General features: G+C 41.8%; 4 protein-coding genes and 1 non-coding gene across 12 annotated transcripts; 3 read left to right on the forward strand and 2 right to left on the reverse strand.

Moving 5' to 3' along the window:
• Positions 1–100,273: 100,273 nt before the first annotated feature.
• SLC7A14 (solute carrier family 7 member 14) lies at positions 100,274–153,925 on the forward strand. The gene is made up of 7 exons (XM_069560405.1): positions 100,274–100,664; positions 120,366–120,602; positions 122,128–122,345; positions 133,041–133,187; positions 135,400–135,608; positions 137,426–138,303; positions 150,532–153,925. Exons 1-7 carry the CDS (start codon positions 100,361–100,363, stop codon positions 150,852–150,854), a joined length of 2,316 nt encoding a protein of 771 aa, XP_069416506.1. The 5' UTR covers positions 100,274–100,360; the 3' UTR covers positions 150,855–153,925.
• A 22,480-nt stretch (positions 153,926–176,405) lies between these two features.
• Positions 176,406–206,184, reverse strand: CLDN11 (claudin 11). 7 transcript variants are annotated; one of them, XM_069579915.1, is made up of 5 exons: positions 204,851–206,184; positions 197,317–197,405; positions 196,758–196,818; positions 186,667–186,831; positions 176,406–177,692 (listed from the first exon to the last, which is right to left on the reverse strand). In XM_069579915.1, the coding sequence occupies exons 3-5, from the start codon at positions 196,792–196,794 to the stop codon at positions 177,460–177,462; spliced, it is 435 nt and encodes a 144-aa protein (XP_069436016.1). In that variant the 5' UTR covers positions 196,795–196,818; positions 197,317–197,405; positions 204,851–206,184; the 3' UTR covers positions 176,406–177,459. The 7 variants fall into 7 exon arrangements, with proteins under 7 accessions (XP_069436016.1, XP_069435995.1, XP_069436025.1 ...); XM_069579894.1 differs by having other exon boundaries at positions 204,477–206,181; XM_069579924.1 differs by lacking the exon at positions 204,851–206,184 and adding an exon at positions 200,672–200,759.
• A 4,262-nt stretch (positions 206,185–210,446) lies between these two features.
• Positions 210,447–236,687, reverse strand: SKIL (SKI like proto-oncogene). 2 transcript variants are annotated; one of them, XM_069579870.1, is made up of 7 exons: positions 236,212–236,687; positions 232,784–234,558; positions 218,990–219,087; positions 217,239–217,471; positions 213,717–213,958; positions 213,272–213,427; positions 210,447–212,533 (listed from the first exon to the last, which is right to left on the reverse strand). In XM_069579870.1, the coding sequence occupies exons 2-7, from the start codon at positions 233,879–233,881 to the stop codon at positions 212,375–212,377; spliced, it is 1,986 nt and encodes a 661-aa protein (XP_069435971.1). In that variant the 5' UTR covers positions 233,882–234,558; positions 236,212–236,687; the 3' UTR covers positions 210,447–212,374. The 2 variants fall into 2 exon arrangements, with proteins under 2 accessions (XP_069435971.1, XP_069435962.1); XM_069579861.1 differs by having other exon boundaries at positions 213,203–213,427.
• LOC138443160 (TMF-regulated nuclear protein 1-like) lies at positions 235,442–236,736 on the forward strand. Its single transcript, XM_069595142.1, has 2 exons — positions 235,442–235,558; positions 236,167–236,736. Exons 1-2 carry the CDS (start codon positions 235,442–235,444, stop codon positions 236,734–236,736), a joined length of 687 nt encoding a protein of 228 aa, XP_069451243.1.
• A 23,876-nt stretch (positions 236,737–260,612) lies between these two features.
• On the forward strand, positions 260,613–260,685 carry TRNAG-CCC (transfer RNA glycine (anticodon CCC)). Its single transcript has one exon. It is a non-coding gene; the product is annotated as a tRNA-Gly (tRNA).
• The last annotated feature ends 8,523 nt before the right edge of the window (positions 260,686–269,208 follow it).

Raw genomic sequence — 269,208 nt, forward strand, 5'->3', positions numbered from 1 at the left:
AAAAGCCACGGTGATGAGAAGCCTATATCCGCAACTAAGAGTAGACCCCACTCACCACAACTAGAGAAAAGCTTGAGCAGCAATGAAGACTCAGCATAGCAGAAATAAATAAATACTTTTTAACAGAGAGAGATGTAGGAAAGAAACTAAGAGATCTGAAAGGAAAAAACATCTCTGGATGATTTCCCAATCATGGAGGGTGGGGTCAGGTGATAATGAGTACATGATGACTTCTCAGAGAACTTGAGGTCCCACCACGTGGGGATTTACTTCTGGTCATGACTGGGCATCTTTGGGCAGGTCACAGGTTTAGTCCTGGGCCCCTTTCTCTTCCATAACTGCACACTCTCCTTCAGAGTCTCAGCCAGTCTTCAGGTGTCAAATATCATCAGGCTGCTAACAACTCCCAAATTGATCCCAGACTCATGTATCTTACTGTCTGGCTGACAGCTCCACTTTGATGCCTTATAAGTGAAAGTGAAGTCGCTCAGTCATGTCCGACTCTTTGCGACCCCATGGACTGCAGCCCACCAGGCTCCTCCATCCATGGGATTCTCCCGGCAAGAATACTGGAGTGGGTTGCCATTTCCTTCTCCAGGGCATCTTCCCGACCCAGGGATCAAACCCAGGTCCCCTGCATTGCAGGCAGACGCTTTAACCTCTGAACCACCAGGGAAGCTGATGCCTCATAAGGCACCTCCAACTTCAAGATCCAAAGAGAACTCCTGATTGTCTGCCTTCCACTTCTGAGTTTGGGGACCCCCCCTGGAATCTCCAGAGTCATTACGGATATCTTCCTTTTTCCTCATCCTCATAGCCATTTCAGCTGTCAGCTTTGTGTCTGATGGAGACCCACCATCAGTGCCCACCATCACTGTCGCCACTCAGGTGCCAGCCACGGTCACCTCTCATGGGGGCGACACCAACCATCTCTTAATTACTCCCTTGACTGCCACTCTTTCCCACCCTCCAGTCTATTTTCCATGCAGGAGCCAAAAGTTCTTTTTAAAATATGGTCTGTATTATTCTATGAACCTGCTAAGTTTCATCCAGCTTCCCATGTATTTATAATGAAATCCAGTTTCATACTGTGGTGTTCTGGACTGTGCACCATGGGACCCTTACCTGCCTCTCCACCTCACCCAGGTCCACGTTTCCTTTTGCCCAACGCATTGCACTCCCACTGGCCATGTCGATCTGGCAGCTTTGACCACACCTTAGAGCCTCTGCCCCACTGTTCCTCCTTTCCCCTACTCTTTGTGTAGCTGACACGTTCTTCTCCAAGTTTCAGTGTTGATATGACTTAGAGAGACCTCTGATCACCTGTCTAAAGGATGCCCACCTTCATTTCTATCTGTGATTGCGCCCTGTTTCTTTCTCAGCGTTTATTGAAACTTGCAATCATTTTATTATTTAGTTAGTTACGGTTCTACACCTCATCTAGATTGTAAACATTAAGGGAGCAGAGGTTATCTTCTTCCCTATGTATTTCACACCCAGCATATGATAGGTGCTCAATAAATATTTATTGATAAGTTAATGAATTAAAGAAGGCCATTAGTGATTCACACTTGCCGGCTAGTTGTTAGGAAATCAATCTAATTAATCTAATCTGATTAGAGGCACACAATTTTTTCTCCCTCCATCTCTGTACAAGCAGAGATCCAGATGCAGAAAAGGGGAAAAAATGCAGCCTCATTTCCTGAAACTAACTCTTAAAGGAATAGAAATGTCAGTTCCTTTTTAGGAGGGCATCTCAATAGTTTCCTTTTCCATCACTTCTCCCCTAAAACATTCTGACTTCATAGGATATAGAATATGATCATTATAATTTATATGAGCTGCTCTCCATTTTATAGCCAATTACACTGCAGCTCATAACATTTATATATATCATTAATATGTGTCAGATTGACTTTCTCGTAAGCTTTATTTAATTATAGCTGAGATAATACAGTTGTCCGTTTTTTAATTAGAGGAAACAATACATCAACTGGATAGATTATAATCCAACCATGCAAAATTATATGTAAACAAATAGCACTATAGTAACAAATGGCAATGTTTATGATTCACTGTAAGAGACAAAAGCAGAATACATAATTGCTCTGATAGTAATTAAAACTATGTGCACAAATGAACAAGTACTGTAGGGAACAAGGAGGAACATCTTGGTTTTCTAGCATAGTGAATTTGTGCACAATTCTTTTAAAAAATTATTATTTCTTGGTCCAATATTAATTGTATTATAAAGTCAGAGAAACACCAAATATAAACGTGATTGCTGGTGGGTAGCTGTAGTTACAGTACTGACTAGAAACACATGAGGTCTATCTGAAAAAAGTCTTGCTGTGACTATTCCTGCTTATTTGAACTGCCTAAAAACCATGCCCTTCTGTTTAATGCCTGTGGCTTTAGTGCCTGATTAAACCCTTCACTCAAATATTTGTATCAGGAAACAGCAGCAAGAATGAGCCTGTTTAAAACTATACATCCTATTCATGCTCCATGCGGCTATCGTATGAAAGTGTGTGGGTTAATCAGGGAGGAAGCAAGCAGGACAACACATTTAAAATAAATGCAACGAAAGGAGTTACAGAGAATGAGGTGGATTAGTATGTCCTATATGGAACCACTCCCAAGAGACACCATTAAATTTATTCTCTTTAAAAAGTAAAAGAGAATGCATTATGTTATGATTTGTTAAAAACAAACTAAAACAGAAAAGAAAATTAGAGAGGAGGACATATATTTATAGAGAGCTTCATAAAGTATATGTTTGTATAAATAGGTATGTTATATACCTGTAATATGAGTATGTAGGTCCTACACAGACAGCAAGGTTTTTTAGTAAAGGTAACTGGGAAGATAGATAAACCCTACATTGGTAATGATAGCTGCCTCCAGAAAAGAGAACGAGAGACTGAGGCGTGAGTGAGGTGTGTGTGTGTGTGTGTGTGTGTGTATGTGTGTGTGTGTGTGTTCAGTCATGTCCAAATCTTTGTGACCCCATGGACTATAGCCCACCAGGCTCCTCTGTGCGTGGGGTTCTCCAGGCAAGAATACTGGAATGGGTTGCCATTTCCTTCTCCAGAGGACCTTCCCAACCCAGGGATTGAAACTGCATCTCCTGCTTGGCAGGTGGATTCTTTATCACTGAGCCACCTAGAAAGCCCCCAAGTATTTTTCACTATACAGTCCTTCACAGCTGTTTAAAATATTTACCATGGACACATACTCGCTATTCAAGCAGATGATCTAGTCTCTGCTAATGAAAGTAGAAAGTTGATGGCCAACAAACCAAAATAACTGCATATGAAATAAATTATGTTAAAGATTTCATGAATAAATTTTACTAAATACATAATAAAAAATAAAGTAACTGCAGGTGGTATTATTAAGTGCCATCGAAATCGTGTGCTGGGCATTTTGTGAGGCACACTGTGGCAGAGATGCACCAGAGAAACTCAAGATGTCACTATCCATATGAGCCTGCTCGGACTGCCATAACAAAATATCACCGAGTGGCTCAACCAACAGATTTTCTCACAGCTCTGGAGTCTGGAAGACCAAGATGCCAGCAGATTTGGTTTCTTTTGAGGCCTCTTTCCTTGATTTGCAGATGGCTGCCTTCTTGTCATGGTTTTTTCCTTCTGAGTGTTCATCCCTGGTGTCCCTTTATAGGAGCCAATCTCTTTTTATAAAGACACAGTCAGATTGGATAACAACCCACCCCAACAGCCTCGTTTTAATTTTATTGCTCTTGTTAAAGGCCCTCTTTCCAAATACAGTGACATTTTGAAGGCTTCAGCATATGGATTTGGGGGAATACAACTGAGTCCACAGAGTTCCCCTGGTGGCTCAGTGACAAAGAATCCAGCTGCCACAGGAGACGCAAGAGACTTGGGTTCAGTCCCTGGGTGGGAAGATCCCTGGAGAAGGAAATGTCAACCCACTCCAGTATATTTGCCTGGGAAATGCCATGGACAGAGCCTGGCGGGCTACCGTCCATGGGGTCATAAAGAGTCAGACATGACTTAGTGACTAAACAACGACAATTGAGTCCACAGCACTGTCCTTGAGGAGTTTTCAATTGAGTCAGGGAGCTAAGCCATATATGCTTGAAATAATGTTAAGGGTAGCAAACAATTAAATATCAAAGTGAGTAATAACCTAGAAGCTAAGCGGTATGATTTTCTAAAGATTCCCAGACACAAACTCTTTATTTAAAAAACTGGGTATCAGAATATAGGAGGAGGAAAACAGTCCTTGTCACAGGCACTGTGTACAAGGCAAGGGTCTGCCTACACTGAGTTTGCGGAAACAATTAGTTCACTAGATTATAATATGGGAGGCATGTTATCAGAGCAGCTCACTAATTCAACCATTTTAGTGGAAAAATATTACCCTCATGGTATTTGAAATAAGGAAGAGAAAATTAGATCATTGGAATGCTTTCTTTGTTACCAGTTATTTTATGACAAGAACAAGAGAGTAAACTCATACACATACAAACATTAGATTTCCTCCATTCAGGAGGGAGCCTTATAAGTCACCCCTGTTAGTCAATTCAGGTAGCAAATACTGAAGTCTGTGCCCCCACGAGGTGCTCAGGCCATTTCAGGGCTTGTGAACGAGCAGAGAAGGGAACCACCAAGTCTTCCCTGAAGTGCTCAATCCAGCCAACTGGGGCTTTCCATTGGTTAAATGCTCAACTATTATATTAACACTCTGACTCATCTTCTTCCTTTGCTTCCTCTTACTCAATTTCTCCCTTCTTTCTTTCCTCATTTTGGTCTCATTTTGTGCACTTTTATATATGTAAAAGAGCACATGGTCCAGAACCACACCACAGCAACTTGGTCCCTCACTTTCCAGATCCACGCAGTATGATGGTGAAGCCATTATATGACCCACTATATACAAGGGCTCCTAAAGATATTCTGCTCAACTTACTCCACAGATATTTTGAGGATTTGATTAGGCAATGTGTGTAAAAGCATTGTAAGAGCAGTGAGGCCCTCTTCAAATGTTGGCTATTACTACAGTGGAGAATTAAACAAAATGAAGAATTGAAACAAAAGCCAGGTTCATTGGACTGGTCAACTGACCAGTCCGTTATAGCCATTGGGTATCTTGAGAGTATCAGAGCCAATAAGATGCTTTTGTTCCCCCAAATGGTGACTTGCAATGAGGGAAAGCTTCACTGGTCAATATAGCAGGAGAAAATATACATATGGTGGAATAAGGGGAATTTTGTTGTCCTCTTGCTTTTTGTAAATCACTTAAATATCAATGTTGACCCTTAGGTATTCTACAAAATGCGTTTTTTTGAATGCATATCAAAAGAATATATCATGAAACAGAGCAAACTGATATTTTTGGTTCTCTGAATTCCAGGAATGCAGAAAGAGACCTAAGAAATGTAAGTGCATATCAGTTCCTCGAAATGATACAACACTTGGGGCAGACAGATTACATAGGGGCTCAAACACACTTCAAAAGCAAAACAAATGATGGCTGGCGTCCTGCGGCTGACTACACAGCTCTCCTTTCCATGATCACAGGCTACCAGCTGACTCATTCTGCCCTACTCTCTCCTACGCAGCCACACCTGCTCCTGGACGCTGGCCCCTGTGACAGATGCCAGAGCAGGTGACTCTTCTGAGCAATTCTCCAGGCCACTGATCCAGGCTGGGTTTACCCTGAAACACAGAAACCTAGGGGGAAAATTGAACAAAGGGAAGCAGGGGTTTCCAAATCCATTTTCTCAGTTTAATTCTCTGGAGGAGAAATGTCATAGGTGTATTTAGAAAAAAAAAAAAAGGCAGAAATGTCAGACCCCTTTTGGGGTTAGCTGAGCTCTGTACACCGGTTGGTTGGTTTGTTTCTCCCTGCTCACCTGACTTAACCTGGCAATCTAAGGTGCAAGATTTCACTCTGCCTGAATGGACAGCCTGATTTTCATTAGATCACCTATTTGTGTTGAATGAGAGGCGCTTGGAGCATTCCCCTTCCTACAGGGAAGTGCCTTCATCCAGATGATGGATTTCCCAGGTACTTGAAGGGCAGGGAGAAAGCTGGGAAAGGAGTGCAGGCCCATCACTCTGTCCACCAGATCACAATAGCTTCACTAAGCCAAGCCAGAGAGAATATCTGGAAAGCACTTGGGCAACACAACTCCTTGCTGTCACCCTGTTCTTTGCTCCCCTGCTTTCGGTTCAGTTCAGTTGCTCAGTCATGTCCAACTCTTTGTGACCCCATGGACCGCAGCATGCCAGGTCTGCCTGTCCATCACCAACTCCCAGAGCTTGCTCAAACTCATGTCTGTCGAGCTGGTAATGCAATCCAACCATCTCATCCTCTGTCATCCCCGTCTTCTCCTGCCTTCAATCTTTCCCAGCATCAGGGTCTTTTCAAATTAGTCAGCTCTTCACCTCAGGTGGCCAAAGTATTGGTGTTTCAGCTTCAACATCAGTCCTACCAATGAGCACTCAGGACTGATCTCCTTTAGGATGGACTGGTTGGATCTCCTTGCAGTCCAAGGGACTCTCAAGAGTCTTCTCCAACACCACAGTTCAAAAGCATCAATTCTTCAGTGCTCAGCTTTATTTATAGTCCAACTCTCACATCCACACATGACCACTGGAAAACCCATAGCCTTGACTAGATGAACCTTTGTTGGTAAAGTAATGTCTCTGCTTATTAATATGCTGTCTAGGTTGGTCATAACTTTCCTTCCAAGGAGTAAGTGTCTTTTAATTTCATGGCTGCAATCACTATCTGCAGTGATTTTGGAGCCCCCCAAAATAAAGTCAGCTGCTGTTTCCACTGTTTCCCTATCTATTTGCCATGGAGTGATGGGACCGGATGCCATGGTCTTAGTTTTCTGAATGTTGAGCTTTAAGCCAACTTTTTCACTCTCCTCTGTAACTTTCATCTTTAGTCCTTCCAAGAAGGGGTAGGCTGACGGGAAACCGAGGGAAGCTGGCCAGAAACTGAGGAACCAGATCTGCTATGTGGAAGCATTTTATTCACATCTAGGCAGGGCTCCTCTGGGGATGGCTGCGCTCTCCTGACACTTTCTCAGGCTTCCACTAGACAAACTCATAGATAGAGGTGGGAAGAGGGAAGAGAAAGAGAAGCCACCTTCTCTGAGACAGATGTTTACGCTTCCGTGTTTTCTGCAGTGGGGTTTACTGTGCTATGAAGGAAAGGACGTGACCCCTGGGTGTCAGACAGGCCTGAGTTCAAATCCTGTTTCAGTCACTGTATTAATCAGCTTAGGCTCAATTATGTTGCAGTAACAAAACAAATCTAGAATCTTGGTGGCTGCAATAACAGAGGTTTACTTCTCACTCCGTCTACACATCCACTATAGGTCAGCCTAAGTTTTCATCTCAAGACTCAGGCTAAAGGAGCAACTTTATCTGTAGATTCAACCCTTGGCCATTCATCTCTGTCACCATGGAAGATTACATAACCCCAGAACAGATACTTGTTGACTTGGTATCAAAGCAACCTTAAAAAGAGCTCCATGCACCTTTTCATGTGGTTCTTACAGGTTCAGTGGCTGAGGCCCTGTCCTGATTTTCCGCCATGTACCAGTTTCTTCTAAAGCCTGCCTTGCTACCACACTGGTCCCCATCTTCTGGAAACCAGAGTCCTCCTTCTGACCTCCAGCCTGGGAGCTCCTATCTTCCAACCCTCTTATATAAATTAAACAATGTCACAGTCCTCCCACCTGCCAGGGCATTCATTTTTTGCCTCCCTACATCCTCTCTGATACTCACTATCCACCTGTCTGGTTTACTGCCTCTTGCCAGTTCATTGTACTTTCCAAACTCCCACTGATATCTTAGGGCCATGAAAACACATTCTGACCATCCAGACCCAACCACCCTTCAGTTCTGCAGCAGGTAGTCAAGGGGGCATTTTGTGGAGTACATGTACAGTCAAGTACTGCCACCAAAGCCAGGCCTGACTAATAGTCCATAAATAGTTCCTCCAGGGGTCACCACAGCTGCACCTCCACAAAGTCTCAACATTAGCAGGCCAGAGATGGGGACAAAGGCAACAATAAACAAAAGCAAGGAGTCCACATCTATTACCAATCTCAGGCTTCTAGCCCCTTCAAGGCTTTATGATGATGATAATAAGGAGTCCATTATGAACACATCTTCGTATTTTCAAAATTTCTTGTCACTACATGCTGAAGGAGATGTTTTCTATTGCCCTAGAACTGATAACCAGATAGTTTTACTTTCTAACACAACCATCAATGGCTGGACCATCAATGGCTGGATCACACACTGTGCTCAGAGCTAAATAGAAGCCAAAACATCCCCTCCTACTCCCAAGCTTCATTCCTGCCTCTAGTTTTATTTATTTTTTCTTTTTATGCCTCTAGTTTATATAAGACTGGAAACTGAGAAAGAGAATGTGAAGTGTCCCATGGAGGGAGTTCAGTGTTCACTGTGGGAGACTTCTTTCTTCCTTAACCAGGGGAAGGACAGGAGCTTCTTTCTTACAAGTAGTAGTTAGTGTAATATTGGCTGCCATAACCAATGAGCCCAAACTATAGAATAGCTCAAACACAATAGTTTATTTCTCACATCACAGTTCAAACCAGATGTTCTCATTTAGCAGAGATCTCTTATCTATATGTGATTCAGGGATTCTGACTTCTCCTATCATTTGGTTTTGCCATCATTTCCTGAGTCTTCATCATCATCTGCAACAAAGCATTGGAAGTAGAAAGAGTGCCTGGAGGGAGCAATTCTACTTCTTAAATGCTTCACTCCTGAAGTGTCCTGTATCACTTCTTCTCACCTTTCACCAGTGAGAGCAAGTCGCATGGGCAAACCTAGATGCAAAGCGGGCTGAGAATTGCAGTTCCTGATTGGGAAGCTCTTTCCCAGAGACCTCTCCATTGTGGAAAAGGAACTCAGATTGGAGGGGACACCAACCCACAACCACACATCACCTAGTACCACACAATGGAGAGAAGACGCCAAGGAAATCTTTTTTTTTTTTTAAGAGAACGGATCCCTCTTTATTTTTTAATATTTATGTATTTATATTTTGGCTGTGTCAGGTCTTATTTGTTGCACACAGGATCTCCGCTGTGGCACGGGGGTTTCTCTCTAGTGTGGCACACAGGCTCCAGCGCACAGGCTTTAGCAGTTGTGGAGTACAGGCTTAGTTGCCCCACAGCATTTGGGACCTTAGTTTCTGGACCAGGGATCAGACCCGTGTACCTTGCATTGGAAGGCAGAGTGTTCACCACTGGACGACTAGGCAAGTCCTGGGAATCTTTTGCAGAGATGGGAGGTACTCGCAAGAAGTGGCACCTATCATCTCATCCCCGTATGGATGCTCACTGAGCAACAGAGTCTAAATCCTGTTCTGACACTGCCTTCCAGGGAGAGCCAGAATGTGATGATAGAATTCTTAGGACATCTTGACATTCCGTCACTGATGGGGAGAGGAGATACTGCTGAATCTAGAGACTGGTGCTTGCTTCTTGTATGGATATGTCTAGAGGAGGGTTGTCAGAATGAGAAAGAGCTATAATGCATCATGCCATGTACAGAAATGACAGTTGAGACAGCCTCAATCCAGGTCCCTAGAACTCTCACAGCGGGTGGAACATACTTCAGTGGTTTTGATGACATCATGCAAGAAGCATAGAAGCTGTAGCAGGAATGAGGACTTACAGGGTTATCAAGGCAGCCACTGGGCTAGGTGAGGTGATACCCCATCAGAAAGGGAGGGTGAAGACCTGGACCACTTGCCAGATCAAAAAGAGACCCATTTGTCTTTCACTGAGGGATTCTCAGTACTAGGGTGGAAAGGGAAGGAAGGCAGACAAAATTCGATACCACCCTCAAAAAACCTTGAGTAGCATATGTGCAAAATCTCTGCATCAGCAGAGGCCACCAGCATCAAACAGAACCATATCAAAACTGAATGGTCCTGGGACATCTCCCTGCCACACCCATGTGGCCAGGTATGTGAGATGACCCTCCTGTACCATCTCTCCATCCAGCTCCCTACTGTCCAGGAAGATGGAGACCTAGAAGAGGAGAAGGCGGGACGTGTGCACCTCCACTCCTCTGCTTACAATCAGAGGTCTGTCAGGCCTGTGTTAGAGGGAGGGGAGTGGATGAATTGTAATAGACTGCGAAATTGAACTGGATTTGAATTAGCAATAGTGACAAGGAAGTTATGGAATCAGCTGAAGATACTGTTAAGAAACAAGAAATGGAGCACTTATCAGAGCATAGTTTAAAGAGGTAATTGGAAAAAGTAAAACTGTTATACTCCACTGAATTAAATCTCCTCGATACACTGTTAAGCCTATTTATGAATCATTATCTGTTTGCATTTGGCTGATTAAAGACTAACTTTCTAATTTCAGGGGTAGAGTTAAAAGCAGGTTCTTTTTCCTTTAAATAGAGGGCATTAATTCAGGGAACACAGGCAGGTAAGCAGAGGTAAAACCTAACCAAGCTTTAAATCTGCCTTACAGAGATTTCCTTGGTGGTCCAGTGGCTAAGACGCCATGCTCCCAACGCAGAGGGCCAAGTTCAATCCCTGGTCAGGAAACTAGATCCTACAAACCACAACTGAAAGTTCACATGCCACAAGTAAAGATCCTGCATGCCACAATGAAAACTGAAGATCCACATGGCAGAACGAAGACCCAGCACCCTGTGGCCGATTCATATTGATGTATGGCAAACCCATCCCCATATTATAAAGCAATTATCTTCTAATTAAAATAAATTAGTTTAAAAATGCTTAAAAAAGAGATGAACTGTGCCATGGCCTTGGCCCTGTCATTCAAAAGGGGTTTAGCAAAAAAAAAAAAAAAAAAACCACAAGACACAGCACAGCCAAATAAATAAATAAAACAAATATTTAGAAAATCTGCCTCCCAATCTCAATCCTAATTTGAGGGATTCCAAAAGAATGTGAAGCTGTCAGCCAGGGAAGGGTAAAGTTTCTTCACATTCCAAGAGGATTTCACACTTAAGGATGGCAAAGAAGGGATGGAGTGATTCCAACTGTGATTTCCTAAGAAAATTAAATCTGCTTCCTCCAGACAGAGGAAAGGACCGCATGGGAGCTGCTCTCAGAAGATGTGATGTGAAAGCGTGGACTGGTGTGTCCTGTTACTTGAGATTTTCCTGGAGTGACAAGGCAAAGTCCTGAATCTTAGTTAACAGAGCTGCAAGGCCACATCTTCACTGATTGAGCCAATACATTGCTTCATCAGATATAATGTGCACTGAGCTGGTACCACAGTGTGTCAGTAACCCTCTGCTTCACTGTGGGGATATATCAGTGAACAGATGTATATCCTACCCTTGTAGGGCTCAGAGAGACATCATAAACAGCGATCATATAGTATATGGTTTTTGAATCAAGTGAAGAAGTAGGTTGTACAATTATCTGGGAGAAGAATATTCCAGAGGCTCTGAGGCAGGAGCTTGCCTGTGTTGTTTTTTTGGTTTGGAGGTTTTGGGGTTTTTTGTTTGTTTGTTCTGAAGAGCAGTGAAAAGACCAGTGTGACTAGAGTAAGTGTGAGGGGAGGGGAATTTGGTAGGAGATACGGTCATAAAAGTAAAGGTGAGGCCCATCACAGGGGCTCTGGATTGTATTCTGCATGAAACTGGGAGCCAGTAGAAATTTTTGAGCAGAGGAGTAACATGATCTGATGCTTAAAAGAGGATCATTTTGGCTACTTGAAGGATTTGGAGATAGAGTCTACACAGGGCAAGGCTGGGCAGCAGAAAACCCATTAGGAGACTATGGCAAAATTCAGTTAAGAGAGAGTGGGACTTAGGGTAGAAGAGTGAGAAATAACCAGATTTGTGTATGTATTGATGTACAACATGATAGAAAGAAACTGTGAATGACTATAAGATTTCCTGATTGAGTAACTGGAATGCGGAGTTGCCAGCAACTGAGACAGCAGGCCTGGAGGAGTATATCAGGAGGTCAGCTTTGACCATGTTAAATCCAAAATGTCTACTAAACATCAAGGAAGAGAGTTCAGTTGACAACTGGCCATGTAAGTCTAGCATTTAGGAGAATGGTCCAGGCTAGAGATAGAAATTTGGAACTCATGGGAATACGGGTGGGTTTAAAACCCTGAAATTAGACAAGATCACCAGGGGCAGTCAGTGTAGACAGAGAGGAAAAGGGGACCACGGATTGTGTAATGGGGCACTGAAATCTTAAGAGTTAAGGAAAAGAGGAAAAATCAATAAAGGAGATTGAGAAGGAGGGACCAGTGAATTATGAGAGAAACCAGTGTTGTGCAGGGAATTTTAACAACCACTTTAGTAGAAAAGAAAATCCTAATGTGTAGTGTTTACCAATTTTCATGCCACGGCCAATTTCCAATTGTGACCAACTATCAATGTGAAGAGTTGACGCATTGGAAAAGACTCTGATGCTGGGAGGGATTGGGGGCAGGAGGAGAAGGGGACGACAGAGGATGAGATGGCTGGATGGCATCACTGATTCGATGGACGTGAGTCTGAGTGAACTCTGGGAGTTGGTGATGGACAGGGAGGCCTGGCGTGCTGCGATTCATGGGGTCGCAAAGAGTCGGACATGACTGAGCGACTGAACTGAACTGAACCAATGTGATATTACCCACTCATTATTACTGAAAATTTAACAGCCATCACCTCTTATGAACCAGTATGAATCAGCTTCATCATACCACTTACATGACTATTATGAACAACTATAAACCAATGTACTTGAAATTCTAGTTAAAGTGAATAACTTTCTTGCAATATATATAAAATAAAGCAAAGTTTACACAAGAAGAAATAGAAAATTTATATAAACCACTCATTATTAGACAAATCATAATTACAGTCAAAGCTTTCTCTTTCCTCCCCCAAAATCATCACACCCAGATGGTTCTGGATAAGTTTTATAGAACTTTGGAGAACAGATAATCACTCTCTAACATAAGTTCTTTAAAAAGAAAAAAGGTAAAGCTATCAAACTAACTTAATTAGGATTGTATAACTTTCACAAGAAAACTGTAAAAGGGCAAAATAAGATTAAAAAATTCAGGCTGGGTTTACTTTTTAACGTAGGTACAGAATTTAAAAGAAAATGTTAGTTATTTATTTGGGGATACTCCAGAAACAGATACTAAGATAAGGACTCATGGGCAATGATTTGCTTGGAAGGTAGCTCTAGGAAACACCAGTAAGGGAGTAAGAGAATGAAAGGGAACAAGTGCATTTTTCAAGCAAGTTATCATGATGAGCAACTTGTGTTTAATCCATTAGCTTAGACTGGAAGCCAATGGAGAACACATGTCTCAGATTTATCCTTCTGAGGGGGCATAGAAAATAGGTCCTTTATCCTCTCAACTCCATCAGTCATTGGCTGAGGGCTGCCCTTGTTATGGGAAAAGTGTTAATTCTCTGGTACTTGCAGCCTGACCTACATACAGACAGAGGCGATTCCAATGACTAGAGAAAACTCTCAGGCCAAGAGTCACAGATACTGGTAGTGGGCTCAGCATGCATGGAAATGGTTCATTCCATGTGGGTATGAGCAGGGCACATCTACCAATTCAGCTAACTGAATTGAACAGAATATTAACTATAATATTATGATCAAGAAAGTTTAAACACAATAACACAGAGAATATTAAAAAAATCTATCAATGTGATTTATACCACATGATTCCACTATATGTGAAAACCCACACAAATATCTCAGTAGATGCATAAAAGGCATTCACTGAAGTCTAACAGCTACTTAGGGCTTTTTAAAAAATCTCTTAAGAAAAGAACTTATTTAACTCCTTTTGGATCAACCTGCGTACATAGATATACATTTCTTCAGCTCTTCTTTGCCAATAGGCCAGATGCCACATGAACAACTTTAGATTCCTTATTGCCTTGATTCTTGGTATCAAGCAGATTTATAGTGAACTGCTGCCCTTAATATCTGTGGTAAGAATTACGTACTCTTAAGCTAAGCAAATAACCAGAAATCTCTATCACTGTCATGCCACACCCAGAGTATATGCAACCTTTTCTGTTTTCTTGGGTTGCACTAACATTTAAATTAGAAAGAATTAAAGGTCTTTTAAACAATACCCCAAATCTGGCCATGTCTCACAAAATCTATCACTCCTATACTGACACAACTGATCATTATTGCTCATCTGGTATATAATCAAAGGGAGTCAAATCAGTAGCAAACAAATGTATTATTTAGAATAAGGCATTGGAAAAAATATTAATATGTAGAAAAAACTGAGTGGAATTCTCACTTCTATGTTTTTAAAGATGCTTTGTGTGGATTGATATTTAAATATAAAGGTAAATGCAAAGAAGTAGGCATAGATTTCAAATTCTGAGATTAGAAATAGAGCAAGAATGTTAGCTACCATCCCTCCTATTAAACATTGTACTGGAAGTCATAGCCAGTACAATGCAAAAATGAATAATGTCTGGAAAAGAAAAATGAAATCATTGTTATTTGTACATGACATGATAGTATAGGCAATCCACAGATACTAAACATTTAGAATTAATAATTTAATTCAGCACAGTTACAGGGTACCAAGTCAATATTTTAAAAATCAGTGGTATTTCTACATGTCAACAAAACAAAATAGAAAATATTTCAATTGCCTAGAAATAAATTTAACAAAAGATACACAAGGCCTCTACCAAAAGCTCTAAAAAATCACTGAGATAAATAAAAGATATCTAAATAAATGGAAGGCTCCAGCATGTTGTGGGTTAGAATACTCCATGTTGTAAATCAATTGATCCTACCTAAAACTAATCTCAATATTCAATACAATCCAAGTTGAAAGTCTAAGTAGATTCTTTCATAGAAATGAAAAAATGATTTCAAAATTAATAAAGAAGTACAAAGGGTCAAGAATAGGCAAAAATATTACATAATTTTGAAAGGAAGTTCTTGAATAAATTCAAGACATATGAAGATATGGTTTTTAATAGAGTGTAGTATTGAAGTGTTAAATAGATGAATGAAATATAATAGAGTCTAGAAACAGATCCCTAAACCTATGCTGCTGCTGAGTCGCTTCAGTCGTCTCCGACTCTGTGCGACCCCATAGACGGCAGCCCACCAGGCTCCCTGTCCCTGGGATTCTCCAGGCAAGAACACTGGAGTGGGTTGCCATTTCCTTCTCCAATGCATGAAAGTGAAGTTGCTCTGTCGTGTCTGACTCTTCGCGACCCCATAGACTGCAGCCTACTGGGCTCCTCCGCCCATTGGATTTTCCAGGCAAGAGTACTGGAGTGGGGTGCCATTGCCTTCTAAACCTATGGACCTGAACTATAACATAGGTGGCAATCTTTTCAATGCTGAGTCAATTATTTATGTGAATGCTTTAAAAAATGGAATGACTCCTAATTTACCTTACACCGAAATCAATGCCAGATCAATTGAAGATCTATCTGGAGAAGGTAAAATATTAAAATTTAATGAAAATAATGTAGATTAATATTTCATATTAGACATAGAGAAAGATGAACAAATAAAATAGCAAAGGAAATTATTTTAAAAACTGGATTAAAGTAAAAAACTTCTATTCATCAAAAGATGCCATTAAGAGAGTGAAAAAAGTAAGTCACAGGGTGGGAAAAGATATTTGTAATTCATGCAATGAAAGTTTATAAAGAATTTCCATAAATCAATTAAAAGAATAACTCAGTAGAAAAGTCGGCAAGAGACTTCAAGAGACAATTTACAAGAGAAGTTATCCAAATGGTCAATGAGATTAAAAGAATCTCAATCTCATTAGTCATCAGAAAATGCAAATTAAAACTAAAATGAGATGCTGCAATACATTTCCTAGATGACTAAAACTTAACAGACTGATCATGCTTATGGCTAACAAAAATGTGGAGCAACCAAAACTCTTGTATATAACTGGTGGAAATGTAAATAAATACAACCACTATGGAAAATTCTCAGCATCATTTACTAATGCTAAGTACATAAGGCTGCATACTCTATGATCCAGAGATTCACTCCAAAATACATAACTATCAGAAATACACATATATGTGCAATAAAGGTTCTGTCCAAGAACACTTATGCACTATTATTCATAATAGCACCAAACTAGGATCAATCCATATTCATGAATAAATCAACTGTCATACATTTACAGAATAGAGTGCTACCCAGGAATTAAACAGAAAATTCAGTTCAGTTCAGTCGCTCAGTAGTGTCCAACTCTTTGCGACCGCATGGACTGCAGTATGCCAGGCTTCCCTGTCCATCACCAACTCCCAGAGTTCATGTCCACTGAGTCGGTGATGCCATCCAACTATCTCATTCTCTGTTGTCCCCTTCTCCTCCTGCCCTCAAGCTTTCCCAGCATCAGGGTCTTTTCAAATGAGTCAGCTCTTCTCATCAGGTGGCCAAAGTATTGGAGTTTCAGCTTCAACATCAGTCTTACCAATGAACACCCAGGACTGATCTCCTTTAGGATGGACTGGTTGGATCTCCTTTGTCCAAGGGATTCTCAAGAGTCTTCTCCAACACCACAGTTCAAAAGCATCAATTCTTCTGTGCTCAGCTTTCTTTATAGTCTGACTCTCACATCCATACATGACCTCTGGAAAAACAATTGCCTTGACTAGACGGACCTTTGTTGGCAAAGTAATGTCTCCGCTTTTCAATATGTTGTCTAGGTTGGTCATAAATTTCCTTCCAAGGAGTAAGCGTCTTTTAATTTCATGGCTGCAATCACCATCTGCAGTGATTTTGGAGCCCAGAATATTAAAGTCAGTCACTGTTTCCACTGTTTCCCCATCTCTTTGCCATGAAGTGATGGGACCGGATACCATGATCTTCATTTTCTGAATGTTGAGCTTTAAGTCAACTTTTTCACTCTCCCCCCTCACTTTCATCAAGAGGCTCTTTAGTTCTTCTTCATGTTCTGCCATAAGGGTGATACCATCTGCATATCTGAGGTTATTGATGTTTCATCCCAGCAATCTTGATTTCAGCTTGTGCTTCCTCCAGCCCAGCGTTTCTCATTGTACTCTGCATAGAAGTTAAATAAGCAGGGTGACAATATACAGCCTTGATGTACTCCTTTTCCTATTTGGAACAAGTCTGTTGTTCCATGTCCAGTTCTGGCTGTTGCTTCTTGACCTGCATACAGGTTTCTCAGGAGGCAAGTCAGGTGGTCTAGTATTCCCACCTCTTTCAAAATTTTCCACAGTTTCTTGTGATCCACACAGTCAAAGGATTTGGCATAGTCAATAAAACAGAAATAGATGTTTTTCTGGAACTCTCTTGCTTTTTTGATCATCCAGCTGATGTTGGCAATTTGATCTCTTGTTCCTCTGGCTTTTCTAAAACCAGCTGAACATCTGGTTCACGTATTGCTTAAGCCTGGCTTGGAGAATTTTAAGCATTACTTTACTAGCGTGAGATGAGTGCAATTGTGCGGTAGTTTGAGCATTCCTTGGCATTGCCTTTCTTTGGGATTGGAATGAAAACTGACCTTTTCCAGTCCTGTGGCCACTGCTGAGTTTTCCAAATTTGCTGGCATATTGAGTGCAGCACTTTCACAGCATCATCTTTCAGGATTTGAAATAGCTCAACTGGAATTCCATCACCTCCACTAGCTTTTGGTACAAATGTAACTGAAGTTTCAGACTGTGAATTTTAAATCATTATAACTAGGCTCAAATACATCTTTGTTAATCAAAATAAAAACCATTACAATCAACTCATTTTGCCAATGAGAAATAAGTTTGTTTAATCCTGTAGCATATCCTGTGCTTCAGGAGCAAATGAACCCTTGGAAAGCATTTTCAACCTCCTGCTGCCTGTGGAAGTGCTTTCCCTGCAAAAAGTTGTTGAGATCCCTGAAGAAGTGGTAGTCCATTGGTGAGAGGCCAGGTGAATATGGCAGATGAAGCAAAACTTCATAACCCCATTCATTCCACTTTTGAAGCGTTGGTTACACAACATGTGGTTGTGCAACGTACACTTGGGTATTGTCATGGAGAAGAATTAGGTCCCTTCTATTGAACAATACTAGCTACAAGCGCTGTAGTTTTCAGTGCATCTCATCGATTTGCTGAACATACTTCTCAGACGTAATGCTTTTTCTGGGATTCAGCAAGTTGTAGTGCATTAGGAGGACAGCAGACCACCCATAACCATGACCTTTTTTGGTGCAAGTTTGGCTTTGGGAAGTGCTTTGGAGCTTCTTCTTGGTTCAGCCACTAAGTTTGACATTGCCAGGTGCTGGATAAAATCAACTTTTTGCAGCATGTCACAATCCAATCAAGAAATAGTTTGTTGTTGTCATGCAGAATAAAAGCTGACTCTTTGAAATGACAACTTTTTTGATTTGTGGTCAGCTCATGAGGAACCTACTTATTGAGTTTTTTCTTTTTGGGGGGGCGGGGGGTTCGAAACCTGGATTGGGAAGATTCCCTGGAGGAAAGCATGGCAGCCCACTCCAGTATTCGCGCCTGGAGAATCCCATAGAAGGGGAAGCCTGGTGGGCTATGGTCCATAAGGTTGCAAAGCTGGGCATGATTGAGTGACTTAGCAGATATGCAAGCAGTTTATAGGATTATCAAACTATATTCAAGAGGAATCTAGTTTATTACCACTGTTGTAAGAGAAACATCCTTTCTCTTCTTCTCCTGTTTCCACCCACCTCAGTTCACAAAAATGGAGTCCTCTGACATCTGAGAAGTTTCAGGAAGAAAGAATTGATTCTTCTTTCCAGTCCCTTCATTTACTCATCCCCATAAGACAAGGTATCACTTGCCTGATGGTAAACAAGAATCTGTCCTCCCCAGTCTTTAACATATGGACCCACCCTACAGAGTTTTTTCATCTTTCCAATTTGTTTCAAATGCCAATGACTGTAGAATGGTCAACATTGAGTTCTTTGGCAACTTCTTGTGTAGCTGTAAGAGAATCAGCTTCAATGACAACACTAACTCGGTTGTTGTCAACTTCTGATGGCTGGCCACTACGCTCCTCATCCTCAAGGCTCTCATCTCCTTTGCAAAACTTCTTGAACCACCACTGCACTGCATGTTCATTAGCAGTCCCTGGGCCAAATGTGTTGCTGATGTTGCCAGTTGTCTCCATTGCTTTATGACACATCTTGAACTCAAATAAAAAAACACTCGAATTTACTTTTTGTCCAACATCATTTCTATAGTCTAAAATAAATATAAAATAAACAGCAAGTAATAAGTCATTAGCAAAAAAAGTGAAAACTGTGCATTAAAATGATGTGTAACATAACCACATTTATTTAAAAATGTATTCCAATATCAAATGGCAAAGTGCAACAATGCAAAACCGCAATTACTTTTGCACCAACCTAATACTACATTTAGAATGGACAAAAAACAGGTCTTAAAGTATAGCACAGGGAACTATATTCAATATCCTGTGATAAACCATAATAGAAAAGAATATTTTTTTTATTTTTTTTAGTTTTTTTAGTTTTTTATTTTTTAAATTTTAAAAACTTTAATTCTTACATAGAAGAGAATATTTTAAAAGAATGTATATATGCATAATTGAGTCACTTTGCTGTACAGCAGAGATTGGCACAACGTTGTAAATCAACTACACTTCAATTAAAAAATTGAAAAAAAGTAGAAAGGGAGCAAAAGGAAAACATTCATAAAGTTTTATTTCTTATTTTGAAAGATTAACACAGGAGTACTCTGAGAAATCAATAAACTGTACACATGGTTTGGGCAAATTTTTATAACTATTTATATTCTAATTATAACTCAACCTAAATTTTTTTGTAAATTCAATTTTTTGATTCAAAAGACCTTTTGTAATGTCATTAAAAAGATACTACAGACAAAATTAACAAAATTCCAGGTGACTGGAAAATGGTTATAATGTCCACAATGAACAATAGATTAATACCTAAAGTAGACAAAGAATTCTGCAGTACAAATAGGAAAGTGGTCAAACAACAATAGTAATTCATAGTAAAGGAAATGCAATTACTTGATAACTATGTAAAGAAATGTTCAACTTCACCAGCAATCAAGAAATTCAAATAAAACAATAGAAAGATGTCACTTTACACACATCAGATGGGCAAAAATAGAAAAGCAGGTAATATTAAGTGCTGATGAGAACATACAAGAACAGAAACCCTCTGATGCACTATTATTGGAAATTCAAACTAAGCAGCCATTTTAAAACAGTCAAGCCTATAGAATATGCTTGTACTCGACAACTCTGTAATTGTACTCCTAGATATATACTCACAGAAACTCCCATACAAGTGCACAAGGAAACATGTAAGTCAGCATTAATTGAAGCGTGATATGAAACAGTAAGAGTCAAACACCAGGGATTTCTTAAATAAAATGTAGTAGATGCCCAAGAAGGAAATCTATACAGGTATCTGATAGAATAAAATAGATCTGCAGCCTGCAGTGGAAATGAAGCTCAAAACATAATTCTAAACCTTCAAATGAGAAACAAATGAGATTTCTGATGAAATGCCATTTCTATACATTGACAATATAGATAAAATACCATGCATTTTAATTTATAGACATTTGTGTAAATAGATACATGAGTAGTAAAATAGAAAGATATTCATAAATTAAGCAAGAGTGAGTATCCTTTTTAAAAAGAACTTTTTATTTTGTATTGACATATAAACAATTAACAATGTTGTGATAGTTTCAGATGGACAGTAAAGAGACTAGCCATATATATACACATACACATATCCATTTAAGAGAGAATGTCTTTGAGTCAAGATTGCCAGAAGAAATATCAATAACCTCAGATACACAGATGACACCACCCTTATGGCAGAAAGCAAAGAAGAATGAAAGAGCCTCTTAATGAAAGTGAAAGAGGTGAGTGAAAATGTTGGTTTAAAACTCAACATTCAAAAAACTAAGATCACAGCATCTGGTCCCCTCACTTCATGGCAAATAGTTGGGGAAACAATGGAAACAGTGAGAGACTTTATTTTTGGGGAACCCCAAAGTCACTGCATATGGTGACTGCAGTCATGAAATTAAAAGACCCCTGCTCCTTGGAAGAAAAGCTACGACCAACCTAGACAGTATATTAAAAAGCAAAGACATTACTTTGCCGACATAGGTCCATCTAGCCAAAGCTATGGTTTTTCCAGTAGTCATGTATGGATGTGAGAATTGGACTATAAAGAAAGCTGAGCACCGAAGAATTGATGCTTTTGAACTGTGGTGTTTGAGAAGACTCTGGAGAGTCCCTTGGACTGCAAGGAGATCAAACCAGTCCGTCCTAAAGGAAATTAGTTCTGAATATTCATTGGAAGGACTGATGCTGAAGCTGAAACTCCTATACTTTGGCCACCTGATGTGAAGAACTGACTCCTTAGAAAAGCCCCTGATGCTGGATAAGATTGAAGGCAGGAGGAGAAGCAGATGACAGAGGATGAGATGTTTGGATGGCATCACCAACTTGATGGACATGAGTCTGAGCAAGCTCTTGGAGTTGGTGATGGTCAGGGAAGCCTGGTGTGCTGCAGTCCATGGGGTCGCAGAAAGTCGGGCATGACTGAACGACTGAACTGTCTTTGAATGAAGGAAGAAAAAAGGGTCAGTGTTACAGAAAGAGAGAAGAAAATATTTAAATGAAATATAAACAAAAGAAAGATTTTCTCTGGTGAGATAAAATGAATATTTTCTGAAATTTCTGAATATTTCATAAAAATTTCAATGATGAGAATGAGGCATGAACTTAGGAGTAAGTATGATGAACTCAGTTCTGTACTCCAAAATACAAGAAAAGAAAAAAAATCCAAGAACAGTGGATAACCCATTTTGATGCTGCCTGGGTAGGAAATTTAGTGCCAAAGCCGTAAAGGGCTCATTCCTGACTTCCTATGATTCTGCCATATACCTACTAGTCAGCTCCTTTCCCAGTAAGAATAAAAGAAATAAAGGTGCCCCAGGCCTACCTGCAATGAGAATGCATTGGCTCCTATCAAAAAAATAATATATTCAGCTTCTCTGCCCACACACCCTCCCCAAGAGGGAAAAAAAACACCTTACTGAGAACAGTAATATTTAAGTTTAATAACTACCACTTATGAGGCACCTACTGTTTGTCAGGAACTGCACTAGCAGTTTTCCATGTGTTATGCCTGTAAAGCCTCACTACAATGCTGCAAGTTGAGTTTCTTATTCCTTCATATATTCACAAATCAGTGCTTAAAGAATTAATAGCCCCCCAAACTATAAAGCTGGCAAACAAATAAACTGAGCTTTCAAGTCTATCTGAAACTGACTGTGTTGCCTCCACACTGATCTTAAGAAACAGATATAAGCCCTTAGGGACAAAATTTCTAGATATCATATGATTAAGGGATGGAAAGCATTCCCATGTTTAAACATTTTTTTAAAAAGTGTGTCCCCAGAATTGGCACATTTAAATAGACAGTCCTGACCACAACTCTGACAACAGATGCTGGGAAAGTGGAATCAGGAATAGCTTCTGTACTGTTTTTCCAGACACTCACCCCCCATCTGCCTACACACATCGATGGCATTTTCTGTATCAGGACGTGGGGACAGAGAACACCTCCACTCATTGTACTTCCCCCACACTACTGGGGATTCCCTGGTAGCTCAGTTGGTAAAGAATCTGCCCGCAATGCAGGAGACCCCGGTTCGATTCCTGGGTTAGGAAGATCCGCTGGAGAATGGATAGGCTACCCACTCTAGTATTATTGGGCTTCCCTGGTGGCTCAGCTGGTAAAGAATCCACCTGCAATGTGAGAGACCTGGGTTTGATCCCTGGGTTGGGAAGATCCCCTGGAGAAGGGAAAGGCTACCCACTTCAGTATTCTGGCCTGGAGAATTCCATGGACTGAATAGTCCATGGGGGTCACAAAGAGCTGGACATGACTGAGTGACTTTCACTTTCACATTAGTATGGTAAGTCTTCCTTGGATCCAGTGAATCATAAAAGGAGTTGGACTATCAAGGAACTGTGCTGTCTCTAAATGATGACTGTGCATGAACACTTCTTTCTCTATTAGTCAAAATGAAGTTCACCCACCTTCTGCCCAGCTTGACCTCTATCTAAATAAATAGCTTCATTCTTGCCCCTAGTTTCAGAAACCAGCACTGTTTATATGATCTGTTTCACCGACACAGACATAGCACTTACAGCACCAAGGACAGCGACAGTCGGTTTCCTAGGTGCAATGTCCTGCCATTCTAAGAACCACATGAAGTTTAAGGAAAATGTCTTCAGGAGGTGAAAGGGACTTATAAATACTGTCTCGAATAGTGTCTGATCTTTTCTGCCTAACTGACCAACCCCTACTTTATTTCCAGGCCATCTCATGAAATGAAAGCCATGAATACTAGCTATTGCTTTAGGTAATCCATGATTCTTTTGAAGCTTTCCAATAACACCCACCATAGTGAACTGTAATATTCAGTGTACTTCTCCATCTCCTCCATTAGAGTAAGCGCCTGGAAAGAATATACTGTATCTTGTACCTCCTTGTTCCTAGTAAATAGTGTGTCATTGGGTATGTAGAAGCTCTATAAGTGGCTGCTTAAATAAATGAAACTCAGAACTTGATGATGAATCTAAGTAAACACCCAGAGGCTACACAAGGTTTTAAAACTAAAATCAAGGGCTACATTCCACAATCACTTCCTTGCTCCTTTTTAAACTTCCTTCCCAACACCAAGCCTTCCCCACCTCATTCAATCAAGCCACCATCTTAAACTGAAAGAAGAATCATAAAACAATAATTTTTATCTACTCAAAAATGTGATCTAGGAATTGAGCATGGCTGAAAAGATAGTGAAAGAGAAAGTCAGTGGACCAGGTGGCAAAGGGGAATGATTTCACTCAAGGTAATGTCAATTCCCCAAATCAAAAAAGAAACCATAGGAATAATAATAATAATAAAAGAAGACACATAAAAGAGTGCCCAGTAAAAATGCCAGGAGACTGTCCAAAGCCAAAGGCACTGAAGTCAGAGTACAGAGTACAGAGTCAAAGTTAGTAAGATGGAAGCAAGAGCAAACATGAGCAAATGCCATTATCTTTGAACGTGGAGGCATAAAGGAGAGTACAAGTCACATGCTCTATTTGTGGATGCCATCTATATAGATAATTTAACAGAAGTGATGAAAATATGTCTTTTTCATTGAAAGGCATTATATTTTATATATAGCAGTGTGTGCATGTCAGTCCCAAACTCCCAATCTAATTGCCCCCTGACCCTTGCCCCCTGGTAACCATAAATTCATTCTCTGTCTTAAAGTAATTTTTTCAGAAAAAATATTCACAGATAACTCCTGGCATAAACACAGGCAATTTCTAATCAAAGCACTTAGTCATTTCTGCCATCCCTTAGTAGCTGCACACATACTTTAACAGCAACTCAACTTCAATATGACTTAAGATATTTTAAGAATTGTTCACTTAGTTTTGCAATAGCACAGAAGTGCTCCCCTTTAAAATGATGTATTTTTCCATGAAAAATTTGTACTGAAGTGTTAAATGAATCATGAACTCTGATGCAGGTTGTTTCAGAATAAAGCAATATGGAGAAGAAATTCTACTCATTTTTCCTGCAAACTCATAGTCTCTAATGAATGCTCTGGGTTTTTAACTATTCCTCTGTGAAAATAAACAGAAAGTATGATCATTTAATTTAGTAGAAATTTATTTCATGAAAAATCTCCATCGGAATAGAAAAAAAATTTGCATGGACATATGGAAGCTTTGACAGGTCATTCATTTGAGTGGCCATAGCTTGCCATAGTGATATCAACTTTACTAACAAATTATTATACACTGATGATTGAAGATGAACCTATGAGTAATACATTCTACTATGTGTAACAAACATTTCACATAAGGGTAATTCAAAAGATTTATATGTTAATTTTTCATTCACATAAAAGAGGGCTCTAGGTAGGAGCCTGGGGCTGAACAGGCAATTCTATAGTCATAAAGGTCCTCCTCTCTTCCTGTCCTACTATCTCAACATACGGTCTCTTCTCAAGACCATCTCCTGGTCCAAAATGGCAACCTGGGTTCCTGATCCAGAGTAGGGAGAAAGACAAGAAATTCACATAAGAACTATCAGCATACTTTTCAAAGAGATTGTTTTCAAAGGCCTTGAGGCAGAGTAGACTAAGTAGAGACTTTAGCTGGCAATTTTCCACCCAGAACATAAAGGAGGTATTGTTACTAAGGAAAGAGAAAGTGCATACCAAGTACATGAGAAGCCTCTGTTATTTGGATACGGAAAACAGAGCTCAAAGTAGCTATCTTGCTTGCCCAATATCACTTATCAGGACCGATTCCAGACTAGGTTCTGGGCATCCATTCATTTCTTTCTTCTTTCTCTTAACAGAACCCTGATTTTCTTCAGGTATCTATTCCTCCCACACATGGTGCCCTTGTATTGACAGAAGGTGGAGAAATATCAATAACCTCAGATATGCAGATGACACCACCTTTATGGCAGAAAGTGAAGAGGAACTAAAAAGCCTCTTGATGAAAGTGAAAGTGGAGAGTGAAAAAGTTGGCTTAAAGCTCAACATTCGGAAAACTAAGATCATGGCATCTATTCCCATCACTTCATGGGAAATAGATGGGGAAACAGTGGAAACAGTGTAAGACTTTATCTTTTGGGGGGCTCCAAAATCACTGCAGTTGGTAATTGCAGCCATGAAATTAAAAGACACTTACTCCTTGGGAGGAAAGTTATGACCAACCTAGAGAGCATATTGAAAAGCAGAGACATTACTTTGCCATCAAAGTTCTGTCTAGTCAAGGCTATGGTTTTTCCTGTGGTCATGTATGGATGTGAGAGTTGGACTGCAAAGAAAGCTGAGTGCCGAAGAATTGATGCTTTTGAACTGTGGTGTTGGAGAAGACTCTTGAGAGTCCCTTGGACTGCAAGGAGATCCAACCAGTCCATTCTAAAGAAGATCAGCCCTGGGATTTCTTTGGAAGGACTGATGCTAAAGCTGAAACTCCAGTACTTTGGCCACCTCATGCAAAGAGTTGACTCATTGGAAAAGATTCTGATGCTGAGAGGGATTGGGGGCAGGAGGAAAAGGGGACAACAGAGGATGAGATGGCTGGATGGCATCACTGACTCGATGGATGTGAGTTTGAGTGAATTCCAGGAGTTGGTGATGGACAGGGAGGCCTAGCGTGCTGCAATTCATGGGGTCGCAAAGAGTCGGATTCGACTGAGAGACTGAACTGAACTGTCTCCATATTTAGCCTGAGAAGTGAGCTTGATTTATTAAAGGGTAGCCCATCTTCCTTGCTATAATTGGACCATATTAGTCCATGATGTCAACCGGGTCAACTAAAGCAGAAAGAAATTTCCTAATGGTTTCCTGAAAAGTTATTTCTTGGTCTGGTCTTTAGAGGTCACCAGCTTTTTCCCCCTTTCATACTTTTTCTCCCTTTTAGATCTCATTAGTAGTCATGAGATCTAATTCTAGGATAACCCCTCAATACCAGTATGAAGCTACCCTGCAGGAGAGAAGAACTAAGATAAAAGCCAAAAAAAAGAGTAAATGGATTAAGTTAACTTTGCCAACAAAGGTCCAGAGTCAATGCTATGGTTTTTCCAGTGGTCATGTATGGATGTGAGAGTTGGACTGTGAAGGAGGCTGAGCACCGAAGAATTGATGCTTTTGAACTGTGGTGTTGGAGAAGACTCTTGAGAGTCCCTTGGACTGCAAGGAGATCCAACCAGTCCATTCTAAAGGAGATCAGTCCTGGGTGTTCATTGGAAGGACTGATGCTGAAGCTGAAACTCCAATACTTTAGCCACCCCATGCGAAGAGTTGACTCATTGGAAAAGACTCTGATGCTGGGAGGGATTGGGGGCAGGAGGAGAAGGGGACGACAGAGGATAAGATGGCTGGATGGCATCACTGAGTCGATGGACGTGAGTCTGAGTGGGCTCCAGGAGTTGGTGATGGACAGGGAGGCCTGGCGTGCTGTAATTCATGGGTCACAAAGAGTCAAACATGACTGAGCGACTGAACTGAACTGAACTGAATGAATTTTAGCCAGTTGATAGGCATTTCCTGTAACAGTATATATGTAAATAGATGTGTCTATAAATGAAGTTATTCATTTATATCAAGATTTGAAGAAGGTAATGATGTAATACTTGTTAACAAGGGAAGACAGCAAATTTGCTCAAAACATATATCTATTCACATTTCAATAAATGTAAATGACCTATGTGGATAGAATTATTCTCATATCAATATAGCAAGCTATACTGATAAATATATCAATATATCTTAACTCTCTATCCAAAATAAGGTACTTCAATCTCAAAAGTACTGATGATGTATACACTTGGGGTTCATTCCCTGAGGTTTGTCCTTACTCAATTGTTTTAAACAGTGATTTTTTTTTTTTATAAAGGGAACATGTCATGGTAGTGGTGATTTAGTTGCTTAGTCGTGTCCGACTCTTGCAACCACATAGACTATAGCCCATCAGGCTCCTCTGTCCATGGGATCTTGCAGGCGAAAATGCTGGAGTGGGTTGCCATTTCCTCCTCCAGGGGATCTTCCTGACCCAGGGAACGGACCTGTGTCTCCTGCATTATAGATGGTCTCCTAAATTACAGGTGGATGCTTTACCACTAAAAGTATCAGTGGTAAAGCCACCAGGGAAAACCAATCATCTAGTACAACTCCCTTATTTTACAAAGTTGAAACCAGAGAGGTTGAGTTGCTCAAGGTTATGAAAATACTTATGGTTTAGAACCTATGGTTCCCAATTCTTAGCTCGCGATCCTTCTATTAGGCCACAGAATTGGTGATTATTACTGTTTGTAAATGTTTATGTGCATGCATGCTAAGAAGTCACTTCAGTCATGTCTGTCTCTATGTGACCCCACAGACTGTAGCCTGCCAGGCTCCTCTGATCATGGGATTCTCCAGTCAAGAATACTGGAATGGGTTACCATGCCCTCCTTCAGGGGATCTTTCCAACTCAGTAATCAAACCTGTGCCTCTTTTATCTCCTGCATTGCCAGGCAGATTATTTACCAATAGTGCCACCTGCATGCACGCATGCTAAGTCACTTCAGTCGTGTCCGACTCTCTGCAACCCCGTTGACTGTAGCCTGCTAGGCTCCTCTGTCCATGGTATTCTCCAGGCAAAGATACTGAAGTAGGTTGCTATTTCCACTTCCAGGGGATCTTCCTGACCCAGGGATTGAACCACATCTCTTATGTCTCCTACATGGGCAGGCAGGTTGTTGACCACACGCACCACCACCTGGGAAGTCCATAAATGTTAACAATCATCTTTAAACACAAACTTCTATTTACTTGCATCATAACTACAGTTTTTATTAGAGTACAAAGTCTACTTGGAATTCCCAGTTGGATTGAGATTTCTGTATTAGTTCCAGGTTCAGAAACAAACTTCTAAAGTTCAACCTATAAAAATGTCTAGTAGCAAGATAGAATTTGCCATGAATACAAATTTCAGAGAATTCAAATAGAAAAAAATGCATTTAACACTAAATCTATTTTGAATGTTACTCACTTTATATACGATAATTCAGAGGTACTAGCAATATCTTAAAAGTCATCATTACAAATATTAACCCACACTGAAGTAAATATTAATTCATAGTTGTATTGGCCAGCAGAAATCACTAGTATAAAGGCTAAAACTGATGTTCTAAATTTCCAAGAACCATTAAATATTCTTGAATTTTGAAAACGAAGAATAGCCATTTTCTATAAAGAAATCCTATAAACTTTTCAAAAGGATGAGAATTAGGTCAATAAATTGACATGTAGATAACTAAATGAAAGGCTACCTGTTTGTACTTTATATCCAAATCACTCTGGTAACAGGAACTGACTAGGAAACACAGAGCCAATCATGCTAAGACACTTTAAGAAATTCAGAAATCACTGTCTGATTTTAAACATCTTAGTGTCATCTCTAAATCATTTTTCCTGGAAATAAGGATATAAAGAATTCTATTCAAAATGTTCATGGACTTCTGTCACTTAGAGAAGAAAGCTTCAGAGATAAAAGTGTGCATGTGTGTATGTTTAGGAGCTCAGTCGTATTCAACTCTTTGCGACCCCATGGACTTAACTTTCCCCTATGGAGCCTGCCAGGCTCTTCTGTCCATGGAATTTTCCAGGCAAGAATACTGGAATGGGTTGCCATTTCCTTCTCCATCAGAGATAAAGTCCTCCTATTATTATCTACTTATACATTTATTAAATAGATGGGGAAACTGGAAATAGTGTCAGACTTTATTTTTGGGGGCTCCAAAATCACTGCAGATGGTGACTACAGCCATGAAATTAAAAGAGGCTTACTCCTTGAAAGAAAAGTTATGACCAACCTAGATAGTATATCCAAAAGCAGAGACATTACTTTGCCGACTAAGGTCCGTCTAGTCGAGGCTATGGTTTTTACTGTGGTCATGTATGGATGTGAGAGTTGGACTGTGAAGAAGGCTGAGCACCGAAGAATTGATGCTTTTGAACTGTGGTGTTGGAGAAGACTCTTGAGAGTCCCTTGGACTGCAAGGAGATCCAACCAGTCCATTCTGAAGGAGATCAGCCCTGGGATTTCTTTGGAAGGAATGATGCTAAAGCTGAAACTCCAGTACGCTGGCCACCTCATGCAAAGAGTTGACTCATTGGAAAAGACTCTGATGCTGGGAGGGATTGGGGGCAGGAGGAGAAGGGGACGACCAAGGATGAGATGGCTGGATGGCATCACGGACTCGATGGACGTGAGTCTGAGTGGGCTCCGGGAGTTGGTGATGGACAGGAAGGCCTGACGTGCTGTAATTCATGGGATCGCAGAGTCGGACACAACTGAGCGACTGAACTGAACTGAACTGAACTGATACATTTATTGGTTACTGTAGGCAACCAGAGGCATTATTTAATAAGTAGTTACTATGTGCCAGGCACCATTTGGCACTGTATGTTACCACTTGTATAACCATCCCCCAAATACTATAAGGTCAGTGTTATTTTCAACTTCATCATATGAGAAAGCTGAAAATCAAAGAGGTTAATGATTGGCTCAGGGTTACATGATAATTAGGTACCAGTCTGTTTCAAAACTCACGTTTTTTTTTACCTCTGGATATTCCAAGGGGAATACTTGTGTAGTACTTTATACTGTGGAGCATAATTTCTCCCCACATGACACTGTCCTAGGATACTGAACATGTTTCTAAAAATAACCCCTTTGATCATACAGGCCTCCATCTGGTCTTTCTCCAGCTATTCCAAAGTCATTGTTTTCTGTGCTCAGCACCATATATCAAAAAGCCACTGCTGCTGCTTTTTTTCTGCAACTGGATGTTTGGGATAGTACATTTTCCAAAGCAAATCCGTTTCTCTGAGTGATTGATCTGAAATCTCGATTCCTCACTAAATGAAGCCACCCATGAAAAAAATAGTAATAATTTGCATTTGAATTGTAAATTAGAAAATACTACTAAATTCATGATCTTTTCTTTGATCACAACAACCTTGTGAGGTGAATAGGTAAATATTATTCTCATTTATCCAATGAGAAAGGTTGAATTTTAGATATGAGATATGGGGACTTGCCCAAGGTCATAGAGATAGAACATGGCATCACTGAATTCCAAATCCAGTGCTCTTCCTGTTATCCCCAAATCCCTCCTATAGACAGCCTGCGTCTGCCTGAAATCCTTGGTAGAATGAGGATAAATAGATAATATTTTAAAGGAGAGAGAAGTAGAGAGTGAATACAATATGATAGTCCTACTCCAATGGGCATTGAAGTTGCCTCCCCCATACCCAGCTCCCATTCCTTGGTAACTACCCAGTTCACTTGGTCCCATATGACTAAAGGGAAAATAATTTCAAGTCTGGCTTCAGAGGCAGAATACTAATCAGCATAAAGCAAACATCCAGTTAGAGCTTTTGATCAGAAGAGGGAATATGAAACATTTCATAGGAGAGAAAGACTTGTTCTCTCTCCTCCTGGATGGCAAATGGTGCAGATGTGGAGCCTGGAACCACTGCAGCCATTTTGACACCATGAAAAGAACCCTTTTCTGATGATTGTGTTAAGCTACTAAGTCAAACAAATCTTGCACTCTATCATACATATGATGTGATTGACCAATCAAGCTATCTATCTATCCATTCTTGTCCTAAAAGGATCTAAGGTAGACATAGGGTTATAAGAGCCATAAATTCCCTTTATTTTCAAGTCAGTTTGAATTGGGCTTTCCTTTACCTGCAACCAGATGCATCCTCACTGATACATGCATGCATACATTTATACACTCTTGGGTAGAAATGAAGTACCCAGTGCTCAGTGAAAGCTCCATGTAAACTATCTCAATGCCACCACTTTTGAAAACAAATAACTTGGAGCCTGGACCACTGCCTTCTGTCAATTTTCAGTTTGACAGCTGGAAGTAATTTGTGTCTTCTTCCTTTAAGCAGCTCTTTCCTCTGCTAATTTCTTATGGCACTAAAATAAAAGACATTTTCACCAAGGCAAAGTAATTAGCACATTTAATAACTTCATTAAGAGTTTTTGAGTCCAGCAAGGTGACAGGTGGAACTGAAGGGAGCTGGGAGTCAGGTATGATATTTTGACAATTAGTGACAAGAAGACTGATGTCTGGTAACTGAAGTCATTGAGTAATTAACTACAGTTGATAGCATCTCAGAGCTAATGAAATGGTATATGGGGAAAAAACTTGATAACATGTAAAGCACTGAACAAATGCAGAGAGATATTCTTAAGAATGAGCTTCCCTGATAGCTCAATTGGTAAAGAATTCGCCTGCAATGCAGGAGACTCCAGTTTGATTCCTGGGCCAGGAAGATCCCCTGGAGAAGTGATAGGCTACCCACTCCAGTATTCTTGGGCTTCCCTGGTGGCTCAGCTGGTAAAGAATCTGCCTGCAATGTGGGAGACCTGGGTTTGATCCCTGGGTTGGGAAGATCCCCTGGAGAAGGGAGAGGCTACCCACTCCAGTATTCTGGCCTAGAGAATTCCATGGACTGTATAGTCCATGGGGTTGCCAAATAGAGTCCATGGGGTTGCCAAGAGTCAGACAAGACTGAGCGACTTTCACTTCACTCTTAGGAACAAATTTAATCACCATTATCATTGTCGATATGGCAGTTCCTAAGGGTATCAAAGGGCTTCCCAGGTGGTGCTAGTGGTAAAATCCCACCTGTCAATGCAGAAGACCTCAGAGATGCAGGTCCGATCCCTGGGTTGGGAAGATCCCCTGGAGGAGGACACAGCTACCCACTCCAGTATTCTTGCCTGGAGAATCCCATGGACAGAGGAGACTGGTGGGCTATGGCTTGTGCTAAGTCGCTTCAGTCACGTCTGATGCTTTGTGACCCTGTGGACTGTAGTCTGCCAGGCTACAATAGGGTTGCAAAGAGTTGGACGCAACTGAAGCGACTTAGCACTCACAAACACAAGTGTATTAAAAAATCAGGTAATGCATTTTTCATCTTTGTTTAAAAACAATATTGATGGGTCAGATAAGAATTTCTAGGCACAAGACATTGAATATTATGAGACACTGAAGACTGCATTTTCCCAAATATGTTCTACTGAATAGTAACTTTAAGGAAAAAATTATTCTTTGAGCAATAAATTTTGGGAAATGCTCATTGTTTTCACCTGTCTAGAATGTATTTCTTTCTCCTAATAACAGTATCTTATCCCCCCTACTAGTCCATGTGGCTTATGTGGTCCTAACCTCACTTCCCAGAACTATAATGAACACAGGGCATAGACCAGCTGATTATTACATACCATTTCCCTGAACTTAGTTATTAACTAATGAATGAGCAAATGACCTCTGTCAGCTCAATGAGAGTCAGCCCTGGGACTTGTGTGGGAAGGACTAGAAAAGAGATCCTCTCCTTCTACTTGGATTGTCAACCTGGTTTTAAAAAAGTTTTTTAAGTGATTATGTGGCCCCTGGCAGCCGTCTGCCACCCTTGAGTGGAGAGCTTGGCTGAGGAGGAAGCTAACTCTGAAACAAACAGATCTGAGAGATGATGACAGACACCTCTTGATGTTCTCTCAGCACCTGGACCCTGCTGTGCCTGAAGCCCCTAACTTTTCATTTAGAAGGTCAGGCACAGGGAAGACTGAAACGGCGAGGCCACAGTCACGTTCTCCGCATTGCCCACTTAATGTCAGATCACAGCAAGCTGGCCAAACTGTTGGACACCAATTTCCCCTCACCCCCACCTATTCTTCATATACACACACCATATTGGGCTCTATATTAAAAAAAAATTAGTTTTACTCAGCAACTTGGTTGTAGGCAGCTCTGATTTTCGCTCTTTTCCTTTATCACAAAGGCCCTATTTGGTCACCATGCAAGCAGTCAGCTCTTGAGAAATATCTATTAATACATGATGTTCATTTAGTGAATTTTCCACAAGGCAGATATTCTGAAATTCTCTTTGAAAACTCATACATCAGATTCTACCACTAGTTTGGTCAGAGTTTATTTAACTCAGTCAACGACTAATATCTATGAACTTCTTGAGCCCTATCTAATCAGCTCCCAATAAATGTTAGTCATTATAATTTTAACTTTTAAACATCTTCTGGCTTTCTTGACCAGGTTGAAATCACCCTTCCTATCCTCCCACAAAAATGCCTTTTTTTTTTTTTACTTGCATCTTCCCCATTTTGTTCAAATAAACAGCTCCACCAACAACTGTCCTAAACCCACCCAAGTCTCATCACAGAAAGCCTCAGGGAATAACAATCATTTCCACATCTCACATCATTAAGGTTATTTTGCACTCCACACCCCATCCCCCGGCATAAACACAATACATTCAACTTGGGATTTCTTTATCTTGTAATTCACTTACCTGACATGGAAGACCTAATTCTTGAAAAGTTTCATGATATTCCCTTGACTACAAACAGACTTTTCCCATCCTGAGTAGGGCAAACATTTTATTTTTGCTCTCCTTCACATTGACTCTTCTTTTATGAAGATTCCTAAGCAACCAAATACATCGGCACGTGTGAGGCAGCCCAAGTTTTAATGCAGAGTTCTTTTAGTAAGGAATCAGGGAGTTTAAATCACTTACAGAATTCACAGGAGATGGGCAGTTACTTGTTAAACCAGCCATTGTTAGCATCTGTTCTGGACAAAACAATTAAAGTCTTGAAGTTATTGTGAGATGGGATTAAGTTTGCCTCATTTCCCATTATAGCTTAAAGTACTTCTTCTGATGATAATGTTAATTGGTACAAATGCCTCCTAGGCTAAGTGCAGTGGAAAGGGCAGCAGCTGATTCAGCCAGGGTAGGGGGCTTGAGGTTCAGAGAGTGGGTGGGAAGATGTCGGCCCTGTTACTGCATCGCCATCATCATCTGTCACCGTGTCGCCACCTCAGTAGGTGGAAAGCCAGAGAACAGAAGGAAAAGCTCAAGACTGCGAACACACCTCATGAATGAAGCAAACTCATGGACCTCATCAGGACAGGCTAAGGATAAAGGGAGCCATCCTTACTTCTCACAACAGCATTTTTATACATTAGATCAAGACCTCCCTTTGATCACTGTTTTAATAGCTGCTCAAGCTTCTGTTGAACATGGATATATAAACATATGGGCTTCCCCAGTGGCTCAGTGGTAAAGACTCTGCCTGCAATGCAGGAGCTGCAGGAGACACGGGTTCAATCCCTGGATTGGGAAGATCCCCTGGAGGAGGACATGGCAACCCATTCCAGTATTCTTGCCTGGGAAATCCCATGGACAGAGGAGCCTGGAAGGCTACAGTCCATAGGGTTGCAAAGAGTCAGACATGACTGAACAGCTTAGCATGCATATAAACATAGATCAAATTAAGAAAAATCTTCAGTATATCTCTCAGTATATACAAGGCTTGGCTAGATAATTAAAAGTGGGGCCTGCAGGCTCAGAACCTAGTAAGCCATGAGCTAGTGTCTGGTTTAGGACTTGATCCAAGAGGCCAAGTCATGTTTCACGACCTGAATGTTCACTGGCAGTTGCTCCAAACCCCTTGGAGAAGGTGTCCCAAACCAAGTTGGACACAGCTGACAGCCAGTGCCCACAGCGATTGGCCAACCTGAAGACAGAGGACTGCAGGGACGGGATGACTGAATCCTCCAAGCAGGACATACTAATTCTTGCCTTGAACCATCTTGAAGGCACTCCTGGTACCTGACACAGACACTGAGACAAAAACCTTAATGCAAGGACAATTAAACACTAACATTTTGTGGAAGCAGCCAATGAACTCTCCCCTCCCTGGGGTTGTGAAAACAGACCTCTGTGGTTGAGAATTGAGGCCTTCTGTAGCTGGGACTGGGAAAAGACAGACTGCAGCTTCATTCCCTTCCCTAAATTGTCTTATCACTTTCATCTAATGTGCTAGAAGGCTTTATAGAGGCTTTGGTCTTCGTAAGAGCTTTAAGAAATGAGTAAATGGCATGAAATATTCTCATTTTCTAAAAGTCATTGAATTAAACAGGAGAAAGCTTATACACAGCAGGTGAATACATACCTTCAAAAGGCTGACAATAAAATAATCACTGTTTTACATGATGGATGCTTACTCAGAGGGTAGTGATTTGCCTGCCCATCTCATGAAGGGAATCTGCTGTGGACTTAATTGACCCACTACCAGTATAATCTATTCCCCGCTTGGCAGCAATAGCATGGGCTGCTGAGACTGGAGTAAGCTAACAATCCCATTAGTGCAAGCGTCGTTTCTGTCCCTCCAATTCTCTCTGGTGCTTATTGACATTTTTGTTCTGTATTCAAAGCTGCAGCTTGTGGTTGCTGCCTTGGCAGGCACAGCTTCTGTTAGCAGCGTGACTTTTCTTATATGCAAAAGTGACTGCAAAGACCACCCTTGGACCCACAGCCATCCCTATATTGCCTGTTGTTGCAGAGAGTCACTGGTTGGTGGCAACGGCAACAGAAAGAAGCCTGTGACTGTCTGGAGCTCAGGAGCCCTACTGGTGGGCCCAGGGACTCTTAATTCAGCAGAAGCTATTCAACCCTTGTCAATGCTGCGCTGAATATGGCTGCTCACCAGGCCCATTCTCCAGCTGTCCCCAGGAGAACCCCACGACTCCTGGTGTACTAACTTGAGTCCATGGAAGAGCTATTAGAGGAAATCTGCTCCCATCCCCTCGATCTTCTGAAGAACAAATAGAGGCTCAGAACAAGACACCTCCAAGGATGAACTCAGGTAGGTAAAGGCATCTTCTTGCTGCAAATAACAGTAAGACTAGCCATTGACATTGAGCAACTGTGTGTTCTGGGCTCTTTATGTATGTTATTTCCAGTCTTCACCACAACTCTGCAGTTAGGCATTACTATCCCCTTTTACAGGTTGGAATACTGAGTCTCAGAGAACTTGAACAATTTGCCAAATACCACATCATTAATAAGTGGTAAGTCTGGATACAAACCTAGGTCTGTCTGACTCCAGAGTCCCTGTCCCTTCCCACCTTGACCTGAATAGTACACGTGACAATTCTAGCCCCCAGCACTCTCAGGCTTCCAGAGCATGACTTCCCAACACTCACACTGACCTTAACTATTACATCCTCCCTTTGGGGCCTTTAGAAGAGGCTTGGTCTCTCCAGGCATACTGCAAAACCTCATGTCACAGCCAGTATAGAATCAGGCCATCGCAGTTGTTTGTCTACACGTGCCTACTACAGCCAAGGAGTTCCAATGTCAGTGTGGAACTGTCAGGAGTCTATTCCTCAGGACCAGTTCTGCCTTGCTTTATGAGAGTGACTTTCTTAGACTTCCTGGGAGAGATTCTAGGCTTACAGTCTGGCATCGATCCTGGTTTACCCTCTGCATTGACCTTGATAAGTTATATAAGCCCTCTGAGCCTCTGTTTCCTTGAGTGTGAAACACGCCAATAACACCCTGAATGTTCTAAGGGCAACATCATGTAAATATGCTAGCATAGGGCCTACCCTTCCATAGGCCCTGAAGAAATGGTTGTTTCCGCTCCTTCCCCTGACTTCTTTTTCCTCTACCCCTCTCTCTGCAGTCACCATGGCCATTTTGCTTGACTTGGTCTATCTCTTTTGATGCTCCTGCTATTACCACAGTTTCTGGCATCCTGAATTCCCTCCACCATTATATTGCCTGTTCTTTCTGTATGATACAGAAGGACTTGGGGGCGGGGCGGGGGTGGGGAGGCGGCTAACGGTGGCCCCATTGGCCTGGGTACATTGGGTATGTGAGATCCTGAGAAAAGACAAAAGACTGAGATAATGAAATGAAGGATTGTTAGTGATAGAAAACCTATTTATTTGATAGAGACTTTCAGTGTTTTCTCTATCTGATTGTACTCTTATTCCAAGAAGATAGAAGTCTTCTTCTCCACTCCTGGCTTGCAATTGCAGTTGAGTGGGTCCGTGTTCTGGCTAATTGGGTTATGGGCAATAGTGACATGCATCACTTTCAAGCCAGAGCATTTAGTTGCTGATGCAAGGTCCTCCAGCTTTGGTTCCACCTGCCAAGGTCAGCTCTGAAGTATCTTGTGAAGATGGGGCATCATAACATGGTATAAAGTGACTTAAGAAGGCCTTCCCTGGTGGCTCAGAGGTTAAAGCGGGAACCCATAGTAAGCCACAACAGACAATGTGAACAATAGTAATGTGACTTAATGAGACATAATGTCAACAATCGTTATTTTAAGCTACTGAGAGTTTGTGCACGTCTGTTACCACAAACCTATAAAACACAGCAATCCAAAGTTCCATATGATGTTAAAATAAAAAAATTAAAAAAAAAAAAACAGCAATCCAAACCTTGACTTTCATGCCATAGCCCCTTGAAAAACAGTCCTAGTGGGCTCTAGCAGCAAGTCAGTGACCATACAGATCTTTTGGGAAAGAACACTGGACTGAGAAACTGGAAGCCTGTGAAAATGAGTTTTAGACCTGGTTCATCTACTAACTAACTATTGGACCTTAGGTTATTTACAACGTCCAACTCCTTACTTTTCTCATCTATAAAATAAAAGTTGCCATCTCCTAAAATGTGGGACACATACCATCACTGGTACTTTGGATCCTTGCCACTCAAAGAGTGATCCAACAACTAGAAGCACCAGCATCACTGAAATTGTGTTAGAAATGCAAGTCCTTGGGTTCCACCCCAGAGCTACTGAATTCAATTCAGCATTTTTAACAAGCTCTCCATTTGATTCCTCTGCATGTTAAAATTGGGAGAAATGCTGATTTAAATAGGGCTTCCCATTGGTGCTAGTGGTAAAGAACCTACCTGCCAGTGCAGGAGACGTAAGAGACGTGGATTTGATCCCTGGATCAGAAAGATCGCCTGGAGGAGGGCAGCGTAACCCACTCTAGTGTTCTTGCTTGGAGAATCCCACAGACAGAGGAGCCAAGCGGGCTATGGTCCATAGGGTCTCAAAGAATCAGACACGACTGAAGAGACATAGCACGCATGCAAGGCTCAGTACTAAATCACCTATCATCATACAGTGAGAATTATTCTTTTCCATTCGTCCTTCAAAGTTTCTGATTACTTCATGGAGAAAGTCTCAGTTTGATGCCAATATGTCTTTAATACCTCTTTAACAGTTGCTTTCTTTTTAATAACAAGAAAGCAAACCTCAGATTCCTGGGCAGGCAACAGTATTTAGCTTGACTATAATAGCATCATTTTATTTTCACTGTGCTTATTTAAATAATTATCTTGTACATATGGCAACAGATAACCCATTTTCTGCTTAAACTAGTGATAGAAACCTCTTTAAAATAAGTGTAAAAGTGAATGCATTTAAAGAAAACATATAATAAATGTGAAGAAGTGTTTTCTTTAATATTTCCTTCCATGTCAAGGAATTCCACTGTTTTAGCATTTCTGACTTCTTTCCACAGCTTCATCATTAAGGAACTTTATTCACACTGCATGGGGTGGGACAGGAAGAGTTGCTGTACCTCACTGTAAATTTGGGAGGAATGAAATGAACATGTTCAAGTCAGCATCCCCCTTCTCCCTCTTGGAATTTAGATACACAGAGGATAGTTACTCACAGATAATTGCTTATAAATTCCCAGTCCAATTGGTAGAATACTAGCAGCAAGTTATTTGTTTAGTATATATTTATTGAGGACTTCCCTGATGGCTCAGATGGTAAAGCGTCTGTCTACAATGCGGGAGACCCGGGTTCAAGCCCTGGGTTGGGAAGATCCCCTGGAGAAGGAAATGGCAATCCACTCCTGTACTATTGCCTGGAAAATCCCATGGACAGAGGGGCCTGGTAGACTACAATCTATGTGCCTGTGGTAGTAGGGTTCTGGGTCTATCTTTTCTTCTTTTTCTGCACAGTAAGCAACCTCTCCATTCAGAAGGTTCTTGACCAGCCTCTGGCCAGTCTGTCACAGTGCTTTTGATTTCTCAGCCTCTGAATCTCTTAAAGGAAGAAGTCAGGGGGGCATTGATGAGTTTGTGGTCCTTTTAGAAGAAAGCATCAACTGTTCATCACCATGAATCATGAGACAAAAACAGGTAATGGTCGTTAAGGCATCTGGTCAATCTCCTGGTGGCCTAATCATAATCCATCCATGTGGGTCAATCATGAAGGTTTTAGTGATTACCCTGCTAATGATGTAGACTTTAGGCAAAAGGCCTTGGGTGAGAGGGAACTGGAAAATGTAAATTTTCATTCCAATCCCAAAGAAGAGCAATGCCAAAGAATGTTCAAAATATCACACAATTGCACTCATTTCACATGCTAGCAAAGAAATGCTCAAAATCCTCAAAGCTAGGCTTTAACAGTACATGAACCAAAAACTTCCAGCTGTACAAGATGGATTTAGAAAAGGCAGAGGAATCAGAGACTAAATTGTCAACATCTGTTGGATCATAGAAAAAACAAGAGATTTCCAAAAAAGCATCTTCTGCTTCATTGACTATGCTAAGGTCTTTGACAATGTGGATCTCAACAAACTGTGGAAAATTCTTCAAGAGATGGGAATACCAGACCACCTTACCTGCCTCCTGAGAAACCTGTACGCAGGTCAAGAAGCAACATTTAGAACCAGACATAGAACAACAGACTAGGTCAAAATTGGGAAAGGAGTAGTCAAGGCTGTATATTGTCACCCTGTTTATTTAACTTATATGCAGAGTACATCATGCAAAATGTCAGGCTGGATGAAGCACAAGATGGAATCAAGATTGCTGGGAGAAGTATCAACAACCTCAGTCATGCAGATGACATCACCCTTATGGCAGAAAGTGAAGAGGAACTAAAGAGCCTTTTGATGAAGATGAAAGAGGAGAGTGAAAAAGCTGGCTTAAAATTCAGCATTGAAAAAATGAAGATCATGGCATCTTGTCCCATCACTTCGTGGCAAATAGATGGGGAAACAATGGAAACAGTGACAGACTTTATTTTCTTGGGCTCCAAAATCACTGCAGATGGTAACTGCAGCCATGAAATTAAAAGACCCTTGCTCCTTGGAAGAAAAGCTATGACAAACCTAGACAGCATATTAAAAAGCAGAGACATTACTTTGCCAACAAAGGTCCATATAGTCAAAGCTATGGTTTTGCCAGTAGTCACATAATTGTAGGAGAACTGGGCCACAAATAAGGCTGAATTGATGCTTTTGAACTGTGGTATTGGAGAAGACTCTTTTGAGAGTGAGAGTCCGTTGGACTGCAAGGAGATTAAACCATCCTAAAGGAAATCAATCCTGAATATTCACTAGAATGACTGGTGCTGAAGCTGAAACTCCAATACTTTGGCCACCTGATGCAAAGAGTCAACTTATTGGAAGAGACCCTGATGCTGGGAAAGATTGAAGGCAGGAGGAGAAGGGGACAACGGAGGATGAGATGGTTGGATGGCATCACCGACTCAATGGACATGGGTTTCAGCAAGCTCTGGGAGATGGTGAAGGACAGGGAAGCCTGATGTGCTGCAGTCCATGGGGCTGCAAAGAGCCAGACATGACTGAGCAACTGAACAACAAAGAGGGCATTGCCCTTCCCTTAGAAAGTAGTAAGTTGTATGTCTAGCCCCCTGCATTTGCTTCTGTCAGTTCTCCACCACTCAACTAGAGTGGTGTCCTCACTCCTTGTATATCACTCTATTTTTTTTTATCATGGTTCTTGTCTCCACCTCTTTGCTCACTTGATTAGGGTCTGACTCCCTCTACTAGACTGTAAGCTCAAGGAGAACAGGAGCTATTTCTGTGCAGTTCGTGGCTATATCTCAAGTGTCTAGAACACACTGAATAAATGAATCAATAGTCCCATATTCCAATTGTTAGAAAAAGAAAAATAGAATGTGTGTGTTTCAAGATGTAATTAGCAGTCAATTTGCAGTATCATTGCTTAACCCTGGAACTGAGATATGCATCAATAGTTCCTGCTGTGTGTGCCTGTAAATGCTCTGCTATACTTCTGTCTACCGCATTTCTATTCATTGGTTCATTAATGCTCGGTCTACAGCTGGAAAGTGTCTGCAGTGACTCATAAAGGCAACAGTCAACAGGTAAAAGATAAGACCTTGTAAGTAAAGGAGTAGGACCCAAGGGAAACCTTATCAGGAAATCATTGTTAAGGTGTAACTTTCAATTAGAGTCAATGCAAGATTTGTCCCCCAAGCTTCCTTGTTCTGTCTGTGCTGGGAACAGGGACATGAACACTGAAAACTTGTTTGAAAAAATTATTCAGGATCCCAGAGAAATTTCTGGTAAAACTGTCCAAATTTTTCTGAAATTTATACTTGGATGTAACTGCTCATAATGGTACCATTTTTGAGGCAAAATTAAATTATTTCATGCTAATTCTTCCATTTCTCATGCTTCCTCATGACAACCCAGAAGTAAGTAGGAGACAGGTAGCATTTCACCTAGCCTGGGCAATTGTTTTTTTAATGATATATATATAGGAGCATGAGTTGGCACCTTCTGGTCTTTTGGTATCCCTAAATAGGAAAAGGAGTATGTCAAGACTGTATATTGTCGCCCTGCTTATTTAACTTATATGCAGAGTACATCATGAGAAATACTGGTCTGGAAGAAGCACAAGCTGGAATCAAGATTGCTGGGAGAAATATCAATAACCTCAGATATGCAGATGACACCATCCTTATGGCAGAAAGTGAAGAAGAACTAAAAAACCTCTTGATGAAAGTGAAAGAGGAGAGTGAAAAAGTTGGCTTAAAGCTCAACATTCAGAAAACGAAGATCACGGCATCTGGTCCCATCACTTCATGGGAAATAGATGGGGAAACAGTGGAAACTGTGTCAGACTTTATCTTTTTTGGGGCTCCAAAATCACTGCAGATGGTGATTGCAGCCATGAAGTTAAGACACTTACTCCTTGGAAGAAAAGTTATGACCAACCTAGATAGCATATTCAAAAGCAGAGACATTACTTTGCCAACAAAGGTCTGTCTAGTCAAGGCTATGGTTTTTCCTGTGGTCATGTATGGATGTGAGAGTTGGACTGTGAAGAAAGCTGAGTGCTGAAGAATTGATGTTTTTGAACTGTGGTGTTGGAGAAGACTCTTGAGAGTCCCTTGGACTGCAAGCAGATCCAACCAGTCCATTCTGAAGGAGATCAGCCCTGGGATTTCTTTGAAAGGAATGATGCTAAAGCTGAAACTCCAGTACTTTGGCCACCTCATGTGAAGAGTTGACTCATTGGAAAAGACTCTGATGCTGGGAGGGATTGGGGGCAGGAGGAAAAGGGGACGACGGCGGATGAGATGGCTGGATGGCATCACCGACTCAATGGACGTGAGTTTGAGTGAACTCTGGGAGATGGTGATGGACAGGGAGGCCTGGCGTGCTGCAATTCATGGGGTCACAAAAAGTTGGACACAACTGAGCGACTGAACTGAAATGAACTGAAATGTAAAGAGTCCAAACTGACACTTTCTGAAGAATATTTTTAAAAAGAAAATCAGCAAAGTGCAATAGAATTTGCTTACAAATGGGAGAACTCCTCAGGAGTTCGTGATTTGTGTAAAGATCTCATTGGGTTTATTGGCAGTGAACTGGAGATTTATATCACTCAAAGGGCTGATGGCTAACCAGAAATTGCTCCTGGATGCTGAATATTCTTGCTTTGAAATCAAACTCATTTGGAATTTCTAACCCAAATCAGTTTTACCTGGGAAAGGCAGAAGAGTGTAAAGCTGCTGTCCTGAAATATAAGCACAAACTTATCTCAGTTATTAAATACTCTTAACCACTGTGACTGTGGCTGGTGTTGTCCTAAAAGTCAGGAAAAAATTAAATTTAATCCAGAAATCCATCACAGAAGACACTGAAAATGAAAATATAATGCTCAGAACACTACACCCCTTAAATTACATGCACACACACAGACTTACAGAAAACTACTGACAGCTTAGTTGTTGCCCATTCCATGATAAATCCCAACTTCCTACCCATTCATGCCCATAATGCATCTGGACTAGAATAAATTCACAGTTTTCTTCAGTCTGTAGTGTCAATAATTCACATTTATTCACTCTGGACATTTAATGGTATGGCTTCTCATACATTATCCTCCATTTGAACCAGCTCATGGAGAAGGCAGACAAACATTCTATTCCCATTGTAAAGCTGAAACTCAAACAGCTTGAGTGATTTGCCAAAGATCATATAAGTAGCTGGCAGAGCCTGTATTTGGAGAAGGAAACAGCAACCCACTCCAGTATTCTTGCCTGGAGACTCCCATAGTCAGAGGAGCCTACAGTCTCTGGGGTCGCAAGAGTTGGACACGACTTAGCGACTAAACCACCACCACCAAAGCCTGTATTAAGATGCCAAACTTCTGATTCTTTAACTCTATGCCTTTCCTGCAAAGTTCCACAGCTTCTTGGGTATCCTAGAAGATCTGATATACCCTGCATAAGCTCAAATGAAGGAGATATCTCAATACTTAACACCTGGATTCTGGTCCAAAACAGTAATAAATTTAAGCTAGGTTGACTTTCCCAGACTGTCCTGGCACTGATCAGTCATTTTTCTGGAGAGAACCCAGGTCCATAGCTAGAACCCACAATCAGAAGGTACATTTGACTGCTCCATGCTAGGAAAGAAGTGTCAGACAGCCAACATTCTTCTCAATCAGAAGCCCAGTGAATGTGTTTCCAAGGATGGGGAGTTACATCTCATTAGTTCCCATATATTTTGAAGGCCTGGACCAAAGATCCAAGATTATGTAGGTACTGTCCATCTAAAGCAGTCTTTTCAATGCATAGTAAATAATTCATTCTCTGATGAGGCCAAACATGCCTCAGTTTGTACTACATAGTCCTCATCCTTTTGAGACATAACATAGTTCTCAATAGAACCAATGAAAAACTATAAGCCCAGTAAATTGCTTTTCTCCTTTCATACATTATCTGTCAAGCCTGAATGCACAGATACCCCTTTCTAAGTTTACAAAAGATACTTCCATTCTACTGGTGCAAATCACAGTCTCCTTGTTTCTGAAATTTATTTTAACAGAGAGGGGGGAAGGACTCCCATTTATTGAGTTCTAAATATGTTAGGCAACTTTAAGAATATTACCATTTTTAATTCTCATAATAGTTCTGTGAAAGGGTCATTTCACAGATGAGAGAAGAAAGGCTAACAGAAGTTAGATACTTCCAAGGGTATCTATTTTTGGTATGGACCAAAATTCCTCCTCAGTCTTCAAATCTCAAAGCCTCAATCTTTTCTACTCATTAGATGTTGAGAATCCAAAGATAAACTTAGTCTATTGGAGAAAGAGGAAGGTCTTGTCCTTTTTTTAGGAGGGGAGGGGAAATCAATCTCCCCCATCCTTTCCTTTCAGTAATGCTGAGGGAGGTGGAAGAAATTTAAGAGCAGCAAGGGCTCGGTGAAGAAGGGGGAAGCTTCCAGAGGGCAGGAACCAGGTCTGGGTAGCCAGCTTTGTCCAATGTCAAGTCCAGCAGAGGTGGAGCTTCTCGCAGAGGCTGTGCATTCGCAACACATCAACACTGCGGAGTCCTGCCTGGTCCTTTCCCAGGGCGGAGAGCTGCCCGCATCTCTTCCCCTCAGCCTCACGTAGCATGAGGTACTGGAAGCAGCACCTGGGGGCTTAATAGGCCAGGTAGTTGAGAGCGGCAGATAGCAGTGTGTGTGTGTGTGTGTGTGTGTGTGTGTGTGTGTGTGTGTACTGGGGCTGGGGGTGGGGGGGAGGGGGCGTCTGGTGAGAGGCTTCTGCTCGGTAATGTAAGGGGTTGGGCAGCACACGTGACTCCAGGAAGGCGGAGACAGGCTAGCTGGAGGGAGGACTGCGAGGCCGCGGGGAGGGTGCAGATAGAGGGGCAATCTGAATAATTGAGGAGCTGTTCGGCAGTGGCGGCTGCCTCCTGCTTTCCTTTGCCGCCACCACCCCGCATCACGGGAGAAGAGACAAACCCGGCGCTGTAAGTGAGGACCGCCAGCCATCAGCCCCGGCAGCCAGTTCATCACCTCCAGCCCTCCGGTGAGTGAACGTCCCCCTGTCGCTGTAGTCTGTCCCCCTCCGTGGCCCCTGCATCCCAGCTGTAAAATGGGATGATCACCTCTTGTTGAATGAACCAGCGAGCCAGAGCCACCCGGAGCGGGTAAGCAGGAACATGGCGCGGAGGCTGAGGGCGCCCTCCGGGAAGGGGTCTCCTAGAAGGAAGGACGGAGCCGGGTCGGGGTCTCTCTGGCTCTGGCCTGCAATGGGGCCTGGATAGCATCCAGGGTGGGGGGACGCCGGGCTCCAACTGCGGGGCTGCCAGGCAGGTCCGGCCCGCGGGAGCTAGAGGCGGAGGAGGGAGCCGTGAGCAGCTTTCGGGCCGCCCAGGTCTCCACAGACGCCGGGCCCGTCCTGTCCCCCCGCACCTTGGCTCGCGCAGCTAGGTTTTCTCGGCGTCTGAAAGAGTCCAACGAGAGAGAGAGAGATGCTTTTCCGGCCGAAGCCCGAAGGACGGGCGGGAACAATGTCTCCCCTTTTACATTAGAGCAAACTCTTCAAAGGGACTCTATCTGACCCAGGTGACCTGACAAGGCCATGCGCTCGCAGGGGCATCTGTCCCCAGAGACCGGTGACACACCGGGGGCGACGAGGAGGACGTGATGAGTGAGGTGTCAGGGAAGCTCCCTGAACAGAGGGGGCAACCCTGGGGAGAGGACTCTCACACTTACACCTAAGTCAGAGCCCGCCCCACTTCCCCATCCCAAAGCACATCAGCGTCCTAAGAATTCAAAGGGCCAAAGTAGGGCAGTGTAGCCTCGCCGGACGCAGCCACAACCTCCTTCTAGCTCTTGAGTCAGCCTTCCCCTCACACACAGGTATTTTGTATTGCGATTGAAAAGTAAGACAGAAGTCGCCGAATGGCTAGAAGTAAAGTGAAAGGCTGAGAAAAGGTGCAGGAATGCTGGAAAAATAGAGCCCTCATGGGCTCCTGGCACTCCCCACCCCACCGCCTATGCTGACTTCGGTTCTTGGAGGTCTTCAACCGAGAGGTGAAAAGGAACCGGCTCTTAGGAGGTATTCTCACCGTAGTGGCAGGGCCGGTCTCTGGCCAAAGTTGGCCAAGAAACCCAGAATGACAACCCACCTCCCCTCCCCCAACCCCACTCCTACCAGAGCCCCCTCCAGGAAGGGGTTCGGGAGAGTGCCAGTCCTGAGAGTGGGCCACAGACAGGACGGCGGGAGCTGTCCGCGGTGCTGAAAGTTCTGCAAAGCGGCGAGATAACACCGCCGAGGGACTGGAGGCTCATTGCTTGCCAACATTTTCCTCCAAAGCAGAAACTGTGTTAGAACCTCGTAAAGGAAGTCAAGTGGATCAAGTGACCTAGAGATAGGGGCAAAGGTGCTATGCATTCCCCGTTTCTCTGCCTTCCCACCCCACACCCCACCCCCACCCCTAGATTCCCCTTGGAAGCAGGTTTTCCCCAGTGCTGGGTTGAGGAGCAAGGAGCGGGTGTCACTCTAGGATCCAGCTTTGCTAACTTGAATGGGAACGAATGTGGTGCCTCATTCTGTTTTCTCTGCCTGCGCTGTGAATCTTCCTGTTGGTGAAGTGTTGGAAACACAGTTAGGGTTGTTGTTCTGATAAACGCTACTGTGGCTTTCAAGAACCAGAGAACTGTGAGGCTGCACAAAGGAAGAGGCTTCATTAACAGAGAGACTAACTAGGCTGAGTTTTTTTTTTTTCTCTACAGCACCCTCTCTCTCCACCACGCATTATCTACAATGTAAATTTTACATCCTCTGGATACAGATCTCTAAGCAGTCTTGTATGTTTCTTTCAGAGTCTTTTACATTATGGGCTAGATGAGGAGTGAACTAAGCCAATTTCAGAAGGCCAAGTTAAGAGACTATTTACTTAAAAAAAAAAAACCCTACTATTTGCTGGGCCATATCATCTCATTTAAGCTTCACAATAGCTGCTAACCAAATGTATCACAAAATTTAGAAAACTGAAGTTATGTATCTCAAATCCAGAGCTTGGATTCAAATTCAAGTCTGCTTAACTCTGAAATCCAAGCTATTTTCATGCCCTTATTTTGGCATTGACTTTGGGCAGTGGTTACTGGAGACTATAGCAAGAATTTGTCAAAGGTAGAGGACCAGCTTTGCTTTTCACAGACACTACTGTCTCTTCCAACCCTTTCCTCTTTAATCTGTTCACCCACCCACTGTCACTAACTCCCACCATACCAACTGCTTTTGTGCATGCTGCTTGAGATACCACTGTTCACACACTAGAGCTTCAGGATAACAGAACCGTGATAGAGGAATAAAATGGCAGGCTTTCCTGAAGAACAGCAAGGCTTTGGGGAGTCTGGAGGACTAGATCCCACTTGTGCTTTCCTATTTAGAATTATACCCTGGAGTTATAGGGCTGGAAAAACCTTCAAGACCATTAAGCATCATTGTTTTGCAAAAAAGAGAATTTGAGAACCAAAAGATGCTTATTAGTCTAATGCACATGACTGAAAAGTTAGGACTGGAATCCAGTTGACCTGACTCCAAGGCCAGTGCCCTTTCCACTACTCCCATGATGCATCAAATATTTTTCCATGCCTTCTCTAATTATCTTTGACAAGAACATCAGCAGGACTGAATTATATTCAGTAATTTGTTGGTTTTGTTGTTGTCATTTAGTTGCTAAGTTGTGTCTGACTCTTTGCCACCCTATGAACAGTAGCTCACCAGGCTCCTCTGTCCATGGAATTCTCCAAGCAAGAATACTGGAGTAGGTTGCCATTTCCTTCTCCAGAGGATTCTCCCAATCTAGGGGATGGACCTACATCGCCTCCTTGGCAGGTAGATTCTTTTACCACTGAGCCACCTGAGAGGCACAAACACTCAAAATACAAGTAGTCTTCCTACCTAATTTTTCTTCCTGTTCTTCCTTCTCTGGTCTCACTATTCCAGTGTTGGCTGACTGAATATAACTGAGATACCTGACCCACATTCCTCAATAACTGTTTTCCCTATACCAACAATTTGCAAATCTGGATGGTGGTATGGCATTTCTTTACTTGCCTTTATGCTGTCTATATTTCCTCTTCTATGATCTGTTCTCAACAAAATAATTTTTCCAAAATCAATTACCCTTAGCATCTTCCTATGTTCTCACAGGTACTTGGAAGAGGCCTCAAAAAGATTTAGGCAAAAATAAGTGATCATCCTAAGTCCTGATATTTATCAATGCTAAGCAGTATGCTAAGTCCTTTCATAAGTCATTGAATTTTCACAATTCCGTCAGATGGACAATTTTGTTAGACACGGTCCTAGAGTTCTAGTCCACTCTAACATACAACAGACCTGATACTCTATTCATTTTTGCTTGCTTCTCTTCCAGCCCATAGTAAAATCTCACTTTCATTAATTAGATTTTTGTAGCCTAGTAATCACACTGGCAAGATGAAATTTTTATACTAAATTGGACAGTTCTATCCTGCTCCAAAATGTAGAATTTAGAAATTCAAATCCAGTTCAAATGGTGTTATTCTGCTGTTTCATCTCTTAATATTTACCATAACATATTCCTCCCATTTGTTATTCTTTACTTAAAGATCCCCTTATACCTTCCTAATGCTATTACTGACATTCTGCTTCAAACCTGCTCCAGAAGCAATTAAGGCATAACTCATAATTAAATACATAATGTCTATTATATCATCACTGGGTGATTCTGCAAGGATGATGTTGCTGGATTACTCAGTCCCAGGTACCATAATCTTACACTGTCTAGAACCACTCTATCCAATATGGTAGTCACTAGCCATATGTATTTACCATTTTAATTAGTTAAAATTTAAATGTTAAAAATTCAGATCCTTAATTATGCTAGCCATATTTCAGCTGCTTAATAAAACCATATGTGGCCACTGACTGCCTTACTGGACAATGCAGATATATAAAATTTCCAGCATTGCAGAAAGTTCTATTGGGCAACATTTCTTTAGGAAGTGCTAAAAACATCACAGCAACTGAGAAAATGAAATTGGGAATAAGGACTTGGGACTCTGCTTTGAAACTTTTTCCAAGACAGGAGAAAAATCCACCCGTGCTGAGAACATCCTCCAAAGCCCAAAGATGCTCAAGACAATAAAGCTAGGAAGGAAAAACATGTATCTCACTGAAGGAGCCGATGACTTCTGGAGTTTAATTTCACATAGATTCCTTTTTGCCATAAAGTCAAATGCTCTATTTATTGTCTTACTGGTTTCCTGAGTTCCAACTTAGAAATAACATAGCTGTTCTTATTCAGATTTCAAATTTATATACACTTTATATAAATATATATATATTTATCTTAAGATAGATAAACAGATCTTAACAAAGGAATGGATGGTAACTAGAAAGATACTCTTTCAGAGAAAGAGCTGAGATATACTCTCAGCCTGATGTTGGTCAAGCATGCCATTCTCAGGCAATTGTTGCATATGGAATCTTATTACTAAAGGAGAGCTTAGAGAAACTGTCTACTCCGGTCTCCGGCAGATCATGCTAGCTTTAATAATAAATACCACTTTGGGGGGAATCATGGTTTATTCATTTCATGGGAACTCTTTATCTCTTAGAGAGGCCTGGATTTTGGAAGCGAGAAATACATTACCTTGGAGCTGAAAAGAGTTTAATTTTCACTATCTTCAGCTTGAGGGATTTGACTGATTTTGTATCTCAAGAAATAAATAGAACTGACTGTGTAGCTTTTTGAAACTCATGCTGGTAGCATACAATCATTCACTTAATCAATAAAGTAGTTGAGGAGTGTCATATAGTTGCACAGAAAGGCTGTGGTCACAGGTGTTTGGAACTCCTATAGCCTAGCACATGGGTGCTCAATAAATATTTGCTGAATTCATACCATTGTTCCAGGTCACTTCATGCCACAGACTCATCTAGCCAAGAAATGAGTGCTCCCCACGGCATTTTCCCTTATCAAATAAAACAGGAGACAGACACAGAACATCAAATCTTACCCTGATAATCACCCTCCTAACCCCTCTGGGGGCATAGGTAGTGACGGCCAAGACAGACTGCCACTGAGAACTGTGTCTTGCTGCTCTCCTCCAGGGAACGACGGACGCATCAGTCCAAGAGTGTTTGATTTCTTTATGATGAAGCAATTTCACAAACAATACTTAAATGGAATTGTATGATACTTTTCACTTTTACCTTAAAGAGACATTTATTTCTTTAAGAAATAAATGATTGGCCTTCATGACTGTTGCAGGCAACTACTATTATTCCTAAGTTCAGAAGGAGCTTAGCTTAAAATGAAAACATATAATAATTAGAGGAGAGCTGATGACATCACAGTTTGGTTGGTCATATAACATTATCCTTTTCCAGAAATAATTGGGCTTTCCTTTAAAAGTTTTAACTGGTGATTACTGACAAAAATGAAAGAAAAACATCTTTCTATTCTAACAAGTCATTAAGCAAATGCCTGGAATTAGCTGATTCTCACTTGCCAAAGGCAAAATATTCCAACCCAATAAACTGTCCTACAAATGAGCAAGCTAATCTCCATCATCTGTTCATTTTAAAAATTGTTTCCCTTTGTTTGTTTTAAAAATAATCAGCAAATTTAAAAAAACAATTGCATCCAGGTGTTTGAACATTTTGATGACAAAATGTTTCTCATAATTGTAAAGATTTAATTGTTCATTAGAGAATATCTTTATACAATATATTATTGTGCCAATATTTTGTAACAATTGCATAACCTAACTCTCTTACTTTGCAAACAGAAAAACTGAGGCTGAGAGTGGTCCCTCAAGTTAATAACAGAGGCAGAAACAAGACTTGAGTCTTCTTTCACAATTCACTACTCCTTGCATCTTTTAACATCATGCATCTTTTCATTAGTCATTAAAATTTTTATCAATGACTTTAGCCACCAAAACTTTACCAGAGATGCTAAGAGTAAGAAAAGGAATGTATCTGGATTTCAGATTATTTCCCTTGCACCCTGGTATGAACCACTAGTCAAGGATAGTCAACAGGTAGAAATTTCATGGCTGGTATTATAAGGCAGAAGAAAAGCATTCAAAACTTCAGAATCTTTGTTGCCAAGAATTTGAACAAGGATTTTACTTCCCTCACCTTCATTATCTTCATCTTTAAACCAAGAAATTTGGATTAAATAGTGTTTCAGGTCCCACAAGCTGTAACATTCTATGGTCCTATGAAATGAGGCTAAAGACTTGAATATGCTGCCTCACTGAGCCCAAAGAATCAAAAATAAATGAAGGATTCTTATTTTTACATCATTATTTATTGGAAGCTCTGACATGTCATGACATGTCATGCTAGTATTTCACCCAATAACAGCAACAATAATAATGATCATGATCATGATAGCTAAAACCCTTACTCTGACCCTAAATGTTGGTAATGTCATTATCCCTTTTATGCAGATGAAGAACTGGATCCCAGAGTACTTAAATAACCTGCCAAGTTCTCACTTATTCACAGCTGTGCTGGGTCTTCACTGCTACACATGGGCTTTCTCTAGTTGTGGAGACCAGAGGCTACTCTAGTTGCAATACTCAGGCTTCTCACTGCAGGGGCTTCTCTTGCTGTGGAGCATGGGCTGTAGGGCATGCAGGCTTCAGTAGCTGTGGTACACAGACTTAGCTGCCTCGCGGCATGTGGAATCTTCCCAGACCAGGGATAGAACCCGTGTCCCCTGTGTTGGCAGGCGGATTCTTAACCACTGGGCCACCAGGGAAGTCTGACACGTCCTCTTTGAAAACCACTAGTCTCTCAGATAACTAATGTGAATCATTTTTAGGCCACAACATACAAGCCCCTTCTCTGGGGAATTTTCACTTTACCTACATTTTCTGGCTAGAATAGCAATCACAAGGTGAATGGAACTTCAGGTTTCTGGTTCTGTTGAAGTTACATAGGGATCTGTATTGTCTTTCTGCAAGATGGTTCTTGTCCTCTTGTAAGTTGCGCCACTGATCAATTGTTTCAGTAGTTCAATACTGAAGGTTGTTGCTTTGTACCATGCTGCTTTTCCCAGAATACATGAACTGCCTGTACTGCCAGAAATGAATGAATGCTGGTGCAGGATCCATCACCTTTTAACGCTACAAATGTCAGCCTACCACATCTTCACTGTTCAGTAGAGTTTTCTGGCTTTTGCCTCCAGGTTTTTCACTCAGAGTGGCAATCTAGAGAGCTTTTAAGGCAGAGAAGGAGAGCTTCCAGAGTGACATTTCCTAGTGATGGGCTTCTATCAAAAATAAAACTAAAGTTTTCAAAATCATGTGTAGAATTCATTTTCTTCTCATTAACCCTACCTTATTACCAAATTAGTCAAATAGAATACATCACAGTACCTATCTACCTCACTGTGGATTTTAACATATACTAAATCTGCTCCTCATATCACAAAAAGGGCCAATGAGATACTCCTTGTGAACCATTAAGTCTTTACAAAGGAAAGGATGGATTTTCCGTCCTTTCTGTTCTTATCAAAAATAGCTCTCAGGTTGCCGATATCCAGTCCTGAACCTGACTTGACAGCTAAATTAAAGTCTTTAGGGTTAAGAAGATCTTAGACCTAAGCTTGCATGTCTAGAAAATGGTTATTAACAATAGGGAGGCTTCCTAGTTCCTTCTAAAATCAATAGTTCTCAACATCAGGTGCTATCTCACTAAAGGGTTTTTTTTTAATTCTTACACTGGGAGTAGGGGGAGGTATTATCACTGGCTTTGGCAGCCTGGGATCAGGGATGCTAAATATCCTGCATCAGGAAGGACAACCCCTGTACAATTTAAAAAAAAAAAAATCCCACCTGAAATGCCAATAGCACTCCCCCTGCACTGAGAAATCATGCTCAAAGTGAGATGCTGTTCCAGCTTCCTAATTCCCCAATTGATACAGAGAATTTACTTTGATATCCTTCCCCAGATGGAATGCAACCATTGTGGAGTCTACAGCAGCTCAGAAGCATTACTGGGATTTCAGTGATTTTATTGAATTCAGGGCTGGTTCACAGCAGACATCAGAATCATGAAGTCTATTCTCACAGCTACGAGAAACCTCAGAAATCACCCCAACCAGGCTTCTCCCTTCCCTATGTTTTAAAGATGAAGTAACTGAAACCCAGAAATGTTAAGTGACTTGCCTAAGGTCAGCCAGGACAAAGACTAGAGCCCAGTCCATCCTCTTTGTTCACAGCATTTTGCCCTGCTCTGTACTGCCTTCAGGAATTTTATTCATCCTTGGAGCACAATCCAGTGTAACACACAGTGTGATTATTAAGTATTTATGAGGCTCCAAGTTTTCCACTGCTCACTATTAAGATATGGTTCCTTCATAACAACCAGGTAAGAGATCAGATCCTGGGTTACTTCTATATAAGAGCATTCTTCTTAGAAATACAGATAAGCAGCATACCCAACACATGGGCACAGCATTCTTCCCCCGCCTCACACACCCTCCCCTGCCTCCTCGTTTCAAACTGCCAGAGATTATAGAGGCACAGCCTGAACAGAAGGCATCTTAATCTCCGGTGATTCTGTAAATAATATGCTGTTCATGCTTGCATATAAATGATCACAGCCTCTCTACTTTCCAGATGAGGGAGACTTCAGAAAGATGAAGTTTCCTGCACACAGAGCATGTCAGAGAGGATTTTCAGACTCCAAGCACCAGCTCTCTTTGTAGCAGGGTTAAATTTTTCACCCATCTGCACATTCCTAATTATTTATCCAGGATTATGGTCTTAAATTTCACCTCACAGTCAAGTCAGTTTGTGCATATTTAGATTCTGAAATTGCTTATTTCCTACTTTTCATGCTCTGGCCACCTTTCTTCCACCTCTCATCCAATAGACATCCAATAGAGATCATCTAAACCAACCCACTCAATTTACAAGAGATGAAACTCTATCTCTGAAAGCCAGAGAGGCAAAGCTGCCAGTTCAAGGTTAGATTCTCTGACTCTCACCCCCATGCTTTTCCCTCCACACCAAGCTTCGACTTTCCAATGATAGGTAAAAGAACATCTTCCCACTCCCCACATACCTCCCACTCGTTGACCAACCCCATAAGGATGGATGGAAATGACTGACTGCACTGTGCTCTGATGCTTATTCCAGGACCTTGTTTAGAATATCCACAACTTAGTATCCCTCACATTGTATTGATCCATCTATCATACTAAGCTGGTTATGGAGGACACTTTCTAGTCCACAGAATATATATATAATCAATATCATCAAGGCAGGGGTCACCACAGAAAACTGTGCCCAAGAAAAAAGAGGGCATGACCCATGGCTCCCATCACTTGATAATGGAGCAAAGTTCATCCCATATTCACTGTAAATGGCAGGTGATTGGATTCATAATTCCAGAAAGCAGATAACTGGGTAAATGGGTAGGCTTAAAAGAGTAAGAAAGTTAAAAAAGACAACTCCTAAACCATGTCTGCTTTAGGATTAAGGTGTTTTTCCTGAATTGATCAGCATGTGTACATGCTAAGTTGCTTTAGTCATGTCCAACTGTTTGCAACCCAATGGACTGTAGCCCACCAGGCTGCTGTCCATGGGATTCTCCAGGCAAGAATACTGGAATGGGTTGCCATTTCCTTCTCCAGGGAATTGATTAGCATGGTACATTTAATTTAATGTACACAAGGCTTACAATAATAGGGTTTTTCTTTTTTTAGAAAATCAATGAAACATTTTCTATTTAAATTCTTTCTGAGGAATCATTTAAAAACAAAAACAGGTGGTGTTTCAGTAAAAATTGCATTGAAAAGAGAATTGGTGAAGAAATCTAAGAAGCGGCTTCTCAGGCAGGGCTTCATACGGTCGTGATTGTCTCATCGTCTGACCAAGCTTATTAGGTTTAGAAACTTGATTTTATCAGTTCTATCAAAAGTCTTCTAGCTCGCAGAGTCAAGCCATGCTCCCCAAATCCCAAGAGACTGATTTGATGACTAGATGCCAAAACAGTCACTTCCAATGTAGGATGCTTGCGAGTATTGCCCAGGTCATTCCCATCCTGGTATTAGGATAGTAAGAAAACCGAATGAGTGATAGAAGATGACTTGAAAGCACAAGGTCAGGATCAGTGGAGTTGGAGAAGCAGTCTCAGGAAATCTACCATCCATCCGGAAACAGGGACTAGAGAATTCTTCCAAATTCCACCAAGAACACCTTTCAGATTACTGGAATACTGAGCCTTCCAAGTGGAGGATCTTGTTTCCCCTTTCCCTAGTGTTAGAGAAACTTTGGAAAATTATTTCAGTAGAAGGTAGACTTTAGCTTCTGTGCATCCCTCATCTTCTGTTAGGATATTATTTCATACGTTATAACTTCTTAACTCATAGTTTGTCTTATATTCAGTTACATTCTAGTCTCCTTTAGGGAGTTTTGGTAGATGCCCCAGTTTAACCACCAGTCATGAATAAGTCACCCTAGTGGTTGGGTTATTTCTCTAAGGGGCAAATCCCTTGTATTTTGTGCAGATTCTATTTATTCCACTTCTCAGAGGGTGCCGTGATCTGACTTGCTCTAAAAGCACTGGGGCTGGTGTATCCTTGTCAGTAATCTTTATGTGTGGACGCTGACATTTGAAGCTGTATTCATTAGTCACTCTCAACCCACAAAAATGCCAAAGGAATCAACTCTCAAAAGGTTTTAAAAAAAAGATCAGACACCATTGTTACCTCTGACAGAAGTCAAACAATCATTTAACTATTTTTATTCTCCCCTTGAGCAAGCTAGTTATCCTAGTTCTAAGCAGGCATAACCTGCAACAGACGGTCTGGGATTCATCTTAAGTTCTTTCCTAGTCACACAGACTTTTCCTAGTCACATCAGAACATAGAGGAAGAAAAGATCTGAATGAGTATAGACTGTTGTGCCAGAAATAAGTTCCTGATATAGACAACGAAAACATGCCACCATAAAACCTGTCAAAACAGAAACAAGACTTCTCCATTTCAATACTGTCTTAGTGACTAGCCTGTGTTCTTCTTTTCTGCCCCCAAGTCTATTCCAAACCGGCTGTAAACAAATATTATGGTGCCAACACTGTAATTCTAGTAGGTATCTGGGGAGAACCTGTCAGTTGAGCTTTGTGATGTCATCTCTTTACACATGTGATTCCAATATGGCAAGTTACTGAAGTCAGGGATAATTACATAGCTACATCATAATACTTCTGATAATAGTCACAACAGCTCACATGCACTCATTTAATCTGAGGAGTAGGTATATGTATCCCAATTCTTCATATGAGAATTATCAAGTTTAAATGACTTGCCCAAGGTCTCAGAGCCAGCTTCAGATCTGTGCTACCTGACACCAAAATCCCCCCAATTCATACTACTCATCCACAGTTTTCTTAATTAGTTTATTTATTTTAATTGGAGGATAATTACTTTACAATACTGTGATGGGTTTTGCCATACAACAACATGAATCCGCCACGGGTGCACACGTGTCCCCCCATCCTGAACCCCCTCCCGCCTGCCTCCCTACCCTATCCCTCTGGGTTCTCCCAGAACACTGACTTCAAGTACCCTGTTTCACACACTGAACCTGCACTGGTCATCTATTTTAAATATGGTGATATACATGCTTCAATGCTATTCTCTCAAATCATCCCACCCTCGTCTTCTCCCACATAGTCCAAAAGTCTGTTATTTACTTTTGCATCTCTTTTGCTGTCTTGCATATAGGATCATCATTATTGTCTTTCTAAATTCCATATATATACATTAATATACTGTATTGGTATTTCCCTTTCTGACTTGCTTCACTCTGTATAATAGGCTCCAGTTTCATCTACCTCTTCAGAACTGACTCAAATGCGTTCCTTTTTTATAGCTGAGTAGTATTCCATTGTGAATATGTACCACAACTTCCTTATCTATTCATATACTGATGGACGTCTAGGTTGCTTCTACGTCCTAGCTATTGTAAACAGTGCTACAATGAACATTGGGGTACATGTGTCTCTTTCAATTCTGCTTTCTTTGGTGTGTATGCCCAGCAGTGAAATTGCTGAATCATATGGCAGTTCTATTTCCAGTGTTTTAAGGAGTCTCCACACTGTTCTCCATAGTGGCTACACCAGTCTGCATTCCCTCCAGCAGTATAAGAGGGCTCCCCTTTCTCCACACCCTCTCCAGCATTTACTGTTTGTTGACTTTTTGATGGCAGCCATTCTGACCAGTGTAAGATGAAACCTCATTGTGGTTTTGATTTGCATTTCTCTAATAATAAGTGATATTGAGCAACGTTTCATGTATTTGTTAGCCATCTGCATGTCTTCTTTGGAGAAATGTCTGTTTAGTTCTTTGGCCCACTTTTTGATTGGGTCATTTATTTTTCTGGTATTGAGCTGCATGAGCTGCTTATATATTTTGGAGATTAATTCTTTGTCAGTTGTTTTGCTTGCTCTTCTCTCCTATTCTGAAGGCTGTCTTTTCACCTTGCTAATAGTTTCCCTCATTGTGCAAAAGTTTAATTAGATCGCATTTGTTTATCTTTGTGGTTTTTTTTTTTTCCATTACTCTGGGAGGTGGGTCATAGAGGATCTTGCTGTGATTTATGTCAGAGAGTGTTCTGCCTCTGTTTTCCTCTAAGAGTTTATAGTTTCTGGTCTCACATTTAGATCTTTAATCCATTTTGAGTTTATTTTTGTGTAACTTATCCACAATTTTAAAATTCTCTCTGAGACAGACTGATCCTGATATACCTTACATGAGTACATGGATGGCAAGAATGGTTCTGCAAGTGTACTTGCCTTCATGGCCTTATCAGAGGAGTTAGACCCAGAGGTCCGGAGGCTTGATGTGGGGCCATGAAAAGTCATACTTTTTCCAGGCCTCAGTCACTCCATCTAAGAAAGAAAAATAATAGTGGCTCTTTAGTTATTCACTCATTCAACAAATATACTAAAAAGTGAAGTGAGAATGGGAAAAAACACAGGTTAAGAGTTGTTAACAAAAATAGAAACCCCTGTTCAGATTATTGTGACTAAAATAAAGATAGTACTAAGTGCCAATGGCCTAGGGTATGTGGAAGACTGCATTCAAGATTGTTTTCGGTTAGTTTCTTAATCAGCAAAGCAGTTTGGATTCTTCTCATGTATCTGTCAAATAAAACTACAGGCCCAACTGACCAACGTAATGCAAGTTATTACTTATGAAAAACAATAGCCTGGATCCTCAAGGTTCCTGTGAATGGTTTCTGAAGACAAATTTGTCCTAAGTGATGAACAATACATCTTTAGACTTAAATTATTACAGAACTTCAAAGCGCCTTTTCACTTGCCTAAGGAACTCGTTTCTTTCAGTGAAGGCTGAGACTATGTGATTACCCAAAGCAACAACATAGTACAGGAGGACTAATAATCTATAATGGGAGAACTGATGGCAAAGAGATATTTATTAAGCAGACAGAATATGCGATTTGAAATGAAGGGAAGTAGGCCATTTTGAAAGGCCATTTTGTTCAGCTTAAGGAAATTCTTAAGTTTAATCTTGCTGATGAACTAGAGAATATTAAGAAAACACTGAATGAGAGAGTAAAAAAGAAAACTTGCTGTTCAGTTGCTAAGCCGTGTCTGACTCTTTGCAACCCCATTGACTGGAGCTCTTCAGGCTTCCCTGTCCTTCACTATCTCCCGGAGTTTGCTCAAACTCATATCCATTGAGTCAGTGATGCCATCCAACAATCTCATCCTCTGCCGCCCCTTTTCTCCTCCTGCCCTCAATCCTTCCCAGCATCAGGGTCTTTTCTGATGACTCTTCACATCAGGTGGTCCAAGTACTGCAGCTTCAGCTGAAGTCAACCCAAAAAAAGGAGGGGGAAGAGTTGGCATTCTTCCTAAAGCACTTTCCCTAGAAAGGAAGAGTTGAAGTGGGAGGTGCAGAGGCGTTTGCTGGGCGGTGAGAAGTGAGATGCGTTTCCTTCCCCTCAATCAAAGACTTTACCGTGTCCCAGGCTTGAGAGTAAGAGACGTCTCACACATAAATAAGCAGATGGCTCTTTCTTCAGTTCTGAATCATCCAATTCGTCCCCAATTTGCAGAAGTCACTTGGCAAAAGGCATCATCATGAAGCCATTAACTAATGATTGCAAATTCACCAAGCTTAGAAGCCTAATTTACACACAGGAAACTATTTGGACTTTTAAAGTAATTTTCTCCTGTTAAGAAAAGGGACATCAAGCCTTTCTTAGCGTAAAAACAAAACAAACACAGACTCAAAAAATCACACAAAAAATCAAGGGGGAAGCATTGCCATTAGAAAATGAAGGAAGTTTGCCAGCCTAATCTCACAGCTTAGCTTGTTTGCAAGGCCAGTTTCTAGTCAAAAAGTAAGATAATAAGAGTTGTAAATGAAATGTTAAAATGTGATTTATGGCTTGACTGTGTGATATCACTCAAGGTGACCCATTAGCTTTAAATATCAAAGCAAAGTTCTCAGTGTTGGCTTTTTTTGTTTGTTTTTTAATGAACTATAAGGTGGTCCTTACTGGAATTTATTTGCTACTCAGCTGCTTGCAGTTTTTTGGAGAAGTGTTTCATTACAAGCTCGATGGCTATAAGATTAGTAAAACTCATCTCTCCTGGACTTTGAATGCTGAACTAAGGGGATTAAGCTTTAAGCCACAAGCAGTGGGAGCCACTGAAGGTTTTGGTATGGTGAAAGCTGTGGCCAGAAGAGTCACAGAAGGTTCTGGAACAGTGAGTGGGATAGCTGCGGGAGACAGTGAGAGGAGGGGAACAGAAAAGTCAAGTCAGGAGATTAAACTGTCAAAAACGTTCAAAAGAAAGACTGTTTCATAGCTGTAGAATCAGGGGCCATTGTTATTTCTTGGCTGGTGTTGAATCATGTCGCCTGGAGCTGGAGATGAGCACAGGTCCCAGGACTAGGGCTCAAGAGCACCCTCTCCTTGACTTCACATCTGACCCACGCCCTCCCCAACACTTTCTGTCAGCTGACTGGAACCCCTCTCCACTCATGGTGAAAGGGTTGGTGGGGATGGGCTGGAGTGCAAAGAGTGGTAAACCAGATGAGCTTTGCCTGCCTGGAACCAAGATGGTGCCAAGAAGGCACCATGGGGAAGCAAAGCAGGGGTGGTGGTTTTAGACCGGCCTCTCTAGCAGCGTGTGCCTCACCTCCACAGGTTTCTTTGCTTTTCTGGGCCTGAGATGCCCCAACCTTCAAACAGAAAGGCTACTGTGGATGATTGCCATGGTTCTTTCCAACTTGAGAATTTATAAAATCAGCAGTGCGTTATTAATTTAAAGATGCATTTCATGGACCACATTCAGTTCAACTCCAGGGTGGACGCTGTGCAAAATGCCAAAGCTCCTAAGGGTTTGATTTCCTCCTTTTATTCCCCACCACTCCATTTCTTGTATTTTTCCATTATTTCTCAAATACAGTATTTTTCCCCCGTTCCTTTTTTTTTTTTTTTTTCCATTTTCCAGTGGTAGCAGGGAGGGGGCTGTTTCCATAAGACAAGACACTGGGATCATCTGTTTATTGACAGGACAAGGGACTAGTTGGCCAGCTCTTTTCCACATCATTCTGCTGATGACCCACAGTCCTGTACCAGCAGGAAGAAGAAGTTGAACTCAACCTCCCTTCTGACATTTGTTTTTTAATCACTGCTTTCTCCACCAAGCTGCAGGCTTCCAGATGTTCTAGGCAACTCTCCCTCGTTGCCTACAGGTCAAGCAAGATGATTGCTGTTACCCACTTTTCCCTAGGAAAACTAATAAAGAAGGAGGCTATTTATACTGTCTTGCTGTAGTTTAACTTGACAATAATTAATACACATGTGCACATGTACACACACAGCCCAGCCTCTTGAATGCAACTGCATCTGTTTAACCTTGGCCTGCTCAAATCTAACCAGAGAGCAGGGCCATGGAGGCCTCACTCCCAAGGAAACGACTGAACCCTGAATTAGTCACTTGTCTTTTAGTCCCCTGAGCTACTATTCCATTTGAGAACTATCAAATACTTGTCTTGCTCATCTCAGTTGAAGCTGAGCTCAGCTAGGGTCTCCCCTGTTTTACTGCCCCACCCCACCCCTAACCCCAGCCCAAGGTTTTCAACCCTCCACTCAGTGTCTCACTTCCTACACCAGCCTGGTTAATATTCTAAACACAACTTCGTCACCTCTAAAGAAAGAGAAACAGGCCAGCAGAGGAAGTGAGCATCTATTTCTTCCAGTGCTCACAGCCTAAGGAGGCTAGAGATTTCCTCCTAACAATCCAGGATTCTGCAATGAGAACCAGGTTATTGGGTAGCTAGAAATACTTCAAAAATAAAACACTCAATACCCAAGAGAGGCCTTCGTGGATGTACGTGGAGCCCAATGCTGGAGAGATGAGGAAAGACTTAGTTGCCAAAAAAGTATTATAGAAAATGTAAATTATACTTAAAATTAGAGGGAGCAGTTGATCCAGCCCCATCTCCTAGAGCAATAACAATAATATTTGTATTTTAATGTAATACATACCACGCACTTTCTATACATTAACATGAATTAGCACAACAATCCTCATAAGGTGGGTATTTTTATGCTCATTTTTTTTTAAAAAGAAAAGCTCTTCCCTGGTGGCTCAGATGTAAAGAATCTGCCTGCAAAACAGGAGACCAGGGTTTGATCCCTTGGTCGGGGAGATCCCCTGTAGAAGGGAATGGCAACCAATTCCAGTATTCTTGCCTGGAGAATCCCATTGACAGAGAAGCCTGGCGGGATATAGTCCATGGGTTCCCAGAGAGTCAGACACGACTGAGCAGACTAATACTTTAGATAAAGAAACCAGGCTCAGAAAGACCATAACTCTAACACAGATCTGTCTAACTTCAGAGACTAGAGATGATTACTTCTGCAAAAAGATAAACTGCTGAAACTTAAACTTGGTAAAATAAAACCAAAGCCAGTGTACTGGAGGCAGACCTTTTGGGTCCAGGGAACAGCAGTGTGACCCTGGGCACATCCTTTAGGTCACACTTTCTTGTCTATGAAATACAAGTTTGGGATCCAATCATTTCTTCCAACCCAGCACCTGGGAGTGAGCTTTATAGTCCCTGCGTGTCTCTGCCACAGGAGCCAACAGCTAAAATCTTAGCTCAGCACCACAGATCTCTAACAGGAAGTGCCACTTCAGAGGCTCTGGAAATGACTCAGAAAATCATTCTGTTCTCCAAAGAGAACCTATAATTTATATGACTGTGATTACCCCACTGGTCAGGGCGTAGGTAACATTCAGCATTCCATTCCACAGCACTCTGACAACACTGGAGACAGGAGCTGTGCTCAGTTTTTTAAATACATGTGTTTAAAGGGGATAGTTACTCAAAAATGAAACAGGGTAAAAAAAATCAATATTACAACCCATACATACCTCTTACGTGAAAACCCATTACAAGAACATGTTAATGGCAGGGAGGGCTGGGGTTATTTACCAGCATAGAGTCTTCACTTAATAAAAGGAATCACCAGGATTCCTAAATAGTGTATGTTTATAGTCTGCAGAGACTGAACTTGATGGAGAGATAGACACTAAACCAACGGTGACTGAATGCAGATCAAACCAAAGTGAGAACATGCGTTATTTAAATTGAAAATAAGAAAATAAGATATCCTGTTTACAAAGGTTTGCTTTACACATAAGCGTTAGGTACCAGTGTTTGCTGAACTGATGTGAGTGTCCCTTTGGTATGGCAGGAGCCCTCTAGGTACAAATCTGGACAGAGGGGCTGGATGCACACAGGTGAGGGAGGGAGAAAGAGAGGTGGAGGCGAGATGTGAGGGAGCCTCATTTCTGCTTAGAAAGGCATCATGGCAGTAAAAATTGTATTGACTTTTTTAAAAAAAATGGATGTTGCTAGAAAAGAGGATGATATATGGTGCAATTCTTCGAGTTAAACAACCAAAAATGAACCTTTGTCTAAGCCATCTAGAATATCAATAGGGCTTCTTCAGTCAGTATGTTAACCATTAAAGAGAATTTGACAAGCAAAAGCAATATTTCTTGTAGCAAGGCCAGCAATCAGACAATGCTAGCATAAACAACATCTCCCAGGAGGAATCAGGAAATCTTATTACTGTCTTTGTGGTTTACCATGTCCTGACCCACAAACAACAAAACATTACCAACAACACACTGTGGGTCGCCTTTTAAAGTTTATACCCCCTTTTCACGTGGCATTTTTTATTTAATCCTCTTCACAACTCTTCAGGGTAAGCAGAGCCAATATATTATCTTTGTTTTGAAGACAAAGAAACAGATTCAGAAAGGTAGACGGGTGTGTTTAAAGACATACACTTTTTCTGTAACAGGTTAATCTAAAATTCTGGACTTCTGCTCTTAGTCCAATGCTCTCTCCACAATACCCCAATAGGATCTGAGGCTTGGAGTACTCTCTTTCATAGGCTTAAGTGGAATGCAGCTCATATGTTTTGTGTGAAGATACAGACACAGCAATTTCCCACACTGGGAAGTTTGTGAATCAGTAAACAAATATTTGTTGCAAGAAGTCTGCTCGATCGTATATTAACCCTGAAAAAGGCTAAAACATGGGCCATGTCCTCAGGGAGCTGATAGCTGTGAGGCCTACTGTGAAGGGACTTGAAACCACAAGACGTATTATCAAAAGTAGTATTAGCATCAGTTAAGCCTCAGAGAATGAAGAGGTGAATCAGAAGGGAAAATGGGAATATGAGGGGAAGAAGGGTTAGTACCCAGGACAAGGCACGAATGCTTAAGGACTTGAAGGCCCACACAGGAGGGACTGCAGATTTAGGCCCACTGGAAGAGGGGAGTTGAAACTGAGATACCTACACAGATCTAGGACTTTCAAAGGACCTCATTGTCAGTGAAAGGAAACACGAGAAAAATCCTACTCACCGCATCAGTGATCATCAAGGGAGCGGGTCTCTGCCCAGAGTTCTGAATACAAAACAAAAAAGGCTTGCATGAGAAACCAAAACCTTAGCCTTCCCACAAAAGGGTGGAGTCTAGATTCACACTACTCACTCAGTATATGAATTTCAAGACTAAGAATTTAACATAAAAACTGGGCCACAAATACCCATAAGGCAGCTTTCACAAAGGCTTCCCAGGTGGCCCAGTGGTGAAGAATCTGCCTGCCAATGCTGGAGACAAAGGAGACACAGATTTGACCCTTGAGTCAGGAAGATCCCCTGGAGGAGGAAATGGCAACCCACTCCAGTATTCTTGTCTGGAGAATCCCATGGACAGAGGACTCTGGTGGGCTACAGCCCATGGGGTCGCAAAGAGTCAGACACAACTGAGCAGCTAAACAGCAACAACCTTGCAGAAGAAAAATACAAAAAACTCTGAAAGGATACTCTGACCACCCAGGCCAGATGGGATATCCCAGACAAAATAAACTCCCCTGACATTTGCTCACAACCTAAAATTTAAAAACATATAAAGAAATATTCTCCCATGAGTCAGAATGGGTCACACAAAGAACTGGAGATTATCTCAAGAACCTGAGCATTACCCCAGTTAAATTCTCTTTTGAAGCAAATTTTACATTAGCTATCAGAAGTGGAGAGAAACAGCATGGGAGGTCTACATTTGCCATGATGTTTTAGTGTTTTCCATTTTAGGTTCTGAAAACCATCCCTCTTTATTTTCAAGATTCTGTTGGCCAAATAAGTTCAATAGCTGTAAGTCTCCATGACACCATGATAAAATGAACTTTAAAACAGAAAAGGAAGAAAGAAAAGCCACAGATCTAGAAAAGATACATTCACTGTATCTAACAAAGGATTAGTAGAAATCACATGTATTTTAAAATTCCTACAGATGTATAAAAAAAAGAAACAACACAGTAGAAATGGGCAAAGATTAGAAACAAGCAGTTCTCAGAAAAGGTAAAGAAAAGAAAGTCGTACTTAACCAATTGAATAATCAGAGAAATACTTAACAAATTAAATCCACTGAAGTCTCTCTAAACCTATCATTTAAGCAACAATTTTAAAGTCTCATAACACTAGGTGTTGGTGATGATGTGCAGAAACAAGAAGTCTTACATATGTCTGATTGAAGAACAAATTTCTGCAACCACTTCAGAAAGAAATTTGGCAATATCTTGTAAAGTTAAAGTTACTTTACACCCCAGTAACTCCAAGCACACATGTGTAAGGAGACGTACTTTGCCAACAAAGGTTCACGTAGTGAAAGCTATGGTTTATTCAGTAGTCATGTATGGATGTGAGAGTTGTACTAGAAAGAAAGCTGAGTGCCAAAGAATTGATACTTTCAAACAGTGGTACTAGAGAAGACCCTTGAGAGTCTCTTGGACTGCAAGGAGATCAAACCAGTCAATCCTAAAGGAAATCAACCCTGAATACTCACTGGAAGGACTTGATGCTGAAGCTGAACCTCCAATACTTTGGCCACCTGGTGCAAAGAGCAGACTCATTGGAAAAGACCCTAATGCTGGGAAAGATTGAGAGCCAGAGAAGAAGGGAATGACAGAGGATGCGATGGTTGGATAGATCACTGACTCAATGGACATGAGTTTGAGCAAATTCTGGGAGATGGTGAAGGACAGGAAAGCCTGGTGTGCCGTAGTACATGGGGTCACAAAGTTGGACACAGCTTAGCAATTGAACAGCAACAATTCAGTAAAAGATTACACCTGAGTTATAATAGATTATCTAGACCTAGAGTCCAACCTAGATAGCATATTGAAAAGCAGAGGCATTACTTTTCCAACAAAGGTCCATCTAGTCAAGGCTATGATTTTTCCAGTGGTCATATATGGATGTGAGAGAACTGTGAAGAAAGCTGAGCGCCAAAGAATTCATGATTTTAAACTGTGGTGTTGGAGAAGACTCTTGAGAGTCCCTTGGACTGCAAGGAGATCCAACCAGTCCATTCTGAAGGAGATCAGCCCTGGGATTTCTTTGGAAGGAATGATGCTAAAGCTGAAACTCCAGTACTTTGGCCACCTCATGCGAAGAGTTGACTCATTGGAAAAGACTCTGATGCTGGGAGGGATTGGGGGCAGAAGGAGAAGGGGACGACAGAGGATGGGATGGCTGGATGGCATCACTGACTTGATGGACCTGAGTCTGAGTGAACTCCAGGAGTTGGTGATGGACAGGGAGGCCTGGCATGCTGCAATTCATGGGGTCACAAAGAGTTGGACATGAGTGAGCGACTGAACTGAACTGAACTGAACTGAGAGACAGATTAACTTCAAAATTAAAACTCTGAGTGAAAATGTTAGTTGATACTATTTTTAAACATTTTGAACACATACAAAACAATCTATAAGGATACAACTTATGTGATTTAAAAAATGTTTAAAACATCTGTGGCGATGATGAATATCATCTCCAGGATAGTAGTTACCTCTACAGAGAAAGAAGGAAGCAAGGAAATAGAAGAGTCTTAGCTTTGGAGAAGGCAATGGCAATCCACTCCAGTACTCTTGCCTGGGAAATCCCATGGACGGAGGGGCCTGGTGGGCTACAGTCCATGGGGTCTCGAAGAGTCAGACACGACTGAACGACTTCACTTTCACTGTTCACTTTCATGCATTGGAGAAGGAAATGGCAACCCACTCCAGCGTTCTTGCCTGAAGAATCCCAGGGACGGGGGAGCCTGGTGGGCTGCCGTCCATGGGGTCACACAGAGTCGGACATGACTGATGTGACTTAGCAGCAGCAGCCATTGATTGGTACCTTTTATTTATTTCCAGAAAGAAAGATCTATAACAAAAGTGGTAAAAATCTGTTAAATAGGAGCAGATATCATTTTGCTTCCTAAGCTTTTTTAAAAATAGTTTTATTTATTTATTTTTGGCTGTGCTGGGTCCTCGCTGCTGTGCGGGCTTTTCTGTCCCTGTGGTGAGTGGGGGCTGCTCTCTAACTAAGGTGCATGGGCTTCCTATTGTGGGGGCTTTTCTTGCTGTGGCTCCTGGGCTCCAGAGCACAGGCTCAACAGTTGTGGCACACAGGCCTTAGTTGCTCCACTGACATGCGGGATCTTCCCAGACCAGGGATCATTGGCAGGCCGATTCTTTGCCACAGAGCCAGCAGGGAAGCCTTTGCTCCCTACACTTTTGCTTATGTGAAATATTATGATTAATACTATATTTGCTTATGTGAAATATTATATTTCACATTGCTTATGTGACATTTTTGCTTATCTGAAATATTCCATAATATAATTTTTTATTGTTTTATTTTAAAAGTTGACGCACTGTGCCTAACCCCATATCAGAGAGCAAGATGGCCTCAGTGAGGTTGGCAGGGACTGAGAAAAGTTTTCCTAACCATTACTGAGAGAGAGTAGAATTTAGAGGTCACGGTCCCACGGAGAGAGAAGAGGAATGAGACCATAAGGTACACCAGGCAGGGCTCCCACACACCTCTACCAGCCCAGTTGGGTCAGGGCTTGTTTATTCTTGGCTCAGGGCTTGTTTATTCAGACTGGAGACCCCGGCAGCTACAGCCACAGGCGCTTTGTCTTGGAAGGAAGTTCTTAGTTTCAGTGGATGATTCAGCCTGGCCAGAGGGTTGGCAAAGACTGAGCTGGTCCTTCTCACCTCTGAAATGCCAGTTTGATTTGGTTGTTAATTATACACTGTGCGAGACTGGAGTCCCACCTAATAAAGACAACCATAGTGTGGCCTCCCAAATCCGAAAGAGGAGTGGGTGGAGAGGAGCTCTGCATGTTATCAGTTGAATCTGTTTGCTTGCTTTATAACCTAGGTAATGGAATTAGTAATTTTTAAAAATCTATAGCATTCACTTAAAACAGGACTTAATCAATATCCCATTCTTGAATCAAGCAAACTAATGAGTGTTCATGGGTGAAAAAATTTTTTCTAGAGAAAAAGAAAGGAACAAAAAATATGCTTTGAATGCTATATCTCTTACATGAAAATAATTTTTAAACTGATATAACAGTAGGCATGTTACAGTGATGGACTATAGTCTTCCTCCTCCTTCCTAAATTTTTAATAAGTTAGTTATCACTTTTTTATAGTAACAAAATTTTTAAGAAAAAGGAGTAACACTACTTCTGAAATCAATTAGTTCTACTGACTGAGAGAAATAGATCTTTTCTGGTACCTGGAAGAGAATCTTACAATTGCTTAAGAAATAAGTTTTAATTAATGATATTCCACCTTTCTAAAAGAGAAAAGAACTATATTCTATCTTCTCCCGCTGAACAAATTCAAAAATTGAAACAACCCTTTGAAATCACTAATGTTCTATTTAAATAGGCCCTTTATCCTCATTCATACTAGCAACTGGTAGGAACACATTAATTAGTAATTTTGTGAGGTCCAGGTTTTGAAAGCACTGTGTGCCATTTGTGGGTTTTACGAAATAGACTTTCATGGAATTGGACTCCTATATAAACCTCCCAGGACAGTCATTCAGCCAGGCAGTTACTAGCAGGTCACATCCTTTATCTGAACAGGGTCACACTCAGGGAGAACTATTTATACCAGGACTAAGCACTATTATAACAGAAAGGAATTGCCACCCCTTCTGCTTAGGTGTAAGGAGAAACTTAAACAAGCCATTCTTATACTAGAACCTTGTATTTATAGCCAGTGAAAAAGGCCAGTCATTGAAATCCAGCTTTGTAATTCTCCATTCAGAATGACACTGTAGGAAAAACATCATGTTTAACTCTGTCATTTGACATTTTTCATACCAAGTGGGTGTGTTTCCTATTTGAATTTCAGCCACAGTCTTATTACTGAGCTACTCATATCTACCACTGTGATCTGAAAATAAAACTGGCTATTTACCCAGATATCTCAGTGTACAAAACACAGCAAGTTGGAAGTAGAATGGGGATTTAGAACTTGGGAATTATAAATCTGAAAGGTAACAGAGGCAGTTGATTCCCCCAACGCTGCCTTTTTATTTTCTAAATTGAGAATACCAAGCCCCCAAGCAGTCTTGTCTGAATTGGCTTGGTGCAGTTTCCCAGTGACTTGAACACAGGACAAGGGGGTATAAGATGCTGTATTCCAGACTAATCCTTCTTGCCCCCAGTGTGTGTGTGTGTGTGTGTGTGTGTGTGTGTGTGTGCTCAGCCTCTTCAGTCTGTGCCTGATTCCTTGAGACACTATGGACTATAGCCCACAAGGGTCCTCTGTTCATGGGATTCTCTAGACAAGAATACTGGAGTGGGTTGCTATACCCCACTCCAGTATTCTTGCCTGGAAAATCCCAAGGACAGAGGAACCTGCCAGGCTACAGTCCATGGGGTCACAAAGAGTTGGACATGACTGAGCAACTAATACTTCCACTTTACAAAAGGAAAAACTGAGATGTGGAGAGCTCAAGTTACAAGGTCACAAGGCTGTCACTGACAGAGCTGGGATTTGAAAGAGGTAGTCGGATGCCAGACCTCCACTCTCATCCACTCTGTCTTCCTTCTTCCTTCCCATCTGTCTCCCACTCCAGCGCCATTTCCACTACGCAGGCTCAAAGGGGGCCCATTCCTTCAACTCTGGCCTTAGCATGCAGCACAGTGTCTGACACAGACTTGTCACTTAGTAAGAGTTTGATAAAAGGGGTTGAACTTCTCTATGTAACACATATAGACAACTCCAGATGCACTGTTCTTAAAATCAATATTGAATTACATAACTCAAGGATAGTGACAAACTAAGGCTGATTGAAAACTTCCTGGCCTGAAGCCAAGGCATTTTAAATCATAAAAGGTTTGGCTTGAGGGTTTGTTTGGGTTTGTTTCCTTAGCACTTCCAATGTGCCTAGACTGTACTAAGCTCTTCACATACATCATTGTATAGAATTGCTCACAGAAATCCTATAACATATGTCTGTGATTATCCCCAGTTTTCCCTGGTGGAGTAGCTTGCCCAAGACCATGCCCTAGTACGGGGTGGAGACAGACTTTCACACAGAAATGTTTCATTCCAAACTGTGCACTTTTCTACTATAAATATGAAACGAGTGTTAACCCAGCCATTTGTACTATTTTTTCCAAAATCTTTTCATCAGTTTGTTGACATAAATGTTCATGTTGAAGACCCCCCACCCCCACCCCCCACTTCAGTTGTACAGAATATTCTTGGGCCCCAGCAGCTAGAAGAAGAAAGGCAGGAGGGCAGTGTCAACTCAGCAGGGAGGCCAGGCCGATCACCCTCTAGAGAACAGGGTTCTGTCCCTTTCTTTGAGATACAGACAGCAAGAATCTGGGCAGTGCCCAGGCAGCAAACACTTATCTTGTTTATAACCTGCCCATCCCTCCTTAGCCACACCTCTTTCTTTTACAGGACCCAGTTCAACTAGTCTCTCTCTGTTGATGAGGTGTCTACATCTCCCCACTCTGTGGAATCGGGCTCAACTGGGCAGTAGAACCACCCATCATTATGTGGCTTCTGTGAAAGTGGGCTCCAAATTCCAAAGGATGAGCTTCCAGTGAACCCCCACAGCACATCTCATGATAAAGTCCTAGGTAGCCTTCACCCAGTAAGGAGACCAACCAATTCATTCCCTAAAGGCAGAAGTTAGCACAGAAATATACTAAACAGGAGAACTGTGTTCCATAACCCACCTGGAAACCACTGGAAAAGCAGGGGGTGAGAACGTACTTGAAGCCTGACCTACCTCTCTCATTAGGACTGAGAGGTGAAAAAAGAGGAATTCCTTGAGGCACCAGAGAGGCCTCATAAACACTATTTTTTAAATTTTGTTTTTATCACTTTTTTAAGAAATTTATTTATTCCTCTGGCCTCTTCTAGGACCCTCCTCTTGTTTTCCAGCATTAGTACCTTAGTGGTCTTAATATTACTTTTATTACAAGGTTGTGATGGGAGTGCAGGAGAGCCTGGTAGGCTATATTTCAGCAAGGATAATGTAGACCTTGGTGCTAGTGGTAAAGAAACTGCCTGCCAGTGTAGGAAATGTAAGAAACATGGGTTCGACCCCTGGGTAGGGAAGACTCCCTGGAGGAGGGCATGGCAACCCACTCCAGTGTTCTTGCGTCGAGAATCCCATGGACACAAGGAGCCTGGCAGGCTATAGTCCGAAGGGTCTCAAAGAGTCGGACACAACTGAAGTGACTTAGCATGCACACACGAAATGCTGATCTCGAAATATTTAATAATTTACCTGAAAAATCAATGAATTGATTTCATTTTCTGGGTCTGTGTATGCCTATGGTAGGGCAAAATCAATACCTAGCTTCTCTAGATTTCATGAGGAATGTTTAAACAGCCCCTGTGTCTAGATTCTGCTATTAAAAATACAATATTAAAAATATTAAAGGCCTATACAGAAAATAGGCTTATGTGGTGACTCACCATTTAATGTGCTGATGTTGAAAAAGAGGATTAATGCCTTCCTTGAAGAGCAACCCTGTTATATCAAACTTGTGTGTCATCATTCAGGGCACATGATGCCTAAGTGATTGACTAAAATGTGTATTACAAAAATAGCATGATAATTAAAACCCACCCTTACAAGGAGCCCTACATATATTATTTCTTGTAGTCCTCCCATTAAAGTAGGCATGATTGATAGTGTCTGCAAAAGATCTGAAATCCAGAGAGGCAAAGGTACTTTTTCCAAGGTCTCAAAGAGGGGAAATGGAAGCCAGGACTAAGGGAATGCAATCCTGTGGACTTCCCAACTTGCCATCCCACCTCCCAGCATCTACCGCCAGTCCTTACACAGGCTGCAGGCCATCCTGAGCCTCACGGACATTAGTTATCTATATGAGAAGTGGGCTGTGATTCCAACTATTTATGAACATCATATCTTAAATATACAGTATTAGCTAAAGTCTGAAGGTACAAAAATTTTGAAATGTCATGGCTTAAAAGTTATTATAATTGAATGCTTCCATTTTGCAAAGAAAGAATCTGAGATCTGGGGAAGTGAAGTGTCTTCTAATTCAACCAACAGTCAGAGTACACCTACTTCAGGCAAAACCTTCTGCCAGTTCACACGGTGTACACAGTGTACATTATTTGCTTAGTAATGGAAACAAAACAAATATACCATTTATTAAAATATAGTAGGCAAAAGTATTATAAAGTGCCATCCTCTAGAAATCTCTTCTGAGCAAATATAAAAAATGTTGTAAAAATGTATATGCAAGCAAGTTCATTTTGCATTATTTATAATAGAAAAACCTTGATAGAACTCTAAATGCCTGGGGCATTCCCTGGAGGTCCAGTGGTTAAGGACACAGTCCCACTTCAAGGGACACTGGTTCCATCCCTGGTCAGGGAACTGAGATTCTGCATGCAGCATGACATGGCCAAAAAAAAGAAAAAGAAACCTAAATGTCTAACAGTACCAACAACAGTTGAATGATTACATTAATTATGGCACAACTATATCATGAAACACTGAACAACTACCTGAATCACATTTTATGAGAATATTTAATGATCTGAGCAAACATCCATAACATAGTAAGAACTAAAAACATCAGAATACAATATTTCATGTATAGTTTGAATGTAATTTTAAACATTTGGGCCCAAAATGTTAACAGTGGCTAACTCTAGGCAGTGGGATATGAACGATTATTAATTTCTTCTTTACATTCTCTGTGTTTTCAAAATTGTCTACGATGGACGTGTATAACTTGGTATATATAACGTGTATAATTAGCTAAACAAGCAGATATTTTTCAAAGTGCTTGGCAGTCTCTTCTAAGATTCCTTTTCACTGGAGCCATTTGAGAATAACAGAATAGTAGACAGGGGAGGCAGACTGGGGCAAACAACCTGCTAAGGGCTGAACTTAATTCCTTTTACATCAGGGACCTGTTAAAGGTTTCTGAGCAAAAAGGTAATAACTGGGACTGGGCTTTAGGAGCTGCGTCTGCTGTGGGGCAGATGGGGAAGAAGGAATTAAAAGCAGAATCTGATGGGCTGTCAGAAACAGTCAGGGCAACCCTAGTTCATGAAGGATGAAGTGCCTGCAGACTGTGGGAAGAAGGACGGGAGCCTTACCAGAGACACTGCTCAGGCTTAGTATTGGCCATTTGTGGAGAAGAAAACGCTCAACATCAGTCAGATTTCAGTTTCAACATCACCCTTCAGACTTCACATGAAGTCCAAAAGGAAACACAAAAAGTGAAACACAGCCATAGGAGAGAAAATATTGAACCAAAAAACCCTGACCAAAATCATTCTTCCTTGGCTTAAAAAGCCAGGAGCTGCCATCTGACTCATGGTTAATTTCATTCTGGTCATTCTGAATTGTGTTCCTGACGTCACAGCTGTGCAGGGCAAGATATAATAGAATCAGTACCCTAATCACTAAGAGCTGTGCCCAGCACAGCCCTTGGACAGAGGAGAAGAGCCGGCAAACTCCTCACCACTTCTTGTTTAGCCTCTTTTTGCTCTTGTCCCATTTTTCCTTTTGTAACTCTGAAACTGGCAGTTTTACCCAATGACTATCAAAAACAAACCAAGGAGGGGTTAAAAATATGGAGAGAAAGTGCCTGGAAACATGTGCACCAGAATATTCACAGTGCCATCTGTAGGCAGTGGAATTCATGGAGATGGATGTCGTCTCTTTTTATTTAATCATATTTTCTTCATATTTTTCTAACTAACATGTGGTAATTTTAGAATGAAAAAAGTCATTTAAAAATGTCAGATCATGAAAAAAAAATTTTAACACCGGCTTGGACATCAGAGTCCTAGCAGAAGGATCAGTGTCCAAGGTCGACTCCTGTGTCAATGTTTGCAAACAAGTAATTTAAACACAGCACCTGCCACCTCAGACAAATGTATTCTTCCAACTGTTCCCTATATTCTGGCTGCTTTTAGGTCCCTCAGGCTCCCTAATCTCTCCATAGCATCTGCTTATTTTCTGCCAGACATTTCCACTTTCCTTGAATACCTCACATGGGACATTTGGGTTTTAAACCACCTCTTTCCTCATGGAACAAAAAGGCTTTGCCCCATCAGAGAACTTCTAACATATGGGAGACTTTCTGTTGTTGTTGTTCTCGATGATGTTGATGATGATGAAGTTGATGGGTTTAATTAATTTATTTTTTAGTTGAAGGATAAATGCTTTACAGAATTTTGTTGTTTTCTACCAAATATCAAAGTTGATGTTTTGACCTGGAAGCTTCCTTTCCTTACTCTCTGGAATTAAATGTACGGTCCCTTGTCTATCTTCTCAAATAAACATACATGTGTTATATAAATAAGTGATAATAAATCTTTATGAGTTGCAAGGTAAATCAATGCATCAGGAGAAAGAGAGTAATTAGTTTCCTAAGAAATAAGAACTAAAAGGAGTCCTGAGGATTCATCCTTTCAACAAAAGCCATTGATCCTAACAGTGCCAGACAGTGTGTTTGGGACTGAGGTGAAACCACAGATGACAAGATGAACAAAGTCCGAGCTCATTGGGAACTAAAGGAAGGGCATCACCAGTTGGAGAGGAGACCCACAGGGCTTCCAGGGGGGCTGATGGACCTGGTCCTGAAAAACGAATGTGATTTCCAAAGAGCTGTCAGTGCACCCAGTGGAGGGGCAATAAGGCCAGTTCCTAGGACAGGTGGTGTGCAGGGTACCCGCGATTTGAAGGGTAATCAAGCTGATGGGCCATGTAGGAAAGCTTGTCCTTCATTTGATAGAGCGTAAGGGACTATTACAAGCCTTTCAGCAAGGAATAACCTGGAAAGACTCATAGTTTAGCCATGAGAGATGTACTGGAAAGGTGGAGAAGGAAGTAAGTTGAAGGGTGCAGAAGGTACCTTTACAGAAGTGGTTCTTAATGGGAATACTGCTTCCTGAGGGATATCCTAAAGATTCATGAGACATCTTAACTGTCACAGTGACTGGAGGGCACACTGGCATTTAATTGGCAGGGGCTAATGATGCTAGATATACTGCAGTGGGTAGCATATTCTCACAGGAGGAAGAATGGCCTTGCTGCTCACATGATGTTCAAATGTCCCACTAGACAATTACACAGGGGAAAAACCTGTTGACAATCGTCTGAGCACAGAACATAATTCCATTTTATATGTAAATCGTGTGCATACATTTTATATATGCCATAAAGACAGGCATATAGATCACTGAAATAGAATTGAGAGCTCCAAATAACACCCTTACACTTACGGGCAATTGATTTTGACAAGGATATGAGGAAAGTACAGTCTTTTCAACAAATGGTGCCGGGGCAGCTGGATATCCATACACGAAAGACTCTTATCTCAGACCATACACAAAAATTAACTCATAATGATCAAAGACCTAAGTGTAAGAGTTAAAACCATGAAAGTCTTAAAAGAAAGCATAAGTCTTCATGACCTTGAAGTAAGCAAGTTTCTTAGATATGACACCAAAAGCAAGCAATAAAAGAAAAAATGTAAATTAGACTAGATCAAAACCAAAACCTTTTGCATGCAAATGACTCCATCAAGAAAGTAAAAAGACAGTCCACAGGATGGGAGAAAGTGTTAGCAAATTACATATCTGATAAAGATCTAGTATGCAGAATATATAAAGAACTCTTAGGGCTCAATTATAAAAAGATGAATATTCAATTTAAAGATGGGCAAAGGATTTCAAGGGCTTCCCTGGCGGCTTAGATGGTAAAGAATCTGCCTGCAATGTGGGGTTCAATCCCTGGGTAGGGAAGATCCCCTGGAGAAGGGAATGGCAACCCACTCCAGTATTCTTGCCTGGGAGATCCCATGGACAGAGGAGCCTGGTGGGCTACAGTCCCAGGGTCACAAAGAGTCAGACACAACTGAGCAACTAACACACACACAAGGGATTTCAATAGACATTTCTCTCAAGGAAATATACAAATGGATAATAAACACATGAAAAGATGTTCATTAGTTATTAAAGAAATTCAAATCAAAACCACAATGAGATACCAAATGATCCTCACTAGGACAGTGATATTTTTTAAAAAATGGACAGTAACAAGTGTTGATGAAGATGTGGAGAAATTGGTGAATTTACATGTGCTGGTGGGAAAGTAAAATACTGCTGCTTCCTTTGAACACAGTCTAGCATTTCCTTAAAATGTTAAACATAGAGTTGACATATACAGCAATTTCACCCCTCGTATATACGCAAGAAAGCATATGTCCAGACAAAAATTTGTGCATAAATGTTCACAGCAACGTTATTCATAATAGCCAAATAGTGTAGACAACCAAAATGACATCAACCAACGAAAGGATAAACAAAATGTGCTATATCCATACCACCTAATATTATTCAACTATAAAAAGAAATGAAGCTCTGATACATGAAACAACATGGATCAACTTTGAAAACATTATAAATGCAAGAAGCCAGACACAAAAGTCCACAAATACTATTGCATTTATATGAAATACTTGAAAAAGGCAAATCCATGGAGACAGAAGGTAGATTAGTGGTTTCCAGAAGGTTAGGGGAGGGGCTGCTCATGGGTATGGGTTTCTTTGGGGGTCATAAAATGTTCTGAAATTGGGTAACCGTGATGGATATGCAATTAAAAACAATTGAATCATGCATTTAAGAAATGAATTTTATGGAAGATGAGTTATGCTTCAATTTTTAAAATTTACATGTGCTTAATTTTCAGGAAGGCAACTAACGTATAAATCAAGGAAAAGTGGTATTAGGTTTAATTTGAAAGTTTCTGGAAAATCACTTCACCCACAAACCTTCATCAGTAGTATTTGCATCACCAACACCCCACAACTTTATTACTTGTGGCTGTTGAGATCACTCTAGGCAAAGATGAAAGTTTGAACACTTCATTATTATTGTGCTTGAGCATTTACAGTTTGAAAGTATTTTTATTATAAATTAATTGCCTTCTAGTTCTTCATACTATGAGTGCACTGTATTGATTTTTCTTAAATAATGTCTGTGGGTTAAGTATATTATCTATGAATTTCATGTCAGTATAGGAAGGAGTATGATTCCCCATCACATTAATAATGTATTATGTGCTATAAAAAAGCTGGCACTGAGGCTAGTAGAATTGAAGGCTCTTGATCTATTTTCAAATCAACCCCTCATTACACACGTGCCGAATCACATCATTTAATTATAGTCCGAGATCTTCCTCTTTTCTTCTCTGCACGTAAAACCTCAGACAGGTGAAACCAAAGCAGCCCAGCTTCAGTATTTCTTTACATCGAAGCCTTCACAAATTAGGTCTTTGCCTCTGCAATTACAAAGATTTCCCGTAAAAAGCTTAAATTGCTTTTCTGTCTTTGGGAGTGCTCAGACTCCCCACATCTCCATGGTTTGGGGGCAAGGCAATTTTTGCTGACTGATCTATGTATGTTTTCTCCCCTGCTATGTTTTAAAGCATAATGTGGAAGGGACCACAGCAACCATTATTTATTCTCAAAGGATGTAATCTTCATGTCACTGTTCAAGCCAAGTGCCTCTCTGTAGGATGTCAGGTGGGGATAGCTGTTAGCATTCTTAATTTCTGAGATCATAACAAAGTGTCACATTGAGGACATTAAAACAAATTTCCTCATCTCTGGCTGAGTGTAAAAAGATATAGAGGAACTGCCAGGAGAGGCAGAGAAGGGACAGAAATTCAATGTCCAAGTCTGGACCTAAGCTGTGTCATCATTAATGAGTCACTTTCTGTCTCCAAACTTCTCTTCTTCATTTGTAGGTTATGGATATTAATGCCTATGCTTCCTGCCTTACAGACTTATGACAATTTAATGTGAAAATATTTACAAAGTGTTTTATAAGGTATAGACTCATTTATTCATTCCTATGTTCTGAGTGTCACCTTCCTGCCAGAAGGCCCTGGCTTGGTACTGGGGACATTACAGTGCCCAAGACAGACACAGCTCTGCCCTCATGGGAGTTCAGGGATTAAAAGGGACACAGACTCTAATCAATAATGACACAGTTCACTGATTCCACGGAGGGCCCCGAAGGAGAAGTGTAGGGTGCTATAACAGCTTATAGAGGCGGGATAGGGCCAAATTCATTCAGAGATCAAAAGTGATGCTTGGGTGAAGCGTGGAGTTGGTAAGAGCAACCTCACCAGCAATTCCAAGAGTTTAATCTGTGATTTTGTTTAAAACATAGATTCTTATACCTCACTCCCAGAGACTTTTCCCAGGGAAAGCCTGAGGAGCTGAGTTTGTGCTTTTGGTTTTTTGAGTTTCCTGGGTGATGTCTCATGTGCAGCCAGATGTGGGAACAACTGACCTGAGCTAAGGGTAGGGAAGATTAAGCAGGTTAAAGAGAGCAAGCCACTGTGAAGGCCCAGAGGTGGGACTGTCTTGCTGCCAGATGCAGAACAGCTGCACCGGCGCTGCATTTTCTCGAAGGTTCTTAGAAATGCGGAATCTGAGGTCCCATCTCAGACTCACCGAGGCAGAAACCACATTTTAATAACATGCCCAGGATATATGTATGTATATGAAAGCACCCAGGAGCACTGGGTAGAAAAAGGCAAGAACTTTGGCTTATATGTCTTGATATTCTTAGCACCCAACACACATCAGGCACTCTGTAAATGCAGCCTGAATCAAGTTTTACAGGTGAAAATTTTTATTTTATGGGGACTGTCCTTTTCAGAAGCTGTTAAGACTGACAGGAAATGGATACAGGCACATTATACCGAGGAGTGTGTAAAGTGGCACAATCTTTTGAAAGGCCAACCTGGCAAAGGCACCTAAACATAAAAGGTGTATACCTATTCACTTGGGAGCTCCACTTCTAGGAACTTGGAGTAAAATATGGAAATGTCTACAAAAAATACATCCACCATGGCATTGTTTACGAGAGGAAAATAATGAGAAGAGCTTCAATTTCCATTAAAAGAAGATTAAACTAATTGTTGTATACTGATCTTCCTCTACTTGTGATGGAATTACATCCCAAGAAACCCATCAGAAGTCAAAATTGCATTTGATACACCTAACCTACCAAAAACCATAGCTCAGCCTGCTGCTGCTGCTGCGAAGTTGCTTCAGTCGTGTCCAACTCTATGCGACCCCAGAGACGGCAGCCCACGAGGCTCCCCCGTCCCTGGGATTCTCCAGGCAAGAACACTGGAGCAGGTTGCCATTTCCTTCTCCAATGCAGGAAAGTGAAAAGTGAAAGTGAAAGTGAAGTCGTGTCTGACTCCTAGTGACCCCATGGACTGCAGCCCACCAGGCTCCTCCGTCCATGGGATTTTCCAGGCAAGAGTACTGGAGTGGGGTGCCATTGCCTAGCGTACCTTAAATGTGCTCAGAACATTTACATTAGCCTACAGTTGGGCAAAAATAATCTAACACAAAGGCTCTTTTGTAATAAAGTGTTGAATATATCATGTAATTTATTGAATCTCATTCTTATTGTTCAGTCGCTCAGTCATGTCCTACTCTTTGCGACCCCATGGACTGCAGCATGCCAGGCTTCCCCATCCTTCACTATCTCCCAGAGTTTGCTCAAACTCATATCCATTGAATCAGTGATGCAATCAACCATCTCATCCTCTGTCACTCCCTTCTTCAAAAGTGAAAAATAAAATAGTTGTGTGGGTTCAGAATGGTTGTAATTGTATCAGTCATTTACACAGCAGCTGATTGCCGCTGCCTAGCATCACAAGATAGTATCGTACCATATATCACTAACCTGAAAAAAGATCAAAATTTGAAATACAGTTTCTACTGAATATGTATTGCTTTCACACCACCGTAAGTCAAGCCACTGTAAGCTGGGGAATGTCTATATACATAAAAAGAGCAAATATTATAACTCTTTAAAATGATGTACATCTATGTGTATGGTCTCAATATCTCTGATACACTAAGTGAAAGAAGATCATGAAATAGTGTTTCAATTCTGTAAATGTATGTATATGTGTGTGTGGTTAAAAAGAAATAGGAGTAGTTTAACATTTGTTTCAGATATCTCTAAATCATCTGAAATTATTTACAAGAGGTATATATTGTTTTGGGCTTCCCTTGTGGCTCAGACAGTAAAGCATCTGCCTACAGTGCAGGAGACCCGGGTTCGATCCCTGGGTCGGGAAGTTCCCCTGGAGAAGAAAATGGCAACCCACTCCAGTATTCTTGCCTGGAAAATCCCATGGACAGAGGAGCCCTGTAGGCTACAGTCCATGGGGTGGCAAAGAGTCGGACACGACTGAGCGACTTCACTTCATATATTGTTTTAGGCTTCCTAGGTGGCGCTAGTGGTAAAGAACTATCTGCCAGCACAGGAGACTTTAGAGACATGGGTTCAATCCTTGGGTCAGGAAGATCCCCTGGAGGGGAGTATGGCAACACGTTACAGTATTCTCGCTTGGAGAATCCCATGGACAGAGGAGCCTGGGGGACTATAGTCTAAAGGGTCGCAAAGAACCAGACATGATCGAAGCAACTTAGCACAGCACACACAGCACAGCTCATATATTGTTTTGTTTACAGGCAATGGAAAACATTATCATGCTCATAAAAGAAAAGAAAACCCCGAACTTCAGAAAGTAGAACAGACTCTGTTTGGCTTTTTGAGTTGCTGCAAGAGACAGGGAGGAGGAAAGGGAGGAGGAGGAACAGGCCAAGGTTCTGATGTCCTGAGGTTGCTAGTTGCTCCATCCAGGGTCTCACTGCACTGGAATCACCTGGGATTCCCACACATCACTGATGCCAGGTTCCCAACTCAGACCAATTAAAGATAAGTCTTTTGGGAGTGGGACTGGTCCCTGTTACTTTTAGAAGCTCCCCAAATGACTCAAATTATTCTAAAAAAGTTCAAAGGCTGAGTGAGAATCCCTGGGGGTCTGGCATGAAAGACCAAGGACATCTATGTCTCTTCCAATACTCATGGTGCTACAACTTTCACCGATGACACTAGTCCAAGTCCAGTTTTCAGGGAGAGAAAAAGGATTTGACAAGTGAAAGGCTGAACCAAATCACCTTCTAGATCAGCTGAGCATCAGTGTGAGGGTCCACCCAACTGCTTTATTGGTGGGCACATCAGGAAACAGCGCCGATTGACAGAGGAATTGCTCCAGGAGGTGACTTGGAGGTCTGACTGGGAACAGAAAGAGCTTCTGTTTAAAACTGCAATGCTAGATTTCATCCCTTGAGAAATTATAAAGTGCCTTCTTACCCCTTTCTCCTTCTCTATTTGGACTACCACGTGAATTTGTTCCCTCTAAGTGAGTCAGTGGAAATGGGAACACTCATCTACGTCAGTGCTCTGAATTTTTAAGTACCGTCAGGTTGGGTATAGTTGCATAACTCAGCCATCATTTGAGAGCCGCCAAGTCCGGGGTTTGTCACAGGGGAACTGGAAGCATCAGGGAGATTCAAACACAGATGCCTTTCCTCCCCACCACTCAATGGCCTAGAAGAGTCCTCCTCAGTCTCTCAAGCTGCTTTCCAATGAAATACTTTCCAGGTCACTGGAAATACTGGCGTGCTCCTCCTCAACAGGAAACATTAGATTCTCCCTCCTGTCTGTGAGTCGGATGAGTCTTGTCTCCAGACAAGACAGCAATCGCAGTTGGTGATCAGATGGGCAGAACTGCTCCCTGAAGAAGTCAAAGCATTTCTTTTCTTGTGATGCCAGAAAGGACTGGCCTCCCAGGCAGCAGTGCCCAGTACCCAAAGCCTGGGTACACCAGTATTAGAATCGGGGCTTTCTTTGCTTAATAGAGTTCTGTTTTCTCTGTCTATGCCCCAGAGTTAAAGTAGGGTTTCCTAGTCGCGTAAGTCCTAAGTCTCTAAAGGGATGTAGAGGCAGGCAAATCAATGAAATGTTAGTATTAATAGTTGTTGAGAGGTTACTGGGTACAACATACTGAGCTTGGTTCACCGTGGGTAACGTGAGGTTGGCTTATTCAAAGCTCTGCTTAAGAAAAGTGACGGTCTCCCAAACCGTACATGATTGTGTATCTTTTCTTTAATAATACTACTAGCTAATGGGAACCTAATTGAACAAAATGTTTTGTTTTGTTGGTTTATGGATGTTTTGGTGGGGGGTGGGTTCAAATCAAAGAACAAAGCTTGAGGTAAACATAAATTTAGTGCTTTAAACTGTTTTGATTTGGGAGCGTATATTTTGTTATTGTTTTGTTGTTGTTTAGTTGCCAACTTGTGTCCAGCTCTTCCACTACCCCGTGGACTGCAGCCCGCCAGGCTCCTCTGTCCATGGGATTCTCCAGGCAACAATACTGGAGTGGGTTGCCATTTCCTTCTCCACTGGATCTTCCTGACCTAGGGATCGAACCCATGTCTCCTGCATTGGCGGGTGGATTCTTTACCACTGAGCCGCTTGGGAAGCCCATACATTTTGTTACCAATGGTAGGAGAATTGGAGTGCATTGGGAGGAAGAATAACCAAGAAAAAGAGACCACAGAAAAATGTTTGAGATAAGCCCTTAAGAATGTTAAGAGTGAGCACACTACTCACTACCAAGTTAAGCTGTTCCAGTCTCCCAATTAAACGATACGGGACCATGCCACATCCCTCAAACATGCAGCACAATGTCCTATCACAAAGCACTGTTCTACTGTTACGGCGTTAATAATGGAGGAGGGGAAAAAGAGACTCTTTGATAAGGGTGAAGGAAGAAAGATGCTTTCCGATCCTGTTTGGAAAGAGATGAAGAGCCAGGAGAGTAGATGGGGGCCGAGGGGGTGCATCTCTGGTGACCAGAGCTTGCGGTCTCAGCATGTGGCATCCTGGCTCTTCCACATTCCAGCTTCAGAACCTTGAATAAATCCCCCCAGTTTCACTGACACTCACTGTCCTCTTCTCTAAAGGATACCACCACCTTTCTGATGCTATTTTGAAAGTTATTAGACTCTACAGCTATGTGGTCCAGTATCTAAAATTAATAAAATTTTAAATTCAGTTTTTCATCTGCGCTAGCCACATTTAAAGTGCCCAATCCCTCCATCCATGGGATTTTCCAGGCAAAAGTACTGGAGTGGGTTGTCATTGCCTTCTCCAAATTGGGGTCCTACTGCTGCTACTGCTAAGTCGCTTCAGTCATGTCCGACTCTGTGCGACCCCATAGATGGCAGCCCACCAGGCTTCCCCGTCCTTGGGATTCTCCAGGCAAGAACACTGGAGTGGGTTGTCATTTCCGTCTCCAATGCATGAAAGTGAAAAGTGAAACTGAAGTCGCTCAGTCGTGTCCAACTCTTTGCGACCCCATGGACTGCAGCCTACCAGGCTCCTCCGTCCATGGGCTTTCCCAGGCAAAAGTACTGGAGTGGGATGCCATTGCCTTCTCCAGAATTGGGGTCCTAGTCAGACCCAAACTACAGACAGGAAACTATTACAGTCTCAGCATCTGCCTATGACAGGTGGAGCAAATTAAGTGTTCTCAATGCCAGGTTCTATATGACACAGAGTTTGACCCATCCTTTTCATGGAAACCCACTTCAGTACTCTTGCCTGGAAAATCCCATGAATGGAGGAGCGTGGTAGGCCACAGTCCATGGGGTCGCAGAGTCAGACATGACTGAGCGACTTCACTTCACTTTTCCCAGCCCAGCCCACTTGGTACTAGAGATTATACTTCTTATGTATCTTGTTGATGCAGAACATAGTGAAATGAGTCTTCTGGTGCTGGTTCTAAGCACTAGACACCCCAGCCTTCTCTTCTAGGGGAGGCAGAGGGTATCACATCTGGGCTGGTGTCTTCTGGGGAGAAAGAGGAGGTCAAAGGCTCCAGGGCAGCAGGTCCACCAGCCTAGCCTGGCAAAGGGACTTAACACTTTCTACCAAGCTTCAGATCTCAGAGAGGGCAACAGCCTCAGAAAGGTCAGCTCCAAGTATGAGTCAAGGTGCACAGATGACCCACAGTCCAGATGGACTTGAAAGTCCGTAAACCAGCTAATTCTCTACCTCAAGGAATACTTTTATTCTAGCTTTAATTGTGTAAGTAGGTTCTTCCATTTCTTTTTCATGTTGAATGAAAGGGTGTCCTTTCCCCTTCCAGATCATTTGGCAGACATTCCAGCATCACAGCATAGTGGTTTCTTGATGTTGACTCACACTGACCAATACTGGTTACTTGTAAATATCATCCTATGATTCCATTTAATAGTAGACACCATATCAAGGACTAAAAAATGTACCAGCAGTGAGGCTCTTCTAGAGGATGCATTCTTCCTTTCAAAATTGCATTACCCTGAAGAAGAAAATCACAATAGTTTATTCCTAATAGGAGGTCACCATCAAGTTTGTGCATTACATACACACAACTTCTGGCTCTCACTGCTGTCCGATGAAATTAAGAGTGTTTGAGAAGGAGGGTGTGAACAGCTATGTTGAATGCCTCTGAAGGGTCAAGGGACGGAGATGAGAGCTAAGATATGTCCATTGGATTTAGCAACACAGAAGTCACTGATGACTTCAGCAATGCAGTTTTGGTGGCAAGGAAAATACAGAAGGCAGAATAAAGAAGCCCAACGACTGACAAGATACTAAGAAGTGGAGACAGCCAGGATGACAATAGCTAAAGTGTGGCAATACCTAAAGAGGGCATGGCAGTTTGGGGGAGGGGGGCTGTTTTTAATTGTTTGTTTTGTAAAATAAACCTGTTAAGAAAAATTCAAATTCTTAGAAATCATCCAAGAAATGATCAGAATTAGTTGCCTTTGAGGGAGGGAGGATAATCAACACGGAATGAAAGAAAGCCAATCTAAGAGAAGCCAAGGGGACTTCTCTGGTGGTCCACTGGCTGGGACTCTGCACCCCAAATGCTGGGGGCCTGGGTTCGATCCCTGGTTAGAAGGCTAGACCCCACATGCCACAACTAAGACCAGGTGCAGCCAATAAATAAATTAAATATTAAGAGAAGCCAAGGTCACAGGACCAAGATACTTGCTTCAGGGGCAGATTCTATTTTCCTATATTGGCCTGAGCTTTGTGTAGCATCTGGGAGAATCCTGCTTCCGGGTTCCAGGTAACTCCTATCTGCTGTGTAAGGCTGATTCTTTAACCAAGTCAGAGCATTCCCTGGAAATTCCCTGAAAATTCTATCTCCAAAGTGAAGAGAGTGACAGTGATAATATTGGCTAATCTGATTCCATGGGGGAAACAGATGCTAAAACACTTCCCTGTAACAGAGATGTATAGAAGCATAACTACAAAACCCAAGGATAAATCTTCATGGCTAGGAACAGGAAAGGCTCATTATTCTGGGATCTTCTGTTTTGTTCTGATTTTCAACTAAATATTTTTCCCTGATTTTTAAAAAATACATGCTGACCACAGCAAAGAAGAAAATAGAAATAATTTCTAATTCAATCACCCACTGATCCCTCCTTTTAACATTTTGTGTGTAAGTTGCTTAGTCGTGTCTCTTTGCAACCCCATGGACTGTAGCCCACCAGGCTCCTCTGTCTATGGAACTCTCCAGGCAAGAATATTGGAGTGGGTTGCCATTCTCTTCTCCAGGGGATCTTCCCGACCTAGGGACTGAGCCCAGGTCTCCAGCATTGCAGGCAGATTCTTAACCATCTGAGCCACCAGAGAAGTCCCTTTAACATTTTAGCCCTCTGCTCAGAAGAGAATGCAAATGGATCGTATGCTATACAGTTTATATTCTTTATTGTTAGCTTTTAAATTTAATATATTCTGAATAATTTGCTATTATGTCATTAAATATTATTTCTGAACAATATTTTGTTGGTTGCTTAAAATTTTACTTTTAATTCCTTAAATCCGCTTAACTCTGCCCTTATTTTTGGACATTCAGATTTTCCCCAATTTTCACCACTATAAATGTTATTGCAACAACCATTGGGGGGAAAAAACCTTTTTTTGTACCTGATTATTTTCACATGATAGATTTATATTCCAAACACACTTATGTCAACCCACACTCTCGCCATCAAAGTATGAAAGTATCATTTCTTTGATCCATATTATTGAATATTTGTTTGCATTAACAATTGCTCCTTAAAGTGCTCTATGAGGAATACCTTCAAACTCAAGAACTTGCAGTTTGCAAAAATGTTAACTCAACAGCATGGAAGCAAGCACTTTTCAAATAGTTTGTAGTCTGGAAATTCATTTAAAAGTCCCCAAATGAAATCTGGCATTTCTTTGTGAGTTAAGCACCATTGACATTGAAATACGCTCTCCGAATTTTCAGATTTCCTAATGAAAATACATGCTGATTATCAGGAAAGGAACCTGCTTCCAGAAAGTTCTCTGGCTATGTATACAGAGTGTACCCCAAGGGCCTCAGACCCATGAATCCTGAGTGGGTGCTATCTTCCAAGAAAGCCCAGAAGCTGGAAATGAACATGTACCCACAGGGCAAAGTGATCTCCATTTTTCAAAAAAATATTGAATTCCAGGTTGTCAAAGTTCTCAACTATATTCTCCACAGATTGAAAAAAAAAAAAAAGCAAACTAAAACTTAAACCCTCTCTGCTATGGTGGATACTCTATGATTTATGAGACGTTTACTGCTCTGATGGGGTGAAAGACTTTGAGCTACATGAATCATCAACATCAAAAAATACAACTCTAACCCTGCTGCTGCTGCTGCTAAGTCGCTTCAGTCATGTCCGACTCTGTGCGACCCCATAGACGGCAGCCCACCAGGCTCCCCCATTCCTGGGATTCTCCAGGCAAGAACACTGGAGTGGATTGCCATTTCCTTCTCCAATGCATGAAAGTGAAAAGTGAAAGTGAAGTCGCTCAGTCGTGTCCGACTTCTAGAGACCCCATGGACTACAGCCCACCAGGCCCCTCCGTCCATGGGATTTCCCAGGCAAGAGTACTGGAGTGGGTTGCCATTAACTGGATGTTAATGTTTTAATATTAAATACTTTTAATATTATAATATTATGATTTTTTAACTGTTTTCCCTTGACTGAATATTAAAGGATCAAAAACATAGAAAGATCATTTATTTATAACTAGGTAATATAGATAATTTGGTTTCCCAAAGGGATTTGTGAAGGCAGCCAATGAAAATAGAGTTTAATCATTTGTAAAATCTGAGACTTGGATTAAATGATTTCTGAGGTTTTGTGTTCTTTGATGTTATGCATATAGGGTGCTCAACAAAGGAACTCATCCTACGCTGTAACAGAGAACAGGGATTATTACAAACTGCTATTGTCAAAGAAATCTTTCATAAAGAAATATTTAGGCAGAATATTCTTTTTAGCACTGTGGGAAAATCTTCATTCTACAAACATTTGTTGATTACCTATGGCTTGCCAGACCCTGATGTGGTCCCTGAAGATTTAGCAGAAAATGAGACCGACAAATCCCTACCTTCAGGGAGTTTAGAGTCTAAAGAGTGTGTGTTTCAAGAACAGAGAGATCAGTGTGGCTGAACCAAAAGGGAGGGTGGCAGGCAACGACCTCTGAGATGAAGTAGATACCAGGCCACTTAGTGCTCTTCAGGCCATTGTAAAGGGCTTCTCAGGCGGTGCTTGTGGTCAAGAATCCAACTGTGCAGGAGACATAAGAGATGCGGGTTCAATCCCTAGGTCAGGAAGATCCCCTGGAGAAGGGCATGGCAACCCACTCCAGTATCCTTGCCTGGAGAACCCCATGGACAGAGGAGCCTGGTTGCAAAGAGTTGGACTTGACTAACACGACTGAGCACACACCCAAACCATTATAAGGAACTTGGATTTTACTCTTTCCAAGATACAACCATTTGCAGGAGATACAAGCCTTCAGGTGTATATCAATCTGTGTCAAGGCACAGATTAATATATGCTGAGTTGGGGGGAATCAAAGAAGTGGCCCAAGTGGTTAGCATACACTTAATGACAGGTGGGCTATGAGCTAAGTGCCAAAAGAACCTGAAAATGTGGATAGCTTTGGGGAGGGGAAGGTGGGGAAAATAGCAAGAAGAAGAGCTAAGAAGTAAAATCACTGTAATCATCAGAGAGACCTGCTATGTCACACTGGATGGTTACATCATCATCATGCCTGTCTTCTCGGCCAGTGTGGGAGCTCCAGGAGCAAGGAAACCATCTTCTTCGTTCTGTTTCTGCATCTTGCATACACGATGCTCTGGACCCATTAAACCAGATGGTGTGTACTAAAAACAGTACACACCCAGAGGAAAGAGGGGCGGGAATGTGGCATCAGGCTTTGCTAAGAACTGAAAGTTCATGAAGCATGTATAATAACCTACATCCGTCAAATTTATGTTCCATCCACTTGTCTGTTGATTATTGCATCACATAGAAATGGCCATTTTCAAAATGTGAAGGACCTGCTTGAAATTATCTGACTTAAAATATAGACTCTTTAGAAGGGTAGAAATTTCCTCTGGGGGCCTTGGAAGGAAACACAGAGCCAGGAATCTCCAGAATAACTGGATCAAAGAACAAACCGGTCTGGGTATGTGTTGACACAGTGACGAGGGAACACAAAACAAGTTTCAGACATAAGCTCCATACCCAAGGCACAACGTCATACTAACTGCAATCACGAGTGCATGAGGGAGCTTCTCACATCGGCAGTTCTGTTCAGCATTTCCAGGGAGAGAAGCTGCATGGATGTATCTACTGAAGGATTCTCCTGAGCAGTGCTGAGGAAACCAGCTGGTTAATAATGAAAAGCATTTGTTAAATCCCTGCAAGACTCGTGCTTCTCCAAATTAGATGAAGAAATTCCCACTGAGGCCAAGTCACTAGGAAAACTCCTGAGGAACAGTAAACATCCTCAGCTCCTCTAAAGGAGCATTACCACCTAGACAGTGATCATCCCAAGCCTGGCACAGCAATAATTTCATACAGAAAAAATACAGGCAGCTCTTTCCACTGTCTTAAATGCACAGCAGTAGGAAGAGCACTGGTGTGAGGTCAGGGGGAGAAGGAGAGGAAGATGATGGCAGGTGGGGATATCCTCCCTGACCTGGTACTGGAGGAGAAAGGGCTTCCCTGCACAAGATACAGGTTCAACCCCTGGGTCAGAAATCCCCTGGAGAAGGAAATGGCAACCTGTTCCAGTATCCTTGCCTGAAGAACCTCATGGACAGAGGAGCCTGGTGGACTACAGTCCATGGGGTCTCCAAAGAGTCGGACACGACTGAGCAAGTAAAACAACAACAAATATGTGTGTGTGTGTGTGTGTGTGTGTATCTGAGTCACTTTGCTGTATACCGAAACTAACACATTATAAGTCAATAAAAATTAGTATTTTAAAAAACTTTTATCAGAAAAAAAGAAAAAAGATAGATGTAATTAACATATTTAAATTTAACATATTGCTTGTTACTGCAGCAAAAGCTTATTAATGCAGTCAATAACTTTTTAGAAACAAAAAGAAATAGCACACTTTGTAAAGGAAGCTGAAATGATACCACCTCTTTTGCATAGCTATTCAGATGTCATAGATTCAAATTCTCCTTTAAAAATCTTCCAAGCAAAACAAAGTCAGCTGTGTCTGAGATCTCATATACAACATAAATGGGCTAGCACATTGGTAAGTAATGTGGTAGGTGATCAAGAAATGACTGAGGAAGGCTTGATCAATCAAACACTTAGCAAAGACATTACTGGGAAGATTAGCAATCTGAAAATCAGGAACCCTGGTGTTAAAGCCAACTGTATGTCTGAGTGAGTCTGTCAGGCACTAGTATTGCATGATTTAGGAGATACATGTATACACAAACACAGCCAGACAGATCAAAAACATCTCCCTTAACACTCTGGTCCAAAACTGTCACCATGATAAACTGCAGCCTGCCCAGGAAGTACAAATCAGAAAGTGAAAGGTCTGGAAGCTGTACCACGTGAGACATTGCTATCACTGAAGAAACTGAGGATGTTTAGTCTAGGGAAGATAAGACTCCAAGAGACATGTTAGCTGCCTTCAAAGACTTGAGGATGTTCCCATAAACAGATTAGCCCTAATCTGAACAGATACAGACAGCAAAACGGGGGACAACAGGAGAAATTTACCAGGACATCCATCTCAACTCAATTTGCTAGGTGTTCTGTTCAGATGGCATAGACCTGGGGATTCACATATATCTGACCTGTATCTGGCCACTCATGTCAAACCACAGCGACTGACAGACGAGTGACTCCACAGTTGAGACACAAACATAGAGCTGCAGCTGACGAGCTTGGAAGAAACAGCAGAGCAACAGAAGCCGGGACCTCAGCAGGGAGTCTGCCACCAAAGACTCTGGCCAAGTAAGCCTCAGTAAGCCGCACATATGATGGTCCGGGGCTTCCCAGGTGACGCTAATGGTAAAGAGCTCACCAATCAGGAGGCAAAAGAGACATGGGTTCAATCCCTGGGTCGGAAGATCCCCTGAAGGAGGGCATGGCAACCCACTCCAGTGTTCTTGCCTGAAAAATCCCATGGACAGAGGAGACTGGCGGACTGCAGTCCATAGGGTCACAAAGCGTTGGACAAGACTGAAATGACTTAGCACGCATGAAGGTCAGAAGGAGGTTGTGCTTTCAGAGATAGGGCGGTGACTATAGATGAACCCACCATGCCCTAACCACCAGCACGCGTATGCGCCTGGGGCAGAAAAGTCAAAGGTGTAAGAGTATGAGAGCAGATGTAACATTCAAAGATCCAAGCAAATCTGCCAAGGACTGTCTTTAGATAATAAAAGACAGGAAAGGAGAAAGCCTTTCTCTAAAAGCTTGAGACAGGCAAACATGAGCACCTAGGATTGCAATACCAAGGTGTACAGTCTGCAGCCAGAGGATCCAGGAGGTTTCAGCAGAGAAGAGTTGTGGGTGAGGGCTGGCTGGGCAGCAGGCCAAGGGCCCCTGAGAGCTGCCTAGTCGGGGTGTTCCCCGGCTCCCATGCATGCCAGGCCCTGTGCTACAAGCGCCATACACATTAACTCTGATCCTCCCCACAGCCCTGTGAGCTAGTTCAGTTCAGTTCAGTTAAATTCAGTCACTCAGTTGTGGCCACCTCTTTGCAACGCCATGAAGCGCAGCACGCCAGGCCTCCCTGTCCATCACCAGCTCCCAGAGTTCACTCAGACTCACGTCCATCGAGTCAGTGATGCCATCCAGCCATCTCATCCTCTGTCATCCCCTTCTCCTCCTGCCCCCAATCCCTCCCAGCATCAAGGTCTTTTCCAATGAGTCAACTCTTCACATGAGGTAGCCAAAGTATTAGAGTTTCAGCTTCAGCATCAGTCTTTCCAATGAACACCCAGAACTGATCTCCTTTAGGATGGACTGGTTGGATCTCCTCGCAGTCCAAGGGACTCTCAAGAGCCTTCTCCAGCACCACAGTTCAAAAGCATCAATTCTTTGGCACTCAGCTTTCTTCATAGTCCAACTCTCACATCCATACATGGCCACTGGAAAAACCACAGCCTTGACTAGATGGACCTTTGTTGTCTCTGCTTTTGAATATGCTATCTAGGTTGGTCATAACTTTCCTTCCAAGGAGCAAGCGTCTTTTAATTTCATGGCTATAATCACCATCTGCAGTGACTTTGGAGCCCAGAAAAATAAAGTCTGACACTGTTTCCACTGTTTCCCCATCTATTTCCCATGAAGTGATGGGACCAGATGCCATGATCTTAGTTTTGTGAATGCTGAACTTTAAACCAACTTTTTCACTCTCCTCTTTCACTTTCATCAAGAGGCTTTTTAGTTCCTCTTCACTTTCTGCCATAAGGGTGGTGTCATCTGCCTATCTGAGGTTATTGATATTTCTCCAGGCAATCTTGATTCCAGCTTGTGCTTTCTTCCAGCCCAGCGTTTCTCATGATGTACTCTGCATATTAGTTAAATAAGCAGGGTGACAATATACAGCCTTGACATACTCCTTTTCCTATTTGGAACCAGTCTGTTGTTCCATGTCCAGTTCTAACTATTGCTTCCTGACCTGCATACAGATTTCTCAAGAGGCAGGTCAGGTGGTCTGGTACTCCCATCTCTTTCAGAATTTTCCACAGTTTATTGTGATCCACACAGTCAAAGGCTTTGGCATAGTCAATAAAGCAGAAATGGATGTTTTTCTGGAACTCTCTTGCTTTTTCGTGAGCTAGTTAGTGCCCTTCTTATCCCATTTTATAGACGGCACCAGCCAGGCAGAGAGAGGCTCATAGCTAGGAAAGGCAGAGTGAGACTTTGAACCTAGGAAATATGGCTTCTGAATTAGGTCCTGAACCAGAAGCCAGGAGCTCAGGGCAGAGGATAAGCAGTGAAGCTGGGGATGAGGGTGGAGGGGCTAGCACACGACCTGGGTACAGGAGTAGGGAGGGACCTCCGAAGGCTTCTTCGCATCCTGCGGTTGCAAGGCCGGGCTCTTCAAACCTGACACCTTCAACTGCAAGTTCCATTTGCCTGGGTGAAGAATCCACCTCCAGTGCAGGGGACTCGGGAGATGGAGGCTCGATCCCTGGGTCGGGGAGATCCCCTGGAGAAGGAAATGGCAACTCAGTCCAGCATTCTTGCCTGAGAAACCCCATGGACAGAGGAGCCTGGAAGGCTACAGTCCATGGGGTCACAAAGAGTAAGACAAAACTGAGCAGGCCTGCATGCAAGCAACGTACAGAAAGAAAAAAAAAAAAAAAAGACGAGAAGGATTTTGCTGCAATCCTAACTGTCCAGCCACATGAGGGGCAGCTCCCGTCAGCCACTGCTTCCTGCTGCTCCAGATGTTCCAACAAAGGCCTACTCCCAGGGAGAGTCAGGAAGGGATTTCTGTAATCCCTTCGTGTATTTGCAAAATCAGGCAGGAAAGATTTGAAGCTGGTTACTGTTTTGTTTGCCTTCATTTACTCCCTCTCCTCACCTCCAAAGGCAGGCTCCAACCTAATTCGATAATCCTACCTGGCCGATAAACTTCCAAGCCATAATTATTCTCATCCTCACACAAACCTGCTCTTACCATCATTATCCTTGGAGCCCACTGAACCCTCAAGCATGCAGGCCAACACCACAAGGATGCCTCCCTCCTCCCAAGGGCCCCGCAAGCCTTCCTTAGTTATAGCTGTGAAGTATTTTGAGAAACCTGAATTAAAGTGCTAGAGAAAGCACAACACACATTTATTGCTCATCTTGGAAAGACAACAGCAATAAGCTTCCAAACTCCCTTTGATTAGCATAATCTGGGGGTAATGAATATGGATATTGTCAATAGTCACTTAGAAGCATGTTTTCTTTTGCACATTTTGTTCTCTCCAGTAAATTTCCAACCAAGAAAGGAAATGCCCCAAGTCCCTGCCTGCATCAATAAAGCAAGCACTCAGAGGAATTACATGGGGGGAAATAGAGCCAGGAAGGAATTCTCACCACCTTCAACCTTTCTTCTAGCTGATTTTCAGTGTTTTCACCATAATTTCTGATTATCAAATTGAAACTCTCAGTTCCCTAACCCATCTGGTTCTTTTCTCGGTGTCCTTGTGACAGTTTCTGATGAAGGGCTATCAGAACAAATATCCCAAATGGTATCCCAGACAGCACAGCATCCATAGTCACCTCCTGAAAAAGACAGCTGCTGAGAGGCACAGGTGCCTAGGAAGAGAAAGAGGAAGTACCTGTGGGCCTTGGGACCTCACGTGGAGAATGGCAATAAGTCAGTCAGGGTTTCTCCAGAGAAAGAGAACCAAGAGGATTTATAGAGATACTATGTATATAAGGAGGGTTCCTTAGAGGAATTGGCTCACGTGTTACAGAGGCTGAGAAGTCCCATGATCAGCTATGTGCAGGCTGGAGAACCAAGAAAGCTGGTGGTATCAGTCAGTCAGATATCAAAGGCCTGAAAATTTGGGAGGGGCCAATGGTGTGATTCTTAGTTTAAGTTTGAAAGCTCAGGAACCACAGGACTTCCCTGGTGGTCCAATGATTAAGACTCTGTGCTTCCAATGCCAGGGGCGCTAGATCAGTCCCTGGTCAGGAAACTAAGATCCCACATGTTGCATGGAGCAGCCAATAAATAAATGATTTTTAAAAAGAACCAAGATCACCAATGTACACGGAAAGGAGAAGATGAATGTCTCTGCTCAAGCAGAATCAGTGAATTCACCCTTCCTCTGCCTTTTTGTTCTATCAGGCCCTCAACAGATCAGACGATGTCCACCCATGCTATTTCATCCTAATCTCTTCCAGAAACACCCTCACACACATATCCATAAGTATTAATAGTTTACCAGTCAGCTTGACACATAAAATTAATCATCCCAGGCAGTATCTGGTTTTCTACACCAGCACTGCAGTCATTATTAACATGGCAGTGGACCCCCACCCTGCAGTGTTAGAATGAGCAAGGGAACTCTAAGGAATCTCTATGTTGATGCCACAGCTCAGACCAATTAAACTGGGGTCCCTGGGGTTGAGAGTCCCTTAGACTGCAAGGAGATCCAACCAATCCATTCTGAAGGCAATCAGCCCTGGGATTTCTTTGGAAGGAATGATGCTAAAGCTGAAACTCCAGTACTTTGGCCACCTCATGCGAAGAGTTGACTCATTGGAAAAGACTCTGATGCTGGGAGGGATTAGGGGCAGGAGGAAAAGGGAACGATGGAGGATGAGATGGCTGGATGGCATCACTGACTTGATGGACGTGAGTCTGAGTGAACTCCGGGAGTTGGTGATGGACAGGGAGGACTGGCGTGCTGTGATTCATGGGGTCACAAAGAGTCGGACACAACTGAGCGACTGAACTGAACTGAACTGGGGTTGAGACCAAGCACCAGTGTTCCTGAAAGATCCCCAGGGAATTCCCCAGTGTAGCCCAGTTGGAGAACCAGGGCGGCCATCGGCAGCAGGCCCACACCTCACTCCCCTTTGTATGCTGGTCCTGGGATTAACACGTCAAGCAGCACGAGCCTTCCATGACCAACAATGACCTTTTTAATAATGTGAATCACATTGTGTTGCCACCTTAATAAAATCCTCCCATGGCTTCTCATGGCTCTTAGAGTCAATGCAAGCCCCTCATCTTGGCTTGACAGACCCTCAGCAGTACGAGTTTGCACACCTCAGGTGGGAGAAGGGAAAAGTGTTAGTTGCTCAGTCATGTCTGACTCTTTGCCACCCATGGGCTGTAGCCCCTTTCATACCATTCATGGAGTTTTCAAGGCAAGAATACTGAAGTGGCTTGCCATTCCCTTATCCAGAGGATGAAGCACAAGCTGGAATCACGATTGCAGGGAGAAATATCAATAACCTCAGATATGCAGATGACACCACCCTTATGGCAGAAAGTGAAGAGGAACTAAAAAGCCTCTTGATGAAAGTGAAAGAGGAGAGTGAAAAAGCTGGCTTAAAACTCAACACACAAAAGACGAAGATCATGGCATCTGGTCCCATCACTTCATGGCAAATAGATGGGAGAAACAATGGAAACAGTAAGAGACTTTATTTTGGGGGGCTACAAAATCACTGCAGAGGGTGGCTGCAGCCATAAAATTAAAAGATGCTTGCTCCTTGGAAGAAAAGCTATGACCAACCTAGACAGTATATTAAAAAGCAGAGACATTACTTTGCCAACAGAAGTCCTAGTGAAAGCTATGGTTTTTCCAGTGGTCATGTATGGATGTGAGAGTTGGACTGTGAAGAAAGCTGAGCACCTAAGAATTGATGCTTTTGAACTGTGGTATTGGAGAAGACCCTTGTGAGTCCCTTGGACTGCAAGGAGATCAAACCAGTCTATCCTAAAGGAAATCAGTCCTGAATATTCAATGGAAGGAGTGATGCTGAAGCTGAAACTCCAATACTTTGGCCACCTGATGCAAAGAACTGACTCACTGGAAAAGACCCTGTTGCTGGGAAAGATTGAAGGCGGGAGGAGAAGGGGACGACAGGATGAGATGGTTGGATGGCATCACTGATTCCATTGACATGAGTTTGAGCAAGCTCCGGAAGTTGATGATGGACAGGGAAGCCTGACATGCTGCAGTCCATGGGGTCACAAAGAGTCGGACATGACTGAGCAACTGAAATGAACTGGACTGGACTGTAGCCCACCCAGCTCCTCTGTCCAGGCAAGGAATTTCAAGGAATGTCCAGGAATTTCCCAGGCAAGAATACTGGAGTGGTTGCCATTTCCTTCTCCAGGGATCGTTCTGACCCAGGGATGGAACCCAGGTCTCCCTCATTGCAAGTGGATTCTTTACAGGCTGGGCCACCAGGAAAGCCCTCAGGCAGGGGAGCTGAAACTAACTCTGCAAGCGGGGCCAAGGGCCAGCTCTGCCCTAATGCGCTTCATGACGACAGAGGAGCTACTGGACCCCCAGCCTTCTCTGCCTCGTGCGTCAGTGCAGGTTTGCCTAGGACTCAACCAGTTGACACACTCAACACTCTAACACGGCGCCTGACTCCTCCTCGTCACCCCGACCCAGTGTCATTCATTCCCCAAAGCAGTCATCCCGTCTCCCCTCTGACCCGGCTCTGCAGGACACTCTCCCTGACACCTGGCATGACTTCCCACCTCTCGGGAGCCAATGCTACGACTACAGAGACCCTCTCACCCCTTCACTGCCCTGTTTTATTTTCTTTATAGCCTGTATTCATTTACCAGGACTGCTATAACAAAGTATCACAAACTGCATGACTTAAACAACAGAAATGCATTATCTCACAGTTCTGGAGGCTACAAGTCTGAGATCAAGGTTCAGAAGTGTGGGTTTCTTCTGAGGGCTTTGATTAAAAATCTGTTGCTGGGCTCTCTCCTAGGTTCTGGTGACTGGCTGGCAGCCCTTGGTGTCCTCTGGAAGGTAGATGCATCACCATGATGTCTGCCTACATCTTCACATCCCATACTCCCTGTGTGTCTAAAATTCCTCTTTTTATAAGAACACCAGTCATGTTGGATTAGGGTCCCATCCTACTCCAGTGCGGCTTCATCTTAGTTACCACTGCAGAAACTGTGTTTCCAAATGAGGTCACTTTCTCAAGCACTGAGGGTTAAGGCTTCAACATATAAATTTGGGGGGAGGGGATACTGTTCAACCCATAACATACCTTCATCCCTCTCTGGAATGATCTGGTTTTATTTTTCTATCTGTGTATTGAATTATCTTGTCTCTCCTCACTGAATGTCATTGCTTATATTGCCCGATTGTCCTGTAATGGCCATGCTATGCCTTTGTCACACACAAAAAATAATAAAAGATAAGTCTTTCAGAAAAAAAAAAAAAAACAAAAATGAACCTTCTCCCTTGCACTGTGATTTGGGTGACTATCTCATCTCCAGTTCTAGACTGGAAACTCCATGAGAGCAGGGACTGTGTCTTTGCATCCCTGAGCTTAACACCATGCCTGCTCATAACAGATGCTCAGTACATACTGGCTGGGTTGAATTAAACAGATACGTACACTGATTTCCCCACAGGAGCTCAAGAGCTCAAGTAGAGCACTGTTCTTGCAGCCTTCCAGATATACCTTTTCTCACAAATCTGGAAATCTTGATAATGTTAGCACTCTAAGCTTTTGAATGACACTGCCATATACAGTGGCACAATTCAACTATACTGATATCCTAGATGTTGTCAAGAATTAACACACAGCATGAAGCAATGCTGTCAAACCTAGGAGGAAATTAAACCAGTAGGTCCATCACCCAATCCCTGTGAACTAAACTGCCACATTTCACCTAATTCTTCTAATTAGGTTGTGTTTGCAATGACTTTAGAAGCAGACAAGTGTTACATCAAGTGCTAAGTAGTATTAATTAATAATATTGGTATATTACACCAGCTGGTACTTGCTGTAAATGTAAATGTTCTAAGCCTATCAGTATAGTACCTGGAATCAATGTTCTAGCTGTACTTTAAAAATTCTTCATAGAATTTTATAAAGCCTCTGACTTCCAAGTCTTCCCAGGTAACTCAGATGGTAAAGAATCAGCCAGCAAGGCAGGAGACCTGGGCTGAATCCCTGGGTCAGGAAGATCCCCTGGAGAAGGGAATGGCAACCCACTCCAGTATTCTTGCCTGGAGAATTCCATCGACAGAGAAGCCAGGCAGGCTACAGTCCATGGAGTCACAAAGAGTCGGACATGACTTAGTGACTGACTCTTTAACACTGACTTGCAAAGAAAGTCTCTGGAGAAGGAAATGGCAACCCACTCCAGTATTCTTGCCTATAAAATCCCATGGATGAAGGAGCCTGGTGGGCTACAGTCCATGGGGTCGCAAAAAGTCAGACACGTCCAAAGAAAGTAGCTTTATATAATCTTTGCATTTTCTGTAACAACTTGACAAAATTTTAGAACTCATCTATTACAACAATTCTCAAATCTATCAGACCAAGCATTCTTTTTTATAATAAACGTTTTGACACAGCCTTCTTTAATGTCCTAAAGCAAAATTCATGAGTAACCTGCCTGTATATAACTTATTTCAGTATATAAACACTCAGGCAAGTACAAATATTGTCATAAGATGCTGGCACTGTATGAAAAATCACTGTCAACATGCCAGTTTCAAATGGCACCTTTGCGGGCTGTTATAGGTGTGCTGAATGGGCGATGCAGTACCATGGGTTGCACTGAAAGGGGGTCTTGGTTTTCCAAAATGGTGATGAACTCCTTTCAAGTTTCAAATGAAAGAATTTACAATCTTCCTTCAATATATTCTATAATTGCCTTCCTGGAAAAGCCAAGAGACTGGTCTACTAAAAACATCTAAAATAGTCTCTTGTGGTTATATGTTAAACAGGGATAGGTTTCAGTTCACATCATCATAACCAGATTCTTCACCTACAAGAATATCCAATGAGACCTCTGAAGATAGTATGATATCACCCAACACGTTTAGCATCTCTGGGCCCCACCCACCAAATGCCATGGGCACTGCCCCTACCCCAACCTCTGAGAGCAAAAAATTCCCAAAACTTTCCATTTCTTTAGAGAACAAAATTCCAAGACAATCCCATGGGGTGGCTCTGCCCCTCTTGAGATCTAACTTTACATCTTTATATTAAAAAATGAGGATTTGTGTCCCCAAAGAATATGCTTAAAAATCACAGACCAAACTTTAGCAGAGCCAGGTAAGAAGCACTTGTGGGTTGACAGAAAAGCACCTTCCACCTGCCAGGCATTGTCTTAAGATCTTTCTGTGTATGGGTATCCAACTCTTTGCAAACCCATGGACTGTAGCCTGCCAGGCATCTCTGTCCATGGAATTCTCCAGGCAAGAATACTTAAGTGGGTTGCCATTTCCTTCTCCAGGGGATCTTCCTGATCTAGGGATAAAACCTGGGTCTCCTGTATTACAGGCAGATTGTTTACCATCTGAGCTACCAGGGAAGCCCCTAAGATCTTTTTAGACAAACACTTATTTAATTCTCACATCAGCACAAGGCAGGAGGCTTGACCATCCCCACTGTACAGTTGAAACTGACATACAAAGACATGAGATAACTTACTGCAGGTCCTGTGGCCGAGCCCTAATCAGACCACCCTCTTCAGAAGGACCATGCAACACAGCGCAAACCACAGACTGTCATTTAGGACTGGGAGGGACACAAAGCGGGAAAAGCAACCCTCTGCGTTATGAATACACAGGACAGATCAGTTCCACCAGTTCCGTGCACCGACCTCTACCTATGTCTGCAAGTCGTGGTTTGTTCCCCGCTTGGTCTCACCTTCCTCTTTCTTGTGTGTTTCCTGCAGACACTCATGCCCAGGAGAAGGCTGCTGCAGGTCCCTCTGGACCTTTCCTGAAAGGGAAATCCCCATTCACTAGATGAGTTCCAGAAGCAGCCACTGAGGCTTCTGCAGCCCACCTCCGTCAGCTGACCTTCACCACTGCCTGTCTCTCAGGATGAGTGGCTTCCTCACCTCCCTCGACCCCCGGCGAGTGCAGTGGGGGGCCGCCTGGTATGCCATGCACTCTCGGATCCTGCGCACCAAACCGGTGGAGTCCATGCTGGAGGGAACTGGGGCCACAACGGCACACGGCACCAAGCTAGCCCAAGTGCTCACCACCATGGACCTCATCTCGCTCGGCGTCGGCAGCTGCGTGGGCACGGGGATGTACGTGGTGTCTGGGCTGGTGGCCAAGGAGATGGCAGGACCCGGTGTCATTGTGTCCTTCATCATTGCAGCCGTGGCGTCCATACTGTCAGGTAAGCCTCTCGATGAAGGCGAAGGCCGTGCTCCCCGGCCTGTTACCGTTCCTCCCACTCTTCTGGAGTATTCAGTAGTGAGAGGCGTGAAATGGTAGACCTTTTTGCTTTGACTAACAGGGAGTTCAGCACTAGGTTTGGCTCACTGGAGTAGCTTCCTTTTCCTTTGGTTTCTCCATCCAAATAATTACCCTGGTGCCTACCCACTGCCCAATGTCTCATTCCCTGTCATGTCCCAATGGCTCTATTTTTATTCTAAGTCTCCTTTCATGGGAAGGTAGGTCAGTTCCCTTTGTGTGAGTGTGTGAGTGGGGGGGGGGAGGGGCGGGGCGGGGACATAGCCAAGCTATAAATAATAAATAATGGATAGGCAGAGTAGCAAAATGACGCATCAGTAAACCTGATGTGATTGGGACTTGACGAGCCCCAAACTGGCATTGGGATCTCCAAGGAGGAGGAAACCAAGCTAGGAAACATAAAGCGTTGTGAGAACCACAAAGCACCACCTGCTGCAAGCGCGTCAACAGCTTGACATTCTGCAGTGGTAGCTCGGCACGCCTCTTCTCTCTCCTTGAGAAAAAATCATAAAGCTCATTTGTTTGTTTTTTTTTAAATAAGGCACCAGGGCTTACATACTGATAGTTTATGAAACAGCGCTATTTCTTTTTCCTCTTTCCTCCTCTTGAGTTGGGGTCCACAGTATTTTCCCAGAATGCCAGGGATGGGTCAATGGCAACCCTGAAAAAGAAGGGAAACATCTTGCTCTTGATGCTTATACTGCAAAAGCTCACGGTGGATTTGAGGGTGGAAAATCCCGTGGGTCAACTCGTGTCTTGGCAATGAATGCTGTGGCCTCTTCAAATGTTTCTGAAGCAGTAAAGGTGCTGACTTATACTGGGAGTTCTGTGTACTAATGCATACGACCACAAGGAGAGTTCCGCACTAATATCACACATCCAGGCTAAATAGTCTTCATCTTTATGGGATGCACAGGCTTCCCGGGTGGCATGAGTGGTAAAGAACCCACCTGCCAATGCAGGAGAAGCAAGAGACGTCTTCCCTCTAGGTTGGGAAGGTTCCCTTGGAGTAGGAAATGGCAACCCACTCCAGCAATCTCACCTGGAAAATTCCATGGACAGAGGAGCCTGATGGGCTACAGTCCGTGGGGTCACAAACAGTCAGACACAACTGAGCATACATCCACACATGCACACACATGGGATGCACAGACCAGGGACATGCAACCACAAAGCACACTGCTTTACGTCTGTCATCTTTTTAATGTGATGAGAAAAATAATTCCAGACTGATGTGAAATATTTATCTCCTGCCATGGCTTATATCCCTGTTGGTTTTACCACTATCTTTTCCTTAAGTCATTCTCTAATATGCCTGAATACCCTAATAACTGAGATTCCTGCAGAAAAGAGGATTTTTTTCCTTATAGATGGAAATAAATTTTATTCACATGAATGAATCCTGTGGATGCTTGAAATTCTATTAACCTGATTGCAATCATTTTCAAACTTGTTTGGCAAAGAAATTATTTGGGGGAAGATGCCAGATTCTTACTCACCATAAATTTATAAATCTAAAAATGTCAGCATACAGAACAGAATAGCAATGGTAAGACAAAAGGCAGGCATGTAACCACATGTCCTACAGAAGGCATAGGGCAGATGGCTAAGGTCCCGCCTGGTCAATGCAGACCACTTGCTCTCTGCTCAGTCGCTCAGTTGTGTCCAACTCTTTGTGGCCCTATGGACTCTAACCCTCCAGCTCTACTGTCCATGGATTTTTCAGGCAAGAATGCTGGAGTGAGTTGCCACTTCCTCCTCCAAGGGATCTTCCCAACCTAGGGATCAAACCCGCATCTCCTGCATTGGCAGGTAGATTCTTTACCTGCTGAGCCATCGGGTAAGCCCCACAGTCTCCTCTGTGTTCCCCACAGTCTCCTTTATGTCTCATTCTTTTGTGCCCCAGTCCCCCAAACCCACAATAGTTCCCACAGGTGAATCCCCACAGCTTATCCTTCATGGTGCTAGCTTACCCTTCATGGTGCTAGCTTACATTTAGAAATCAGAACCAGGCCCAGTCACATTCTGGGAGCCTCTCCCCCTCTAACCGTGCTCGTGTGTAACCTAGACAGGGGCTCTGGAGGGAGTATGGACACCACAGAAATCGGCAAACACTACAAATCAGCATTTGTTTGTTTGTTGTTTTCAGAGAGTGCGTTGTTATACATTAACCGGCACATCACTGGCCTAGCTTCTCCGAAGGCCCCAGTACTATCCAGTAACTCTACCAGGCACCAAAAGAAAGTCCTGCTTCTCCCCCATTATGGACACTGCTCTCTGCACCTGGTCTCAGCCATAATACTGCTCTACCCTTTGTAACAGACACCTCCTCACTGAAGCCAACCAGAACCTTCCCTGAGCTCCCAGCCAGGGCCAGGATCAAAATAACTGTGGCAAAGTTGGCAGTTTTATATTAGGTTTCTTCATCCAGGCCTCTCACTCGGTGTTCCTCGGTCACTAAGCCAAGGAAAGCCCCCTCCACCATGTTCCTCCCACTCCCACATCGTGACCTCCCACATCCAGTGCCTCCCGCTGGATTCAGTTACCCACCGCTCCTCCACATCACAGAGGTCAAGCTCCTGTCCACCCTCAGGCTTTTTAATACGTGGTCCTTTTCTACTCTGGCCTTAAACAGAACGGTTTTAATTTGCATTTCCCTAATTATGAATATTTGAACATCTTTTTTTACTTATTTGCCATGCATATATATACTCTTTGGTAAAGTATTTGTTCAAATCTTTTTCCCATTATTTAATCGGAGTCTTCAGGGTTTTTTTTAATCAACTTATAAAACTCCTTTATATAGTTTGTATACAAGCCCTTTATTAGATGTGTGGTTTTACAAACATTTTCTCTCAGCTTGTGGCTCATTTTTAAATTTTCTTTTGATTTTGTTTTCTTTTTTAAAATACTGAAGGCCAGTCTCTACCCCCTAGAGATTCTAATCCAATTCAGCTGGATGGGGTACAACCCAGGGATTGATAGCTTTTTTTTTTTTAATTCCCTGGGGAATTCTAATGTGCAGCCCAGGTTAAGAACTACTCCATTATAGGAATCAGGACCTACCTATGGAATAGCCATGACCTACAAGAAGAGGGAACATATGCTAAGATAGAAACTATTTGGCCAGCAGATTCTTAAGAGATTTTTGCCCTTGTGGCATCATCCTCCATGCCATGCAAACCAGTTTACGATACAGAACAAATCAGACTAAGAGAGGGAACCACTTTCTCTATAATTGGACAAGATTCAAAGCTACAATAATTTCCCAGGCTCCTCCTACCATTCCTGCCCCAACACCACAGCTGCCCACAGCCTATCACAGGTAGAGGAAATTTATCAGAGGAAGCAGCTTGTGCTGTAACCTTTACCCTTCATCCAAAAGGTCTTATCTACTCTCGAATAGCTCAGCAGCGCACATCCAGACCCCATGCCCGTGCCAAACCTTAGAAATCCTTTGTGTATACCAGATTGTATAAACCAGATAGGGGAAGTAGTTTTCTCTCTGGTCACCACTGACAGATTTATGAAGAGATGAGGGATGAAAGCAAGATAGTTTTCAGAGTTTCTCTAGTTCAGCTGGCTTGGGATGAAACACAAAGCAAGGTCTCCATGCCAGCGACACCTGGCCATTCAATGCAACCTGCCCCAAGAGGCTCCTGTGGACGTGAGTGGGGAAATCAAACTTGTTTATTTCCAGCCCTTTTAATATTAATAAAACTGAACCTCAAACAGAGTATAGGTCTGAATGACCCCTAAGATCATGCACTGTCTACGATAACTCTTTGAGCCCACTTCTCAGGGGATTTTGTAAGGATAAATGACAGTAAACATTCACAACATAAGTCCCCTGGCTGGTACACAATACTGATAATTTTTATCTGCTCATGAAAAACAGTAGCAAAAATCTAATAAGATACAGTTTTGGAAAGCTGTGTTGGGTACCCACTATATGCCAGTCTTAAGGCAATACCAGAAATGAATAAGAAATTGTCTCTACCCTAAAGGACCAATCACTTTTTAGGTTTATCTCCACTGTTGGAGATGAACACTAAACCTGATAAGTAATTACAGCAATAATAGCACTGATAATAACAGTAGCAGCAGAAGCAGCTGATTTGAGCACTTCCTGTATACCAAAAGAGTTCTAAGTGATTTACACTTTATTTCACTCAGTCTTCACAACAACCCTATGTGGTAAGTGGTGTTATTGTCCTCATATTACAGATGAGAAAAAAGGAGGCTTCTGAAAAGTTTGGCAGTTGGTTTAAGGTTCTTGCTTAAGAGGTGACAGGACAGGGAGGGCATGAGCAGTCTGCCTCCAGTGACCACTTGGCACCCTCAGTTTATGGTTCAGCACTAGGGGTGATCATTTTGTGTTAACCATGTGAAAGATTCTCCCTCGCTCTTTCACATCTTCTCATCCATCATCAGGTGAGCCCTGGTAACTGAATCCCTGGGGAGGTGGTAAGGGGAGCAGAACTGTTTCCCACAGACGAGGCTCCCAGTCTCCTCCCTGCACCGGTTCTGCAGATCCTCACAGTTTAAGCTGGGCCTCCTCTTTCCAGTGTTCATCTCCGGTTGATTTTCATGGCCAAAGAGATCTCCAAAGACTTAGGGTCTATCTAGGTAGTCTGGTGTGCTTCCCCTCCTCAAACTGAAGCAGAGGTGAGAGGTGACCACCAGAAGGGTTGGCCCTTCTGCAACCTGTTTTCAATTATCTAGATCGCTCATTCATTACACAAACTTGCCTTTATTAGTTCCTCCAAACATATCTGAGAAGTGCTCTTAATCACTAGGGGGAGTGGGAGAGGCAGAAACATTGAGAGAGTAGAAATGCAAAGATGAACAAACATATGCGGGGCAGCCTTCAAGCTTCTTGAAGACTAGCTCTCCAACATACTGTCCAAATACACAGCTTTAAGTTGGAAATCTTAATAATAATAGCGGCTGCCCCTGATGTTTGTAAAGTCTCTAAGACATCAGTTAGTAAACACTTGATAAATGTTAGCCACTACTATTATTACTGTTGTTATTATTATTATTAAGTGAATACCGTGCCCTAGGCACCATGCGTATACTACCTCATTTAATCCTCTCAGCCTCCCTGCTAGGTGATAGTACTGTTCCTGTTGTATAGCTCACCATAATAGCTAAACCACTGGGCATTAAGAATATGCCTGGCACCAGCTGAACACCAGCTGCACAATCCTCCCAACAAATCCTACAAAATAAGTACCACTGTCAGATTCACCTTGCAGATGACAAAACTGAGGCTCAGGGAGGTTGGGTGACTTGTCCAGGACAACAAAGTAGTCAGAGGCAAAAAAAGGCAAGTCTAAATTTGATTCTGCCTTCTCCAGAGGCTATTACCCCCGTGTTGCTTCATGCAGACACACACCCCCAAAATTTAAAAACTCACCAGAGAAAACTGAGCAAATCAAGGAAACCCTCATTCTTTTTTTTTAACTAAAGCTTCATTCTTATTGGGGTTTTAAAAGAGCCTCTAGCTCACTCTGTTCTATTGATTAAATGAGTACTTTTCTAGATCAAAACTTCTGTAACCTGGGTCATGAAAGTGACTTCAAAGTGCAGTGCCTTTCCGTCACCTGTCAGCAGTGAGAAGGGTACTGTGAAGTGCAGGCAGCTCTTCCACGGGGGGCTGGATTGACAGCCCTGTAGGAAGGCTGTCAGTCACCAGTTCAGGAAAGGTGAGCACAATCTAATAGAAATATGCACGTTTCTCAGATCACTTAATGTGAAAATGAGCTTCCTCCAGCAAACCCAGGAGAGACTGGGCTTCTTTTACATCTTCTCCAGCACTGGCTGGGGTGGACAGGGCATACTGAGAGCACCCAGCGTGGCTATGGGAGGGACTGGCCGCCAGCTCTGGGCTTGGCAACGCAGAGATGTTGCAGAAGACAGGAAAGAACTCCGAGACAAGGGGCTTGGCATGGGTGCGAAGAAACAAGACAGGCACACATGAAATAGTCGTGGGCACTGCCGGAGACAAAGGGCCTGGGACACCCGGGATCTGGTCCAGCCCTGCCCCCCAGCAGCTTGGGACCCTGGAATAAGTCATTTACATCTTGTGCCCTCAGTTTCCTCCTCTGCAAAATGAAGAGTTTAGATTAAAAGTGAAAGTGTTAGTTGCTTCAGTCATGTCCAACTCTTTGCGACCCCATGGATTGTATCCCACCAGGCTCCTCTGTCCATGGAATTTGCGAGGCAAGAATACTACAGTGGGTTGCCTTTCCTTTCTCCAGGGGATGTTCTGGACCCAGGGATCAAACCTGGGCCTCCTGCATTGCAGGCGGATTCTTTACCATCTGAGCTACCAGGGAAGCTTGCCCATATGAGTTAGGGTGAAAAAGAGAACCCAGGGAGGGGAAAGATTTGTGAAAAAAAAAAAGGTCCGGTGCCTCAATTCCCCCCACACACCCCATCACCACATAGCATGGGAGTGATCAGTCCCAGAGCTGACATACCTCACTTCAAGCCCTGCTCAGCCATTTACTACTTGTGAGACTTAAAAAATGCACTTAACCTAGGGCTCCCCAAGCAGGGGATGTGCCAGGGTATTGTTCCCTTAGCCCTCAGGGCCACAGGAGGTGGCCAGGCTTGTCACTTGTACCTATGAACAGCCTCGACCCTTTACACAGGACCTCCTGACCACATTCATACAAGTGTCATTGTCTAGGTGTATTCTGCAAGTGGAAAAGATCAGGGAGTCCTGAGAACCTAGCTAGATCTTGACCTCAATTTCTATAAATGGAATAAGGACAGCCTCAGCACCGTTACGACCTTGTGAGATTCAGATCACGTATGGAAAGCGCTAAGCAGAGCTGGTACACGTAGTCAGTGTTTAGTAATGTTTGCTATTATTTTTATGACTATCACTACTGCTGACCAGGTCTCCAACCTAACAAGGCTAGGCTTGTTCCTGGTGCAAATGAGCCATCTGTGGTTCAGATTCGGAAGTCCCTCCACGCACACGTAGCAGAAGACTCAGACCCACCTCCTACCCACCCTTTCTCCAGATAAACAGTGGGCAAAGAGCTTGCTTTTACTTCTGAAGGTATTTGCCCAAGAGGAACTCTATCTCTACGGGGACAGTCCCTTCAAACAAGCTGTGCTTCAAAACATACAAGAAGACTGTTCCTCAGAAGACAAGTAAATAAATATACAGAAAAATTCCAAACTGTAGTAAATGCTCCATGTAAATTAAACAGGGTACCATGACGAAGTATTCTCTCTCTCGGAACAAAAGATATTTAAGCAGCCTCCTTTCTGTGCAGTGAAATAGGGGCTAGAGATGAGTCAGGCACAACAACCAAGGATAACCACCTGATGCAGGAGTGCACATGGAAACCGTGAAGAACAGTTGTGCCAGGCACCAGCTCTCGCCCTTGGAGGCCTGATAAAGGCAGACACTGTGACCGACCACACCAGCTCACGGACTGCTCGTGCCAGCCACCTGCTCTAAACATCCGGTCCCACTCAGTGTCCCTCCTCATGCTGCCAGGTCACAAAGGTGGGGTTAAGGGGCAGGGCCACCCAAGTGAATCAGGGAGGGCCCTGCACACTCCCCAAGCCCTGGCAAAGAGGTAAGGTCACCAAAGCAGAGGGGTATGAAGAGAAAAGAACTAAGGGCAGGAGTTTGTTAAGTGGCCACAGTCAGATGGAGACGGAGAAACAGGAAGCAACAGTGGAGAAAGAAAAATGTAGGCAGAGGAGTAGGAATGAAACTGAAGGAAGAACAGATTCTTACACAAGGAAGTGAAGAATGTGTAAGTGCTGACATTTCAAGACGCAGGGACACTGACGAATGGCCTTTCCAGTGGACTGTCTACCTCCTGTATCCAGGAGCTGGCCGCTTCTGGGGTACAGCATAGACAAACACTGTAAGACAAAGGGTAGAGGTAGCATGAAAAAGAGAGAACAGCAAGCAATAAAGTGAACCTTTGATTTGACAACCCATGGAATGCATTCATCCTGGACACAGCCTGGGCCTGTGCTTTATTGCGTGTCCATGGGTGACTATATGTGTGTGAAAAGCAAGCATCACACATGTTTCATGCTCTGCTTCACCACTGACATAGACTTTAGTTCAGTTCAGTCGCTCAATTGTGTCTGACTCTTTGCGACCCCACGGACCGCAGCACGCCAGGAGTTTACTCAAACTCATGTCCATTGAGTCAGTGATGCCATCCAGCCATCTCATCCTCTGTCGTCCCTTTCTCCTCCTGCCTTCAATCTTTCCCAGCATCAGAGTCTTTTCAAATGAATCAGTTCTTTACATTAGGTGGCCAAAGTATTGGAGTTTCAGCTTCAACATCAGTCCTTCCAATGAACACTCAGGACTGATCTCCTTTAGGATGGACTGGTTGGATCTTCTTGCAGTCCAAGGGACTCTCAAGAGTCTTCTCCAACACCACCGTTCAAAAGCATCAATTCTTTGGTGCTCAGCTTTCTTTATAGTAGAACTCTCACATCCACACATGACTACTAGATATAGGCTTGGGTCCCAAAATTCCATGCAAAGTAGTTGAAAATATAGAAATCTATGTATACATTTACATAATTATGTATGTATACACGTGCACACATAAATATATCTTTATATCCTATCAGTGCTTTAGGAATTTCCTATTCTGGAATAAATTCAATAATAGTCCTTGGCAACCTACTGTATAGTACAGGGAACACTACTCAAATGTTCTATGCCAGCCTGGCTGGAAGGGAGGGGGTTTGGAGGAGAATGGATACTTGTATATGTACGGCTGAATCCCTTCACTGTTCACTTGAAACTACCACAACATTGTTAATTGGCTCTACCCCAATACAAAATAAAAAGTTAAAAAAAAATAATAGTCCTTTGCTATTTATCTTTTTTTAATCAGAAAATAATTGCCTTACAATGTTGTGTTAGTTTCTGCCATACAACAATGTGAATCAGCCTTATGTAAGCATATATCCCCTGCCTCTTGAACCTGCCTCCCACTCCTTGGCTATTTATCTTGAGATTTTGTTTATAAATACCCCAGTTTATAATTTCTTAGACTTTTTAAGGAAAATAAACAATGCAATAAGTTTCTCTTATATGTAAAACATGGATACAAATGCCTGCTCCTTCACAAACACTTCTAAGTGTGTTTTAATTATGAGAGGACTTGACACGATACATCAGGCCAAAAGCACTCCACGTTCCCCTTGGAGGGAATGCCTCTGTCAAGAAGCCACCGACATATGCAAGGGATTCACTGCTCCAGTCACTGGAGCGGTCTTACAGAAGCGTCAGCTAAAATCCCACCACTGCTACTGCATTCAGTAGGGGCTGTCTAGTTGGAAAAAAACCCATCAGGACCACTTAGATGAGAATCTGGCAAGAGCAGTAACCCCTGGATCCTGGTCAGCTGTGCCCAGTACTGTTTAACACACACACTATCCTTCCTACCTCATGGACCAGTAGGCAGCAACACTCACTCCTAAAATACAAACTTCAGACTTATGCCCTACGGAAGACCAAACTCTTCTAGAGTTTGTGAGCTAGAGAGCAGAAACAGGGCCAGAGAGGAAGGGAGGTGAAAGTGGTAGGCGTTCATATCCTGGGAGGGAGGACAATTAGAGAAGCAGGAGCTACCACTGGGTCCCTACACCCAGAAAGTTCTCTCTAACTGCCTCCCAAATCCTGAGCCTCTCTCTGGCTCTACTCTGCCCTCCCTGCATGTGGCCACTTTGGAAAAAAGTCAAGATGGCACCTGTCTCTTAAGGGGGTTTCTCTGGGAATATCCTCCACTGAGAGAAGGCCCAGGCCCGCAAAAAACTCTCTGGGTCTCACCCTCCCAGGCATCTGCCGAGAACACAGCCTGTGCCAGCAGAACCCGGTCCTACCTGCTCATCAAGTGGGCTGAGGAGGCCACACAAGTGCTCAAGTGTGTTCTCTTAGCACTCACTTTTGATCCTGCCCATTAAGTTCTCAGGACAAAGGGGTAGCGGTCTGGTCCCCTCACTTCTTAGAGCTGCCCTCTGTCGGTGCCACATTCCTGTGCTTCAGGAATAGGGGCATTGCCCAATTTTGGAGAGAAATGAGCTGGAAAATCTTCGACAAGCTGTTATTTCCATGCCTGCTCTCCTTGCCTTTCTGCACAAAGCCATTTTGGTCCAGTCATCAGAGTCATCTGGACGAGGGGCAGCGCGACCCCATGGACTGCAGCCTACCAGGCTCCTCCGTCCATGGGATTTTCCAGGCAAGAGTACTGGAGTGGGTTGCCATTGCCTTCTCCACATAAAGAAAGGCTGAACAAGAAAATGGGAACTCTCTTTTCATCTTCACAATTTCTAACTGGATTTGTGGAACAGAACAGTTATCCCTATAATAAAGATTAAGAATCCAGAAAGAAATTTTTCCAGGTTCAGATTTAGAAGTGAACCAAGCACACACAGGGCTTGATCTGAATGCTCGATTGCTTCTGATATCTCTGCCAATGCTGACTCTATAACACCATCAGCCAACACTACTTGCTTCTAATCTCTTTTATTCCACCTACGAGGCCAAGGCTCCCACGTAAACACTCCAGAAGCTACTTCTAAGTAAAGTTCTCAGATTCCTCTTCCTCAACTATAATTACAGCCATAGATGCCGCTGGAGGGGTGCCTGCTAAACGCCAAGACCCATGACAGCTTGCCTGGTAGGCATCACCATTGCCATTTTCCAGATGGAGAAACTAAGGCTCAGTGAATTGGGTGACTTACTCAAGGCCACAGTTGGCAAAACTTCTAGTGGCCACTTATCAAGCACTTACAGTGTGCTAGATGCTAGGCAATGTGATCTGTGTGCATTATCTTATTTAACTGTCATGAGTACACTCTGTCTCCCTCCAGAGGCTGTGTGACTCCTATGACACCTCGCAGCTTCTCCTAAAGCCAGGAGGGGCTGTTGATGGAGACTCTAGCCTTACCTCACAGCTCACCTGAGCATCTGATGGGTAACTGCATACAATGGGCCTAACAGAGGTAGATGCCCCCAAACATGTCTTTCCCTTTTGTAACATCTTTTGCCCTCTGAGGCTGCCTTTGATGTTTACCCAAGGACACCAACATGAAATTGTTAGGAGCAGAAAAAAGGGCGGTTTGAGACCACCTGCCACCTTAGCAATGAAGAGGGATCAATCTGGGCCAGAAGACAGACTCAGAAACAACTAACCCCGTGGATTCTTTAGTTGAAAGCAGCCGCATGATCATCATTATTATTACCATCCTCATACCTTGATAAGCTATTAAAAATTAACCAATGTACATTAATGATGATATTAACAACAGCATGACTAGACTGTATAATTCATCATATTATGGAATAATATTACTGGAATTCATCATATTATGAAAACCGTACCTCTAATAACCTTTAAAATATTTTCAAAGGGGAGATCAAGGCAAGAGAGTAAACAGTCCGATCACATTTAATCAGCAAATTATTAAACTTCCTTGACCTATTTCGGTGGTCACTTCTCTGACCTTGAGGTCAGCTTCCTTCCTTCCTGTCTGTATGTTGATATGCTGGTGCTGTGGGCTGGGAACTTTCCAGTTCTGTTTCCTCCCAACGGTAATTGGAGTCCTATCAGTGTCAGTGAGTGAGAGTGTCGCACCCCCCTGATTGAAGATGCTGCCCATCCCCTAAACACAAGCTCTCACTGTCCACCTGAGGCCCACTTTGGCAGAAAAATTACAAGTCTCTTCTCAGATGCAAAGAAACAGGAGTTCCAAGACAAATTATTTTTCTTCCAGACACATTTGTAAAAATTGGCCCAAGCTTCACTGACAAGTGATGAAGTAACCAAGGTTACTCAGGTAGAAGAGACAGTTGAGGTGAGAAGGAGAGAGTGCCTGATGGATTACTCCCTGAAAAAGAAACCCCACAGTTTCTTGGTTGATGAAGAGCATAGGAACAGGACACTGGGGCAGGGTCGTAGGGGTTCACCACACTTGACAGGGGGCTGAATAGATGTTTCTTAGATCCCAACAATATGCTTCTCAAGGGGGACAAAATGATGGGGATACTTCAGCACCACCTCCTGAAATTCAGTGCTGCCGAGAAAACAAATGTTTCCCAGAGAATTCACACATTATTTCTCTCTAGGGCCCTGTGACTTCTTGTTGTATCCCACTCCAAAGCCACATGTAAGCAGTACTAGCAACCATAGCAACACAGAAAGTCCCCTACATACGAGTAAATTCCACTCCAAGAGCCTGCAAGTCCAATTCATTCGAAAATCCAACAGAGTTAGCCTAGGTACTTAACACATTCGGCTATACAGTCCTGTACTGTAATAAGTTTATAATACTTTTCACACAAATAATACATTAAAAAAAACACAAAAAAATAAAGAAAACATTTTTAATCTTACAGTACAGTACCTTGAAAAGTACAGTAGTACCAGCTACATCACTGCTGCTTTTATGCTGTTTCTAGACATCCTGGGCTTGAAATAAAGACACTGCGCTACTGTACTCTACACAGCAATGTACAGTAAAGTACACAAAAGCACAGCCACTTGTAGAGGGTTCATGCATGTGACAACGTACGCTGGACACAGGCACTGACTTATGCGATTGGACATGTGAATGCATGTTTACATCTTTGAAAGTTTGCAACCTGAAGGTTCATATGTAGGGGGCTCACTGTATATATAACAGCTATAGCCTTGCTGTGAATTTATAAATGGAACAGAGACGTTTTAAGAAGACTAAGAAAATGAGAAGGAAGTGGATAACAATCATCTCAGCAAAATGCCATCTTTGGTGAGGGTGTCCTTAAAGACATGTTTGGGTCTAAGTGGTGAGTTGCTCTGGTGTCGCCCAACAGCTGATTCCTCCCTGAGTCTGGAAGACAGGATAAGTGGCACTCAGGAGGACTGCTGACAGATAAAACATGTTCAAAACAACCAGCCAGGCTGAGTATCTGCAACCTGTAGCCAGTTACCCCAGGCAAACGCTCTGATCAATACGCAGGCCAAGACTGATCCCAGAGACCTGAATGAAACTGCAGCGCTGGTTAACTGTTTCTGTGAACACTTCTCTCCACTGCTTCTCATACGTCCTGATGCCCTCTTTCCTTATGGGTAGTCCTTCCGGCTCTCTGAAGACCTCACTTCAGAACTCAATGTTGCATCTCTTTAAATCAGCCCATGTATTCCCCCAGCCCCTGCAACTAATATCTCCTTTCTTGTTTCCTTAAACTTGTTGCTCTTCTGGTCTGTCTTCTCCACTAGACTGTCAGACCCACAAAAAGAGGAACTATATTCTTCCTATTCCCCTTTAAGCTCCTAAAATCTCCCATAGATGCATCAAGATGGTGCCGTATAAATATTTCAGATGATGAAAGAATGGATTGGAAAGTGCCTAGAACTGGGTATCCAGGGACTTCCGTTTGGATCCCAGCTCTGTCGTTAACTGAATACTCAGCTTCAGCCTATGGGTCCATGGAGTATACTCAGAGGCTTTGGGGAGGCGTGGGATGAGGGAGTTCCTGGGCAGGCATCCCACTCCCTCCTCAGACAGAGCCACCCAGCTTTCACTTACTTATGAATTAGGCTCTCAGATAAGACTTTGTGTGCAGAGTGGGTTTTACAACCAAGACAAAGCTTTACAACTATAATGGTACAGCCCTTTTCTGCTAGATCCCCCCAACCTAATAACAAGGTTCTTTCCCTCAACACTTGGTCCCAGCCCCCCTCTGCAGACTCATCACCCTCAGTCCCCAGCGTTGCCCATAGATCGTCCAAGCTGTGCCCTTTTATCTGCCTGAGACCATCCTTTCCCATTTTCTCCTGCCTGGGAAAGCCCAGTTCACCCTTCAAGATGCAGTTCAAAAGCCTCCTCACTTTGTCTCCACTTCCCCAGCCACCAAAGGACCATGCTCCCCAAGAACCACACTCCCCCCACTGGGCTCCCAGAGCACCTCATGTATACTCTATAGCATTAAACACCAGCTGTGGGGAATCATCTGTTTATTAAACCCTTTCCCAACTAGAATATAGACACTTCAAGGTCAGGAGAGCTGCCTTACTTACCGTTTAAGTCTCTGATATGATATCACCACAGCACCTGATTTAGTAGGCACAAAAGGAAGGAAATTAGGAAGTCTGAAGTTATTCAGGAAATTAGTAAGTTCACTGATAAGTAGGTTAGTGAATTAATCAATAAGTTCAACTACACGGTAATGGGAAAACCTCTGTTTATCTGAGTAGAGTAATTGGCATTCAAGTGTAAATAATCTCTAGATTTAATCTTTCTAAGAGCAAGTACACTTTTAAAAAGGACTTATTTGTCTGATGGCTCTCTTTGGTGGAAGGAAGAGGGAAACATTTCTTGAGTGGAGAAAGTGTTCTCTAACTTTTACCTACTCTCAGTTGGATCTCTCTCCTTTACACCCTCCTAGGGTGGAGAATCTTTGCCTCCTGGTTCTATGCCTCCTGGAACTAGAGAACCAGCGCAGGTTTTAAGTGACAGGATGACATTATATGGGGAGGAGCATATAGTGATTGTCTTGGGTAGTGCTATCTTCAGCACAAGCTTAGAAAGTTCAATATTGTTTGTAGACTCTCTGGGAGCATCTAACTGAAGGTTGGTCTGTTACACCTATATATGTCATAGCAAAGCTCAAAAGAAATTCACATTGAAAGGAACCAAATTTTTCTGAACTTCAAATCACATATCACTTGAGGTATACACAAAGGGGTTGACAGTGAATGTTTCAAAGATGAAAGCTTCTGGTATCTTGTCCCAAGCCTCTTTTCAATGTGTAAGTCCTAATTTTCCCTAGGTTTCAGGCTGGTAGTTAGGCAATTTAACCAAAAATAGTTCTAGATATAGAAATAAATCAGAACACTAGGGATACTACAAAACAAGAACAGGAGGAGGGGCTTCCCAGGAGGCGTGGTGGTAAAGAATCTGCCTGCAATGCAGGAGACACAGGTTCGATCCCAGGGTCAGGACGTTCTCCTGGAGAAGGAAATGGCAACCCACTCCAGTATTCTTGCCTGGAACATCCCATAGACAGAGGAGCCTAGCGGGCTACAGTCCATGCAGTCGCAAAGAGTCAGACACAGCTAAGCAACTAAATGACAACAACGAATGTTTACAATATACTTAAAAGGCAGATAACCAAAAAGGGTATCAGAGTTGCAGGATGTGAGGAATAAATCACTCCTCTTCTCTTTAGTCCCACTGAAATGAAGCCACTGTATTGCTCAAGGACTCGCCTCTCTGAACAGCTCTGAAGGGAACACGTCCATCACATCTGTAGCACACACTCGATAGCCATCTGCACCCTGCCATTGCGCTGCATATTGATTTTCTGCAGCTACACGGTCATCCTTCTGGAATCAATATGCCTCTCCCTCTCCAGCCACTTGATGAATAGCCAAGGAATGCAAAGTCACTTTGATAACAGCATAAGGCAAATATGATTAGGAGGGTAACTCTGGGGCAATAAATTGTTGAAATGAGTTGCTAAATTGAGTAGAGATTATTTATAAACTTATCTCTCACTTAGAATAGTGAGTCTGCTTCTTGGTTCACCAAATCAATTTCAGGTGATAAATATTCTGCAATTCTGTTTCTACTATTCTGCAATGCAAGCTAGAGAGAATGTTACCTTCCTACGCACTAACTTTAAAAAGAATCACCTCTGTATGGAAGACAAAGGAAAGAAAAGTAATTTCTCATAAAATAATAGTTCAGCATATGGATGCTGGGGCATAACCACTGTGAATGCCGCTGCCACAAATGCACACTCACATACGTGTGCCATTTGGTGCTCAAAGACCATGAGCCAAGCTGCTGCTGATGGGGCTTTCCCAAATGACAACCAACTCCTGGTAAATTTCAAACAAAACAGATTACAGCTGTCCCTTAATTTACCCAATTGTTACCCCCCTGAATAATTCAGTGTATGTAAAACCATGTAAACAAAAAATGCTTTGTGCAATGAAGATAGATTTAAGCTCAGAAATTACAAACACGTTGTGTCTTACATGAATGTCCACGGGGACCTTTGGAATCAAGTAAGAGGACAACGCATCATCCTGTGGGATGGTCCCACACACTACAAAATGTCTAACAGCCCAGGCTTTTGCCCATTTAATTCCACGAGGGCCTACAATAATCATGTGAACCATAGACACCCTCACAGAATACCAAAACTCCCCCTAGGAGGCAGTACAACCTTGCAAGACTACTGGCTTGCAGTATTTCCTACAGGGCTTCCCCCATTAACACAAATGTTTAAGAGTTGATTCTAGGTCTAAAACCAAAGAAGGACAGTACTAGAAGGGAGCATGAAGCTCCTCTAACTGGCCCTCTAGTTTTACCCACATGAGATAAGTAACTTGCCTTTGAATACTCAGTGACCACCTAATCTAGGATAAAAAAAATTTTTTAATGGCATCCTTTTCCATGGTTTCTATTTCTTATTGAAATTAGAATAAGTGTCTAATTGAATGTGTCTCTTACACACGAGATAGTTGGTGAGGGTGGTGGGGAGGGAGTAGAATGATTGACAACATTTTCCAGTTTTTTTCCCAGGATACTGGAGTTGAAATCATTTACTCCTCATCACTGAGTTTCCCTGGATACACTCTATAAATGTGTGCTCAGTCATGTCTGACTCTGCGACCCTGTGGACTATAGCCCACCAGGCTCCTCTGTCCATGGAATTCTCCAGGCAAGAATACTAGAGTGGGTTTCCATGCCCTCCCCCAGGGGATCTTCCTGACCCAGGGATAGAATCCACATCTCTTGCATTGGCAGGTGGGTTCTTTACCACTGAGCCACCAGTGAAGCCCTCTAGCACCCACGAAAAGCTTGGATTCATGCATGCAAATAAATCAGAAGCTTTCAAAAATAAAATCCTTTACAACATGTTCAAAATGAGAATGTGTCCCAAAGAATGATTTCTGCGAGCAGAAACTATCCCACGTGATTAGTGGCTAACTGATTTCCCACTGTTCTCCCCAAACCCCAGTCATCAAGATCCAAGCATGTTTGGGGTAAATAAGTAACTAAGATTCCATATGCTCCTATACCATTCCCAGCACAGGGCCCATTCCTCTGACCCAAGAGAGCAAGGGATGGGCAGGTCCCTTCACAAGACCCAAGGAAGACTTGACTCTTTGCTAATCACCCTTGCCCAGTGACTTGAGTGTTTTCTTACTTAATTTGGCAGATCAAATATTAAGGAGAAAAATATTGGCTCTCCAAGTTAAATCTGCAATCAAATGGATGCCCATTTCAAAAGTGCCACTTGGAAAAATCCTGTTTATAAGCCTTGTACATTATCAGGTGGTGAAGAAGGATGAAGAAAAGAAGCTCACAGAGTATAAGAATTACTTGATAAAGTTGTGCATCCTGCGCTAAAGAGAATAAATCATTTACCTCCCAAATCCTTACACTGCACTTAAAGAGACATCTACTCAATGTGCAAGCTCAAGTCCCTTCAGAAGATGAGAACACATAAGTTATACCAGTTCCCCCAGCAACCAAGAAAATATTATCAGGCCCTCACACTCTATACTTTCCTCCTAGAGTTCCTCAGGCTTTCCTTCCGAGACCACTTCCTCTTAATTTTAGACTCACTCTAACAATTTAAACGTTAAGTGTTAGAAGCAGCAATTTAGAATAAGAGGAGGTCAGACCGCTCCAGGTAAGCCCCACAACAGTAACAAGAAGAAATGACTGACAGTCTGACCTCCAAGGAGATGGAAAACTATTTTACAAAGTGGAGGGAAGGGGGCTGACACAGAAACTCAAAATAATAACAGCTTAGGCCATTCAAGGTAGGGATGAACAGCTTCGCTGGCCTTGAGAGCATCTCCATAATACAGAACAATATAGTAACTAATGTGAAAGGAAATGATGCTTAATATATTTTGTAACAGAATTCCATATAACAATAGAATCCTACTGTTGAAAGAGTAGGAAGATTCTAAAGAGAGCATCCTGGCCTAATTCCTTTACCTTACAAGGAAGGAAACACGTAAAGCAGTGCACAGGTTCGAGGCAGAGTTGAGACAAGAGGGCAACCCAGCTGTCCAGGGCTCCTTCCATATGGAGGTGCCGACACTGAGGCCACCGAGGGAAAGGAAGAAAGGGCGCGTCACATGTAGTCACATTATGTCACTGCTTCTGACGTCTCTGCTTTTGCATCCGTGCATTGATTTTACTCTTTCAAAGGAAAAGAAACTTGCTCTCTTCAATCACAAAGGAATGAACGATTTTTCCCTGATTTGTGATGAGAACCGCCAGGCTGGCCCTGAACAAAATTGGGACTGAAAGCAATGCTTACTTTGTGTTCCCCTCTACCTCTATCTCACATTCCTGGTGTGTCTCCTCCAAGCTGTCGCATGTCTGTCCTCCCACTCAGGACCCCACCCACTGGCCCCAAATCTAGACTTTCTAGTACAATGTAGAATATTCTCCCAACTTCCAGAAGTTTGATATACTCCCAGCCTCTTTCTAATTTAATTTCTAATTCTGTAAAACAAAAAATATACCAGTGTTTCTCAGAGGCAATATACCAGTGTTTCTCAAATATAAGTGGCAAGCTTATTAAAATGCATATTCCTGGTCCCCATCTCCTGAAATCACAACTCAATAGATGACTCTGATCACTTTTTGGCCTTCTGGCTAAGATCAAGTGTAATAGATGACTCTGGTAGAAGTGTCCCATTAGACCCACTTTGGAAAACATATGACTTCTGCCTGCCTCTCCAGCCTCGTCTCCTCGCAGTCCCCCAGTGCACATCCCCTTCCACCCAAAACTTCATACAGTCTCTCCCCACCATGCCTTTGCCTCACAGTCCTCCTTCTGAGTCCAATTAATTCCTCCATATACCTCAAAACCAGCTGATGCACACGTCTCATCTCTGCTGTCTGTGTTCCTGTACGTCTCTGCATTTCTGAGCTCATACAGCCTACAAAGTGTGGGGATTTACTGGCATAGCTCCACTTGAAGGCAAGGCCCTGCCTCATTTGTCTTTTTTCTATTCCCAGCATTTGGCATCTTGCCAAGCACATAGGAGATACTCTAAAGGTGTTCATTAGATTATCTTTTGCATGTGCCTAGTTATTTATTTATATTTGCATTTTTAATTAACCTCCCATCCCATATAGTACAGGATTTTCAAAGATTGCTCCAGGTATCACCCTTAAATGAGGAACACATTTTGTAACAAATAAAAATGAAAAGAGAAGAATGCTAACATAATCTAACCTTGGTGACATCAGTTGTATGGTCCTAATGAATTAAACCCAAGTTCACTCAGGATATCTGACACTTAAGGAACAACAACAGAGATACATACAATAAATGGGAGTTTTTCTAATAAAGAAGATCAGTTTCTAATCATTCCTTAGAATTAGATCCGGCATTTGGGTTTAGACTTTTTACAGAAGTAAAGTTGGAAGACATCAGAACTGGCTTTGAATTGATTCATTTACATAAAACTTTGCGTACTTGTTCTAAGACCCCAGAGATGTCCAGGATTATCTATCCCAGACGGTTAGCCACCAAAAGGTTAGCTCATCTCCTGAAATCCATCTGTCGTGTGTGTGTCCCATGCAGGTGTCTGCTATGCAGAGTTTGGAGTCCGCGTCCCGAAGACCACAGGGTCAGCCTACACCTACAGCTACGTCACTGTTGGGGAGTTTGTGGCATTTTTCATCGGCTGGAACCTGATCCTGGAGTACTTGATTGGCACCGCGGCCGGCGCCAGCGCTCTGAGCAGCATGTTTGACTCACTGGCCAACCACACCATCAGCCGCTGGATGGTGGACAGCGTGGGGACCCTCAACGGCCTGGGTGAGACTGCCACAGCCTCTAACTCCAACATGCAAATTCACTAAGCCAAATAAAGGGGCTCCTCTTTCAGGATGCAGTTTGGCAAAAAGTACCAAGGGCCTTAATATGTCTTTTTTTTGGCCAAGTAATGGATGAATGAATCTGTCCTAAGGAAACTATTCTAATTTCCATAAAAGTTTTATATGAAAAAATGTTCATCACAGCCTTGTTTATAGTAACAGAAAAATTAGAAACTGTTTAAGTATTCTACATTGGAGCAACTGATTAAGTAAACTATGGCAGTGTATAACATAGCTAGCAATTAAAAGGATGACCAGGAAGTCTGTTGTAAGAGCGTGGAATGTTTTTAATGTAATGCTGTATGACAAAGGAGACAAACTGTATATGCATCACATTAATAACTATATAAAAATATGAGTAATTTGGAAAAAGGACTATGAGGAACTTCTCTGATGGGTTCTTTAGAAGATTTTTAAAAATTTATCCTAAACCAGCATGCATTAATTTTTAAATAAGAGAATATATTTAAAAGAAACAAAATGAATGGGTATAACAGAATGAGTGAATACTGAATACCCAGAAGCCCATGTGAAAAATACCTTGAGACTTCAGGTCCTGAGCCCCACCTTCCATTCAGTTATCTGACCATCCCTTCACAATCAAGGGAAGCTAAACTGTAGTGGAGGAGACTTTGGAAGTCTTGCTCCGAAACATCAAGGGCCTAATTCAGTGGCTGCATACAAGTCATTGGTGCCCCTATCTCAGAAGAGCTGACCAAAATGCTGAGCACCTACATATGATGAGAAAATTTTAAAATATGAAGACAACATCTTCTCAGGATACTGATTTCATAGAGAATTTTAGGTCCAAAAGCATCCTCCAAAATCAGGTAGCCCAAATTTTTCACTTTACAGATGAGGTTCAGAGAAAGGAAACATTTGCCCACGACCACACAGCTGGTTACAGGTCAGAGTTGAGCTGAAATCCAGGAGCCTGACTGCTGAAGCAGTGCCACATTCCCTCTATAGAGGGCAGGAGTCCACTGGCCAACAAACAAGACCAAACAGGCAGAGAGAGCTCCCCAGCCATCTTCTTTGCAATCCCTTCCAATAATTGTCAAAGACACACATTTTTAAATTTGCTAATAAAGAGATTGCTGGAATGAAATGGAATACTTTTGGGCTATAAAGTAAACAACAATGAAGATAAAATAGTTCAAATAACATGTTAGATCCACGTATACATTTGAATGTCCTTGGATAGTCCTGACTTCAGATGTTTCATGCCATGGCTTCAGAGAATTGCTGTAGTTGTCATATTATGAATCCCAATTTTTGGTCCAGGATATCAGGTCATCTCACCTACATACCAAAACCTTCCCATTTGCAACTAGACACCTGTGGACCACACACATACACACACACACAGTTCCTTCTCCTTCCATGACACACTGTCCAGCCTTCTCTGAGTGCAGATGCACTGGGTGGGCCGGGACAATATTATTAATTCACATCTTATCCTCTAGGGAAAGGAGAACAATCATACCCGGACCTTCTGGCTTTGGTGATCGCAATCATCGTCACCATCATCGTTGCGCTGGGGGTGAAGAATTCTGTGGGCTTCAACAATGTACTCAATGTGCTGAACCTGGCCGTGTGGGTGTTCATCATGATTGCAGGCTTCTTCTTCATCAATGGGAAATACTGGGCTGAGGGCCAATTCTTGCCCTATGGCTGGTCAGGGGTAAGTTCACTCCTAAATCCCTGTGGGTGTACCTGCTGCACGCTCTGCCTACTACCCTATGACCAGTTTGAGACACGAGTTAAAAGAAATGCTGCTTATCCCATAGTCTTCATGGCACTCTCTTCATCACCTTTTATCTGAATTTCATCAGAATGTTCTGAAGAAATGGTTCTTTTTTCTTTAGCTGTTTCACAAACATTTCTTGAGCTCCTATGTTATATGGAAAATGATAATAGATTTGAAGTTATGGTCACTTGCAATTGTGCCTAATTCTGCATATAATATCTCATTTAATCTTCCTGCAGTGCAGGAGACTGGGATTCTATCCCTAGGTCAGGAAGATTCCCTGGAGAAGGAAATGGTTACCCACTCCAGTATTCTTTCCTGGAGAATTCCATGGACAGAGGAGCCTGGCAACACTCCATGGGGTCACAAAGTGTCAGACATGACTAAGGGAGACTAACATTCACTCAATAACCTTGCAAGGAGGATATTTACATTCTAGTCTTACAGATGGAAAAACTCAACACTTAGAGAGGTCAAATGACTTGCTACTAAGCACATAGCATAAGTGCCCAAGTTGAGAGCCAAAGACAGGACTGTCTGATTCCTGCACATGATCAGCTCAGTCCTATAGAATCTCTCTATAGGACTGTTCAGTTCAGACAGTTGGTAAATAGACAAGCAGTAAAAAGAACAGTGGGCAGGCAAGGAAGGGGTGAGCATTGCTTCAGTATGGAACTAACAAAGGAACAGTTCTCAAATCTAAGCTCAATGTTTGATCCAAGGCAGAGAGTCCTTGCTGGGGTCTGAGAGCAGAGAAGCCCACTGGTGTGGTCTGGGGGATTGACAAAAGAGTGGGCTGGACCAAAACATCTTCAGATCTCATCCCAGTGATCTGATGGTGTGGTTTATGCTAAAGAAAGGTAGAAAGGTCCAAGTGGCAAATTCTTTATACTGACAAGTGCTAGTTCTAAGTCACACCTGAATTCTTCCTCTATATGACTGAAAATGCCACCTTTACGGATTTACTGGTAAAATTCGCTCGCCCATTCTTCTTTTCTTCAAACTGTAGAACAGAAATCAGAGAAGTTCGAGCTAGAAGGGATCTTAGAGGCCGCCTGGTCCCACCCCCTCACTTAACAGATAAAGAAACTGAGGCCCGAAGACAAGCCCTCCCAGCATCAGGGACAGAAGGCCAGGATTCCACCAGATTTGCTTTGTAGTCTTTGCTTACACTGGCTTTCCAGGGACCAGAAATTGCTCTTGGAGAACACTCAAAATAACTTCTGTGTATTCTAAACCATGCCACGCTGTTCAGTGAAGAGAAATAAGCAAGGAAACAATTTAAGCCAACGTTTCTAGTCTTCTGCTTATCAGTAAGAATTCTGCAGAACCACAGGGTTCATCCCTCCTCCTTGAGGTGAATAAATCCTCAAACTGGTTCAAACCAGAAGAAGAGACAAAGAAACACTGTTGACCCCATTCTGGATCCCCAAGTCTATATTTTCTCATGATACAAATTGTTCCCTTCCTATCATATAACAAAACAACAAATGATAATAGTGACAAAGAAAGAATGTTTTCCCAGGACTCAACTGCATTTTCATCATAGCACATGAAAATGTTCTCACTGTTTTCTTAGCAATGTAAGAAATTACTGGGTCAGGGACTTACTGTAACACTTTGGCCAACAATTAACTTCTCTGCTTTCCAATTTTCTCATGTATCAGGTGGTAAAAGTAATTGCACCAAATGTTTGCAAAAAGATGATAAAACCTTAGATATTTTTAAGTCCACATTGTATAATTAGTAACAATGATCATGATGGAGGAAGGAGCTAGAATTTACCCACTACCTTCTGGGTGCCCAGCACATGCTCTATGAATATTATCTCACTCTTATACCAAAACTTTGAACCAGTTAGCAGTTATATCCCTGCTATCCCCAACTTACAGATGGAGAACTCAAGGCTCAGAGAAGCTGGGTAACTTGCCAGAAGTCACTTAGCTAGTCAATGCCAGGACTGAAATCCCCACCCAGCTGTATGGCTCCAAAGCCCCTTCCACTACATCAAGTACCTTGTGTATGATGACCCCTGCCTTCTGAGTCTTCTTAACACTTCCTTTAAGCTTCACAAAGACTGGAAGTCTTGGAGCGGGGAGGAGCATTAAAATGGGAGCAGAGTTAAGCCTGGGGCTTCCCAGGTGGTGCTGATGGTAAAGAACCCTCCTGCCAATGCAGGAGACATAAGAGACACAGGTTCGATCCCTGGGTCAAGAAGAACCCCTGGAAAGGGACATGTAACCCACTCCAGTACTCTTGTCTGGACAATCCCATGGACAGAGGAACCTGGCAGGCTACAGTCTGTGGGGTCACAAAGAGTCAGACCTGACTAAGCAACTGAGCACACGAAAAGTTACGATCACAGGTCTAGATGAAAGTAGAGTGGAATTCAACTCCAGTCCTGGAGGAGTCAAAGTCCTTATTCACTCCAGTGCTCCCAGGACCTCACGCATGGGACCAACTCTCTTTTTTTTTTGCACCTTTGGCCACTGACCTCACTCCAACCCAAACTTACTACCTGGAGTAGGCTGATCATTGGTCACCAAAAAAACCTGGCTGGGATTTTGGATTTTTCGCTGTGAGTCCTCTTTCCCTGCAGGAAATTCAAATCTGTGTCCTAGTGGCTGTGCCTAAAAACATCATCTGAGCACAAAGGCCAGCCCAGTGTGAAGATGGTGCTGACTCATCCTCTCTGCCTGGCCTTGGATTTCTGCATCGTACATCTCCTCCCCAGCCCGCTGCCTGGGCCTGTTCTTTCTTGACTTTGGTTTTAGGTCACTTTTCCAGTCCAGCAAGGCCACTCTGAATATACACGGTATTTTTTGAGATCTGACACCTTTTCATGAGCATGTCATCCACCAAGTGAATAAACACACTCCCCACTCTGCTCTCTAACAGCTGTCAGCAAAATCAAGTTGCCTACTTGCCAACTGCATGAACTCCCTCACTCCTTAGGGCAAATCTGACCCCTACCCCTGACAAAAAAAAAAAAAAATTCTGATGTAATTTGTTAGTCACTCAGGCATATCCAACTCTTTGCAACCCCATGGAGTGTAGCCTGCTATGCTCCTCTGTCCATGGAATTTTCCAGGCAAGTTTACTGGAATGGGTTGCCATTCCCTTCTCCAGGGGATCTTCCCAACCCAGGAACTGAACCTGAGTCTCCTGCACAGCAGGCAGATTCTTTACCATCTGAGCCACAAGGGAAGCCCACCTCTGACAAGGGGACTGACAAGTTCAGAGTACCAACCCACTTTCTTCTTCAATCCCGATAGGTAAGATGGGATGGAGGACACCATTGTGGAGGGAATGGTTTATACAGATACTGTTACGTGACTTCAAACACAACTCTCAAGGAAATCTAAAGGGTTAATGAGCAATCCATCCTCTGACCACGGACCTCTCAGAAGCCTAGTCTTTCCCTGTTCCAAACACTTCCTTCCAAAAAAAATAGCATAAGGAATGGTTTACTCACTTACGGGTTCTGGGTCAAATGCTTCTTTGGTCTTGAAGAGCTTAAGAACAACAAACATTTTTTCCCTATATCAAGTAACTGCTGGCCCTCAGCTGAACCCCCACTTCCATCTGCAATTCCTCAGCCCCTGAACATTGTTGGATGCGTATTCACTGTATGTTATTTGTTCTCGATGCTATCTTATGGTTTCTCTTTAACCAAATAAAACATTCTACCAGTACAAATAGCTCCCAGGAAAATGGTTCAGAGCAAGTATTTGTGGGGAATGCTGACAGTCTCCAAAAAGAGAAGTTGTTTTCCATGTCTCCACATTTGAATCCACTTACTGGAACCTATTAGCACATTCCACTGTCGCTGTGGACAGGCTACTAACAGATCTGGAGCAAGAGGGTGGTAGGAAATGCTGCTAAAGTTGGAGTTTTGTCTTGTTACCTTGAGAGTGAATGACACAAATGTGCCTAATTATCTCGTGGGCATATCTAAGGTAGAATATGGAGAGCTGCCTCATCCTAACACCTCTCAAATATCAGCAAGGCACAGGGATCCCAGCTTTTAGGGATCTCTGAAGTTGAGTAACAGGCCAGCAATGACATTCTTTCGTCAACTAATTAAGCAACAGTCCTCCAGCAACTGAAGCAGGTACTGCTGCCCCACAAAGCTCTGTAGAGGGAAAGACTGACCATCTGGCTGAGCAGCTTTACCAGGCTGACCTTGGAAAATAATTTCCAGTGACGTCATCAAATTGAAAAGTCAATACTGGTTTTTATTTATGTAAGACATTAAAGGAAAGTTAGGATAAAGTACTGATGGAGGCAGAAACATGTATACACACACACACACACACACACACACACACACACACACGCTTCACCCACTAATTTAATTCACAGATGCTCACCCCTGGGTACTAAATACATTCTTTCAAGCATGGAAGTGTATCCTAATTGTAAATACCAGAGGCTCAATCTGAAATCTGGGTAGAGTGAAGTAGAGAACAGTTTTAGTGGTTTTGGGGTAGAGACACACCCATACAGTTTCATTTCATGGCTTTGTTGTATTTACCAACCAGGGATTATTTGCTTGAAGGACACACACACACACACCAAAAAAAAACTCATTCAAACTAACTCCTGTAAAAAGGTGACCCTATTTGTTAACTGTATTATCTTTTCTTAAATAATCTGTTTATTTAATCTATATCTTCTAGGCCAGAGTCTGTTTGATCCTGGCAGGTGTGCTGGTTTTCTTCCATTTGCCCGCACTCCCCCAGATCACCCCTCTACTCCTGCTCCAGTCTGTGCTCCAGAAGACCCCCTGCTGGTGGCTTCCTGTTAGGTTTAGCCAATGGGAGATATCAATCAGGAGATCAGAAGGGGAGAAGAGAACAGGCCAGGGCATTTCTTCCTCACTTCCTCTCAGCTTTGACCCCGAGAGTCCCTTCATCGAAATCATTCCATTTGAACCATCTGAGTTAAATTTCATGGCCTTTCCATCACAGTAGAACCTCCAGGTGGCCTACTTTTGATCTGTTGAGTCTTTCTTCAATCATAACTGCTTTCTAATTCTACATATGCAGATTGGGGCTAACAGACATTCTCTTTGCAAACTTATTCTCTCTCTTCCCAACTAACCTAGTTCCCATAGTTAATCTTCTGGTATCTAATCATTATCAGTAATTTCCATTCATGCTTTCACTCATTTGGGAAATAGCATCTGTGTTTTACAAATAATGTTCAGTTCAGTTGCTCAGTTGTGTCCGACTCAGTGACCCCACAGACTGCAGCACACCAGGTTTCCCTGTCCATACCAACTCCCAGAGCTTGCTCAAACTCATGTCCATCAAGTTGGTGATGCCATCCAACCATTTCATCCTCGGTTCATCCCCTTCTTCTCCTGCCTTCAATCTTTCCCAGCATCAGGGTCTTTTCCAATGAGTCAGTTCTTCACATCAGGTGAACAAAGTATTGGAGCTTCATCTTTAGCATCAGTCCTTCCAATGAATATTCAGGACTGCTTTCCTTTAGGATTGACTGATTTGATATCCTTGCAGTCCAAGGGACTCTCAAGAGTCATCTCCAACACCACAGTTCAAAAGCACCAGTTCTTCGGCACTCAGCTTTCTTTATAGTCCAACTCTCACATACATACATGACTACTGGAAAAACCATAGCTTTGACTATATGGACCTTTGTTGGTAAAATGATGTCTCTGCTTTGTAAAAATGTAGGTATTTGCTAATCTTGATCAATTTGTCATCACAGTCAAGGTAGCATTTCTGGTCTTGCAGTGTCCTCTAGGGTCCTAACCCCAGGAGGTCATACTTTTTGCACATGACTGTATCCATATCACCAAGCACAGTTCCTGGTTCATGGGAGCAGTTAATAAAATATACATCAAGTTCTAAAAGAAAAATAAGGAGGAAGAAGAGGAGGAATTTGTGTTCTTGGTTTCATCTGTTCTAGAAAAACTTACAATAGTAATAAAAATACTACTGATAAGAGCAATATTTATTAAGCACCTACCCAGGTGGTGCTAGTGGTAAAGAATCCTCCTGCCAAAGCAGGAAATACGAAAGACTCGGGTTTGATCCCTGGGTTGGGAAGATCCCCTGGAGAAGGAAATGGCAACCCACTCCAGTATTCTTGCCTGGAGAATCTCATGGACAGAGGAGCCTGGCAGGCTACACTTCATGAGGCCACACTGAGAGTCAGACATGACTGAGTAACTGAGCATATATTCTACAACCATGATGGACTATCTCATTTAATCCTTGTAACAATCCAATGAGCTAAATACTATTTTTATTTCCATTTAAGTGATGAAGAAAATGAAGCCCCTATGGCAGAAAGTGATGAGGAACTAAAAAGCCTCTTGATGAAAGTGAAAGAGGAGAGTGAAAAAGTTGGCTTAAAGCTCAACATTCAGAAAAAGAAGATCATGGGATCTGGTCCCATCACTTCATGGGAAATAGATGGGGAAACAGTGGAAACAGTGTCAGGCTTTGTTTTTTTGGGCTCCAAAATCACTGCAGATGGTGACTGCAGCCATGAAATTAAAAGAGGCTTATTCCTTGGAAGAAAAGTTATGACCAACCTAGATAGCATATTCAAAAGCAGAGACATTACTTTGCCAACAAAGGTCCATCTAGTCAAGGCTATGGTTTTTCCGGTAGTCATGTATGGATGTGAGAGTTGGACTGTGAAGAAGGCTGAGCACTGAAGAATTGATGCTTTGGAACTGTGGTGTTGGAGAAGACTCTTGAGAGTCCCTTGGACTGCAAGGAGATCCAACCAGTCCATTCTGAAGATCAGCCCTGGGATTTCTTTGGAAGGACTGATGCTGAAGCTGAAACTCCAGTACTTTGGCCACCTCATGCGAAGAGTTGACTCATTGGAAAATACTCTGATGCTGGGAGGGATTGAGGGCAGGAGGAGAAGGGGATGACAGAGGATGAGATGGCTGGATGGCATCACTGACTCGATGGACGTGAATCTGAGTGAACTCCAGGAGTTGGTGATGGACAGGGAGGCCTGGCGTGCTGCGATTCATGGGGTTGCAAAGAGTCGGACACGACTGAGCGACTGAACTGAACTGAACTGATGGGGTTAGGAACTTGTTCTATGTCACCAAGCTAATTCTTGGCAGAACCAATCAAAGACTGACAGGCTATAGAATCTGCACTCCTAACCAAGTCCTATCCCACCCATACGCACGGCTCAGAGATTCCCCCTGGAGCCTACAGTGCACCTCTCCAACAACTATATGATTCATACTTCAAAATTGAAAGGTGTTGCTCCAAGATACCTGTATCTTGGAGGCATCTCCCACTGAGCCTTCTCTTTCAGTTAGCCCTCCCCGTGTCCTCAGTTAATCTTCTTATGGCATGGTTTAGACCTCTCACCTTATTTATTTATTTTTTTGATAAATTAATTTATTTAACTGGAGGCTAATTACTTTACAATATTGTACTGGTTTTTGCCATACATTGACATGAATCGGCCATGGGTGTATGTGTGTCCCCCATCCTGAAACCCCCTCCCACCTCCCTCCCCATCCCATCCCTCAGGGTTGTCCCAGTGCACTGGCCCTGAGTGCCCTGTCTCATGCATCAAACCTGGACTGGCGATCTATTTCACATATGGTAATATACATGTTTCATTGCTAGTCTCTCAAATCATCCCACCCTTGCCTTCTCCCACAGAGTCCAAAAGTCTGTTCTTTACCTCTGTGTCTCTTTTGCTGTCTCACATATAGGGTCATCATTACCATCTTTCTAAATTCCATATGTATGCGTTATTATACTGTATTGGTGTTTTTCTTTCTGACTTACTTCACTCTGTATAATAGGCTCCAGTTTCACCCACCTCATTAGAACTGATTCAAATGCATTCTTTTTAATAGCTGAGTAATATTCTATTGTGTAAATGTACACAATAGCTTTCTTATCCATTCATCTAGGTTGGACATCTAGGTTGCTTCCATGTCCTAGCTATTGTAAACAGTGCCGCGATGAACATTGGGGTACACGTGTCTCTTACCTTTTTCCAGGGTAGCTTGGCCCTGAATTCTTACTTAGGACCTTCCCACCCTCCTATCCTCAGCAGGGAGCTCTTCCAGTATCTAAGACCATCCAGCAGTGATCACTCCAAATGGATATGGCACTGTAGCCCTGGGACATCCTAAGTGGGATTGATTGCATCATCAGACTGATTGTCATAAAATGTCACTGTATGATTTATAAGAGGGGTGTGTGTGTGTGTGTGCATGTGTATGGAAAGAAAGATGTTAAAGGAAGAGAAAGCAGGACCTGTTTTTCTGGAAGCTGTCTTAAATCAAGGCCTTCCTGGATTGGGGCAGCTTGGTGAGCCTGAAATTCCAGCATCCATCCATCCTTGACCACCAGAAACATTTTTTAGACAAGTGAAAACAAGTACCTTTCCAAACCTGTGAACCTCCGTGTACCATGAGATGAGATCTCCTTGTCTGGAGGCAAGACACTTTCCACACCCTGGAATGCAGGACTCTGCTGGGGTGAAAGTGGGAGTTATCTCCTCTCCCAGATAGTAGCCCCCTGGTGACAACTGCTTGTATGGAAGTTCTTTCCACTAGAATAAATCAGGAGTTCTTAGATTTTTGTGTGTGCAGTAGACTCCTTGGCAGTCTAGTGAAGCAGATGAACTCCTTTGGGATTGTATTTATATTGTATATAAACTGTGTTTATAAATTAATAACCTAATTACATAGAAGTTCAAAAGAAACCAATTACAGTTAACCTATGAACAACAGCAGTTTGAATCAGGCTGTTACACTTTTTTTTTTTTTTTCAAAAGTAAATACTATGGTACTACATCAGTGAGTGGTTAGCTGAATCCGTGGACATGGAACCACGGATACAGAGGAATCAAGTACACAAGGAACCATGGACACAGAGGGCCAGTATAAGTTATACTCGAATTTTCAACTGTGCTGGGGTCAGCATCCCTAACCCTCAAGCTGTTCAAGGGTCAACTGTAAATTGAAATACAGTTACAAAAATATTTTTAGATTGTGATATAACCATGGGCTTCTTTACTAGTGTTTTAAATATGAATATCTATGTCTAATAACTAACATAAATTGGAAGTAGCAATGAGCACAAAGGGTATTTCAAGATCTCTGCAACACCTAATATGATTGGGAAAATATCTGATTGGTGACAAATATCACAGTACTGTTAGTTTGTCATGTATACTCATAATCAAAAGAAATGATAACATTCAATACAAGGATAAGGAAAATAAAGATTTATTTTTCTCATCAAAACTCTCTGACTCTCCTGAACTGCATGGACCCCAGAATAAGAGCCCCCAGTTAGAGAACTGAAGCATTAGAGCCCTAACAGGAGAGACTAGATTAGAGACTAACTCACTTTACAGGTGAGCAAATGTTGCTTTTGAAAGTTTGAGACGAGCTTCCATTTTGTGATGTACTTTGTAGGTTCTAGTTCTTCGTATTATGCCTTTTACTTAGTGAGAAGTCAGTCAGAAAGGTAAGAGTGAAAATTTAGGAACAGGTATCTGCTTGGCACATTTTTAGAATTTCATCCTTTATAAACCAAATATGGACAAAAAGGAAAAACTGGCCCAGTCTACAATGAGCCACACTCCTGGACTCCTAGCTAGAGTTTACATGGTGTCAAATGCCTTCACCCCATACACAGAAAATCCAGAAAAATCTTTTTCATCTTCCCCTAAAAGGATATCCCCAAGCATTTCTTACTTTCAGCTGGTAATGAGAATGCTAAGATGGGAAAACAGAATTTAAACTTTGAAAAATTCTTTGGAAGAAAGTTACATGCTCCTCAATGGAGGATTTTCGCTGACATCTTGACGCATCAAATTACAACCATCTTTGGAATCCCATAGGCTCCTGTCAGACAGACATCCAGCAGGTGTCACTGGATACCACCTCCCCAGCTTCACTCTGCCTCACTCTTCATCCCTTCCATGGCTGTGTAGCCCAACTAGGCTGCTCAAACCCCCCAAAATCAGCTCTCCCTTTCTTTCCATGGAAGACAAGAGTCTATCTGAAAAATCTAAAAATCCTTTAAATCGTTTAACATCTGGAAGATACCCTGAAAATGATCTACCAGGGTCACTAGTAGTAATTTGAGCAGGAGAATTTGTGCAACCGCATCTGAGACCCCTACTAAATGCCAGAAGCACGTACTCCATGTCTCTGTGTCAGTCACAAGTACCTCCCCACATTTCCAAACATTTCCTGGGGGTTATCACACAGCCCCTGGTTATGGTTGAGAACCACTAAATGAAAATAAAGCACAAATAAATTAATGAGTTCCCCCAAGACATAGGGTTAGCCAACTTACTGATTTACTTTTAAGCCCACTTACTTCCAAAAATGATTTCAATGTGTTGAATGAACCTAATTTTTATTTGGGCACAATTCTTCTTATCTTCATTTTATACATGAAGAAATTTCCCAGTGTCACACAGTTAGTAGAAGTCAGAACTCAAGCCTTTAGCACAAGTTCCACCATGTTTCCCCTTCTACCACTCAGTAATGTCCGCTGACCATCGGGCAATTAAGGGGACCATGTGTCAGGCGCTGGTGATCCACTGACTCTCTAAGTATTTCAAATGTCTTCATCTCTATAGGTGCTGCAAGGAGCAGCCACATGTTTCTATGCTTTCATTGGCTTTGACATCATCGCCACCACTGGAGAGGAAGCCAAGAATCCCAACACATCCATCCCTTATGCTATCACCGCCTCCCTGGTCATCTGCCTGACAGCATATGTATCCGTAAGTAACAAAGGCTTATCATGGCACCTTCCACATGGACTTTTCATATTTGACCTTAAAGCGTGGCTCTGGGACTGGGTTTCCTTCTGTCAGGAAGTAATCCTTCACTTGTGCATTCGTGGTGTTTGTACGCATATGTTCATGTTGCTCCCTCTTTTAACACGGGCTCAAGCTCACCCCACCCGCTGATGACAGGGAGAAAATCAGGGTTCCAAGTTGGACACAGAAGCCCCAGGCCCTCACTTGGGCCGTGGCTCACATCCCTGCTCCGCCCTACGCACAGGCTCTCGGCATCCCGGCATCCGGTGCTGGGAGTGGGGGTGGTGGGGGGAGCATGCAGGGAGTGGGCTGCCGTCCAAGGAGTTCAGATCATAGGCTGGCAGTAACGGGTGGGTGTGAGAGCAAGCAGAGGCATTGTGGGCCTCTGTACACCCTCCTCAATGCTCTTCTGTCTTCTGGGAGCTTCCCAGCAGCAAAGAGGCAAGGCTCCCCTAGAATGGGGAAGGAGAAAGCAGGACTGTCCTGGAAGCCAAAGGAAAACATGAGCAGCCCTGGATATGGTGTGCCCACCAAAACGTTTCTCTTCCCGGATAGGTCAGTTATCGCTTCCCCTGCGCACACGGCTTCCCAGGCGGCGCTAGTGGTAAAGAACCCACCTGCCAATGCAGGAGACTCAGGTTGGATCCCTGGATGGGGAAGAGTCCCTGGAGAAGGGCATGTCAACCCACTCCAGGATTCTTGCAGGGAAAATCCCACAGACGGAGGAGCCTGGAGGGCTACAGTCCATGGGGTCACAAACAGTCAGACACGACTGAGCACAGAGCTTATGCAACCAACATGCATGCAACTTATCTTATCCAGCCCTGATTATCCCTGCAGACAGAACGTTCAGGAACAGCATAGGGGGAGGGGCAGCAGGGGAGCAACAGAGACATTCTGCTGTGTATTCCCCTTCCTGTACTACCACCTCATGCCTTCCCCTCCTCCAGGAGCCAACCCTTGTAGCACACACAGTAAAGTTAATCACAGTTCCTTCCCTAGGACAGTGCTTTATGGACTACAGAGTAAGTCTACCACATACTGCCCTAATCGAACATGGGCAGGAGACCCACCGAGAACTGCTGTAAGAATCCACCCCACTCTCCTCCAGTCTACCCCACCACATCCCCAAAGAGGATGTTGCAAGTGATGATGTTACTGGGACAGATTCCCTTCTAGAATGTGTGGGCCCTAACCACGCCTCAAGAGTTGTTTGGTCTTGTGTTGGTCACCAGGCGCACTCTACCGCCAGGAGAAGAGCCACACTGCTGGGCTGTGGTCACACCTCTTGCCAGCCTCCCCAGTGGCCACTTTGTTTCACTGGGGGATCTTGGCTCCTCAGACATAGGCAAAAAAGCGATCTAGAAATGAACCACTCTCTCCTTTTCAGGCTCTGAACTCCCTCAATGATGCCAGGATTGGCCTTCACAGCCCAGGGGTCTCCTGGCCTTATGACTGGCGTCTCCATTGCCTGGGGCCAATTATGAAGGGAGGGACGTCATGGTAGATCTATGACATGTGAGGAGAAATAGGTCAGGTCCCGGTTAAGCAAAGCCATAGTGGTCTTCTAGCCCACAGTGGAACTGGACTCCATTCTGATGCCATCATTTATTTCTTGGCCTGCCTGGAGGAAATGGAAATATGAGTCCCATCAATTAATCAGCTATGGATCCCCTACACATTTATCTTTCGAGTTTTGATCTCTGGTCTTTGGGGTTAGAAGTAGGAAAGACCCTGTAGGACCCGGAAAGTACAGAAGAAATGAGTTTTGTCCATGAGGGCACAGTGCTCACGGTCAGTGCCAGGCCCTGGCTCCAGGACCTCTGGCTGCAGCTCCTGCCATCGGATAATGCCTGCTCTTCACTGAACTATCCATGTAGCTTCCGCTTTCAGGAGCTGAAATACCAGCAGACTTATTCCTCAGATATGAAAGGACCACAGAGAGACAGTAGGAATGACTTGGTCCAGTCCACTGAATTCACATGTGGGGAGGAAACCCTGAGACCAAGGGCTCCAGAGGCCAGATGACTGGTCTAAAGTAAAGGCACACGCCAGGAAGTGGCAGATGCAGGCTCCCATGCAGGACCAGGTCTCTCTCCTCTGCTGTGGGACACCCATCCATGCATCAGACTGATCCCTCTGCCTCCAACCACGTTTCATCTCGTTTTAACAGGTGAGCATGATCCTAACTCTGATGGTGCCATATGATGCCATTGACACGGAGTCCCCACTCATGGAGATGTTTGTGGCTCGTGGGTTCTATGCGGCAAAGTTCGTCGTGGCCATCGGGTCCGTTGCAGGACTGACGGTCAGCTTGCTGGGCTCCCTCTTCCCGATGCCGAGGGTCATCTATGCCATGGCCGGCGATGGGCTCCTCTTCAGGTACGGGCTATGCTCGTGGCATTCATTTTGCTCTTCCATGCCTATCCAGGGAGACTGTCACCCATCTTCCCTGTCACATGGACCATGGAACTTGTCATATATCTTGGCAAATAGTTTGAGTGAAAATAATTTAGGTCCTAAAACAGCCCCTAAGTTTGACTCTGGGTCCCTCAATCTAGCAACAAACTGGTACGTTCCCCCCACTGCCCCTCCCTTTTTATGTGACACTGCTGCTCCTTCGTAAAGATAGTGGGTGCCAAGATGCTACACGGGTGGCCTCCGGAAGGAGGGACCCATCCCAGGGGCGTCTTAGGCTTGCCCTCACATTGAGCCCTGACAACTGCCCCTCTGAAGTTGAAAAAAGTTCAAAGTTACAATCAAAGAGAGGATAAGACCCTTTGAGCAGAACCTAGTAATAGCAGCAATGACTACCACCATTTATTGACCATGTGTGTATCCCAGGTATATGGGATCCCATTATGCATCACAATAACTCTATTTAACAGAACAGTGTACTAGATGAAAACTCAGGTAAAAAAAAAAACAAAAACAAAAACAAAAACCTGCCCCAAATCCCCCAGTTGCTAGGTGGAGGGGGTCAGGATTTGAACCCAGGACTGTTTGACCAGAATGACCAGATTTTTAACTACATCAAGACACTGACACTTCCAGTCCCCTAATCTGGCCAGGAAGTAGCCTATCTGCCCATGACACAGGGGATGTGGCCCCGTCTCTTGGTGCCTCTTGCCTCCTGTGTGAGGAACTTGCAGGTAAAGCATTCTTCAAGTGCACCAAACAAGGAGCAAACTGCCAAGGAGGTCTCAGGGGTTCAGAGGGACCCAGCTCAGAAACTCTACCTCGGCCATCAGCTGTCACCTTCTGCAACAGTTCCTATGCATACCCTCTGAGGTCACCACTGGGTCAGAGCTGAGACCTTGGGGGAGCTGGAGGCTGATGGTGGTGGAGATGTGACAACTTCACACATCCAAAAGGTCTTTCTGCTGTCAAAGAAAACCAAGAGATGCTAGGCCTCTGAGCAGTTTATAGTCTTGTGTGAATCACGGAAATAAGGGAGGACTAGAAGAGCAGCAAGAATGAGGGCCAGGAGAAGAGGAAGTTGGAAGGTGGGAGCCTACCTAAGTCTAAGGAACTGCTAAACAAGCGCCTGTCATTCAATCACCCCTGATGGTCTTCTCCATCTTCTCCAGTGAGTAACTGGCCAGATTTAGCTTTCATCCACAAGCACATGTTCTTAATGACTGTGCTATTTTGCAACCAAATCCCTATACTTTCATTGTAGAGCAAGCTTCTCAGGCTTTGGCAAAAATCAGAATCCTCTAGAGGTTTTTTAAAGTGTATAGTTTGTTGGGCCCCACTCCCAGGGAGTCTGACGTAGTGGGTGAAACCTGAAAATACATATCTCGAACAAGTTCCAAGGTGTTGCTAACACTGCTGATCTATGGACCATACTTTGGGTAACACAGGTGGAGAGGACCACCAGGCAGGTATGTGATTTCAACTATCCCCTCTTCATAGCAAAGTCTGGGCTTCAATTTAGATTCCTGAGAACCTCCTAGATTCAATCAACCCACCACATCACATAATTGAAGTAGGCACTTTAATAGAGCAGTTTGCCTCATACCCAAGGAATTAAAATAGATTCTGTTTAAATTATATTTCAGAAACTAGATCCTGGAGTAGGAACAGCAACAGTATTTAAAGTAGTGAATCCAGAAGTAAACTGGAGGAGCAGGACCAGGAGGTGTTAAACCATGTTGAATCAATCACCGTTTACCCTCTGCTTGCCCCTCCTCCAGATTCCTGGCTCACGTGAGCTCGTACACAGAGACCCCCGTGGTGGCCTGCATCGTTTCAGGATTCCTGGCAGCTCTCCTCTCCCTATTAGTCAGCTTGAGAGACCTGATTGAGATGATGTCCATCGGCACCCTCCTCGCCTACACCTTGGTCTCTGTCTGTGTCTTGCTGCTTCGATACCAGCCCGAGAGTGACATTGACGGCTTTGTCAAATTCCTGTCTGAGGAGCACACAAAGAAGAAGGAGGGCATTCTAGCTGACTGTGAGAAGGAAGTCTGCTCTCCTGTGAGTGAAGGGGAAGAGTTTTCTGGCCCAGCCACCAACACATGTGGGGCCAAAAACCTGCCATCCTTGGGAGACAATGAGATGCTCATAGGGAAATCAGACAAGACAACCTACAACGTCAACCACCCAAACTACGGCACTGTGGACATGACCACAGGCATAGAAGCTGATGAATCTGAACACATTTATCTCATCAAGTTGAAGAAGCTGATTGGGCCCCGTTACTACACCATGAGGATCCAGCTGGGCCTTCCGGGCAAAATGGACCGGCCCACCGCCGCCACAGGGCACACGGTGACCATCTGCGTGCTCCTGCTCTTCATCCTTATGTTCGTCTTCTGCTCCTTCATCATCTTCGGTTCTGACTACATCTCAGAGCAGAGCTGGTGGGCCATCCTTCTAGTCGTTCTGATGGTGCTGCTGATCAGCGCCCTGGTGTTTGTGATCCTGCAGCAACCAGAGAACCCCAAGAAGCTGCCCTACATGGCTCCCTGCCTCCCCTTTGTGCCTGCCTTTGCCATGCTGGTGAACATCTATCTCATGCTGAAGCTCTCCACCATCACGTGGATCCGGTTTGCGGTCTGGTGCTTTGTGGGTAAGCAACTTCCTTTGGAGCCTTGAAAGTTCCCTTCTAAGGCCTTGACCAGGCTTATCCCAAAGTTGCCTCCTAGCCCAATTGGGCATCCCCTTGCCAAGAGAATTCTGGCTGGTTCTATGGATCCTTGCTTTCTGCTTTAGAGTCAAAAAAGCCACGTGTGACCTTTCTGCCTGTTATGATCTTGGTTGTTCGTTCTGAAGAATGATACTGATCGAGGGTGGGAAAGGTTGATCGGAATTCTTAAAAACTAAAAATCATGAAGAATTTTATTTATCTTATGTTGGACAGAATTAAAATAGCAATCATGCCATATTTTTAAACAAGCAAAGTATGAATTAAGTATGCATTCTTGGCATAATTTTTTGACAAAAATTACATCCTGGCACCATTGAATAGTCCTCATTTTTTATCAACTTTCACAAAATATTTGAGCATTTCATTTTTTCCCAAGATCTTTCCTCATCCATTGATATTCCAATCATTTTCTTGGAAAATACCTATCACATCATCATCCTTGCTGATTTTCTCTTCTTCTCTTAAAAACTGATAAGGCTCTGTCAGGTTCTCAACATCCACAGCTTTAAGTGAATTACCATTGCTCTCTCTAAACTCAACTTCACTGCTTTCAGACAGTCCTGTATCGTCCCCAAGATTTCTAATTTTCCTTTGGAATCAGTTTATATTATATTCACATTACCTGTTTAACATATTCGACCATTACTGATGAAATGGCTGGGGATAGGGGCTCATGATAACTTAAGAGAGATGTTTAAGTGAATGCTCATTTTGATTCCTTATTTATTATTTTTGTATTTCCTATATAATTCGGTAACCCTGGCATCTCTGGCAACAAATACTTAGCTAAGGAAGGTCCTTAGGTGCTTTGAGGAATAGGAGAGTAAAGAATAAGGGAGGCAAAATAAATACGTGTGAATCAACCAGCCTGGGCAAGGCAACAAACAGACTCGTGGAGTCGTAGCCCAACCACTCCTTGAGATGAGGAATATGGGTGTTCAATGTGGTGACCTCTGTTCCCAAACCACATTGTTGTTCATGCTCAATAAATACCTATCTGTGATTATAAAGCACTCTTCAGATAAGAAAAAGGAATCTTTCAGTCAGAATAGTTGGGAAGGACTTTAAGGAGGCAGAATTTGAACTGGACAACAAGATAGGTTTTAGACAGAGGGAAGTGGGGGGCGGAACACAGTAATCAAAGGCAAGAGCATATGTCTCCCAGAAGATTCCTCACCTCTGAAGGCCATCCTGCACCTTCCTGTCGGCATTTTGTACCAATTTTGCACTACCTAAGCCTCATCCCTTGTTAGACTTTAAGGGATCTCTTGAAAGGACCCCACTGACTTGTCAAAGTTCTAAAGCATTTAAATGATTTATTCACAATCTCTCACTTCTGTTTAAACATTTTGCCACTGGAACAAGAAGCAAACCAATGCAAAGATGATACTATGGGTAGAAATGACTAAAGTGTGTAGAAATATTAGAGTCATATGTTCGTCAAATGAATAAAGGCACAGACACAAATACCCCAGAATTTATTCACCTTTTCCTGGACTATCCAAGCTAGATATAGCCTTCAATATCTAGTACAGTGTTACCCACAGTGTGGTAACCATTCCACTGTTAATATTTGGACTGATTTTAGAGAGCATATGAGCTTTTCAAAATATCGTAAGGTTACTACTCACTTTCACAAACACTACACAAACAGACATACTCAAATCATTGCTTTTTAATAATTCATTTATTTTAATTTTGACTGTGCTGGGTCTTCGTTGTTGCGCTCAAGCTTTCTCAGGCTTTCTCTAGTTGCTGCAAGCAGAAGCTACGCTCTAATTTCAGTGCTTGGGCTTCTCATTGCGGCGGCTTCTTTTGGCTTCTTTTGTTGGAGCACAGGCCCCAGGCACACAGGCTTCAGTAGCTGTGCACGAGGGTTCAGTATCTGCAGCACAAGGACTCAGCAGATGTGGCACACAGGCCTAGTTGCTCCAAGGCATGTAGGATCTTCCCAGACCAGGGATCAAACCCGTGTCCCCTGCACTGGCAGGCAGATTCTCATCCGCGGTACCACCAGGAAAGCCCAATTATTTTTAAATTTCAAAAGTGAGTTAAACAGAAGGAAAAACATGAGTACTTAAGCCATATGATTCAAAGCAATAAATAACACTTATATGGCACTTACCACATATCAGCCATCATTCCAAAGGCTTCACTTATATTAACTTATTTAATCCACACAACCAGATCCATTTTACAGATGAGGAAACTAAGGCACTTGACTTAGGTCACATAGTTAGAATATAGCAAAGCCAAATTAGAACTCAGGTGGTATAATTCCAGAGTCCACAATCATAGTCACTACATTAAAAATGTAGTATATAAATAAAATGTAAATAAAGTTTGAGAAACACTGAAACACTCCCCACTTCTCCCTCTCTTAAGTATACAGATAAGTAAATTGAACTTCCAAAAGGTTCAATAACATGCTCAAGGTCAGCAAGAATAACAGGAAGCTATTCACAGAGCTACCACAATCCAGAATCTCCATGCTCAGTGGGGGCCTCCTACCTCCCCACCACAGTGCTTCTGAGCAGACCTTCGTATCTGCCCAGAATGTTTGAGATATAGTCTGTGCAGATTAACAGAGGGCTGGCTTCACGGGTGGATGATCTGTGCAGTCACACAAGGCCTCGTGCTTGGCTTAATGCTCTGGTGCTGTCTTCTTGCATTCTTAACAATGTTTTAACAAGAGGCTCCATGGTTTCATTTTGCACTGGGACCTATAAATTATGTAGTCAGTCCTGCATAATATCTGTGTTTCTGGAACACCAGAGGAATTTTGCAAAAGTGATGCAATGGCCTATTGCCTTTGGAGTCAGACAGCCCCAAGTTCAAATCAAAACTCTGCCACTTCCTTGTGACCTTGGGAAATTCATTTAATTCCTTTGGGCCTCAGTTTACTCATGTGTAAAAATGCAGATAATTCTGCTAGACTTGATCTGGTTGCAGTTTGGGGCTTAAACAAGAAAACAGCAGGGGAAGCAGTAAGAGCTTTTTCTTTCCTGCCTTTCTTTTAAAAAGCTGAAATGATTCATTGTCTCCCAGACTAGCTGTCACATGCAAAAGTACAGCGTGAACCTGTTCTGACTCAGGCTGCCTTCCCAATTATCAGGCAGAAGAAAGTTCCCAGAGAACCTTTTGTAATCTTGCTGATAACACAAACTTCAAGCTGGCTCCAGAAACTGATACTCCCTGGCATGGGAGGGTGCCACCCTGCAGCCTGAGCGGGCCAGACAGAGGGCACTGGAGCCTGCAGTTTAAGAAGCACCCAGCTGCTGGCTACTAACTGCTTTGGTATCATTATCTCTGAAGGCTCATAGATAAGTTTTGCCCAGAACAAAGATTCTCAACTCAGACTACACAACAGAATCATGTGAGTTGCTTCTGAAACATTCTACGCCCAGGATCTCCCCACAGAGATGTTCTGATTCAATTGATCTGGTACGGCCAACCAAGGTATTTTTAAAGCTTCCCTGGGTAATTCTGTCGTGTAGCCAGGTTTACAATGATCTAGAACAGTGGTTCTCAAAGTAAGATCCCAGACCTGCCACATCAGTATTACGTGGAAACTGGTGAAAAATGCAATTTTAGACTCCAGCCCAGACCTACAGACAGAATCAGAATCTCTGAGGGCAATGTAGATTTTAACAAGTCCACCAGGTAATTCTGCTGTGTGCTCAAATATGAGATACACTGATCTAGAGAGAAGAATAAGACAATAATTAGCAGGTAGGCAGATAATTTAATTACAAAATTCCCTGGTTTTTGCTATATAAAATATATCCATCCCACAACCCCAAATTGGCTTATAAAATCTTTAACTATCTTATAGAATAAATTTCCCATCTCTAAACATCTGAGTCTCCAAAATGTCAGATTTTTCTTCTTCATCTCTCTATTCATAATATAAGTTTCCCAAGGAGAACAGTAGAGAGATTTCTAAATGGAGCTTATTATGAAACATCCACTACTTTTTAAAAAGATTTACATGGTTGGGCTGAGTCATAACTTGATAATCTTCTCAAACACATTTTTACCCAAATTTCTCTAAATGAATCTTCATTGCAGCATTTTTGTAACAATGTTTAGCTAAGTTTTTGTCCTTCGGAAGAGCCCAACTCATAGCGAGAAATGAAGCAGTTCTTAATAGATACCCAGCACTTGTTTCTTTTCCTTCCGACAAGAGAAATAACACACATAGCAAAAGTTTAATAATCCCCAACAAAATGAACACAAAGCCAGCCTTCATTTACCTTTTCTCTTAAATGATGCAGTTTTGTAAAAGAATACCTCAAGGAGTTGGGCAGAGTCCCAGAAACCAGCAGGAACCAGTAAGAACACTGTATGATGGTATTCTCCAGGCACATGTCAGGTCTACTGGTCCCTGTGGGCCTTTATTGTAGATTAACCATCCGTTAGACCAGCTCACAGGTACCCTTACCCTGCATGCCAAGTTGCTCCAGTCGTGTCTGACTCTTTGTGACCCCATGACCATAACCCTTACTCTAGATGTTGTCAAGATTTCATCTGGAGTTTTTTCAGTCCCTCTGAGGAAAACCAGGTGGCGCTGGTAGTAAAGAAGCCGCTGGCCAATACAGGAGACTAAGAAATGCAGGTTCCATCCCCAGTTGGGAAGCTCCCCTGGAGGAGGGCCCAGCACCCCTCCAGCATTCTTGCCTAGAGAATCCCACAGACAGAGGATCCTGGCAGGCCACAGCCCATAGGGGTGCAGAGAGCTGGCCACAACTGAAGCAGCTTAGCACGCACACAGCTTTAGAGAACAGACGGGACGTGTGCTTTGGGCAACGGACCTCATAAATCCTGGACTAAACCATCAACATCCCAAAGAGAAGACACACTTCACGGTTTTCGCCTGAGCTCTCATCTGAAATCCTACTGGAAACTGACTCAAAGCAGCCATTGTGATGACGGGACGAGAAGGGAGAGAAGGGGGCCATGACTTCAACCTGGAGAGGGCACCAAGGTACACAAATTCCTGGGTGCTGGGCCCTCCTCCAGGGGAGCTTCCCAACCCGGGGATGGAACCTGCATTTCTTAGTCTCCTGTATTGGCCAGCGGCTTCTTTACTACCAGCGCCACCTGGTTTTCCTCAGAGGGACTGAAAAAACTCCAAATGATATGTCCCATAAATCAGTTCGAAATTCTCCTTCTAGGAAGTGGGAAAACTGTCAGCTTCAACATCAAAATTATGCTCAGAAGAGAAAGAAAAATCACAGAGGCCAGGATGAGGATGGCAACAAAGCCAAGCTGATTCCAAGAGGGAGGGAGGGAGCAGGTAAAGCCTGTAGCTGCTGAGGCTGCCTGCTGGTGGAGGTGCTGGGCTGGCCAGGGAGACACCTGGGGAGGAGGGGGCAGCTGAGACTGGAGGGCCAGGAGACCACGCACTGGAAGGTCCTGGAACAGGTGTGTGCAGTTCACCCAGAACAGGCAGTGCTGTGAGTGAGCCATGGGCTCCTCTCCCTCAGCAGTTCAGGTGTGAGGTCATCCTAACCCTGTGCTTGCAGTTTTAGCTTGTTCGCTCTCCTTGCTGTCTAGCACCCCACAGTGTTGATATACCACAATGTATTTACCCATTCTTGGATCCATGGGCATTCAGCATGGCAGCTGCTGCGGCATTCTCACACATGATTTCGATGGACACACAGGGTTTGTGCTTTGGTTGGGTTTCTGCTAAGTTAAGAAGTGGAACTGCTGGAGTTTTTAGTGTTCTTTAAGAAGGCTGCCTTTGGTCTCATAGCCATTATAACTCCTCGAATAAAATAAGGGCCTCCAGCTCCATTTTGCAGCTGGGAAACTGAAGCATAAAGAATGTGACATTATGTTAGATCAAGTGCAGGCCCAGAAGTGAAGCTCCTCTGGTCCCCACTTCGTCCTGAGCCTTGCTCTTCCTGGCCACACCATATTAAACAAACCCAACTGTTGTTAGAATCAACAGGGCTTGTGGGTATTTAAAAAATAACCAGCAAAGTGAGAGTTGGTGGGGACTGTGCTGGATGGGAGGGCACCTTCTCAGTACTATCTTCATTCCTGCACCAGCAAGTGTCTGTTTTGGAAAGTTGATCCCAGACTAGAAAAAATTAAAAAGCCTCTGGGCATAACAAAGTGCCTCAGTTATCTGCAGCAGGCAGGGCTTCCTGCCTGACGGGGCGCCCCAGAAAGAGACAGCTCCACCCAGCCTGCGGTCAGGTGGCCCACCCCCTCTGGCACCGAGTGTGGAGCCACGTGCAGGGCACAGGAAGCTCCTGGGGGACTCTAGAGAGCAGGAACCTGCTTCGTGACCTGAGCTAGAACCTGCCAGGTTGGAAATCTGTCTAGCTCTGGGTCACCTAGTCTCTTTTCAGAGCTGAGTTTTCATCCTAGGATTTCTCCCACATGATCCAGAGGATCCCTTACCCGTCTCATTTGTAGGTTTGAGGTCATTTGTTTAGTTTGCACAGGATGACACAGGGCTTTGCACAGGGCCAAGACAAGTGGAATAAATAGATGTTTTGCCAGCTGATACTGAGATGCCCCAGGCTTGTGAAAGCAACTTAGCATCCCAAACCTTCCTGTAGGCCCCCAATAGGCAGCCCTCCATGCAGACTCAAAAGATGTGAGTTCTAATGCCATTTCAATCCCTGCATATTGTGCAGGTCTTAACTCCTCTGGGATGTAGGTTTGTATAAAGGACTTTCCAATCACAAGGTGTCCTGTTACATAAAGAAAGCCCATTCAATGGCTGAAGGCATGATCCTTCACCTCGTCCAGCCCGAACCTCTCACAGGCACAGAACTGTCTGGAAAAGAAGCCAGAGCCTCCCTCTGAATATTTACCTTCCATATAATCAGCTTCCAATGGGACTCATTGCCATTACTGGGTGCCCAGTACAGCCATGTTCGCTGTGAAAATATTGGAACACTTCTGTGCCTTCTGCTAACTAGCTGCTGCCTTGAGTGCCCCATCTACAATCCATCACATAAAAAATAACTCCAGCCTAGCAGGGGGCCTCCAAGACCCTCTGCAGCACAAAAGCTGGCTGCCTTCTGATTTTTTATCTGCCTTTCATTTATTCAGATATCAGATAGATACCTACAAAGCAGTGGATCTACGTTTTTATGGAACTGGAGAATTAAATCCACAAATAGAATAAATAATATTACTTATCAATTAGCCACCTTAGTCTTGAGACTTTATTCCAAATGACTTCTGGCTTGTCCTAAAAGCTAATCCACTGTCAAAAGATAAAACTTTGCCATCCACAAGGATTTACAAAAGAATAAACCCAATCCCACTGACAACCTGAATAATAGGACCCAAAACCTATTTCAAGCAAAGACAGCATCATTGGAATAAGTGTATAGCTTTAAAAAGTGAAGAGTCTATCCAAACAAATAATTCAGGAAAATTTTGATGCTTCTGGATATCAGATGATATTAAGGAATTATTCGTTTTTAGACGTGATAATGGGACAAAGTTAAGTTTTTTAGAGGAGTCTATTTTATAGATACCTGCTAAAGCATTTACAGAGGAAACAGGATGGAAGGAATTTGTTTCAAAGTAATCTAAAGAGAAAGGGGTAGGTGAGTGGGTGTCAGGAGGGAAAAAGGTAGTGATGAATACATGGGCCTTTTTATACTGTTCTCTCCACTTCTGTATGTTTCAAATTCTTCAAAAGTAAAGTTCAGGGACTCCCCTCGCAGTCCGGTGGCTAAGACTCTGCGCTCTCCAGGCAAAGGGACCAGTTCAGTCCCTGGTCAGGGAACTACAGTCCGCCTGCTGCAGCTATAAGATCCCGCATGCCACAACTAAGACCCAGCACAGCCAAATAAGAAGATAATAAATGTTATAAGAAGTAAAGTTCAGCAAAATCGTTTCCAATTAGTGTACACCTCCCAACCACCCCCCTGGTAGGCGAGAGAAATAACAATTGGAAGCAGCCAGGATCAGGACATGGAAGGACCTGGAAGGAACTGCCGTCTGCACAGTCTGAACACTGACTATGCAGCTATAGAAAACCCTGTATTTGGTCTTGTGCCACAGTCTTCTGTGAAATGCCATAATCATAACCTACACACACACACACACACACACACACACACACACACACACACCATTCTCAGGAGGAATCTAAACAAGATAACACTTGTAGAGTATTTTTAGTTCCTTGGGAGAAAGGCCGCACCACTGTAGGACCTCAGCACCCAGGGGCGCTGGGTGAAGTGTTGTCCAGATGGTTCAGGATTCCCAGAATCCCCACAGATTTTTCAGAAACTACCTCATGCTTCATTCTCTAAGCCAACTGAAAAAAGGAGCAGAAACAAAACACCCTGCTTCTACACAGGAGGCTTTTAGCAGCTCTGTTTACTCCTCCAACACAAAGCCCTTGTTTATGTGTGACAGATGGTAATACATGTTTCTCTCCTCCCGCCCTCTCTCGCTTTCTCTCTCTCTGCTCCCCTTTCATTTGTCCTCCTCTGTTTCTTTGTCCTTCTCCGTTCTTCCTTTTCTCCAGTCCTTCTCTGCCTCACACCACTTTTCCTGAACTGACTCAGAGGCCAGCAAGAAGGATAAAGGCAGACAGAACACCAACCCCTAGGAGAGCGCATGTGCCCCAAGCTGTCTATGCAAGCTGTCAGGCCAATGCACACAGTCGCTTCTGGGTGCACAGTCCTCATATTTGAAATGTACTTTTGAAGACAGAGTGACACACCTTAGAAACTGTAGGGGCTCAGAGCAAACATTAAAAGGCCCATAAATATTTAGGGATGTTTCCATGGGTTGCTTTCCCAAAGTAATCATAGTTGACACATTTGAGTACACACACACACACACACACACACACACACACACACGTACATACTCATGTTCCTTCCAAGCCCAACCACTCCCAAAACAAAACCTAAGCTCGCACTGACTATTTCTGTGCCAGGCAGTCTCTAACCCAGTGAGGGAGGGGTTGTGAAGGGCTGGATAAGCTAGAGCCTCCTCTCTCATGGACTGCTGGTGCTGCCCCTCACATGCCCAGGCAAGTGACTCAGTCTTTCCCAGTCTCCATTTCTCCATCTATAAAACGAAGGTATTCGAACAGATCAAGGACACAGACTCTTTCCCAGCTCTAAATATCTATGATTCTATAAGGAATCACACCAAAGTTCTTAGACAATTATCATAAACCAATCTATCTGATGGGCTTCCCTAGGGGTTCAGACAGTAAAAATCCACCTGCAATGCAGGAGATGCAAGTTCAATCCCTGGGTCAGGAAGATCCCCTGGAGAAAGGACTGGCTACCCACTTCAGTATTCTTGCCTGGAGAATTCCGTGGACAGAGGAGCCTGGCGGGCTACAGTCTATGGAGTCACAAAGAGTCGGACACAACTGAATGACTGACACTTTCACACTTTCACTTCACAGTCTATCAGACAAAACACGCCAATACTTGGCAGGGTTAGGGGAAGGTCTGTCAGAATAGATGTCAAACCAGTGCTTGATGACCTCTGTAGTACAGAGGAGAAGCCAGGGGCAAGGGGAAAAGAAAAAATTTTATTAAGTTTAGTAGGGAAACAACACGCTTACAAACAGGATCTGAGAACGGGATCAAAAAGGAAAGAACTGACATAACAGATACCAAGCAGACAGGGGAGGCAAGCTCTGCCACCTACTTGGATGTCTAGGAGAAAAGACAGCAAGAAAGAAAAACTGGGCAAAAGGAGGTGTGTGCCTGACAATAAACGCAGTCTCCTGAAATTTACTCTCTCATTTCAAATGTGCTTCCAACAGGTATTCTCCAAGCAGCAAACTGGTAGCCCTTTTAAAAGAGGCCTCGATTTGGTGCCTTGTTCTCCATGATAAGAACTATCCCCCATGCCCACCCCACCCCCAGCACCAGCCAAGAAAGAGTAAGATCCATGCTCAGAAAAAATGAAATTGCTATTTGAGAACAGCCACATCTGCCAATGATTAACTCCAGGATTTATTACCAATTAGGACTATAAATCTCTGCTTACTTTGGCTCCTGGAAAGTTGATTTCACAGGAAAATGAGGGGGGGAGGGAGTGGTGGTGGCAGGGAGAGTCATCTGAGACAAGGAGGGAGAAATCCAAGCTTAAAAAGACACACTTCAAATTCAAAAGGAAGCAGAATACCTCAGGGACCAGAGCGGAAAGCAGGCTTTACCTTGTGGTTCTAAGCAAACAGCCCAGCAGATGCCTGCAGGGTTAGCAAAGTCAGAGAGACTAGTGCCACCCAGAAGAATGTGTTGGTACCTGGAAGGAGCTGCAAAACCGAGGGGACAGCAGTGGCCAGGCCACCAAACGGCCAAAGTGGGCAGTGGAACACACGCATCAGGAGTTTGGGGGGTTTTTTGGCCACGTCACAAGGCTTGCAGTGGTATTTTATGAGTCCATCTTATCCCCTTTGTTAGTCTATATTAATATTATGGACTGAATTGTGTCCCTCCCAAATTCATATTGAAGCCCCAACCTGCAATGTTGTTTTTTTTACCAAGCTGTGTGGCTGGCGGGATCTTAGTTCCCCAACCAGGGATTGAACTGGGCCCAGGGCGATGAAATGATAAATCCTGACTATTGGACTGCAAGGGAATTCCTGCCTCAGGAGCTTTAAGGTTTCTTATCTCAGGGGTTCTCAGCTTTGGCTGACCACTGGAATCACCTGTGAAGCTCTAAAAACACCTACACCTGAGTCACAATGAAGACCAATTAAATCAGAATCTCCAAGGGATGAGGTATCAGGATTGTGCAGGAACTCCCCAGGTGACCCGCCAGGTGCAGCCAGGGTTGAGAATCACTGCTTATGTCGTTTCCTCCTCATAACAGCCCCCTGTATTGGTACAGTACTCTCGAGATTTCATACAAGAGAAAGCTGAGGCACAATGAGGCCCAGTAACTGGTCCAGGGTTACACAGTGATGGAGGCAGGGTTTGTACTCAGACCTCACCTTCTTAACCATCATGCCCCTTGGCCTCCAACGCTATGGTTCGCAGCATTCCAGGCCCTGGGCCTCCATGGGCTTTTCTCAAACTATTTTCATATATTTTTTTCCTAAAAATTCTTATAGAAATGAGACAGTAGCCCATATAATGCTACAGGTTAACTAGGAAGGGAGGCTTCTTTCCTTTGCTTGGAATGACATCAAAAGGAGGTTGCACTGAACATTTCATGCTCATTGGGAGTTCTCATTCATCCCTTCAACAAACATTAAGTGCCAGTTTTCCACAGTCTATAAACTAGAACCACCCTGTACAGATAATCACTCAACAGGTACTCTGAGGTCGTAACAGTGGCATGAGAGTCCACAGGCACTGAGAGTCCACAAACGAAAGTGGACAGCTGAGTGACAGTAAAGTATGATGACTCTAGTGAGTGAAAAGGGGCAAAGTACATCACATATATGCATGTTGCTACGTGGTAAAATGGGGCTTCCCAGGTGGCACTAGTGGTAAAGAACCCGCTCGCCAATGTAGGAGAGAGAAAAGACGTGGGTTCGATCCTGGGCTGAGGAGATCATCTGGAGAAGGGAATGGCAATCTACCCCAGTATTCCTGCCTGGACAATCCCAAGGACAGAGGGACCTGGTGGGTTATATAGTCCGTAGAGTCGCAAAGTCAGACATGACCGAAGCAACTTAGCACTCACACATGTGGTGAAATAAAACAATGAGCCCGTAAGTGGAAATCTGGGATCGTAAAATGCTAGGAGAAGGCTGGGAGTACACTGTGGGTGCTCCGTAACTATTTAAACCAGAAAAGAAAAGGCAAATTCCTGGCTGGCACCTACACGAGTATAGTGAGCTAGACGTCAACAGGGGAGTGGGGACTGAGGTGACCTCAAGTACGCCATATCCTAACTGAAGAGATGCCCAGGTCTCAGCTCCAGCCAGAAGTTTCCATGTAGGAATGTGGGTACAGCATTGTCAGTCCTTCCGCTCTAAGCGTGGGTTGCTTAAAGATCTACCATTTTTAAATGGCATCTAAGTCGAGTCTTTTCAAAACGCTGTGCAGACCAAAGAAAACACATCCACCACCAGGCCTGCTCTCATCGTTGAGAGTAAGCCCCCTGCTTGACGTGTGGATCCCCAAACAACAGCTTATTCACCTGTGCTTCCCCCCACTCACCCCACCCCCGCTGCAGGTATGCTCATTTATTTTGGGTACGGCATCTGGAATAGCACCCTGGAAATCAGCGCCCGAGAAGAAGCCCTGCACCAGAGCACGTACCAGCGCTACGACGTGGACGACCCCTTCTCAGTGGAGGAGGGCTTCTCCTATGCCACTGAGGGCGAGAGCCAGGAGAACTGGGGCGGGCCGGCCGAGGACAAAGGCTTCTATTACCAGCAGATGTCAGATACGCAACCCAACACCCGGATGAGTAGCAAGGCGAAGAGCAAAAGCAAACACAAACAGAACTCAGAGGCCCTGATTGCAAACGATGAGTTAGATTACTCTCCAGAGTAGGAGCACACACACCAGAAATGTACACACATGGTGGCGATTTCTTTTCAGTAACTTCACCTGTGGGCTAGAAGGTGGAAACTTCTTTGGCTCTCATTTCAAAACTCCAGCCTTCCCCAAAGTCAGTCCCCAGTCATAGCCCGTCATTTGCCACCTCTGCTCTTCACGACAGTTCTGCGGAAGGGCTTCACCTGGGTCCCATAACTAGTCCCCTTGCAAAAGCAAACAAAAAACTAAACTAAAAGCTATGAGAAATTATATCAGGTGCAACCATCAGAGCAGATGGCAGTGTCTCCCAGGCCTTTGCTTTGCTGGTTGAATCTTTTTGCGTCTTACTAAGGCCCCAAGAAGCAGGGAGTGAAACCGTTGGAGATGTGCCAAAGCAGGTGGGGTTGGGCACAAGGCAGCATTTCAACCACCTGAGATGTCAAGGGCAGAGCCCTGTTCTCAGAATGCTAGGCTGAGAGCCACTCCTTGAGGCCATGTGGCACTTGGCACTTTCTCAGAAAGCAACATTTTGTTCTGAAATCTCACAAAAACAAATTCATGGTGATGCATACTTCTTTTTCCTTCACCAAGATTCTCACAGTCTCCAAACTAGAACTTTAGGATGCAGCAAAGGTCAGGAACTCTGAGACAATGATCCCAAAGATCTCAGACTCACTGTAAGACAGTCAGACCCAATAATAAGGTAAGAAGCACCATCAAAACTCTACTTAAATGCCCAGGAGGGGGAAAAAAAAAAACCTGAATAACCATCTCTTGCAGTGAAGGCCAGAAGGGCACTGGCAAAAATTAACTCTCTGTCATGTCATGCCTTCTCTTACACCAGACTCTAAGCTCCTGCTGATATGATGAAAGAGGGCAAAGTAGGAGCATGATTTCATGGCACTAATATGCCTTGAAGAAGTAGGCTATTTGTTTTATGATCAGATAAAAAAGCTTTACAAGGAGAAGTGACCCAGCCACTGAGATCACATTGCAAACTCTATTTCAGATTTCTTAAATTATAAATTCTGAAGTTTTTTGAGATATGCAACCACTTGATTGGTGGGTGCTAATCTGAAAACAAAAAATACTGAAGCATAGCTACTTAGGTAATCACATTCCATGAGATCACATTTCATTCTGAACCCTACTCCTCTGGAGTAGCTCACTTTCAGACATGGATTTTTCCTGTTATTTCCCAAAGTAGTTTCACTAAAGCCCAGAGAAAAAAATCTACCTGATAAGGTCTAAACCTTGGAGAAGTGTAAGGCAACCCACTTCAGTATTCTTGCCTGGAGAATCCTCATGAATAGGGAAGCCTGGTGGGCTACAGTCCATGGGGTCACAAAGAGTCAGACACAACTGAAGCGACTTATCACACAAGGTCTAAACCTGGACCGTAAGAGAGGCCCTTAAAGATTATTTTCTAAGAAACAAACTAGAAGAGGACATTTGCAACAAGAAAAAAACACATGGTCTATGCATTCTAGTCTTGGGTTATAGGGGTTCATGCAGCACCTTGAGATGTGTACACAGGTATGTGAAGGCACAATTTGGGTCAAGCTAAAATCTTTGTGAGGATTTCCTGAAAGCAGGGCAAACTAGTAACTTCTTTGCTCTCTCTGTCTCCTGGATCTTGAGTTATGCCAAAAGTTTTCCAGAACATCAACTAATGTTTAGGTCTGTTCTTTCTTAAAGGTTGAGATTTGTGCCATCTTGGCATGGCTCAGGATTATAGACAGGACACAAAAGCACATTTTTATGTGAAACTAACAATGATCGAAAATGCACCAAATCCTAAACAATAGGAATAAAAAGAAATGTAACATCTGCCCTTGGATGTTCACAGCCCAGGGAAAGGGCAGCACCGGAACCTGATAAATGTAGATAAAACAACCAAACATGGCAAGTCCTCTTGGTTGATGAACTGGGCTTTAAAAATAATAATATTTATAAAAAGGCTAACTGAAACTAGTTTGTCTTTAATAAATTGAATTTCCCACCGAAGCCAATGTATGCCATTTAAATTCAAATAATTACTGTTCTCCAGATCCTTTTTTTTTTTTCATTCCTCTATAACTCTGGTTTTCCTGAGGTCATTTTTTCATCTTAATGTAATGCTTGGCAATTCCATTTCTCTCTCCCCTAAGATTAACCATAAAGATACAGTGGCTGGTGTGTGAAATATATCTTTGGAGATTAAATTAGTACTTCTTGTGAAAACAAACTTTGGAACTGGTCTTAGGACTGAACAAATCTGCCTAATTTAAATATAATCTATGAGACTTGAGACATATCCAGACAGATGGGGTGGAGCTGTATTTATTAAAAGTGTTCAAAGAGAAATATGAGAAATACGAATGCAAAATAACAAAAGCTTAACATGCGTGAAAGAGCTTCCTTTTATTAATAAGGTGTAAGTATTACTGTAACAACTGTCTGCTGGCAGATATGTGGAGTTTCTGTAGCATGAGAAGAGAGGACTCATACTTGGTAAACCCTGTTGGTACTGATTTCATAAAGACTCTCTCGAAATCACCCTCATTCCAGGAGTTATTTCTCTCAAATAGTATCTCTATTTTTTTTTTTAAGCTTTTCTCTCTTTATTGCTCCAAATTGGTTAGTCATTTCACTAGTGACCTTGTTTTTTTTAAAAAAAAATTAGTCAGTATGATAGAAAGTTTTTCAAGATAAATAGACATGTTTTTCTCTCATGGTTCCCAGCCTCTGTGAAATAGACTCAGATTTCACAGTGCAGTTTTCAAATATCATTAATCACTAGAATGATACTAGCATCTCCTAATTCATTTTCTTAAGACTATATTTGTGGGACCACATTAAAAGTAAGATGACCCTATAATTACCTCAGACACTTAGCCCCTTGAACAACATCCTAGGAAGACCCTATATGTTACTGAATCCTCTGTAGCAAGAGCTCTTTCAGTGAGATTTCATAATATGGATTTATGGCTTGGAGCTAATTATTTGGTTTTTTAAATGTATGCTACTTATTAGTACTCTCCTTCATTTCCAGAGGATTTCAAGTGATTATTAAAATACATATAATACCAAAAAAAAAAAAGAAATGAGGAATGTGAGGCAAATAAAAATAGAAAAGAAAGGATAAGACAAAGCTATAAGTGCATTTAGTGCACAAATGGAGAACCTTGATATGCATTGCTAAATTTGCCAATGAGGGAGCAACTTAAGAAATAATGAAATTGTTGATAATGACAGCAAGAAGTATTTCAGCATGATAAGACTAAATCTTTCCTCAGGAGGGCGAAGAATTGCAATAGCGTAGACCATTGACACCCACAGAAAAGCTTCAGGGCTAGATTTTACCCACTACATGTGCCTGGCTTATAGTGGGTGTTCAATAAATATCTGATAATCTGATGGATGGGTAGATGGATGAATGAAAGGAAAATGAAATAACTTATTCAACAATATTTGTGGAGAGCATATTATGTGCTGTAGAGATTCAAATATGGAAAAGACCTTCCTCCAATGGAAAGATCAAAGAGAACGCAGCCCTTGTGTTGAGCCTTGTGGGATGGGCAAAATTTTGCCAGGTAGAAACAAAGGAGATGCCTGCCAAGTGCAGGATCAGCATGAGTAAGGTATAGATTGTGGCTGATAACTGTCTCTTGACTAATAATTTGTGCTGTGTCTCCTTCAAGGGAAAGCAAGAAGCTAGTCTGACAAGAATACATGATTCAAATTTCGAACTGTAGGAAATAATGCTGAGAAGGCAGGTCAGGGCTCATGCACAGATAGACATGAATGTTGAACTGAGCTCGCCAGTTCTCCTTGGGTGGGAAGGCACTGAGAAAATGATGAAAGTGAATCAGTGAAGGCTGGACTTTAAGAAGCTGGAGCAGTGGCTTCCTCTGCGCAGGCAAGGAGTTCATAAATACATACACACTCCAAGATGATTTCACATATTAAAGGGGAAAAATATCCAAACTTAAAACAACATATGATATTTCCTTTGAAATCCTGTCTGATTTCATCATTAGCCGAGGAGAAGTTTGTTCATTTAACATGTAGACGGACAACACAGTTATTCCCAGCCACATTAAAATTTTCAGTAATACGTTTAAACAACAAAGCTAACAACATTTTATATCTATCTAATCTAAACGTTAAAACTGCAGCTCAAGATTTTACTGAAACCTGAGTACAAAGCCACTTTGAACTAGTGAAAGGTAAAGAATGACAGAATTAGGTCAAGAATCCAGTTCTACTTCTTAGTAACAAACTAACAGCTAATCAAATATCAACATAGTGGTTATGATGAGCCTTTTTAATAAACAGATGGAGAAAACTACTGAATTTAATGATCTTTCTTTCTCTAAAACCTATGGGTTGGTCAGGATAAAAACCTAGTAATATTGGGAAAATAAAACACAAACTCCTTCAAAGAACTATTTTCTCCCATTCCAAAAAGAGTTGATGAACCTGAACTCCTTTACACCCCACTTGTTGGAAATCAACTTTACAAGGGGCTATAACTCTTCACAGCAACATAAAGAGAAGCTACAAGAAAGAGTCTGAGAATCAGCCTAAAAGACTAGAAGAAATTGCTATCCACTTTCTCACCAGGTTTTAGCAGGGCTGAGATATCAGTGAAAGCCCACTGAGGGTCAGCCACAGGTATACTGATTTTGCGTCTCCGATTAGACTGCCTTCTTGGGTGGAGATGTCAGAAATCGGAAAACGTGTCTGAAGCCACAGCTGGGGTCAAGTCACCGAGTCCAGGAGGCAATCAGCAGTCCACTCTTGGACTAAAGCCCTCGGGTTAGTCAGCACTCCGAAGCTGGCCTTAGTATCTTATGCTAGTGGAGAGAACAGAGCAAAGGAAACACACCCTCCAAATGTGCCACGTGGAATTCACACTCCATTTTCTTGCTGTTTTAGAACATAACTTGTTCAGGAGCGTTTTTCTATCCCAAATTTTCGCGGAGCCTCGGTTTCTCCCATATGCATGCACCTCCCAGACTCTAAGGACCCCTTTGTCTATAGGGGTCTCTAGAGTCCCTCGGAAAGATGGGTGCCAACCTGTACGCAGCAATGGTGCCGCAGTGAAAGAGCCAGTAACGTGTAAATGAACAACGCGCACGCAGGACAGCGTCCCAGCCAGCAGGCCTCCGCCACGACCGGAAATCCGGATGCTGTTTTCCCAAGGCTACTGTATTTCTCAGCTGGAATGATGGTGGATAGCAAGAAACCCCTATCGTGTCCGATAGTCCTGTATCTACTTTCATTGTCTCAAAGATTTTAGAGGAGAGGCTGTTGTTAACTTTCTTCCCGCTCAGGAGCAAGTTCGTTTCTAAAAAGCTTTCCTCTTTTTGCTTGGCTTGAGTAACTCACGCATCCTTTTGAAATACCTAGGCACTTACCTTTTGCCAAAACTCCTTCTCTAAGAAAACGTTCTCTTCTTTTTTTAGAACTTAAAGCCCAAAAAGGATTAGTGGACGTTTTGAAGGCCATCGAAAGTGAACATATTTTCTGTAGTATCAACTAAAATAGTGTTAGAAGTCATTAAACAGTATACCACCTGTATGGAGTTAACAAAATGCACAACAGCTTTGGGCTTGAAGTCTTCTGAAAGCAGGCAACTGTAATTCCATATTCTTTCTATAAGAACATGTGTGCATTTTGATACCATAAGGAAAGAAAATGGCTTGGTATTAGAACTTGGTATTAGCCTGTGGATTTTTTCATATAGACTCTGTGATTTTCCCCTCATTTTTCTGACACTGGCATTGGTGACAGTGGCTAATGGGAACTGTGGGTCATGTGAGTCCCCCGGGAAGTGCAGACTATGAAGGACTGTGTTCATTCTGGTACTGGGATGCGGAAGCCGTTCCTTGTACATCTCCTACGGATTGGTCTTTGCAGTTCCAGATACTTTGCCTCACTCACTCGTGCTCACAAAAGCTAGAATCTACCCTGGAAATCATAAACCCCTACTTTCCAAAGCAAAAGCACGGTTAATGCTATGATGGTGTATAAATACCTCATCTGTCTGGGCTGACAGAAGGGGCTGCAGGTCTTTTAAAGAGCAGCTACAGTCCTCATTCCATGTTGGCACACCATCTAACCAGGACTCACATTCTAGCTTTTCTCACTGTGGAAAAGAAATGTTACTGTTTAATTCATATCCAAAGTTATAAATACAGCTTGTAAATTTTACTAACATGTTTCATTTTTGTTTGGTCCTTAAGAAGTACAACTTGCTTTCTGCAGATGGTAACTTCTGGTGTTGTTCTCTGCTTTTTTTTTTCCTGGTATGAACTTCTGTATTTGTTAAAGTTTGTTCGTTTGTGGTTTCTAATTCCCATTGGTGCATTGTACAATGGGGTGTGTAGTGTTATGAAGAAAGAAATAATATGCAGATATGTTATGAAGTGTGTTTTATTTTTAAATGACTGTGATGTTGACAATATATTGATTTATCAAGATACTAAGGGAAAAATTCTAAATTTACCAAAATGTGTATATTTTAATAAATGCATAAAGCTTTATTGTGTGCCTTTAAATTTTAAAATGGGCTTATAAAGAAAGTCAGAAACAAAAGTGTCTTACTATAAAATATCCATAGTAATGTAAAGCTCTTATACAGGAAGCGACCAAAAGAAAAAAAAGAAAAGAAAAAGGAGCTTTCCCATATTTTGTTAATCTTAACCAGTATCTGAAGTCTGCTACTTTCTTTCCATATTAAAATGGAGATGAATAAGTGAATCTTGCCTTAAATGTTTCAATTGTCCTTTGTAGAAAAGCAAGATAAATGAGCTCATTTTTTGGAACTAATTGCATTATTGTGGAAAATTCATTTTCAGAATAAAAAAAATATTTTAAAAATTACAGGTAATCGACTATTAAAATTTAAATTTGAAGAAAGTCAATGTCATCCTACCTTTTAAAATTCACTTTACTTCGGTAAAGAAACTTAAAGTTCCACTTTAGCAGACTTGGGAGAACTTGGGAGAACAAGATGCAGGGCTTTACCCAGCACCCTGCTCACTACGCTGCCTTGTGAGTTACCCCTTTCGCAGTTCCAATTTCCAGTTACAGCCACACATCCCTCCACCCTTGGCACCACAGAACATTAGAGTCATTGCCGACATCCATTTTATGGCCTAATTGCAGGAACATTACCTGCCTATAGTCTCAAACCCAGTTAATGATGATAGCATTCATTTATTTTACTTTTTGATGGCATACATAGTGACATCTGCAGAAAAGATAGAGAGGAGCATCAAGGTCACTTATTGTCCACACCACATGAGATGTGAAGAACCTGCCTTGTCTTTATTACCTACAACTCCTTAATCTCCCTTGCAAAGGTCTACCCCACTGGGTAGCAGGGGAGAGAAAAACAAACTTTAAATATATTAATTTATGGAATCACATTTGCCTTTCAGTTTGGTCTAGTCTCTTTTTAGATGATCTAGTCTCTTTGTAATAAATTCTCCATCTTCTGGATTTCCTCCCTTCTCCCTTGCTTCTGTCCAAAATAGCATCTAGGAACAGAGCCGATGAGATCTCATAAAAGAGGGGAGTTCAGGTGTAGATGAGAACTAGGGTGCTCTGGATCACTAATGGATGCTCCTGCCGAATGACTCCCTGGGCAGCTCCCCTGGAGAGATGACCACCGAAGAACAACAGGCTGTGTGGGTCTCATGATGACACTCCCTTCCAAAGTTCATAGGCCTGGCAGTTAACTCTGGAAACGTTCCTGAACATTGACTCCTCTTCAGCTGGACTCCAGACCTTTGCTGGTCTGCTGAGGCCTCAGCACTTCTGGATTAGAATTCACTGCATCCCACCACAGGATGGGCCTGAAAACCAGGAGTACCACCTGGGGCTCAAGTAGCAGCCACGCCTGTCACTAGCGATACACCATCGTTTCTGGGCTCTGCTCACAGAGGCATATAGCCCGTGGTGTGCGACAGCCTGCTCACGAGAACGATTAACTTTCCATGACTTTGGTGACTCAGTTACAGAATCAATCATTATTAACACTTAACTTCTACAAACTTGCAATTAGTTATACTGAAAGTAAAGGTGATAAATACTCAAAACTGTTTTATTACATGTAACTGTGATCTATGCTCTTGAGGTTATTTACAACTGTTATGTCTGTATGGAGGAAATACTATGTAATGATGTGCTATTACACATTTCTTCCCAGCTCTGTGTTCAGTGAATTCACACTGATAGCTTGAAATCAGCCACGGTGAGCGTTATTTATGCCATGCAAATTGGCACAAGCTGCAAGATCAGGGTTGGGTTTTTTTTTTCCTTTCCCAGAGAGCTGTCTATTAAACCTTTATAAGCACACCACAAACCAAAACAATGTATTAAAAAACAAAGACTTTGCTGACAAAGGTCAGTATCGTCAAAGCTATGGTTTCTCCAGTAGTCATGTATGGATGTGAGAGTTAGACCATAAAGAAGGCTGAGTGCCAAAGAATTGATGCCTTCAAATTGTGGTGCTGGAGAAGACTCCTGAGAGTCCCTTGGGCTGCAAGGAGATCAAACCAGTCAACCCTAAAGGAAATCAATCCTGAATATTCTTTGGAAGGGCTGATGCTGAAGCTAAAGCTCCAATACTTTGGCCACCTGATGGGAAGAACTGACTCATTGGGAAAGACTCTGGTGATGGGAAAGACTGAAGGCAAAAGAAGAGGACAGCAGAGGATGAGATGGTTAGATAGCATTGCTGACTCAATGGAATGAATCTGAGCAAACACAGGAGATTGTGAAGGATGGTGTGCCGCATTCACAAGGTCACGGAGGGTCAGACACAACTTAGTGACTGAACAACAAGCACACCACAGCTTATATCTTTTCCAGCTAACTGTATCATAACCTTTTGGATGTTTTCAGGCATTCTCACTCCTATCACGCCCTGCCCACGGAGTGGGGAAAGCCTGGACATGCATTTTTCCCTCTCTATCTTACCTATATTTCTCTTCCTCTCCCCATCATCCAGCAGGACCAGTAGGAGCCGGACTAGCCTTCTTCTTTCAGTCTGAAAAGGACTTCCCTACATATTATCCTTCTTCCGGGGCAGGGTGGGGCTGGGGGCAATAAGCCTGGTAATTTAGTCTTACTGGTGGGAGGATGCCCATTTGCCTGTTTACAAACAGCATCCAAAAAGAGTCATGGGGCAGTCTGGAACTAGGGATTATCAGGATCAAAAATAATTGGATTGATATTCCAAAATACAACCTGATTCCATGGGTCTTAAAGTTGAAAGGTTATTTAATAACAAATACTGATGACTATTTGGAGAAAATAGAACCCTTGTGCACTGTTAGTGAAAATGTAAAATGATGCAGCTGCTATGAAAACAGCTTGGCAATTCCCCAAAGCATTAAAGATAGAACTACCAGATGATCCAACAATTCCACTTCTAGGCATATATCCAAAAATAATGAAAGCAGAGTCTCGAAGGTATTTGTTCATAGCAGCATTATTCACCATGGCTAACACATGAAGGGAACCGAATGCCCATCAATGAATAAATGAATAAAGAAAATGTGGTCTGTACATAGGATCGAAAATTACTCAGCCTTAAAAATGAATACAGTTCTGACATATGCTACAGTATGTAGGACATTAAATAAGCCAGTTGCAGAGACAAATATTAATTCTTTGACTTCACTAATATGAGGTACCAAGTGTAGTCAAAATCACAGAGACAGTAAGAAGAACAGAGGTTGCCAGGGGCTGGGGGAGGGAAGCGTGCAGAGTTACTGTGGATATAGAGCTTCTCACTGGGAGAGGGTGCTGTTGACATTTGCACGGCAATATGAATGTACTTAATACCACTGAACTGTACTCTTAAAAATGGCTACTATGGTATGTTTTATGTTATATATATTTTACCATAATTCTAAAAATTGGGAAAAAAAGATTAAAAGGCTTATTCAGAGTATTGAAGGTGTTTTAGAGGCATCTTCTCCTTAGTCTGTAACTCAAAACCATTTTTAAAAATTGAATACCCATTAGAAATGTAAAGGGTTCACATATCTCAAACATTCAATGGACAGCTTTCCCACATGTTATTTCCAACTGTTAGGAGTTCACTGACTGGCAATGAGAGTCCTTTCTGTGGCAAGTTCCCTTCCTCTCCGCAGCCCACACGCTTCTACCCCACGGGAAGGTCTTTGCATTCTCCTATTGGCCTCAATCAAATTAAGAAAAACTCTAAGCTGTGAGGCTCAGAGAGAAAAGCCTCACCGCGCCCCCACCCATTTTTATGCCCTAAAATTTGAATTCTCCAAGTGCTTATTGCGTATATGTGTAAGTCTGATGCTTACAGAGCCATTTAGAGTGTTTTCAGGAAGGGATGAGCCCTCTGAAAGTCAATTAACTGGATGAGATAAGTACTGTGGCAGACTTGCCTTCAGAGAAGGGAAATATGAATGATTTGTGACTCTAATTAACTTCAAACACAGCAACAGGAATACAATTTGGAATAGAACCCAAAGAGGAAATAGTCCATCCAAATTCAATTCTGGTGACTGGAAGACTGTAATTGAATTTCCTTCCTAGCAGAGACACTCCTCACAGGGCAGGTGGGAAGGGGGAAGGGGGTTTCCTAGCAATGGGGTTCCCTGTTCTCTGAAGCTCTAGGTTCAAAGCAGGCTCTTTTTTTTAACATTTTAATTGGTATTGCAATATAACCGATGAACAATGTTGTGATAGTTTCACGTTAACCGTGAAGGGACTTAGCCTTATATATACAGGTATCAACTCTTCCCCCAAACTAAAGCAGCCCCTTTAATATACTGGAAATAAACTCAGGATATGGATACAATGTCCTCAACTTCCCCACCCAGCCTTGTCAACCTTATATTTAAGGGGGAAATTGGGCTAACCAACTGTGGTAGAAATGGTGTGGGAAGATGTGCTGTGAAGGAAGGGCACCCCTGCCCTACCTACTCCCTGATGCCCAAAATGCCTCCATTGGAAACAAAGTCTGGCATTCTTGGATAAGAAAGAGATCTTGAAATGCCTTCACAGTTAACTCCCCTTGGAAGAAGAAACACTGTCTTAATTCATTCACATTGCGATACAAGGGACTGAAATCAGTTCCTTCCCAGAAAGGGGAGTTTTCACAAGTCACGAGAAAAGATTAGGAGTTCGTGGGGTGCCTGAGAGAGAGGATTAGGGGACTCCAGAAGGGGAAATGGCACAAAAGGGAGAGGCCCGAGCCCCAACAACAGGCTTGGCCCCTCACTTCACAACTTGGCTAGAGTTAGATCTAAGTACAGAAGACACCAAAAGCCAGCCCTGAACTGATGCCCTCAAGATCTCACTAGGGGAGAGATGGCTGGTTGTGAGCAAAGAGGCTTCAACTGCAGGAGAGAAACCTGTATTCCATTCCTGGCTCTCCATGGATGGCTGTGTAAAACCAGACAAGCTGCTTGCCCTGTTTTCTGTAACAGGAAGTTGACCCACGATTTCTAACTTTCTGGATTACTGCTGTGATGGAGGTGAACACATCTCGCTTCCTGCTGCACCTTATCACCTATGAACAGAGCCTGGGATAAGGAGGCATTCAGAGAATATTTGTTGAAGGGCTGGATGAATCAAAGTATTTTCTTATCATACAAAAGCCCTCCATATGCTTTCGCCAAAGTGGAGAACAATTTCAATCACTCTCTTTAAATATTCGACAGATCACCTCTCCTACAAATTCCAGATCCTTTGAGCACTTTTAGAAATTGATCTTAAAAAAATAAATATTCAGAGATGTGATCAAAAATTTATGCCAAAGAATATCTCTATAAGTACAGGGAAAAAATTATAATCAATCTAATGTCCCAAACTGAAAGTTGTTTAAATTATAGTGTAATTTTAGAACTCAATACAGCACAGTCATATAAAAATATCTTCAGTGAACATCCCATGACATAAAAATATTCACTAACTATATTTTTAAGGTAATAAGATGAAAAGATTATATATAATGTCTTTAGTTTTGAAAATACATGTATTTTACATATGCACATAAAAAACATTTGCTGCTAAGTCACTTCAGTTGTGTCTGACTCTGTGCGACCCCATGGATGACAGCCTACCAGGCTCCCCCGTCCCTGGGATTCTCCAGGCAAGAACACTGGAGTGGGTTGCCATTTCCTTCTCCAATGCATGAAAGTGAAAAGTGAAAGTGAAGTCGCTCAGTCGTATCCGACTCTTCACCACCCCATGGACTGCAGCCCACCAGACTCATCCATCCATGGGATTTTCCAGGCAAGAGTACTGGGGTGGGGTGCCACTGCCTTCTCAAAAACATTTAGGTGATTGTATAAAGTATTAACCATTGTGGGCTTCCCATGTGGCTCAGCTGGTAAAGAATCTGCCTTCAATGAGGGAGACCATTGTTACCTCTGAGAAGTCTGATTTGGGATGGATTTGCATTTTCTTCTTTATGATTTTCTGTTTTTCCCAAATTTTCTTCAAAGTGTATTTCACGTTCATTTTCAAAGACACAATGTAATTAATGTTTATTCCCTGTAACACAAGGGCCGCTTCAAATATTTGTCACGTCCTAAATGGCAAACCAATAAGACACCTTCGCGCCTCCCCCCAAGCAATGACACAAACAACAGAAGCTATCCTTTCAAAGCCGTATCATAGGCAGATTTTTCTCTATATACTGGCACTTGGAGGAGGCTCATATTCCTTCAAGAGAAGAAATCCAAGCTCAAGTGGAGTTCATAAGCTTGGATACTTAGATCACATGTGTATTGTTAAGTATTAAATACCAGTGTTAATGTGTTCTAGATGTTGAGGATATCAAAAAGACATCACAATGGTAAAGAATAAATGCAGATATGTGCGTGTTGTAAATGCTTAGCTTAATTCTTCCACCAAGTAAAATATGCTCCAATATACCTTTGTGTTGCCTTGGGGATATTGCCTGTCACACAGAATATGGTCAATAATATTAGTTAAATTAGATTGAACAAAATTTCACTCACACCTGCCAAAAATTTAATTATTTTCAAAACCTGCATTTTGTTCATTTTATAAATGAAATACATCCTTCACTAAGGTCATTCCTTTGTTTAAAATCTCCAGTAGTTCCCACTTGCCAATAGAATGAAGCCCTTCACTGCCTGAATCCCATCCATCTGTCCAGTCTCATGTCTAACTCTTTCCCCGGGCAGGCTATACTCTGACCCCAGCAGACTACTCAAGGTTTTCTGGGCATACTCTCCTGTCTTCTTGCATCTCCTTGAATGTCCTTCACCCCCTTATCCACTCAGCAATCTCCCATTCATCCTTCAAGTTCCTCTCAAATGTATCTTCTCTCTGAATTTCTGGAATTTAACTTCTGTCCTACCTTGTCCTTGCCTGATCACATGATTCCATAGCATTTTTTTCCATATATATAGCATTTTACATGTTGAATACAGTTATTTGTTTCTATGTTTCTCTTCTGCTATAGATCATAAACCTCCAAAAAATATGAAAAAAAATTGGAACTGTTTTTCTAAAATACTTTTCATCTAAAAATTAAGAACAAAATTAAGCCTTAAATTAGTATAATAATATAATAGCAATACATTACAGTGTATTGATTACAATATATATTAAAGTAACAATATAATATGTTGATTATAACATATATTAACATATTGTTATAATAATATATTCAGTGTTAAATATAAGGCATAATTTGATTTGTATTGTATTACTATTATTATGGATCCTATTGAGGCACATATTCATCAGACTATCCCTGTGAGTGTCTAATGGTCATCTGGGTCTTGAAGAGCTCCTGATGTTAGAGGTTCGTCTTCAATGAGGAGAGGTATACAGCACCACCCACACCACCTTCACTATTTCATTCAAGTTATGAGGTTTTGTATAATACACATATCCATTTAAGTAAATTTGTAGATTGCATTCCCAGGTGGCACTAGTGGTAAAGAACCCACCTGCCAGTGCAGGAGACTTAAGAGACTTGGGTTTGATCCCCAGACCAGGAAGATCCCCTGGAGAAGGAAATGGTAACCCCCTCAGTATTCTTGCCTGGAGAATCCCATGGGCAGAGGAGCCTGGAAGACTACAGTCCAGGGGGTCACAAAGAGTCGGACATGACTGAAGTGACTTAGCACACACGCACATAGATTGTACTATAGGTTTTTACCGAACTAACCTCACAAAAAGGGCTAGTCAGTTTAAAAGATTCCTGCAAAGAAACCATAAGATAGCCCATTGCAGCAAAAACAGTGAAGCTAAAATTACAAAAGTTTGCTATCTGACAAGAATTTAAAACAAAATAAACCTTGTTAATCAATGATCTTATACAATTCATGAGATAGCAGTTGCATTTTGAAATCAGTGCAAAGGAGAGATCATTTTGTAAAAAGATGTTTGGATATGTGTGTGATTTTCTTACTGAAAATAATATGTATCAACTATGAAAACAGTTCTGTACGTGTAGAAAATTTCATAGCCTGATTAAGAAATTTTACAGAGTATCTATAGGCTTTCAAATAATTTATTTAGAAATAAAAACATGCAACCTACCTGATTAGTTTGAAAAAACAATTGAAAGGCATCAAGGAATAAGGAGAACTGCCAAATTTTAATACAAATCTTTGCAGAATTGGTGGAGGAAGTTGACACAAGAGTATAATGACTGATGAATATGGTCAATGATGTACTTCTTCTGTCTGGTTCTGTGTATACATACGAAGCATCTTTTTTCAGCTAAAGCAGCTATTAAAACCAAGCAGTAAAATTAACTGAACTAAGAATCAGACTTCTGAACGTTTTTATCTCAGTATTAAATAATGAAGTAGGTTCAAAAGCATTGCTCTCATTAAAATATTACTAGTAAAAAGAAAAATAGCTTGTCATTAATAAATTAATAAATAATATGAAATAAAATTAAAATATTATGCCATATTCCCCATTCTTCCAACTTTGTGTACATTTTGTACTGCACATAACACATTAATACAGTCGTTCATCTATAGAGACAAGAAAATAAACATACATAGGTTTATTTACAGACAGAAGAGATAATTTAAAAAGGTTGCAGAATGAAAATCCTCTTATAAAATTTAATAGCAGAAATATAAAAATATTTCCTCCATGGATCCTCTGCAAAGAATGTGAAAAAATTTAAAACTTGGAGGTGGGGAATACTTTTAGATAGGCTACTGTTTGCTTATTCTGTAGTAATTAAGAGGAGAGAAACTCTCTCTAAAAGTTTTGGTGTCCTAGAATTTAAACTATAGCACTGAATAGAAGATCAGAATGTAAATTATAGCACTGTGCAAGATAAAAACATGAAGCCATACATTCAGCTCTTAGAAAGGAATTAAATATTGAAATTTATTGGCATTTTCTGACAAACTCTCAAGATCTCATCATTAAATAAATTCACTTGACCGAACAAAGGCACATTCTAGTATCTTTCCTAAGAGGACCCTGATTTGAATTCATGAATATAATGAAATTCTGTTTCCAGAAAATGTTCAGAGGGAAATGAGGCGTTTTTTTTACTTATCATTATAGAGCAATATAGTGCTTTGAAAATGTGATTCAAACATGTTTTGTGTTTTCTTCTCTTAAATTCTGTGGAGCTATTGTTTCCATTTAACAAATTAGAAGATGGATGCATTTGAAGCTGATTCACTTGCTACTATGCCCAGATCTTCAATTGCTACAGAATATTTACCCAATCTTCCTCCCCAGACTTGCATCTCAAAAGCTGCTCAGGGAGTGGGTTGGGTGCACTGGGACAACCTGGGGGTGGGTAGGGGGGTGGTAATTGAGGCAGGGAGCTGGGAAGGAGGCTCAAAAGGGAGGGGATATATGTATACATATAGCTGATTCACTTTGTTGTACAGCAGAAATTAACACAACATTGTAAAACAACTATAGTCCAATTTTTAAAAATCCATGGTAATCATTGACACGAATATTTTCGAATAAATAAAGTATCTTGAGAAAGGGGAAAAAAAAAAAAAAGCTGCTCAGTTGCTGAGATCAGCTTACTGACCTAGGAAAGGAGGTGAGCTAACTGAGTGACAACCAAATGAACTCTTATTGAGACAAAAGCAACCAGCTCACCAGAGACAATCTGAGGACAAATAAAAGGAAAAACTACTTTCACCATGGGTGGCAAACATACGGAACTTGTTAAATCCAAGTGACACTGCTAACTGAAGCATAAATGGGTTCACAGAAGGTTCAGATATATTCAGAGAGAAAAGCTCTCTAAAGGGTTATTAAATGGAAATTAGGTTTGTTGGAGGAAAACTCCATGCCCTGGAGATGGCCCTCAAGGAGAGCCTGAATCCCACTCTTCTAGCCATTAAAAGCACTGCAGCCACTCCAGCCTGACACAGAGCAAAGTTATTTTGTTCTTACCATGACATCAGAAATAAATTCCAGATCCTATTACACAGAGGGCATCCTTGATAGCCTCCCAGGTCTTGGCTGTATATCATCAAGGCTGTACACTGTCACCCTTCTTATTTAACTTAGAGTACAACATGAGAAATGCTGGGCTGGATGAAGCGCAAGCTGGAATCAAGGTTGCTGGGAGAAATATCAATAACCTCAGATATGCAGATGATACCACACTTATGACAGAAAGCAGAGGAACTAAATAGCCTCTTAATGAAGGTGAAAGACGAGAGTGAAAAAGCTGGCTTAAAACTCAGCATTCAAAAAACAAAGATCATGGCATCCAGTCCCATCACTTCATGGGAAATAGATGGGGCAACAATGGAAACAGTGTCAGACTTTACTTTCTTGGGCTCCAAAATCACTGCAGATGGTGAATGCAGCCATAAAATTAAGAGACACTTGCTCCTTGGAAGGAAAGCTATGACCAACCTAGACAGCATATTAAAAAGCAGAGACATTACTTTGTCGGCAAAGGTCTGCCTAGTCAAAGCTATGGCTTTTCCAGTGGTCATATATGAATGTGACAGTTGGACCATAAAGAAGGCTGAGCACTGAAGAATTGATGTTTTTGAACTGTGGTGTTGGAAAAGACTCTTGAGAGTCCTTTAGACTGTAAGAATATCACACCAGTCAATTGTAAAGGAAATCAGTCCTGAATATTCACTGGGATGACTGATGCTGAAGCTGAAACCCCAATACTTTGGCCAATACTGATGTGAAGAACTGACTCATTGGGAAAGACCCTGATGCTGGGAAAGACTGAAGGCAGGAGGAGAAGGGGATGACAAGGGATGAGATGGTTGGATGGCATCACTGACTTGAGGGACATGAGTTTAAGCAAGCTTCAGGAATTGGTGAGGGACAGGGAAGCCTGGCGTGCTGCAGTCCAGAGGTCGCAAAGAGTTGGACACAACCAAGAGACTGAACAGAAGTCTTGGCCCCGCCATCCCTCCTTGGGCTACAGAGGAAAGTACGTGACTAAGAAATCAGAATCCTGGCTCTTTCTTTCCCATTCTGAAGTTAAATATACTTTTTAACAAAATCAAGGCCCTACTTCCCTTTGAGGGGCCTTTTGGAATTGAAAGTAGTTCAGAAAGACCTCTTGACCTACAGTGCTCTTTTTTTTTTTTTTTTTTTTTTCAAATTCTAAGCCAAAACTGGTTGACTTCAAAGGTCTCTGTACAAAAATCACAGCATTGTTTTCCTAAGGAGGCCTTATTGAGTGATTGATATTTTGAGGGTTTTCCAGCCCAGTGATTTCTTTGCTTAAAAAAAAAAAAAAAGCGTACTCACTCATCTTGGCATTTGTTTGCAAACCAAACCCATGGTTTGAACTCTGTTTATCATCCCCTACCTCACCCCTCACTCTTAACACTGGAATTGTGGTCACACAGTGACCACAGTGGTCTGTTCCTAGCAAAATGTGCTCCCCTGTGACTTTGCTTTTTATGCACAGATTATGATCTCTGTCATTCATTATAACTTCAAAGGCTACAAGAGAGTATACTCCCTGTAGTAGTTAATTCCCCTTATTTCCTGAAAATCTGTTTGTGGAGAATTTGAGTCCACATTTCCTCTTTCCAAAGATACAAATATTCACCAGCCCTTATACTATAGAGACGCTTGAGTGTGTGGGGCTTCCCTATACAAATATTCACCAGCCCTTATACTATAGAGAAGCTTGAGTGTGTGGGGCTTCCCTATACAAATATTCACCAGCCCTTATACTATGAAGAAGCTTGAGTGTGTGGGGCTTCCCTATACAAATATTCACCAGCCCTTATACTATAGAGAAGCTTGAGTGTGTGGGGCTTCCCTATAGAGAAGCTTGAATTCCCTCAATTTTCCAGTTACCACAGATTAAAGGAACCATTTCTAAGAACATTTGTTTTGAAGACTAACAGGTCCAGACTTTAACCTTACTCTTAAACTAACATTCTCAATTGGGAGAATATTTATGTTAATGAATCTTAAGGGAATTTCCTGGAGGTCCAGTGGTTAGGACTCTGTGTTTTCAATACAGGGGGCCTGGGGTTTAATCCCTGGTCAGGGAGTTAAGAGACTACAAGCTGAGCAGCATGGCCAAAAGAAAAAGAGAATCTTAAGCTAATTTTGAATCTGTCCTTTCATTAAATGGGTTTCTATAGTAATTCATTCCCTTAAGGGACAAATTCCAGTTGAAGACTGGAGCAGTGGTCAGTACTTGGGGCTTCAGAACCTTAGGCAATCTACTTAACCTCGCTGTGTCTCTGCTCTCTCATCTATAAAATGGGTATATGATAGCCCTCAGTTCATGGAATTGTTATAAGAATTGAATGAATGATATATGTATGGTGCACTCAGTTACTATTTTAACTAAAATGTATGCTTGTCTTTAATATCTTATGAGAAAGACACATACTCTTGACATTTTCATTCTACTGTATTTCATTAAATATAATTTGGTTTCATTTTGTAAATTCCAAATATGCTGTAGCAATATGAGAACTGGCCTTAGCACTGGAAGACATGGGTTCAATCCTGACCTTGATATTTACTAGCTCTGTGGCCTGGACTCATTACTTCACCTCCTTAACCTCCAGTTTCATCGTGTAGATAAGAGGGGTGATACTGATCGCTGAATGGACTGAATGTGTGCTCTGCAAAATTCATGTGCTGAAGCCCTAATCCCTGGTATGATATTTGGAGGTGGGTCCCTTAGGAAGTAATAAGTTTAGATGAGGTCAGGAGGATGGAGTCCCCATGATAGAATTTGGGTCTTTGTAAGAAGAAGAAAGACTAGAGCCTCTCTCTCTATCTCTCTCTCCGCCCTTCCTCTCTCCCCACCAAGGGATGACACAGCAAGAAGGCAGTGGTCTACAAGCCAGGAAGAGAGTCCTCCCCAGACACCAGATCTGCCAACACCTTGATCTTGGGTTTTCAAGATCAGAATCATGAGATTCTGAACCAGAATCTGGATTCGCCTCCAGAACCATGAGAAATAAATGTAGATTGTTTAAGCCCTCCAGTCTAATATAGTATTTTGTTGTAGCAGTCCCAATCGACGAAGACAGATGCCCTCCTAAGAGTATCAGAAGGTATAACATAGGCTACAAGTTTCCCTCAAAATCTACTTTTTCTTTTTAGAGACTTACTCAAAAAATTTAACCAGGTACATGGCCAGATAGAAGAAAGGGCAGGCTCAGCTGTGTAGCTTCACAGGCCCCACAAGCAGAAGGATTGTTAAATCCTGGTTTAATTCTGTGCTGTTGGCATCTTGGATTCCCAACAATTTTTTCATTGAACTTGTGTTTTGTAAGTGAAGTCTAAGGAGAGCATGGAGCATGTGTGTGAGGAGAGAAAATACATGCAGTATACGTGTCCATCACTTCTCGCCACTATTTCCGCACACAGTGCCCATGATACCCCATGAGCACAGATTTCCCATGGATCCGCAGTGTGTGGAAGTTCAGCAGGACTCAGAAGTTCGGAGGTAAGCGTGTGTTGTGCCTGTGGCCAAGTGCCATGGTCTGAATGTTTGTATCTGCCCAGAATCCATGTGTTGAAATCCCAACCACAAGCAATGGTGTCAGGAAGTAGGGCCTTTGGGAGGTGTATAGGTCATGAGGGTGAAGCCCTTATAACAGGATCAGGGCTTTTATAAAGGTGGCCCCACGGAACCACCTCACTCCCGCCACATGAGGACGCAGGGAAAGACGCCAGCTCTGAACCAGGAAGAAGGTCTTCATTAGAAAGCGACCATGTTGGCCCCTTGGTCTTGGACTTCCTAGAACTGTGAGAAATAAATTTCTGTCATTTATAAGCTCCCAATCTGTGGTATTTTGTTCTAGCAGCCTGCACAGACTAAAACTGAGTAAAGAGGGGCACTGACAGTCCCCAGAGGACGCACTTACCGTTCAAACCACAGCTTTCTTCAAATGTAGAAAGAAGGCAGTGGGTTCTAAGAAACTTGAATGACCTTAACCTTGCATTAATAATTCCCTGTATTCACCAACCATTTTACGCTGAAAATGATGACATAGAAAGGGAAAGATAGGTCCCACTCATTTCGGTCCCATTCATTTCATTCGTTCTCACTCCTCAGTAAGCCGAAGGCAGCGTGTGTTGGCAGAATGGGTGCATATCAAGAAGTAAAATAAAAATATAAGTGAGTTAGTTTTGTGCAATGTTTCCACTATTCTAATGACTGATACTGAAATGTGTACATGCTACCAAATGCAAATTGTGGGACTTTGGTGTTTCCACAAAAAAAGTGAAACTATCTTTTATTTGCACTTAAAACAGATCACTTAATTTTAAAAATGGTAAAATTCATGCTTGTAATTTAGTTTTTCTTAGAAAATTTTCATATTTTTTTTTTACTTAGGACAACATTAAATAGCAAAAAGACAAAAAAAAACAAAAAAAAAACACCCCACCATGACAAATCAAGAGAGAGACCACAAAAAAAGGGAAAAGCTACCTGTTTTAAGTAAAAACACTTTTTCCATCTTTTTCTGTAAAAGGAGCTGTATATTTTCATTTTATACTGGGCTCTACAAATTACATAGCCAATCTTGATTTAAAAAAAAAAGAAAAACTTCCCAGTGTCTCTTGCAGCAACGTGTGGCCATGTGACTTACTATAAGCAGATTCCTGCAGCAGTTTCAGAGAACTATCTTAGGAAGTGGTAAGCACGAACCTTTGCCCTTTTCCTTTGATTCTTTCCCCACCTGAAATGTAGATGTTACCATCTTAGACCCCTGGGTTTGGTGAAGCAGTGAGTTGGAAGGAGCCAGGATCCCTGAGGGCTTTGTAAAGAAGAAGCACCTAATTAGCCAAGACTGTGGATTGCTAAACTTTTACAGTGTGTGGAATGGATTTCATGAAATGATTCGTGTGATAGTATATGTCTATATTAGTCACACAATGAACGGCTAGATTTTTATTTTATTGTTTGTTTTTAGTCAACTAGGAAAAGATATATTATTCTTCATATTTTTCTTGGGAACAGTTCAGTACCTTCTGACCATCTACAGGGCCCAGCTTGGGGATCTCTGCTTCAGGTCTCCACTTTGCTCACTGTACCTGACTGAGCCTTTTAAGTACGAATCAGTGCCAGCAGATTCTGCTGCCCCTGTTGTACTTTTCACAATAAAAACTGAGCTCTGTTACCAGGAAAGGAAGTTTTTGTTTGTTTTCGCTATTTTTTTTTAATTTGGTCACACTGCACAGCATGTGGGATCCTAGTTCCTGGACCAGGAATTGAACCCATACACTTTGCATTGGAAGCATTGAATCTTAACCACTGGACTGCCAGGAAAGTCCCTGGAGAGGAAGTTTGTAAAACATTCAGACCAGAGAAGATTAACACCTTCAACTAAATTCCAGCCCTGAAAAACAGCGAGCTCCTCTGCAGGTCTCAGCAGGACTCGGCAGAAGCCTGGACAAGGCCTTCTCTGCCCATTCCTCACTCTTCTGCACGTAATTAAATCGATAGACTTTAAGGAGTTTCAGAGTTGGCTGACTTTCAACATCCATTTAAAAAAATGTATCAAGTTGGGAGAAGATCTAGTCAACATGCCTTTATATATCAAATATTCTGTAAACTCTCATCTTCCATCTGCATACTTATATGCTTCTGTTGGTATTTTATTTTCCCCTCTCAGTCAGGGTGTAAGTTTCCAAAGTCAATTAAAGATGACAATGATAAGAAGCTAACAGCATCACTATTCATGGTGCTCTTAACTACATCACTAGGCTACAAGTTACTTGAGGACTGGGATTGACTTTGTGATTCTTTTTTTATATCTGGTGGCTAATGCATGCCTGGCACATAACAAGGGCTCATCAAATGCTGTTTAATTAGTTAACAAATGAATCAACGAATGAATAAAGAAATAAATAATTTTAGCAGCTGCTCTTAAAATCCATTTTAGGATAACCCAAGTTCTAAGAGTTTGTGAACTGCCTTTTTCTACAGTGTTCAGATTTTATTTAATGAGTGTCTGTGACTCCAGGTTTGAGTCTAGACCAACAGAATCAACATCCCCTGAGAGCTGGTTAAATGACAGAGTCCCAGGCCCCACCCTAGACCTGCTGAATCACAGACTGCATTTTAATAAGACCCCCACGTGATCTGTGTGCACCTTACAGTTTGAAAAGCAAAGTTGAATATGACTCAGTATAACATTGTAATTAAAGAAAGTACCAGACTGTGACAACTAGGTGCTCTTTGCCATTTAGAAGGTCATTTTTTGTAAAGCTTAAGCAGTTCTTTCCTTCTACAACCCTACAATCTTACGGTGTCCACATTTTTCATTTCAACAATGGGGCATGGAGCAGTGACAAGTTCCTCCATCTCCACTCCCTCCCCCTGTCCCGGAGCCACAAAGCCTGAGCTCTGAGATTCTGCGTGAGGTAGAATAATATAGATTCCTCAAGAGCTGCTATTCAAGCCATAAGCAGCATGTGCCAAAGTTCCACCCACAATTCTGGTTCAGTCTCCTTTAGGCTGCACAGCTGGCTGTCACACACTCTTTTGTGGGGACATCTCAATGGCCGCACTGATGCTGCCTCTGCCTGAGGCCAGCCCTACAGTGGCCTCCCTGTCTTCCCAGCATGTGATGTCATGAGCATGAATGTCCTGCCAAACATTTAAGATGTTGCAGTTCACATTGTGTACATTGTATAGAGAAACACTGACATGCAGATTTGAAATTTAAAAAAAAGAGAGAGAGAGAACCACACGACAAGATACAACCAAACTTTGTTCTATTGTTATCCCTAACCACCAGTTCAGCACAAATATGTAACTTGTATTGTTAAAGTACACAATCTTCTCTCTCTCTCTTTTTTTTTTTGCTGTTGTAACTAGCATCTGTACATGCAGAGATTTCTTGAAACCTTCTTTCTCTAATTTGGTTTCTATCAAATTCTTGGAAAGTGTGAGCAGAACTGGTTCATTTCCAACTAAAGACCCTCTGCATGTGGTCCCTTCAGAATGGACCGAGGAGTTGGAGGGAAGCTGGGTATAACAAAGTCATCTTGTCTCTGAGGACCATCTAAAAGGGATGAGGGAGGGGATCAGCTGTACTACCAAAAGACACGAGAAAGGGGCTCTTGCCTTCACTCTATCAAAGTGTGACATGGGGATCACCTCTTCAGAATCACTGGGGATGCACAATAGCAGTGCAGGTTCTTGGGTACCAACCCACATCTACTGAGTTGGTGTCTGAAGTGAATCTGAAATTTACCTGACTTTCTATATTGACTGTTATCTTGGAGAACAAAGGCTTTAGAGTTAGACTTGAATCCTATTTTAGTTCTGTATGAGGGCAATCTGACCTTGACAAATAACTTAAACTCTCTACACCTCCTTTTCCTTATCTATACAACAGGGACTGTGAGAAGGATTAAGTGTGCGAAGTTCCTGGAACAAACAGGTCTCAAGAGCAGGTCTTCCCTTTTCCCTGTTACTCAGGCAGAGCACCTCGGGTCTGCCAGTTTACCTGTGACTGGGGGGTCATTGTCGTCCCCTGAGTGGCAGTCTGCTGTCCCTGTAAGTGCCAGGTTCTCATGCAGCTCTAGTGAGGGTAGCTGAGATCAAGAGTCATCCCTTTAAACATCCCTTAGTTTTGTCACTAAGGCAGAACCTGTTACTCTATAGCTGTGCTCTCCAGTCCAAGAGCCATCAGCCATATGTGGCCACTGAACAGTTACAGTGTGGCCAGGACAAATGGAGAGATGCTGTAAGTGTAAAATCCACACTGCAGTCCAAAGACTTAATACAAGAAGAAGAGCGTAAAAATGTAATTGATTACATATTGAAACGATAATACTTTGAATGCACTGGAATAAAATAGAATATACTAAAAATTAATTTCACTTGTTTACGTTTAGCTTGTTAATGTGGCTCCTAGGACATTTTAAATTATATATGTGACTCAGGTTATATTTCTACTGGCAGTGCTGTTTGGGGGGAACAGTGACCCCTCCCCTCCTCCTTCACACTGATAATATAAGCCAGCACTGGAGTTATGACCTACAAAATGGGATTCCCTAATGAGGCAATGATCATCCAGGAGACATTGGGGGTATCTATTCTCCTGTTGCAGGGGAAAGTGGGGCTCCTGCAGCACAGCCCCTCATGTGAGAAAGCACGCAGCAGCCTCAGGGAAAGAGGTGTGTGAGTGAGCACGTCCATAAGACGACACTTCTGATTCTGTGAGGAGATGAAGGGGTATGAGACCTACAGTCTTCCTTGTCCACACCCCCAAGGCCCTCTTGCTCCATTCATGTTCACAGTCATTACACTCTGGCAAGTTTTCATGAGGTAGAGAGGGTCCTGCAATATAATCACACAACTTGCATTCTTACAAAGCTGTCATAACTGAGCAAATATTTTGGTCAATATGAAGATTATCTTTTCTCCACAAGTTAATTTAGAAATACTTTCCACTAGGTTATAATCTCCTAATGTACACAAATCTCTACAAAAATGATTAGTCCAAGTGGATATTTCCAAAGAGGAAATGTTTGCCAACCATTATGCTATCAGCTAATGAAATTAGTATTTTTGGAAAAATACTACCAAAATAGATTATAATCTGTTTTTTCTAATAGCAGACTCATAACTTGACCGACTTTCTGGAATAGAAAACAAAAATCAATTCGCTATATCCATTTTTGTTCAAAATTTCTAAACATCTACATGCATATGTTCAAACAAAATGCACTTAGATATTATTACCTGAAGATCCAATAAAAATTAGATTGTTTTATAGTTCCCCTTATACTGAGCCAATTCCTTTACTATGCCTAGAATAGATAAAGGAGTTTATGTGATACTTGGCACTTGGTATCTGATGGTTGCCTATTTATACGACTTAAAGAAGCCACAATGTCCTTCCTTAAGAGACCTAGAGAGCATCTAGTCTCCCCTTATGACCACATGTAACCATCACGATAGAGTGAATAAAATATCTTTTCAATTATTCAGCATAGGGCAGAAGACTTACTCTTGAATCCCTGACCAGATTCCCTGTAAATTACTAGTAGAGATCAACGAAAAAGTTTAAATTGATGGATGATACCTCTGAATACAACAATATTACAGGCCAGTTTTGCAGACAGTCTGTTATTTTATTGCACAGATTTCATTTAAAGAACAAAATGCACCATCAATGTTTGGAGAGTTTAGGGTCTTGGATACTGGTACACCATCAATGTTTGCACCCGTAAAGCCAAATTCAACAGTACAGTTTATGTTAAACAATATCACTTCAAGACAGCTAACAGAATGAAAATAGAAAAGGGAGAAAGTTTTAAAAATATGTTAAATTGAAGCATATGAAAGTGTAGGATTAAAAACTATATCCTACAAACCTGGAAATCAAGAATGTTTTGTGGCATGTCAGTTAGTTATACTCACTTGTACTGTTATTTACGGAAACATTAAAGTCCGTTTGGTTCATTTCCTTCATACTGATGCATTGAGAATTTCAGGAAAACCATGGTTATAAAAATGAGCAACCTTAAAAAGTATGTACAGATAAATGTAAAATCACAAACTAAAAAATATCCCCACCCCTTGCCCTCACCTTACAAGAGGGAAACTTCCCCATGGAGGGCAAGGTCCACAGTGCCCTTCCCTACCCCACCCTGCATTCCCAATTCTGTCTTTTTCTATTGGTTATAACTAAGTGACCTTGGAGCTGAGAGGAGAGAGGGAACAGAGAGGCATCTCTATGAGGCTCCCATTGTCATCTGTAACAGCTTGAAAGTGTCTTTTATTTCTCTCCCCACACCCAATTCGGCAATGTTTGCAAGATATTTGAAATTTAAAGAGAGAGGAAAATTTTTCTCATATATATATGTGTGTGTGTATGTATATACATATATATATGTATGACAAAAGAATGCCCAAGAAAAGAGCTAGTAATGGGCAAAACCATGGAAAAAATGTGTGGCATTATCTGAGCTAAACATTTCTTTTAAGGCAACAGAAGGAGAAGGAGATGTTAAGACTACAGAATGCCAGACAGGATGCTCTTCTAGAACTTTGGCTTTGGAGCCTGGCAGAGGAGTGGGCTTCCCACCCCCTCACAGTGGCAAGCGAACCTAGGGCCACGGGCCCGGCATCTACAGCACCTTCGTGGGCAGGCCGGCAGCTCTCTTATACGTGGGCACTCTTGGCGTGAGTAGGGGAACTGGAGCCTGAAGAGTAGTAGAAACGATTTTCCCCGAATGCCTGGGCATCTCCAGCGCAGCAGACGATGACACAGCCCCCCACGAGGCACAGCACGGCACCGATCCAGCCCGCGTACAGGGAGTAGCCAAAGCTCACGATGGTGGTCTCACGGTGGGCGCACACGGGGAACCAGATGGTGGCAACCATGGCGCAGAGAGCTGGGGAGACAAGGAGAGGGCTGTGACTGAGGAGCCCCTTCACACTCCGACAAGCCCAGGCTCCCCCTCAGTCCACACACACACGCCGCTGGCTTCCAACCAACTCCCAAACTCAGTACACTCAGCTCTGCTCCCTTTCAGTCCCAGTCTGAACCTAACGGTGGACATCTGTTGAATAAACAGATTGAAATCATGTGCCAAACTGCTAGGTCCTTGCTTTTTCAACAGGTGGCAGAGACAAAAGAGGGCTGCTCAGGCTAAGTCGCTTCATTCGTGCTCAACTCTGTGAGACGCTGTGGACTGTAGTCTGCCAGGCTCCTATCCATGGAGTCCTCCAGGTAAGAATACTAGAGTGGGTTGCCATGCCCTTCTCCAGAGGATCTTCCCCAGAAACAAACAAACAAACAAAAAATTGCAATGTAAAAACCTAGAAATAAATCATTGAAGTCCAAAAAATATGCATCTGTATTTATTTATATATCTTGACTTTATATACTTATAATTCTATTCTTACACTTACTTAATTGCATTGTAATCACCTCTTTACAACTCTATTTCCCATGCCAAGTTCTGAGATCCTTGAAGGCAGGGCCCATGTCTTATCTTTGCAAAGTCAGTGTTTAGCTCAGAACAGAGAACAGAGTGTGTGCTCAGTGGATACCAGGTGAATGACTGGACGACCTGAACCATCCAGAAATGACAGACAAGATGGTGCCCACTTCAATGTCCACTCTTGTTTTCTATTTGGTCAATTCACAGTACAAAGCCCTGAAGAAGCTACACAAATTCTCTTGCTGTAGAGAATACTGCCAGACATCAGGGGAGGATCAGCTAGGAGTCCGAGTTTGTATTGTGCTGCTCACAGTCACAGAACCTCCATATACACACACACATGAACAGTTCCCAGAGTAAAAGAAATTACCCATTCAAGGACTGTGACCTATCACAACAAATATCATCATAAGAGATAGCCTCTACATCAGTTAGTTTTTCCCCTCCTCCTAAGCAAAGTAACAAAACAGGACAGGCAGGAGCCTATAAACATTTTTTAGGTTTTAAACCTCTACACAAGCACTGTCAAATAGGGTAGCTAACAAGCTACATGGGCTATTAAACATTTCTTATGAGGCTAGTGAGACTGAAAACCAAATTCAGAGTTTTCATTAAATTTAAGTGAACACATAGCTAGTGGCTAATGCACTAAGCAACAAAGTTCTAGAAAGTAACTTTATTCTTACTTTGGTATCATCTGATTTCTAAATGACTACAACTAGACAGACATTTTAGGTAAAGCTTTGAGTTGGGGGACTTCCTTGGTGGTCCAGTGGTTAAGAATCTACCCCCCACGGCAAAGAACTCAAGTTCGATCCCTGGTTGGGGAACTAGGATCTCACATGTTGCGGGGGAACTAAGGCCTGCCTGGCACAATTAGAGAGAAAGCCCACCTGTCCGCTGCAACTAAGACCTGAGGCAGCCAAATAAATAAACATTTTTTAAAACAAACATTAAAATAAATATTTTTTTAAAAACTTTAAGTTGGGATGTCACGTTAAAGTTAACAGACCAAAATAAAAATGTTTCTAATTGTTAGTCATAAACACTTTGATAAATTCAAGGCAGTCGTTGCACTGTTTGCTACCCAGGGAACTCTTGTCACTTCAACTTAGCACACTTTTTCTGATTTCTGCTCATACTGAGTAATTTTCTAACTGACCTCTATGCCCACATAGAAAAAATATAATTTTTCTTTAATAGCACTCAAATCTTACAGCCTTGTACATTAGATCTAAAGAAAAGATTTTTAAGTCCTACCCATTTGAAAGACCTCTTAGACTATTTCATTGCACTTGTGTAGCTTGTTACAATAAGGCTTTGTTGACAACACACTAAGCCCATCCCCACAAGATGTGTATACATATACATAAATAGACGTGATTCATGTCCTAAAAATGTGAAGATCTTAAGTAAGTGGAAGTCAGAGTAAAGAAGTGAATTTAGAGGCTCTGAATTGCTCCAACTGGCTTTCTAACAGCCTAAATTCACTCCATTAGTTGTGAACTACTCACATATTTAAGGAGTTTATATAGATTATCTAAGATGCTAAAATCTATCCATATGTTAATAACTTCACTTTACTTAAAGAGTAAAGCCCCATCATGCCAGCTGCTGTAATAATTTTATATGAGATTGAGAAGATGTATTTTCCTTCCGTGAATAGAGTATACTCAAAAAGACCAGCTGATCTGATTGACCAAACCTTCCCTTTCCAGCACAGGGCTTTAAAGATCTATGATGCATTTTTTTTTCTTTCTCTTCCTCTGGCCACAGATTCCAAATCTGCACTCTTGGAGAACTGCTTGGCTATTGTCATCGTTATAATCTAGAGTGTCTGAGCCAGAAGGAATTGTTCTAGATTCTCCACACCAAAATACAATTCAGCTGCTGCTGCTGCTGCTGCTGCTAAGTCACATCAGTCGTGTCTGACTCTGTGCGACCCCATAGACGGAAACCCACCAGGCTCCTCTGTCCCTGGGATTCTCCAGGCAAGAACACTGGAGTGGGTTGCCATTTCCTTCTCCAATGCATGAAAGTGAAAAGTGAAAGTGAAGTCGCTCAGTCGTGTCCAACTCTTGGTGGCCCCATGGACTGTAGCTTACCAGGCTCCTCCATCCATGGGATTTCCCAAGCAAGAGTACTGGAGTGGGGTGCCATTGCCTTCTCCAACGATCCAGCTACACAAGCTTAAATACCAAAAGGGGGCATTTGTTCTGAGATGGGCAAAAACAGCAATCTATCAAGGGTTTCCAAACACCCATGCTTGATTAGAGGGAAAAGCTGAATTCCATAGGAAAAAAAATAGATTTGATTCCCAGTTGATGTGGCTCAATCCAATTGATCTTTCCTATAAACAATTAACTGGATTCAAAACAGGTTATGGTTCAAGTAAAGTTTTATATTTTCCAATTATTTACATATATCACACATACACACTCACACATATACATACACACACAGACATTCTTCACATTTCATTTTAATCTCACTTAACTTCCAGGTTTGGTTTAGATTTTACAGAGTAAGATTTAAATATTGCCACTAATTTCGCTGAATTCTTCCTCTTTTACTAAGCAAAGTAATAAAACTAGGTTATTTTCATGTAGGGAAATAATCAGGCTCAACATATCAAAAGTAACCATCAGTCTTGATTTTGAGTGTTAGATTTTGTTAGACTTTATTCCTATATAGTTCACTAGGAAAGGGAAAACTCAGAAAAATGTCTAAAGATTTAAATATGGACTTATAGGACTGGATGAATGAGTGGGTGGATGGATGGACAAATGGATAGATGAGAGGTAGACCCATTTCTAGTCTATTCTCCACTTCATTCACACCAAAATTGACTTCTAAAATTATAAAACTTTAACGTAACTTTAACACACTCAAAGCTACAAACTCATGATTTACCTCATTAGAGATTTCCTTCTTTTACAGTCCATGCAAAACAAGGCAAATGAGCACCAGCAGACCTTTTATTTCCTCATAGATAATTGAACTCTGGGTGGAATTCCTGTGGCTCTCAGAGACCAACCACATCAAAAACCGCTAGAAGATGACAGACCACCACACAACATGAAGGGGATGAGAGGGTCACTGGGCAGAGTGACCTTCAGTTGAACTCACAATGAAGACTGCTTAAAAACTAAAAAAGGGGGAGTTTACTCAATCTGAGCATGGCTTGAAGGGAAAGAAGAATATGTTTTAATCAGTAAAGTTAAAAATGCAAGTCATATCATACTCAACTGAAAGATGTGAAATGTTAATAGAACTGGCAGTAATTTTTGGCTTTCTTAAAGACATAGAAGGCCTGCTAGACTTATTTCTACTTGCAGACACAAACACACACGCGCACGCACAAACTTGTAATGATTCTCTCCATATCTGAGGAAAATACAATGTTTTTCTTAAAAACCCACAGTTATCTATAAAGTAAAGAACACGGAAGGGAATTTTCATTTCTTTTTATGTCATCAGAATTTAAGCCTCTAAAAATAAGACAGGGGAATTTTAACACTCAGATTTTTCTGTTTCTCTCCTTCTACCTTCAGAAGATGCAATAGTTAACTGCACAAGAGGAAAAAAATTCTGCCACTTGCGGGGGAGTAAAAAGGGAAAGTCAGAGATATCATCATCTTAAAAATCAAAAGAAGAAGGGGAGAAAAAAGCTCCACTTTGTAGATAGAGATTCACCTGGACTCGGTCTTCTCACAAGCAAAATTCCTTGCTCTACATAAAAGAAAATAGTTTGTCTCTTTTGATACATTTCAAATCATTTAATATAATCATTTCTTTAGTTGATAGAAAACAGCCTTATTAAAAGTTATCAATGATCTTGATGTAGTCAAACACAGAAAATATTTGGGAAAACAGTTTTAGAGCAATGAAATGTTAAATGCAGTTTTTCATCACTTTAGGGTTAGACAACACATAAATATGGAGTTAAATAAATGTGATGAAATTAAATAAAATTGGCACAAGTGTTCAGCTTTGAGGTAACAACCTAGAAAGAGAAGGGCAGAGAGACAGAGAAGCCTAGAAAGAGAAAAGAGCAGCAGATCCCAACATTTCTTCCTTCCTCCAATGAACACCTGTTTTCAGACTTCATCACTTTCTATACTAAGCACTGAAAAGACTTTTAAACGCATCATTTCTAGATCAAACTAACATTTTTCATTAAACTCCCTTAAATTGCCCTGAATTTCATTAGTAATACCGGGAAAAAAAAATATTTCTTTATCTGATAACTGAGATTTGCTTCCAAAAAAAAAAAAAGTCTGAAGACTGGGAGAGAAGTACAGAGACAAAGCAAGTTGACTGTGAGTTGATCATTATTGGGAATAAGTCTGGGTTCATGGAGTTTATGACACTAGTCCCTTTTTGTGTATGTTTGAGATTTTTCACAATAAAAACTTTTTAAAAATCCCCCTCCATGTAACATTTTAGGAGGCATTGAACACAGTCTTCCACAATTGATACTATTATATCATACGATCTAACTGGCTATTCACATCAGCTTGTCACAAAGAAGCCAGTTAACTCAAGGCAACAAGTAATGAGATTTCTAGGAGCTGTTAGTTGAAGTCTTGTGTACTTTGTTGTTTCTTCATAATTTGAAACCAGAAAAATTTTGGTTCTACTCTCTTCACTTGCCATTCTCTAAGTTTTGATTAAAGGAAACAGTGGTGGGACGTCACAACGACTTTTACGAATATCTAATATTTACAGCAATCATCAAGTCAATGGAATATTTGAGTACATTATTTTCCTAGCCTGTTTTCAACACTTTCCCCTTTATTTCTGTTCCACAAATCATTATCTTTTTTTTCTGCACCCTTAAAAAAAAAAGCTTCATGGTTATTAGTAAAAAAAATTTTTTATCACAAAGTTCCAAGTTAAAAACTTTCTTTCAATACAAATAGGATTCCTGGGGCCATATCTTTTAAAAGGAGGAGAGAAGACAAAGAATTCCACTTAGGAATTCCACTTTCCTTTCCTTCCATTCCCTACCCTGTCTCCCCAAGAAACACCAAAATCAAGTACTTTCTAACTTATAGCAAGGTGCAGATTTAGTCTGAATCAAAACTAAACTTGAGCATTTTCAGCTGTATAGCTTCCTGTGACTTTTTATAATGGAATAAGCCAAAAACTCAAACCATTAATCCCCATATTCTGGTTTCCATAAAGCAAGCAAAGGCAGTATTTCCATTAGACCAGGATGTGACCTGGTGTCATCTCTCCTTACCAGTTCCATGTGTGGACATGACCCTGCAGAAATTAGACGTGATGGAAGGAATACCCAGTTGCCGTCTAGGCAGCTCCTTTCTAGGTTACCTCTCTATTTCCTCTAACCAGCAACAGCTACAAAATAGCAACCATTTGTTGAGCACTTAGTATGGGCCAGACACGATGCTAAATAACTTGGATATCTCATTTCACTATTCTTACCCACCTCAGAAGTAGGCAGCATTGTCCCCATTTTATATAAAGTCTCAGAGACTTTAAGTGACTTTAACTGCCCCCATTCACAGAGCTAGAAAGCAGCAGTCTGAGATTTAGTACAGTTGGCCTGACTCCACACGATAAGATGAAGCATCTCAAGGCATAGGTATCACCTGCTTCAGCAGGGGCTCTTGAAAAGCCACAGATTAGAATGCTATACATCCTGGAACTGAGGAACCTGATGCTCCTTGAACTACTCATCCAGCTTAAGAAGTCAGCAGCATCAGGCTCCCATTCCTTCCCTCAAAGCAGGAACCAAATCCTCACACCACTAAACTCAGACTCCGGAAAAGATAAGCTGTTGTATCAGAGACATAATTTTTTAAGCTTTCAAAAAAATAAAGGTTTCCAGAGTCAGGAAGAATGGATTTTAATTAATAGTGCTTACAGTTTTCATCCCAAGATTAGCTTCAACTCTGTTCTGGTTCCCAGGTCCCCACACCCCAGTGTGCTTGGTCAGGGACCACACCTCACCTGGACCACTGACAGTGACCCCGAGGACCCAGCAGGAGCCCAGTGCCGGCTTCTGCTAGAAGAGCACCAGAAGCCCTTCCCAGCCACACAAAGGGAGCCTTCACTCTCTCCTGCTCCTCCCACCCACTGCCAGCCCGGGAAACAAGGCTCTCGGGCTCCCAGCAGAGAAGACAGGGGAGGCCAGCAGGTGTCACACTTGAGACAATCAGCTTTACATTTCCAGAGTGAGCGAGCTCATTCCAGTCCAAACAACATCGAACCCAAATGCAAGGGGCGACCCACTGAGAAGTAAATCCAGACAGGAGTAATCAAAGAGGATGCAGGCACCACTGGAGATGCAAGGAGCAATGCCCTTGTTCCATCATAACAGTGATGGGTCAGAGGGGCAGCCTCCCTGTGGGGTGGGGTGTCCAACCACTCAATGCCCCATCGGCTCCCCCTAGGCTGCAAACAGGGACTGAGGAGCTCCCATCCCGACCTGCCCACTCACCTCACTCTCCTAAGATCCTGTCTATATCCACCAGCCCTCTTGAAAAAGATAAACTGTATATAATTTGACTAGGAAGTTTCAGACAACAGGTTGCTATTTTTTTTTTAATAGCCATTATATTCAACTAGGTAATTCAGTGGTTTTCAGGAGAGTTTTAAATACCAATTTGTCTGTATGATGTTGCTTTTATGTCTTTCTTTCCTACAAGATTTGGGTTCGGGATATTTTCATGTATTCTCTTTTAATGTGACTCTCATACGGATGACCAGGGTTTCTAACAATGAACACTCAACACAGTAGACCCATTCTTTGGCCTTGGCATCCTCAGAGTCAAAGAGAGAGCCTTCTGGGGCTTCTGTAACACTGTGAGGAAAGTTACAAACAACTGCAAACGTCTAAAGGTTTCACCTGGATTCTGCAAAACAGCTTACTTGCAGAACTTCGGTCTACTTACTAGAAAGGGAGTTCAGATACAGAGATCTGACCACCAAAAAGCGTCGCAGGGAAGGACCCTGTGAGTTGGATGAAACACGTGATGCTGACCCACCATGTGTTCCTCATGGCACTCCCGCAGAAGCTCTTTGTGGCTGGAACCAAAGGGTCTATAATCTCTCCCGAAATTATAGAGATTTTCTGGTCTTTTTACTCCTATTTACACACACACAGGCAAGCCCCTCCTCTGAATTCTCTATAGCTTCACAAGTCTCTAAACACCTTTACAATCAAGGGAAATGGCACTGATGTCTTATGTCCCCTTCCCCCCACTGGTGACACTGTGGGTGGCCATCACTAAATGGCACTGACCCACACAGAACCCTGACCTTGCCCCCTCAGACACCCAGTCTGATACCAGTTTGGGGATGGAAGTTTCCTGTCCCCAGGGAACTTTATATCTAACTCATATCCAGACCAATGTCTCTTCACTTATATCTCAGCACATTTTGCAACAAGAGCTGCCATTCTTAAAATGCCTGTCTTCTATTAAGATTTAGAATGGTGGATATAGCCTTCACAAAAACCAAGAGATGAAATCGCTGATGAGAGCAGAGCTATAAGGACCTCCCTAGGTTGGTAAACCAAGCCCCCAGTGCACAGGTGTAGTCAGGAACACTGAACAAGCTCATGTCACGTCCTTGGCCTGGGCTGTCCCTCTCTTCAGTCCATGACCTGACCATCTTCTCTCCAACTCTCAAAAGGATCTCATTGCTGGGATCCTCTGCTCTGGGAAACTCCTCCAGTCTGAATTAGATACCTTGCTCTAGGTATGCACAGCCTGTATACCTTTCCTAGGTAAGTATGTCCCACGCTCTATCAAGATGTCCAAGAACACTCAAGGCAGAGGCTGCTTTCTGTTTGCCAATATGCCCAGTGCCTACCATGGTGCCTGGCCCTCAGCAGGTGCTCAATGAAATGCGTACAGAGTAAAAGATAGAGTGATTCATCACCTAGTGATCTACTACCCTTGACATCTTACTTTTCTCTTGCCCTTCTTTTCGTCTAGTCTTTCTTTATACATTAAGTTCTCAATTTTGGTTTCACTTACGAGCCACCTGGGAAGCTTTCAAAAAAATATCTTTGCCTGGTCAGCTGTCCAGAAATTCTGAGTCAATGGACCTGCAGTGGGACCTGGGCACAGGTGTTTCCAAAAACAGACTTCATGGTGAAGCCTGAGTGGAGGGCCACCCTCTAACTCTCTTCTGTCCTCTGGTCTCTCTCTTACGTATTCCCTCAAAATCCTTTTTGTTTGTTTTTTCCTATTTTTATGTTCAGTGACTCCCACAGACATTATTTGTCCCTCTGTCTCAACCAGCAGGAAACATAAAGGAATACACATGGTGAGGGGCTTTTCCCCAGTGGATTCACACGTCTTCCTGGCCACGTCTCTTGAGCAGCAAGACCTGAGATTCTTCAGGTCTGCTCAGAGTTGGAGAGCACTACAGAAAGCTGTCTTACCCAGAAGAATGAGCATGACACCAGCCAGCTGGGCTCGCCTGTACTTGGCCACGCCAGGCTCGTGGCCCATTCGGATGCACGGGAGAACTGTGAGCAGCAGGAGAATAGCCGGCAGACCCAGGACGGAAGCAGCAATCATCAGGGCTCGGCAGGCCTGCACGTAGCCTGGAAACAAGAGCGCAGACAGGGTGGGTTAGGCCACAGGTCCCCTTGGATCCTGAATCCTGCCTCACAGAATTCAGCACCATCTGCCTGCCTTCCCTTTGTCCCACTGCAGGACTTAAAATATGTTCAAAGGTAGCCAAACGCAGTGACAAATGAAAGAGAGGCTGGGGGCAGCAGAGACTGAACAAGGATCCCTGGCTTCAGACCACTCATGCAAGCTTCCAAGATGAAGGGGCTAAGAGTTCAATTACATTGTTACATCACCTTGTAAAAGATTCAGATTAAAATCTAAATCTTCCAAGAAGTCTTCAGCTGTTGATGCGCTCTACCTGCGTGACCTTGGCCAAGTGCTTTGACACTTTCCTCATCTAGAGAGTAAAAATAATAATAGTACCTACGTCTTGCCAATGGAATCTAACTAAGATTCAATTTGTAAATTCATGCAGTGCTCGAACAGTGCCTAGCACAATCTAAGTGCTCCAAAAGGGTCAGCTATTATTACTGGTATTGCTAATACTATTCTGGGTCAAGGCAGTACTTTTATCTCCAGGTGTACTAGGTGAGTTTGTCCCTTAACCATGTGTTTTTAATTCACACTGTGTATAGTGTGAGGCTCTAACTAGACTAAGCTAAGGCTCAGGGTCATTTTCTTGATTATCTCCTGAGAAGCTGCAATGCTCATGAATTCTGCCCCCCAAAAATGGTCAGGCTCCCCCACAGTGCCCTGGACATACTTCCACAATGGTCCATTATCCATAAAGGAATCTCTCCAACCCCCCAAGGATTCCTGGAGAACAGACACCTGCCTTGGCCTTCGTGGGTTCACACAGTGGTCACAGCAGATGACACAAACATACAGTTATGAACGATGGAGTTAACAAGTTGAATAATAACAGTGGCACAAAACGACCTGCACCTTATACTCTCCAATAAAATGCCAGGTAACTACTTTATTAAGAAACAGATTAGAATGTGTTTGATGTTTATGTAAAATAAATATGAGAAGATGCTGGGAGATATGACAGACCTAAATGCACTGTTTCTCACTAAAACACCCCTTCTTTCCAAAAAAGGAGGGGAATGGTACATGTGTACTCCTCCTCTTTACTCAGTAGAGAGTAGAGCCAGTGGCCTGGGGGAGGAAGAGTTAATGGCAAAACCAGAAACAAGCCCCAACTTCTGCCTTATGTGCCAGGACCCTGACACCAAACCAGCCTACCTGTGCGCCAAGACCCAACTGCAAGACTGCCTCTTACAAGACGTAGTTTGCAGGAATTCAGAGTCCACACCGACTGACATCACCGACATGACTTTGAACAAACTCTGGGAGATGGCAAAGGACAGGGAAGCCTGGCCTGCTGTAGTCCATGGGGTCACAAAGAGTTGGACACAACTGAGCAAGTGAACAACAAGAGTCCACAAGGGCACTCTCTCAACCATTGCTCACCTCAGTTTCTTCTGAATTAAGGATAATCAAGCATCTGTTGACTTGAAGACCCCTAGAAAGCAGCTACAGGTGGTCTGAGGCAAGACCTCTGACCACAGGACCATGCCCCTGTGGCTAAGAAGCAGGGCTGGCGAAAAAGAGAGTCAGTCAGCCACCCAGATTCCAAAGTTTATGGCTCAGGCCATCCACAAGCTAGGTGCCAAGGCCACATTTGAGAATCTGAAGAAGGAGACTGAGATCAGTCCCTGTCCCCACCTAGAGTGTGAGAGAGGGGACCCCAGGAAGAACGAGTCCCTCCCTGAAACATACCCCATCTGTGGGATGGTCTGTGTTCTCTGAAAACAAACCACTTGTCACCAAATGCTCAGCAAACTTAATTGCCAGAAAAGGAAGCAGAGGGTAATCATTTGCTTCACTCAGATTCTAACAAATACCCTGTCAGCTTTTAATTAAAAAATTAATAAAACTACCATTTATGAAACCTTTACTACATCTAAGAAGGCTTTTGCATCTCTCATCTCATTTAATCCCCAAAACAATTCTGAAAGATGGAATGAAGAAGACAGATGGGGTTCATAGAGGTTAGTAACTTGTCCCCAGTCACCCAGGTTGTGAGTGCTGGATCCCAGAGTCTGACCCAGATCTACCAACAGCAGCTTTAACTGAAGGCATATCCACATCTAAGTCCCTGACCTCTGTCATTCTGAAAGTCCAAAATGGAAGGCAGAGCAGGGGAAGATGCAGAAAGGGCAGGATGCTATCTATATCTCTGAGGAATTAAAAAATGTGGTAGGAGAACCTGATGCCAGGAAAGATTAAGCGCAGGAGAAGGGAGTGACAGAGGATGATATGGTTGGATGGCATCATCGACTCAACAGACGTGAGTTTGAGCAAACTCTGGGAAATGGTGAAGGACAGGGAAGCCAGGCGTGCTGCAGTCCATGGGGTCACAAAGAGGCAGGCACAGTTTAGCGACTGAACAACAAAGTAAAACCTGACTCACAAACAATGAGCAAAAAAAAAGCCCTAAATGTGCACTAACGGGACTAAGAGTTAAATATCACGGCAACAAGGAGGAAGAGACAGATTCCGACTACAGAGACCTGGAAACAGGAAGCACTGAGGTGAGGCTTGAAGAAGGGAGGGCAGAGCCTGGAGGGGGCGGGGGGCGGGGCTTCCCTGGTGGCCCAGACTGTAAAGTACCCGCCAGCAGTGCAGGAGACTCGGGAGACCCGCCTTCCACCCGGCTGTATCCCCTTGAGAAAATAATGGCAAAGCACTCCAGTATTCTTGCCCGGAGAATCCCATAAATAGAGGAGCCTGGGAGGCTACGGTCCATGAGGTCGCGAAAAGTCGGACACGACTGAGCGACTTTCAGACACACACACAGAGAGCCTCTAGGAGGGAGGGAGCGAAAGGCTCATCCAGGGAAGGCAAGAGCCAAAGGATCTCAGGCAGGCGGCCTGGGGCCCCAGTTACTCCGCTTGTTAAAGAAGCTAGGAAAGGCCTTTAGAGGCGCACCATCCTCAAAGGCTAGCGGCACAGAAGGCAGTGGTGCTTACGCCAGGGCAGGGATAAGCCAAGATTCCAAGCAGAAAACCCACAGGGGCGCCCGAGACCTTGCCAATCACCCAACTGGCTGGAGGTTTAAATCTGAATTGAAACTTGCCGATAATTTTCACCGGGGCAGCAAGTAAGGATGGGGCTCGAGTGGCGTCGGGGAAGGTGGAGACTAGGCAATCTTCCCTTCCTTCCCCACTGTGAGACGCTCCCGGAGAGGAGGGGGCGGCCCGCGGCGGTGCGCCTTTTCCTAGGGTGGGTGGGCCCTCTAGCGCACCCGCTCTTCTCTGTCCGACCCCAGGGTGCAGAGACGCGAAGGGGAGTCGCGGCAGGCCCGACTAATATTACTATTACTATTCTAGGGGCAGAGGGTGGGGGAAAAGAGATAGGCCGCGGGGACAGCGGGAACCCTCCAGGAGCAGCTAGGAGGACCTTAACTTGGCCAGGACGCCTCGGCCGTCTCACAAGGACTGGGAAACTCAGCCTGGGCCTGTTCCGATCACAGGAATGCTTTTGTTCCTCTCTTTCCTCCTCGCCCCTATGGGTAGATTCTTACTGGGAAAGCAGGGCGCCTGGGGAAGGTGGGGAGGGGTGGGGGCTGTTGAAGTACTTCTGATATATCATGGACGGTGGGAGCAGGCTGCGGGTGAGGCGGCGGTAATTAATAAGCACGGAGTTCCAACTATGTGTCTATGTCCCGGTTCATTACCTTCTTAGGGTGACTCGGCCAGTGGTCACCACTATCACCCCAAATTTCAGATAAGAAAACTGAGACCGAGACAGGTTAATCTCAGGGCTGCCTAATTCCTCAACAAAGTGGGACTGAAGATGTCAAAGGGTGCCTCCCAAACCTTCAAGCACCCAAATATTTCTGTGAACGCCTCCCAATGCCCCCTCCCGCGTCTGCCCAGAGGGAAAGGGTTTATTCAGGAGCAGCCACTTGAGGGGCATGGGGAAGGGTCCTTACCCGGCAGGATGAGGATGTCCACCAGGGGCTTGCAGTGGTAAAGCCCCGTGGCCATGACGCAGTCGGCCCACAGCCCCTTGGAGCCCAGCTCGTCCAGCTTGCGGCAGGTGGGGATGGTGTAGCCGCATGTCACCACCCAGTCATTAGTGGACGTGGTGACGATGATGCCGATCCATCCCACGAAGCTCGTGACGAAGCCCACTACCTGCAGGCATGTGGCCACCATCGTGGCCAGCTTGGAGTCCCCGCGCCTCGCCGCTTACTAGCTGTGCCCGCGCCTGGGCTGGACGGCGCCTGCCCCTCTCCCGCGCTCTCGAGCCGCCGGCCGGCGACGGCGCGATGCGGGACGCTGGAGGTGGCGGGAGGCCAGGAGACGCTACAAGCCCAGCTGCGCGACGGGCACACGGCGGGGACAGCAGAGCGGCTGGGCAGCGCGCCCCCGCCCCCCTCTTTAAACCCCGCAGACCAGGCCGGCGAGCTCCAATCCGCGACGGCTCCCTGCCCGCTGGCCAATTGCAGGGCGGGGTCCGAGTGGGATGTGGAGGGAAGCGCGGGGGGCGGGTGGGGGAAGCGCCGCGGGCGGGCTTCGCACGGTTAGTGTTGGAAATAACAAAGTTTGGAAATAAAATAATTCGAACCACGTCCCATTGATGGAGAGGGACAAGAGGGCCCGCGTAGGGCACAAGTTCAATTTTGCTAAGAATTATTTCCCTTCTAGCTGCCCTTCTCTCATCTTTATCTCTGGGTCTCCGCTTCGCTCCATCCCTCCTGAGCTTCTCCCTACTCCTTTTCCCCAGCTAAGAGCAGGGACCGTGGGAATCCGAGGGGAGCCCAGTACAGTTCCTCCTCGGCCCCTGATGGTAACTGATGAGCTGAGAATTGCCCTAAAGAACAGACGCGAAGCATTCAGCATATCCTAGTTAGTGGCAGAAAGAAACTGGTTTAAAACCATCAGAGGTGGCCACGGCCATTGACATGACAACAGCCCCATTGTTGCTGTCTCTATCCACTCACATTTGTGCAGCCGTGTCATGTACTATGTGTTTGTATTGGTTCTGTGCTTAGTTGCTCAGTCCTCCATGGATTGTAGCCCACCTGGCTCCTCTGTCCATGGGGATTCTCCAGGCAAGAATACTGAAGAGGGTTGCCACGCCCTCTTCCAGGGGATCTTCCCAACCCAGGGATGGAACCCAGGGATCAAACCCAGGTCTCCTGCATTGCAGGCAGATTCTTTACCATCTTGAGCCACCAGGGAAGCCTGACGCATGTGCTTATGCTTATGTATTTATCTCATTTAAACGGTTGCTACCTTTGTTTAAACATAGGAACAATTTGTCATTTGTCCTAGGAAAAATTGTTTATACATGGTACTCATGAAGAGACAGCATCAGAGAGGTTAAGTTGCTCAAGTACAATAGCAAGGAAGGGATAGATTCCACCCTCCCATCTGACCCCTCCTCACTGACCATTCCTGGTAACCTGTCCTAATTGTCACTTTCTGAAAATTCCTACAGGACTCAAGTATCTCATTTGTTAACTTAAAAGCTAGGCTGACAGCACCTTCTCAATGTAAATAAGTTAATACCTGTTCTCCACTGAGAACACTACCTAGCCTAGAGCGAGTGCTATGCAAATATTAGCTATCATCATCATCATAATCATCATCACCATCACTTTCATCACCACCACCACCATCACCATCACCTTCATCACCACCATCATCACCATCACCACCACCACCATCATCACCATCACCTTCATCACCACCACCACCATCATCACCACCACCACCATCATCACCATCACCTTCATCACCACCACCACCACCATCACCATCACCTTCATCACCACCACCACCATCACCACCACCACCATCATCACCATCACTTTCATCACCACCACCACCATCACCATCACTTTCATCACCACCACCACCATCACCATCACTTTCATCACCACCACCACCATCACCATCACCTTTATCACCACCACCACCATCACCATCACCTTTATCACCACCACCACCATCATCACCATCACCTTCATCACCACCACCACCATCATCACCATCACCTTCATCACCACCATCACCTTCATCACCACCACCACCATCATCACCACCACCACCATCATCACCATCACCTTCATCACCACCATCACCTTCATCACCACCACCACCATCATCACCACCACCACCATCATCACCATCACCTTCATCACCACCATCACCTTCATCACCACCACCACCATCATCACCACCACCACCATCATCACCATCACCTTCATCACCACCATCACCTTCATCACCACCACCACCGTCACCATCACTTTCATCACCACCACCACCATCATCACCATCACCTTCATCACCACCACCACCACCATCACTTTCATCACCACCACCACCATCATCACCATCACCTTCATCACCACCACCACCATCACCATCACCTTTATCACCACTACCACCATCATCACCATCACCTTCATCACCACCACCACCGTCACCATCACCTTTATCACCACTACCACCATCATCACCATCACCTTCATCACCACCATCACCTTCATCACCACCACCACCGTCACCATCACTTTCATCACCACCACCACCATCATCACCATCACCTTCATCACCACCACCACCACCATCACTTTCATCACCACCACCACCATCATCACCATCACCTTCATCACCACCACCACCATCACCATCACCTTTATCACCACTACCACCATCATCACCATCACCTTCATCACCACCACCACCGTCACCATCACTTTCATCACCACCACCACCATCATCACCATCACCTTCATCACCACCATCACCTTCATCACCATCACCTTCATCACCACCACCACCACCATCATCACCATCACCTTCATCACCACCACCACCATCATCACCATCACCTTCATCACCACCATCACCTTCATCACCACCACCACCATCACCACCACCACCATCATCACCATCACCTTCATCACCACCACCACCATCATCACCATCACCATCATCACCCACCACCAACAGCATCACCATCACCACCACCATCAACATCATCAAGCCACCTTCTCACCATGCATTCAAGGAAGACCTATTATATGTACTTTTCTATCATGTAGAGAAGTCCTCCTTGGGCTATATTTACATTGAACAGTTTTAACTCTCTTTTATACATTTGACTTCTTGTATACCTCTATCAACAATCATGAGATTTAAAGATGAGAAGGATTTCAGGAAACACAAAACTTCCTACTCAACACTCTTAAGATATGGATCGTAAATCACAAGTACTAAGCTTCCCCCTATCTCTGCTGGGTGTCAGGGCAAATCACCGTGTTTCCTGGAGAAGACTTGCCTCAAGACCCCAAAGTAATCCAGTGCACAGATAGAAAAGCCTCTGTAATCGATGCCAGAGTGTCAAGGGCAAGAGCTGCGATAATCACCCAAGAGAGCAAAGTGCTTAAGAACGCAGGTCAGGCTGCCTGGTCTCGATTCCTGTCTCCACTCTTTCCTAGCTGTGAATTCAAGTTTCTTTACTTCTCTGGGCCTCAGTTTTCTCATCCGTAAAATGGGAATTAAGATAGTGCCTATTTCATAGGTTCCTTGATGATTACGTGAGTTAATCCTCATGTAATCATAATGATTACGTGTTTAAAGCTTTAAACAATGTCTGATACAAAGTAAGGCCTCAGGGAACCTGGGCCGCTATTGTATATGCTACATATGCTCTTCTATATAGACTTCTTATCTACATAAAATTCAGAACTCTTGCTTTGGTACTCTTATGTGTTCTTGAGTTCATACAAGTTTGATTTGTGGAAACTACTATACTATAGGGCTATGTCCTCTTTTTGGAGTGAGTCATTATGTCTGGGGCCTTGTCATCACCAGGGTTTATTGACCTGGATGCTTTCAGGTATTTCCTTATAAAAAAGAGCTTTTGTATGAAGTACAATATAAAATATAAAACCCTAGCAACATCATTCATTGAAAAAGCAGTTATGAAATCCAATGTCATGTATTTGGCATGAGCATTTGACATTCTAATGATAAAAATTAAACCAATCATAATTCAACAATGCCCAGATTTCCCACAGGTCACACACACACAGAGGCTTTGTAAAGCCAGATTTCAGAACTTAGGCACTAACTGGTAGAAAGAGTTGTGAATTTAAGATCTTGGAATGGAATTTCTTGAGTTCATAGTCTGATTTTATCACTTGGGCTGTCCATTAGCCTATGTGATTCATCTTTTAAAGTAAGAATAGCAGATGTCCCCACAGGGTTATTGTGTGGACTGAGATACCTTTAACAATTGTACAAAGCACAGTGTCCAGCACAGAGGGGTTCTCAGAAATGTCAGCTACTGTTAGTATTATTCACAGGCAATATGGGTTAACTGGAAATACGAGTTACCTCTGATAAAGACTAAAACTTAAATAATTAGGTTATTATCATTTTCTATTAATGGAAGATGCAATCCTGAGATTGTATCTGTGTCTAAACGATCACAGCACAGATGGACAGAAGGCTGCTCAAGGGAGGTCAGCAAAGAATACCCTGTTTGGAGGAATTAACTGTCAATAAAGAGAATGTGTCCCTTGGAAAGGAAGTTGGGCAGCCCTGCAATCACAAAAACTGGGAGCCAAGAAGCAGAGAGAGACCATGAGAATCCTTTGCTATCCACAGAAGATGCAGATGGTATGGTGGCCACAGAATCCAAGGATGTCGTCCCTTTGGCAAGGCTCTCTGTGAAGTGGGGAAGTCCCTTAAGCTGTCTTAGCCAAGAGACTTTTCCTAAAGTCATCTGCATTCTTTGGTTGTGACTCTGCTCCCTCACGCCCTCCTCGTAATTAGAATCTGACTTCCAATGTAGTGTGACTTAATAAACTGACGTTCTAGGTCTACCACTGTTCCAGGTATCCTTTTAGTTGTGAGAAACAGTCTCTCAGAGTCCAATCACGGCAGATGAGTGAGAAAAATGAATCTCCAGACCTCCCAGACAGAGGTTTTTCCAGTTAATTTTCTCTCAGAAAATTTTGCCATCTCTTCACATTTCTCTAGTACATAGCAGAGCTATTAATAACAAGGTACACCTAAAATCTTATTCAGGTCTTCTGTCCCTAAGTCCAGCATTCTTTCCATGAGAAATGTCTTTCCTATGGTTTGAGCATACTTTTCTCAACCTTATTCTTATTTAAAGATACTTAAAGGGGAGGATTAGAGAAATGGTCAGTGTCCTAAACCCCAGATATGTACTGAACAAAGGATGCAGCCTGGTTAACTGTTATTCTACCATTAGAATAGGTACTATTTTATACCTAAAAATAGTTAATCAAACTCAGTGTGATTCAGTTAGAGCACAAATGCATATCATATTAGCAAATGTATTTGCTGACAGGCATCAAAAGCAAAGCTTTCAAAGGAATGGGCTCGCAGCGCCTACTAGTGGTTATCTTTTATCACTGCATAGCTGGTGAAAATATTTTCTGTGTAAATAGGAGCCTGACTCATAGGGAAACATGATTAACCACAAATTCCAAACGTGTGATCATTCAATCCAAATGCAGTGTACATTTGCTTGAGAAAGTTCTCCTCATATATTAAGAGGTATCTCTTTAGGAAACCAAACATGAAAACATAAAACATATATGAAATTACTTAGGTGAGATTATTCATTTAAAAATAAAGTACTTTTAATGAGATCCCTTTTTAAAAGGAGAAATTTCTCTTGTGGATTTTTCTATTTGGTAAGGTAAAAATTCCACATACACGTATTTTTAGGAATATTGTAGGGCAAATCCAAGTGTAAACTAATGTATCAAACATAAGCTTTAAAAATGAAATGCCATTTACAATAATGAGGATATAGAAACAACCTAAGTGTCCATGAACAGATGAATGGGAAAAGATGTGGTAAATTACAGTGAAATAGTACTCACCCTTAAAGAAGGAAAATCTTGCCATTTGTGATACCATGAATGGATCTTGAGGGTATTAATGCTAAGTGAAATAAGTCAGAGAAAGACAAATATTGTATTACTTCATTCATATGTAGAGCAAGCAAAATAAATGAGTAAACCAAACAAAAACAAACAGGTAGATACAGAGAACAGAGTAGGGATTATCAGAGGAGAAGGGGCAGAAAGAAGGCAAAATGAGTAAAGGGTGTCAACCGTCTAATAAACGGCTAGAAACTGAACAAAGGAAGCAGCTTGGTTAACTGTTCTCCTACCATTTATACCTAAAAATAGTTAATCAAACAGTGTAATTCAGTTAGAACACAAGTGTGTATCACACTGGCAAGGCATCAAAAGCCCACATTAAAAGCAAAGGTTTTCAAAGGAATGGGCTTGCAACAGGGAGCATGTTGTGGTATACAGAATTAGAAATATAATGTTGTATACATGAAACTTACAGAATGTTATAAAGCAGTAAAGAATAAAATAAACATGTCAATAAAAATAAATAGAAAAATACATAAAACTAATCTTTTCTTACCTGCCCCTTAAAAAAAAAATTAAATGTCCTGGGAGTCTGGGGGTTTTGTCTGGTTGGTTGGTCACTGAAATCTGGGTCTGGCACTGCGCCTGGCAAGCATAAAGGTGCTCAATAAATATCTGTTGGATGCTACTGAACTGAAGTGCATGTGTGCATGCTAAGTCTAAGTAGCTTCCGTTGTGTCAGACCCTTTGTGACCCCACGGGCCATAGCCCAACAAGCTCCTCTGTCCATGGAATTCTCCAGGCGAGAATCCTGGAATGGGTTGCCATGCCCTCCTTCAGGGGATTTTCTCAACCCAGGGATCGAACCCAAGTCTCTTATGTCTCCTGCATTGGCAGGCGTATTCTTTACCACTAGCGCCTCCTGGGAAGCCCCTACTTCCCAGGCGAATTGAAGCATCCTTCCAAAGAGACTGAATTTGCAAGTCTCCAGGTTTCACTGGGATGCCGTCCTACTCCGTTTGGGCTGCTATACAGAATACCATAGACAGCAGAAACTTCTTTCTCACAGCTCTGGAGTCGGGAAATCTAAGATCAAGGCACCGGCTGATAGATTCTCTGCCTGCTGAAGAGTCCTGCTCCTGGTTCATAGACAGCAGTCTTCTCACTGTGTCCTCTCATGGTGGAGGAACAAAGGAGCTCTCTGGGGGTCTCTTTTATAAAAGCACCAATCCCATTAATGAGAGCTTCACCCTCGTGACTTAATCACCTTCCAAAGACACCAATTCCAAACATCATCACGTTGAAGATTAGGTTTCCTCATAGGAATGTTGGTAGGACACAAATACACAGTCTATAGCAGATGGGACTCCGAAAACACAGCACAGAAGAAATCAGGTGGGGCTTATCGCTGGTCTAGGGAGAGGGTAGGAGGCAGAGTGAAGGCCTACTGTGGTCTATGCCACCATCTGCCACCATGGACTGTAGTCCACCACGCTCCTCTGTCTATGGGATTTTCCCAGCAAGAATACAGGAGTGGGATGCCATTTCCTCCTCCAGGGCATCTTCCAGACCCAGGCATCAAATCTGCTTCTCCCGCATCTCCTGCATTCCAGGCAGATTCTGTACTTGCTGAGCTACTGGGGAAGCATCAATATTATACTATTTCAATTTTTTTAAATGGCTAGAAGAGAAGCTTATGTCTCAATCACACCAATGGCTTTTGTTGTTTGTTTCTTACATAAATAAATATTCTATTTTATGAAATGATCCTGAATGAGAACATTCTTGGACACCAAGTTCCCAGGGAGGCATTTGACCAGGGCAGTTAAGGGCACTGGTGTTTAGAAACTCAAATTCTATTTCCTGTCTGTAAAATGGTATTAAGAATAGTAATTATTTCATGATAGCCATGGAGAATGCATTGCTACATGTAAAATGCTTGGCGCATTGCCTAATACATAGTAAGTACTCAATATGTATTAGCTTTTACACCAAAAAGTTAATCAGTTGATTGTAAACCTGTTTGAACACAATCTTAACCTTCATTTTACACAGCTGTGAAATTCAAAACATTTCAGAGTCTAACAGCAGATGAGCAAGAATTTGAAAGGAAAGCCATGGCATCTCTTCTCTCACTACAAGATAAGCCCTTTTTTATCAGCTATTTCTAGCCACTCTCCTCTTTCCACCATTAAGATTTAACAACTAAATTCAGTTCCTTTTTAATCCACTGACAGTATTTTTGCAGGAATTAGCTTGGCCACTGGAGGGCTCTCACAGTCTCTCATTAATGCTACTTAAAATGATTCAATAAAAATAACTAATTCAAAGAATAAACATCAAAAAATGCAGTAACACAACTGACAAATCTCTTTTCAAAAGTAATTCAGCAATATATAGCAAATAGAATAACATATGTATATTCTGTGATCAGCTTCTAACAGTCTATCTAAAAACAAGTATTATGTGGCAGCCTAGATGGAAGGGGAGTTCAGGGGAGAAAGGATACATGTATGTGTATGGCTGACTCCCTTAGCTGTTCACCTGAAACTATCACAACATTGTTAACTGGCTATACCCCAGTACAAAATAAAAAAGTTTTAAAAAATTATTATGAAAGTGTTCAACAATTAGGTGTTCAACTAAGAAGTAGATGATATCTCATCACAGTTTAATTTCAAAGTGCAAACTGCTAATTTAATTTCAAAATATCTGTACAGTTAGAGACTGATCTTTAAATTATATTTAGAAAATATACACTGAAATGTTACCAAGCAGTTCCTTGGAGCAGTGATATTGATGGGTTTTTCTCTTTTGTGTGTAAGCATTTTCCAATTTTCCATAATGAACATGAGTTGATTTTATGATGAGAAAAAATTGTTTAATTTTTAAATTTAAAATATTTTGGGAGAATTCCCTGGTGGTCCAGTGGTTAGGACTCCATGTTTCCACTGCACAGGGCGAGGGTTTGATCCTTGGTCTGGGAACTAAGATCCCACAAGCCACGTGGCACAGCCAATAAATAAATTAATTTAATATTTTCAAATCTTAAAAATATTCATTATTATAAGGGTCTATAAGGAATACTCATGTCCCTGTACACTATGTGATGATTATGTTACTACCTCACTGGCAGTCTTCTTTGGAACATAATTCAAGCCCTTGAGGATACAGGATAGCACAGGCCTTTTATGATACAACCCCCTCAATACCCGCTTCCCTCCACTGTATAGCCCCCTACCCCACGTAATGTCCACACCTCATAGAGAAGCATCACAGTCTCATCCCTTATGCTTTATACCTGCCCTTTGTTCTGTAAGAAGTGACCTCTCCACCCAGCTACTTTGCAGTCACCCAAAATTAGCATAAGAACCTCCTGTGACATGACTATCCTACCTCTTTCAATGAAGTTCTGAACAGTTCCCATAATACCTTGTGCATGCTTTCAACAAAACTTAAATTATCCATATTTCACCATCTGGTTTCTAATCTAACTGTGTGAGTTGTTTCTCAGAAAGTATAATATTGCATTCATTACTGAATTCTCTGCTTCCCTGGTGACTCAGACAGTAAAGAATCTGCCTGCAATGCAGGAGACATATGTTCAATCCCTGGATGAGGAAGATATCCTGGAGAAGGGAATGGCAACCCACTCCAGTATTCTTACCTGGAAAATTCCATGGAGAGAGGAGCCTGGCAGGCTATAATCCATGGGGTCACAGAGTCGGACACGACTGAGCAGCTAACACTTCCTTTCGCTTTCTTAATATGGCATTCATTACTAGCCTCCAACCTATCCTCACACAGTTCCTTCTACCTAGAATGCTCTCCAACACAGCCACAGCTCCCTCTCTCTCCAGCTCACTTCTAAGTTCTGTCCAGGTGTCATCTGGAACTGGAACGTTCCTCACCCCAGGTTGAGTGAAGTCTGCTTCTCATGTTTCCCTAGCCCTCTGTATAGCACTGAGTCATTCTGCTATCCAGCTGTCTGGGAGTTCCTCAAAGGCCAAAGCTGTGCCTGACTCATTCTAGGAAGTCCAACATCTAGCAGGGTATCAATGTCAGGCCAGGCAAACAGTAATCATTTTCATCTGAGTTAAACACCTTATCTTAAAGCTTTCCAAACCAAAGTTCTAGTTTGAATGTCTGAAACGCTGCGGCCTCAACCCAAATCACTTTGGAGGAAAGTTCTGGCCCTAGCGTGTGGTAAGCAACCTCCAAGATGATGCCCAGTGATCCCCACCTCCTAGGATTCACACTCTTGTGCAGTTCACCCACATTGTTCCAGGGTGAGTCTGTATGAACAGCACAAGACAGAAGTGATGGTGTATCACTTGCAAGATCAAGTTATAAAAAGACTGTGGCTAAATAGATGAGTGGTAAGAAAAACGATCAACTAGGAAACTCCAAGCTCTCGTTCTCCCACAAAAAGATCCAAAGAGAGAGAAAGAAAAGTGAAGTCGCTCAGTCATGTCCAACTGTTTGCAACTCCATGGACTGAGGAGCCTGGTAGACTTTTCCAGGAAAGAGTACTGGAGTTGGTTGCCATTTCCTTCTCCAGGGGATCTTCCCGACCCAGGGATTGAACCTGGTCTCCTGCATTGCAGGCAGACGCTTTACCATCTGAGCCACCAGGGAAGCCCCTTTGAGAGAGAATGAGAAAGACAAGAAAATGTCAGGACCAACTTTGTTGTTGCTCTGGAAAACAGTCAAATGTTTATAGCAACCAAGCAAACACCCAAACAAGAAAAGCCACCTTCAAAATGATAGGAAAGTTTGGGACATTTTTATTCACCCTTTCACCTTCCTCGGGCTTCCCTGATGGCTCAGATCAAAGGAAAAGTCCGCCTGTAATGCAGGAGACCCAGGCTGGACCCTGGGTCAGGAAGATCCCCTGGAGAAGGGCATGGCAACCTACGCCAGTACTCTTGCCTGGAGAATCCCATGGACTGAGGAAACTGGTGGGTCCATGGGGTCGCGAACAGTCGGACATGACTGAGCAACTTACACTTTTTTTCACCTTTCTATCCCAGCGCAGCAGCAGCCCTGTTGCCAGTTCCTCCCCTGAACAAGGGAGCAGAGCAGACCTTATTTGAAAACCATCATGTACATCTGATCTGACCTCTCTGGGGAATCCTTGTACTACCAACACAAGACTCTCATCTTCAATTTGCCTAACTTGGAACTTACATGGAAAAAGCAGTGGGTACTGCTTGTAAAAGATGCAAGGTGAACTACAGACTCAGATGCCTGGGACAAAATATTACAGATGTAAACAACCAATAGACTGTCTAAGAACTGGAGGGTAAGTTAGGATGAGATTCTCTGGGAAATTAGAACATTCAAAAATAGCTGTCCATAAGATGGGGAATTTAGAAAGCCCAAGCAAGATGCATACCCAGAAAAGTCTTAAGAGTACCTAAGTTTTCACTTTGGACTGATTCCTAGGTTCAGAGCAAGCCTACTTAAGTACTGAAGGAGCATCTTATAGAGTCAAACTGCAGGCTGAGAGAAGTAGTTAGATCTTGTATTTTCTGCTTTTTTGTTTCGTGAGTTTTTGTTATTGTTTTGTTTGTTTAGCTCCTGACATTCAAGGAACTCTGTCAAAACATTAGCTGAATATGAGCTAAAGGAAGAGACACTTTCATGAGCACACACAATCAGGAATAGTCTTTGCAAAATAGTGTGGAAAAATCTCAAAGCAAGTGGACTATCACAGCCTACTGCAAAAATATTTTTTTAAAAAAACAGCAAACCTTCAGGAAGAAGGAAAATCTGATTTCCAATTACCACATTATAGTTGTCAAATGCTTAATTTTCAATAACAAAAAATCATAAGGCATACAAAAAAAGAGAAATATATAATTCTTTACAAAGAGCAAACGAACTGACAGAAACTACCCTCATAAAAGTCCAGACATTGGACTTGTTAGACAAAGACTTCATAACAAGGGTATTCAACATGCTCAAAAAGCTAAAGGAAAATGTGGACAAAAAAAGAAAGGAAATCAGGAAAATAATTTATGAACAAAATAAGAATATCAATAAAAGAATAGAAATTCTAAAAATAAGCCAAATTCTGAAAAATTATGGGAGTCCTAGAAGAAGAGAGAAAACGGCAGATTATTTGAAGAAATAGTGCAGAGATGACAAAATACTTAAAATCTACAACTCTAACAAGCTTAATGTATTGCATATAAGGTAAACTCCAACACCAAGACACGTTATAATCAGTTGACAGATACAGATAAAGGGAGAATCCTGAAAGCAGCTAGAGAAACATGATATCATGAATAAGGAATTCTCAGTAAGATCACGAACAGTGGCTCAGCCAAAACCTTGAAGACTAGAAGTCAGTGGAATGATGTAAAATGTCAAAAGAAAAACTTTTCAACAAGAAATTTATATATGGCAAAACTGTCCTTCCAAAATGAAGGAGAAATTAAGACACTGCCAGATATTCTTGCCTGGAGAATCCCATGGACAGAGGAGCCTGGAGGGCTACAGTCCATGGGGTTGCAAAGAGTCAGACACGACTGAGCAACTAACGCACATGCACAAAAAAACAAAAACCGACTACCACTAGACCAGGCTTACAAGAAATGTTAACAGGAATCCTTGAAACTGAAATAAAGGGATACAGTAGACAGTATACTAGACGGTAACTTAAAGAAGTAAGGAGAAATAAAGATCTCCAGTGATGGTGAATACATGGACAAATATAAAAGCAATTATTGCTTTTTTTTGCAATTATTATTATTGCAATTTTGGTTTGTGACTATTTTTATTTTCTAAGATGGAAATTCATAGCTACAAAAGCATCCATTAAAAAAAGATCCCAAACTCTGAGAACCTAAAAAACAAAGCAAACTAAACTCAACACTAGTAGAAGGAAATAATGCAGATTAGAATGGAAATAAATAAAGTAAAAACTATAAAAAGAAAATGAATAAAAACCAGGTTTGTTCTTTGAAAAGATCAACAAAATTAACAAACCCTTACCTATACTGACTAAGGGGAAAATAAAGACTCAAATTCCTAAAATCAGAAATGAAAATAGGAACATTTTAAACTACTTTACAGAAATAAAAGGATTTTGAGGATGCTATGAACAACTGTATGCCATCAAATTAGATAAACTAGATGAAACTGACAAATTCCTAGAAACAAATGAACTATTCAAAGCGACTCATGAAGAAACAGGAGACAGATAAACCTATAACTACTAAGGAGATTAAATCAGCAATCAAAACCTCCCAACAGAGCAAAGCCTAGGACCAGGTGGCTTCATCAGTGAGTTCTACTCTTCCAAAATCAAAACAGAGAGAACAAATTCTAGCTCACTTTATGATGCAGGATTAACTTAATACCAACAACAAAGATGGGGCTTCCCTGGTGGCTCAGAGGTAAAGAATCTACCTGCAGCAGGAGATGCAGGTTTGATCCCTAGGTTGAGAAGATGCCCTGGAGGAGGGGATGGCAACCCACTCCACTGTTCTCGCCTGGAGAATCCCCTGGTCAGAGGAGCCTGGCAGGGCACAGCCCATAAGGTCGCAGAGTCAGACAGGAGTGAAGCAACTGAACATGCAAGCACGCAACAACAAAGACACTACAAAGTAACCAGCAAACAAAAAACTACAGGCCAGGATCCCTTGTGACTTGCTACAAACATCCATGAATTTAACAAACCAAATGCAGCGTATTCAGTTCACTCACTCAGTCGTGTCCGACTCTTTGCAACCCCATGGACTGCAGCGTGCCAGGCCTCCCTATCCATCACCAGCTCCTGGAGCTTGCTCAAATTCATGTTCATTGACCCAGTGATGCCATCCAACCATTTCATCCTCTGTCATCCCCTTCTCCTCCTGCCTTCAATCTTTCCCAGCATAAGATCTTTTCTAATGGGTCAGTTCTTCACATCAGGTGGCCAAGATATTCAAGCTTCAGCTTCAGCATCAGTCCTTCCAATGAATATACAGGACTGATTTCTGTTACAATTGACTGGTGTGATATCCTTGCAGTCTAAAGGACTACTTTCAAGAATCTTCTCCAACACCACAGTTCAAAAACATCAATTCTTCAGCACTCACCTTTCTTTATGGTCCAACTCTCACATCCATACATGACTACTGGAAAAACCACAGCTTTGACTAGACGGACGTTTGTCGACAAAGTAATGTCTCTGCTTTTGAATATGCTGTCTAGGTCGATTTTCTTCCAAGGAGCAAGCATCTTTTATTTTCATGGCTGCAGTCACCATCTGAAGTGATTTTGGAGCCCAAGAATAGTCTGTCACTGTTTCCATTGTTTCCCCATCTATTTGCCTGCCATGAAGTGATGGGACCGGATGCCACGATCTTCGTTATTTGAATGTTGTTTTAAGCCAGCTTTTCCACTCTCCTCTTTCACTTTCATCAAGAGGTTCTGTAGTTCCTCTTTGCTTTCTGCCGTAAGGGTGGTATTATCTGTATATCTGATCTCTCTGCAATCTTGATTCTAGCTTATGCTTCATTCAGCCCAGCATTTCTCATGTTGTCCTCTGAATATAAATTAAATAAGTAGGATGACAATATACAGCCTTGACGTATTCCCTTCTTGGTTTGGAACCAGTGCGTTGTTCCATGTCCGGTTCTAACTGTTGCTTCTTGACCTACACACAGATTTCTCAGGAGGCAGGTAAAGTGGTCTGGTACTCCCATCTCTTGAAGAATTTTAGGCTATATATAGCCTAAAGATTAGGCTACACATAAATGTATGAAATGAACTTGTTGTGCACCTCAAATTTATAGAATGCTGTATGTTAAATTATTTCAAATAAATAAATAACAACACATTAAAATGACTATACACCATGAACAAGTGAGATTTATTCTTAGAATGCAAAAGACAGTTCAATTTATGAAAACCAAGCAATGTACTAAATCACAAGAATAAAATGAAGGGGGAAACTACATTATCATCTCCACTGATACAAAAAAGCTTTTGACAAAATTTAGTGCCATTTCATCATTTAAAGAAAAAAAAAATTCAACTCAGTATAAAAGGGAGCTTCTTCAAGATGATATAGACCATATATGAAAAAACCACAGCCAACAACATACTCAGAAGTAAAAGACTGAAAGCATTCCCTCTAAGACAAGAGCAAAAACAAGGATGCCTGCTTTCACCACTTCTATTCAACATAGCATTGAAGTTCTAGTTGGAGCAATTAGCCAAGAGAAAGAAACAAAAAAGCATCCAAATTGGAAAGGAAGAAGTAAAATTATCTCTATTCCCAAGTGATGTGATCTTGGTAGTGGTGGTTTTAATCACTAAGTTGTGCCCAATTCTTCTGACCCCATGGACAGTAGCCTGCCAGGCTCCTCTGTCCATGGGATTTTTCAGGCAAGAATACTGGAGTGGGTTGCCATTTCCTTCTCCAGGGGCTCTTCCCAACACAAAGATCAAACACACATCTCCTGCATTGCAGATGGATTCTTTACTGATTGAGCCATCAGGGAAGCCCACCACCACGAAACCACCACCAAGTGATGTGATCTTACACACAGAAAACCCTAAAGTTACACACACACACACACACACACACACACACAGAGTTAGCTAATAAAAAAATTTAGTGAAGTTCCAGAATACAGAATCAACACCCCAAAATCAATTGCATTTTCTAAACATTGGCAATAGACAATCTGAAATGGAAACTAACACAAGTCCAATAAGAACTAAAAATATAAACTCTCAGAAGAAAACACAGGGAGAAATCTTCACAACATTGGATTTGGCAATGATTTCTTGGATATAACACCAAAAGTACAGACAACAAAAGAAAAAATAGATAAAATGAATTTGATCAAACTTAAGGACACTACTGAGTGAAGAGACAACCCCAAGAATGGGAGAGGGACTTCCCTGGTGGTCCAGTGGCCAGAACTCCACACTCCCAACACAGGGGTCATGGGGTCAGAGAACTAGACCCTGCATGCCACAACTAGATCAGTGCAGCCAAACAGACACATAAATGTATTTTTTAAAAGAATGGGAGAAAATATTTGCAAATTGTATACCTGATAAGGAATTAATATCCTTAACATATAAAGAAGCCTTACAACTCAACAATAAAAAAACAACCCAGTTTAAAAATGGGCAAAGAAGCTGGATAGACATTCTTCCAGTTGTATACAATGGTATATTATAAAGCCATAAAAAGGAATGAAATTGATACATGCTACATGATACACCTTGAAAACATTATGCTAAGTGAAACACAATGCTAAATGAGAAACAAAAGGATAAATATTTTTATTCCACTTGTATATGTGGATTGCTTATAATAGGCAAATTCATAGAGATAGGAAATAGAATAGAGGATATCAAGGGCTGGAGGGAGGGGGAATAGGGGGTTACTGTATAACAGGTACAGAGCTTCTGTTTGGGATAGTTAAGAAGTTTTGGATATGGGATGATAATTACACAACATTGTGAATGTACTTAATGCCACTGAGTTACACTTTAAAATGGTTAAATGGTAAAATTAATGATACGTACATTTTGCCACACACAAAAATATTTGAAGGATATGGTAACCAGACTCTTAAGGCCCCAATGATCCCTGGGGTTCATACCCTTGTATTATCTCCTCCAACTGAGTATGGGCTGTACTTTGTGACTGACTTCTAACAAACTGCATAAAGCAAGAGTGATGACTTGAAAGTCTAGATCATAAAAGAAATTGTGGCATCACTCTTTCCCTCCTTTGGATCAATCAGTTGAGAGATGTCACTCACCAGACTTGAAGAGCTTCATGGACAGGTTCTTACAGTGGGAACTGAGCTCCTGTCCATCAATGGCCCTGTGAGTGAGCTGGGAAGCATATCAGAGCTGTCAAGCTCTCATTCGCCTTCAGCCCCAGGTAACACCATACAAGTACCCTTCCAAGAGCCATCACATTCATCCAACCTGCTCCTGGACTTCAGCCCCTCAGATACCACATGTGATACTTTAAGCTTCTAGTTTTTAAAATAATGTTATACAGTAACTGATAACTAATACCTGAGGTGGAGGTGAGGAAAGGATGTTAAAGCAAGAATAAACACAAAATGCTGATATGTTCATCACATAAAACATCACATAGGGGACTTCGCTGGCAGTCCACTAGTTAAGACTCCGTACTTCCAATGCAGGGTTACAAGGGTTAGATCCCCGGTCAAGGAACCTGAGTCCCAAATGTCGTGCAGTATGGCCAACAGAATAAAACAAAATCACACAAGAATTTCACATTTTACTATTTTTAAAACGTTTCTAGTCACTTGCTATGTAATGAATAGACTTTAAAGGAACCAAAGGAGAAAATATCAATCTTAAGAAACAAGAAATGTGAGTTCACACAGGATACCAAGAAGGCTTAAATCAATTTCACTGGCATTAAAAGTTTTTATTTGGAATTTGATCCACAATCTATACAAGTTATTTACAAGGCATGAAAATGGAAAACAGCACAAAATACAATTGAGGTATAAGCTAAGAGCACAGTATGTCATGTTTCAATAAATATAATTCAAAATTTGTAAACTAAGTGACCAGATAGATGAGTCTTGTTTTATAGTAAAACCATATAAAATACTTATTTCACGTGAGGTAGAGGACAGTTTTGTGTGTCATGTAATGCAACCAACCACAGCAATTTTAACCATGAAACTGTACATCATTGGCAAGATTTTAAATTGAATTATGGTCAATGTAGTCAACAATTTGTTTCAACAGTTGCACGACAGATCTTTCATTTACTGCTTTCACAGATTAGAAATTCAGAAATAATTTAAGACTACTGTGTTGGCTTAAAATTATCAGGATAAATAAATATTTCTAACAGGATGGTTAAAAGCAAGTATATTTTATTTCTCCCAAACTACAATTCTCCCCAAGAGTTGTTCAAGATTTAGCAATTCTTTTAGTAGGATTTTTTTTTAAAACTATAACTACTTTAAGTATGCTGTGCTTTATTTTCAAGTGAGGTATCTATATTAAAGGAAAAAAATCTTATAAATTTCTTTTACATTCAACTAACTTAATACACTATTTTGTTTTCTAGGCCTAATTTTTTAATTTCAGTTTTTACATTTGTTCTCTTTAATTCAAACACAGTAGCACTATATAAAACATTTACTACTATCACTAAAAAAAACAGGCTCCAAATTGCATTAAGTAGTTTAGAAGCCATTTAAAATGGATTTTAAAAAAAAAAAAAAAACACTGTCCTTTTAAACAAGATGCAATATAGAATACCCATACAAATTCCTTCCAATAATGGAAATGCTTAAGTGTCTTAGGCCAGGAAAAAAATTTAAGCTGTTTATTCAATCTCACAATGTATGGTACAGCAGTAATGTGTCCCTTATTGCTGGCAGCTTCAATAAAAACTAACAAGTAGTTTTAAGCACAGAAATAAATGTACAGTATGAGCACAACTTTTCATTCTATTAATCTGTAATATGCTGTCGTGTGGATTAAATGCATAAGAGCAAATAAAAGTAAGGATTCTCCCCTAAGCAATCAAAACATAAGTCATTGAGGAGAAAATTTTAGAAACTGGTCAAAAATCTTCAGCACCAGTTTTACTACTCCTCATAGGGAAATAACTTTGAGCCATGTATTATATTGCTCAAATCTCTTTATCATTTCACTTTCCTTCAAACAGAAACCAAAGATGTGTAAATGAATCGGTCGTTCTGTCATGACTTCTAGAACATATGGGTAACCTGCAAGTATCACTGTACTCAGTCTACTACACCTACTTTAGCAACTGGTTTTTAATTCAATATGTACAAGTTTTATATTTTATATCTCAACTGGTAATATATTAAATATATTATAAAATTAGTTCAAGAACCATAAAACATCCAAACTCTCCTGGACACAGAAATTCAAGCAAAAGAGTATGCCTTACAAAACTAAAGGACAAGCCAAACTTACATTATTGGTCAAATTCTTTCAAAGTGTTATTTGTGAAACCAGGGTTGTTCAGAGCTTCCTCAATAACAGCAGGTTTTACAATAGATTTGGTACCCTTTTCTCATCAAGTTTAGAATACAGAAACTATCATCATTCAAATTTAACATCAACTCATCACCCAGTCAACTAATATTTTATCTTTTCTTCCTTTTAAAGATGCTCTAGCATTTCTGATATGTCATTCCTTTAACACAGCTTTTGAAAGTAAATATTTTTATATTTTTTCTAAAAAGAAAAATATTATGAAGTCTGAGGGAAAATATGTTTGCCTGATGAGTTGGCACACAAAAGTTAACATTAAAACAAACTTTAAGCTAACAACCAACACACAAAATGAGCATGCAAAGAATAATAATTATGTGGATAAGATATTTTTAGCAGAGGCCACTTGTAAAGTATTACAAAGTCTCTATACTTTCAAGCTATGTTGTACAGTTTAACTTAAAATTACTTTTATCTAGAACAGGCATACTATTTACAATTGGCTTAAAAAAAAACAAAACACTATTTTCAAAGAAGTTAGAAACTGATGGCACATTAATGTATCTTCTGAAAAATGAAGACTATACAATTTCATGTGGCAAGTTTCCCTTATGTGAAGGACTAGAAAAAATAGTTCTTTATTCAAAGCTAATAAATTAAGAGCTTATGATAATTTAAAGGTGATTAAAGCAATGCTCAGAATTTTTAAAAACATATTTTAATGATTAAACAAATTATTTTAGATGTTTTTGAGTTGAAACTTCAATAGCTTATCATTTTAACTAAATAACATAAGTAGATTTTGAGTGAAATAGAAAAATAAATTATACAGACTTGAGTTTTACCTCCCCAAAAGTTTAGCTGTGACGCAACTAACCCACAACTAAAACGAAACTGTGTCATAAAATATCTTTGTGTTTTTCTTTCTCCAGATGATAAAGGCAAATAAAAAGTATTAGAAGCATATGTCATTTTTAATATTTATTCCTGTATGTCATTTTAACATGTGTTCTTCCTTAAGGAGATTCCAAGGACTGACCAATTGAACTGCAGAGTTAACACAGTAAAACTTAAATGGAAAATAGAAAATACACATTTAGATGATACTTTAGTAAAGAAACTATACTTTGGGAAGTACAAAAATTCTTTTAGACTATATCAGTACCATTAAGCAAAATATGAAAATAACTGGTTAAATGATAACCTACTTACTTTTGAAGTTCTATACCAAGCATCTATCATCTATGATGGGAAGAGTAAATAACCTTAACTTTAGCTGACTTATAAAATAAATTTAGCTCTCAAGTAATTTCATATAGTACCATACACAAGAATATAAAAATTAAATTCATGGGATAATAATGTCAATTAATGGTAGCTTCAGGAAACTTTCTTTTAAAAAATGCATACTAAGAATTTTACCTAGTATCTTTTAAGCCAAGAATTAACTAACATGAAATTTGCCATTAATGATAGACTTTTCTGTGCAAAAAAAAAAAAGTGCAGAAGAAGCTGTCCCTCCCCAAACTATGGAATTTCTGTCTTCTAAAAACTATCTAGCAGATAAGTAAACTTCCCTATATTAACCTATCATACACTACTAGTTGACTGTAAATTCCTGATTTTGATATTAAATAATAATTGAAAATGGTCCATTCATGCACATTTGGTAAGACTTAACATTTAAACATATAAAAGTCCAAAATAACCTTCAAAGTGTTTAATATCTTACAATTTAAAGGAAAACAAATCCATTATATAAATTTCAGTAAGACCCACAACTACATATAAAAACTGTACAGGAGGATTATGGATTGTATAGAAACCGATGTACATCAATGGTATCAGTTTTTCTCAAGTACATTAATATTTTCACAACACTATTAACAACATAAACAAAAGTTCAAAAATTATGACATTTTATTCCCTCTTCTAAAGTTGCTGCATAAAAAACTTTCTCTAAATATAACCACATTTAAACAGAAAATCTAATTATAACTGGTTCTTGAGTTTAACAGCAGTGTATAAGAAAGCATGTTATCTTTTCCCTTGGGGTGTGCTATAACTTCATCAATGAAATTCCTCTACTGACAAAATGTCTCTCAGGAGACATTAAATAGAAAGGAACTGGTGGAAATTCATGCCACAAGATGAATAATGAGTATACTTTCAACTTATAAAGGAGATTGTTAATGAAAAAAATGGACAACTCCTTGAGTAGCTCTATATATGAAATATGAAGCCACCACTGTATCTAAAATTGAGTCTAAAATATGGATAACAAAATTGATCAAAACTATTTTCCATCACACAATGCAGCTTTTAAAAAGTATGCAATCGTTAAACTGCATTAGAAATATAGGCATCATATCTAATAGTTGAAACTGCAAAGTATTGGTTTGAAGCTGGTTGAAAGGAAAAGTACAAAGAAACATACATTTTCATTCAGTTGGAAAATGTAAAAATTTATATACTAATATATAATCTCTTCACTTTCTCTGATCTACAAATGGATAGAATGCCGTTATTTCATGCAGATAAATTGTTCAGAATCCATTTACCAAAGTAAACAAACAAATAAAAATAAACCCTGTTGGGAACACACAGATGGATTTCTTTGAAGGTTTCTATTCTTTAGCAGTCTTTGATGATTTCAAAATTTGCAGCTTTAGCTCTTTTATCATCTTCTCTAACTTCTGCCTTGCCTCCCGCTCCTGCCTGAGTTCGTCTTGGAGTTCTTGCCTGTCAGCCTCAGCATGGTCCAGTCTCTGTCTCAGCTCTGCCAGCTGTGTGATTTAGAAGGCTGTGTCAGTTTCCCATTCAGTTTTGGTTTCCCATTACTTCTCACATCATGGCAAAGACCTACTTGCAAATCATTTTTGCAAAAATGAACTATTTCTTGCATATTATAATCTCTTGAATATCCAATACTATTAATCTGACTTTGAAATGACCTTAAAATGAGGGCAAAACAAAGGGTCAGGGAACTGAACACTTAGAACACTTTCATTATGCCTTATACTCTGGTATACCTGTTACCACAGCATGATCAGATTAGGAGTTATTTGTTCATCTTTCCCAAGTTGTGAGCTACTATCCACTTTTGCCCCAAGGCTTATGAACATAGTAGGCAACAGTTTATGTTTGTTAAGCCATTGATTTGAAAGCCCATGTATTACATTAAAATAACATTGATACTCAGATAGCTAGAGATTAGCAATTAGCACAACTAAACTATAGAAATCCAATAAAAATTTAAAGTAATGCAACAACTAAGATCCAAACAATCATCTTGAATGATATAGCATAAAATTGTGTTTAACAGAATTATCTATTTTGAAGTCTAGCCTAAATGAAACAAGTTAACAAAAAGTAATTTTTTTTAATGAAATTAAAGTAACAGCTTCAATTTCCACATTGAAAAGGCAACACTATACAAACTGTGTAATTCTTACCTGTGCTGCATATTCAGCCTCTTTATCTTTTTCTAAATTTGAGTCACAGGTACATTTTTGCTTCATTACCTGCTCTAGTTTTTTCTCTAAGTCTTTCTGTTCAACATGAAATTCTTCCATTCTTTGAGCATGTTCATTCTGCAAAGATTCAAGCTCTTTTTGTAAATTCTGCTGTTCTTCAGTAAGTTCCTTCATAGCTTTTGAACTACTCAACATTTCAACTTCCTGTAATTTAAAGAGTCACAATATAATTTTTACTTTATTTCTATCACATTAAACCTTTCAATTCAGAAAAAAACAGGACAGAAAGTATCTACTACAAAACTGAGGTGTCATATCAATTCTATACATAAGTAGCTATCTTAAAAACTATTTTCTCTAAAAATTTAAAAGTATATTAATATTTCTTATAAGTATAAAACTGAACAATATTAAAACATTTACAGCATCTTATCTTGAAGAATATGCAAAAGTATTTTTTCACAATGGACTATCATTTAAATAACAGTTTTACCATCTGAAGTTGTTGCTTCTTCTGTAAAACTGAGTTCAGTTTTTCCTGTTGTTTTACGTAAGTCCTCACTACTTCTTCCATGATTTTTCCCTTATCGTCCTCACAAGTGACATCTTTGACAAGAAATGGAGATGAAGCTGTAACATCACAGTCAGTTCCTGATTTGCTTGTGTCTCTGGCTAAGCTGCAACTGGCAGCCTCAGGTTTCTTTTTGCTGGTAGAATTATTCGAGACTGATGGATCTTCAAAGGCAAAAAAGAAGTAACAAAGTATAAATACCACTCTGTCAAAAGTCACTAGAATGATCCATAAATGAAATTAAGAAAACAATTTCATTTATAACCAAATAAAAAAATAATAAAGGTACTTAGGAATAAACTTAACAAAAGTAGTATAAAACTTATACAACAGAAACTATAAAATATCATTGAAAGAAATAAAAGACCTAAATAAATGGAAAGGAATCCTATGTTCATGGATTGGAAGACTTAATATCATTAAGATGTATCATGATCTCCAAAATTCCTATGCTGAAATCCTAACCCCCAAAGTGATGGTATTAGGAAATGAAACCTTTAGGAGATAATTAGCTCATAAGGGTAGAGACCCCTTGATGGGATTTATGCGCTTATAAAAGAGACTCCAGAGAGCTCTCCCACAATTTGGGTACATAATGAAAAGACAGCCATCTATGAACCAGGAGGCAAACCCTTGCTAGACCAAATCCACTAGGGCCTTGATCTTAAGACTTCCCAGCCTCTAGAACAGTGAAAGGGTAAGTGTGTATGGAATAAGCCACCCAGTCGTGTTATTTTTGTTATAAATGGTAGTCTCAAACTGATCTACTTTTTCAATGCAGACCCTATCAAAATTTCACCTGGCTATGTGGCAGAATTTGGCAAACTGATCCTAAAACTCACATGGAAATAAAAGGAAACCAAGATAGCCAAAGTAATCTTGAAAAAGAAAAACAAAGTTGGAGGACTCACAATCTCCAATAGCAAAGCTTGTTATGAAGCTACAGAAATCAAAACCGTGTGTTGTACGGACATAAAGAGTGAATCCAGAAATAAACATATACTTTTACAGGCAACTGGTTTTTAACAAGGGGGCCTAAACAATTCAAAGAGTAACAGTAGCTTTTTCAACCGTGTTGGGACAACTGTATCTATATACGATTGAGGTTGAACTTCATATCTTATATAAAAATTAATTAAAAATATATGATTGAGATTGAACTTTACATCTTATATAAAAATTAATTAAAAATGGATCACAGACTTAAACTTTAGAGCTAAAATTCTTAACTGGATTAAGCAATCGTTTCTTAGACATGACACCTAAAGTAAGCAATCAAAGTAGCAACAAACTGGACTTCATCTGAATTTAAAACTTCTGTGTTTCAAAGGACACTACCAAGAAAGTGAAGACAACAGACACAATGGCAAATCCTCTATCTGGTAAGGCTCTAGTACCCAGAATGTACATGTAACTCTTACAACTCAGTAATAAAGAGACAACCCAATTTAAAAATAGGCGAAGGATCTCAACAGGTACTTCTCCAAAGATTTGCAATGCAGACTTCCCTGGTGGTCCAGTGGCTAAGACTCTGCACTCCTAATGCAGGGGACCTGGACTCAATTGCTGGTCAGAGGACTAGAGTCCACATGCTGCAACTGAGAGTGCGCATGCAACTGAAGATCCTACCTATGTGCCGCAACTAAGACCTGGCACAGCCAAATAAGTAAAACAAATATTAAAAAGGAGAGAGAGATTTGCAGTGTCCAAAAAAACCATGAAGAGATATTCAGTACCATTAGTCAACTTGGAGAACTGCAAATCAAAACTATGAGATATCACTTTACAACCACGAGGATGGCTCTCCTCAAAAGACAAACAATGACAACTGTTGGCAAAGATGTGCAGGAACTGGAAACCTCAGAGACCGTTGCTAGAAATGAAAATGGTATGGTTGCTTTGAAAAACAGTTTGGCAGTCCCTCAAGATATTAAACATAGAGTTACCATATGACCCATCAATTACACTCCTAAATATATAGCCAAGAGAAATAAATACATATGTTCATATTAAAACTTGTGCTTAAGTGTTCATAACAGCATTAGTCGTAACAGCCAAATGTGGACATATCCAAATGTCCATCAGCTGATGAATGGATAAACAAAACAGGGTCTTATCCGTCCACACAACAGAAAGTTACTAAGCCATAAACAGGGAAGAAGTGCTAATACATGCTATAACATCTACTGAGAAAACATCCTTAGTGGAAGAAGCCAGGCAACAGAAGGCCACATGCTGTACAATCATTTTATATGAAATGCCTAGAACAGGCAAATCCATAAAAACAGAAAACAGATTAGAGGCTGGTAAAAGGGGAGAATGAAGAGTAACTTCTGGATTACAGGATTTCTTTTAAGGATCATGAAATGTTCTGAAATTAACTGTGATCATTACACAACTTCATGAATTTACTAAAAACCACTCAATTGTACAGTCTAAAAGGATGAATTTTATGGTATATGAATTATACCTCAACAATTTTTTTAAAGCCTCTAGAATACTTTAGGAAATATAATACAAACATGGTATAAAGGTATGTTACTAATTATTCTTTGCCATACTTAAATCCAAGGAAAATCTCAAAATTAAAGCACAAACTCCCCCCAAAGAATCGCAACTATCTATGAAAACAATTACATAACCAAAGGACTCTTCCACTGCTCTGAGAAAGCTGAACTGTTACATTTGCCTAAGCTGTAGGCAAAACTCTGTAGCTACAGAGAGGGTAACACAGGCAGCATGTGAGCAGACATATCTTGTTTGGTCCACCATATTTTAAAAGGCACTGTAACTATGCAGCTTTTTTTTTAAATGTCCAGCCAGCATTCTGCATTTATGCCATCTGCCTGGCTCCTACAGCTATTCATTTTCAATCCTTGCTTATTCCACAACTTAATGTCTCTGAGTCCTATACCTAACTACACTTAGTACACTTCTTTCCCTTTTTAATTGAAGCATAGTTGATTAACAGTATCCTGTTAGTTCCAGGTATACAACATAATTATTCAATATGTTTACAGATTATCATATACTTTTTAAAGATAATTCTATTAATCCATTTTTGGCTATCTATTGTGCTGGCTCTTCGTTGCTAGACGGGCTTTTCTCTAGTTGAGGCTACTCTTCATTGCGGCGTGCAGGCTTCTCATTGCTGTCGTTTCCCTTCTCGCAGAGCACTGGCTATAGGGCGTGCAGGCTTCAGCAGCTGCAGCTCCTGGGATCTAGAGCACACGCTCAACAGCTGTGGCCATGGGCTTAGCTATTCCCCAGCATGTGGGATCTTCCCAGACTTCAGAGTTTTGAAAGGTGTTTTGTATTTTTTTAAGATATAAGCTTCATTTATCTGGAAAATTCTCTTATTAAAAGAAACCCTCTTTTTGAAAATGCTGAATAAATATATTGATTAGCGACATGATTTTAAAAAGGTAATTTCTGAATCCTTACCTAGATGGCTATATAATTCTTTACTTGCTTTTAGATCCATTTTCTCTTGTTCCTCCAGTGAGACATCTGGATAAGACACTATTTTTTGATGTTTCCCACTGCTGTGAGGCTTCTCTGACTGTCTTGGTATAGATTTGCTTGCCTCTGTCTTTGTGACCTCTTTAGGCTGAGGTACAGCTGAAGTAAGTGACACATTTGGTGCAACCACTTTATCACACATGTATAAGTAGTAGCTGAAAACAAAAAATAAGTTCATATTACATTTAGGTAAAAATATATTAACATCAATTTCTATAGTTAAACAATTTTTTTTTAACCAAAACAGATAACGCAACAATTCAGAAAATAAGGGTCTTAGAAAAGAATTCTTGAAAATGTCAGTAAGTAGTTGAGCAAAGAGCAAAATTATGAGGATATTTCTGTTATTTTCCAAAAGTAGTTTCTAAACAGTAAAAAGATACGCACTGAAAAGAAAATCAGTTTTCCTTCCCTCAAAACCTCATGAGAACTAAAACCATGAAGTACTTTACAGAGCAGTTCAACAACCCTCAGTAGGTAATGTTTATGCCAAAAGAAAACAGACTACATGATATTCTGGAGAACCATTTCCCTGTGAGCCACCCCTCCAAAGCTAGGAGTCCTTGCTCTTTGCTATAGTGAGGCTGATTCAGGCCACACTGCATGGCTATGGCCTGATTCACTGCAGCCCCAACGAACAGCTTCCAAGGCCCTTCTCCCTTATCAAGAAAACAATCAGTGTTCTGAACAATGCCCAGCTACTGGGCTATCCTCCTTGGATCAGACTCCACCAGGCAACCTTCTGAAAATACTTTGATATTTCCTACTTAATTTGATAAAACAGCAATAATAAAATCAAGCAAAACTAAGATCAAAGGGATAACCACCAATACCAATTTTGCTCAAAGCTCACATAAAATTGTCCAAGAGATCATCTGAGAGACATGGAACAAATCTGAGCTAGATATTTAAGTACCATATGATTAACTATAATCTGCTTAACCTTTAGCCAAAAGATGCAACCATTTAAGTGACCTAACACTTTATCCTCTAAGTTCTAAATAATCTCCTCTTATATTACATTTTCTTTGTATAGGACATATATATTGTCCCTCTTGACCAATTACATGAATTCTGAGGGTGAAAACTCAGTATCCTGCTAAGAAAACTGACAGGTTTAATACTGCTCCAAAGTTTATTTCAAATGTAAAAGGAATAGAAGGAACTATATAAATGTAAGTAAGATTGAGAGTCTCCGTAACTGTGCTTGAGGAGATAAATGCTGCTTTTATCTACAGCAGCAAATAAAAGTCTAGGTTTTTTAAATAAAAAGTTTATAATCTAAGGTGCATTTTTATTGAAAATATGAACATTGATTTTGAGGGGTGCGACTACTATGAAAACCTCTAAGTTCCAAAAAAGGTTCACTTTAAAAAACCAAAGTTGCACACTGCACTCTTGGAGAGTTGGTTTACCTCTTGAAGGGAAGTAAGGAAAATTTTTAAACTTTCATATTTTCCACTTTAGGGCAAAAAGGAAATAACGTATTTCCAGGAAAAAACATAGAAACATACAAAAAAAGTTAATTCAAATATTCAACCTATTCAAATTCATTCCCTGGATTAGCAAAAAAAAAAACAAACCTAAAATGATATAATGAATCCCCAGAGCCTAGAAAAGCACCTGCTGTATAGATATTGAATGAAGGAACGAACAAGCTAATACCCACTCACCTGGGATGTAAAAATGAATGTGTCTGAGAGACATGGTCACCTTCCTGTTTTATAACTGGATACCATGACTGCAATTCCATTCCTGGCGGTGTATCTATCTGTAGAAAAATGTAGAAGTGGAAAAGTTTATTGAAGGAAGATATGATGGTCAATCTTAGATGCGTATTCGACAGAGCTGTAGGCTGCCTCTGGAGAACACTGACTAGTACAGAATTATGTAATTCGAGAATCATCTTCGAATAGGGCAGTCTTTCTTTAAAATACCAGGTCTAGTCACTTAAAACTCAGAGAGACATCAACTCCCTCATCACAAGAACAGCTTCAGCATGTATATTAACATGGACTACCAGAAATGATTTCATCAAATATCATACTTATGGAATCTGTGTTAAAAATCCACTTTAAATAATAGTACTCTACAAATGTACAGCATTGATAAGTTTTGACTCTTCTTGCTACTATAATCAGCTATAACCTACCCCCTCCATCCCTATAGTATTTCTCAGCATACTAAATTAGATTAACATCCTACAACAATACTTTGCCAAATTTTGAAACCACTGTGTCTGCTAACACTTATCAGTAAACCGCATTTTATCATAAATATGAAAAGCTCTTTTTTAGCCTTGTAAATAAAGGAAAAGGAGAGGGTAACTGGCTACCTCAAAGTTCACGATAAGAACTTTATATCCTGCTTAATCCTAACAAATAGCTTATTAAGTAGGTACAATTATCTCCACTTTACAGATCAGAAAACTGAGGCTCAGAAACTGAGAAAGAATAAATAACCTGTGGTTACTAACTTCCTCATTTGGTTTGTTTTACATGTCTCCCCTCCCCCCACATACACATATTGGGAGATCAACATTTTGCTAAGAATTACTGGGCAAAGAATTTAAAAGACTAACAAGGCCATAAGACTATACGGAAAAGAAGAATATTTTGAAAGGATTTAAGAGGTGAGTATTCAGTGAGGGCCTCTAGACTCTATATACAGAGTAGAATTTGTTTTAAAACTTCACAATCCTGGTCAAGTGTTCTAAAGAAGTTCAGGATCTGGGGCAAAATCAACTGCTTATTTATAAAATACAACAATCATTTATTCACATAGTTTCTCAGCCTATAGCTTAGTTCTATCATAAATTAGAAGGGGAACTGACGACTGGCAACAGAAATACTAAATGACAGATACCAGGTGCCAGCTGATAGCCTAAAGAGAGAGAAGAATTACAAGACACAAACACAAAAACTGATTCAAAAAGCAAGGCAATCTGAGGGCTTTCTCATACATAGGCTAGGAAAAACAATATATCTCAACTGTTCCCTATCCTTATTCCAAAAGAGTATCTAATGTTTAAGAAGTCTTGAGTCAATATGACATAGTTATAGTCAATATTTATAAGCAGTATACCATATACACACATATTCATACATACACTCAGACTGAAAAGTATTTGACATTTTAGATTTGAAAAAATGTTAAAGTTTTTAAAAAAGACACAGTGCTGAGAAGAGTAGTTTCATTATCCAGAAAACTCATTTAGGCAGAACATTTTTCACCCTAACACTGTAATAAAAGAGGTGTTAATGAACACCAAAAGCTCATTCTAACAAATCAATGAAATATAAGATCAGCTCAAATTAAATGAGAAATTCCTTTTTAGAGGTCATTTGTTAAATTCATTATTTAGAAAATAAAGAAAGCTCCACTTTACATCAGTTTTATATCTGAGACATCCTGGATGTTCTACTGCCCAAGAAATCAACTGTTTCCAGATTTTTTAAATTAAAACTATTAAAATTGATATTTATATTTAAAAGTTTTTCCTATTATGGATAGCTGAGATTTTATTTTAAATCTTCAGAATAACAAAATTCTAAACTTCTTCAGCCAAAGATCTTGACCTCAAATCTGACTCAATTTTGATCATGTTCATTTCAAAATTCTGTAGCTTGATAAGTTTGTATAAGTTTTACTTTTTTATTCATAATCCAAACTCAGTATAGTTTTGCTTTTATGACATCTCTAAACTTCAAATGCCACCTTAAATAACTGTTAGCACATTCGTTTCTATTTAAACACCCATCCCTCTCTTGTTTCTGATCTTTGTTTCCTATTCTTGCACCTACCCACAAAGAGACCCAGAGGAGGGGGTTCTTAAAAAAAACCTACCTTTAAGACCATCTAGTGCAGTCCTCTAGCAAATGTCTGAATTTCCTCTACAAAACTGATGGAGTGGTTATCTGGCCTCTGCTTAAGTAGCAGCTTGAGGTCAAGGACTGTCTTAATTACTTTCGTATTTTCAGTACCTAGCACCACACCTGGCAATGCAGTAGGGACTCGATAAATATTCGTTGAATGAATTCTGAATGACAGTGTAGCTCATTAAATTCCCAGGGTGGCCCCTTTTAAGGTTACTCTGCTACTAGTCTCTTTCACATTTACTAATACCCCTTTATTCCATGAAGTGCTGAAGAATCTCAACTGTCTCTGGGTGCATTTTTAGAGATCAGATTTACAAATTAAATGATATAATTGATGGGGAAATGCACAACACTAACCATGATAAAATGTTGGGAGTTAATTTTACCTATTATTCTGTGGTAAGCCATAAACACATTGACAACAAATTATCCTAACTGCGTGTTAAAAACAATTAAGAAAAGAACACAACAGAACATTCACAGTCATGCCAGATTTTCTCATCTATTCTGCATTTGTGGCAACATACAAATTAGGTCTTCAAAAAAATAACAGTATAATTAAATGGCACAGCAGTAATGCTACTACTGATCAGGAATAAAAATGAGACACCAAGATGCACACAGGTATTGCCTTTTCTTTTACCTTTCAATATGAGGATAATTTATTCCCTTCAAGTAATTGAACACTAAAACAGACTATATTACATTATTTGGCAAGGAAAAGAAATAGATCACTTAGTAGCTCAAGTTAGAGCCTTAACATTTTAAAATACTTTTATCATTCAACTTCCCCATCATTATCTACCACAAAATGAACAGATGGCATCCTCATCTGAAACACATAAGAAAAATTTCAGGCATGATTTCATTCTGAAAGTTCTTTCTCTAAGTCATAAAACAACAAATACAGCTAAGAAAGCAAAATTTAAACAAGTCCAACATGTATAGTAGAAGAATTAATTCTAACTAAGTAAATATTAGAAAATGTTTTACACAAAGTTTCTCTAAATTTCAACTTACTGTGTTATGTATACATGACCTTTTAATAATCAGGTATCCTGATAAAGAACTACTGTATTTCGGTACAATGCTTATTAGTCTCACAATGACAAATAATATAGAGAACCTGGTTTCATTTACAAAAAGACCAATAAGTATTTCTGTCATCACTTTTTAGTAACAAAAGCAATTGCATCCACTCAGCACCATTAGTACATATACATTCCAATTTGCACTAAAAAAAATATAGACAAATAAGACAAAAACCGTTTAAAACTCCCAGACTTATCTTCAGTAGTAAACTTTGATTTTAGGTGGCACTGTTAGTTTCTAATTATAGTTGCAGATTAATATTGTGATCTTTAACCCTAATGACAAACATTGATGAACTAAAGTAATCAAAACAATATCTCAGTATTGATGGGATTTTAAAAGTTCCCCTCAAAAAAATCTGGATTAAATTTTTGTAATATGTGGGAAAAGAATTTTTTAAATTAGAATTTAGAAAGACAAAAATTAATTTTTACATTTTGGTATTTATAAGCCAGTATATATAAGGACTGGCAGACTGGTAAATTTCATAGTCTATCCTTCTATAATGGTGTGCTAACATTAAGTAAAATATAATGCATATTAAATACACATTATGTTGTACAGCCAAACATAAATTGTTAGTAACCTTAGTAGATACATGACTGAACACACTGTTAAGCAATAATTCCTTAGGTATAAAGCAAATATCCCTATCATGTTCCTTTTATTATGTATAATACTAAGACATTCTGTTCAGTTCAGTCGCTCAGTCGTGTCTGACTCTTTGCAACCCCATGAATCGCAGCCTGCCAGGCCTCCCTGTCCATCACCAACTCCCGGAGTTCACTCAGACTCACGTCCATCCACACTCAGTGATGCCATCCAGCCATCTCACCCTCTGTCGTCCCCTTCTCCTCCTGCCCCCAATCCCTCCCAGCATCAGAGTCTTTTCCAATGAGTCAACTCTTCACATGAGGTGGCCAAAGTATTGGAGTTTCAGCTTCAGCATCATTCCTTCCAAAGAAATCCCAGGGCTGATCTCCTTCAGAATGGACTGGTTGGATCTCCTTGCAGTCCAAGGGACTCTCAAGACTCTTCTCCAACACCACAGTTCAAAAGCATCAATTCTTCGGCGCTCAGCTTTCTTCACAGTCCAACTCTCACAACCATACATTACCACTGGAAAAACCACGGCTTTGACTAGACGGACCTTTGTTGGCAAAGTAATGTCTCTGCTTTTCAACATGCTATCTAGGTTGGTCATAACTTTTCTTCCAAGGAATAAGCGTCTTTTTATTTCATGGCTGCAGTCACCAACTGCAGTGATTTTGGAGCCCAAAAAAATAAAGTTTGCCACTATTTCCACTGTTTCCCCATCTATTCCCCATGAAATGATGGGACCGGATGCCATGATCTTCATTTTCTGAATGTTGAGCTTTAAGCCAATTTTTTCACTCTCCTCTTTCACTTTCATCAAGAGGCTTTTTAGTTCCTCTTCACTTTCTGCCATAAGGGTGGTGTCATCTGCATATCTGAGGTTATTGATATTTCTCCCATCAAGCTTGATTCCAGCTTGTGCTTCTTCCAGCCCAGCGTTTCTCATGATGTGCTCTGCATATAAGTTAAATAAGCAGGGTGACAATATACAGCCTTGACGTACTCCTTTTCCTATTTGGAACCAGTCTGTTGTTCCATGTCCAGTTCTAACTGTTGCTTCCTGACGTGCAAACAGGTTTCTCAAGAGGCAGGTCAGGTAGTCTGGTACTCCCATCTCTTTCAGAATTTTCCACAGTTGATTGTGATCCACACAGTCAAAGGCTTTGGCATAGTCAATAAAGCAGAAACAGATGTTTTTCTGGAACTCTCTTGCTTTTTCCATGATCCAGCGGATGTTGGCAATTTGATCTCTGGTTCCTCTGCCTTTTCTAAAACCAGCTTGAACATCTGGGAGTTCACGGTTCACGTATTGCTGAAGCCTGGCTTGGAGAATTTTGAGCATTACTTTACTAGCGTGTGAGATGAGTGCAATTGTTCGGTAGTTTGAGCATTCTTTGGTATTGCCTTTCTTTGCGATGGGAATGAAAACTGACCTTTTCTAGTCCTGTGGCCACTGCTGAGTTTTCCAAATTTGCTGGCATATTGAGTGCAAAACTTTCACAGCATCATCTTGCAGGATTTGAAACAGCTCAACTGGAATTCCATCACCTCCACTAGCTTTGTTCATAGTGATGCTTTCTAAGGCCCACTTGATTTCACATTCCAGGATGTCTGGCTCTAGGTGAGTGATCACCCCATCATGATTATCTGGGTGGTAAAGATCTTCTTTGTATAGTTCTTCTGTGTATTCTTGCCACCTCTTCTTAATATCTTCTGCTTCTGTTAGGTCCATACCATTTCTGTCCTTTATCGAGCCCAACTTTGCATGAACTATTCCCTTGGTATCTCTAATTTTCTTGAAGAGATCTCTAGTCTTTCCCATTCTGTTCTTTGCCTCTATTTCTTTGCACTGATCGCTGAGGAAGGCTTTCTTATCTCTTCTTGCTATTCTTTGGAACTCTGCATTCAGATGCTTATATCTTTCCTTTTCTCCTTTGCTTTTCACTTCTCTTTTCACAGCTATTTGTAAGGCCTCCTCAGACAGCCATTTTGCTCTTTTGCATTTCTTTTCCATGGGGATGGTCTTGATCCCTCTCTCACGAACCTCTGTCCATAATTCATCAGGCACTCTATCTATCAGATCTAGGCCCTTAAATCTATTTCTCACTTCCACTGTATAATCATAAGGGATTTGATTTAGGTCTTACCTGAATGGTCTAGTGGTTTTCCCTACTTTCTTCAATCTAAGTCTGAATTTGGCAATCCATGATCTGAGCCATAGTCAGCTCCTGGTCTTGTTTTCGTTGACTGTATAGAGCTTCTCCATCTTTGTCTGCAAATATAATCAATCTGATTTTGGTGTTGACCATCTGGTGATGTCCATGTGTAGAGTCTTCTCTTGCGTTGTTGGAAGAGGGTGTTTGCTATGACCAGTGCATTTTCTTGGCAAAACTCTATTAGTCTTTGCCCTGCTTCATTCCACATTCCAAGGCCAAATTTGCCTGTTACTCCAGCTGTTTCTTGACTTCCTACTTTTGCATTCCAGTCCCCTATAATGAAAAGGACATCCGTTTGGGTGTTAGTTCTAAAAGGTCTTGTAGGTCTTCATAGAACCGTTCAACTTCAGCTTCTTCAGCGTTACTGGTTGGGGCATAGACTTGGATTACTGTGATATTGAACGGTTTGCCTTGGAAACGAACAGAGATCATTCTGTCGTTCAAGTGGTCCATAAATGATTTCAGGACACTAGACACCCTACCACCCTATCAGACAGCTGCCAACATACTCTTACTGAAAGAAACTGAATCTCTCAGAATAGGATCAGGTTTCCTCAATACTTTCAACATGTTGTGAATGAGTGTTTCAACAACTGAACTAGGAATAGTGTTACAAGGTAGCAATAGGTACTTAAGAGATTTTAAGGCTTAGTTTTGTGCCTCATTTCACTGTAAAAATAACCACTGTAATGATTAACTGTAATTATTAATCAACCTGTAACAATATGATCTAAGAACTTCCACTAACTTATCAAAGATGATCTGCAGCAGGAAATCATGGGCTTCCCCAGTGGCTCAGTGGTAAAGAATTCACCTGCCAATGCAGGAGATGTGGGTTTGATCCCTGGATGGGGAAGATCCCCAGAAGAAGGAAATTGAAACCCACACCTGGGAAATCCCATGAACAGAGGAGCCTGGCGAGTCCACAGAATCCCAAAGAATCAGACACAACTTAGCAACTAAGCAACAACCACAACAAGCAGCAATCAGCAATGTCTCTTGCTACTCAACACTACAAAATTGTATCATCTACCTCATAAAGCCAATTTTAGGTTTAAAGTGCTTAAAAACTCTCACAGGAAAAGCAAAGGCTCACATTCGTATGTGCAATTATCATTTAAATCTTTCATGGAAACAAAGACATGTAAAAATCAGTAGCATGACATCACTTCCTTTTCTATCCGAACAAACTGATAAAAATCGTGTTAATTTCTGGGACTTAAAAAAAATTAACTTCTTTACAGTGGAATGCTATGGTGTCTAGTTCACTTAATATTGCAATTATTTGAAAATTTACGTGTCACATACATCCTTTCACTAAACTATCTGTCAAAAGTTAATCTATGTAAATGTAAGGCTTTGCTTTTCTATCCCATTTCAGGATATATGCTTTTAAAAAACTAAGATTATTTTGACCTTCAAATAATGTAAATTAACATCAAAATGTAAATTATTTTACTATGTGCAATGGATTGCACTTTTAAAATTTTACTCTATTTCATGTATTTTTAAAGTGCTGATGACCCACTAAATTGACTTCCTTTACATCCCCTCATCCTTCTCAACTGAGGTTCTCAAGAGAATTAAGCCTAAATTCTGCAAAGTTTCCACTGTATGCATTAAATTAACTTCTCTCCAAAGTACTTAGAACAGTACTATATACAATCTTTCTAAAGGGCTTAACTCTCCTCAGAGAACCCCAGACGGGAAAGGGTATATAGATGAAAAACTGCAAGTTGATGACTACTGCTCTAAGTGCAAGTTTTACAGTTTGTCCAAATGTATTATTTCAACTAACAGTCCTAAATTAACAAGTGCACTCTACAGATGATTTTGCACAGATCTGTAATACAAAGCATTACAGATATACAGGAATAAATAAATTCCAATGGTGGTTATCACTCCATGGTGAAATGATGAGAAAATTCTGTTTTCTTCTTTGCACTGTTTTTAGGATGTATTATAATGGGCCTATAGTGCTTCCATAATCACACCAAAAAACCTTTTCAAAAAGGAGTAAAAGCCTTATTTTTATGTACCAAAGCGATTTTTAGTTAAGTTTCTTTAATTTTTGTATTCTTTGTCCCCACCTCATAAGATACTCAAAATACACACTTTTAAGGCTACTTGAAATCGTAAAATAAACTCAATACCACAAATAAATAAAATCAAAATGCTGTACTGCTTTAAAACTAAACTGTTTCCTCCTTGAAAATCACTGGTAGCTTTCTATGGCTAGTAAGACTTTTCATTCAGTTTTATCCAAACCTTTGTTAAGCATCTACCACCTTCTACATTTAGAAACTACAGGATGAATGCCTGCCCTAGGGAGCCTCCAGCTAGTCTTTACACACACGCTTCTGTGACCCGTTTCTAAGTTTCTGAATCAAAATGAGTTTTAAACTAACTGTGTGTCTGTGTGCTCATTCACTTCAGTCATGGCCAACTCTTCGCAACCCCGTGGACTACAGTGCACCAGGCTCCTGCATCCACAGGATTCTCCAGGCAAGAATACTGGAATGGGCCATCTTGGCCCCTGCAGGGAAACTAACTTTACACCTGTCCTGTTCATTCCTCTTTTTGCCTTAACATGGGGCTATACTTTATTTAGTGATGGAACTAAACCACACCCTTAAAAATGGTTAAGGTTTAATTATATATTCTTTAGGTTTTTTGTAGTCAAATAAAATCCTTACATTACTTTAATGTACATGTAACATACATGAAACCTCAAAAGAGCCAAATTTTACACATGGACAAAATACATATTCCCAAACTAGTTTTACCTCTTTACTTGATCAAATTGAGTCCTGGCTCCATATGTTCTGCTTTCAGAATTCTAAAGGCATTAAAATTATCCAATTCTTGCTTTCCTCCTTATTCTCAACTGGCATAAATTATAACATATGTATAGCTACGAGAACACTATTGGCTGATTATGCACTGATTCAGCCCTATCCCTTTTCTTCAAAGTTTCTTAAGGAGACTTGATTTCCTTGAAGTTTTTCAACATTTCTCAGACCAAAAGGATGAAGTTTTTTATCAGAAGCCTTTTTAAAAATGTTAACATTTTTAAAAGTTCTACCATTTTTTAATGATAAAAATGAACGGACTGTATCTCTAAACCATAAGGGGGCACTATTCCCAAAGCCATTCTAATGATTCCACTGAAATGTCCCTATAACATATTTTATAACAAACTTGTTTTATACTTTCTTCTTGCAAACTTCATTTTGGTAAGTAAACAAATATCCAACTAATATAATTACTGTGTACAAACAATTAATGTGAGATACATTTGAGCCCAATACTCAGTTATCTTACTTAGAAATATCTTCAGATAATTCTAGAAAAATCAAAAGTGAGGAAAGGAAAAATCCAAAATTACATATTAGTAAATATTTCAATCATAGTTTGAAGTATCATCCTATGTTTCTAGACTCTTAACTTTGAAAATACTTTTACATCCATTTCCTCATTTGATCAGTTGTCTTATTCAATAGTTTACTTGCAAATTATATGTTTATTAAGGGTTAAACCATCATTTTTCAAAAAAAAAAATCCCAATTATTCTAAAATCAGGGTAGTTTCTTAAAAATTTGTTCAGTTTAAAAAAGTTTCCTTTTCCCTGAATAACTGACATGCCAAGCACTAGACTAAATTCTGGGAAAATGGGACTCTCTAAACCCATTAAGATAGTTGTTAATTTTAGAAGTCAGACAAAAATATTCATACTGGTCCCTTCTATGAGCACAAATACTTCATTTGATTCTGACCTTACCACCACTTGATAAAAGTTTATGCTAATTATAAAATGCAAACTATGCCTCTGATGTAACAAATTACCATCAAGTCTATCACAATTATTACTGTTACATATTTTGTCCCAACACAACTCTTGTAGTTACCTATCCTCTCTAGTGTATTTCCTTCCCTCATTTAGGTTTGTACTAAGAAACACACTTCCTAAACAAAAGGAGCTCTCAAAAATAGCTTACAAGAGGGGAGAAAATTTCTGTAGTATTATTATTCCAAATGACCTCTACAGAAATGAACTGTAAGTAAAAGGCAAAACTAAAAAAAAAAAGTGAAATGTTGAATAGACTTTAAGAGGAAAACTTCTAAGTTGATATCTTTAGGTAATCTATTCGCATCACAGATAATTCATAGGGCCTTTTCCCTATGTAGGAATAAACACTATACTATTTTACAGTCAAGTCTAAATGCTAGAAACCTAAATTTTAACTCCTAAAAAAAAATAAGGGCATAAATCATCTTTACTTAGTGATCTGGAGATTGTTGGCCACATGCTGTAACAGGAAAGAATCACCTATAAAGATCTTATCAATTGACTACAAATAGGTTTTTCTAATGTGCTTGAAAATAATCCAAAGTAAACATTACCCTTCAAATTTTATTTACAAATGATCAGTTTGCTTGGCAAACCTTTTTCCAGATAGAAACATAAGATTCAACAAAATCAGAATTAGATCAAATAACACTGGAAGCTTGGAAAATAATCAAAAATTATATTCTTGCATATATTTGCACACTGTAAAATACTATAATCATTTTAATAATAAAAACATAAAAAACAGAAATGATATGAAGAGGTAGTTTAGTTTTCATAACACCATTTTGCAAAGCAAGCTAGGCAGATCTAATATCAAGTATTATTTTTTGTGGTGACCTAAGAAAGAGTTCAAAATACTGTTATCTTTGGTGTCTGCAAAGAATAGTCAGTTCTCCACTTAGAACACTGACCATATCCCACTTATTTCTCCCATCTAAGTTCTAACTATGCAAAGTCAATATAGTTTTGCAAATAGTTTGGTAACCATTATTAATATAACTTTCATCCTTAGAAATAATTTAACAGTTGCTACATTTCAAACAATTGCTACATTTCAAACAATTGCCTACTGAGTTTGAGGGGGGGTTTTAAAAGCCAAAAAACTACTCTTTAGCTAAACATACCCAATTACATTAGTGTTCATATTAAACCTAAAGACCTTTAGATAAGAACTTAATATATTTAGTATATTCTTTTTTAAGCATTTTAAACTTTATGTTTCATATTGGAGCATAACTGATTAATGTTTTAATAGTTTCAAGTTGGTGGCAGAGGGACTCAGCCATACATATACATGTTTCCTTTCTCCCACAAACTCTCCTCCCATCCTAGCTGCTACTTAACATTGAGCAGAGTTCCTTGAGCTATACGGTAGGTTATTCTTTAATTTTTTTTTAAGTCTATTTTGACTTTTTAAAATGAGCTTCCTCTGGATCTATTTGGTTTGTTGGGAAACCAATTCAATGACTCACAGAAGATAATGAAAAATGTTTCCCAGTCAAAGGACCTTCTCCTTACGCCCTTCCCAGTAAAAGACCTTAGTCTGAGTCTATATAAAAGTTAATAAAGAGCTTAAGAACCATCATACGAAGGTAAGTTGACAAGAAAAGTTAATGTTTCTCAAAATTCAGTTTCTGCTATGGGGTGTGCGTTAGGGAAAAGTAGTGAAAATTTCTAGACTTCAAGTCAGAAGACCTGTATTCAATTCCTGATTCGAATGTCTTATCAGTTACACAGCCAGGAGCATACAACCCATCTCGGACTGGTCTCTCATCTAAACTTCAAAAAAGAACTACTTTAACATGTTTTGAGGAACGTATTTCTAAAATGTGAAGTGGCAAGCACACATCACTATACATGAACTCCCCCCAAACTTCTTTCTGAAAGGTTTATTGAAAGTTTTCTTAAATTCTCTTAAATTGCTTAAAATTCACATTAAATTAGAAAAAATACCAAAATATGCCAAAAACATTGTAGCAAATACTGCAAAAAATAACAGTAAAAAGACGGCAAAAAAAAAAATCTCACATCTTCCCCAAATAAAAACTGAATTCAAATTAATAAATTCTGATACAATAAAAGGACTACATCCAGATGAAGCACGGTTTCAATTTTAACCAAACCCTAGCACATTCAGTTTCAGTTAAGTAAATTCATCACCTTTTTTTTTTAACCTTTATCATGGTTCTCAGGTATTTTTTTCTCACAAACACAGAGCAGGAACATTAGGCAAAGCAATTTATCCCCAAAATGCTTATGTCAGAGCAGTCAAGATCAGACCAAGAACATCTGGCAAATAATGTGGCCACCTATGGACATATAAGAGTTCTAGTTAGGTTAGGGCAAAATACCATAAATATTAAAGGGGGGGGGGCATTCCACATTTTGAGAATATAGACAATTCTAATAAGCACAATCTTCAGCTTGTGACCAGGCCAGTTGTAAGCAAGTCCAACAACGTGAGAACTGGCTTGAGGTCAGCTATGCTTTAAAATCAGTTAATAATGGCACCAGAACAATATAAACTTATCTAGTAGCCACAGGTGAGGAATTTCAAAGTACTGATGCTTTGGATTCAGCAAGGAGCAAACTACCCTGAATTCAAGTCTGAAAGTATCTTCACTGGGCTTCAGAAGCAAATTATTGTCTTAGAACTACATTGTAACTAAATTTCCCTATTGGGAAAACTAAATCTCCCCAAAGGGAAAGATACCGTATTGAAGCACAGGACACTAAACCTTAGGTTCTGGTCTAAGTTCTAGTCTTGCTATAAATAACCTTCAGTCATTCAGTACACTTCATTCATTTCTTCTGTGAAGGAGAAAAGATAGACTATATCAAGGAATAAAAGCTAATTAACAGTGGAAAGATTAGATTTTTATGATGAAATATAGCCACCTTTTTTGTGGTACCAATAAAATAAAATTATGTGTGTAAAAGTGTTCAAGAACAATGCTTGGTACGTTTTAACAGCGTTAGCTATTATACTGATTTTATTCAAGTAGGAAAATATTTTAAAACCAGATCCACACACTGAATATTTAATAGCCTAAATCTTATTAGCTAGGTATTCAAACTCTTGGAATAAAGATACTCATTTAGCCTACCAAATAATGCAGTGAGAAAATAATAACTTTAAAATCTCTTTGCTGATAAGTTTTTATATTCATATTTATTTAATCTAGAATAATCTGTATTCTAGCTGTCATAACTTTTTTAATTATTCCTCTTTAAAAAAATCTTGCAGACCAGAATCACAAAGTCTTCAGATCAATCTGTCTTTTGCATTTGTTTCCAATATTGATGAAGTCTGAATATTCAATTACAGAAACAATGTCAGAAATCCTAAATATACCTCTGAAAAATGCTGTTTGGAGCCCATCACCAGAATTGTTTTGGCTAGCTATACACCATTTGCAAATGGAGATAAGAACAAAGTGTAAATTAAGAGTCCTAAGAAAACAACTGATTCAGTCATCAAAAGGCAAAATGTGTGAAAAAGAAAGCGGACTCAAGAAAAAAGCCCCAAATCCTCCACTCCCTGCTTATATAAGGTTGGGAAAGTCACGTGATCTCTCTGAGCCTCATTCTCTTTATCTGTAAAATGGGAATAATCCCATTTCTCTCAGCAGGTTGTCTGGAACATCAAATGAGAACACACAAAGGAAGCACTTAACAGCCTAAAACGTGTAATACAAACATATTATACAGATCAGTATTTTTTGCTGTTGTTGAATGAGCAGTAATACTTTAAGTTATATTCTAAATATACAATTTCAAAGTACACCATTACCAGTGTTCAAAATTGCTAATTAAAAAAAAAAAACTTGCCTTGGATTGAGTCCTCTTCCCATTCCTCATGCTAAATTTCTCCTTCATTTCTTCTAAAATTATCTTCAGTTTCTTTTCTTCAGGTGTCCCCAAGTATTTTTGGTTCACATGAAGATAGCAATGCCATTTGGCTGATTCAAAGCCCCAGTGGCAAGTCCTTTTGTCCGGTGATCTGTGAGAATGCATCACAAACGTCTGGGGTGCAAACATTCCACAGCACTCTAGACACTGAATACATGGAGCATCTGGCTGAACATAAAATTGGGGTGCAAATAAACCCTGACATTTGCCCAAGCATTCATGTTCCACTTCAAAGGCACTGCCAGTTTCCTTCAACTGGGCCAATGAGTTTTTTGCAGGTAGTATACTACCATTTTGAGGAAAGGTGCGTGGCCGCAATAAAGCGTTACATAGTCTTTGTGCATCAGTTAATGTGATCAGCCCACAGGATGGGGCATTGAATGGAAGTATTCCCAGGACCTTTAAGATATGAAGCTGGTCTGATGTACATCTGGAGCAATAAATGTACAATTCATCACACACTGTATTTATTTGTTGGAGTGAAAATTCTCGGAGAACAGAATTTAGGACTTGGGGCAAACAGAGTCTCTTTTCTCCTCCAACCTGAAAACAAGAAATAGACTCCCCTTCCAACACAGTCTGGGTGAGTTCTGTGGAGCTATCAGAAGGGATGAGCAGTGGACCAGGAAGAACCTGAGGAGATGGAAGAGGCAGAAATACCGTAGGTGACATGCTTTCTTGGGAATACCGAGCAGAAAACGCTGCTGGTCCACCCAAAGAGCTCTGACTACTTAAATGGAATTGTGCCAAAGTATGTTTCAAACTAGGATTTAAATGTAAAGGTTCAGGCACCGAGGCACAGGTCCTCTTGACATGCTCTTCGTCGGTTTCCATTGGTGTTTCATAGTCATCCAAGTGTTCCTTCTTTACTGTTGGCAACTTGTTTATCATCATTTTTCCATTTGCATGAATGTCTGTCATCATCTTTTTCACTGGAGGGCTGCCATCATCTTCCATCCCATTCAATTTTTTATTTGAGCTCTGAACCAAGGAAAAATTTGCCTGTAGGTTTTCCATTGCTAAAAACTATTGTGTTAAACAAGTAAGTCTGAAATTTGCATTATTATTTAGTTGCTTATTTTAAGAGAGAGAATTAATGTGTACCAATTCTTATGGTAACTTATTCTCAAAGAAAATTTAAATTTCCAAAGAGATATCCCTACACTACTCAATAGATTTTGCAACTTTGTTTGGTTCTGCTAATACTTCAGTATAAGTACTGCCAGTACTATAAAAAAATTATGTCTAATAACAACGAATAATTTTAAGAGGCACACCTCCTAGGAAACTTTTTTTTTTTTAAATCTTCAGGTATATGTACTAAAATAAAGTTACCAGTTCTCTCAATTCAAGATGTCCAAGTTCAATGCAACAGTTTGGTTTAGTTTTAGGCACAACACCCAAAAAGTTTATGCTTGTGTCAAAAATCACGTGTCAAAATTACGCACCCAAATTTAGTATTTGGCACCAAGGACACAAAAAAAAAATGGCGGGGGGGGGGGGGGGGGGGCAGGAATATCTTCTCTAAAAATGATCTGTTGGTCTGTGTGAACAAAATGAAGGCTTGAATAAACCCTCACACCAGTAACAAGAGACTCTGAATCCACTTGAATTTCTGTGATTAAAAATGAAACCTAAAGAAAAATCTGCCCAGTTATCTTCAAGGATTACTGTTCATTCTTCTTTTAATTAATCTGGAAGAGAAGGGGGTTGGGGAAGAGTTACATTTGAATTTGTTCCAGAGGCCAAAGGGTCAGTTTGAAACTAGTTTCTTAATCTTAAACTGAGTTCACTTTACCAAAGGTGACACTTGAGTGATTTCTTTAAATCTAACACCAGTTAATTAGAAGTACCTTCATTTAAATAGAAAAGCAATTTGGCAAATGAGTAAAGGGAGCAATAATATCCCTCAAAAGGGAGAGGGTTACTCCAACCCAGAAAAGGAAAAACCTTAAGCAGATCATCTCACCCAAAACTCAGTACTAGAGGTTTTTTCTCAGTTATGCGATTTTAATTAAAATAATATATTTTAACTAAAATAACCTATTACTTCATCTCTTAATTAAAAAACAAACAGAAAAACCCACCAGTTTCATCTAAAAATCAAATACCAGTTATAACACATCTACTACACGAAAGTCACAATCTTAAGTGCATAATTCATCTGGTCAGTGTACGTTATTTTCTGGAATAACTATAGGCAAAAATTAACTTTCCCTTTAAAAGGTTAGCGAATTTGCTTAATGGAAGCCAAAAGCTATAGACTCCACTCCTGGGAATCTCCATCCTTGAATAAGACTAATCCGGGACAAAAAGCACAAGGCAGACAGACCTCACAAAGAATGCAAATGGAGGAAGAGGGAAAAAGCAAAGATTCTTCTTCCACTTCCTTCTTGAGAGAAAATGCAAAAAAATCCAGTAAACAGAAATTTTTGCCAGCCAAACTCCAAGCAATTTACCTTAAAACAGACCCAAAGGGTTAAGTACCAAGGCCACTAGCCAACGTACTGACTTTCGCCCACCACAGGAACACCTCAGCCTACGCAGGCCAAGGAAGAGGGCAGGAGGCATGACAGAATGGGGAGCCCTCAAACCCTGAAATCCTCGGCCCACGCAAAGCCACTCACCCACCTTAAACCCGAGGCGGAGGCGGGGAGAGGAGGGCAAGGCACCCGGGACGCCTCAGGCTTGCAAGTGGGTAGTGGGAAGTGGAGGAAAAGGAGTCCCCCAAACCCCGCCCCCCCCGCAGTGTCGGAACACCCCGGTGCCCTCTCAACACCGCCCCGCTAAGGGGGCCGCAGGCAGGACTGTGGAAATCCCCCGCGCACCCTCTCCCCGGGAAGTTCTCGGGTGTTACCCGAGCACCCCTAAGGCTGCACCTCCCCTCGCCTGCCCCGGACAGAGGAGAGAGGGGTCAGCGGGCGGGAGGGGCAACGAGCCGGGACCTCCCAGTCGCTGAGCGCCGACCTACCGGGTCGAGCCCAGGGCATCCCCGCGGAGCGCAGACGGGCGGCGGGGGGAATCGGAAGGGGACAGTGACGGGCGTCCAGGGTTCGGGGTCCCGACGGGTCCAGTCAAGTGCAGCACCCGGCCCCTGCCCGCGCCCATCACTCGGGATAAGCGAGGCATGATCCACCGTAGGACACCTGGCCCGCGCCCCCCCGTGGCCCCGACCCCACCCGGGACCCAGCATCCGGACCCCCGACTACGGCCTCCGCACCCTAGGAAGCCCGACGAGCTTTGTTAACTCCCCTTGACGCCCGGCGCAGCCGTCGGGCACCCCGGGAGCCGCGCGCCCCTAGCCTACCGCCGCGTCCCCCACCCCGCCCCGCGAGCCGAGGCCGCACCTGTGCCCGCCGCCGCCGCCGCCGCCGCCGCCGCCGCTCGCCCGCTCCCCTTGGCTGTGCCGGCGCCGCTCCGAACCCCACACACATCGCTACACACAGCCCTCTGACGTCACCGAGCCCTCGGCCCGCCCACGTCACTGCGGAGACACACGGCTTCCCGCAGACGCCGCCGCCGTCTCCGGCCGCCCGGGGGAGAGCGAGGGCGGCGAGGGGGAGGGGAGGAGAGGAGAACTGAGCCAGCGGCGGCACCGCGCGCGCAAGCCCGCCGCCGCCGCCGCCTCGCGGCTCCTAGCCCCTCGGGGACGCGCGCGCCGTCTGCCCTATAGTGGCTCCCTAGGGCTCCCCTGGCCCGTCGTCTGGCGCGCGCCCCTCCCCCCAGGCGCGCGCCCGGCACTCCTGGCCCCGTGCGCCGTCTGGGCGGCTGGCGCGCGGCGCTGTCTGCGGTGCACCCGGCGCAGACAGGATGTTCCCTCCCCGCCCCACCCCCACCGCCGCCCTCCCTCCTTCCTTCCTCGAGTCGCCTAGCCGGCTGTCTGGGGCCGCCACCGCCCCGCCCCCGCCCCACCCGCTGCTCCGTGGAGACGGGCCAGACCCGGGGGCGCCCTGGTCGCTCGGCCGCCGCGCGACACGGAGAGAGGGGGGCAGGGCGACCGCGCGGTGCACTGTGCGCGACCCCAGCAGCCAGCAGGGCGGAGGCAAGGCCCGCCTGGCCGAGCGCCGCGGCCCGAGGTCAGGCACAGGCGACCCTCCCCCCGCGGGGCCGCAGCTGGGCCGCCCCGCCCCGGAGGCAGCCGGGTGGCGGCCGCCCAGCCGCGCCCCCCGTGTGGGCCCAGCGCGCGGGGGCTGCCCCCCGCCCCCTGCGGGGCCTCCCGCCCGAGGGCCGCCCCGCCAGCTGCCGGCGCTGCGCTGCGCTCCGCCCCACCCCGGCGGCCCCCGCCTTGCCTGGGCGGCCTCCGCCCAGACGCCTTCCCTGGGCTGACCTCCTCCGCCATCGGGCCGGGCTGGAGAGCTGGCAGAAGTTCTGGCAAAACCGAGAGAAAACATTTTTGTCTCTACTTCTCAGCCTCCCTCCCCCCACCCCCTCACCAGACTGCTCTCTCGGTTCCAAAAGGGAGCTAGAAATTACATGCTTCTACAGTGTTTCCTGAGGAGTTTGGGATTTTGTTTTGGAGGCGAACAGGAGATGAGACGAGGAAAGCGATGACCGAAGCGCTTTCAGCTGTGACCCTCGGGGCCGAAGAGAGTCGTCTCCCTGGTCGGTGTTCTGCTGTGGAGGATTAGCATATTGAACTCTGCCGAGCTGCTCCGTCATATTTCGAAATACCAAGAAAAACCCCTTTTTTCCACCCCACCGCAAAATTAGGAACTGAAATAGTACCCCAGATCTCAGTGCACCGAATTCAGAAGACTTAGCTTTGTCCCCCTTCCCCCACCCCACCCCCTTTTTGCGCATTTTCGTCCAATTTCTTCTGGTTTTACTGCTTCGAGGTCACTCGTGGGATCCACATTTGGAGCCAGCAGACTGGGAATACTCCTGTGCTCGTAGATCTTTTTTTTTTTTTCCCTCTTTTGCTCCCAGCGGGCCTACCCGAGGCTTACAAGCCTCTCATTCCGTGCACACCCAAGTTCCATTCCTCCCACCCCCATCGCCGCGCTCCCAGGTCGTGCCCCCTCTCCCACCCCGCACCTTCCCCTCCTTCTTGACTGCCTCCTTTCCAGAACATGAATAATTCCGCAGCACTTCCCATCTGTTATTGCCATAGAGACAGAAGCTTAGCAAAGATAATGATGTTCTGTGCAGAGCCAGTGGGGGGAGAACAGCATCTGCGAGACTGGGGGACAGGTTTTCTAACCTCGAGAATAGTCACAAGGCCCGGCTGAAGGTCTTAGTGTGGAAGGCTGGACAGTCTTGAGAGTGAGCAATCTGGTCAGCCCTGGGCACTTGGTTCGTGTCTAGCGAGAAGAAACCAATTTTAGAAGCCAAAATGACAGATCTTTTTAAAAGTGATTTCAAACTGGAATTAATGATAAATAAATATACAGTACTCATGAACCACAGAAATAAATAATTACTTGGTAGCGCGATCAAAGGCCTAAGCAGCAAAATCAACTGGACAGTAAATAGACTCGAAAAATCAAAACATTTTATCCTCTTCCCCTGTTCTTTTGATGTGCTCTCCCCAGGAATCTGTTTTTTTGAGTGAAGGACCTTTTGTGCCTGTAGTTTTGTGTACAATGGTTTGAGAAATAGTGACAGGCACATGTGCCTAGAACCCATCAAGCTTTGAGGATTTTTTTTTCATCAAAGTACAAAATGTACCGAATTAAAATTCACTTTTCCCTTGAATTCCCAAGGCCTTGGCCTCAAAGGTACAGGTTAGAACTCAAGTGAAACTGAGCAGAGTACCTTTGCATAGGTCTGATGCAGGTGGGAAGGTACACACTAAACTACAGTTTTTGCAGGCTACTTAAGGATTTTCAGAAATTATCAGTAAATTGATTGTATAACATAAAAAGCCCTGAAACAAATGATAATGGTTCTTTATCTCAGAAACAGGATTGAATGGACACAGAGAATATAGGCCCTAGAAAAAATAATCATGGCGAGGTAGTGAAGTGTTAGTCACTCAGTCCTGTCCAACTCTTTATGACCCCACCATGGACTGTAGCTGCCAGGCTTCTCCGTGTAGGGAATTCTCCAAGCAAGAATACTGGAGTGGGTTGCCATTTCCTTCTCCAGGGGATCTTCCCAATCCAGGGATTGAACCCAGATCTTAAACATTGCAGGCAGACTCTTTACCAACTGAGCCACCAGGGAAGCCTGGTGATAAATATTGTAATCCCCACATACAGATGGTCTTTATCACTTCATCACTTCATCCCATTGAAAAGTAAGTTTAAGTATTGGTTAGTAAATATCTATTACACTGGTTTTGCATGGTCTCCTCCTACCATGTTGGCTGTCAGTAAGAGCTGAGCAAGACCACAGTGTGAGTGTGTGCCTGTGTGCATGTTAAAATTCCAAATGGCTAAGAATGGGGGTACACAGGGGGCTATGGTGGCCTTAACACATTCTCAACTTCCATTAAGCAGCACAGATACTAGACGCAAACTAACTGGTACTGGGTGGTCTAGATTCAGTGGTTATAGATGTCTAATTCAGTGGTTATAGATGTCTCAAGTAATATAAACCAAGTATTTAAAGGTTATAAGTTTGAAGACCAGTTCTGCCCTCTGATCTGATAAATGGTTTGAGGCAAATGTTTTCTTCTTGTCTCCATTTGATGATCTACTGATAGGGACCTACTAATACAGCCTATTAATAATAGGCCTCCCTGGTGGCTCAGATGGTGAAGAATCTGCCTGCAATGTGAGAGACCTGGGTTCAGTTGCTGAGAAGGCAATGGCAACCCACTCCATTATTCTTGCCTGGAGAATTCCATGGACAGAGGAGGCTGATGGGCTACAGTCCATGGGGTCACAAAGAATTGGACACAACTGAACGACTTTCACAAACTTGTCATACTAATATTAATTATGAAGAACATGAAAGCAAAAAAGATAGGGTGAAGCTCAAATGTTCAATGTAAATTCATTTTATTTTTATGAAGTATGGGAAAGAAAAGTAAATATTAAGCATAGCAACAGGCTTCTGTCTTTATTTATACTTTCTGCTCTTTTCTGTTGGAAAGAGAAACTAGTTAAGCTTCTTCCTGCTTCCTTGATCCACAACAACAAATATTTTTTTTAATATCAACAATTATTTGTTTGAAATATTTTTAAACAGGAAGTCAGATGCTACAAGTTTCTTCAGTTTCACAAAAGAATCGCAACTATTTTTTTCCCATCTCATTTTTCCTGTAGCTTTTCATTGATTTCTACTAGTCACGATTATGATGATGATGCTCTTTAGCTTTCTCAGAGCATTTTTATCTTTTCCTACCAATCCTCCTCCCTTGCACTTTACTCCCCTTATTAGTTTAATGCTACTATTTCTGCCAGTGCAAAGTTCCTTCCCCCTCACTGACTAGACTTCCTCCCTGGGACTTCATTCTCCTCTTAACTGCCAAATCAATACTGGGTCTACAAGATTCCAATTCCCATTTTAAATAAGATGAGAACCAGATGTTTAAAAACTAGTAACTTCCTGAATGTAATATAGCAATTCTTTTCTTCAGGTTTTAACTTGGGCTCTGTGCAGTTGAAATGGAAGTAAGAGGAAGAAAGCAAAAAGAAATAGCTGGAAAGGGTAAAATAAAGAAAAGTGATGCCACAAATGTTTGAATTTTCAGCTTAAGTTTCAATAAACTCGAAAATGAATGTAACGTATATTAAGTATTTTGTCATCAAAATACTTAATGGAAATTTCATGAGTGTTTAGCTAATTTAGCAAAGTTTGACTTGCTGCAAATGTGTGTGTGTGCTGGGCGGCGGAGGGGAGGGTTTCCAAAAAAAACATGAGAAGAGTCATAAATAATGCCCAATGTTGCTATAAGGAAGCTATAATTCAAACCTGCAAGTTGAGAAGTATTGTCTAGTTTATAGGTAGTGCTGGACTAGAGAGCTCTCAGTGCTTACTTGCCTTTGAGATCTGTACAAAAAAAAAAAAAAAAATGCCCTTAATAGAGAGAAATTGAGACAGAGTTTAGGTCATGTGCCAAACCACTTTGCTGATCAGTAACAGAGCAGGGGTTAGAACTAAATGCATCTGACCCCCAATCAGTGAAGTTTCCATTCTTTATTTTCTCAGGGAAGCTCAGGTGAATGACTAAAGAGGGGAGTCTTGGGCCACCAAAAAATAGAGTGAGACTTGCATTAGCCTCCCATGGGGTTGGCTGCCAAGTTCTGTGTCTTGTCCTGGCTCCTGTCTCACCCTCTAAACCACATGGCAATGGAACCAAGGCTTCATGTAGCTATAGTTGACCTTGCCCCCAGTCACAGCCAGTTGGACCAGGAATAGACACCTGAGCCAAGCTAGGCCAATGAACACCTTCCCAAAGACGGTTGGAATGAGCACTGAAAGAGTCTAGCCTCAGCCTAGCTGGCCTATTGAGTGGAGGAAATATAATCTCAGGAGTTATTGGTGGTCACACTTGCTGTATCATGGAGAAGAGCAGTGTAAGCTGGTCTACAGAGAGAAGCCAAAATGAGGCAGATCCAAAGAGAGGAGCAGATGGAGTGCTGATAACGCCTAAGTCTTAGGTTCTAGTTTGGTTCCAGGCTGAGCTGTTCTCCTGTCCTTGGATGATCCTGCAGCTTTGAACTGAATCCCCTTTTTTACTTGAGCTAGTCAGAGTAGGTTTCTGTTACTCTGCACCAGGGAGGCTGAAGAAGTGGGAGGTTACGGTAGTGACAGAAAGACCCACACCCTTCAGTTTTATGTATCACTGGACTTAGTTATGAACTGCCAAATCTCATTAGCAACTGAGTCCTCAACCAAACCAAACCAAACAATTAAGAAAACACCCCCTTTTTTTTTTGTCTTTGGCATATGAAATATTTAAGGATCCTCTCACTTAAATGTAGGAGTCTGTGGATCAGTACCTCCTGTTGAATAAGAACCTCCTGCCATGATGGATATGTTCTATATCTGTGTTGTCCAATAGGGAATCCCTATCTAAACCTTGAGCACTTGAAATGTGTCTGGTGAAACAAAGAAACTGATTTTTTTTTTTTTTTTTTTTTTTGGCTGTGCCATGTGGCTTGCAAGATCTTAGTTCCCCGAACAGGGATTGAACCTGTGCCCTTGGCAGTGAAAACTCAGAGTCCTAACCACTGAACTACTAGGGAATTCCCCCAGTTTTTAAAATATATCTAAATAGCCACCATGTGTGGTTAGTGGCTACCATATTGGACAACACAGCTCTCTAATTATAGAAAATAGGTTTGCTTCTGTAACAAGATACAAATAGTAAAGTCTGTTTGCAATGTCAAGATGAGCATCAAGAGGAAACTGGGAGCAGTGCAGAAACATTAGGACACAACTAGAAGCGCCTGGGAGAAGCCAATGGCACCCCACTCCAGTACTCTTGCCTGGAAAATCCCATGGACAGAGGAGCCTGGTAGGCTGCAGTCCATGGGGTCGCTGAGAGTTGGACACGACTCAGTGACTTCACTTTCACTTTTCACTTTCATGCATTGGAGAAGGAAATGACAACCCACTCCAGCATGCTTGCCTGGAGAATCCCAGGGACGGGGGAGCCTGGTGGGCTGCCGTCTATGGGGTCACACAGAGTCGGACACGACTGAAGTGACTTAGCAGCAGCAGCAGTAGCAGCAGCATGAAGCACCTGACCCAGTAATTGTAAACTGCCTCACTTACATCCTACTGTAAGCTATAACTTGGGAAAAGGATAATAAAAATTACCTGTAAATATATACAAAAAGAGGGAAAGGAACAAAACAAAGAAGGAGGGAAACACAGACAAAGTCATTTTGAAGGAAAAAGATAGTTCTCTGGTCAGAGTAAAACAACTGATAGCATGAACAAATCTACAAAATAAATGTATCCTTCCGTAAGCTATCCAGGCAGCAAGATTAGCAAGGCTATCTCAGCTGTGGCAATGAATGCACCAGCCTTAAGGTACCCAGAAAGCTAATTATGTATTGAACTTCCTTTATTCTGATTTCTTACCCAGGAAGCAAATTCTGATTATGATTGGACTTCCCAAAGCACTAGGGTACAAATATTCCAGTTCTTTTCTAACTGTAAACAAATATGTGGTAGGCTGGTTGTGTGTACCACCGGCTGTGACTTTGGTTAAAGTGAATCTGTCTGCTCACAGTCCAAATCCAGTCTTGTTTGTTGACAAAATCAAATATCTCAACCTTCAAGGCAAAGAGCCAGGCTCTAATTAGCCCAGATAACATCAGCCAGGTCCTTTCCTGGCAGACAGCCAAATGACCTCCCCACATACTCCTTGACCTGTGACTAGTCTTTCGAAATACTAATTCCTAAAGTAGGATCGGGAGAAACTGTAGAGCTCCTCAGTGGATTCTGGCATGGTCCAGAGGGAGAACCAGAGGATTCAAGAATGGAAGACTATGAGACAGAGGAATAAAATAAATAGGATGGATAATAGGAAAAAACCAGGGCCAATTGCATTCTTGGGCTTCCCAGGTGGTGCCAGTGGTAAAGAACCCATCTGTCAATTCAGGATCACTCCTGGGGTGGGGAAATCTCTTCACTCCAGCATTCTAGCCTGGAGAATCCCATGGACAGAGGACCCAGCTGGGCTACAGTCCCATGGGGTCACAAAGAGTCAGACAAAACTGACTTAGCGCAATTGCCATTCTTGTTTGCAAAGTATTGGAGAGACAGAGTTCAATACAACTCTTTAAGAAAGTTGCTTGATAAGACCCAGAACTGACTTACTAAAACAGAGTAGCATAATCATTTTTTAAAATAGAACATACTCTTTTTAAATAGAAAACTTTTAATTTTCATTTCCTCTCACCCCAAAAGTACCCATTAAGTCCCTGAAGCAATTTTTCTCAAAGTGTGGTTTATCAAGCACCTGGGCCAGTTATCTGAAGAACTTTTTAAACGAATAGATCCCTGGGCCCCGGAACTACTAGTTAGACTCTCTCAGAGGTTGGGGCACAGAAGTCGCTACTTTGCATAAATGCCCAGGTGCTCCTCTGCCCTGTCAATCTGAGAAGCTCTACATAATATAAACAAAAGCACAGGGAAGAACTCTCCTCCCTGAACTGTGACCAGGGATGCCCACAGAAACAGGATCCCTCAGACCAGCCACTTGGGCAGGCAGGGCAGAGTCTTCCCTGAGAAAACAGCCAGGCTCAACTTTTCAAACTTTGTCAGCTGTTCCACCATGCTGAGACCAGTTTTTTTTTTTTTTTATTATTCTTTTACAAAATTTACCAAATTAAGTGAAAAAGAGCACCTGAATTTTATCTTTCCTTCTTTCTTGGATTGTAATCTCCCTAGCAGCAGTCAAGCTGTCTTAACTTTTCCTGAAGTAAAAAAAAAAATCTAGAAATAGGAATATTTCCCAAAATAATATTAAAATTCTTTCAAAAACAGTGTCATAGGAAAAAAAAAGGAAAAGCACAAGGTTGTAAGACTCAACCATATTTGTGAGTTAATTATAGAAGTGAAACTTTTATTTCTTAAATGTTTATACACATGAAGAGAGGGAGTATTATATTCTCAGCATTCAATAATTGAAATATTAAGAGAACAAGAGAAATATAATGGTAAAAATGAGACAAGATAGGTAGCAAAATTAAAAAATGTTATACCCATTGACTCAACAGTTACTCTTCTGGAAATTCATCCTAACTAAGTTAATGGACAAGTGCAAAACATGGACAAGTGTATAATAAGGTTGTGTATCAATGTTGTTTATAATACAGAAAGATTGAACCATTCTAATGTGAAATACATCAATCATGATGCATGCAACTCCTCCACCCTCTTACGACAAAAACCACCCTGCTCTCACTCCCTTACTGTGATCCCAGACTTTTCTTTGAACAAAGGGATGGATGATCACTGGGACTTTGCAGGGGGCGGTCCAGTGGTTTAGACACTGCTCATCCACTGCAGGAGGTGCCAGTTTGACCCCTGATTGGCAAACTAGGAAACTGGGATCCCACATGCCTAGTTTGGCAACCAAAAACAAAAAGATTAAGGATGATTACTGAGTGAATCAGCAGTGGGATCCAAACCACAGGCTGGTCATCAACAGTCTTAGCCTGACCCAAAAAGCCGAGTCAGAGAAGTTGATGATAATTAATTAGGCCAATTAAACTTTCTCTTTGTATGATTTAACATAAAAATATAGACTTAGCCAATTGGAATGGCATATACATTTTTATTTATAAATTAATTATAAAGTCATATACTAAAACCTCAGAGAGTAAGATGGTTATTTGCAAATATGCCTAATATAAGTATGAAAGTTATTTTCCTAGGAAAAATATTAACAACTCTGTTGTTTTATCCATTAATGTCTCAATCATTTACCAGTTAAACTAGTTCCAATAGGTGGTCAACATATTCTTTCAGCTGACAGCATGGGAAATAAGTGTTGATAATAAAGTCTTATATTCGTAAAGTTAAATATCTTGAATTTTAAAGCTCACTAGAATTGGTCTCTGTGGGATATGAATATTTTCTCTGTTACTGAAATCAGAGACTGGGCTTCTAATGAATAGGTTTTCTTTACGCAGGTAATACAGATTTTAAAGAAACCACATGGGCTCATTAAAGGGCAATATAAATGTGAAATTACTACCCTAAAGTTCCATTAGCCACTTTGTTGATTTTTAAATAAATCAGTTTGTCAAAAAAAAGCTCTGTGTAATATTTTCCTCATGAGCTTCTGTTGCTTTCTCCTGGATGGACAAGGGCCAGGCATTCAGTATGTTTTACACATTTAAAAATAGACAAAATCAACATTGTGTTAGCATAATTGTAAGAAAATGGATAACAACTTGCCAAGAAATGTTACCAAATTACTTAGCTGTAAACAATTATCCACACCACTGCAGGCTCCTAAGGCCTTCCACAAAGTGTACACCTCGAAGTCCACAGTCAGCCCAAAAGGAAGTGAGTCCAGTCTCCAACAGGCCTCTATGACATCATCAGCACCCTCACATCTGCTCAGACATTCAACTGAGAACTTCACCTAAACTGGAAGATCTTCTGGCTTCCCCTCTCCCAAGTTTGGTCCCTTGCTTCCAGAAAGTGATGCCAACTCTGACACTAACATCATTGACGACCCACAATACCAAAATGTCAGAAATACACATCTGCTGTTGTCAGCTGGATACAATTTTTATCCTTCAGGATACAGTCTCTTTGCCACCTCCCCTTTTTCTTAATTTTTAAAAAAAATTTTTTTACCATGCTAGGTCTTTGTTGCTTTGTGTGAGCTTTGCTCTATTTGCAGCGAGCAGGGACTACTCTTCGTCACAGTGCACAGGCTTCTCATTACAGTGGCTTCTCTTGTTGCAAAGCATACGGTCTAGGCTCACAGGCTTCAGTAGTTGCAGCATGCGGGCTTGGTCGTCACTGCCAGCAAGCTCTAGAGTGGGTCTTAGTAGTTGTGGTGCACAGGCTTAGTTGCTCCAGGCATGTGGGATCTTCCTGGACCAGGGGTGGACCCCGTGTCCCCAGCTTTGATGAGCAGATTCTATCCCTGTACCACCAGGGAAGTCCCTCTCTGCACTTTTATATGTTATATGTGTTAGTCTCTCAGTTGCATCTGACTCTTTGTGACCCCACGGACTGTAGCCCGCCAGGCTTCTCTGTCCATGGGATTCTTCAGGCAAGAATACTAGAGTGGATTGCCGTTCCCTTCTCCAGATGCTCTTCCCGACCCAAGGATTGAACCGTGATTTCCTTCATTGCAGGCAGATTCTTTACTGTTTGAGCTACAGGGAAGTCCTCTGCCTTTTAATTCTTATCAAAATACAATTGTGAGGAATGCTATTCATCAAAGATTGCCTTGAGGACTGGAAAGCCATTTACTCTTCTTAGGCATGTTATGTCTTCTCCCCCTCAGATTTTCCCCCCGCCCCTTGGATCAAATCAACCATTCAAAGTCTTCATACTTGAAACAAGGAGAGATCCCCTCCTTAGCAGGATTTTTGTAAGAGCCACCTGTCATCTGCCAGTTGAGAATGGTATTCCCTTTATGAGGACCCATGAGAGAAATTTCTGTTGAGCTTCAACTGTTTTGCTTCTATCGCAAATACTAAAAAGGTTGTTATTAACCAGGTTTCCTTCAGGTACTTTGACGCTCAGAAGCAAATTTGTAGGCTACATCCAGTCACAGTTGTGTGTTCACTCTATACTTGGTTTGATTTTATTTCCCACCTAATTTCTCATTGCTCTCATTTCATCCGTGAGACAAGAAATAAAGGAGGGTGGGAAAGAAGTTGGAGGTAAAACAGAAACCTGAAGTTCTGCCTAACTTACACCATTTGTCGAATCCTCTCACATACAAATGCAAGGCCAATGTCCACCTTATAATTACTAAAATGACTTTCAAGGTATTTGTACCAAGACAGTCTCAGAGCTAAGAGAGAAAAAAACTTTGTTACTATTTCCATTCATCTTGTCCATAGAATTTAATCAGATAATTTTGTTAAGGAACAAGTTATCCATTGCATTTACTTCAAGTCACTTAGAGATGGAGGATTATAAGAAGACCTGTTACTGGAACCAGAAAGCCCTCGTGCTCCAAGGTAACCTGGCACCAGCCTCGTTCCTTCGTAACTTTGATTTACATATGGCATCCTTTTGGGCTTCCTAGATGGTGCTAGTGGCAAAGAATCCGCCTGCCAATGCAGGAGACACAAGAGAAGCAAGTTCCATCCCTGGGTCAGGAATGGCAACCCACTTCAGTATTCTTGCCTAGAAAATTCCATGGACAAAGGAGCCTATCAGATTACAGTCCACGGGGTCACAGAGTCAGACACAACTGAGCACTCTAGGCATTGTTTACCTTGAGCTCTTTTATGTTCCTACATTTACATTATCAAAAAGAAGACTTTCATGGGCTCAGAATGTCTGTCTAAGCCCAGCTGTAGTAGTCAGACTGCACTGGGAGTGACGGGAAAGCACCTCTTGCCTAAACTGCTGGATGGGGGTCGCAGGCATTGAAACATGACTGCCTAGAAGAGCCTTTGGGCAAGGCAGTTTCTTCAGAGGGAATGAAGACATTCAAGCCCTGACAACATCTAGTATACCATGGAAGAATTAGATGGGAATAGAGCTTTCTCTCCCTTTAACGCCTGCTGAAATTCAGACCACCCTTCAAAGCTAGAGTCAATCCCCGGGTCTTTAGTGAAGCTTTGTCTGTCCATCTCTGCCTTCCCTAATTTCACAGTCATTTACGTTTACCACATTATTGTCTTACAGTGTTATTTTACAATCTCAGATTTTCATCCATATTTTAAGATCTGGCAGGGTGGAAACTGCATCTTACTTACAACTGTCTTACCACAGGAGTTGGTATGGTTCTTTACATCATACTCTCAAGAAGTGTTCGTTCTTGAATGTGCAGAAGTTGATACCGTCAGTCTTTCTGCTAACCCACCAAATAAATTAATAAAAGATCCTGAAACAGAGCAAAAATCCCATTTTTAAAAAATAATTTCTACCAACTTTTGACATTTTTCTAGTATTTAGGAAGAATCTCAGAATTGTCTTTAAACTGAATAAAAATCAACTAATCACAGAGAGGAAAGGAGGTAGGTTTTCTGCCACTTTCTTAGGCCCTTCATCCACTTCCTTCCACTCCCTTTCAGAGGCCAGGAAAGTCTCCAGTGACTGCAAAGTTTAGATATGCCCTTTGCCTGTATGTATATAAGGATGCCCTTTGGAGCCAATCAATATGGCCACAGCCTATCAGTCCAACTGGGGCACTTCTGACTCTCCACCAGAAGGAATTTCCGGTCTGGTTGACACCCTTGGTGTACAGATTCTTTATCATTAAATCAACACAGACAGACTCCCCAAGGGACTGCCTTTTTCCTGGTAGGGCATTTCCTACCAACTCTTGCTTTGTCAGTTCAATAAGCATAGTATTCTGACTAGATGCTAGAATTCTCTACTGACTGTCCAAGAGGTGGAAATGGCAAAAGTTGAATTAATACCTCTGGAAAAAAGTTGAGATATGGCTCAAGCATAGGTTCAGGTCTGCAGTGGGGATCACTACTTTGGCTAAAAGATATAGCCTAGGCTATGCTGTTTGGTCTCTAGTATTGGTTCATACTCTCTCATTCTCTCTTTCTCTCTCTGGCACTGAATTTGAATGACTTCAGATAGAATTTACCACGGCTCCACCACTCCCTGTCACTGACCCTGGCACACATTCTCATACTCAGCAATTACAGCCACTCCATTACAAAGATCCTCATCAGTTTTCAGTAATTGATTTTAGTAACCGCTGATGATCATTGCCTGGATCCATTGTTTCCTTAGGGGCTGCACTTATTTACTCCTTCCTCATACATTAGCGGGAAGTTTTTAAAAAAGAAGAGCTCTCAGGACTTCCTTGGTGTTCCAGTAGCCAAGACTCTGTGCTCCCAATGCAGGGGGCCCAGGTTTGACCCCTGGTCAGGGGATTAGAGGATTTCCTGGTGGCTCAGACGGTAAAGCATCTGTCTGCAATGCAAGAGACCCGGGTTCGATCCCTGGGTTGGACAGATCCTCTGAAGAAGGAAATGGCAGCCCACTCCAGTATTCTTGCCTGGAAAATCCCATGGACGGCAGAGCCTGGTAGGCTACTGTCCATGGGGTCGCAAAGAGTCAGACACGACTGAGCGACTTCACTTCACTTCACTTCACTTCAGGGGATTAGATCCCACACATGAAGTGAAAGTTACCCAGTTGTGTCCAACTCTTTGTGACCCCATGGACTGTAGCCCACCAGGCTCCTCTGTCCATTGGATTCCCCAGGCAAGAATACTGGAGTAGGTAGCCATTCCCTTCTCCAGGGGATCTTCTCAACTCAAGGATCAAACCCATGTCTTGGTGGCCCATACTGCAAAGAACTAGATCCCACATACTGCAACTAAAAAAGATCCCACATGCTGCAATAAAGATCTGAGATCCTGCATGCCACAACTAGAACCCAGCACAGCAGCCAAATATTTTTTTTTTAAAAAAGGAACTCTCCCTTTCCATCTGTTGCTTGACCTGAAATATAGCTTTTTGTTATTGTTTTCAGAAAAGGCAGGATATTTGATTCTTTCCTTTTATTTACTGGTTTTCAAAAGGATGAGCATCCTCCAAAGATAACCAAGGGGGGGTTTAATTTCTTGTGTCCTTATGAACTCATAGATTTCAGCACATTTTAGTATCTCAATCCATTACAGTGTGGTTTTGCTCAAAATGTCCCACTCTGGGGCTGCTAAGAACCCATTGGGGTTGCTTTGGTTCTTAGAGATGAATGACCTGCAATCGTGTGAGCACTTACTTTCCCATATGACTAAGAACTGCTTTCCATAACTTACAGAATGATGATAGGATGTATATAATGTGATATTTACAGCCCCAAATTAATGTGTTGCTAGAGTGTAAGAGGACCCTACACTTGACTGTGGAGTCAGCCATCATGCAGATGCTTGGAGTCAGCAACAGCTGGAGGAGATGCTTCTCTTATGTGTGTCGCTGGTGTTGCACCCATGCAGGGTCTTGTTTTTCAGATGCTGTTTCTGAGAGGCTGCTATGACCTTTACTCTACAACACTGAGATTGGAAAGTATCATTTTTTTTTTACCAGTATCTGCATCTTCCTGAACCTTCATTAAAAGTGAAGTCAATGGAGGACTTCCCTGGTGGTCCAGTGGCTGAGACTCTGCATTCCCAGTTCAGGGGTCCCAGGTTCTGTCCCTGGTGGGGGAATCTAGATCTTGCATGCTGCAACTAAGACCCATTGCTGCCAAAATAAATAAATATTTTTTAAAGATACCTCTAAAAAAATAAGTGAAGTAAATGAATAAAGTAAGCATAAAACCACAAGAACAAACAAACAAAATAAAAGAATTTAAGAAATGGGGGCAAAGGGAAATGTGAGACTGATGGGGAAAGGAAGCCCCAGAATGACAAGTGTGTGCCAATCCAGTGTAACACAGCAGCATGAGAAATGACAGAAAAATGACACACTTCCTAATGTTTGAATGCACTGAGAGAGCCTTATTGTGTAGTGAGAAAATCTGATAATGAATGAGTGGTTCATAGATAAATAAAAAAGTAAGCAAAGTTTCTTGGAGACACTTACGAATTCTAGAAAAAAAATTATTCAAGAAAGGAAATTATAATACATTACTTGGCTCAGCTGTGAATAAAATTGGCATAGTAATAATGATGTAAATGCTCTATTAATAACCAAAATGATGAAATTGCAATATAACTATTAATATATTTAGAGGAGAAAGGGGAGAGAAAGTGTGTGCATGTGCATGAACTTTCATCTTGTATATGAAAAGTTCTTAGACAGTATAAAACTCAAAAACTTTAGGAATAGTAAGAACACCTTATTTAGAATTATGGAGGTAAGCCTGAGAAGAAACAGCTAAAAAAGCTGAAGGTGGTTGTTCCTAGGAAGTGGGAATCTGGACTGTGGAGGTGGGACAGGGAATTTTAATTTCATTTCTATTCCACATTTTATTTTAAAACATTTAAAAATATTTTTATGGGAGTATAGTTGATTTGCAATGTTGTATTAATTTAAGGTAAACAGCAAAATGAATCAGGCATATATATATACACACACACTGTTTAAACTATTTAAATTTGTATATTTACTAATTACAGTATTCTTCATTAAAAGTGTGTCACATTTCTATGTATCTTTAGTTCAGATAATTCTGCTGCCAGGAGATTAATCTCAGTCATGATTTGGGATTCTTCCCACCCCTAAGGCCCTCCAGGAGTCCCAGATGGTCTAGTGTACTGGTCTCTAGAGCACACAGAGCCCCATGCCTCACCCAAGCCCACAATCTTGTTGGTTCTTGGGCCCTGCTTGGGCACAGGAGTTTTTCTTTGCTGCTGGCAGATCTTACCATCTCCCAACGCTTGTCATCAGAAAGGTCTTGCCACCTCATGGGGCCCTATGTGGGGTGGGATCAATGCCTCTGCTCAGAGGACCTGAAATCATAGGCATTGGGTCTTTCTACACTCTCTTCCTCCCCAGCACTTTCCTTTCCCCTCTTCTTAATGAAGAGGAAACCCAGGATCTGCTCCTCTTTGCTGTAGGGAAGTAGTGAGAGAAGTTTTCAGACAAAACTTAGGATATGCCTTAGTCCCTCCTCCATAATCTTATAAAGTTCTACATGACTCTTTGTGACCTCATGGACTGTAGCCCATCAGGCTCCTCTGTCCATGGGACTCTCCAGGCAAAAATACTGGAGTGGGTTGCCATTCCATTTTCCAGGGGATCTTCCCCACCCAGGGATTGAACCCGGGTCTCCTATACTGCAGGTAGGTTCTTTACCGTCTGAGCCACCAGGGAAACTCAGAGCTTCTGGCTAGATCTCATGACCTCCCACTTGGCTCTCCTCACTTGGCCACACCCCCAACCAGCAATTCTGCAGCTACAACTGAGGGAAGCCTACTGTTCAGGTTTTGTTGTTGTTTTTTTCTCCGTTACCCATGTTATTACATTGTTAATATTTTACTTTGGTTGTATTTGTGCAATCTGTGTTTTGTTACAATTTTTATTGTAATTTTGTTTCCTTCCAATTATGATCACCCACTGCCCCTACTCCCCAAAGGAGCCTGGGAGTCCTTTGCCTCATCTAAGGCAGCAATTTCCAAAGGGCCGGTGCACTTTACGGGATACATATGATCATCCAGGGTGAGAAGAAGATACCCAGACTTCTATCCATTTGTTTGTTTTCTACTGTTGTATGTCTCCAATGTTTATAAAATATGTGTGTGTGTGCTTAGTCGTGTCTGACTCTTTGCAACCCCATGAACTGTAGCCCGCCAGACTCCTCTGTCTGTGGAATTTCCCAGGCAAGAATACTGGAGTGGGTTGCCGTTTCTTTCTCCAGGGCATCTTCCTGACCCAGGGATTGAATCCATGTCACCTGAGTCTATTGGCAGGTGGATTCTTTACCACTGAGCCACCTAGGAATTCTGTTTATAAACTATACTTCTAAATTAAAAATTTTCCATTTAGGGATGATGCATTCTCAAATCCTTTTTCACTGATGAAGTGCATGAACTAAGCTATTCAAGAGTTATGTTCCAAGGCAACATTGCCTGATAAAAACATAATGTGAACCACAAATGTGAGCTCCATATGCAACTTTGTTTTCCCCAGCCACAATTTTTAAAAGTGAAAAGAGGTCGAATTAATTTTCATATATTTTCTTTAACCCAATATGTCCAAAATATTCCCATTTCAACATGTAATAAATATTAAAATTATGAACAAAATATTTTACATTCCTTTTCTTTTACTAAGTTTTGGAATCTGGCGTAGACTACAGTGACAGCTCATCTCTTGGATGAGCCACATTGAAAGTGCTCAGCAACTCATGGAGCTCCTGTTAAAAATGGCCTCTTGGGGATACTAGAGGGATGCGTCCTGACTCTAAAACTGCTTCCACCCAATGGCGTACCTCCTAAGTCTAAGACAGGTTGGGGCTCCTTTATGTGAAGTCAATCTGCAGTAGATTAATTAAATACTGTATTGATTTCCTGTTCTCTTGCTGCTGCTGCTGCTAAGTCGCTTCAGTCGTGTCCACCTCTGTGCGACCCCATAGACAGCAGCCCAGCAGGCTCCCCTGTCCCTGGGATTCTCCAGGCAAGAACACTGGAGTGGGTTGCCATTTCCTATTCTCTTGGGTCCTTATAAAAAAATTATATTCTTGAAAGCCCCTATCTATGTACCTGCCTCATAGCCAAGCTCACCCAAGGCAGTATACAGAAGAGAACTACAGTTCATTGAGCATCTACTCTGCTTTTAAATTCTCACATCCATTTCCTTTCATTTTCCAGCACCTCTTTGAGAGAAAGAGAGATTGTTAAACCATAAATAGATGAAGAGGAATTCCCAATGGTTAAGACTCCGTGCTTCCACAGCAGGATATGTGGGTTTGGTCCCTAGTGGGGGAACTACGATCCCTCATGTTGGGTGATGCGGCCAAGGGAAAAAAAGAGGAGAAACAGAGGCTTGGGTTATTTAGAATCGCAGTCTTCTTCATCCAAAGTCCTAAACTTCGGATTCCTCTGAATGACAGTCCATTCTGTCTTCCAAAAGTTACTGGAACTGATTCCACTTAACCACTGTGTAACACTGGTACCTATTGAGACTGCTTTCATGTCACAGGATAGCTAAGGGAAGCCTGCAGTCAGACCCCAGGGCCATCACAATGCCTGCTCCCACTTCCTGAAAGAATGAAAAATGCAGATTATACCCCAGGCCGTGTTCCTGCCCTCTTAGACTCTCCAACTGTGCACTGTCAGATTTTCTAGCAGGGTACTTTCCTGGTTGGGGCTCCTTTATGTGAAGTCAATCTGCAGTAGATTAATTGAATACTGTATTGATTTCCTATTCTCCCGGGTACTTCTAAAAAGGTTATATTCTTGAAACCCCCTCTCTTGAGCTAGTAGAACACTTATTTCCCTTTGCAAACGTGATACATGGAAATTTATCACCATCCTCCCATCCAGAAATCATCCCACTGTCCCCAACACCTGGCATAAATTCTGACTTTGCCTTTCCCAAAAGACTGTCAGGGCAAGAAATGGGGAAAGGGGTCTTGCTGGTTTTCAGGTCATGTTGATTTAACAACTCATGATTTATTCATTCTGGCTTTCTTGTAGCTTTTCATTTTTGCATCCTGTTAAATAGCTTGCAGGGGTGTTGTTCCTCTTAATTAGCTAATGTTTGTAAAGCACGTTACAGTTGAAAGTGCTGTGTCAGTGCTAAATATGAACTCTCAGGTATCCTCGAGCTGTTCTTTGTCTGTACAGAGGTTTTCAGTGTAACACAAATCGTGAGAGATCTATCTGCCTTCGGAAAAGGGTATTCTCCCCTGAACTACTCTATTAAAATACACATACTTGGCAACGAAGAGTGGCAAGAAACGTAGAGTGTTTTGCATTCACATTCTGATCCTGAGATAACGGTGCTTTCCCCTCTTAGTCAAAGTGCTATGATGATGGAGAGTGAGAACAGAGCTTCCCTGTGAATTGGGCAGCTTTAGTGGCAGACCCTTCACCTTCCTGATATGTAGCAAGTAATAAGTCTTTTTTTTTTTTTTTGGTTCAGTGAGTGGGCGACTGAAACTATTAACAGCATTTCCAAACTCTCTGAGTTGGAAAAAAGATTCATTTAAAATTACAGCATGTTAAATTGTGTTGAGTAATGTTTCAATAATAAAAATGTTTAAATACCAGTTTCATTTACTTTTGTTAACATATTCACTAAGTCTGAGTTTATCAAATTTCTAAATGTGTAAAGAACTGAGTTAAGCAACTTTATTAAGGTATTGTTTCAATGGCTCATCTATGAACACAAACAAAAATGTTTTGTTGTAGCAGATTGAGTGGTTTACCATTCTTGATTGTCTTCTAATCTTCAGCTTTTAAACTAGGTTTCTGTTTTAAAATGAGAAATATTTTAAAATATTTAAATAAATATTTTAAATAAGATATTTAAAATATTTTCTAATCCTCAGCTTTTAAGCTAGGTTTATATTTTTAAATACTTTAAAATAAGAAATATTTTTAAAATAAGAAAATTGTTGAAATGGAGCAGAGAAAAATTTGCAGGTTTCTCTTTTAACAGTGTGGGTTTATGAAAAACATGACTTTGGGGGCATCTTTCACTATTTTTCATAAATAAAAACATAAACATATAGCCTAAAGCACCCTTTATACTTCCTCTCCAATCCACAAAATGGCTGTTACCAGCAAGTGATTCACAGTGATACATGATACACATATGATGACATGTAATTATATGTACTACAATGAATAATCAGTAAGAAATAAAAAAAATGCTAATAAATGTTGTTTTGGCTGATTTGGATTTCTTTCTAAGACTACAGCAAATTATATTTCATCTTTTAATAGCTTTTCAATATAAGAAAATCTCAGGTTTATTTTTATTAATCAAAATTCCTAAAGGCTCCAACAGGATCCTCAGTCAATGTAAATTTACATAATTCATCTTCTTCCACTCAACTTGTTTTTCTATAATTAGTACAGCTGTCACCAGGGAGCCATGGTGGGCAGGTAGCTATGGGTACAGCAGGCAGTCTTCAGTCAAACATTTCCTTTTAAACCATCTATCAGTTTTCGGCCTCATTTCAGATGAGTTGGATTCTAGAAAGAAGAATTTGTCTCTGACCTAACAAACTTCCCCTTTCAAACCTGGACTATCATTCCATAACTTCAACTCCTTCTCAAGGTCCACTGTGCAAAAAGATATAAATGAAATTGTAATGAATTTTTTGGTCAAGCCAATTTATAGGCTGCAAACATATTTCTCTTTGTAGCTTCTGTATTTTTATCAAGACAGATCCTCATTTCAAAATGTAGTTATAGGACTACAGTTAAAAGCACAGCCAGACCATACTATAACTACAATGACAAAGCAAGCTTCAGAATGATATAGTACATATCTAGCTTTACTTCTTTCTTGTATGTAGTCCTTAAATGGCCTTTTAGTTTTTTAATGTAATTTTCCTCAGTAGAGGTATATGTTCAGCCCCTTCTATGATTGCTTCATTTGTAATACTTATTTTGAGAGCTAAGCAGTGGCATTTAAAATCCTCTAAATCTTCACTATAAAAATAATTTCCCTTTAAATAGTGAATAGATGGGGGAAACGCTGATACTAGTAGTATTTAGTGAGTGCTTAGTGTGGGCTAGGTGCTGCGGAGTAAACAAAGAAGTATATATGTGTCACGATACTTAGGACATAAAAAGAAATTAATTAAATATAAACCAAGGGTTTTTAACTTAGATGGGAAGAACATGGCAGATCATCTGCATTTAAAACACCACCACTGCAAAGCTGTTGACATCTGCAAAGTGACAAGTGAAAGCTTCTTACTGACTGTATTTTATGTCTCTACATCTTCTGAATTGCCTGGATCACAGATGATTTCTGGCCAGGGAGCATCTTGTAGGCAGGAGAAAGCCCCTAACACAGATGCTGTCTGGAGTTTGGGGTAGGAGCGGTGCAAAAAGCTGAGTGTCTTCCAGTGTGAAAGGGACAGCTTCAGGAAGGCCAAACCAGCCAGGATGGGGGGTCTAGAGGAGGTGAGGGAAATGAAGAGGAGACCAACGTGCCAAAGCCAGGGTGGAGGCCATAAATGACAGTGGCCTGGGGTGGGCCATCAGGACAAGGTTCAGAGCCCTGGCGCTGTTGTCCACATTAGGAGGAATAGAAAGGGACTTACAGGATGTGCAAGCCTGAAAGCCAGGGATTCCAGTGGACAGCCGAATAAGAGACCAGGAAACTCAATTATTGGATCCCAGGAGCTAGGAAAGATTGTGAGCCTGAGGCCTCCTGGGAGCAGGCCCAGGAGGAGAGCAGTTTAGGAGCTGGAAGTTTAGCTGAGCCAGGGACTGAAGAGGGAAGTGGAGGCAGGACACAGCAGTTGCAGCTGCCAGAAACAAGAGGGGCTGTGCTGTTGACCCCGTGAGCGTCATTTCAGGACTTCCCACTCCTTCCTTCTTAGCCTCAAACCTATGCTGATGCCCCTCCAAGGGTCAATTCAGGGTCTCTCATCTGATGCAATTCAGCCTGAAAGAAACTCTGCCTCAGCACGGTGGAGGCAGCTAGCAGGCCATCTATATCCACCCACCTCATCTTCCTGGACTCACAGTCCCCGACATTCCTCAGCCTCTCCTGCTTTAAGAAAAGCCAGAGGACTGAGCTCTAGCCAAACCCATGCAAGCCTATGTGAGACAAGTCACTTCCAAGCCAAGGGCCTTAGCACTTCTCATGAACATGCCTCTTAGCTTTTTCCTTTCCTGTCACGTATGACCTGGTGCCCTGAATGTCAATGGGAAACAACTTCATCCTCCCAGCTCCAGAGCTAGAGCATCTGACCTGGGCTATTAGGAGAGGAAGAAATGAACTTCCATCACCTTATGGGTCTTTTTGTTAGAGCAGTGTAGCTTGCATGTGTGCATAAGCTTTCACTCAGTTGTGTTGGACTCTATGCGAGCCCACGGACTGTAGCCCACAAGGTTCCTCTGTCCATGGGATTTTCCAGGCAAGAACACTAGAGTGGGTTGCCATTTCCTTCTCCAGGGGATCTTCCCAACCCAGTGATCTAACCCAAGTCTCTTGCATTTCCTGCACTGACAGGCACCTTCTTTACCACTGAGCCACCTGGGAAGCCCCGTAGCTTACCCTGAGTAATACTCAGTGAGGTGAGGGGTTGCCCAAGGTCCCAAAAGAATTGCCATAGAGAGACTGCTCCAGGGCGCCGCCTTTTTGTGTGTTAAGTGTATGGCCGTCCATGCGTACCCTGAGGGACTGTTTCCATGGTAACACTAGGTCCACTAGTTTGCTTGTCTGTTCTTTGTTTGGAACATAGACGATCTTTCCCCATATAGATGGTGTTAGAAATGGCATGAAGATCCTCACCCCAACCCTTGTTGAACCTATAATACCAAAAGCAGTAGCTGAGTACAGTCCACCATCATTTACCACAACTCTTTGCCTGAAAGCAGAGGGTAAAGGGAATAGAAAACTGAAAAGGGGAAATCAGACATGCTTTGTGTCAAGTCAACATTAATAGAAAGGGACTTTGTAAGGTTACTCCAGGTTTTAAAAGGAGACAAATGCGCTTTTAAATCCCAAGGGCCCAAGAACCATGCTAGCAAGGAGAGCACGAATCTTAAATGTAGACCTGGAGATGTTACCATAGGGTATTCATCTTCACCATGCAAGATGTCTGAGTTTTTTAAAAGAAATTTAAAATGACCAAATTAATAACAAACAAACCGAAAACAAAAGTAAGGCAATTTCAGTTCTTTTCTCCCCTCCTCCAACCCCTGTGTTTCCCCAACCTTTTTTAGCAGCAGAGATGGGTGTGGGGTAAGAAGAGCAGTTACTCTTGTGGTAAAGAAGGTGGGTGGGAGAGGACGGGGGATTCTGGGTGGGACATTTGTTGCTCTCTTTAGAGGGCTACCACATGAGGACTCCCACGGCCTGTGGGTGAGACCCTGCAGTTTTGTGAGCTTCTAGGAATAGGATTCTAAAGGAGAAGTGCAAAATCTCTGTTTTCAACCTCATCCCCCCTCCAACCCCCACGAAATCCCATCATAAGGAGCCTGGAGTACAGAGCTAATCAAATACTCTTCTGGGTCTGTGAACACTGATTTTAATGGAAGAGCTTCTGAACTAGATCCTTCGCTCCCCTGGCCCAGAGCAAGCACCCAAGATACCTTGGGCGGCTCAGTGTAGAGACAACAGGCATGGCTTCGGGGAATCATGTTGGAAAAAATTTCTCTGGGTCATCATTTCTTTGCCCCTGAGAAGAACTGGAGTTCCTCTGTGGCCAAAGCACAGGGGCGATAAGTCCTGTTTACCTCTGGAAGTTGTCTCAAGGCATCATCCCATCAGAGACTCTTTGGCAAGGGGGTGAAGTGAGTGAGGAAGGATTAAGGTTCAGATTTCCAGAACAATATTTCCCAGTTTTGCTACCTATGTTGAAGTGGCTTTTGAGTACTTCTGGGAACCAAATCTGTCTTCAGGGCATGAAATATGCTGCCACGGAGGATTTTCAGTGGTTACAGTGACAATAGGCTTATTCACCTGGTTAAGGAGACAGGGGAAATATATACGCTGAAATTCTCCCCAAAATTCCTCATGCGAAACAGAAGACTAATAACAAGCTAAAATTAGTCTACCCTTTTCAGTCTCTACAAAGTTTCGGGGATCCCTTTCCCCTTGATTTCCATTTATTGCCTGAGTAACTTAGGACTTTCTCTAAATGCTTCTGTTTACATCAGTGCTGGGGAATCCACAAAACCCCAGAATGATTCACCTTCCCGACTACAGCACCAAGTTCTCTAGCCTAGGTCAGCATTCAGTACGTGGGCGAAGGCCCTTCCCTGGTTCTGTTTTCCAAACTTTATTAAAGCATAAAAAGGATCTGCGTGGTCTATTAAAAAATTCTGGTTCCCTAGTCCCAGCTCTGCTGGAGCAGTGAAAGTTTCCCTGCCAACCTCTACTCACAGTTAAACCACAAGCCAGTGGGAGTATAGGGCTTTTTCCAAAGTACAGGGCTAACGTTTGCTCACTCACTCATTTATTTATTCATTTAATAAATGTTTCTGGAAGGTCTTTGTGCCAAGCATTGTTCTAGGTGCTGGGACTGCAATAGTAAATGAAATGGACATGGCCCGTGTCCTCATGGAACATACAGATGGGTGGAGTTGACAGATGATGGTAAAATAAATCGGCAATACACCATTATACATTCTGAGAGAGATGCTGGGAAGAAAACAAAATGTAGTGATAGAGGACAGTGCGTGTGAGCATGCTAAGTCGCTTCAGTCATGTCTGACTCTTTGTGACCATATGGACTGTGGCCCCCCAGACTCCTCTGTTCATGGGATTTTCCAGGCAAGAATACTGGAGTGGGTTGCATCCTTTTCCAGGGGATCTTCTCGACCCAAGGATCAAATTCATGTCTTATGTCTCCTGCATTGATAGACAGGTTCTTTACCACTAACGCCACCTGGAAAGCCCAGAGGACAGTGGAGAGGGCTAGATAAGGGGCCCCTAGGTTGTCCTCCCTGGGGAGAAGACACACATGCCTGAAGGATATAAGGTGCCCACCTGAGCAAGGGGAAGAGGAGAGGAGATATTGGGACAGCATGTGTTAGACCCTTAGGTAGAAACAAGTGTGGTAGGAAAAAGATTGATTAGAGGGACTTCCCTGGTGGTCCAGTGTCTAAGATTCTGCACTCCCAATGCAGGGGACCCAGGTTCAATCCCTGGTCAGGGAGCTAGATCCCACAGGCTGCAACTCAGAGTTCACATGCCACAACCAAAAATCCTTCATGCCGCAATGTAGATAGAAAATCCTGTGTGCCGCAACTAAGACCTGGTGCAGCCAAATAAATAAATACGTTTTAAAAAGGAAAAGACTGAGTCGCAAAGAGTCCTACATGACTGAGACGACTTAGCATGCTCACACGACTGTCCCCTATCACTGCATTTTGTTTTCTTTGCAAAGAAAGAAAGGCTAAAAGAAAGGATGGGATTTTGGTGTTTGATTGGATATTTGATTCTGGGTCCATTGAGATGCTGGTTGCAGCTCAATGCATCTCAGCTGGTTGAGCCAGGAACCACATCTTCCTCAGAGGAAATGGAATGAGCAGGAGGATGTTGTATGACATAAGGGCAGAAATAGCACAGGCCCTGAAGGAGAGGGACTTTTACACAAAGGCGGAGGAGTAATAGTGTGCAGTAGTGTTCAGGGAGGAGGAGAATGCTCAATATGCGAGCCATCAGAATGAGCAGCCTCCACTTGAGAGAGAGGCAGGAAAGGGGAAAGGGAAGGAGAGTGCAACGAATGGGCTGAGGAGCTCAATGTCGGTTTATCCAGAAAGGAGGGTCCCAGTGGGCCCCGAGAACTGTTAGGAAGGAAAGGAAGAAAGAAGGTTGAATTTGGGAAGGGCGAGAACAGAGAATGTAGATGAAGGGACAGGGCAGGCTACCTTGCTGGAGTCACATATTGGAGTGTCGCCACAAATAATAAGCATACAGGTATAACTAACTCCCAGATGTCTAAAGGAACAAACCTCCACAGTCGCCTAGTGGATTGGAGGTGTGTGTGTTTTCAGGGGCACTCTGGCTTCCCAGAGCAACCCAAACGTCTTCTTTTTTAAAAAATGTACTTATTTCTAATTGAATGATAATTGCTTTACAATATTATGCTGGTTTTTGTCATACATCAACATGAATCAGCCAAAGGCACACACATGTCCCCTCCCTCTTGAAGCTTCCTCCTACCTCCCACCCCATGCCAGCCCCCTAAGTTGTCACAGCTTCCCAGTTTGAGTTCCCTCAGTCATACAGCAAATTCCCACTGGCTATCCATGTTACGTATGACAGTGTATATGGTTCCATACTGCTCTCTCCATTTGTCCCACACTCTTCTCCCCAACCTGTGTCCACAAGTCTTTTCTCTAATCTGCCTCTCCATTGCTTCTGTGCAAATAGGTTCATCAGTACCATCTTTCTAGATTCCATATATGTGCATTAATATACAATATTAGTGTTTTTCTTTCTGAATTACTTCACTCTATATAATAGGCTCTAGGTTCATCCACCTTATTAGAGCTGACTCAAATGTATTCCTTTTTATGGCTGAGTAGTTAATTCCGTTGTGTATATGTACCACAGCTTCTTTATCCATTCATCTGTCAATGGACATCTAGGTTGCTCCCATGCTCTGTCTATTGCAAATAGTGCTGCAGTGAGCATTTGGATACACGTGTCTTTTTCAGTTTTGGTTTCCTCAGGGTGTATATGCCTAGGAGTGGGAATGCTGGGTCATATGGTGGTTTTTTAAAGGAATCTCCATACTATCTTCCATAGTGGCTGTACCAATTTACATTCCTGCCAGCATAGTACAAGAAGGTTCCCTTTTCTCCACACCCTCTCCAGGATTTACTGTTTGTAGACTTTTTGCTGATGACCATTCTGACTGGTGTGAGGTGGTATCTCATTGTAGTTTTGATTTGCATTTCTTTAATAATGAGCCATGCTGAGCATCTTTTCATGTGCTTATTAGCCATTTGCATGTCTTCTTTGGAGAAACGTCTGTTTAGGTCTCCTACCCACATTTTGATTGTTGTTCAGTTGCTCACTTGTGTCCAACTCTTTTGCAACCCCTGCCAAGCTACTCTTTCCATGGGATTCCCCAGGCAAGAATACTGGAGTGGTTTGCCATTTCCTTCTCTAATCCTGAACTTCTAGATCAGAGGAAGTCGTGGTTGGGTGAGGCCAGCCACAGGATTATTTCACTGGTCAGGTGTTGAGGTCCTTTAACGGATTGGAACCTGGTGGTCCGGAGTCGACCGATAAGAAAGTAAAGGAGAGAGAAAGAGGCTGATATTCCTTGGTTTACGCAGAAAGCCAATAAAGCCCCTGCACAGGGCTTGCCCTGTTCACGAAGGCCTCAGGCACCTTCTCGACGGGGTGAAGGCGCAGAGCGCCTTCTCGAGAGGGTCTTAGAAGCCAGGACAGGAAAGTGAACTCAGAGAGCCTCTGCACTCCAGGGGATCAGCCTGAAAAAGAGAGAGGGGGAGAGAGAGACAGAGAGAAAGAAAAAGAAAGACACAGGGACCAGAGATCTGATGGAGCAAAGGTGTTTTAATCAACATGGTGTGGGCATATATACTGTCTTGCTGCTGCTGCTACTGCTGCTAAGTCACTTCAGTCATGTCCGACTCTGTGCGACCCCATAGACAGCCGCCCAGCAGGCTCCCCTGTCCCTGGGATTCTCCAGGCAAGAACACTGGAGTGGGTTGCCATTTCCTTCTCCAATGCATGAAAGTGAAAGGTGAAAGTGAAGTCACTCAGTTGTGTCCGACCCTCAGCGACACCATGGACTGCAGCCTTCCAGGCTCCTCTGTCCATAGGATTTTCCAGGCAAGAGTACTGGAGTGGGGTGCCATTGCCTTCTCCGATATACTGTCTTACAAGGTAGTTATTCTCAGCAAAGATGAAGATTAAAATTCCAGACTTACAAAACATAGGCGATCCATATTAAAGAGAGAGAGTTGTAAACAACCACTTTTACCGTATGGTTCACAAGAAGGAAGAGGGTACTTATCGTTGTATACAAAAACTAATGAAGGAAATGCCTGGATTCCTCAGCCGCCCCGGAGAGGCTTGCCTCTCCCTTAATTCCTGAATATTCAGGAATTAATAAGGAACAGAAGATTCCTGACAGATCCAGAACAGCACACAGGAAGCCTCCTATTAAATGCTTCCTGACAGTCATGTTCACACCAAATCTTGGGCAGAAGCAACAGTTTCTGACGGACTATCACACAGTTCTGAATGCTTGAAAGAAAAGAGTCCTGGGCTGCTCAAGAAAGGGTAAAACAGGTAGCTAGTGGGAAGCTTGGAAGAAAAGTTATGACTAACCTAGATAGCATATTCAAAAGCAGAGACATTACTTTGCCAACAAAGGTCCATCTAGTCAAGGCTATGGTTTTTCCTGTGGTCATGTATGGATGTGAGAGTTGGACTGTGAAGGAAGCTGAGCGCCAAAGAATTGATGCTTTTGAACTGTGGTGTTGGAGAAGACTCTTGAGAGTCCCTTGGACTGCAAGGAGATCCAACCAGTCCATTCTAAAGAAGATCAGCCCTGGGATTTCTTTGGAAGGACTGATGCTGAAGCTGAAACTCCAGTACTTTGGCCACCTCATGTGAAGAGTTGACTCATTGGAAAAGACTCTGATGCCGGGAGGGATTGGGGGCAGAAGGAGAAGGGGACGACAGAGGATGAGATGGCTGGATGGCATCACCGACTCGATGGACGAGAGTCTGAGTGAACTCCGGGAGTTGGTGATGGACAGGGAGGCCTGGAGTGCTGCGATTAAGGGGTCACAAAGAGTCGGACCCGACTGAGCGACTGAACTGAACTGAGTGGGAAGCTACAGTATAGTGCAGGGAGCTCAGCTCATTGTTCTGTGGTGACCTAGATGGATGGGATGGGGCAGTGGGGAGGGAGGGAGGGAGGGAGGGAGATACAAGAGGGAAAGGATATATGTATACATACAGTTGATTCACTTTGTTATGTAGCAGAAACTAACACAATATTGTAAAGCAACTACATTGTTGTGTTAGTCACTCAGTTGTGTCTGACTGTTTGTGACCCTATAGGCTGCAGGCCGCCTGGATCCTCTGTCCATGGAATTCTTCAGGCAAGAATATTGGAGTGGGTTGCCATTTCCTTCTCCAAAAGCAACTATACCTCAACTTTTTAAAAAATGTATTTCATATATTTATGAAGTGGGAGGCGCAGAGCATGGAAAGACAGAGCACAGTATCTCAGGAAAAGGCTGGCAGGGTTGAGCCAACGTGGATGGTTGCAGAGAAGGGGCCAAGACCAGACTTACAGAGATGACCATCAAGGAGTTAGCTAGACAGAGTTTGAAGAATAGTGCATTGATTAGTTGTAATTTCTCAGGAGACAGAATTCGGAGCAAATGTTACATAACTGTCTTGAGAGGCCATAGGCATTGGAATCATATGGACCTTGAGCAAGTTACTTAAGCTCCCTAAAACTTCATTTCCCCCCCTGTCAGTTGGTGAACATAGGACATAATATAGGCTAGCGGGTCTCTGAATTGAACTTGAGACCCCCTGAGGTGTTGGCCTCAGTTCCCACCTACACAGGCTTCAGTTCAGTAATTCTGGGATTACAAACAGTCACCGGGTTGTTAGGAATAAATGAGACGTGCGTGAAATGTTTAGCACATGCCTGGCCCATGTCAGCTATTAAAATCCATAAATAGGATTTCTATTTGGGTGGACCCAACAGCAAGGAGCAACTTTCTTTGGAAAACTTAACTTCCTTTGGCATCACTGAAAATTAAACAGAAGTAAAAATCACCAGTCCTCATCATAAGTACAAGCTTTCCTTTTATATTTTGAAACACATAAAGGAATTCTTTTTTTTCCCCCTCTTTATTTCTATCACTACAGAAATTTGTAAAAATATATTTACCTATTCCCCATTTTTTGGTAAAATATATGCCTTTAAACCTTTATCGATGTATAGTTGTGGTACAATATAAGCTATAGAGGTAAAGTCTAGTGATTCACAATTTTAAAGGTTATAGTCCACTTATAGTTAATATAAAATATTGGCTATATTCCTGTTGCACACTATATCCTTATAGCTTAATTTGTACCTAACAGTTTGTACCTCTGAGTCTCCTACCCTATCATAACCTTCCCCTTTCCCTCTCCCACTGGTAGTCACTAGCTTCTTCTAGATACACCGCATGATATCACTTACAGTCTAAGAAGGACAACAAACTACTGAATATAACAAAAAGAGAGAGAAAAAAAAAGCAGACTCACAAAAAGGAATTCTTATACTTTTAAGAATACTCTGTAAGTGGGCAGACTTCATACTTCCTAGTTGCTCTTACTATCAAGTTACAATGTGCAGATTATAAAGTGGTGTCAACATCACAACAAATCTAAAAAAAGTTGTTGATGAAAAACCTGTGAAGGAGGTGTGAGGTTCTTTAGCGCAACTCACAGCAACACTGTAGAGTTATTTTCAGCAGTGAAGTAAATAACTGCCTGGGACTGAAGCATTCTCCAAAATTAATTTTCAATGGAATTAGCAGGAAAATGTCTTTCCTTGGCAAACTGATTCTTTCAACTATTTACTTCCAATACAAAAGTGTTTAGTATTTGTGAAATAACAACATAGTTTAAAAAGTTTCTTGAAATCATGTCTTTCATGGGTAATCTGGGTGTTAACAAACATTCATGGGTTAAATCTGGGATGACACGCAATTGTTGATAGAAATTTCCACAACTAAAGACTAGAGAATTTCTTTCATTTTGTTTTAATTGAATCTGTATTTAAATGACTAAAAATCAGCTCTGGTTTTATTTTCAGCTAAAGGTATCATGCACAGATAGAAAATTGCCTAGACAGCACAAAATATGACATGACTGGCCTCTTGCTGGTTATATCCCCAGTCCCCAGCACATAGTGGGTCCTAATTTGTGCTGATTAAATATGGAGGATCGGAATGCATGTAAGAATTAAAGATTTTAAAATAAAAAAATAAAAAATAAAAAAAATAAATAAATAAATATGGAGGATCTAACACCCTAGAGTTTCTAAAGCAGCTTGCCAGACTCCCAGATAACTATGTGAGATTTCCTTCAAAAGAACAATTCAAATGTTGACTTTGAATAGTTCTGTAAAATCCACACACACGATGAGCACCTGGAACCTCTTGGTAACTTGGCTTGTGACCACACTGCCTCCTTCAGAGGGTGAAAGTGCTGGTAATTCTGACCTTCCTTACAGCAAGAGACTGGCCTCTGGTGGTGGTGAAGCAGATGGAATCAGCAGCCTGCAACAGAACGCTGCTGAGACCTCCCCTTTCCACGTCAGACCTCACTACTTGGGAGATTATGTTAATTTTTATTTTAATCATAGGAAATATCCCCTACCTAAAAGGGTAGCATACATATCAACATTTTTTTTCTTTTTAAACCTAAGCCAATTTTTCTGGAATGAATGAATTCATTTATTCCTGACAATAAAACTTTTCCATTACAATATTGTAATTACTCTCTAATCAAAAATTAAAATGAAAAAAAAATTCTCCAAATCCTGTAGAATCGGCATAGTGCTAGACACATTACATAGCCTTCAATAAAGATATGAAGTAAAATTTTAAACCTAAAGACGGTAAGAATAATGTAGTAAAATATCCTCTTTAACACAGATTCAGATTTCTTCTTTAAAATAGTTTCAAATTGAGCTAACTTTCAATGATTCACAAATGCAAACATCTTCTTAAATTTAAATATCTGATTTTTAAGTAAAAATCAAGAGCCAAGAAAGTATTTTTTCTGTAAAAAATATAAAATGAGTTAGAATTGTTTCTGTACTTAACTGTCTTTATGTGATTTTTCCTCCTAAATATATCATAAATAACATTAAAAGTCATCAAGTAAAACTACCCATGTTGCAGATAGTTTACATGATGGAAGGTTTAAACCTGGTTACATGGCACTACTTCTAGAAACCCAGCAACACTTCACTTTTGCAGGAAAATCAAAGCATCGAATTTTTTAAGGATTTTGCTAGAGCCTTTCAATGGGCTCTTTCCCCCCTCCCCAACAGGGTTCTTTCTTACACAATTAGAATTTGCTTCAGACTTGCTAAACTGTCAATGGAAACGAGCTAAATCTCTCTCAAGTCTAGTGAATACCTCCAGCATGGGGTTTAACTTTTAGATAGCCCGTAAATGATCATATGAAACAGCTGCTTTATTCTTAGAAAAACTAATTCCATTTTCTTCAGTAAAACTAGTAATTGGAGTACAAATATATGTTAATGCCAGTAAGGCACAGATTGCTATGTAAAGGTGAACTGCATTGCCACATTTCAAGCAAAAAATCATCTCAAATTCTGAGCTGGATTCATCTTAATTATAAATTTCAGAGATGAACTGTTAAAAAATCTAATCTAAGCAGAAGCATCTGACAATTTTCTCTCCCATTTTCATGTAACTTTCAACTCATATTTCTGAGCACAAAAGCCAAAAATCATCTTATATATGAATACTCTTTCTCTCTATATATTTATGTATATATTGTGTGTGCATATATATACATATTAGACATAAATATCTAAGTTATGTATATTTGAATTCATAAAGCTTTTTGGAATCTACCAAAACCTAAATATCAAGTAAAATTCATACAAGTTTTACTGGTAAAGCTGGTAACCTATCATGGCTACATATTTCATGGCATTTATTTGGCTTTTATCACTGTACTATTTTTGTGATGACAACCGTCTTTCTCAGTATGTCTGGTCTCTATCTCAAATGTCAAGGGCAGAAATTCTGTTTATAAGCCTTATTTAGCACCATGCATGGGGAATGGCAACCCACTCCAGTAATGTCTGGAGAATTCCTTGGACAGAGGAGCCTAGTGGGTTACAGTCCAAGGGGTCACAAAGAGACATGACTGAACAACAAACACTTTTTTTACATAGCAAATTCCAGAACATTCTGGAACAATGAACTTTGGATATAAACTACTCAGACTATATGCGTCTTAACTGATTTCTTAAGCCCTAGAGGAGAAGAAGGTAAATCTTATGAAGGGAGACCACCAGTTATACCAATGACTCCCCATTGGGTGCTGTCCAGAAATCAACCTGTTGAAGACTGGAGACTGATTTTTGATTTTACCTTTCATGGAGAAACCAGTTGCCCTATTGATTATTTGCTCAAATGCAAAATTTCCCAAAAGCTTCAAACTCCTCTTCGGACTCCATTTTGGTATTTTACTAACACAAAGAAAACAAATTTATGGTTTGGTACAGGGGATATTTGGGGCTTCCCGGGTGGCTCAGACCATAAAGAATCTGCCTGCAGTGCCAGAGAGCAGGGCTCAATTCCTTGGTCGGGAAGATCTCCTGGAAGAAGGCATGGCAACCTGCTCCAGTATTCTTGCATGGAGAATCCCATGGACAGAGGAGCCTGGTGGGCTAGTTAGTCCATGGGGTCACAGAGTCAGACATGACTGAGCAACTGAACACGCATGCACGCATTGGGGATATTACTATAAAATAACAGAAAAGACACAGGAGATCAGGCTTTGGTGGTTTTAATATACCAGCTCTAGCTATCTCACAAGTCAATAAAAAAGAAAAGCCCTTCGAATTTCATTCTCCTTGTAAAAGAAAAGAAAGGTTAAGTAATGTTGAAGAGGTTTGGAAGTGTGAGACACCAGGC

This window comes from Ovis canadensis, chromosome 1 (genome assembly GCF_042477335.2).
Source record: "Ovis canadensis isolate MfBH-ARS-UI-01 breed Bighorn chromosome 1, ARS-UI_OviCan_v2, whole genome shotgun sequence".
Lineage (NCBI taxonomy): Eukaryota > Metazoa > Chordata > Mammalia > Artiodactyla > Bovidae > Ovis > Ovis canadensis.

Excerpts from the sequence above, each read along its gene's own strand:
- SKIL (XM_069579861.1), bottom strand. The coding sequence starts at position 233,881 with ATGGAAAACCTACAGGCAAATTTTTCCTTGGTTCAGAGCTCAAATAAA. Across the intron at positions 219,088-232,783 it reads GGAAGAGGACTCAATCCAAG|ATAGATACACCGCCAGGAAT; the intron begins GCAAGTTTTTTT and ends ATTTTTCTACAG. Across the intron at positions 212,534-213,202 it reads AGGCTGAATATGCAGCACAG|CTGGCAGAGCTGAGACAGAG; the intron begins GTAAGAATTACA and ends TAAATCACACAG.
- SLC7A14 (XM_069560405.1), top strand. The coding sequence starts at position 100,361 with ATGAGTGGCTTCCTCACCTCCCTCGACCCCCGGCGAGTGCAGTGGGGG. Across the intron at positions 100,665-120,365 it reads CGTGGCGTCCATACTGTCAG|GTGTCTGCTATGCAGAGTTT; the intron begins GTAAGCCTCTCG and ends TGTCCCATGCAG. Across the intron at positions 133,188-135,399 it reads GCCTGACAGCATATGTATCC|GTGAGCATGATCCTAACTCT; the intron begins GTAAGTAACAAA and ends TCGTTTTAACAG.
- LOC138443160 (XM_069595142.1), top strand. The coding sequence starts at position 235,442 with ATGGGGAGCCCTCAAACCCTGAAATCCTCGGCCCACGCAAAGCCACTC. Across the intron at positions 235,559-236,166 it reads GGGACGCCTCAGGCTTGCAA|CCTACCGCCGCGTCCCCCAC; the intron begins GTGGGTAGTGGG and ends GCGCGCCCCTAG.
- CLDN11 (XM_069579884.1), bottom strand. The coding sequence starts at position 191,031 with ATGGTGGCCACATGCCTGCAGGTAGTGGGCTTCGTCACGAGCTTCGTG. Across the intron at positions 186,832-190,805 it reads GGACATCCTCATCCTGCCGG|GCTACGTGCAGGCCTGCCGA; the intron begins GTAAGGACCCTT and ends TCTTGTTTCCAG. Across the intron at positions 177,693-186,666 it reads TGTCATGCTCATTCTTCTGG|CTCTCTGCGCCATGGTTGCC; the intron begins GTAAGACAGCTT and ends TTGTCTCCCCAG.